The sequence below is a fragment of the Urocampus carinirostris genome, chromosome 9, assembly GCF_059441175.1.
Source record: "Urocampus carinirostris isolate Australia breed hairy pipefish chromosome 9, RoL_Ucar_1.0, whole genome shotgun sequence".
NCBI classification, from domain to species: Eukaryota; Metazoa; Chordata; class Actinopteri; order Syngnathiformes; family Syngnathidae; genus Urocampus; species Urocampus carinirostris.
Genome location: NC_142357.1, coordinates 42,311,556 through 42,584,244, shown reverse-complemented (window position 1 = coordinate 42,584,244; position 272,689 = coordinate 42,311,556). Strand labels below are relative to the sequence as shown.

Here is a 272,689-nt window from a genome sequence, read left to right as displayed (position 1 = left end):
GAAAGAGAAAAGAGAAAAGGAAAAAAGGAAGTAAGAGCAAAAGAGGTTAAAGGATACAGAGAGAGAAAGAGACAAAGAGCAGCAAAGGAAGAGAAAAAGAGAGATACAGAGAGTGAGAGACAGAGACAGAGAGTGGGAGAAAAGGGGTGGAAAAGAAAGAAAGAGAGAAATGAATACAAGTACAGTGTTTTTGTTCGAGGCACCTGGCTTTGGCAACATCAAGTTGACCTATTTCAACCTGCAGCTCGTTTTTCTCTTGTGCTTCTCTGAGTGTTGTCTCGCGGGCCGGATTCAATCCCTTAGCGGGCCTGATCTGGCCCGCGGGCCGCCTGTTTGACACCTGTGCTCTATCATCTCGTAATATTAAGTGCACTTTTGTATGTCAGGAACAGAACGGAAACAGGACCAACTTGCGTGACGGTTACCACGAGTTTTATTAAAGGAAAGAGGAAGGGCTGCGCCCACGACCCAGTGTTCGCTGGGCGCGGTAAGCAAGTTGCTCTCGTACTCGGATTGTGATCGGAACACAGAAGTGGATTTTCCGTAGCGAGCGATGGCGGTGTCAGGGGCGGAAAACTGGTCGGTGGCCGGGACTGAGAGAGCAAGACGTGGTCGGGGTCGGAAACGAGTTGTAAGCCAGAACGGGAGAGTAGACGTCGTCGGGGACAAAAAAAGGTCGAAAGCCGGGACGGGAGAACAGACGTGGTCAGGATCAAAAAGCAAAAACATCAAGTTGACATACTTATATTTCAACCTGCAGCTTGTTTTTCTCTTGCGCTTCTCTGAGTGTTGTCTCCCGGGCCAGATTCAATCCCTTAGCGGGCCCGATCTGGCCCACGGGCCGCTTGTTTGACACCTGTGTCGTAGGCATTCTTTGACTATATTTAAAAGAGGAGAAATGACGACGAGCTAGCGACAAAACCCAAAGGGATTGCTGGAGAACAGAACGCCTCGTTCCAGATCGGGACGGCGCATCGAGTACACGTCCTCTCTTTCGATATATTCCGCATCCGTACATAAAAACAGATGCGTCAAATCAGGCGGAAATTTCATCCTGTTGGGAGAAAGAGGCCATCATTTCATGCCGACAAAGCCTATTAGTAAACGTTAGCGCCGTCTTTAGCCTAAATCACATCAACATGTACCGTATTTTCCACACTAAAAGCCTTTATTTTTTTCAAAAGCTGACCATGCGCCTTATAATACAGTGCGCCTTATATATGGATCAATATTAAGTCGCAAAGTCTTGCAACTAATGCAGCACCCGCCGACTCGATTTTCCCCCGAACGGCAAGTAGTCCGCGGTGTATGCTGGGATTTATTTACCGGCGTTTCATTGGCTAACCAATGTGTCAATTATCAGTTGAATCGATCACTATTGGCTAAAGTTATTCGGAGGTCAAGGGGCGGATCCTTTTTATCATTTACAGGCTGGCATTGGCTTAAGCGGCAAAACAAAGCCTGCAATTGGCCGAAAAAGATGTGTCAATAATCAGTTGAGTCGATCACTATTGGCTAAAGTTATTCAGAGGTAAAGGGGGCGGATCCTTTTTATCATTTAGGGGCTGGCATTGGCTTAAACGGCAAAACAAAGCCTGCAATTGGCCGAAAAAGATGAATGTGTATAGCACGTGGCTGACGGCATAGAGAAAGCATTTTTTTCTATTCTGTATTTGTATATATTTTATTCTCCTGGATTTACTACCCTCACGGATATAAGAGGACATTGGCTGCACATTATTATGAACACAACGACTTCGGTGAGCTACTCCGGGTTTTATATTGTCCCTGTTTCAGACTGAACTCGATGTTTCTGTGATAAGCGATGCAGATAATGGATGGAATGTAGTGTCTATTTTTAAATTCAACTCAATTCCAAGTGTTTATTGTCATATGCACAGTAAAGTTGCGAGCGAAAAAGAAAATAGAAACTAAGGAATGGTTGGCATTTCTTGAATCCCAAGACTTTAACCTTCCGAATGATATTTGGAACCATGCATTTGAGTGACAACGTGCGGACACCGCATCCGCACGTGTTCTCGACACATATTTGCGTCTTTGCAAGCTTTGGGAATATTAAGGGGGTAATAAGTTGGACTGAACCATCTGACTGTTTTGTCGACGTTCCCATTGTAGCGCCTTATAATCCGGTGCGCCTTATGTATGTCAAAAATGGGACCAAAAACTATTTTTTCGGGGTGCGCCCTATAACCCGGTGCGCCTTATAGTGCGGAAAATACGGTATTCATTCGGGACAAAAATCTATCTGCAGAAAAAAAACTAATTTCATTTTAATCTGTTATTTTAAAAGTAGGCTAATAAACTCCAAAGTTTTAGTTTTAGTTCAAGACCGGGTGGAAAGTTGGCCTGGAAAGTGACGGGCGCCACCAGGTTGTACTTGCCCAATACACACCACAACCCTAATGGTTAAGGGATACAAACAAACAGGTTTATGTAATAGTTCATGTAGGTTTACTTTTTATTACTATTGTTAGGAATTAAAATATTAAAATGTAGCGTTTACCAAATAGTTCGAATGAGTTATCTGACTCCATTAACCAAACACAACCTTTCCTTCACCTAACAATCCGCGCTCATTTCTTGATGGAAAAATGAACAAGAGACCGGCATTTCCACACGGGGGCAGATTTAATTTCTTAAACAATTAAACGAAGTGAACTCCATCGAATATATGGCCGAATTAGTGTCGCTCGAGTCTCTGTCAAGCCTCCTCTCTCGATCTTCTGCCTTTCTTCTCTCGGCCCACGTTTTTTCCGCAAGCTGGTGTGCCGGCTCCTCCCATGGGTGTGCCAGGAAAGCCCCCTACGTGGGCTCAACGGCCCCACCACCTCGCCTCAAAACAACTTCTCCAAACAATGCCTCCCGTCCTGCGTCAGAGTCCTGTTATGAACAGAACTAGACAAAACATTCCGCATTCAGATCAGCGTGACCTGTCATTGAATTTAAGCCTACTCGATGAAAATCTTCATTGCACTCGATAAATGTAACTTGTATTTAATCATATGAAATCCTTTATAGTAAAATGTATAAAATCCTTCACCATCAAAATTATCGAATTTTTTTCTTATTGGGCGGCATTAGCTCAGGAGGGAGAATGCTCGCCTTGGGATCAAGAGGTTGTAGGTTCGATTCCCTCCGTGTTATACGTTGAAGTGCAAGACACTGAATCCCTAAAGCCCCCAATAGCAGGTAGGCACCTTACATGGCTGACTCCCTATTGGTGTGTAAGTGTGTGTGTGAATGGGTAAGTGTGAAGCACATTGTAAAGCGCTTTGGGAGGTCTTCATTGACTTGAAAAGCGCTATAGAAATGCAGACCATTTAGAATTTGGCATCTTGATTATCCTCAAAACGTTTGGAGGCTGACTCCCTATTGGTGTGTGAGTGTGTGTGTGAATGGATAAGTGTGAAGCACATTGTAAAGCGCTTTGGGAGGTCATCATTGACTTGAAAAGCGCTATACAAATGCAGACCATTTAGCATCTTGATTAACCTCAAAACATTTGGAGGCTGACTCCCTATTGGTGTGTGAGTGTGTGTGAATGGGTAAGTGTGAAGCACATTGTAAAGCGCTCTGGGTGGTCTTCATCGACTTGAAAAGTGCTATAGAAATGCAGACCATTTAGCATCTTGATTAACCTCAAAACATTTGGAGGCTGACTCCCTATTGGTGTGTAAGTGTGTGTGTGAATGGGTAAGTGTGAAGCACATTGTAAATCGCTTTGGGAGGTCTTCATTGACCTCAAAAGCGCTTTAGAAATGCAGACCATTTACCATTTAGCACCTTGATTAACCTCAAAACATTTGGAGGCTGACTCCCTATTGGTGTGTGAGTGTGTGTGTGAATGGGTAAGTGTGAAGCACATTGTAAAGCGCTATAGAAATGCAGACCATTTACCATTCTACACAGAATAAATAAACTTTTATTAATGCAATGGAAAATGTGCAGTTGAAAGGACACGAGAGGAAAACGTCGATAAGCACAACAGCAATGAAATATTAAGTGAGGCGTTCTGTACATTAGTCACGCAACTCTCTTTCTTCAACACACAAATAAAACAAAGTGCAGTCGTTAGCTGTGAACTTGGATTACTGTATATACTCATGCCATACGTTGTCATCGTTGATATCCGTCACGAGACCTGTATTGGAAGGTTTGACCGCGCAAAGTCATTCTTTAGCTTTTAAATTGTGTTTTGAGAGACTTTCATGGACTTTTGTCCTGGCTGATCTCCAACAGGATCTGGAAAAGATCATCATTGATCCCCTGGAAAGTCTGAGGAGCTACTTGTATCGTGGAGCAGCCCGAGCAATATGCCCCAACATATGTAAAACAAGATGCAGGGAGTCTTGGCGTGAGAGCTCGTTTAATTATCTTCATCAGTGTACAAAACAGAGGTCTCATTCGTCTTCAGAGACAATTGGCTTTTTATATCCTACTACAACATCTCGTATTACTTTCGCCCGACCCCTCGCACGTGTTTATCTCAAAATGAACGCTACCAGACAGAATGTTTTGTCCTCTTTCGACTCCCAATTTCCAAGAACTGTTGGGGTCGGCTTGACCGCATGTTCCCCGCCAAGAAGAACCTGGCAAAGAAGAACGTCATACTTTGGCAGCCCAAGGTGATTATTAATAACATTCGCTGACATTTACACTCGGGAGAAACAAGCCGGGAATTTCCCGTTTTAAACTAATGCGTTCCCCTTATTTCAGCTCGACTCCAATAATCCACAACACTTGGTGGCACTAGGTAGACCGGGCAAGGCTATAGAAGGTCCTTAAAACCTCATCAGGAGCAAAATCCTACACATGGACTAACTGGATATTGGTGAGATTATCTATGACCCAACATTCTGAAACAGACACCATGAGGGTGATCTGAAGGTCCCATATCCTGAACAAGTTAGTGTCAGCATTGTAGAGCTCCATCGGCATTTGCCGTAGACCACCAGCTGACACCCTGTGAATGCTGTTAGGATTTGATAACCTTTTGGACCCTTAGTCAGAAGCTATGCTTGTGCAGAAGAACGACACCTGTGACTTATCTCCATGTTCACTTGACCTAAACCCCATGGACAAACATCTAGGACATTAACGATAGGCCATTTGCCAGATTGTTCCTTGTCCAGGAGCTCAGAGATGCTCCAGTCCAGATCCCAGAATAATTCCCCCCCCAGTTACATCTGATCCCTTAAAAGCTGCAGAGACCTCTAAGGGTTAAAAATGGCACCCTGACTGCAATTAGGATTCAGTAATCCTTTGTACCATTTTTCAGGAACTACACTGGCGTAGTAGGTCTCTTCGTGGTCCAAGACAGTCCCTGAACCTTATTGCTAGAGTAGGAAGTTCTTGGAAGATAAAGAAATCGGCACCACTGCCACTTGAACTTAAGCCAAAAAGAACCAGATTGCTCATCAGACCAACAAGAAGTTCACCGATGCCCTGGTCAAGATCTGGGAGGCGATCCTAGGATCATTTTCCCCCGTGATGTGTTTTCAAAGTGTTCCTCTAGTTTTTTGGTTTATACAGAATATATTTACATCAGAAAATTAGGATGATTGTAATTTTCCTCTGCCATTCGACTATGCGAAGTCCTTGGAGACAGCCTCTATGAAGTTGGGTGCTGACATGAGGATGGTGAAGGTACAAATGATGGAGAAGAGCGAAAAAGCCACCAGGCAAAGCCGGTCCACCACCGCCGCCGCAAACTTCCACTCGCTGCTGATGGCCTCGGCCTCATCCTGGTCCCGGAAGCGCTGGGCTATGTAGTTTACCTCCTCCAGGATGCGCTGGATCTCAGGGGGCGGCATCCCGGATCCCGGGACCTCGGCCTCGTCGGGGGAGCTACAGTGTGCTCGGCTTCCGAGGGCCACGCCCGAGTCACAATGCGAAGTCTCCATAGGGTGGTAGCCGCCCAGGTAGAGGCCCATGGAACCGTTGGATGTCCCCCCCGAGCTCATCTGAGGGACGGCGGCCATCTCGATGGAGTTGGTGCTGGAGCGGTGCCGGCCAGAGTGGCAAGCCTTGTAGCCGGGCCGCCGGTGCCGATGATCTCCGGGTTGCTTCATGCGGAGGAACCAAGCGCACCAGTTCAGCAGGACCACCCGGACCTTCACAAAGGAAAAACGAGATTCCCAGTCAATGGTTTGGAACACATTTAAAACTCATACCTGTCAACCTGTACGTACAACACCGACTATCAGGAAACGGCAAATTAATCGAGTCAAACGAGTTGGCCGCGGTAGCCTCTATCTCAGTATCGTTTTTTTTTCGTTGCAAACGAAGCGAGCGGTTGGATGCTACTGTGCGCATGCGTCTGCCGCCTGGGGATTTCCCATCATGCATCATTCCGATCACACGTGAACAAAGCGAAAGCGGAGCAGTAGGTCTACATTACAACATAGTTTTGAATTTTCTTTGGATCCAATCATCGAGTCCCAATGGCCGAACCTGAAAACAACATCTCATCTCATTAGCTGCACCGCTTATCCTCAGTAGGGTCGCGGGGGTGCTGGAGCCTATCCCAGCAATCATCGGGCAGTGGCCAGGGGACACCCTGAACTGGATGCCAGCCAATCGCAGGGAACACAGGGACAATTTGGACCGGCCAATCCACCTGAAATGCATGTCTTTGGAATGTGGGAGGAAACCGGAGTGCCCGGAGGAAACCCACGCAAGCACGGGGAAAACATACAAACTCCGCACAGGAAGTCCGGTAGCTGGATTTGAACCCACGCAGGAGGTTCCCAAGACCTTAGAACTGTGCCGCACACGTGCTAACCACTGCGCCGCCGTGCTGCCAACAGGCAGGGTTGATTGATTCAATTTGAAATACATGTGGTCTTAAAAAACATCGGATTTCATGTGGTAGTTGTGTAGTGAAAGGAAGTCCGTCTCTTTTTAGAGAAGCGGCTTTTTCGGCTCAACTCATTAAAGAGAGCCGCCTCTCAAACGGCTCACTTGCTTTGATGCATTATATTACGAATGATGATGTTGTATAAAGAAGTTAAGAAAAAAAGGAAGCACAGTGGAACCTCGGTTTTTGAGCGACTCACAGTTTGAACAAATCAGAGTCCGAACAAAAAATTCGAGAAATTCTTGCTTCGTAGTTCGAACAAAAATCGGAGTTCGAACGCCGGTACGACAGCTATGGCTAACTGTAGTGCCGTGGTACCGTCTAGGGGTGGATGTTTCACATCACATTTTTTTTACTCCTTTTAATTTTCTCAGGTGCAATTGCACCTCCACTTCACTAGGGGACGTCCGAGATGAAACAAATGTGTAACAAACGGGCCGACTCTTTTTAAACTTCCGCCTTCCTGAAAGAACTCGTCAGGTTGTCTGCTAACCTATGCTCCCAGCTAGGCAAGCTTTTGTGACTCTACGACTCTATCCTGCCCTGTTTTCTGTCTGATTCCCGTTGCCGACCTCTTTTCTGGACCTGTTTATGTTTTTGCTCCTCCGCCCGGGCTATCGACCCGTTTGTTCTCGCTGTCAACAACTACCTTCGCTCGACATCGGATGGTGGATGCAAGTCCTTTTTTTCCCTCTAAATAAAACTGAGTAAAACAGACGCAATTGGGTCCCGTCTCCGTTCCTGGTTTGGGACAGTTTATGATCCAATTAGTTAGGTTGTTTATGATTCAAAAAGCATCAGACAAAACTGAACCGGATCGTTAATAAATCAGGTCAAAAATCAAATTTGGTTGGATTTTTCACTCAGCAGTTTTGAAGTTGTGAAAAAAACAAATATAATTATGAATATAAACGATCATTCAACATGTAAATGGATCAGTACATCAACCGACCAACCTACCAACAAAAAATCTAACCATTGGTTAACCAAAATTTGTCACGATTACTGATGTGACTCAGCTGTGCCCGCTCATTTGGCGCCAACTGTCGCGTGTTCTGATTGGCTCCCTGTCAGAACCCAGTCCTGTCTGTCCCCTTTTGTCAGTCCGTCTGCGAACCTCAGTGAACACTAAGCAAGCGTTTTTCGACCCCGGACTCCCACCTGTCCCGTTTTTTGCTCCCGTCTGTCTCCGGCTTCAAGCTGTTTTTGATCCTGACCACGTCTGCTCTCCCGTCCCGGCTTACGACCTCTTTTTGTCCCCGACCACGTCTACTCTCCCGTTCTGGCTCACGACTCTCTTCCGACCCCGACCACGCCTTGCTCTCCCAGTCCCGGCTACCGACCCGTTTTTTCCGTCCCCGACACCGCCATCGCTCGCTACGGAAGATCCACTTCTGCGTTCGAAGCAACATCCGAATACCAGAGCGACTTGCTTCCCGCATGGTGGGCGCAGCCCTTTCTCTTTCCTCCAATAAAAACTTGTGAGAAACGTAACGCTATTGGGTCCTGTTTCTGTTCCGGTCCTGACAAAATGTTATTTTTCACCCAGAAGTTTTAAACCTGTGCAAGTAACAAATACAATCGTGAATAAGAATCAGTCTGTCATGATTGCTGATTCGGAGCACCAGCGAATGCCCCTTTGGCGCCAACAGCCCTGGTCGCTGATTGGTTCCCTGACCCCTTTTAAACCCCCGGCTTCCAAGAGAAAGCGGTCAGACCGTCCTGCGAACCAACGCTTTTGCTAGGCAAGCTCTGTACCTTCCGACAAAGCTCCTGCTGTTGCCGACCTGTTTCTGGACCCTTCTCTGCCCTGCTCTTCCGTCCGGGCCATCGACCTGTTTTGCCCTGTTTCCTGCCTGATACTTGTTGCCGACCTTTTTTCTGGACTCGTTACCGCCCTTGCTCCCCTGTCTCGGCTATCGACCAGTTTTTCACCAAGCATAACGTATATGATTAGTCTGTTCTTTCTTTCACATTTCCTTTCCCTTATTCTTGTCAGTATCCTGCAACCCAATCAGAGCCGGAGTTCGGATCCAGGGACGTACCCACTTGGGCATCTTCCCCCCCTGCGGGTCGTGGTGATGAAACTGCAGGACGATGACCGTCACCACCACCGACATTCCCACGATCATCATGGTGCTGGCGAAGTACTGAGCTGGAAAATACACACAAAAAACCCCGTCATTCTATCTTCAGCTCCAAGATAAAATCGATCTTGTTAAATTTTTCAATATAATAATCCACGCAGAGCCCACTTCGCACTAGCAAAGCCTGGACCAGGGGTGTCCAAACTTTTGCGCCAACTGCCTCGGACTATGATTGGCTTCCTGTCCCTATTTAAAGCCACCCCTATCTGTCCCCTTTTGTCAGTCCGTCTGCGAACCTCAGTTAACACTAGGCAAGCCTTCCTTCAACCCTAACCCCCACCTGTTTTTTTGCTCCCGTCTGTCCCCTGGCTTCGACCCATTTTTGATCCTGACCACGTCCACTCTCCTCTCCTAGCTTACGACTCGTTTCCGACCCCGACCACGTTTTTGCTCTCCTGTCCTGGCTACTGACCCGTTCTTTCCGTCCCCGACACCGCCATTGCTCGCCAGGAAGTCCCATTTTTGTGTTCATCATAAATGTTGTTAACTTCTTTTGAATCTTTATTCTGGGGCTGAGGTTTTGGCTTGATTCCTAACCACTTCTTTATTTTTCTTCTGTTTACTGTGCCTCTGCTACAAGCCACGTGAACGCCTCTTTGCACGATGCTTTTAATTTACGTTTACGTTTTGTAGCATCATAAATGTTGTTAACTTCTTTTGAATCTTTATTCTGGGGCTGAGGTTTTGGCTCGATTCCTAACCACTTCTTTATTTTTCTTCTGTTTACTGTGCCTCTGCTACAAGCCACGTGAACGCCTCTTTGCACGATGCTTTTAATTTACGTTTACGTTTTGTAGCATCATAAATGTTGTTAACTTCTTTTGAATCTTTATTCTGGGGCTGAGGTTTTGGCTCGATTCCTAACCACTTCTCCATTTTTCTTGTGTTCTCTCTACGTCTACTTTGGAAAACTATATGCAAATGCGCGACCTTATAACGCTCGGGAAAGTCCGGAAGCAGGAAGTTATTCGATGCAGGCTTCTGATTGGCTGCCAAGTACGCAAATTGCCAAACGAACCGAAATTTCCAAAACCGATTTCGAAATCGGAAAAAAGCAAACGTTTGATTTAAAAGGAAAATCTGTCAGGGTTTTTTTCTTCTTTATTTTTTTTCCTTGAAAAAGATGTCGGTGTAAGGTGGCTTAGGGTACTTCCCCAAAAACTGTGTATCTCTAAACCAGATGGTATCACGTTTCTGTTTCAAATATTGGTACCGCCCAAAGGGGCGTTTCTTTCGTTCTATGTCTTTGGTCTGCTTAAATAAATGCAGTATGGTGGGGGAAGGGCCCCCCAGAGTTAGGAGTGCGACCAAGGAGATGGACGTAAGTCCTCCTCTTTTGGCCCCTTCCCCTCTCCAACTGGCAGTTGTAAAAAAAGTCGAATGCTCGGTGTATCCTTTTAGCGATCAGCCAACTTTGAAATAGCTCTCCCGCAACATGTAAGAGGTCGATTTAGATCCCACAGTCGACCACGCAGACGTTTTGTGTAAGTTGTACACCCGACGTAAAAGATGACCGGGCAACCTTATTTTAGACACTGATTGTATAACTCATCTCATCTCATCAGCTACACCGCTTATCCTCAGTAGGGTCGAGGGGGTGCTGGAGCCCATCCCAGCAATCATCGGGCAGTGGGCAGGGGACACCATGAACTGGTTGCCAGCCAATCACAGGGCACACGGGGACAGACAACTCGCTCGCTCATTCACACCTAGGGACAATTTGGACCAGCCAATTCACCTTGAAATGCATGTTTTTTGGAACGTGGGAGGAAACCGGAGTGCCCGGAGGAAATCCACGCAAGCACGGGGAGAACATACATACTCCGCAGAGAAAGTCTGGAGCTCGATTTGAACCCACGCAGGAGGTTCCCAAGACATGAACTGTGCCGCACATGCGCTAACCACTGCGCCGCCGTGCTGCCCAGTTGTATATCTCTTATTAAAAAAAATAATGGTTTCTACTTTTCAATTTAGAACCTAAGACCTATGATAAACATTATAATCCCCCCAAAAATGCACCTAATTCAATTTTCCATCCATGCATCCATTATCTTCACCGCTTATCCTCAGTAGGGTCGCGGGGGTGCCGGAGCCCATCCCAGCCATCATCGGGCAGTGGGCAGGGGACACCCTGAACTGGTTGCCAGCCAATCACAGGGCACACGGGGACAGACAACTCGCTCGCTCATTCACACCTAGCGACAATTTGGACCGGCCAATTAACCTGACACGCATGTTTTTGGAATGTGGGAGGGAACCGGAGTGCCCGGAGGAAACCCACGCAAGCACGGGGAGAATATGCAAACTCCGCACAGGAAGGTTGGTAGCTGGATTTGAACCCATGACTTCAGAACTGTGCCGCACACGCGCTAACCACCGCGTCGCCGTGCTGCTTTCAATTTTCCAATTCATTTGAAATATAAGCTAGATTCTTGGATATGCACATCAAACCCACCGATGAGAGGAACAGAATCCGAGGTGGCCGGCATGATTTCAGCAACCAGAAGCATGAAGACTGTTAGTGAAAGCAGCACGGTGATTCCTTTCAAAAAAGGGAGAATAGATCAGTGTGAGCAACATGAACAATATGCGAAACGATTCTCATAAATCCAAAGTCAGTTTTCAGTCGTTTGCAGGGCAAATTTTTGTCAGGAACAGAACGGAGACAGAACCCACTTGCGTTACGTTTCTCACAAGTTTTATTGGAAGAAAGAGAAAGGGTTGCGCCCACGATTGTCACGATTGCCGATTGAGAGCACCAAGTTCAGTAAGCCTTTTCGTCCGACTCCGTTCCTGCCCTGCTTTTTTCTGCCTGATCTTTGTTGCCAACCTGTTTCCGGACCTGACCACGCCCCGTTCTGCATGCCTGTTAACTGACCTGTTTTGCCCCGTTACCTGCCTGCCTCCTGCTACCGACCTCGTTTACGAACTCGACACCGCCTTTGATCTCCAGCCCCGGCCAACGACTTGCTATTCCCGCCTGTCTCCGATCTTCCTCGCTCAACACGGAAGTGCCACTTCTGCGTTCCCGCCACCAGCTACTTGTGTTCGTCGATCCGCGGACCGTGGAAGCAAGCCTTTCTCTCCCTCTAATCAATAAAAACTGAGAAAACGAGCGCTATTGGGTCCCGTCTCCGATCCTGGTTCGTGACGACGATCCGTGGATCTTCTGTGGCGAGCGATGGCACTGTCGGGAACGGAAAAACAGGTCAGTAGCCAGGACAGGAGAGCAAAAACGTGGTCAGGGTCGTAAGCGAGTCGTAAGCCAGGAAAGGAGAGTAGACGTGGTCGAGGACAAAAGAGGTCGAAAGCCGGGACGGGAGAGTAGATGTGGTCAGGACCAAAAACAAGTCGAAGCCAGGGGACAGATGGGAGCAAAAAACAGGTCGATAGCCTCTGTCCTAAAATTAATAATCAGTGGCGCGCCAGTAACTTGATTCTATTATAACGGCACAGCAGCGCTTTTTCACGAGTTCCTGCGAGTCAAATGACAATGCTACAAAGGTCTGTCTTTTGTAATTTATTAAATATTGTTTAAAGAATGCCAGGCTGAATATTTGGCCCTCACACATTTTCAGCTTACCAAATCTGGCCCTCTGCTTTCCCAAAATGTCAGGACCAGAACGGAACAGGACCCACTTGCGTTACGTTTCTCTCAGTCTTATTGGAATAAAGCACTATCGTACTCCTGTCCTGGCGAGCAATGGCGGTGTCGGGAACGGAAACAACGGGTCAGTAGCCGGGACAGGAGAGCAAAAACTTGGTCAGGGTCGGAAGCGAGTCGTAAGCAAGGAAAGGAGAGTAGATGTGGTCGAGGACAAAAGAGGTCAACAGCCGGGACGGGAGAGTCGACGTTGTCCCGATAAAAAAAGGGTCCAAGCCGGGGAACAGACGGGAGCAAAAAACAGGTGGGAGTCAGGGTCGAAAAAGGTTTGCCTAGTGTAAACTGAGGTTCACAGACAGACTGACAAAAGGTGACAGACAGGAATGGGTTTGAATAAGGACAGGGAGCCAATCAGAGTCCGAGGCAGTTGGCACAAAAGTTTGGACACCCCTGGTCTAGGCTTTGCTAGTGCGACGTCGGCTCTACGTGGATTATTATATTGAGGGGTTGGAAACAAGTCGTAAGCCAGGAGAGGAGAGGAGACGTGGTCAAGATCAAAAACGGGTAAAAGCCGGGGGACAGACGAGAGCAAAAAACAGGTGGGAGTCAGGGTCGAAAAAGGCTTGCCTAGTGTTAACTGAGGTTCGCAGACGGACTGACAAAAGGCGACAGACAGGAGTGGGTTTAAATAGAAACAGGGAGCCAATCAGAGTCCGAGGCAGTTGGCGCCAAATGACAATTTTGGAGGAAGCCGCAGAAACCGACGCAAAGCTTCAAGAGCTAGTTTGCTAACCGTCATAAAACGAGTGGCCGATCCGAGGAAATTCAATTATGGCCGGTACTTTTACACGTATGTATTTGCTCCATGATTTATGAGAATGTTTGCATACGCGTGTGCACACAGTGGATCGCATGCGAGGTGGTAAAAGCTTGTTTGGAGATTTATAGGGCTGAGATACATTTCCCCACAAAAATAACCAAGCCAAATTCTCTTTAATATACTTTCTTAGAATTAAACTTCTTTTACTTATCTTTTTATTATTTTATTATTAAATTGATTTGGAAAATACATAATAAAAATAATGCATATATGAGTTTTTTTTTTATTTAGCCTTTTTTTTGTTTAAAAAATGTCACTCTGTCACAATCACCCGGATCGGGAACACCTGTGTTCAGGATTTGGCGCCAACAGCCAGGACAGCTGATTGGCGCACCCTGTACATTTAAATCCCCAGCTTCCGGTAACACTTTGTCCGATTATACTATGCGATCTGTTGCCATCTGCTCAGAAAGCCCGTACCTCCGACTCTTTGCCCGCCTCCTGTTTTTCCACCTGATCTCCGTTGCCGACCCGTTTCCGAATTTGCCTACGACCTGCCCTGCCCGCCTGACTCCTGATCTCTCTTCCGAACACAACGACGCCCCTCTTCTCCAGCCCCGACCAACAACACGACGACTACGCCTGTCCACGACCATTCCCGCCAAGCCTTCACCCGCCTGTCAAGTCTCGACAATCCGTCAAACAACGGATCGAAAATTCACGTCTTGTCATTCCTTCCTTCCAATAAAAGCCAAGAAACGAGTGCAAGTGATCTCAGTTTTCCTTCTGTCCCGCCTGACATACTCATGTCTATGTTTCTTGCATATGTTGACTGCATGTTTACTGCTTACCTTGCACAATGTTTAACTATTTTTTGCACTATGATGACTATTTTTTTGCACCAAAATGCATATGTTGACTATTTTTTGCACTATGATGACTATTTTTGCACCAAATGTATAATTGCACAAACCCTTACGATACCAAACAGTATGTAACATCCTACATGCCGACATTTCTTGTGTAAATTTTGTGTAAATTATAACTATAGCCTTATCCTCCTCGTTTTATAACCTTATCTTCTCTGTTCCTTTATCTTCTTGCCTTTTTTACCTCACTGTGAATGTGTGAACCTGGAGTGTCATGCCCAATTTCGTTGTCACAATATGTTAACCCATTTTGTAACAATGACAATAAAGGTATATTCTATTCTATTCTATTCTATTCTAAATGATTGTTTTTTATTTTAAATAATTGAATTTATGGATTAGAATTCAAAAAGTATTATATTCTCGTCAAGTCATGTTTATTTGTTTGGCCCTTAATCACAAAGAGTCTCAAAAGGCTGCACAGACCACAGATTATTGCAAAACACGGACTATTATGACACCATCACCTGATACTGTAAACATAAAATATAGGTAATTCACATGCTATAGAATAGAAGTGTGTTTTAAGATTGGATTTAAACATTTCCACTGAGGTTGCAGATCAAATCTCAGGGAGAAGAGCATTCCACAGCACCGGGGCTCGAATGGAGAATGCTCTCCAACCTCGGATTTCTTCTTGGCTCTTGGGATCACGAGTAGACCAGCATTTTCAGATCGAAGGCTCCGGACCGGAACATTGGGGGGAATTCAATCTGAAAGATATGAGGGAGCAAGTTCATGCATGATTTGGTATAATACCGACATAACCTTTATATCACATCTTAAGCTAACAGGGAGCCAATGCAGGTTAGCTAAAATCGGGGTCATGTGATCGAACTTTCTTGTCTTAGTTAAAAGCCTGGCTGCAGCATTTTGTACCAGCTGAAGGCTCTTGTTTTTGGACTTCCGGAGACCGGAGAGTAGTGCATTACAGTCATTGAGACAGGAACTTTTATTTTATTTATAAAAAAAATGTTTTATTCAGGGCAGCACAGCGGCGCAGTGGTTAGTCTTGGGAACCTCCTGCGTGGGTTCAAATCCAGCTCCAGACTTCCTGTGCGGAGTTTGTATGTTCTCCCCGTGCTTGCGTGGGTTTCCTCCGGGCACTCCGGTTTCCTCCCATGTTCCAAAAACATGCATTTCAGGTGAATTGGCCGGTCCAAATTGTCCCTAGGTGTGAATGAGCGAGCGAGTTGTCTGTCCCCGTGTGCCCTGCAATTGGCTGGCAACCAGTTCAGGGTGTCCCCTGCCCACTGCCCGATGATTGCTGGATGGGCTCCGGCATCCCCGCGACCCTACTGAGGATAAGCGGTGCAGCTGATAAGATGAGACTTTTGTTCTGATAAAGTATTTTTTGTATTTTTATCAACTTTAATTTAAAACGTCTCTTATCAGACTCTGTGAATAAGGGCCAAACAAATAAACATGACTTGACTTGGTTAATGCTGAGGTTTTGAGTTTTCCCTTGCCCTCATGTAGGTTTTAGATTGGGGTTGCTGTTATAATAGTCTGTGGTTTGCAGTAATCTGTGGTCTGTGCAGTCTTTCGAGACTCTTTGTGATAAAGGGTGTCACAAATTAACATGACATGACTTGACTCATGCTGTGGTTTTGACTTTTTCCTTGCCCTCATGTCGGTTTTAGATCAGGGGATGGTGTCATAATAGTCTGTGGTTTGCAGTAATCTGTGGTCTGTGCAGTCTTTCGAGACTCTTTGTGATAAAGGGTGTCACAAATTAACATGACATGACTTGACTCATTCTGAGGTTTTGAGTTTTCCCTTGCCCGCGTGTAGGTTTTAGATCAGGGGATGGTGTCATAATAGTCTTTGGTTTGCAATAATCTGTGGTCCGTGCAGCTTTTTGAGACTCTTTGTGATTAAGGGCCAAATAAACAGGACTTGACATGACTTCTTCCAATCTTTTTCCAACTCATTTAAATTTTTTCCGTCACAAACCTTCATGCCGGCCTGCCTCACCACCAGATATCTGATCATCGTACACTATTTTTTTAAATTTTCGAATCATCTCACCGAGCGAGATCTTTTCTCCCGAGTCAGCAGGCAGCAGGAAAACCAACAAAGCCAAACCGGAAATCAGCACGCAAGGAATAAGCAAATTGAGTCCGTAGTATAACGTCCTTCGGCGCATGGTGACGGTGAAGGTAACGTCGGGGTACGGCTCCTTGCAGCAATCGTAGTACAGTTCGTTGCGCTTCACGGGGACACCTGAGGGACATCCGGACAAAAAAAAGGACAAAAAAAGGACAAAAAAACCCACAATCAGCCCATCTGTCTATGTAAACAGCCATATGGGAGAACAAGGATGAGAAGACAAATGGGTCATGAACCGTGTCACGTTGCCTGATCTTGTGAATTATTATCATAACGGTGGAATAAATATGGAAGTTATGCTAGGTTTTTTTTTTGGGGTGTCAAAAAGTAACAAGCCATCTTGCTCTTTTCCCGTCCCCCATCAGTTCCAGTCAAGCGGTTCGCCTTCAGGGCTCACAAAATAGATAATACTTCCCATCTGTAGAGCTCAAATGCTGGTTTTCCTGGGAAGAGATACAAAATGGTACATTACTTTGAAACTAGAAAAGCCAGAAAACATAACTGTAACCTTTTGCTACTTTGTGATTGTAATTCGCAGTTTAAAAAAAATCTAGCCTTCTTTTGGAGAGGACGTCGTTGGGCGTCGCCCCAAAATATACGCAGAGATAGAACTATGGCGGAAAGGGAACGTCCTTTATTGCAACATTCAAGCCCCGTTCAAAATTTGTCTAAGAGACGCTGGGTTTTATACTATGTGTTCACAACATCATGTGATGTTTTTCTCAGAATCGTAAGGTAGAGCGCTCGTCTTGGGATCAAGAGATTGCAGTTCGAATCCCGGCTCCCCCGTGTTACATGTGGAAGTGTCCTTGGGTAAGACACTGAACCCCTAATACCCCCAATAAGCAGGTTAGCGCCTTACATGGCTGCACGGCTGCTGTTGGGAAATGTGAAGCACATTGTAAAGCACTTTGGGAAGTCTTCATTGACTTGAAAATAGATGCAGATCATTTTAATTTCATTCTTGGAATCCAAAGTGTTTTTTCCGGCTTCGGCTCGCTTAGTCAGCAACATGTGATTTCTTGTATCAACTTTATCTCCACACAAACTTTTTCTTCTTTTTTCACGGTTTTTTTTCTACTTTTTAAAAAATTCCTCTAAGAAAAATCCTAATGTTTTTTCTTTTTGTTCTCTATTTACTTTTTCCTTTGTTTCTTTCTTTTCTTTTCTTTTCTGGCTTTTTTCTAAATTTTTCCTTTTTTTTCTCTTCCTTTTGTTTCTTTTTTTCTCAGATTTTCACTACTTTTTCATTTTGGTATTTTTTTTCTTTTTTGTTCTATTCCCCCCTTCCTTAAAGTCATTTTGTGCATAATTTTACATGATATTTGGTCATGTTGGGATTAAAGAAGCAAAAACAACCTGAAGAGCCGTTTAAGACCCGAAAGAGCCGGTTTCTTTTAGTGAGCCGTAGCCGAAAAAGCCGATTCTCGAAAAACTCTACTGACTTTACTCAACTTCGTTCTACTTCGACATTGACTTCAAAATACCACATTTAGAACACAGCGTCAGGGGAACCCGTGTGTTTTTACCTTCACGCACTGTAACTTTGACTTAATTTGCTTCTTAATTAGCAATTTTGAGCCCTCATTTTTGTGAGCTGGCTAGATTTTCTTGTGCGCTGAGAATGTGCAGGCAGTGCGCGATCGCGCAAGCGCGCAGCTTAGAGGGAACGTTGGTTGTCAACTCTGTTGTCAGCTCGAAGCTGATTGACAGTTAATCCACAACACTTGTGTACTGGATGCATTTCTTCACGGTTCGGGCCACTAAAGCCTGCCATTGTGGTTTGCATGAATGAAATACACTTTGTGGCCGCGATCCAATATTCCCAGTCAACAATATCCGAGCACCTATGCAAACAATTTCCATCATTTCTGATCACATATTGCTACAAGCAGGAGCTGGCAGAGTGAGTTTCTGGTGGCCCTGGAGGCTCTTTTTGCCGTTCTGCCCACCAAAAAATGAACTGAACTCGTGCAACCGCGATCCATTATCCCCGATCACATATTGCTGGAAAAGGGGACCGGCAGAATCCACTTTTGTCTGGCAGACCTAAAACGAAATGCACAGTTGTTGCAGCGATCCATTATCCCAGGTCGACTACAGCTGAGAGTAGAGGCCAGCGGAAGCAACTGAAGGGCGCCATTGTATCCTGCCTAAAAACACTTTTTTATCCATGATCCATTATTCCTAAACGACTACAGTTGAAATCAGAGGCCATCAGGGAACATTGTTATGGAGTTCAGGCCACTAAAGCATGCCATTGAAGCATGTCTAAAAGAACTGCACTGTTTTGGCCGTAATCCATTTTCCTCAATTGACAAGTGCTGAGAGTGCAGGTAGAGAGAGTAAATTTATGGCAGCTCTTTTCTCCTTTTTTCCCGCCAAACATGGGTATCACTGGTGCAACCGCGATCCATTATCCCTTGTCGAGGGGGGCTATTTTTAAGATTTCTGGTCCCTTTCTCGTATTAGGGTTCTTTCCGGTTCCCAATAACTGCAATAAACGGTGGATTACGATATTTGCAAAATTTAAAAAATATAGTGGTACCTCTACTTACGAATGTCTCTTCATTCGAAAGTTTCAGTTTACGAAGCACCTGGGAAAGTATTGCCTCTACTTACAAAGGCGTTTCAGGATACAAAGTCAAAAATACAGTAGAGTACGCGTTGCTATAAGCTGTTCACAGAGTTACCCGGATGTAAACAAACTAGCTATCTCTTGAAATCTGCCCGGCAACCTGATGCGCGTGAGTGTATCCTAGCATGCTCTTGGTGTCACCGTCACAGTTTAGAGTTCGGGAACGAGGAGGAGTAAAGGTTCCGGCAATATGGTGGGGAGGAGGATGCAGCTATCATTCAAACAGCCCAAATCAAAAACATTGTAGCAAAATTCCATGATGTAACGGAATTTGTGGAAAGGAATTGACAAAGTGTCGACAAAACCGGGCAATCGCTACTGTATGTCTTGTGCATTTGCGACAAATCGTCAAAAGCGGGAAAAAAGCAGACGTCATCGGATCAGTTTTTCAAGAAACACTAGGCAAAAAGGTAAATGAATATTTTTATTATATCCTCAACTCTTTGTGTTTTTTAACACCTAGCCTCTCATTTTATGTTTATTGTCCAGTAATCTAATTCTAACATGTATTTGTTTCATGTTCTGATACTCTTTATGATTTATTAAAAAAATATACTGTATTTTTGCGGGGCTTGGATAGGATTTGCGCATCTGCATTCAAAATAGGTCTCTACTTACAAAGTTTTCAGGTTAGGTAGTGAATGATTTTATACATTTGACTATAAAGGATTTTATACGATTGAATACATTTATTGAGTGTTATGAAGATTTTCACCGAGTAGGCTTAAGTTCAATGAGCAGTGAAAGTTCAGGGCACCCTGGTCAAAAATATTGTTTACAGGAATGGCGGGAACAGAACGTGAGGCTGATAAGATCCGACGACGCAGAAAGGCCCTGATGACGGAGGACGGCAGGCATTGTTTGAGAAACGCTCTCTGCTGTGTTGAGTTTTCCAGACATCGCGGCGAGGTGGTGGGGCTCACGTTGGGCTTCATTGGCACGGCCATGGGAGGACCATCTTGCGGAAAGACGTCAGAGGACTTGAGAGAGAAGGCTTCCTAGAGACTCCGACGACACTAATTTGGCTAATTCGGCCATATTCGATGGAGTTCACTTAGTTAAATTGTTTATGAAATTAAATCTGACACGTGTGAAAATGTCGGCTTTTCTTGTTCATCTTTTCCATCAAGAAAGGAGCGCGCATTGTTGGGTGAATGTAGGTTGTGTTTGGTTGATGGAGTCAGATATCTAATTCGAACAATTTGGTAAACGATACATTTTAATGTTTAATTCCCAACAGTAGCTACTCCCAAAACGAATTGAAGTGAGTAGAGGTACCACTGTATATAGATTTGAAATGATTCATTTAAATATTCTAAATGGTCGTTTTTCTTTTTATTAATAACTGTCTGGCATGCAGGGTTGGGTAGGGTTACTTTAACTGGATTACTTTCAATGACTTTTGGATGACTCCAATAGCAAATATGCTAATAAAAGACAATAGAAACTAAATAGGAATCAAATGATGACTCACAACACGTGGTAAGCTTTCTCTCCTGGCTTTGATCTCTTTGATCTCCGGCAAAACGAACATAAAATGCGACAGAAACTAAATGAAATCCAGTTAAAGTAACCCTACCCAACTCTGCTGGCATGCCACTTTCCTCTAGTGGGCGCCAGGCAATAAACTCTTAAAGTGTCACGAGGGGCCGGACCAGAACGGAGGCAGGAAGGGAGAACTCAATTGCGTTGACGATCAAAACTTTTATTTACCAAAATAAAAGTCGTCCGAAACTCAGGGACAAGACAGAACAAACAGGCTTTAACAAAAAACGTGCAAACACAGGTTTCTTCCGACTCAAACAAAACAGGACAGAGCAAAACAGAACGGGAAATGCAGACAGAAAATGCAATGAACCAGCACCCGCAAAACCCACAACCCACCCTTAAGTAGCACACTCGCAAATTAGCTGATCTACTGCAGCCGTGCCCAGGGGGCGGGGCCAGCCGGTCACCACGGCGACCATGCTGGACACGACATAAAGACTTTCTTTAGGGCCCATCCAGTTCCATAAAAGCCAACTTACCGACAAGATCCCACTCGCCATTGGGTATGTAAGTGGAGGTGTCCACGTCCAACATCTGGAGATCCAGCAGCCATCCGTTGTGCGTCCAGGAACCGAACTTCAAGTCGCATTTCTGAACGTCGAAGGGGAACCAACGCACGTCGATGTAGCAAGTGCTCTTCAAGATGCCCGGAGGAATGTACTGGCAGTAACCCGAGGCGTTCACCAGAACGTTGGTGTGGAAAGTGGCGTCGAAACGATCGTCTGCGCTGTAAAGACAAAAACCAGATACCGTCGAGTGTACTGTGAAGATTTCAGGAATTAAATACATTAAAATGTATCGTTTACCAAATTGTTCGAATGAGTTATCCTCTTTAACCAAACACAACTTGCATTCGCCTAACAATGCATGCTCATTTCTTTATGGAAAAAAGAACAAGAGACCGGCATTTCCACACGGGGGCAGATTTACTTTCTCATACAAATTAACTAAGTGAATTCCATCGAATTAGCCGAATTATCCGAATTATTTATTAGAGTCAGGTGCAGGTGATGAGAAGCAGGCGTAGTGTTCTCTTGTTTGTCTGCATGTACTCAGGGTTGGGTAGGGTTACTTTAACTTGATTACTTTCAATGACTTTTGGATGACTCCAATACCAAATATGCTAATAAAAGACAAAAGAAACTAAATATGAATAAAATGACTAAATTTTGTGCAGGCTTGGGGAGTAACGGAATACACGGAACGGCAAATATGATGTCGGCAAGCTGTTTGGATTTATTTTCATTTTGTTTCTGTGGCATTTGATGTTCGTTTTGCCGGAGATCAAATAGATCAAAGCCAGGAGAGAAAGCTTACCACGTGTTGTGAGTCATCATTTTAATCATATTGAGTTTCTTGGATCACAAGTGTCAAACAGGCGGCCCGCGGGCCAGATTTGGCCCGCTAAGGGATTGAACCCGACCCGCGAGACAACACTCAGAGAAGCGCAAGAGAAAAACAAGCTGCAGTTTGAAATATGTCCACTTGATGTTGCCAAAGCCAGGTGCCTCTCACAAAGACATTGTACTTGTATTTCTTTCTCTCTCTCTTTCTCTCTCTCTCTTTCTTTCTTTCTTTCTTTCTTTCTCTCTTTTTCGCTTTCTCTCTCTTTCTCTCTCTCTCTCTCTCTCTCTCTCTCTCTCTCTCTCTCTCTTTCTCTTTATCTCTCTCTTTTTTCTTTCTTTCTTTCTTTTCTTTCCATTAACCAAACACAACTTACATTCGCCTAACAATGCATGCTCGTTTCTTTATGGAAAAATGAACAAGAGACCGGCATTTCCACACGGGGGCAGATTTAATTTCTCATACAAATTAACTAAGTGAATTCCATCGAATTCGCCGAATTATACGAATTATTGTCGCTCTTCGTCGAGCTTCTCTCTCGATTGTCCCTCTCGATCGATCTTCTGAATTTCCTCTGCCCACGTCCCTTCAGAAGCCAGCGCGCCGGCTCCTCCCATGGGCGTGCCGGCTCCTCCCATGGGCGTGTCGACTCCTCCCATCGGCGTACCGACTCCTCCCATGGGCACGCCAGGTGCCGGCTTCACCACCTCCTCGCCGAAGGGTGTCGCGATGTCTATCTATCTATCCATCTATCTACCTTGGTCATATCCCTCAAGAGGGGTGACCGACAGCAACACACACACATACAATAACAAAGAGAATAAAAGGGAAATAAATAGCAAAAAAAAAAAAAAAAACATTTTTGGACGCAATGTCTAAAAAACTCATATCAGCAGAGCACTTATCAAAACAATGTCAGCCAAAACACTCAGCACTTGGAACGGCGCGACCTGTCATCGAACTTAAGCCTTCTCTGTGAAAAATCTTCATTGCATTCAATTAATGAAACTTGTATAAAATCCTTTATAGTAAAATGTATAAAATATAAAATCTTTCAAAGGTCTACATCAAACTCCCTAGTACCTGATATTTTATCCTGATTTTGTCATGATTACTGATGCGGGGAACCTGAGTCTGCTCCATTGGCTGCTGATCGCTTTTTAAACCCCGTCTTCCTGTCAACGATTGTCAGTTCGTATGCAAACCTCAGCCCTGCGCTAGGCAAGCCCTTTCGACCCTAACTATCCTGTCCTGATTCCTGTTTGACTCCCGGCTTTGACACCTTTTCTGAACTCGATTACGTTTCTGCTGGTGTTAATACCCTTTAAATCTTTCATATCAGGACCCAATTGCGTAACGTTAACCACAAGCTTTATTGATAGAAAGAGGAAGGGCAGCGCCCGCGATCCGGTGTTCGCTGGACGCAGGAAGCAAGCTGCTCACAAAATCAACTGAAGACATAAAAAAACACCGATAACGGATCTTGATCCGAATACAGAAGTGGATCTTCTGTGGCGGGAGTCAAGGGCGGAAAAACAGCTCGATACAGGATAGCAAAAACGTGGTCGGTAACAAAAAACGGGTCGTAAGCCGGGACTGAGGAGCAAAACGTGGTCGCGATCAAAAACAGGTCGGAGCCGGAGACAAACGTGGAGATCAGGAACAGATGGGTGGAAAAATGGGTGCAAAAACGGGACAGGCCGGAGTCAGTCAGGGTCAAAATGCTTGCCTTGTAACAACAGAGGTTCGTTGACGGACTGACAACTGGAAAGTGAGTATAAGGAGTCGCATTTTTGATTCAGTTTTTTTTAAATATATTTCATTTTTTGATGTAGTCAACAAGATCAAGATTTCCCAGTTCAGATATAACACAGTCTGGAAATGTCAACATCCGGCATAGCATCTAAACTCAGAGGTTAATGAAACGAGCCGAATAGCCCCCAGGCTAAGAAACTAGCGTACGGAGATCCTTCAATTTCCAGTGTGACATATTTATCGTGGGCGGGGGGCACATACAGTAAACGAAGCGTGCTAAATAGATTATTTTGAAAATCTTTGTTAAGTCATTGAGTTGTAAAAAAATTGCAGGCTAGAAAGCTCTTTATGGAAATCATATTGTGTTACGTAACTTGCTTATCTTGTGGAAATATGATCGTAACATTTTCTTTGAATTTTGTGTGTATTGAAGGATTTTTCACATTTGACTATAAAGGATTTTATACGATCGAATACAAATTACATTTATTGTAAGAGATATTCACCGGGGCAGCACGGCGGCGCAGTGGTTAGCGCTTGTGCGGCACAGTTCATGTCATGGGAACCTGTCATGGGTTCAAATCCAGCTCCAGACTTCCTGTGCGGAGTTTGTATGTTCTCCCCGTGCTTGCGTGGGTTTCCTCCGGGCACTCCGGTTTCCTCCCACGTTCCAAAAACATGCATTTCAGGTGAATTGGCCGGTCCAAATTGTCCCTAGGTGGGGATGAGCGAGTGAGTTGTCTGTCCCCGTGTGCCCTGCGATTGGCTGGCAACCAGTCCAGGGTGTCCCCTGCCCACTGCCCGATGATTGCTGGGATGGGCTCCAGCATCCCCGCGACCCTACTGAGGATAAACGGTGCAGCTGATGAGATGAGATGAGATATTCACTGGCTGTGCTGCGGTGCGACGTCAGGGCACCCTGGTGGAAAATGTTGTTTACAGGAACGGCAGGAACGGGACGAAAGGCTGATAAGATAATCTGTGTTGTTTTGAGTATTCCAGACATCGCGAAGCTCTTTGACGAGATGGTGAAGCCCAGGGGGGGCATCCTTGGCACGCTCATGGGAGGAGTCGGCACACCATTATGCGGGGAGAAGATGGCCATTGGGAGAGAGCTAAAGGACTTGAGAAAAAGGCTTCCCAAAGACGCCAACGACACTAATTCGGCCGTTTTGGATGGAGTACACTTAGTTCAATTGTTAATGAAATTAAATCTGCCCCCCGTGTGAAAATGTCGGCTATTCTTGTTCCTCTTTTCCGTCAAGAAACAAGCGCGCATAAATTGTTGGGTGAATGTAGGTTGTGTTTGGTTAATAGATAACTCAGATAACTCATTCGAACAATTTGGTAAACGCTACATTTTGATATTTAATTCCTAACACTAACTCTTGGATTTATTTAGCCATTCTGGTTGTGTACAGCTTGTTCAGTCTCTTGTTTTCGTTTCGATTTTTTTACCAATTGTATCCTTTTGTGTTCCGTGGTCTGTCTTCTTCCAATTCACATGCTTCAGCTCCATTCTGAGCTACAACGACTTCCAAGGGTGAATTTATTACCAGGGTTGGGTAGGGTTACTTTAACTGGATTACTTTTAATTACTTTTGGATTACTCTAATACCAAATATGCTAATAAAAGACAAAAGAAACTAAATATAAATAAACGACTCAATTTTGTGCAGGCTTGGGGAGTAACGGAATACATGGAACGGCAAAAATGATGTTTGGATTGATTTTCATTTTGTTTCTGTCGCATTTTATGTTTGTTTTCCCAGAGATCAAAGAGATCAAAGCCAAGAGAGAAAGCTTACCACGTGTTGTGAATCATCATTTTATTCATATTTAGTTTCTTTTGTCTTTTATTAGCATATTTGGTATAGGAGTCATCCAAAAGTCATTGAAAGTAATCCAGTTAAAGTACCGTATTATCCGCACTATAAGGCGCACCTAAAAGCCTTTATTTTTTTCAAAAGCTGACCATGCGCCTTATAATACAGCGCGCCTTATATATGGATCAATATTAAGTCGGAAAGTCTTGCAACTAACTTGCAGCCGCCGACTCGATTTTCCCCTGAACGCCAAGTAGTCCGCGGTGTATGCTGGGATTTATTTACCGGCGTTTCATTGGCTAACCAATGTGTCAATCATCATTTGAATCGATCACTATTAGCTAAAGTTATTCGGAGGTCAAGGGGCGGATCCTTTTTATCATTTACAGGCTGGCATTGGCTTGAGCGGCAAAACAAAGCCTGCAATTGGCCCAAAAAGATGTGTCAATCATCAGTTGAATCGATCACTATTGGCTAAAGTTATTCGGGGGTAAAGGGGGCGGATCCTTTTTATCATTTACAGGCTGGCATAGGCTAAAGCGGCAAAACAAAGCCTGCAATTGGCCAAAAAAGATGAATGTGAATAGCATGTTGGGTTGACGGCATAGCGAAAGCATTTTTTACTATTCTGTATTTTTAAATATTTTATTCTCCTGGATTTACTACATTCACGGATATAAGAGGACCATGGTTGCACATTATTATTGAACACAACAACTTCGGTGAGCTACTCCGGCTATATATTTTCCCTGTATCTTGTTTCAGACTGAATTCGATGTTTCTGTGTTAAGCGGTGCAGATAATGGATGGAATGGAGTGTCTATTTTTAAATTCAACTCAATTCCAAGTGTTTAGTGTCATATGCACGGTAAAGTTGCGAGCGAAAAAGAAAATAGAAACTGAGGAATGGTTGGCATTTCTTGAATCCCAAGACTTTAACCTTCCGAATGATGGAACGATTGAGTGACATCGTACGGACACCGCATCCGCACGTGTCTACGACACGTATTTGCGTCTTTGCAAGCTTTGGGAATGTTAAGGGGGTAATAAGTTGGACTGAACCATCTGACTGTTTTCTCGACGTTCCCATTGTAGCGCCTTATAATCCGGTGCGCCTTATGTATGTCAAATATAGGACCAAAAACTATTTTTTCGGGGTGCGCCCTATAACCCGGTGCGCCTAATAGTGCGGAAAATACGATAACCCTACCCAACCCTTTTCATTACACACTGTCACTTTAAAGTGGAAAGGAAATATACTATCCATTGATTTTAAGGAGGGTTTAACGGAGCTCAATTTCAACCAAAAAGCGATAAAAACCCCTCAACCTTAGAAAAAAAACAAAAATTTGTCTCACCTCTTTAGTTTGCTTTCATTTCCCGAGCGGGAGAACAATTGAAGATAATTTGAACGATACATTAGGATAATTACCAAGTCAGCCTATTATCGCCTGAAAAAAAAAATCCATTTAGGATTAAAGGACTTAACGAATGTCTCTGCGGGATTTGGACAAACATGTCCACACAATTAATCTTCGGTTGTCTCGTTGAGTGGAAGCAGGAACAAAAAACGGGGAGGATGGACTAAAAAATGAATACCTGTTGTAAAGAAGGATATCTGGAGTCCAGATCTGGTCTGAAGGGAATCGGAGGTTCTGGACTCCGGGGTAGCTTTCTGGGTTCCAGCTCAGGTAGACATCAGTCCAGTACTGAGGACAGAAAGACGTTTTCCCTTTAAGGTCCACCGCGTTGGAGTCCCATGATTTAGAGCAGGGGTGTCAGACTCATTTTAACTCGGGGGCCACACGATAGAACAAACATTTTCTCGGGGGCCGGGCTAGTAGATTAGAGAGAAAAAAAAAGAGAGAGAAAGAAATAAGAAAAAGAGAGGGCAAGAAAAAGAGAGTGGGACAAATAAAGAGAAAAGGGGAGGAAGAGAGAGAGACAGAGAGAATGTGAGAAACAAAAGAGATAAAAAGAGTAAGGGGGGGGGAAGAAATAGAGAAAGAAATCCAAAGAGAAAGAGAAGGAGAGAAAGAGATGGGGAGATGGAGAGATGGGGAAAGCAAGAGAGAGAGAGAAAGCGATAAAAGAGAGAGCAAAATAAAGTAAAAAGACACAGAGAGAAAGAGACAAAGAGGCACAAATAGAGAGAGAAAGAGTAAGAAAGAGAGAGAAAGAGAAAGAGAAAGAGAAAGAGAAAGAGAGAGAGAGAGAATGTGAGAAACAAAAGAGATAAAAAGAGAAATAGTAAGAGAGGGGGAAAAAAGAGAGAAAGATATCCAAAGAGAAGGAGAGAAAGAGATGGGGAGATAGCAGGATGGGGAAAGAAAGAGAGAGAGAGAAAGCTAGAAAAAGAGGGAAAAAGAAAAAAGGAAGAGGGAGCAAAGTAAGGCAAAAAGACGCAGAGAGAAAGAGACAAAGAGGAACAAAGAAAGACAAAAAGAGAGACAGGGTGAGAGAGAGATAGAAAGAGAGAGAGAGCGAGAGAGAGAATGTGAGAAACAAAAGAGATAAAAAGAGTAAGAGGGGGGGGAAAGAAATAGAGAAAGAAATCCAAAGAGAAAGAGAAGGAGAGAAAGAGATGGGGAGATGGGGAGATGGAGAGATGGCGAAAGCAAGAGAGAGAGAGAGAAAGCGATAAAAGAGAGAGCAAAATAAAGTAAAAAGACACAGAGAGAAAGAGACAAAGAGGCACAAATAGAGAGAGAAAGAGTAAGAAAGAGAGAGAAAGAGAAAGAGAAAGAGAAAGAGAAAGAGAAAGAGAAAGAGAGAGAGAAAGAATGTGAGAAACAAAAGAGATAAAAAGAGAAATAGTAAGAGAGGGGGAAAGAAAGAGAGAAAGATATCCAAAGAGAAGGAGAGAAAAAGATGGGGAGATAGTAGGATGGGGAAAGAAAGAGAGAGAGAGAAAGCTAGAAAAAGAGGGAAAAAGAAAAAAGGAAGAGAGAGCAAAATAAGGTAAAAAGACGCAGAGAGAAAGAGACAAAGAGGAACAAATAAAAATAAAAAGAGAGACAGAGAAAGAGAGAGAGAGAGAATGTGAGAAACAAAAGAGATAAACAGAGAAATAGTAAGAGAGGGGGAAAGAAAGAGAGAAAGGAATCCAAAGAGAAAGAGAAAGAGAGAAAGAGATGGGGAGATGGAGGGGTGGGGAAAGCAAGAGAGAGAGAGAGAGAAAGTGAGAAAAGAGAGAAAAAGAATAAGGAAGAGAAAGGAAAATAAAGTAAAAAGAAACAGAGAAAGAGACAAAGAGGAACAAAGAAAGATAAAAGACAGGATGAAAGAGAGGGAGACAGGGAGAGAGAGAGAGAGAGAGCGAGAGAGAGAGAGAGAGAGATTTAGAGTATCGAAAATACCGGAACAATGGAGAACCTTGCAGCATATGGACAAACTGGAGTGAATATGCGCAACTATCTTTTGGATCACAGGTGTCAAACAGGCGGCCCGCGGGCCAGATCAGGCCCACTAAGGGATTGAATCCGGCCCACCAGACAACACTCAGAGAAGCGCAAGAGAAAAACAAGCTGTAGGTTGAAATGTGTCCACTTGATGTTGCCAAAGCCAGGTGCCTCGAACAAAGACACTGTACTTGTATTTATTTCTCTCTCTCTCTCTCTTTCTCTTTCTCTCTCTCTTTTTTCTTTCTCTGTTTCTTTCTTTCTCTCCCTTTCTCTCTCTTTCTCTCTTTCTTTTTCTCTATTTCTCTCTCTCTTTCTCTCTCTCTTTTTCTCTATTTCTCTCTCTCTTTTTCTCTATTTCTCTCTTTTTCTCTCTTTTTTCTTTCTTTCTTTCTTTCTTTCTTTCTTTCTTTCTCTCTTTCTCTATTTCTCTTTCTCTCTCTCTCTCTTTTTTTTCTTTCTTTCTTTCTTTCTTTCTCCCTTTCTTCCTTTCTTCCTTTCTTCCTTTCTTCCTTTCTCTCTTTCTCTCTCTCTCTCTCTTTCTTTTCCACCCCTTTTCTCCTACTCTGTCTCTGTCTCTTTCACTCTCTGTGTTTCTCTTTTTCTCTTCTTTTGTTGCTCTTTGTCTCTTTCTCTCTCTCTCTGTCTTTTTAACTTCTTTTGTTCTAACTTCCTTTTTCCCTTTTCTCTCTTTTCTCTTTCTCTCTTCATACCCTTCATGCTTTCTTTTCTCTTTTCTCTCCTTCTGTCTTTCTATTTCTCTCCTTTTCCCTCCCCTTTTCTCTTATTTCTTTATCTCTCTTTTTCTTTCCCTTTAATCTACTCATCCGGCCCCCCGACAGAGTGTTTGTTCTATAGCTTGGCCCCCAAGTTCAAATGGTTTGACACCCCTGTTTCGGATGAATGGACAGAATGAGATTTCACATCCAGATGTGAACGTTTTGTAAAACATCTGTTCAGTGACTCACCAGCTGCAGCCAGGCGTTGGTCATGAGCACTTGGTTCTTCTCATCCTGACAAGAAAATTGAAAAGAGATGCTGCAATTATCTGGATCAGTTGAACCGCGATTTCTGTCATGGTTTGGTGCCTGCAGTCCCTCTTTTCCCCTAAAGATGACAGTGTCACAGCATCACAAAGATCCCACAGAAATACTATTATTTCGGAGGAAATACCACCAAAATCTTACGACAGAAATACTAAAAAAAAAACTTTAGAAATACTAAACAATATACAGTACTACTACAAAAAAATACCACAGAAATACTAGGAGAAACACCTCCGAGCAAATGCCACAAAAATCTTACTCCAGAAACACTACAAAAAACCACGAGAGAAATACTACATAGTATACATAAATCCCAGAGAAATACTAAAAAAATACTTCTGAGGAAATACAGCACTACAAAAATCTTACTCCAGAAACACTACAAAAAAAAAATACTAGAGAAATACTACATAGTATACAGAAATCCCCCAAAATACTACAAACATACTTCCGAGGAATTACATCAAAAATTTTGCCCCAAAAAGCTTACCAAAAAACCCACACTAGAGAACTACTACATAGTATACCGTAGCATCACAAAAATCCCACAAAGATACTAATACTTCGGAGGAAATACCACAAAAATCTTACGACAGAAATACTCAAAAAAAAACCTTTAGAAATACTAAACAATATACAGTATTACTGCAAAAAATACCACAGAAATACTAGGAGAAAAACCTCCGAGCAAATACCACAAACATCTGACTCCAAAAACACTACAAAAAACACTAGAGAAGTACTACATAGTATACAGAAATCCCAGAGAAATACTACAAACATACTTCCGAGGAAATACGACAAAAATTTTACTCCAGAAACTTTACCCAAAAACCCACACTAAAGAACTACTACATAGTATACACAGTACTACTACACAAAATACCACAGAAATACTTCGAAAAAACCCTCTGAGCAAATACCACAAAAATCTGACTCTACCAAAAAACACTAGAGAAATACTACATAGTATACATAAATCCCAGGGAATTACTAGACAAATACTTCTGAGGAAATACAGTACTACAAAAATCTTACTCCAGAAACACTACTAAAAAAACCACTAGAGAAATACTACATAGTATACCGTAGCATCACAATGATCCCACAGAAATACCACAAAAATCTTGCAACAGAAATACTCCCAAAAAAAACTTTAGAAATACTAAACATTATACAGTACTACTACAAAAAATACCACAGAAATACGAGGAGAAAAACTTCTGAGAAAATACCACAAAAATCTGACTCCAGAAACACTACCAAAAAAACACTAGAGAAATACTACATAAATCATAAGAGAAATACTAGAAAAATACTTCTGAGGAAATACAGTACTACAAAAATCTTACTCCAGAAACACTACTAAAAAAACCACTAGAGAAATACTACATAGTATACCGTAGCATCACAATGATCCCACAGAAATACCACAAAAATCTTACAACAGAAATACTCCCAAAAAAAACTTTAGAAATACTAAACATTATACAGTACTACTACAAAAAATACCACAGAAATACGAGGAGAAAAACTTCCGAGCAAATACCACAAAAATCTGACTCCAGAAACACTACCAAAAAAACACTAGAGAAATACTACATAAATCATAAGAGAAATACTAGAAAAATACTTCTGAGGAAATACAGTACTACAAAAATCTTGTTTTTTGTCGATAGTTACATCTTTGGATACTCACCACATCAATGATCTGCAAAAGAGTGAATCCTAGCTCCACCAGGATAGCGGCAGAGTCATTGACTACCGGTCTTTCCAATCGGTTGTAGTTTGCCAGCAGTTCCTTGTAAAGTCTCCTCTGGTACTCCCCTTGCAGAGACCCTAAGGAAATAAAAATATAGTTTGTTTCTTTTAAAGAACTGTTTTTGAATCCAGGCAAAAACATGGGTTGTCATGACCAGAACGGAAACAGAACCCACTCGCGTAACGTTTCTCTCAGTTTTAATGGGAAGAAGGGAAAGGATTGTACACACGATCCGGAGATCGCTGGTCGCGGAAAGCCGGTTGCTCAGATATGGAAGTAGTATTTCCGTGGCGAGCGATGGCGGTGTCGGGGACAGAAAAACAGGTCGGTAGCCGGGACAGGAGAACAAAAATCGTGATCGGAAACAAGTCAAAAGCCAGGAGAAGGGGAGTAGACGTAGTCGAGAACAAAAACGGATCGTTATTCGGGACGGGAGAACAGACGAGGTCGAGATTGAAACAGGTCATAATTCGGGACGGGAGAGTAGACGTGGTCGAGACCAAAACAGATCGTAGCGGGAGACAAACAGGAGCAAAAAACGGGACAGGCGAAAAAGGACTTACCGTGTAAAAACAGAGATTTGCAGACGGACTGACAAAAGGGGACTGACAGGACAGGAGTTTAAATACTGACAGGGAGCCAACCTGTCAACAAGCTGCAGCTGGCGCCACACGGACGGGGCCAATTGGGCGCCATGGCAACCGTGACAGAAGCTGGCGCCACACGGGCGGGGCCAATTGGGCGCCATGACAACCGTGACATGGGTAGGAACCAAGTGATCAAGATTTTTACATTTTTGCTTCTTAGAATATTCTTTTCTGATTTTTGAATTGTTATTAAGTTTAGAACGTTGTTTTTTTCTGATTTGGATTTTTTTCTGTTCTTGGAATTTTTTTTTTTTAATTTTTTTTTTACTTTTTTAGGGGGAAATGTTGTTTTTATATTTTTTTCCCAACAATAAAAAATAATTTCTTCAGATTTTTATTTCAGAATACTGTTTTCAGGAATAGTCCAGGAATATGTTTTTTTTAAAAATATTTTTGTCCATCTATTTTTCGGAGTATTTTTTCTATTTTCCAGGTTTGTTTTTCGGGGGATTTTTTTTCATCTCATCTCATTAGCCGTACCGCTTATCCTCAGTAGGGTCGCGGGGGGCTGGAGCCCATCCCAGCAATCATCGGGCAGTGGGCAGGGGACACCCTGAACTGGTTGCCAGCCAATCGCAGGGCACACAGGGACAGACAACTCATTCGCTCATTCACACCTAGGGACAATTTGGACCAGCCAATTCACCTGAAATGCATGTCTTTGGAATGTGGGAGGAAACCGGAGTGCCCGGGGAGAACATACAAACTCCGCACAGAAAGTCTGGAGCTGGATTTGAACCCACGACAGGTTCCCATGACATGAACTGTGCCGCACAAGCGCTAACCACTGCGCCGCCGTTTTTTTTTATAGTCTTTATTGTTTTATATTATTAGTATTTTTTTTTCTGCTTTTCAGATTTTTTTGTCAGTTGTTCCATTTTTCTCTTAATTATTTGAGTTTTTTTTTTTTTTTTTTTTTAATTGGCCGGTCTATAGACTGAAAGATCATACTACATCCCAAAACAAGCCTTCGGGGTATCAGCAGGGGTGGAGCTTAAAAACGGGGATGTTATTATCAGTTATCTAGTTATCCAACATACAAAACCTGACTTTTCCTAGACTCCACCATTTAATATGAAAAACATTTCTCTGATTTTTTTTTTTTTTGTAATGAAACCTGAAACATCCGTAAATGATTCGGAAAGAGGGAAATTCTAATTTAAGGAGCTGTAGTCAATTCCTAATCCCAAAGGTGAGAACCACCAGGAAAAGTATGTGTGTGTCTGTGTGTGGCATCAAATTTGGAACAATTTACAAGACCAGATCAAACAATGTTCACTTGTTCAAATTTAGATACAAAAAAAAAATATTCCTGGCGGAATACAGAGATGAAGAAAATGGGGTAAGAGTGATACGAGAGATTGAGAATAGTGCGTCTACAATTCTGGTTAACTTTGTTGTTATTGTTGCTATTGTTATATCATAACGTTATTATTAATATTATTACTATTGGTGTATTTAATAGGGAAGATGAAAGGGTAGGGAATATAAGCATTTGCTTCTTACGACCCCTTTTCAAACATATTAGGAGAAAAACGTTATTTTCTTGTTGAGTTATTGTTTTTGTTCTGTTTTTATTTTCATGTTCGAATAAAGTTTTCATTCAATCATTCATTCAAAAACCGATGATAAACCCCGACAGAAGAAAATGGAAAATGCTATGCAAATGTATTCTCCTAGGCAGCACGGCGGCGCAGTGGTTAGCGCTTGTGCGGCACAGTTCATGTCATGGGAACCTGTCGTGGGTTCAAATCCAGCTCCAGACTTCCTGTGCGGAGTTTGTATGTTCTCCCCGTGTTTCCTCCCACATTCCAAAAACATGCATTTCAGGTGAATTGGCTGGTCCAAATTGTCCCTAGGTGTGAATGAGCGAATGAGTTGTCTGTCCCTGTGTGCCCTGCGATTGGCTGGCAACCAGTTCAGGGTGTCCCCTGCCCACTGCCCGGAGATGGCTGGGATGGGCTCCAGACCCCCCCCCCCGCGACCCTAATGAGGATAAGCGGTACGGCTGCTGCTGATGATGATAATGATATATTCTCCTATGACTTCTTCTGTAAGATAATATTCATGATCTTCTTGTCTGTTTTCTGAAAAATGGAAGCACCCATCTCACGCACGATAACCATATCTTGAATCCTACTATTTTCAAATTTAAATAGCAAAACTCAAGAGCCATTATCTTCCATTATCTCTCCATCTGTTTTTCTCTTTTTATGGCCAAGCTTTAATTTATGCAACCTCATTTTTGGTGTATTTTGTACAAGCATCCTCTCCTTTGATCTACTTCTCCCCTCTTACAGTTCTTTTTTTCTGCCTGTCCTGAATCCACTCGCTTTTTGTTTCTGTCGTAAATAAAGGGATTCCGCAGCCAATTGGGTTTGGGGATTGAAATAAACAATGATTGGCAGCGTTTCCAATGAGTCACCTCAAAATGGAAGCTCTCGGGATTTATTTTGGGGGTTGAGCAGTCCATCATTCCGTGCTGCTGTCAAAACGGGTATAACGTCATGTCTGACTTTGAGAATTGAGACTGTCTATTCGGGAATGATCCCAAAATGTCAAAATGAGACGATTGTTAAGGAATTCGCTGCAACAGGAACGGAAACAGGAACAAATTGCGTTACGTGTCTCACAAGTTTTATTGGAGGAACCACGATCAGGTGTTCGCTGGACGCGGGAAGCAAGTCGCTCTTGTGCTCCGAACACGAAAGTAGATCTTCCGTAGCGAGCGATGGCGTGTCAGGGAAAAGCGGGTCGGTAGCCGGGACTGGGAGAGCAAGGCGTGGTCGGGGTTGTAAGCGAGTCGTAAGCCAGAACGGGAGAGTAAACGTAGTCGGGGACAAAAAGAGGTCGTAAGCCGGTTTTGTGGATTAAGGAAGTCGGAGCCTATCGACTGTCACGAACCGGGAAAGGAAACAGGAATGGAGAACCCAATCGCGTAACGTACTCACAGTTCATTAGGGAGAGGAGTAATGCGCGCACACTCGATCCGGGGATCGATGGTCGCGGAAGTGGATTGAAATCCGAACAAACAAGTTGTCAAAATCAAACAGATCAGGCCAAAAATGAAACAGGATCAAACACAGGCAAATTCACAGAACTAGGCATTTCACACAGAGTTTAACAGGAGTCTTGCAGACGCTCTGACAACTAAAGGCTCAAGGGACCGCGTTTAAGTACTCCCAGTGTTTTTCAGACATCGGGACGCTCTTCTCTGAGATGATGGAGCCCACGTGGGGGGCTTCCTTGGCATACCCATGGGAGGAGCCGGCACACCAGCTTGCGGAAAAATGTGGGTCCAGAGAAGGACGCAAAAGATCGAGAGAGGAGGCTTGACAGAGACTCAAGCGACACTAATTCGGCTAAGGGACGCTCTTCTCCGAGATGATGGAGCCCACGTGGGGGGCTTCCCTGGCATGCCCATGGGAGGAGCCGGCACACCAGCTTGCGTAAAAAACGTGGGTCGAGAGAAGGAAGCCAACGATCGAGAGAGGAGGCTTGACAGAGACTCAAGCGACACTAATTCGGCTAATTCGGCCATATATTTGATGAAGTTCACTTAGTTAAATTGTTTAAGAAATTAAATCACAGAAGAACAACGAAAACATGAAATGTAATGAATTACACATTCACTCGTTGTAACTGAACAAAACCATAAAAGGAAGACAATGGGTGATATGTGATATGTATATTTAAAGCATGCAAGAGAACCACCTGGTTGTAAATGTGTAAACTAAAGACGAAAGAAAGGAGACAGGGAACATACTCAAGCATAGATAGAACATTAACATAATGTCCCAAGAGCAATCACCTCCAACAGAACAAAACATCAAAGAGTGACCACGCAAGAAACATTCCGACACATGGACAGAGCCACAAAACCATGAAATGTAACGTAAGTACCGGTACATTAAATAGCTGTTCCTAAACAAAACATGAAAGGAAGACAACTGGTGATACGTTAGAATCTAAACTCGTTGTAACTGAACAAAACACGAAAATAAGAGGATGCACGGAACATACTCCAGCCTGGGCATTGAAGGATTTTATACGATCGAATACAAATTACATTTAATGCAAAAGATATTCACTGGCTGGGCTTTGGTGCGAGGTCGTGGCACCCTAGTAGAAAATGTTGTTTACAGAAACGGCGGGAACGGGACGTAAGGCTGATAAGATAATCAACACATCCAGACGCAGAAAGGCCTTGATGACGTAGAAACGCTCGGTGTTGTTTTGAGTATTCATGACATCGCGACGCTCTTTAACGAGATGGTGAAGCCCAGTCGGGGCTTCCTCGGCACGCCCATGGGAGGATCCGGCACGCCATTATGCGGTGAGAAGATGGCAAAGAAGAGAAAAGCTAAAGGACTTCAGAAGAAGGCTTCACACAGACTCCAACGTTACTAATTCAGCCATTTTCGATGGAGTACACTTAGTTAAATTGTTGATGAAATTAAATCTGCCCCCGTGTGGAAATGTCAGCTTCCTGTTCATCTTTTCCCTCAAGAAACGAGCGCGCATAAACTGTTGGGTGAATGCAGGTTATGTTTGGTTAATGGAGTCAGATAACTACTGCCGTGTACGTGCCCCCCAGCGCTAATACGAAGGAGGCAATGGACGTTCTCTACCGAACTGTGAGTGAACTGCAGCATGCTTACACCGAGTGCATTTTTATTGCGGCGGGGGACTTTAACCAGGCCAATATGAAAACAGTTCTCCCGCATTTCCATCAGCATGTAAATTTTGCTACAAGAGGTAGGAACACATTAGACCTGGCCTACACAAACATCAAAGGTGCATATAAAGCAGCCCCCCGCCCCCACCTTGGCTCATCAGATCACCTTTCTGTTATGCTAATTCCAGCATACAAGCCCCTGCTGACCAGAGAAAAACCTACAGTGAAGCAGGTGAGGGTGTGGTCTGAGGGGGCAATGGAGGCACTACAGGACTGCTTTGATTGCACTAATTGGGACATGTTTAAATCGGCTGCCACTTACAACAACAAAATAAATATAGATGAGTACGCCATTTCTGTGTCAGCCTATATCAGTAAATGCGCAGAAGACGTCAGCAATACCAAAACTATATGCACCCGTGCCAAGAAGCCCTGGATGACTGCTGAGATACGCAAACAACTAAAAGTACGGAACCTTGTCTTTAAATCTGGTGACAAGGAGGCACTGAGATCAGCGAGGGCTAACCTGAACCGTGCTATCAGACTAGCAAAGCGAACGTACAGTCAAAAATCCAGGAACGTTTCCTCAATAGAACCAACACCAGGGATATGTGGAAAGGCATTCAGGCCATTACCAAATACAAGCCAACCACCGCCCCAGTGCAGGACACTAGCATGGACTTTCTGAATGACCTCAACAAATTCTTTGGAAGGTTCGAGGCACAAAACGGCACCACTGCAGCGAAAGCGGTTCCAAATCAGGACGAAAGAGCACTCCACCTGGACTCATCTGACGTGAGGAAGACCCTGAGAAGGGTCAACACAAGGAAGGCTCCAGGCCCGGACAACATTCCGGGGCGGGTACTTAGGGAGTGCGCCGATCAGCTGGCTTGTGTACTAACAGACATTTTCAACACCTCGCTAGACCAAGCCATAGTACCATCATGCTTCAAATTTGCCAACATCATCCCAGTGCCAAAGAAACCCCAGATCTTATCATTCAACGATTACCGGCCCGTTGCACTGACTCCTATCATAATGAAGTGCTTTGAGAGACTGGTTAAAGAGCACATCACCTCCAGTCTCCCCTCCTCATTCGACCCCTTTCAGTTTGCCTACAGGACAAACCGCTCCACCAGGGATGCCATCTCCTCTGCGCTTCACCTGAGCCTGACACATCTAGAGGAGAAGAACACCCATGTGCGGATGCTGTTCCTGGACTTCAGTTCAGCATTCAACACCATCATCCCACAACATCTGGTAGACAAAATGAGACTCCTGGGTTTCAACACCCCCCTGCGGAACTGGCTGCTGGACTTCCTCTGTGACAGACCCCAATCAGTGCGGATAGGTCAGAACAGTTCAGATGTCATCTACCTCAGCACGGGCTCCCCCCAAGGCTGCGTCCTAAGCCCCTTGCTGTTCACCTTGATGACACACGACTGCGTCCCTAGGTTCGCCACAAACCACATCGTGAAGTATGCTGACGACACAACAGTGGTGGGCCTCATCAGGGATGACAACGACCTGGCCTACAGAGAGGAGGTGGAGCAGTTGGTGGGCTGGTGCAGGGACAACAGCCTGGTCCTGAATGTTGACAAAACTAAAGAGATCATTGTCGACTTTAGGAAAAACCAGCCCAACCATGCCCCACTTTGCATCAACAACAAGGCTGTGGAGGTTGTCAGCAGTATCAGGTTCCTAGGGGTGCACATTACAAACAAACTCACCTGGTCCGTGAACACTGCATCACTGGTTAAGAGGGCACAGCAGCGCCTGTACTTCCTGCGGAGGATGAGGAGAGCCCACCTGCCCCCACCCTCCCTCATCACATTCTACAGGGGCACCATAGAGAGTATCCTGACCAGCTGTATCTCTGTGTGGTGTGGAGGCTGCAGCGCTACCGACTGGGGTAGTGTGAGGAGGGTAACGAGGACAGCAGAGAAAATAATCGGGACTACACTTCCCTCCATTCAGGACATTGGCCAGAAGCGCTGCCTATCCCATGCTAAGAACATTACCGGGGACCCCTCTCACCCCCATCATGGACTGTTCACTCTGCTAGCCTCTGGGAAGAGGTACTGCAGTGTGCGGTGCAGGACCACCAGGCTCCGCAATAGTCTAGTCCCCCTGGCCATTAGACTGTTAAATGGTCAATCTAACATATAGTTAACTTAAATCTAAACGGCTGCTAATCCGACTTTTTGCACTACTGGCAGTTTTTTATAGCTTGCCACTCCTTGCACATTGCTCTAAGCACTATTGTAATTACAGCGTTATTGTTACAGTGTTAATGTTACTGTGTACCTGACTTGTTAACCTGACTGCCCATTTTGCACATCTGGTTAGCTACTCTTCTTGCACTATCGGCACTATGGTAAAATACTATACGTAGCCAAAATACAATACAACTTATTTATATCTGTACATTCAAGGAAACTGTGGGGGTCAGATGCATCGACATTTCGTTCTGTATACACGTGTACTAGAATGACAATAAAGTAGATCTGAATCTGAATCTGAATCTGAACTAATCCGAACAACTTGGTAAACGCTATATTTTGATATTTAATTCCCAATAGCATAGAGAAGCCCATGATTTTGTGGGCTGTGTTGATGACTCTGTAAAGTTCTCTTGTTCGTTGCTGTTCTCCCAGCTTTCCAACACATTCAATAATTTCCCACAAAATGAATAAAATAAAAACACATTAATGAGTCGAATTTTCTTTGGCTTCGAGACTTTTGTTTATGGTTCGAGAGGGATTTGCACTGCTCCCGGATTAGGATTAAACTTCAAGTGGTTTCGGGGCCATGATCCCTCACTATAGATTATAAAACTCTCTTGTAGGACTCGATACATGAGGGGCTGTTAAAGACACTTTGAAAATAAACGAAAAGACAACGAGCTTGAGATATTGCACGAAACGAACATAAGGGATTGAGTCGGTGTTGTGAAAATACTTCCTACCTGTTTCTACTAATGGTTACTGTGCATGTGCTCAAGGCTGATTGGGATTTCCTACAGAGAGTACTGAAGTTACAGTGGAACCTCGGTTTTCGAACGCCTCTCAGTTCGAACAAATCAGTTCTCGACCCAAAATTTCGAGAAATTCTCGCTTCGCTTTTCGTTCAAAAAATCGGAGTTCGAACGCCGGTACGCTAGGGGCGACGCTGAGCGGCGTACGAGTGTAGATTACCCCCACCCCTCGTGAAGAACAGTTGTCACGGCAACGCGCACTCCTTTTCTGTTTTCGTTTTTCAAAAGCGGTGAAGGGAGTGTTTTAACCCCCAATTATGCCTCGGAAGAAGGTTGGTGCAAGCAGCAAAGTTGCTACAGGTGAAAAAAGAGGAGTAGTGCGTACAACTATTGCATTTAAGAAAGAAATAATAGCAAAATATGAAGAAGCTGTGCGAGTTTCCCTTCTTTCAGGAATACAGCATGGCTTCTGCCGACCGGTAAGAAATCCTATTCATAATTTTTTTCTTTGTCCTTTAACCGCTCACCACTTGTTGTGGAGACCCGGGTGCTAAATGACGTGGAAACGACCTGATTTTTTTATTTTACACGTTCATGTTAGCGTAATCTTTCGTACGGAAGATTACGCTAACGGGAACGTACGATTAGCCTGGGTTAGCTTTACGTTACATATTCAAGATAAACATTCAGGGTGTTGGAACGGATTAAAACAATTTTAAATTACTTTTAATGGGAAAAAACGGCTTCGGTGATCGTACAAATCGGTTTTCGTACAAAGAAATGGAATGGATTATGGTCGAGAACCGAGGTTCCACTGTATATACTATTGAAGGATTTTATACATTTTACTATAAAGGATTTTATCCGATTAAATACACGTTACATTTATTGAGTGCAATGAAGATTTTCACTGAGTGGGCTTCAGGTCACGCCGTTCCAAATGAAAAATATTCTGACTAGGGGATTTTGATAACGGGACTCTGACGCAGGACGGCAGGCATTGTTTTGATAAACGCTCTGCTGTTATGAGTTTTTCAGACACCGGGACGCTCTTCTCTGAGATGATGGAGCCAACGTGGGGGGCTTCCCTGGCACGCCCATGGGAGGAGCCGGCACACCAGCTTGCGGAAAAAACGTGGGCCGAGAGAAGGAAGCAACAGATCGAGAGAGGAGGCTTGACAGAGACTCAAGCGACACTAATTCGGCCATACATTCGATGGAGTTCACTTAGCTAAATTGTTTAAGAAACTAAATCTGCCCCCGTGTGGAAATGCCGGTCTCTTGTCCATATTTTCACGAAGAAACGAGCGTGCATTGTTAGGTGAATGTAAGTTGTGTTTGGTTAATGGAGTCAGATAACTAATTTGAACAATTTGGTAAACGGTACATTATAATATTTCATTCCTAACACTATTTATACGCTGTTTTGTTCCACTTATACTCAAAATACTTATCTTCAGTTTGATCCTCAGCCTTGAGTGGAACTTTTTAAACTCCTGTGCTTTGGAATGTTTTCTTTGTTTTCAGTCTGTGCAGATGACAATGATTTAATCACCTCGCCTGGTGAGGTGGAACATGTGCCTGGCGACATTCTGTCAGGAGGGCGATGACCTATCAGCCCTCCTCCCATCAAGGACGGCGCGGACCAATCAGCCAGAGGCTTGGTCATGGGGCTGGACATTTGATCACCATGTGTCATAAAATGGGCAACTCAGAAGCCCCCGTCGTTCGCTCTGTTTCTACACACACGATTGTAATCAGCGAGGAAGGAAGATGTGTTCAACTCTTGGATTTGGCTAATAAATTAATATGTGGACTGCACTCGGCTCAATAACTTCTCCGACTTCTGAATATGCTCCAACTGTAAGGAATTAGGAGCCAGATTTCAGTTTAAGATATGTTAAAACCTAACAGTACTTACCAGATTTCTGATGAATTTAGTCTCATTTGATTCTGTTTTTTGACGTAGCTTTAAAGACTGGAGTGTTTTTCTGCGGTAGTTTTTTAGCATGGTGTATGTTGATTACTTTAATCACGCATTGTATGTATGCACGCCAATCCTCGTTTTATGTCACGAGAAAAAGTTTTGTTTGCAGTACTTCTGAGTTTCAGTGTTGCTCGTTTTACTTGATAAGAAAGGAAACTAAATTTGCTGTCAGATTAGCCTAAGGGTTAAAGGATTTTATACATTTGACTATAAAGGATTTTTTTATACGATTGACTCATAATGCAATGAAGATTTTTCACTGAGTAGGCTTTAGTTCAATGACAGGTCAGGCTGTTCCAAATGCAGAATATTTTGTCTAGTTCTTTTGATAACAGGACTCTGACGGAGGACGGCAGGCGCTGTTTTGAGAAACGCTCGGTGTTGTTTTGATTATTCCAGACATCGAGACGCTCTTCTTCGATATAGTGAAGCCCAGGGGGCTTCCTTGGCGCGCCCCTGGGAGGAGTCGGCACGCCATTATGCGGGGAGAAGATGGCCAATAGGAGAAAAGCTAAAGGACTTCAGAAGAAGGCTTCACACAGACTCCAAGGTCGCTAATTCAGCCGTTTTCGATGGAGTACATTTAGTTAAATTTTTAGGGAAAATTAATCTGCCCCCGTGTGGAAATGCTGGCTTCCTGTTCATCTTTTCCCTCAAGAAACGAGCACGCATAAATTGTTGGGTGAATGTAGGTTGTTTTTGGTTAATGGAGTCAGATAACTAATCCGAACAATTTGGTAAACGGTACATTATGATATTTAATCCCAACTGGGTGGACATCTCCACAAGGTCGGACGTTTTGGCTGAACACTTGGATGTTTTTATGATCCTGGCTTAATCTAGCCTCAAGTTGGTTGCATGTAAGCAGTTTAAGTTTAGTCCTCCCAGTTACAGTGGTGATTTATACTCCACAGCTAGCCTATTCCAAACCAGGCTAACAACTAGGCTAAGATTAGCTCCATAATGTTCCAAGACTTTCTTGATATGTTGCATTATTTTGATTCTCCTGCATTAAGATTTATATATTGGCTACACATATTATTATTATTATTTATTTATCTATTTTAAACTACTATTGTGGCTTTTAGTAAAATAGCGCAGCCACTTAAGTCACTTGACCACAAGAAGGCAAAGATCACATTTGTTTGGTGAAGTCATCTTGAGTGGTGACTAAAAACGTATTCTGTATTATTCTTTTTTTATTACTTGTTTGTATTCATTCTGATGTCAAAATGTCCCTTGTAAGTTGTTTTATTAGGTTTTATTATATTATATTAATACTTTTTAAAATCTTTATTTGTATTGTTTTTAAAGGAAGTAGTTGGCCAAGTGCTTCCGGGTCAGGTGAACGGCGCAAATCTTTCAACTCTTTTTTCCTACACTGCTCAAACGGGTGAGTCAACATCATATAAGTCAATTTTTTTTGTTTCATTTTTTTTAATTTGTGTTTTTGGTTTGCAATGTTTATCGAGGCGAAAAACCAGCGAAGTTAACTTTAACATTTTAAAAGACTTGAACTATATATTTTTTTCCTTTGGCGGGATTCGGCGCCATTTTGAGTGGGCCGCTACAATATAGATATTGTGGAAACGATCACTTGTATTTGATTTATAAAGGATTTTAATTTATGTAATATTTATCTTAATAGTTAAATGTAGTCATGTTTTTAATTGAATTGTCTTTATTGTCATTCATACCAATACTTGTTTGCTACGAGATTAGACATGGCACTCCAATGCAAACCCGTAATGATTAATTACTAAAAAGTAGAAAATTTAGACATAAGACTGTCAGAATAAATGGGCAGATATATTTGTAACGTAATGCTTGGAGACTAGCCTAAGTTATTAACTTTGCAATGAAAAACGGAGCAAAAACCAAAAATTTCCAAATAAATCATCCATACATCCATTATCTGCACTGCTTATCCTCAGTAGGGTCGCAGGGATGCTGGAGCCCATCCCAGCTATTTTAGGGCAGTGGGCAGGGGACACCCTGAACTGCACCAAATAAATCACAAGATATATATTTTTCTACTCTTGCACACTTTCTATGGTGATTCTCTTGATCAGAGTGTTTAAGACCTCTTAAGTAAATATTTCACCAGATTTTTAGACATTATGACCCCTTAAATGAATTGTAAACAGTATTTTCATGTTCCAAAACATCGAAAAATAAGTTAGGTCGCCAATGTTTAGACTGTACTACTGTAATTTGTGAAGGACTCAAACAAGATAATGATGTACAAAAATTAAAAGAATGGGGTTAGTGCCACATAAAACTTTGTTTTTGGGACTGTATTTATTGACTATAGGCCCCAAGGCTTGTAGTGATGCTAAAGGGAGAAGCAACATCATGATAACTAGAAATAAATCTTACAATGATGAAGCAATAAGAAGGCACATGTGTAGTTACCCTCCCTAAGGAATTTGACCATAATCAAACAACAATATGTACTTAGAATCATTAAAAATTAAATAAATAAATATTCTCAGGGAATAAAAATCCTCGCAGATCAAGGGCGGAGTTTTGGCATGTAGGGAGTGGGCGTATCCCCACCAAGATTGAGCAACCATTGTTTTGTCCTTACCAAAATGGTGTGATCATTAAAAAAAGCCCTATGTCCCCACCAATTCCAAAAACCAAAGCGAAGCTCTACAATTTTTAAATCAGTTCTTATATTGGTCTGCCGTCTTTTCTCCCCTCCGCATCCACCCGCTACTCCTCTGTACCAACTTGACTCGCATCTCACCAAAGGTATACAAAGTGTTATTTTTCCTTGATATGTATGCTCCATTTATAGTGTTTTTAACCATATGCATGCCTATCACATAATAAATGTTCTTACTATGTGATATTTTGTTTTTTGAACGTTTTTATTTGGGGTGGTCTCGGTTTGGAGTTAATTAGCAACGGTATGTATCCCCCGCTATATGGCAATTACAAAAATTTTTAATTTCCACATCAGAACAGATTTATGTTGTATCTCGGTGCTCTACTGTTCCAAGGACTATGTTGTAAGTCAAGGGGGTAGTTTTGGCATGGAAGGAGTGGACGTGTCCCTACCAATATCGAGCAATCATTTTTTTGTCCCCACCAATATTATGTGATCATTATTTAAAAAAAAAAAGCCCTATGTCCCCACCAATTCCAAAACCAAACCAAAGCGAAGTTTTTAAATCAGTTTTAATTTTGGTCCGCTGTCTTTTCCCCCCCTCCGCATCCACCCGCTACTCCTCGGTACCAACTCGACTCGCATTACACCAAAGGTATATAAACTGTTATTTTTCCTTGATATGTATGTTTTTATTTATATTGTTATTTAACCATATGCATGCCTATCACACATAAAATGTTCTTACTATGTGATATTTTGTTTTTTGAACGCTTTTATGGAAGGAGTGGGCGAGTCCCTACCAATATAAAGCAATCATTTTCTTTCTGTTTAAAAAAAATGCGCCATATCGTCAAGAATTCCAAGACTAGTCGTATGCCCCTTGCAGGCAGAAGTTTTAAAATCAGTTTTCCCTTCAATCTGCCGTCTCCTCTCCCCTCTGCATCAACCCGCTACTCCTATGTACCAACTTGACTCGCATCGCACCAAAGGCAAGTTTCATTGAGATATATGTTAAATTATAGTTTGATTTAACCATATGCACACATATTTCATTCGTAATAATTATGATATTCTATTTTGTTATTAGAATGTTTTTATATAGGATGGCAGGGGTTTAGAGCTAATTGGCATAGGTTTCTGTCCCCTCCTATAAGGCAATTACATCTTTCATTCCCACCTCAGAACAGATTCATATTTCAGGACTTTGCAGCCTTATTTCGAACCACTCAAAGATCTCTTCCAGTTCTGGCTAATGTCAAAAATGTTCCCCTTTTGTTCTCCAGGCATGGTGTATTGCAAAAATATTTTTTTTTTTACAAATAAAAATAACAAAATTCAGAACACATTTAATGCTAACATATACTCCAGTGATTTCCGGTCGGTCTGTTGTTCCTGTGTAACCCCTTGTCATGCTCTGACGACTATTTGCTATTGATGACACAAAACCAAATATGTGCATATAAGCTGACCCCCTGATTTGAGTATTTTGTTTTATTGTGGAAAATTTGGGGTGAATGCAAGTATATTTGGTCGGGAGAAAATCTCCATGAGCAGTTTGCCCGCGTCCCTGCGTCCTAGACGCATCATTTTTGCTGGGGACGCATAGGGTCAAGTCAACGTGCGTGTCATTTTTACCCTATTACATTTTTTTTTAAACAAAGATTTACCGCACTTCAAACTTTTCGTCAGACGGATCCGCCATTGTTGTTTTTGTCTCGCGGTTCGAGTTTTCGTCTGCACGCCGATCTCGGCAAACGAGATCTCGTTGTTTCGAGAATACGTCATTGTTGTGGTGGTTGTCGTCAAGGGAAGGTACTAATTATGCCTCCGAAAAAAGTTAGTATTAGGTGAAAATCAAGACAAAATTGGTAATTTCTTCAGTGTCAATAACAAGTCGAAACTTAATGCAGAAAGTGATAACAACGGCAATTATTCCGGCATGAAAAAAACGGCGGGGAAATTTTTCGGAAGATCGCGAAGGCAAGGAAACCACGTGTGTTGAAGCCAACGATTCGACGAAAGAAAACAAACAAAAGAATACTCCTAGCAAGGACTTTTCTGCCAAAATTGACTCAATTATAGTCCTGGTTACGCTATGAGGAGGATGATAATGGAATGGACCTTACAACTGTGGCGGGACAGCAAACCACGAAGAATATATGAATTGGAAAATCTGAAGTGATAACTTGCTTTGTATGACCAATTAACTGTGATGATTAAAACTGCATAAATATATAGACTAATATTTCAGCAATATTATTTTGTATAGTGAACAATATTGTGAACTGAAAAATCTGAAGTGATAACTGATTTGTATTACCAATAAACTGTGATGATGAAAACTGAATGAATATATAGATTTATATGATATATTTGTCGCCGATTTACAATGTCAACCTGGATAAGACTAAATTTTGGGGACCCATAGATCTCTGTTGGGACCCATAGATTTTTGAGCATGCGAGTCCCCGGGACCCATCACTTTTCACAGGTCAAATGAACACTGCATGAGGAGAAATTCATGGTCCTTGTACTCTGTGTTTGAGACGGCGCTGCCGTATTTATATTATGTTGTGTTTTTTAAGGAGATATGAACATGCCCACCCTTCAGAGAATGTTATACTGTATGTGATGACTTGATTGATGCAGAGTTATTGAGCATTCAGAGGCCATTATAATTTATGCTGTAATAATAGTCTGTGGTTTGCAATTATCTGTGGTCTGTGCAGCCCTTTGAGACTTTGTGATTAAGGGCTATACAAAATAAACATGACTTGACTTAACAGGAATTACATTTGTACTTGTATTATTGTTTAAATGTCCCTATTTTTCAATTGAACATTTAAGAACAGGTGGTTGGAAAGTTAAAAAGGAATACATTTTCAAATGTGGGCAACTTGTAAAACCAGGAGTCTGTTTAAAATCATCTCCACTGCTCTCCTTTGTATTTGCTTGCAAGTATCTACCGTAAATACATATACACTGTATACAAATTTGGATATTTGAATGAGAAAGCTTACCTTTAAACAGAAACGCCGTCCACAGGTAAAGTCCAAGAAAGCAAAACTTGTGGCAGCGCATCCTGGCAGCTTGGTATCCGCATCGGCTGCCGGTTGTGCTGCAGCTCTACCGATGATGCTCTTTGCATCCTAGGGCGGGGGGCGGGAACAAGCTGCAGGAGAGAGGTGGGGAAAATTGAGGGGAGCAAGCCATCGAGTGTGGGATGGGGGAGGTAAAAACATCCCCGCTTTTGCAGATCTACAACCAGGGGAGATTAGCACACACTTGTGGCGCTCGGGGTAATGTTCTCACTTGTTTTGCGGGAATACTTGCACATTCGGGGATTAAGCTTTTAATCGGGTAGGCTAGACATCTTTACATTTATGTATAGATAACCGGAAGTGCCAGATCCGCCGGGGGGGGGGAATCCAATAAACAAATAAATCTGTCATGAATAAATTAAGTAACTTATTTTTCTATAAATATGGAATTAAATGTGCCATCAATTGGTTCAATGTTTTATTTATTAAACAGGTAAGGACTCAAATGTGTCATTGAATCAAAAAAAAGGATTTCAATATGTTTATTGAAAACAAATATTCAAGATTATTTCTGTATTTAACTTCTTTATCTATCCAATATGTATTTTTTAAGAATTTGACTTTTTGAGTTCTGGAGCTTTTTGTATCTTTATTTGGCAAATTTATTTTGTATTTATTAAATTTAAGTAAGATTTCTTAATGCAGACATTTTTGATTTGGTAAAATGATGATTATTCCTTGTTTTTTAGAAAAATAAGTGAAATAATACCATTCATACTGAAAAAGAATCTCTAATATAACAGAATAAAGTAGAATTACCTTTATTGTCCTTGATTACAACGTGAAAATAGTGGTGATAATGCATTTCATTTTAGGCGCGCCATAATGGCACACCTACTGAAAAAAACTTTCTTTCCCTGCTTATTGCGATACTAGATTGGGGATAATGGGTCGTGGCGGCATGATTGCATGTCATTTTAGGCGAAAATACAGCAACAGCAGAAAAAAAGTTATTACTTATTTATTTGCTCAATTTAAAAAAAAATAGGTAAAGGTGTTTAAGGTGAAAAAATGACTCTAAAACAAAAAAAATGATTGATTTAAATGTGAAAATAGCAAGGATAATAGATCCTGGCCACAACAGTGAATTTCATTTACAAAAGTGCCACTTGCTAGTCCCCGCTTGCAATACTGGAATGGGGATAATGGATCAGGGCCGCATGGGTGCAGTTGACTTTTTGGTGGACACATCGGCAAAGAAAAAGCAGCCAGACCCTACAAACGTGCTCTCTGCCTCTCCCAGCTTGCAGCAATATCAGGGATAATGGTTTGTGCAATATTTTTCAACCGCTCATACATTGAGGCTGGGAAACGTGATAAAGCAAGGGATAACAGCCTTTGAAAAAAGAAAGAAGAAAAAATGATTTGTAATTTAATAATTTCACGGCACATTTAATGACCTAATGATACATTAAATGAATTTTAAGAAGAAAGCATTTCCAAAATGTTCCCGGTTTTTGCTTCAGCGGTCGTTCCCTTATCGTGCAAGACGGTAAAATAAACAGCGGTACTAAAAAGTCTTTAAAAATGCAAGGCGAGTCAACGACGTGAAGAGCATTAAAACGTTTGTTTATGCAAAGGTGCGCAATGGCGTCTTACTTAAGAGTCGACGTCCGATGCGGGAGAGAACAGTTAAGTGCGGCAAATGCTGCAAAGAGCGCAGGGAGATGTTAATTCTCTTATCTTTAATACATGAGCAGTCTTCCGCTAATGGACTTAAACGTGGCGCTCTTTTGATTTTGCTCACTTTTATCGGGGCTCTTTATCTGATCGTTTTTTCTTATATTGGGTCTAATCAGCCGTCACCGCAGACATATCCGATTGTGCATTTCTGTTTTCTTTTCTTTTGCCATATATCCAATTTTAGCCATTGTTGTATTGAGTTCCATTTTTTTGGGAATAATTTCTCATTAAAAACAAATGACGGAGAAAAAATGAGCATTATACTGAGAAATGTGGTCCAGGAAAAGCTTCTTATATATTCATTTCTTTTCCAGGGTTCCTGCAGACACGTTTCACAATTTTTTTCTCTACTCTTCAGTACATTTTCCATAGGTTTCACCAATTGACACTACTTTCCAGTACTTTAACATACTTGTCTGTACTTTTTCAGACTTTTCATAATGCTCGATATTTTTTTAGTCCTTTCAGTACCCTGTGCATCATTTTCACTCATTTTATTTTTGTCCCTCTGACTTCATTCTAGATATTACAATTTTCAAGTTGTTCCAAATGATTCAACTTCATTCCCATTCGTTTAGGCTTTAGGGATTCACACACAATTTTCCGAAATGTATAGTTATGAGTTTTACAATGTATGGGAGTCCACAATTCAAAAGGGTCTTTGTAAAGTCCATTTAATCTATTTTTTGCACTATTTATCAAAGTTTTCTGAGATTTGTAATATTCCGAGTGTGAGAGGTCGACTATTCCCCGTGTGTGTTTTGGACGCCTTCAAAATCGTGTTTGTTTGAGTTGACTCATTCCTCGTACGGCTGAAAGAAAGAAACTCTTGTTCCTCCTCAACATTCATTTGTGAGATTCTAGGACTTCAGTTCGACGCTCGCTCTGCAGGTACATTTGCAACTTTTCCTTATTTTGCACGTACCTTTTGAACAAATGAACCCTAAAATCTTCACTTGTCATTTTATAGACATGAAGTTTGTAATACTGCTTACACTTTTAACTGGTGAGTACAAAAATTGACATCAATTTATGTGTCTTTTCTGTAAATATTCCATTTAAACACCGCGTCATGTATTTTGATTGTGCAGTCTTGCTGATATTATGCAAAGTGTAAAGTCACATTTTGACATGACATGCATACAGTAGAGCCCCGGGATAAGACATGAATACATTTTGAGGTGGGCATCAGAAAGGGAAATTGGCGTAGATCGGGGTTACAAACCCATTTTAATTAATAGATAATGCCCTCCGAACCCACGGTACCCTAATTATTAACATTGAATAAAGTAATCCTTATGTGCAACATACTGAACGTGTATATGATAAGATAACATACTCGATGAGGAAAGTTTTTTGATTTGCCTTTGGAGCTGGTGAATTAAAGTAGCAGGTGGATGCAATTTTAGACTTTCACTTGAAATATATATATATATATATATATATATATATATATAAAATATACTAATTTTACCCATGAAAGTTCTCTTTATGATTTTGAAACACTGAAAATTACTTAGTTGTATTTATTTTGCTACACTTATATTTTGTCATATTTTCAGTATTTTTAGACCAAGGGTCACCAACTCACCTGTATAGCTTGGTAACCAGTTATGAACATAGCTCACCAATGGGGTCATGGTAATTTTCTCTAAAGGAAGGCGACATAATTGTCCGCCATCTTACTGCTACGGTGACCCAAAAGCCTCAAAAAGTTTTTGAAAAAAAATTAAGAAGTAAAGTGCATATGTTGTTTTCTTTCCTTGTGCTTTTTGGCACTAGTTTTTGTTTGCACTGTACCAGAGGTCGGCAACCCAAAATGTTGAAAAAGCCATACACAAAAATGTCTCGAGCCGGAAAAATATAAAGCTTTATATAAGCCTGTTTTAAAATTAAGGCGATGAGTACCAATGTTGTAAGTCTTAGGTATGACTCGGCCGAGGCTCGAACCAGCGACCTCCCAGTCTCAAAGCGGGCGCCCTACCATCTAGGCTACCGAGCTGATGCATTAGTAAACGTTAAGAATTTTGGGGTCCCTTTAAATGATCAATATTTACCCCTTTTTTTTTTTTTTTTAAATGAGCGTTTAATTGATATGTCACTCAGTTGATTTTGAGTGTGTGACAACTTATTTTAACCCGACTAAAATCAGTAGTTCGAGTTAGTTTATAAATGCATATTAAACTTGAAGCCCTTTGTTCAAAAAGTAGCTTCAGAAACGTGGATGACCCCTGCATTAAAGGGACGTTGAGTTTTATTCATTTATCACACTTTTATGTCATTTTCCTTTCCTTTCAGTATTTTTCGACTTTCTGTGTTGTTTTTTTTGCTTTTTAGGGGTTTTGTCGGCCCCGTTTGTGCGCGAAGAGGATGCAAAGCGTTTTATCCGGCATAAAAGACAGTCTGGGTATTGGGACCCCCACAATTCTCAGAACCAATGGGGTTATACCATCCAGGAGCAGGTGAGACCACAATTGGCTGAAAAATTCACCCATTGCCTGAGGGGAATATTACTTTGGCTCCCTCTGGTGGGCAAACCGATAACGTTAACGTGGTTTGAGTTTGAAGTGTTTGGTGCCCGGGAATTACCGTACATTCCGCACCACAAGCCGGTGCGGCTTATAAGGCACCCCAAAAAATATTGTCAGTTATTCTTCATATGTAATTCGCATGGTAATAAAACTCCAGTAAGAGCTACCGCATTTATACTGTTTTTATATCATATGTAATGATTTAGTCATGTACTTCAGGATGACTGTTTTCTCTCCTCTTATATTCGTTTCTGGCACCATGAGGAAAAATAGTGTACTAATCACATAAGATTGAATGCAGTGGTCCAACTTTTTTCAAGCTGAGAGCTTTTTGATACCAATTACTGCAAAGTTTATTTGGCATTTCTAAGATGACTTATTGTGTTAATACGGTGTTATTACCGGGTTAATTATTGGAAGTCGGGTTAAGTAGACTCAGTCAACCAATAAAGATAACTGACCTAGCCCTTGTGAGTTATTTTCAGAACAGATTCGCAAGTACTATACCCCAGCTGCCCTTGGGGGCACCACGTTGGATACCCCTGATTTAATGCCTTTTCATACGCTACCTGTATCACTGGTGGTCTAGTGGTTGTGTCTGCGCAACCCATGTTTGACTCCTGTTGCATAAAGTAATTTGCGTTTTTGGTTTGCAATGTTTTTGATTGATCAAACATTGCATAAATACCGTAAAACCTCACGTAACAATGCACACGCATGAATACCGTATTTTCACGAGCATAAGGCGGGAGCACGTCAAAGTCTCCTGGTTTTTCTTCAAATTGTGCCGACGTAGTTAACGACACCATGGGTCTTACAAGTGTAGGCGTCACCGCCAAAGGGTGAGTTATAGGCGTCGGTGTTGGTACAGGTGCTTGACATCCTTGAAAATTCTGGAATTTTAATGTTGTATTTTCAAGGTCAGAAAAATGCTTGAATTTTGGGGGAAATGCTTGAAATTGTTGCCATTGCCATTTTTCTCATCAGTCTTACAACAGACCACGTAATAAATGGAAAAATAAAGTGTGAAAATCACGCTGACATGCCTGCTCTGGACGCTTGTCATGATATTGTCACTCTCACCCCCATCATGGACTGTTCACTCTGCTAGCCTCTGGTAAGAGGTACTGCAGTGTGCGGTGCAGGACCACCAGGTTCTGCAACAGCTTTGTCCCCCTGGCCATTGGACTGTTAAATGGTCAATCACACACACAGTAAGCCTAGACAGCTGCTAATCTGTACATCTGTTTGTTTTGTTTATTTGCACTACTGGCAGTTCTCTTATACCACTCCTTTGCACATCTGTTCTCCTCTGCACTATCGTACTCCAGTGTTATTGTTATTGTAAAATGACTTGTTTACCTGACTGCACATTTTGCACATCTGGTTAGCTGCTCCTCTTGCACTCTTTGCACTACTGTATAATACTATACATAGCTATAAATTATTCAGGATATTATCAGTACTTCAATACTCTAACTCAGTACAACATATATTTATATCTGTACATTCAAGAAAACTGCGGGTCAGATGTATCGACATTTTGTTCTGTATACACGTGTACAAGAATGACAATGAAGTATATCTGAATCTGAATGTGAAGCATCACTGCCCCCTACTGGTCACATCAAAGGGGATAGCTCTAATTAGAGAACCATGTAATTTGGCTTGGCTCACTGAGAAGAGATTTTGGCTCCCAACGGTACTCAGAAATATAAATTACTTGACTGTACAAGATAAAAAAATTGTCCTTGATTTCAGTGGCACTGCTTTTTTTCCCTTGCAGGCTAACGAATATTGGACAGCTCTTCGAACGGATGCCCAGTATTACATGGATATGGGAAATCTCATGTTTGACCGCTCTGTGGCTGAGTAAGTGAGACAATTTGAATATTTTAAGGGCCAACTGGAAGGAGAGGGGTTTTTTTTTTCCATATAAACTGACGCACATTGCAAATATGTGCTAGAATACGTTTTTTTCCTCGTTGCTCCTCTGACTTTTTTTAAATACCGTTTTTCCTAAATGATGTTTATGCATTGATAGTAAAATAAGAAACATAATACCTAAGAGGAAAATAATATACCGGTAATAAAAGTATTCTCAAAATATACCTTGAGGTGACTGCTCTTAATATTTTTTTACAATGTTTTTGTTTGATTTTTTTTTTTCCTCCTCCACTGGGCTGGTACTTATTTGTAGTTTTTAATTCTTTTTTTCCTAAATTGCGTTTATTTATTTGTTGCAAAACAGGAAAAATAGTATTAGAGCAAAACTTTGATTTGTGTAAAAAGGTATTCTTTGTATTGTATTGATTATTTTTATCATTTTTTCATGCTCCACTGGCAAATACTTCTTTTTTTTGTCCTTTATAATACATTTTTTCCTAAACTACATTTATTCATTCATAGAGAAACCAAAATAATGATTCTTATGAAAAAAAAAATGATTTTATGTAGTAAAAGTGTTCTCAAAGTATAGTACTGGGAGGTTACAGCTTTTATTTCTTAAATATTTTATTATATTTTCATTGATTATTTTATTGCCTTTTAAATACTTTTACTCCCTAATCAGTACAATGCAAACTAATATGTGATAAAGACTTTGATTCATGTAAAGTATTCTTAAATAAATAACATTGAGCTGACCAATTTTATTTATTAATTGTTTTATGATATCTTTATTGTTTGCAGAATTTATTTTCCTTTTTTTATACTATCCATGGTAACTTACATTTATTTATTTGTAGTAAAATGACAAAAAAACAATACCTGAGTAAAGGAAAAAAAGAGTATTTACAAATGTAATACTTTTGTGAAGACCTTTATTATATTACGCCATTTGAATTTATTTTTTCCTTGCTCCTTTGGGAGAAACTTTCTCCCTCCTTTTTAAATACTTTTTATGCTAACTTACATTTATTTATTTGTATTAAAACGAGAAACATTTTTATCTTTGGAGTGAGCAGTTTTATTCCTTTTTTTAGTTTAATACAAATGTAACTTAAAAATGTAATTAATCCATAAGTCAGAATCTTAGTATGCTTTTCTGAAACATTTTTGTGTGTCTATATGTAATGTGGCACTGCAATGTCAAAAAAATAAATGTTTACACTAGGTGTGTAAAAACAAGCGGGCCGCGTCAGGCCCGCTAAGGGATTGAATCCGGCCTGCGAGACAATGCTGAGGGAAGCGCATGAGAAAAATGAGCTGCAGGTTGAAATATGTCCACTTGATGTTGCCAAAGCCAGGTGCCTCTCGCAAAGATGCTTAAGTTGTATTTCTTTCTCTCTCTCTCTCTCTCTCTGTCTCTCTCTGTCTCTGTCTCTGTCTCTGTCTCTGTCTCTGTCTGTCTGTCTGTCTGTCTGTCTGTCTGTCTGTCTTTACCATCTTTTGCTCTCTCTTCCTTTTTTCCTTTTCTCTCTTCTCTCTCTTGCTTTCCCCTTCTTTCTCCCCTCTTCTCTTTCGCTCCTTCTCTCTTTCTTTCTATTTCTTTGGATTTCTTTCTTTCTCTTTCTTTCCCCCTCGCTCAATATTTCTCTTATCTCTTGTTTCTCTTTCTCTTTTTCCTTTTCTCTCTTTGTCCCACCCTCTCTACTTTTCTCTGCCTCTCTTACTTTTATTTCTTTCTCACTTTTTTTCTTTCTCTCAAATCTACTAGTCCGGCCCCCGAGAGAATGTTTGTTCGATCGTGTGGTCCCCGAGTTAAAATAAGTTTGACACCCTTGATTTACACTCTTTAATAGTTTTGCTCAATGTTTTTCTATTTTTGTTAGAAAAGGGTAAAACGTGAATAGAAATTGTATCATATTATTAGAATTTTTTTTTATAATAATAATATTTTTTCCTTTTTATGCCGCAGTGAGAACAACAGGCTCTACATGGAGATGTTGCGTAACACTCGAGCTCACTTGGACACCCAAACAGGAGTCCGGAAATAAACATTTTTAAAAAAATTATGGAATGTGTCCACAAAATACAGAAACAATTGTATTTCCTATTTTAGATATGCTCTGCAGCTTTGCTTGGATGCTTATAAGTTTTTTTTTTTCGTTTGTTTGTTTGCTGCCGATGCAATAATATCGCCCCCTGAAAAAATGGACCCAGACAGGATATTATTTCATTTAGAACATTGCCAGTTTATTTCTTTCCATAGCAGAAAACTATTCGGATTTATTTTGAAATGTGCCGACTTTGCTTTTGTGTAAAAGTGCTGCAGCAGCAATAAATAAAAGTCACAGTGAAAAACTCCGGGTGATATTGTTTTGAGTGTCTTTGGTATTACATGGTTGTATTCATTTCTGGGTAAAAATCAATAAATCATAGTTTATTCATATTAGAAATCAAATTGGCGGAAATGATTACTGTACATAGTTTTGGGTGTCCAGTAGAGGGCACTGCTACAAACTAGCAATCTTGCATCGGGTGCTTTTCTTATGCGTAGATCATAAATGGTAAATGGTCTGCATTACTATAGCGCTTTTCAAGTCAATGAAGACCTCCCAATGCGCTTTACAATATGCTTCACACTTACCCATTCGCACACACACTCACACACCAATAGGGAGCAAGCCTCCAAACGTTTTGAGGATAATCAAGATGCTAAAATTCAAATGGTCTGCATTTGTATACCGCTTTTCAAGTCAATGAAGACCTCCTAAAGCGCTTTACAGTGTGCTTCACACTTACCCATTCATACACACACCAAAAGGGAGTCAGCCATGCAAGGCGCCCACCAGCTTATTGGGGGCATTAGAGATTCAGTGAAGCCACTAGAAAGCAGTGTTGGTGTCATTTTTAAGCAAACCTGTTGAGAAACATGGAAACAATTTACAGCATTTACAAGCACTTTACCTCAAATATAAGGACTGATCAATCGTTGTAAAATTCAAGCATTTCAAATGATTTCAAGCACCCGTACGAACCCTGTTCTAAATGTGTTCTGTGGCCTGAACAGCTTTTCCAAAAGGAAGATAAAAGAATATGAGATAAGGCGGGGAAAGATTATATAGGGCCCCCAAAATTTTGTTGGCCAATATGAGAAAAAAAATCTACATTTAGCTTTTTAAAGGAGGGGCCCATAATTTCAAAATATTCTATTTGCTCATACCTTCTTCTGGCTGAAATCATCATTGCAGCCTATGTTAAACTGCTGGTAATTTAATCCAATTATGTATATATATATATATATATTTTATTTTTTAAAATTTGAGGTAATGTTAACGAAATTACTTGGAGGTCACATATGCCTACTTTTGCTAAAAGGGAAACTGAAGGCCACTGAGGGTTCCTGAAAAGTAGCAACTAGCGTCACTGAGGCGGCTTCACGATTTAAAAACTTGAGAATGAATGCAACATGACTTGACACATAATACGAAGCAAAAATAATTATTTCAAGACACTTGACAATTCTTTATTATCGCAGGTCCTAAACTGTGTCAAATTACGGGAACTTCTACATTGTATACAGTGTATTATCTCATTTGATATTTTCCAATGCATACTGCACTCATTGCAGCAACCTGCCTTTAAATACTGTAAATTTAGTATGACTGTTTTCATGCATTTGAATATATACCGTAATTTCCGGACTATAAGCCGTTACTTTTTTCCCTAACTTTCAACCCTGCGGCTTATTCAGTGATGCGGCCAATTTGTCATTTTTCTAACGGCCGCTAGCGGCGCTCGAGTGTTGCTACCATTAACTGCCCTGTTACAGCCACCGTTTGGGATGAAAGCTATATTATTATTATTAAAGCTTTGAAAACTCTCTCGGTGTACCGTCTTTCTTTGTAAATATGTGTAACCCATGTATAATATGTATTTGCAACTGTATATTTTTGTAATGTATTTAATTGTATTTATTTTAGACACTTATTCTGATATGTTTTGCACAGGTGAACAAAAAACGAGGGGCGGAACAAACGCGGGGTGCCGAGTTTAAGTGGGGACCGCTAAAGGTGAGGGACAGACGAGGAAAGAAGAGGGGGTAAAAAGTTGGTTAAAGAAAAAGGAGTTGCGTGAGTAAATGTGTTCATCTGATATATTTTTCCCACCCTTACCTTTGGAAATAATACACTTTTTTCCTTGGATTACTTTCAACAGGATTCGGACTCTGCAGGTCTGCATCGAACCTTAAGTACCGGTATCATTTTCCGTTCATTTTGCCGGCTGTGATTTTTGGACCGTGGACTTTAATGAAGGACATTTAGTTTCAATCGCGGGACTTGAAGTCAGGTTTGGGTTCATTTTGTGTTTGTGTTACATGTTTAAATGTGGGCGCGTGCGGCTTATATACGGGTGCGGCTTGTGTAAGTACAAAAACGGTTTTCCTCTTAAAATGTGGTGGGTGCGGCTTATGGTAAGGCGCCCGCTTTGAGACTGGGAGGTTCGGGTTCGCGCCCCGGCCGAGTCATTCCTAAGACTTAAAAAGTGGTCGGCGGCGCCCTCTCTTGGCTGCGGCTGCATCGGGTCAGATGCAATCGACATTTCGTTCTGTGTACATTGTTACACAGAATGACAATACAAGGAAATTATTATTATTATTATTATTATTATAATCAGGTACGCTCTATAGTCCGGAATTTACGGTAATTGTTTATCGCTAGGTAAGTACCCTAAAATTGGTCTTATTTTGGCCCCACATTTGCAAAACATGAATGTTGGGTTCATAAACAGCTCTTTACTAGGAACAACACAATATTTTACTCTTATCATAAATTTGCCTATTAATTATGAAGGAAAGAGTCATGATTTGTGCCCGCTCCTTTGGCGCCCACTGCCTCAGACTCTGACTGGCTCCCTGTCCCCATTTACCGTAAATTCCGGACGATAGAGCGCACCTGATTATAAGCCGCACTCATCACATTTTAAGAGGAAAACCGATTTTGTACATACACAAGCCGCACCTGTATATAAGCCGCATGCGCCCTTATTTAAACATGTAACACAAAAACAAAATGAACCCAAACCCAACTTCAAGTCCCGCGATTGAAACTAAATGTCCTTTATTAAAGTCCACAGTCCAAAAATCACAGCCGGCAAAATGAACAGAAAATGATACCTGTACTTAAGGTTTGATGCAGACCTGCAGAGTCCGGGTCCCGTTGAAAGTAATCCAAGGAAAAAAGTGTATATTTCCAAAGGTAAGGGTGGGAAAAATATGTCAGACGAAGACATTTACTCACGCAACTCCTTTTTCTTTAACCAACTTTTTACCCCCTCTTCTTTCCTTGTCTGTCCCTCACCTTTAAACTCGGCACCCCGCGTTTGTTCCGCCCCTCCTTTTTCGTTCACCCGTGCAAAACATATCAGAATAAGTGTCTAAAATAAATACATTACAAAAATATGCAGTTGCAAATACATATTATAGATGGGTTACACATATTTACAAAGAAAGACGGTACACCGAGAGAGTTTTCAAAGCTTTAATAATAATGATACAGCTTTGACAGGGCAGTTAATGGTAGCAACACTCGAGCGCCGCTAGCGGCCGTTAGAAAAATTACATAGATTGGCCGCATCACTGAATAAGCCGCCGGGTTGAAAGTTAGGGAAAAAAAGTAGCGGCTTATAGTCCGAAACCCACTCCTATCTGTCCCCTTTTGTCAGTCCGTCTGCGAACCCCAGTGAACACTAGGCAAGCCTTTTTCGACCCTGACACCCACCAGTTTTTTTGCTCCCGTCTGTCCCCCTGCTTTGACGCGTTTTTGATCCCGACCACGTCTACTGTCCTTTCCTGGCTTACGACTCGCTTCCGACCCCGACCACGTTTTTGTTCGCCTACTGACCTGCTTTTCCAGCAATCCCCAGATTGTGGGCGCAACCCTTTCTCTTTCTTCCAAGAAAACTCAACGCAAGTGGGTCCGGTCTCCATTCCGGTCCTGACAGTAAGAATAGTTATACAGTAGAGCCCTGGGTTACAGCGTCCCCTCCTTACTATGTTTTCACATTACAATGTGGAAAAAATATTTTGTGGGTCCCGTGCCTTATATGCCCAATACGGGTGTATTTTTTCGTATTATTCTGTATTTTTTTTTATAAATGTTTATACTTGTCAATACTTTTGTTTAATATATTTAAGTATTGTTCATACTTTACTGTTCTTTTCAATACATTTTCATACCAGAAATGTTTAAATCTTCTCATCTTTTACATTTACTTTCTGTACTTAGTAGTTGGTATGTGATACTTTACAGCACTTTTCTTACCTTTTCCTTGTTTTTCAGTACTTTTTTTTCGTGTACTTTTCAGTACTTTTTGTATTTTCACACTTTTTACTACGTTTCTGTCCTATTATTTTTTATTGTATGTTTTGTAATTTTTTAGTACTTTTCCTATACTTTTTCAGTGCTTCTTTTGTATACTTTCAGTTTATATATTTAAGTATTGTTCATACTTTACTGTTTTTTTCAATACATGTTCATACCTGAAATGTTTAAATATACTCATCTTTTACATTTACTTTCGGTACTTAGTAGATGGTACGGGATACTTTACAGCACTTTTCATATATTTTCCTTGTTTTTCAGTACTTTTTTTTCCCTGTACTTTTCAGTACTTTTTGTATTTTCACACTTTTTTTTTTTTTTTATTGTGTGTTTCGTAACTTTTTAGTACTTGTTGTATGCTTTCATACTTTTCAGTATTTTTAATACATTTTATTTCTCTTTTCAAACCTTTTTAATATTTTATTTTTTAATTTCAATATATTTTTGTATCTCTTTTAACATTGTTTGTGCTTTTCAGTACTTTTACAGCAGTTTTACATTTTTTGTTTTTCAGTATTGCCATACTTTTCAATCATTTTTATTTCCTTTTTGGTATTTTTAATGCTATTTTTTCTACGTATCAATTTTTATTTTATTTTACTGAGAATGTATTTTCTACCATGTGGCCCCTGAGAAAAAAACAAGTTTAACACCCCTGAATTGGTTAATTAGCACCAGTTTCTATCCACCGCTATATGGCAATTTCACTCTATGACCAACACCTTAAAAACTGTTGTATCCCTGTATTTTATTGGATTATAATAATTTTTTCTCTCAACTTTGAAGGAATTGTTATATATATATATATATATATATATATATATATATATATAAAACCGTATTTTCCACACTATAAGGCGCACCTGAAAGCCTTTATTTTTTTCAAAAGCTGACCATGCGCCTTATAATACAGTGCGCCTTATTTATGGTTCAATAATAAATCGCAAAGTCTTCCAACTAACTTGCAGCCGCCGACTAGATTTTCCCCTGAACGCCAAGTAGTCTGCGGTGTTTGCTGGGACTTATTTACCGGCGTTTCATTGGCTAACCAATGTTTCAATCATCATTTCAATCGATCACTATTGGCTAAAGTTATTCGGTCAAGAGGCGGATCCTTTTTATCATTTACAGGCTGGCATTGGCTGAAGCGGCAAAACAAAGCCTGCAATTGGCCGAAAAAGATGAATGCGTATAGCACGTGGTTGACGGCATACAGAAAGCATTTTTTTTACTATTCTGTATTTGTAAATATTTTATTCTCCTGGATTTACTACACTCACGGATATAAGAGGAGCATGGCTGCACATTATTATTGAACACAACGACTTCGGTGAGCTACTCCGGCTATATATTTTCCCTGTATCTTGTTTCAGACTGAACTCGATGTTTCTGTGATAAGCGGTGCAGATAATGGATGGATTGGAGTGTCTATTTTTAAATTCAACTCAATTCCAAGTGTTTATTGTCATATGCACAGTAAAGTTGCAAGCGAAAAAGAAAATAGAAACTAAGGAATGCTTGGCATTTCTTGAATCCCAAGACTTGAACCTTCCGAATGATGGAACGATGCATTTGAGTGACATCGTACGGACACCGCATCCGCACGTGTCTACGACACGTATTTGCTTCTTTGCAAGCTTTGGGAATGTTAAGGGGGTAAGAAGTTGGACTGAACCATCTGACTGTTTTGTCGACGTTCCCATTGTAGCGCCTTATAATCCGGTGCGTCTTATGTATGTCAAATATAGGACCAAAAACTATTTTTTCGGGGTGCGCCCTATAACCCGGTGCGCCTTATAGTGCGGAAAATACGGTATATGTCAGTGCTAACAAATAAATCAGTTAAATTACCGGAATACATTACTGAGAAACAAAGGTCGTTGTGCGCTAAAACACACTATTGACTAAATACCCCGTTTAATAGCATCAGAAATTCTTATTTATGGACGTTGATATTAGCATGGAAGTCACTAAAGTGGCGAGCTTGAGGTCGGGTCTTCACTGGTAATGGGTGGCGGGATTTGGAGGAACATGTGCAGAGCTGGGGTGAAGATCAAGACCGTGCCCAGGATGGCGACTGTCAAAAACGCCCACAGGAAGATCCGGTCTAGAACCTGGGCCACAAATTTCCAGTCTTGGACCACCTGGGAGAGAGCGAGAGATTGAATTAGTTTTTCCAGACACCAAAATGTGGTTTCATTACTTTCTATGTTATCTTCTACGGCAGGGTTACTGGGCATCACATAAAATGATAAGCCAAGCCACATTCTGCCCACAGGCCATTAGTTTTTCATATGCTTTAGAGTTCGGAAACATCTAGTTCCAGTGAAGAGGTTAGCCTGGGTGTTTAATTGCATGCCAAACCGTTCTGAGAAACTCCAAAAACTTGGCCCTCAAGGATGTCTTAGATGATTATATGATGTATTGCTAAATATGGTCTTCCAAGTAAAGTCCGTGATTACCAAGTTTAACCGAAGAAGGAATGATCCTAAAGCTAAGGACCCTGCCCTCTGGGTCCTGGTCTATAAAAGTGTTGAGATCTTCATTGTTCGGGAACGCTAGCTTGGATTGTGATGTCTGTGTCATAAAGTTTTAGCATGTCCCATCAACTCTGCATCCATCTCCAAGTTCTTCTTCCTGACACGTGCTGCCTCTCAGCACATCGACATCCATCCATCCATTATCTGCACCGCTCATCCTCCGTAGGGTCGCGGGGGTGCTGGAGCCCATCCCAGCTATCTTCGGGCAGTGGGCAGGGGACACCCTGAACTGGTTGCCAGCCAATCGCAGGGCACACAGGGACAGACAATTCGCTCTCTCGCCTAGGGACAATTTGGACCGTCCAATTAACCTGACATGCATGTTTTTGGAAAGTGGGAGGAAACCGGAGTGCCCGGAGGAAACCCACGCAAGCACGGGGAGAACATGCAAACTCCACACAGGAGGTTCGATCTCATGACCTCAGAACTGTGAATTAATTGTAAGTGTTTTGAAAGCAATTTGATGAAACTGCCTAAAAACAAATATAAAGAAAAAAAAACGGAGTGGCCGGAGGAACCTCACATAAGCACGGGGAGAACATGCAAACTCCGCACAGGAGGTTCGATCTCATGACCTCAGAACTGTGCCGCACATGCGCTGACCACAAGCAATTAAAAATAACTATGTTTAAAACAAAAAATTGAGAGTTCAGCTCTTACCTCTCGGATAAAATGTTCTTTGCGGATGTGACTGCTGATGTAGCGCACAGAGTAGATTGCCTTCTCCAGCATGGTAGCCCAAGCCTCATCCTCCTTTCCTTCTGAGGCCGGCTTCTGCCTGCGCACCCCGGATTTGGACCTAACCTCCGGACTCTCTGGGGCCAGCTCCGGGTAGTGGTACCTATCCACGTGGCCCCTCATGCACAGCAACCTGGGCAGCTTCTGCAGGAAGAGCTCTCGGACCCACGGGGACATGGGATGGTAGGTCGCCGAAGATCGGTGGTGGACGTTGATGACAAAGACGGTAACGATGATGGAGAGTGTGACGAAGATCATGATGAAGAGCAGATACTCGCCAATGAGCGGGATGACTTTGGAGGACGAGGGGATGATCTCCTCAATGACCAGCAGGAACACGGTGAGCGACACAAGAACCGAAGTGGACAGCGACAACTTCTCGCCTTCGTCCGACGGAAGGTAGAAGACCAGGACGGTCAGGAAGGACAAACCCAAACAAGGTATAATCAGGAAAAGGGTGTAGAAAAGCGGTAGCCTCTTCAGGATGAACGAGTAAGTGAGGAACGGGTAGGAGTAAACGCCGTCCTTGCGGTTGCCTTTAGCCCCGGTGGCGTTGAGGATCTCCCATTCGCCGTTGTCGAAAAAGTCCTTGCGGTCCACCTGGCTGTCGATGAGGACCAGGTCTACCATGTTGCCGTCGTAAGTCCAGGATCCGAACTTCATGGTGCAGTTCTGCCGGTCGAAGGGGAAGAAGGTGACGTCCATGGTGCAGGCCGACTTGTAGCTTGCGGGCGGCGTCCAGGTAATGACTCCGTTGTACTTGACGATAGCCTTTGTCATCAAAGAGCCCTCGAAACGCCCGTCGGCACTAAAAAAATAGTATGACTGTCAATATTATTTCTGTTGAAACATCATCGTTTTGAATACAGAAGAGCCCTGGGTTATGACCAATGCTCCCTCTAAGCCAGTGGTGTCAAACATGCGGCCCGGGGGCCAGATCAGGCCCGCTAAGGGATTGAATCCGGCCCGCGAGACAACGCTCAGTGAAGCGCAAGAGAAAAACGAGCCGAAGGTTGAAATATGTCCACTTGATGTTGCCAAAGCCAGGTGCCTCTCACAAAGACGGTGGACTTGTATTTCTCTCTCTCTCTCTTTTTTTCCCTTCCCTTTTTCTCTCTCTCGCTGTCTCTCTCTTTCACTTTCTGTGTCTCTCTTTGTCTCTTTCTTTGTGTCTCTTTGTCTCTTTCTCTCTCTGTCTTTTTACCTTATTTTGCTCTCTCTTCCATTCTTCCTTCTCTCTCTCTCTTGTCTCTCTCTCTCTCTTGCTTTCCCATTCTCTCCTTATCCCATTCTCTCTTTCTCTCCTTCTTTTTTCTCTCCTCTCTTTCAATTTCTCTTTGGATATTTTTCTTTCTCTCTCTTTCTTTCCCCCTCTCTCATTATTTGTCTTTATCTCTTGTTTCTCACGTTTCACGTTCTCTCTCTCTCTCTTTTTTCTTTTTTTCTCTCTCTCTTTCTCTCTTTCTTTGTCCCACCCTCTTTTTCTCTCTTTCGCTTTGTCTTATTTCTTTCTCTCTTTTTTTCTCTCTAATCTACTAGTCCGGCCCCTGAGAGAATGTTTGTTCTATCCTGTGGCCCCCGAGGTAAATTGAGTTTGACACCCCTGCTCTAAGCTGTGTGCAATTGCGCACTGCTCGCACATTCTCTGCGCACAAGAAAATCGAGCCAGCGCACAAAAATCAGGGCTCAAAATTACTCATTAAGAAGCGACTTAAGTCAAAGTTACAGTGCACAAAGGTCAAAAAATACAAATTGGAAAACAAGTTCAGTAACACGATTGGGGAGTTAACTTATAAATAAAGCAATGTTTCAGTGTGTCTGTGGAGGGAGTGAATAGATACTGAATCGATAGTTATAAATGATCTAAATGCCGTGACTTGTTCTCAAAAGCTGCTCTGAACATTGACAAATGTAATATCACCCAGAGTGACTCAGTCATAAATCTAGGAGTCATATTTGACCCCGATCTGTCTCTTCAAACACACGTGAAGAATATTACTAGAAAAGCTTTCTTCCATCTTCGCAACATTGCTAAATTACGCCCCATGCCTATGTGTTTGTTGCCTCCTGTCTCGGTGAATGTAATGCACTACTCTCCGGTCTCCCGAAGTCCAAAATCAAGAGCCGTCAGCTAGTACAAAATGCTGCAGCCAGGCTTTTAACTAAGACAAGAAAGTTTGATCACATGACCCTGATTTTAGCTAACCTGCATTGGCTCCCTGTTAACATAAGATGTGATTTCAAGGTTCTGTTACAAGTATACAAAATCATGCATGGACTTGCTCCCTCAGATTGAATTTCCCCTTACGTTCCGGTCCAGAGCCTTCGCTCTGAAAACGCTGGTCAACTAGTGATCCCGAGAGCCAAGAAGAGATCCGCAGGCTGTGGAATGCTCTTCCCCCTGAGATCCGTTCTGCAACCTCAGTGGAAATGTTTAAATCTAAGCTTAAAACACACTTCTATTCTATAGCATATGAATAACCTATATTTTAAGTTGACAATATCTGTGTATTATTTGCCCTCATGTAGGTTTTAGATCAGGGGATGGTGTCATAATAGTCTGTGGTTTGCAGTAATCTGTGGTCTTTGCAGCCCTTTGAGACTCTTTGGGATTAAGGGCTATACAAATAAACATGACTTGACTCATGTTGAGGTTTTTGAGTTTTCCCTTGCCCTCATGTAGGCTTTAGATCAGGTGACGGTGTCATAATAGTCTGTGGTTTGCAATATTTTTTGATCTGTGCAGCCCTTTGAGACTCTTTGTAATTAAGGGCCAAACAAATCAACATGACTTGACTGGACTTGACTTGAGGTTTTTGAGTTTTCCCTTGCCCTCATGTAGGTTTTAGATCAGGTGATAGTGTCATAATCTGTGGTTTGCAATAATCTGTGGGCTGTGCAGCCCTTTGAGACTCTTTGTGATTAAGGCCGTCACAAATAAACATGATTTGACTTGAGGTTTTTGAGTTTTCCCTTGCCCTCATGTAGGTTTTAGATCAGGGGATGGCGTCATAATAGCCTGTGGTTTGCAATAATCTGTAGTCTGTGCAGCCCTTTGAGACTCTCTTGTGATTAAGGGCGTCACAAATAAACATGACTTGACTTGATATTGCTTTGAGGATTTTGTTTTGTTTCCGATATTATTCCTACATGTAGAAAGAAAAAAATCCAGAAAATGTGGGCTCTTACTTTTCGTACAGGACGATGTCCGGGAGCCAAATGTTTTCCGAGGGAACGCGAATGGAGGTGATGCCTCCGTATTTGTCGGGATTCCAACGCAGCTTGTAATCCATCCATTGCTGCTCAACAAAAAACCCAAAACATTTCAACCCTAAACTTAAATCTTGTATTCATATATCCGGGGTTATGGTATTTACCCTTACAAAATACAAAATAATCTTACACCATATTTTTTATGTTCATTTATTATTTCTGTCGTTTAACATGTTATATTGTACACGTGTTTCGTCATATCATATATACTGTTAATGAACATTTTGTTGTGAGATACTGAGTTGCTCGACATGAATGAGCTTTATTATGAAAAAAGTTCAAAAATGAAGTCGCTTGGACGTTCACTGTAGAAGGAAAAAACACATGCGAAAATAATTAAGTAGAATTTTCTTATTCAAATGATGAATTCATTTTCTGCATTCAATTATTGTTGGTAATATACTGATTATAGGGATAACCACAAACCTGTCATTTTTGATCTTCTCCTTTTTATACTTCCTTTTTTTCTTAACTTCTTTATACAACATAATACTTCGTAATATAATGTATCAAAGCAAGTGAGCCCTTTGAGAGCAGGCTCTTTTCATGAGTGGAGCCAAAAAAGCCGGTTCTCTAAAAAGAGACGGACTTCCTTTCACTACACAACTCTCACATGAAATCCGATGTTTTTTAAGACCACATGTATTTCAAATTGACTCAACCCCTGATCGGAATGATGCATGATGGGAAATCCCCAGGCGGCAGACGCATGCGCACAGTAGCATCAAACCGCTGGCTTCGTTTGCAACGGAAAAGAAACATACCGAGATAGAGGCTACCGCGGCCAACTCCTTTGACTTGATTAATTTGCCGTTTCGTGATGGTCGTGTACACCGGATGGTACCCATCATTGCCAAATTTGCGTTTTTCCGTACGAATTTTCTCGTACATCGTACACGTCTTAAAATGCATCATACACGTACTTTGTACTGCAAAAACGTACAGCTTAACAGGTATGCGTTTTTCTTTTGACGAGTAAGGCAATTGAATGACATTATTTTCTAATATTATTGTCCTAAAAATTCACCTTTTTACTGTCTTTTTATTTGGAATGGATATAACTGTCTTTATTTTATTTTTCTATAAAATCTAATTACTAATACAGTCAAATGTGCGTAATGTATATACCTCTTGATTTAGTATCAACAAAATGACAACTGCGGTTGTGTGCTTACCTGCCAAAGCCAAACGTTAGTCGTCATTAACTGGTTCTTTTCATCCTAAACATAACACAGAAGAGTAATAAAAGACAATTAAGTTGATTACAATGTAAAGGGAACTAGCCAATAGAATAAACCCTGATGAATTTGTTTTTCCATGGCCACACTGAAAAATAAGAATGCAGCATACGTTGAATGCCTACCAGTTCTAACTGAACAAACACCAAATATGCAGAGAAAATACTCAAAGTGAATACAACAACCGCATAGTGTTCCAACAACAACCAGCTTTAACAGATCAAAACATGAAAGGTAGATGACACAATGAATAACCCTATCGTGGACAAACCAACAGCAAGACAAGGCCATGAAATATAATGCACAGTAATTGAATCTTACTGCCTGAAATACAGAAAAAAAGGAAATGCAGAATACGTTAGGACACTATCTCTAACTGAAAAAAACATAAAAAAAACACGGCATACGTTTGAACAAAGCATCATTCTAACAGAACAAAAACGCAAAATCCAAACGAAGCATGTAAAACAGTTAAGCACCAACCAGCTCTAACAGAACCATACTTGAAAGGAAGGTGACACAAGAAAAATTCTCATGTAATGTAGGCACATTAATCTCACTAATTCTAAAGAGAGAAAATGCACGATATCCAGATCAGAACAAAACATGAAAGGTAGACAACACAATATCCACTCGGGCCTCGATAGCACAATAATGACAGTGCCTAAACAGCAAAACCATGAAACATAATTTAGGAATACTAACTAGCTCAAACTTAACAAAACATGGAAATGAGATGACACAAGAAACTTCATGATCGTGGACAGACCAAAAACAAGTGCCGTGACGACAAGACCATGAAATATAATGCACAGTAATTGGATCTTACTGCTTGAAATATAGAAAAATCTCTAACTGAACAAAACGTTTAAAAAAAAAAAAAAAAGGGTAAACGCGGCATATATTGGAATGATGCATTATTCTAACGGAACAAAACTCAAAATCAAGACGATGCCTGTAAAACACTTAGGCACCAACTAGTTCTAACAGAACATAACATGAAAGTAAGGCGCCACAAGAATAATTCTCATATAATGCTAGCACATGAATCCCACTAATTCCTATTAAAAATTAAATTAAAATTAAAAATATGAAAGATGAAATGCAGGATATGTTGGTACACTGAACAAAACATGGAAGTGAGATGACCCAAGAAACTTCATGCTTGTGGGCAGACCAACAACAAGGGCCGTGACGACAAGGCCATGAAATATAATGCACAGTAATTGGATCTTACTGCCTAAAAAATATAGAAAAAAAGAAATGCATAATATGTTAAGACACTATCTCTAACTGAACAAAACGTTAAAAAAAGGTAAACATGGCATATGTTGGAATGATGCATTATTCTAACGGAACAAAACTCAAAATCAAGAGGATGCCTGTAAAACACTTAGGCACCAACCAGTTCTAACAGAACATAACATGAAAGTAAGGCGACATGAGAATAATTCTCATATAATGCTAGCACATTAATCCCACTAATTTTAATTGGGAAATATATGAAAGAAGAAATGCGGGATATGTTGGTACACTGAACAAAACATGGAAGTGAAATTACCCAAGAAACCTCACGCTCGTGGGCAGACCAACAAGAGTGTCTTGATGACAAGACTATGAAATATAATGCAGATAATGCTGGAATACCAACTAGCTTTAACTGAACAAAACATGGAAATGAGATGACACAAAAAACCTCCCGCTCGTGGACAGACCAACAACAAGTGCCATGAAATATAATGCACAGTAATTGGATCTTACTGCCTGAAATATAGAAAAAAAAGAAATGCTGAACATGTTAGGACACTATCTCTAACTGAACAAAACGTGAAAAAGGGGTAAGCACGGCATATGTTGGAATGATGCATTATTCTAACGGAACAAAACTCAAAATCAATAGAATGCCTGTAAAACACTTAGGCACCAACCAGTTCTAAAAGAACATAACATGAAAGTAAGGCGACACAAGAATAATTCTCATATAATGTCGGCACATTATTCCCACTAATTTTAATTGGGAAAAATATGAAAGAGAAGAAATGCAGGATAAGTTGGTACACTGAACAAAACATGGAAGTAAGATGACCCAAGAAACCTAACGCTCGTGGGCAGACCAACAACAAGAGTGTCGTGACGACAAGACAATGAAATATAATGCAGATAATGTTGGAATACTCGCTAGCTTTAACTGAACAAAACATGGAAGAACACTGAATGTATACATATACACTCTAAAAGCAAGAACACAGAACATGACAGTAAAGGAAAACAGGATATGACAAAGTGTAGGACAGGACAAGAACACACAACAAAACCCATTTTTGACAGATGTGTATACAACTTATTTATATATATATATAAAATGTATAAGATAAATAAAATGAAAGTAGTAATTAAAACTAAAAGGCTTCTTTGCTAGCTGCAGCTGTGTGTGTGTCAGCTTCACTTAGCCGCCGCAACAATCACATCGAGCAGAAGTCCGGCTTGATCTAATCGAGATATCGCTCGCAGCCAATCAGATAGCTTGGAAATGACATCACACATTGGCATTGCGTTCTCATTGGCTGTCATCCGAAATCCATTTTTTTTTTGTTGCCCCCGCTTTGTGGCAGCCGGATGCTAAAAACGCTCGGGATGAATATTTCACGCCCGGGAGTGTAGCTTATCCATTAGCATCCTCCATTAGCGTCCTCCATTTTGCCTCCCTTAGGTTTGTGCAGAGCGATTCAAGCTAACCGGAGATGAAATATTAATATCGCCGCCGAAAGGAATGCGCTTTGATTTTTCGGAAATTAAAATCAATCCACTACATTAACAATTTAGTTTAAATAAGCATCCTCCATTTTCTCTTCCTTTGGTTTGTTCAAAGTCTTAGAGCTAGAGCTAAAATATTAACATTGAAACTATACCTTACCTTTTCAATAAAAACATTTATTGACTTGACGCCATTGAGCGCGAGCTTATGTCAACTGAAGACACGGTGTGAACACTCCTATTGTGAAGGGGAGGGGGAGGCCCTGACACAATGCTTAGTCATGGTGAGTTACTGACCACCTCACCCCCTTTTTATGTGGCGCTCAGTTTATCATGGAGGAACTCAGCGACGCGACATAAGTATATTCTCTTCTGTCACGTTTTATCTCAAGTTTGACTTTATTATACCAAAAGCGAGCGGTTGTTTGTACTACCTAAACACGGCTAATTGCGCGCGGTATTCTGCAATTAATGACTGTGTTTACTAGCTATAGGTCCCATGGTTTGACCTGATGCTAAAAGGAGAAGTAAAGTGGGTCCTGTCTCCGTTCTGGTCCTGACAGATATATATGTAAACTGCAGTTCAATATTAAATCTCTTGTTACAGAATATGCAAATTGGCAATACTATTCTGCATTCAATGACTGTCTTTACTAGCTATAGGTCCCACGGCTTGACCTGATGCTAAAGGGAGAAGTAAAAACATGAAAACCACGTTTTTGCTCTCCTGTCCCGGCTAGTGACCCATTTTTCTGTTCCCGACACCGCTATTGCTCGTCCCGCTTCCGCGTTCAGAGCGACTTGCTCCCCGCGCCCACCAATCACGGGATCGTGGGGGCAACCCTTTCCCTACTTCCAATAAAACTGAGAGAAACGTTACGCAAGTGGGTCCTGTCTCTGTTCTGGTCCTGACAGATATATATGTAAACTGCAGTTAAATATCAAATCTATTGTTACAGAATATGCAAATTGGCAATACTATTCTGCATTCAATGACTGTCTTTACTAGCTATAGGTCCCATGGTTTGACCTGATGCTAAAGGGAGAAGCAAAAACATGATAACCACGGAAACGAAGCAGCCAAGCATCGTACCACGTCGACCAGCTGCGAGATTTTGAGTCCAAAGCGAACCCTGATGGTATCGTTGGCGTGCTGGATGGGCCGGACCCAACGCTGGTAGCCTTGGAACAGGTTCTTCAGCAGGGCGTCTTCCATCTCCGCCAAGGACACAAAATCGTTTGCCCCTGAATATAAAAAAAACACCACAAAAACAATATCTAACATATACAGTAGTTTCACATTTGAGAAGTTGTTTATAATTGATGATAAATGGTCAAAAAGCGGCAAGGTTGTACTTTTTCCGAGTAAATTAAAAAAAGTTTGTTTTCCTTGTCCTCATGTAGGTTTTAGATCAGGGGATGGTGGATCGTGCGGCCCTTTGAGACTTCTTGTGAATAAGGGCCAACAAATAAACATGACTTGAGGTTTTTGAGTTTTCCCTTGCCCTCATGTCGGTTTTAGATCAGGGGATGCTGTCATAACAGTCTGTGGTTTGCAATATTCTTTGATCTGTGCAGCCCTTTGAGACTCTTTGTAATTAAGGGCCAAACAAATCAACATGACTTGAATGGACTTGACTTGAGGTTTTTGAGTTTTCCCTTGCCCTCATGTCGGTTTTAGATCAGGGGATGGTGGATCGTACGGCCCTTTGAGACTTCTTGTGAATAAGGGCCAAACAAATCAACATGACTGGACTTGACTTGAGGTTTTTGAGTTTTCCCTTGCCCTCATGTCGGTTTTAGATCAGGGGATGCTGTCATAACAGTCTGTGGTTTGCAATATTCTTTGATATGTGCAGCCCTTTGAGACTCTTTGTAATTAAGGGCCAAACAAATCAATATGACTTGACTTGACTTGAGGTTTTTGAGTTTTCCCTTGCCCTCATGTCGGTTTTAGATCAGGGGATGCTGTCATAACAGTCTGTGGTTTGCAATATTCTTTGATCTCTGCAGCCCTTTGAGACTCTTTGTAATTAAGGGCCAAACAAATCAATATGACTTGAATGGACTTGACTTGAGGTTTTTGAGTTTTCCCTTGCCCTCATGTCGGTTTTAGATCAGGGGATGCTGTCATAACAGTCTGTGGTTTGCAATATTCTTTGATATGTGCAGCCCTTTGAGACTCTTTGTAATTAAGGGCCAAACAAATCAATATGACTTGACTGGACTTGAGGTTTTTGAGTTTTCCCTTGCCCTCATGTCGGTTTTAGATCAGGGGATGCTGTCATAACAGTCTGTGGTTTGCAATATTCTTTGATATGTGCAGCCCTTTGAGACTCTTTGTAATTAAGGGCCAAACAAATCAATATGACTTGACTGGACTTGAGGTTTTTGAGTTTTCCCTTGCCCTCATGTCGGTTTTAGATCAGGGGATGCTGTCATAACAGTCTGTGGTTTGCAATATTCTTTGATCTCTGCAGCCCTTTGAGACTCTTTGTAATTAAGGGCCAAACAAATCAATATGACTTGAATGGACTTGACTTGAGGTTTTTGAGTTTTCCCTTGCCCTCATGTCGGTTTTAGATCAGGGGATGCTGTCATAACAGTCTGTGGTTTGCAATATTCTTTGATATGTGCAGCCCTTTGAGACTCTTTGTAATTAAGGGCCAAACAAATCAATATGACTTGACTGGACTTGAGGTTTTTGAGTTTTCCCTTGCCCTCATGTCGGTTTTAGATCAGGGGATGCTAACATAACAGTCTGTGGTTTGCAATATTCTTTAATATGTGCAGCCCTTTGAGACTCTTTGTAATTAAGGGCCAAACAAATCAACATGACTTGACTTGAGGTTTTTGAGTTTTCCCTAGCCCTCATGTCGGTTTTAGATCAGGGGATGCTGTCTTTTTTATTATTAAGGGCCAAACAAATCAACATGACTTTACTATTGTTATTTGGTATCAGACTCAAATAGCTCAATTTATTATTATGTTTTTTTTTTTTTGGAAAACATTAAGTGAAAATAAACGCTAGCTTCCCAAAAGAGGGGAGCGGGAGCTTTAGCAGTGTCTAATGCCAATGTGTGCTCACCAATAATTCTGTCACGGTTGCCATGGCGCCCAATTGGCCCCGCCCGTGTGGCGCCAGCTGCGGCTCATTAACAGATTGGCTTTCCGCCTTTTTAAGCTCAGTGCTCTCATTTTTCCTTTGTCAGTCCGTCAACCGAACCTCTGCCCCGCAAGATGTGGGTTTCGACTCGGTCCTGTTCCTGTTGGTATTTCTTGTCCGGTATTGTTCCCGTTTATATCGTTCTGTTTCATTTCGGTTTTCCAGTTTCGTTCCCGTCTATTTTTGTCCTGTTTATTATTTTCTCCAATTTTCGTTCCTGTCTAGTTTCTCCTGTTTATTTTCGATATCCTGATTGGTTATCTATCCTGTCTGTCCTGTCCGGTATTTTTGGAGCAGATCTTATTGCCTTGCCCCAAAATATGTAAAACACGATGCAGGGAGAAGTCTTGGCGGGAGAAGACGGAGATCTCATTCGTCTAAGAGACAATCGGCTTTTTATATCCTCAGACGGCATCTCGTACTACTGAGCACCTCCCCCTCGCGATGACGCACGTGTTTGTCTCAAAATGCACGCTACCAGACAGAATGTTTTCGTCCTCTTTCGATTTTCCACAGTTACACAATTTCCAAGAACTCGTTGGGGTCGGCTTGACCGCATGTTCCACGCCAAGAAGAATGTTATTACTTGGCAGCCCAAGGCGATTAATAATAACATTCGCTGACATTTACACTCGGGAGAAACCAGCCTGGAATTTCCCGTTTTAAACTAATGTGTTCTCCTTATGTCAAGCTCGACTCCAATAATCCACAACTGTATCTACCCCATCTTTCCGATATCAACTCGGGCAATTGGCATCGATCTTGTTGGTCTCTGGCTTCCTGTCTTTCCACGCCAGACCGGCTGCCTACCGTGCATGACTCCCCATTTCCCGTAAAATAAAATGCTAGTGTGAGAAACGTCACGCGATTGGGTCCTGATCCTGTTCTGGTTCCTCACAAATTCCCCTCATTCATGTTTTTTAGTACAACCTGTAGCTTTAAAAGCGCCATCTAATACTACAATTCTTCTGTAGATCACCACGCCACATAATAGCCAAATAAAAAATACCCGCTTTCTATGAAAACTACAAAAATTGGAAAAACAAAATCCAGCATTGCTTATTTTGGTATTGACAATGTTGATTGTTCCTTGGAAATCTATAGTGCATCAGTGCCATCTGCTGGACACCTGCAGCAACAGCAAGTTTTCTGCACGTTGTTCCTGTGGTGTGTCAAGTACACCTTGGTGGCACCCAGGCCAAGAAACGTATGTACCCGGTCTCGAACCGGGGACCTTTGGCCTGTTAGGCTACTACTCCCCCAAAAATCCAAAATCTAATGTAATAATCTGCAGTTTAACATAAAAAAATAATGTGTTTCATTGATAGTAAATTGCCCAAACTGTAGAAAAGCACGACTTTGTCCGATAAATGATGCACTTTTAACTCCAAAATGCCAACATCATCTGGATTTGAAACAAAAAAAGACACTAAAGTGAAAATAAAACATGGCAGAGTGGCAGGGGCTCTAGCACCACCTAGTGTCTACCTGTGCACACCAACAATGGCATACTTGACTCCACCTATTTATTTGCATGTGTGCATGCAGTTAAAAAACTTGGTATCAGTCCTAAAAAGTCCTGTCAATCCCCCGTTGTCAGTCCGTCTGCGAACCTCAGTTTACACTAGGCAAGCCTTCTTTTCGACCCTGACTCCCACCTGTTTTTTGCTCCCGTCTGTCCCCCGGCTTCGACCCGTTTTTGATCCTGATCTACTCTTAGGGATTCAATGTCTTGCCTTTCTCTTTCTGTGTGTCTTTTTACCTTCTTTTGCTCTCTCTACCTTTTTCCCTTTTCTCTCTGTTTTTGCTCTTGCCTTATCCCCTTCTTCTCTTCTTTTCTTTTCTCTCCTTCTCTCTTTGGATTTCTCTTTGGATTTCTTTCTTTCTCTCTCTTTCTTTCCCTCTCTCACTATTTCTCTTTTTACCTCTTTTGTTTCTCACGTTCTCTCTCTCTCTCTCTCTTCTCTCCCTCTCTCTTTCTCCCTTTCTCTCTTTGTAAGCAGATTTGAATCGATTTTAATCTCCCTTTTTTTTCCATTTATTTTTTATTCCTTTAAAAAATATTTTCTCCTTCCTTTTGTCTATCTTTGAGAAAGGCTAGGTAAAATTTGTCAGTAAAAGGGTGCTTTTACTGCTTACACCAGTATTTTCTCCTATACCTCCTCAAAGTCTTTGTTACACGTTTTACCCTGGAGTGTCATGTCTAATCTCATTGCTTACATGGTTCAACAACCTTGATTCAATATCAATAAAGACAGTTTTATCCATTCCGAATAAAAAGACAGTAAATAGGTGAGTTTTTTACATACCTGTTAACCTGTAGGTTTTTGTCGTACAAAGTACAAGAAAAATCTGTACGGAAAAACGCAAATTTATCAAAGATGGGTACCATCCGGTACACCGACTATCACCAAACGGTAAATCAATCAAGTCAAACGAGTTGGCCGCGGTAGCCTCTATCTCGGTATCGTTTTTTTTCCCGCAAACGAAGCGAGCGTTTTGATGCTACTGTGCGCATGCGTCTGCTGCCTGGGGATTTCCCATCATGCATCATTCAACATCGGATTTCATGTGGTAGTTGTGTAGAGAAAGGAAGTCCGTCTCTTTCTAGAGAACCGGCTTTTTCGGCTCAACTCATTAAAGAGAGACGGTTCTCAAACGGCTCTGTCACATTTTATGTTAGTTTTGCCAGAGACCAAAGAGATCAAAGCCAGGAAAGAAAGCTTACCACGTGTTGTGAGTCATCATTTGATTCATATTTAGTTTCATTTGTCTTTTATTAGCATATGTGGTATTGGAGTCATCCAAAAGTCATTGAAAGTAATCCAGTTAAAGTAACTCTACCCAACCCTGTCAACCTGTAGGTTTTTGCCGTACAAAGTACTTTTATGATGCATTTTAAGACGTGTACGACGTACAAGAAAGTCCGTACGGAAAAACACAAATTTGTCGATTACTGGTACCATCCGGTATACACCGACTATCACCAAACGGCAAATCTATCAAGTCAAACGAGTTGGCCGCGGTAGCCTCTATCTCGGTATCGTTTTTTTTCCCGCAAACGAAGCGAGCGTTTTGATGCTACTGTGCGCATGCGTCTGCCGCCTGGGGATTTCCCATCATGCATCATTCAACATCGGATTTCATGTGGGGTAGTGAAAGGAAGTCCGTCTCTTTTTTGAGAACCGGCTTTTTTGGCTCAACTCATTAAACAGAGAGCCGGTTCTCAAACGGCTCTGTCACATTTTATGTTAGTTTTGCCAGGGACCAAAGAGATCAAAGCCAGGAAAGAAGGCTTACCACGTGTTGTGAGTCATCATTTTATTCATATTTAGTTTCATTTGTCTTTTATTAGCATATTTGCTATTGGAGTCATCCAAAAGTTATTAAAAGTAATCACGTTCAAGTAACCCTACCCAACCCTGACTAAATCCACAAAATTTGTTTTAAAACTCCAGTGCCATTAAGAGCAGGTAAACATCTGACAGCTTTTGCTGTGGGCACGGTCCTTAAATATTGGCGTTTACTGGTTCCTTTAGATTTATTAGAGTCAGGTGCAGGTGATGAGAAGCAGGCGTAGTGTCCTCCTGTTTGTCTCTATGTACTATATCCACAAAATTTGTTTTAAAACTCCAGTGCCATCATGAGCAGGTAAACATCTGACAGCTTTTGCTGTGGGCACGGTCCTTAAATATTGGTGTTTACTGGCTCCTTTAAATGTCGCATTTGATGTTCGTTTTGCCGGAGATCAAAGCCAGGAGAGAAAGCTTACCACATGTTGTGAGTCATCATTTTATTCATATTTAGTTTTTTTTGTCTTTTATTAGCATATTTGGTATTGGAGTCATCCAAAAGTCATTGAAAGTAATCCAGTTAAAGTAATCCTACCCAACCCTGACTATATCCACAAAATTTGTTTTAAAACTCCAGTGCCATCAAGAGCAGGTAAACATCTGACAGATTTTGCTGTGGGCACGGTCCTTAAATATTGGCGTTTACTGTGTCACGGTCGCCGTGGCAACCAGTCTGCCGCGCCCCCGAACTCAAGCTGTAGCAGATCAGCTGATTGCTGGTCTGCTACTTAAGGCTGGGTTGTGGGTTTGGCGGGCGCTGGCTCATTACACATTCCCCGGTCTGTTATGCCTTGTCCTGTTTTAGTTTTAAAACATTTTCCGTCTGTTATGCCCTGTCCTCTTGAGTTCGTGCCGGAGGAACTCTGTATTGTTCTGTTTTGTCCCGGAGTATTGGGCGACTTTTATTTTGTTAAATAAAACTTATGGATCGTCACGCAATTGAGTTCTCCCTTCCTGCCTCCTGCCTCCGTTCCGGTCCGGTCACCCCTTCCACTCCACCACGCCTCGTGACAGCCCCCTTCCACTCCACCTCGTGACATACTGGTTCCTTTGGATTTATTAGAGTCAGGTGCAGGTGATCAGAAGCAGGCGTAGTGTCCTCCTGTTAGTCTGTATGTACTATATCCACAAAATTTGTTTTAAAACTCCAGTGCCATCAAGAGCAGGTAAACATCTGACAGCTTTTGCTGTGGGCACGGTCCTTAAATATTGGCGTTTACTGGTTCCTTTAGATTTATTAGAGTCAGGTGCAGGTGATGAGAAGCAGGCGTAGTGTCCTCCTGTTTGTCTGTATGTACTATATCCACAAAATTTGTTTTAAAACTCCAGTGCCATCAAGAGCAGGTAAACATCTGACAGCTTTTGCTGTGGGCACGGTCCTTAAATATTGGCGTTTACTGGTTCCTTTAAATGTCGCATTTGATGTTCGTTTTGCCGGAGATCAAAGCCAGGAGAGAAAGCTTACCACGTGTTGTGAGTCATCATTTTATTCATATTTAGTTTTTTTTGTCTTTTCTTAGCATATTTGGTATTGGAGTCATCCAAAAGTCATTGAAAGTGATCCAGTTAAAGTAACCCTACCCAACCCTGGCAATATCTATGATATAAAGAAACACATGTACAATATAACATGTTAAACTACATAAATAAACACGTTTGAAAAAAATATGATGTAAGATTATTTTGTAAGGGAAAATATGACAGTTTGTAAGGGCATGGAGGAATGGGAGTGTCACGTCTAATCTCGTTGCATACATGGTTTCACAACCTTGATTCAAAATCAATAAAGACAATGAAAAGACGGTAAATCGGTGAGTTTTTAGGACAATAATATTAGAAAAATAACGTCATTTAAGTGCCAAACGCAAAACCGAAATGGACTTGAATTGTGCACCGAAATAAATCCTCTCGTGCGTTTCGCTCAAGTTCCCTTTACCTCGTCCGACGGAGGACGCAGCCGAGATGAGAACGAAAAGCGCCAACTTCATGATGTCCCCCTTTTATTCTCGTTTTGAGTGGCTCAAAACCGTCGCGAGGTTTCCCATGGAGTGTAGCGGGCGGGCGAGCTTCCTTCCCCGGCGTGCGAGAGAGCGAACGACCGCCGACTCCGGGATGGAGCGTCTCGGAGGGCGAAAGGAGGAGAAAAGGGGGCGGGGCCAAGCAGAAGGGGAGGAGTCAACATATTTTATTTCCGCTTCTTTTAAATTTATTTTTGTTTCTAAAACGTTCGAAATTCATATTCGACTTTTTAAGATTTTAAAGAGATATTTTATTTTAAAAAAATCGGACTGGAACGCAAATTTTCATCTCTGGTTTGAGCGTTTCGGGTGCACTCTCCCAAACTACCGCTAGAGGGCGACATTAACAGTGACACGGGCCTGACTGCCGTCATAGAAAGTCTTTAAATCAGGGGTGTCCAACTCATTTCAACTCGGGGGCCGGATTAGTAGATTAAAGAGAAAGAAAAAGATAAAGAAATAAGAGAAAGAGGGAGGGAAAAGGAGAGAGGGCGGGACAAAGAAAGAAAAAGAGAGCGGGAGAAACAAAAGTTGTGAGAGAGGGGGAAAAGAAAGGGGGATGAAGAAAGAAATCCAAAGAGAAATATGGAGACAGAAGGAGAGAAAAGAGAAAAGAAAGCATGAAGGGAGGAAGAGAAAAGAGAGAAAAGGAAAAAAGGAAGTTAGAGCAAAAGAGGTTAAAAGACACAGAGAGAGAGAAAGAGACAAAGAGCAACAAAGGGAGAGAAAAAGAGATAAAGAAATAAGAGAAAGAGGGAGGGAAAAGGAGAGAGGGCGGGACAAAGAAAGGAAAAGAGAGCGGGAGAAACAAAAGTTGTGAGAGAGGGGGAAAAGAAAGGGGGATGAAGAAAGAAATCCAAAGAGAAATATGGAGACAGAAGGAGAGAAAAGAGAAAAGAAAGCATGAAGGGAGGAAGAGAAAAGAGAGAAAAGGAAAAAAGGAAGTTAGAGCAAAAGAGGTTAAAAGACACAGAGAGACAAAGAGCAACAAAGGGAGAGAAAAAGAGATAAAGAAATAAGAGAAAGAGGGAGGGAAAAGGAGCGAGGGCGGGTCAAAGAAAGAAAAAGAGAGCGGGAGAAACAAAAGTTGTGAGAGAGGGGGAAAAGAAAGGGGGATGAAGAAAGAAATCCAAAGAGAAATATGGAGACAGAAGGAGAGAAAAGAGAAAAGAAAGCATGAAGGGAGGAAGAGAAAAGAGAGAAAAGGAAAAAAGGAAGTTAGAGCAAAAGAGGTTAAAAGACACAGAGAGACAAAGAGCAACAAAGGGAGAGAAAAAGAGATAAAGAAATAAGAGAAAGAGGGAGGGAAAAGGAGAGAGGGCGGGACAAAGAAAGAAAAAGAGAGCGGGAGAAACAAAAGTTGTGAGAGAGGGGGAAAAGAAAGGGGGATGAAGAAAGAAATCCAAAGAGAAATATGGAGACAGAAGGAGAGAAAAGAGAAAAGAAAGCATGAAGGGAGGAAGAGAAAAGAGAGAAAAGGAAAAAAGGAAGTTAGAGCAAAAGAGGTTAAAAGACACAGAGAGAGAAAGAGACAAAGAGCAACAAAGGGAGAGAAAAAGAGATCAAGAAATAAGAGAAAGAGGGAGGGAAAAGGAGCGAGGGCGGGTCAAAGAAAGAAAAAGAGAGCGGGAGAAACAAAAGTTGTGAGAGAGGGGGAAAAGAAAGGGGGATGAAGAAAGAAATCCAAAGAGAAATAGAAATACAGAAGGAGAGAAAAGAGAAAAGAAAGCATGAAGGGAGTAAGAGAAAAGAGAGAAAAGGAAAAAAAGGAAGTTAGAGCAAAAGAGGTTAAAAGACACAGAGAGAGGGAAAGAGACAAAGAGCAACAAAAGGTAGAGAAAAAGAGATAAAGAAATAAGAGAAAGAGGGAGGGAAAAGGAGCGAGGGCGGGTCAAAGAAAGAAAAAGAGAGTGGGAGAAACAAAAGTTGTGAGAGAGGGGGAAAAGAAAGGGGGATGAAGAAAGAAATCCAAAGAGAAATATGGAGACAGAAGGAGAGAAAAGAGAAAAGAAAGCATGAAGGGAGGAAGAGAAAAGAGAGAAAAGGAAAGAAGGAAGTTAGAGCAAAAGAGGTTAAAAGACACAGAGAGAGAAAGAGACAAAGAGCAACAAAGGGAGAGAAAAAGAGATCAAGAAATAAGAGAAAGAGGGAGGGAAAAGGAGCGAGGGCGGGTCAAAGAAAGAAAAAGAGAGCGGGAGAAACAAAAGTTGTGAGAGAGGGGGAAAAGAAAGGGGGATGAAGAAAGAAATCCAAAGAGAAATAGAAATACAGAAGGAGAGAAAAGAGAAAAGAAAGCATGAAGGGAGTAAGAGAAAAGAGAGAAAAGGAAAAAAAGGAAGTTAGAGCAAAAGAGGTTAAAAGACACAGAGAGAGGGAAAGAGACAAAGAGCAACAAAAGGTAGAGAAAAAGAGATAAAGAAATAAGAGAAAGAGGGAGGGAAAAGGAGCGAGGGCGGGTCAAAGAAAGAAAAAGAGAGTGGGAGAAACAAAAGTTGTGAGAGAGGGGGAAAAGAAAGGGGGATGAAGAAAGAAATCCAAAGAGAAATATGGAGACAGAAGGAGAGAAAAGAGAAAAGAAAGCATGAAGGGAGGAAGAGAAAAGAGAGAAAAGGAAAGAAGGAAGTTAGAGCAAAAGAGGTTAAAAGACACAGAGAGAGAGAAAGAGACAAAGAGCAACAAAGGGAGAGAAAAAGAGACAGAGTGGGAGAAAAGGGGAGGAAAAAGAAAGAGAGAGAGAGAGAAATAAATACAAGTACAGTGTCTTTGTTCGAGGCACCTGGCTTTGCCCAACATCAAGCGGACATATTCCAACCTACAGCTCGTTTTTCTCTTGCGCTTCTCTGAGTGTTGTTTCGCGGGCCGGATTCAATCCCTTAGCGGGCCTGATCTGGCCCGCGGGCCGCCTGTTTGACACCTGTGCTTTAAACGGTACACAAAAACATGACTTCCATCCATGATCTGCACCGCTTCTCCTCAGTAGGGTCGCGGGGGTGCCGGAGCCCATCCCAGCTGTCTTTGGGCAGTGGGCAGGGGACACCCTGAACCGCTTGCCAGCCAGTCTCATTATAACAAATAAGAGTTCAGATTAAATTGTGATCATAAATAAAAACACAAGTGATGATGAAGAATAATTGATTTGAACCGTTAAAATGGCCACATGTGCTCTTTTGCTGACAAAAACCAAAGCATATTCTAGGAAAATTTAATAAAAAATTCCAAATAAATAGTAATGACGATAATTCAAAACAATTAGTGATGGCAGTATTGAAAATAATTCATAATAATTATTGTAAAAAAGGCCTGCTGTGGTCTTTGACTCAAAACATGTAGCTAACTCTATTAAGTATGTGTTAACAATGTCCAACTGAGTTCAAAGAGCCTTTATATATATATATATATTAACCACGCTTATCAGATTTTATCTTACTTTTAATATCGGTGTTCCGTCCACCAAGCGCATTACGCTGGAAGAAAAGAGCCGGGGGGTTGGGGGGAGAGTCATTTATTTTACTCTAGGATGAAAATGGCGAAAGTAAGAAAAGAACTGTCCGAATGCCAAACCCCCAAAGAGAGGAAAAAGGATAAGTTTATTCTAGTGCGGTTGAGAATTTCACATACTTGTAAATAGAATATTTTGAAGTAACAACACCACCTTTAATAATAATAATAATAATAATAATAATAATAATAATAATAATAATAATTCCAAATAAATAATAATAGTCATTATTAAGAATAATTAAAAAATAATAAAAAATAAATATAAAAAAGGCCAGCCCTGGGTCTTTGGTTCAAAAAGATGAAGCTGGTTCACGTTTTGTTCAGTTAGGGTTTCAAAAGTCGGCATTGTTGGGAATTAAATATGAAAATCTAGCGTTTACCAAATTGTTCGAATGAGTTATCTGACTCCATTAACCAAACACAACCTACATTCACCCTACAATTTATGCACGCTCGTTTCTTGATGGAAAAGATGAACAAGAATAGCCGACATTTTCACACGGGGGCAGATTTAATTTCTTTAACTATTTAACTTAGTGAACTCCATCAAATTAGTGTTGCTCGAGTCTCTGTCGAGCCTTCTCTGAAGTCCTCTAGCCTTTTTTCCTCTCTGCCCACGCCTTTCCGCAAGATGGCGTCTCGACTCCTCCCATGGGCGTGCCAAGGAAGCCCCCCTTGTGTGTCGCGATGTCCGGAAAACTCAAAAACAACACCGAGCGTTTCTATGTCATCAGGGCCTTGTTCTCAAAACATCGGCTCCCGTCCTCCGTCAGAGTCCTGTTATCAAAATTCCCCAGCCAAAACATTCCGCCTTTGGAACGGCGTGACCTGTCATTGAACTTAAGCCTACTCGGTGAAAATCTTCATTGCACTCAATAAATGTAACTTGTATTCAATCGTCTAAAATCCTTTATAATGAAATGTATAAAGTCCACCCACCATCTTCTTCATTGCACTCAATAAATGTAACTTGCATTCAATCGTATAAAATCCTTTATAATGAAATGTATAAAGTCCACCCACCATCTTCTTCATTGCACTCAATAAATGTAACTTGTATTCAGTCGTATAAAATCCTTTATAGTGAAATGTTTAAAGTCCACCCGCCATCTTCTTCATTGCACTCGATAAATGTAACTTGTATTCAATCGTATAAAATCCTTTATAATGAAATGTATAAAGTCCACCCGCCATCTTCTTCATTGCATGCAATAAATGTAACTTGTATTCAATCGTATAAAATCCTTTATAATGAAATGAATAAAATCCAACCACCATCTTCTTCATTGCACTCAATAAATGTAACTTGTATTCAATCGTATAAAATCCTTTATAATGAAATGTATAAAGTCCACCCACCATCTTCTTCATTGCACTCAATCAATGTAACTTGTATTCAGTCGTATAAAATCCTTTATAATGAAATGTATAAAGTCCACCCGCCATCTTCTTCATTGCACTCAATAAATGTAACTTGTATTCAATCGTATAAAATCCTTTATAGTCAAATGTATAAAATCCTTTAGCATGTATATAAAGACGCTCTCCACATGTTCTTACCAGTTTCTTTAAAAGCAAACAGATGCTAAAAGTGTTAACCTGCCGGAGTTAGCGCCCCCGTGCAGCTGTTTAGCAAACATTTTCACACGCCGCAAATGGCGCACGACGCAAAAACGCACAAAGCGAAGAAAGTCAGCATTCACGCTAGCGAGCACAGCTGTCCAGAGTCGTCATGGAAAGAAGCGGCAGGTTTTCCGCCCACGAGACTTTTTGTTTCCAAATGATTAAAGTGGGGGGCAGGCAGGGGGAGGAACGATACGGGAAGCGGCAGCTGCTCCCCAACCCCTCCGGTTCCAAGTGGAGCAGAAAATCAGGATAATTTCATTGTGATCATCAGCCTGCACATCATCGTCATCGGAACTAACGCGAGGAAGCGGGGGAGGGAGAGGAACGAGTAAAATGGGCATGTTGTGTATTTCCCAAAATAGTTTTAGCGGTTTCACCTGAAGCGTTAGTCGATTTTGATCTTAGTTTTTTTGCTCATTTTAGACGCTCCGAAACAATCCTGGCTTTTGAACTTTACAACGACGCAGGAAGGGGATGAATGAGCAAATTGTGCGTGTTGTGTATTTCCCAAAGTAGTTTTGGTCATTTTACCTGAAATGCTTGTTGATTTAATCCTTTTTTTATTTTGGTTGTGGAATGTTCAGTTAAAACTCTCCAAAACAAGCATGGCTTCTAAACTTTACAACTGCACAGGAGGGAGAGGAACAAATAAATGTGAATTTAGTGTGTATTTTGAGAATTTTGGGGTCATTTTACCTAAAGGGCTAGTTGATTTTGATATTTCATTAAGCGTGTCCGATGCTCGTTTAATACGCTCCAAAAACAAGCCTGGCTATTAACTTTACAACTGCACGGGAAGGAGAGGAACGAACAAAATGTGCTTTACTGTATTTCCTTAAATAGTTTTGGTCGTTTCACCTGAGATGCTTAGTGATTTAATCCTTTCTTATTTTGCTTGTGGAATGTTCAGTTAAAACTCTCCAAAACAAGCATGGCTTTTGAACTTTACAACTGCACAGGAGGGAGAGGAAAAAATAAATGTGAATTTAGTATGTATTTTGAGAATTTTGGGGTCATTTTACCTAAAGGGCTAGTTGATTTTGATATTTCATTAAGCGTGTCCGATGCTCGTTTAATACGCTCCAAAAACAAGCCTGGCTATTAACTTTACAACTGCACGGGAAGGAGAGGAACGAACAAAATGTGCTTTAGTGTATTTCCTTAAATAGTTTTGGTCGTTTCACCTGAAATGCGTAGTGATTTAATCCTTTTTTTTGCTTGTGGAATGTTCATTTAGGACACTCCAAAACAAGCATGGCTTTTGAACATTACAACTGCACAGGGAGGAGAGGAACAAATAAATGTGCATTTAGTATATATTTCGAAAATGTTGGGGTCATTTTACCTAAAGGGCTAGTTGATTTTGGTATTTCTTTAAGCGTGTTAGATGCTCATTTAACACGCTCCAAAAACAAGCCTAGATATTAACTTTAAAAACTGCATGGGAAGGAGAGGAACAAACAAAATATGCATTTAGTGTATTTCCCAAAGTAGTTTTGGTCGTTTCACCTGAAATGCTTGTTGATTTAATCCTTTTTTTTTTTGCTTGTGGAATTTTCATTTAAGACACTCCAAAACAAGCATGGATTTTGAAATTTACAACAGCAGAGGGAGGAGAGGAACAAACAAATGTGCTTTTAGTATATATTTCAAAAATGTTGGGGTCATTTTACCTAAAGGGCTAGTTAATTTTGATATTTCTTTAAGCGTGTTCGATGCTAATTTAACACGCTCCAAAAACAAGCCTGGCTATTACGGTAACTTTACAACTGTACGGGAAGGAGAGGAACGAACAAAATAGGAATTTAGTGTATTTCCTTAAATAGTTTTTGTCGTTTCACCTGAAATGCTTAGTGATTTTTTCTTTTTTTTTTTGCTTGTGGAATGTTCATTTAAGACACTCCAAGACAAGCATGACTTTTGAACTTTACCACTGCACAGGGAGGAGAGGAACAAATAAATGTGCATTTAGTATGTATTTCAAAAATGTTGGGGTAATTTTACCTAAAGGGCTAGTTGATTTTGAAATTTCTTTAAGCGTGTCCAATGCTTGTTTAGCACGCTCCAAAAACAGGCCTGGATATTAACTTTACAACTGGCCGGAAAGGAGAGGAATGAACAAAATGTGCATTTAGTGTATTTCCTGAAATAATTTTAGTTTTGGTCTTTTCACCGGAAAGGGTTGATGATTTAAAAAAAAAAAATTTTAGCATGACTTTTTAGCTTTACAACAACACGGGAAGGAGAGGAATGAGCAAATCATTGTGTATTCTGTGAGTTTTGATGGACATTAGAACGTATTTGGTCGTTTAACTTGAAGGATCTTCGATTTTGGTCATTATTTTTTAATAATCTGACGCCCCAAAACATGTTCAGATTTTGAACCTAACAACTTCACGGCAGGGAGATGAACGAGCAAAAGGTGTATTTTGTGCGTATGAAGGAGCAACAAAATAGTTTCACCTAAATTGCTCATAGATTTTTTGTTGTTTTTTTCAGGGTGTCGCCTTGGCTCCGAAAACAAAACTATCTTTTAAACTTCACAACTTCAAAAGGAGGAGAGGAACAAGAAAATGTGTATTTTGTGAGTGTTCATGAGCACCAATATGTGTAAGCAACCACCTAAAGTAATATATTTTAATATTTTATGTTTTTAAATGTCCAATTTTACTAATAAGTATCTGAACCCTTTAGGCAGAATGTTCAGTTACTCGTTACTCCCCCTTCTGTCATAGTTTACATGTTATCCACATCAAATTATGACATTTTATAAATGTTTGTTTCAAGTTTTGTGAGTTGCAATTGCTCTTTGAGTCTCCTTAGGCTGGGCGTTCAGTTTCTTATTCCTCTCTCGTATGTCATTGTTAGCATGCTATCCTAATCAAAATATGAGAACTTATACACGTTTGCTGAAAATATCTTTCAATTGCTCTTTTAGTCTCTTCAGTTAGAGGCTTCCATTACTTATTCCTCCCCCTACTCTCATTGTTTGCCTGCTATCCTAAAAATTGGAAACTTTTACACGTTTGTTGAAAATAGCTTTCAATTGCTCTTTTAGTCTCTCCAATTCGAGGCTTCCGTTACTTATTCCCCCCCCTACTCTCATAGTTTGCATGCTATGCTAATCAAAATATGAAAACTTATACATGTTTGTTAAACATTGCTTTCAATTGCTTTTTGTCTTCTTAGGACAAAGGTTTCAGTTACTTATTCATCCCTCTTATGTCATTTTTTAATACTCACCTCATTAAAATAAGGAAACCTATAAACAAGTTGATTTAAATTGTTTGCCGTAAATGTATTTAATTGCTCTTCGAGTTATCTCGGTTGGAAGCTTCTGTTACTTATTCCTCCCCCTACTCTCATGTTTGCAAGCCATCCTAATCAAAATATGAAAACTTATACATGTTTGTTAAACATTGCTTTCAATTGCTCTTTGTCTTCTTTGGACAGAGGTTTCAGTTACTTATTCATCCCTCTTATGTCATTTTTTGAATACTAAACTAAGGAAACCTATAAACAAGTTGACTTCATTTTTTTGCCGTAAACGTATTTGAGTTGCTCGAGTTTTCTCGGTTGGAAGCTTCTGTTTCTTATTCCTCCCTTGTATGCCATTGTTAGCATGCTATCCTAAAATGTGGATGCTTTTACACGTTTGCTGAAAATAGCTTTCAATTGCTCTTGTAGTCTCTTCAGTTAGAGGCTTCCGTTACTTATTCCTCCCCCTACTCTCATTGTTTGCATGCTATCCTAAAATATGGATGCTTTTACACGTTTGCTGAAAATAGCTTTCAATTGCTCTTTTAGTCTCTTCAGTTAGAGGCTTCCGTTACTTATTCCTCCCCCTACTCTCATTGTTTGCATGCTATCCTGAAATATGGATGCTTTTACACGTTTGCTGAAAATAGCTTTCAATTGCTCTTTTAGTCTCTTCAGTTAGAGGCTTCCGTTACTTATTCCTCCCCCTACTCTCATTGTTTGCATGCTATCCTAAACTATGGATGCTTTTACACGTTTGCTGAAAATAGCTTTCAATTGCTCTTTTAGGCTCTTCAGTTAGAGGCTTCCGTTACTTATTCCTCCCCTTTACTCTCATTGCTTGCATTCTATCCTAATCAAAAGGAAAATGTTTTTTGGGGGTAAAGCGAAAAGTGTCAGGATCCCTTCTGAAAATGCAGCTAACAGTTTGCCGTCGTCGGAGCGGAACAAATATTCCCAAAAGTGTACGACGGCTAAAAGCAGTTCAGCCATTTTGCTGGCCTGGACTGAATCCAAATTTTGCCTCTCAGCGTAAGAAAAAACTGAACTTCTTCACATTGCTCCGACGACAAACAAATAACCGATAACAGAGTCAATTTTAGCTGTAGAACAATTTTGAGAACGAAAACTGGAGAGAATAATAAACAGGACAAAAACAGACGGCCACGAAACTGGAAACCGATACTAAACAGGACAAAAATAAACGGGAACAATACCGGACAGGGAATATCAACAGGAAAACAGGACAGTCAGAACCCACGTCTTGCGGGGCAGAGGTTCGTTGACGGACTAACAAAGGAAGAACGAGAGCACTGAGTTTAAATAGACGGAAAGCCAATCCGTCAATGAGCCGCAGCTGGCGCCACACGGGCCGGGCCAATTGGGCGCCATGGCAACCGTGACAGTCTACTCTCTAACTCGTTGTAATTAGAACATATTTTGATTTTCTTAAGGAGTAGTAGAAAAACTCGACCTATTTGTAATTGGACTATATTTTGTTTCCTATCCAAGAAGTACGAAAACTTGGTCGTGTCTCTTCTCTACTTCTCCATAATTAGAATGGATTTTATTTTCTCTCAAAGAAATAACTCTAATTGGTCTTTTCCTCTTTTTAATTACAATATTTGTATTTTTTTTAAAGAAGTAGCGTAACTTGGTCGTGTCTTCTCTATACCTCTCTCTAATTGATATATATTTCAATTTATTTAAACAAGTGGTATCACAACTTGGTTTTGTTCCCTCTATCTCTTTGTAAATAGAATCATTTTTTTCCTATAGAAGTCGTAGCACAACTTGGTTGTATCTCCTCTCAATCTCTGCATAAATATAATATTTAATGATTTTCTGTAGAAGTAATAGCACGACTTGGTCGTGTGTCCTCTTTACCTCTCCTTAATCAGAATATATTTTATTTTCTATCCAAGAAGTAACACCACTTTGTCTTGTTTTATCTCTAGCAGTCCTTAATTGTAGTATATTTTGATTTTATGTAAAATTAGCACAACTGGGTCGTTTCTTCTCTCGACCTCTCTGTAAAAGACATATATTTCAATTTTTTTGACAAGTGGTATCACAACTTGGTTTTGTTCCCTCTATCTCTTTCTAAATAGAATCATTTTTTTCCTATAAAAGTCGTAGCACAACTTGGTTGTATCTCCTCTCCATCTCTGAATAAATATAATATTTAATGATTTTCTGTAGAAGTAATAGCACGACTTGGTCGTGTGTCCTCTTTGCCTCTCCTTAATCAGAATATATTTTATTTTCTATCCAAGAAATAACACCACTTTGTCTTGTCTTATCTCCACCAGTCCTTAATTATAAAATATTTTGATTTTATGTAAAAGTAGCAAAACTTGGTCGTTTCTTCTCTCTGCCTCTCTGTAATAGACATATATTCCAATTTTTTAACAAGTAGTATTACAACTTGGTTTTGTTCCCTCTATCTCTTTGTAAATAGAATCATTTTTTTCCTATAGAAGTCGTAGCACAACTTGGTTGTTTTTCCTCTCAATCTCTCCATAAATATAATATTTAATGATTTTCTGTAGAAGTAATAGCACGACTTGGTCGTGTGTCCTTTTTACCTCTCCTTAATCAGAATATATTTTATTTTCTATCCAAGAAGTAACACCACTTTGTCTTGTTTTATCTCTAGCAGTCCTTAATTGTAGTATATTTTGATTTTATGTAAAATTAGCACAACTTGGTCGTTTCTTCTCTCGACCTCTCTGTAAAAGACATATATTTCAATTTTTTTGACAAGTGGTATCACAACTTGGTTTTGTTCCCTCTATCTCTTTCTAAATAGAATCATTTTTTTCCTATAAAAGTCGTAGCACAACTTGGTTGTATCTCCTCTCCATCTCTGAATAAATATAATATTTAATGATTTTCTGTAGAAGTAATAGCACGACTTGGTCGTGTGTCCTCTTTTCCTCTCCTTAATCAGAACATATTTTATTTTCTATCCAAGAAGTAACACCACTTTGTCTTGTTTTATCTCCAGCAGTCCTTAATTGTAGTATATTTTGATTTTATGTAAAAGTAGCACAACTTGGTCGTTTCTTCTCTCGACCTCTCTGTCATGAACACATATTTTGTTTTTCTAAACAAGTATTATCACAACTTAGTGGTGTCTCCTCTCTACTACTCTGTAATTAGAATATATTTTATTTTCTATCCAAGAAGTAACACTGCTTGGTCTTGTATCCTTTTTACCTCCCCTTGATTATAAAATATTTCCATTTTCTTTATAAGAAGTAGCACAACTTGGTTGTATCTCCTCACAAAGCCAGGCTTGTTTTCGGAGTAGAGAGCAAACCATAGATGTCTTGACCAAGATTCGCAGAAAGATCGGGCAAGCAGGACAGTGGCCATCTGCATGGACAAAATCACTAGTAATTATGCTTCTTTTCAAGAACCGGAACAGGATCAGGACCCAAACGCGTGACGTTTCTCACACAAGCTTTTATTTTACGGGAAATGGGGAATCATGCACGTTAGGCAGCAGTCTGGCATGGAACGATAGGAAGCCAGAGGCCGCCGAGATCGATACCAACTGCCCGAGTAGATATCGGACAAATGGGGTCGATACCGGACAGGACGGGACAGACAGGAATGATATCAAAACAGGATATCGAAATCAAACAGGACAAATTAGACGGGATCGAAACTGGAAACCGAAATTAAACAACGGGACAGACAGGATTGATATGAAAACAGGATATCGAAATCAAACAGGACAAATTAGACGGGATCGAAACAGGAAACTGATATTAAACAACGAGGCAGACAAAATTTATATCAAAACAGGACATTGAAATCAAACAGGACAAATTAGACGGGATCGAAACAGGAAACTGATATTAAACAATGGGACAGACAGGATTGATATCAAAACAGGATATCGAAATTAAAAAGGACAAACTAGACAGGAACAAAACTGGAAACTGATATTAAACAACGGGACGGACAGGAATGATATCACAACAGAATATCGAAATCAAACAGGACCAATTAGACGGGATCGAAACTGAAAACCGATATTAAACAACGGGACGGACAAGATTGATATCAAAACGTGATATCGAAATCAAACAGGACTAATTAGACTGGATCGAAACAGGAAACTGAGATTAAATAACGGGACAGACAGGATTTATATCACAACAGGATATTGAAATCAAACAGGACAAATTAGACGGGATCGAAACTGGAAACCGAAATTAAACAACGGGACGGACAGGATTGATATCAAAACAGTATATCGAAATTAAACAGGACAAATTAGACGGGATCGAAACAGGAAACCGATATTAAACATTGGGGCAGACAAGATTTATATCAAAACAGGACATGGAAATCAAACAGGACAAACTAGACAGGAACAAAACTGGAAACTGATATTAAACAACGGGACAGACAGGACTGATATCAAAACAGGATATCGAAATCAAACAGGACAAATTAGACGGGATCGAAACAGGAAACCGATATTAAACAACGGGACGGACAGGAATGATATCAAACAAGATATCGAAAATAAACCGGACAAATTAGACGGGATCGAAAGAGGAAAACGATATTGAACAACGGGACGGACAGGATTGATATCAAAACAGGATATCGAAACTAAACAGGACAAATTAGACGGGATCGAAACTGGAAACCGATATTAAACAACGGGACGGACAGGATTGATATCAAAACAGGATATCGAAACTAAACAGGACAAATTAGACGGGATCGAAACTGGAAACCGATATTAAACAACGGGACAGACAGGATTGATATCAAAACAGGATATCGAAATCAAACAGGACAAATTAGACGGGATCGAAACAGGAAACCGATATTAAACAACGGGGCGGACAGGTATGATATCAAAACAGGATATCGAAAATCAAACCGGACAAATTGGACGGGATCGAAACAGGAAACCGAAATTAAACAACGGGACAGACAGATTGATATCAAAACAGGATATCGAAATTAAACAGGACAAACTAGTCGGGAACGAAACTGGAAACTGATATTAAACAACGGGACAGACAGGATTGATATCACAACAGGATATCGAAATCAAGCAGGACAAATTAGACGGGATCGAAACAGGAAACCAATATTAAACAACGGACGGACAGGATTGATATCAAACAAGAAATCGAAAATAAACCGGACAAATTAGACGGGATCGAAAGAGGAAACCGATATTGAACAACGGGACGGACAGGATTGATATCAAAACAGGATATCGAAACTAAACAGGACAAATTAGACGGGATCGAAACTGGAAACCGATATCAAACAACGGGACGGACAGGAATGATATCAAAACAGGATATCGAAATCAAACAGGACAAATTAGACGGGATCGAAACAGGAAACCGTTATTAAACAACGGGACAGACAGGATTGATATCAAAACAGGCTATCGAAATTAAACAGGACAAACTAGACGGGAACGAAACTGGAAACCGATGATAAACAGGACAAAAATAAACGTGAACCATACCGGACAGGAAATTCCAACAGGAAACAGGACAGATTCAAACCTCACGTCTTGCGGGGCAGAGGTTCGTTGACGGACTGACAAAGGGAGAGTGAGAGCACTGAGTCTAAATACAAGGGAAGCCAGTCTGTCCATGAAATACTCGTACGGTCTCCAAAAGTCAGGGTGTCATCAGTTTTTGGTATTCGTAGGCAGGAAAAAACAGTTGCCTCATCATCACGTGAGCTTCCTTTATTTTGAAGTATCAATACACCAAAGTAGGCAATGAATAATACATGTTGAGAGGCGCATTAATGTCTTAGTATCGTGAGAAAGTGTTTTCCCGATACGTCCGTTGCACGTTCGCAGAAGGCGCCTCATTATCCGTTGTCCGGCGGCCATTGATGACATCTCATCCGCTCCCGAGGGAGGACATGTTTTTACTCCCAACATGTCCACTCACTCACAAAGACGTTGCCCCGTAGCGTTAAATGTCAGATGCGATGCCCAAGATTTTGTCATGAGCTACTTTCATGTTCCGTACTGTCACGTCGTGTGTTCTCGTTGGGAGTTTGCTCCTTGAGGTCTTAAAGATATGCTGTCAAAAACACATCTTTGGAATTAAAAAAAGCACTTGGAGGTTTTTGTTGTTTTATTCTGTAAGTTGTGCCTGACTTTCATGTTTTGTTCAGTTTAGAGACTGTTAATGATCATTTTCTGCTCATTATGGTTTTATCATCGCATTCTTGTGTTTTTTCCGTCTACTGTCCCTTGTGTAGTCCCTCTTTCATATTGTGTTCCGTAGGGATGAATGTTTCTCTCTTTGCCCTTTTTTTACCTTTCATGTTTTGTTCAGTTAGAGTCAGTTACTGTTCCTATATGGTCATTTTCTGCTCATTACGGTTTCATCGTCGCATTCTTGTGTTTTTTCCGTGTAATTGTGGGAATGTCCCTTGTGAAATCTCTCTTTCATATCGTGTTCCGTAGAGATAAAAATAGTCTGAATCATTTACTGCCATGTTTGGTTCAGTTAGAGCCAAATATCGCCATGATGGTCCACTCGTTATTGTTCAACCCACGTGTGTGAACGTATACTGCATGGTCTTCTGTCTACGTTTTGTTCAGTTAATAGCTAACTAGTGTTCCAGCATATCCTCCGTTATCTACTTTAATGTTGTGTACCGTTACGTTCTGTGTTTTCAAACGAATTTTGCTCCGTAATGTTTTAAAGATATGCCACCATAAAATGTTTTTATTCACGGCTTAATGTTTCTCTCTTTGCCTTTTTTTAACCTTTCATGTTTTGTTCAGTTAGAGTCCGTTAGTTAGATAGCTAGTGTTCCAACACATTGTCTACTTTAATGTTTTGTGCTGTTACGTTCTGTTTTAATGGAAATTTTGCTCCATAATGTTTTAAAGATATGCCGCCATAAAAAGTTCTCATTCACGGCTTAATGTTTCTCTCGTTGGCTTTTTTTTACCTTTCATGTTTTGTTCAGTTAGAGTCCGTTAGTGTTCCTATGTGGTCATTTTCTTTCTTTCTTTGTTCTTTCGCTCTTTGTTTGGCTCTTTCTTTTTTCATTTTTTACTTTTGTTCTGTTGTTTTTTCTTTCTTTCTTTCTTTCTTTCTTTCTTTCTTTCTTTCTTTCTTTCTTTCTTTCTTTCTTTCTTTCTTTCTTTCTTTCTTTCTCTCTTTCTTTCTTTCTTTCTTTCTGTCTATCTTTCTGTCTGTCTTTCTTTCTTTCTTTCCGTCTTTCATTCTGTCTTTCTTTCTTTCTGTCTTTCTTTCTTTCTTCGTTTTGTTCTTTTTCTTTTAAAAATTTTCTTTCTTTCTTTCTATTTTTCTTTTGTTCTTTCTTTCTTTCTATTTCTTTCTTTCTTTCTGTCTCTCTTTCTTTTTTTCTGTCTTTCATTCTGTATTTCTTTTTGTCTTTCTTTCTGTCTTTCTGTCTTTCTTTCTGTTTTTTTTTCTGTCTTTTTTTTCTCTTTGTCTTTCTTTCTGTCTTTCATTCTGTCTTTCTTTCTGTCTCTCATTCTGTCTTTCTTTCTTTTTTTTTTGTTCTTTCTTTTTCTTTCAATGTTTTCCTCTTTCCTTTCTACTTCCAATAATTGCTCTGGTAATAAAATAGTAACGACACAGTAAGTAGTAGAAGATTTTAGAAAGTTTGAGATTTTTTGGAATAGTGTCTTTGAATTCTGATCACCCTCGTTGACTTCCTTGTTCTGTTTCTGTAATCTCTCCGACGGCGATTCCTTTCCTGTATCCAATTCCTACCCGAACGTCTTTATTTTGCGTCTCCATTTATGAGATCCTCTTCCCAGGCGCGGAGACTTTCTGAATTTGTAACGGAATCCGACCTTTTTGAGCGTGAAATCCTAAAAAGCGCTCGGAGGCTTTCGGGCTCCTACACTCATGAATACTTCTTGAATTCTTCTTCCAGGATGCTCTGAAAATATGCAAGAGGTCTTTGAGCGCTCATGATTGTTTGTGAGTCTTTCTTTCTTCCTTTTGTTCTTTTTTCCTTTCAAAACTTTTTCTTTTTTTCTTTTGTTCTTTCTTTCGTTCTTTCATTTTTCTCTTTTTCTTTCTTTCTATTTCTTTCTTTCCTTTAGGTCTTTCTTTTTGTCTTTTGTTCTTTCTTTCTATCTTTCTTTCTGTCTTTCATTCTGCCTTTCATTCTTTCTGTCTCTCATTCTGTCTTTCTGTCTCTCATTCTGTCTTTCTTTCTTTCTTTCTAATTCTTTCTTTTTGTCTTTCTTTCTTTCTTTCTTTCTGTCTTTCTTTTTTCTTTTGTTCTTACTTTTGTTCTTACTTTTGTTCTTTCTTTTGTTCTTTCTTTCTTTCCTTCTGTCTTTCATTCTGCCTTTCATTCTTTCTGTCTATTTTTCTAATTCTTCTTCCAGGATGCTCTGAAAATATGCAAGAGGTCTTTGAGCGCTCATGCTTGTTGTGAGTCTTTCTTTCTTCCTTTTGTTCTTTTTTCCTTTCCAAACTTTTTCTTTTTTTCTTTTGTTCTTTCTTTCTTTCTTTCTTTTTTCTCTTGTTCTTTCTTTCTATTTCTTTCTTTCTTTTCTCTCTTGTTCTTTCTTTCTTTCTTTCTATTTCTTTCTTTCCTTCTTTCTTTCTGTCTTTCTTTCTTTCTATTTCTTTCTTTCTTTCTTTCTGTCGTTCATTCTGTCTTTCTTTCTTTCTGTATTTCTTTCTTCCTTTTGCTCTTTTTTCCTTTAAAAACGATCTTTCTTTTTTTCTTTTGTTCTTTCTTTCTTTCTTTTTTTCATTCTGCCTTTCATTCTTTCTGTCTCTCATTCTGTCTTTCTTTCTATTCCTTTATCTTTCTTTCTATTTCTTTCTTTCTGTCTGTCTTTCTTTCTTTCTTTTTTTCTGTCTGTCTTTTTCTTTGTTCTTTCTTTTGTTCTTAATTTTGTTCTTACTTTTGTTCTTTCTTTTGTTCTTTCTTTCTTTCCTTCTGTCTTTCATTCTGCCTATCATTCTATTTTTCTAATTCTTCTTCCAGGATGCTCTGAAAATATGCGAGAGAGAGGTCTTTGAGCACTCATGCATGTTGTGAGTTCCCAAGAATGAATTATTTACGAGAGAGTCTCTTCGGCTTACGTACGCTCCAGCGCGCCCCATCACCAGAAAACTCCATATTTCGCCGATCGTCCCGACGCCGATTTTACGGCGAAGATACGAAAACGAAACGTCGAAAATGTCGGATGGAAAGAAACACGTTAGCTTGTCGCTATCCGAGAGGAAAAGCGTGTCAAATATTCATCCGTACAGCCGGGTTAATAATGTATCGTCTCTCCTTTTAGCACCCGGAGCTTCGCTTTGCTGGACCGTCGCCGCTTTCCATTTCTTCTTGGAGCTTTTGGGGGGGGGTCGGATTTTCACACTTGCAAATTCCGATTCATGCACTTTATGTGCATCGAGTCACTGTCGTGTCCTGCACGGTTGTCATGGCGCCCAGCCGGCCCCGCCCCTGGACACCGGCTGACCTGCATTAATAATTTGGTCGTGTAGGGATTAAAGAAGCAACCCGAACAACCCAAAGAGCCGTTTAGGACCCGAAAGAGCCGATTCCTTTTAGTGAGCTGAGCCAAAGAAGCCGGTTCTCGACAAACTCTACTGACTTTACTCAACTTTGTTCTACTTCGACTCGACTTCAAAATACCGCATTTAAGACACAACGTCAGGGGAACCCGTGTATTTTGGATTTTCACACTTGCAAATTCTGATTCATGCACTTTATGAGCATCAAGTCACTGTCCTGTCCTGCACGGTTGTCATGGCGCCCAGCCGGCCCCGCCCCTGGACACCGGCTGACCTGCATTAATAATTTGGTCGTGTAGGGATTAAAGAAGCAACCCGAACAACCCAAAGAGCCGTTTAGGACCCGAAAGAGCCGATTCCTTTTAGTGAGCCGAGCCAAAGAAGCCGGTTCTCGACAAACTCTACTGACTTTACTCAACTTTGTTCTACTTCGACTCGACTTCAAAATACCGCATTTAAGACACAACGTCAGGGGAACCCGTGTATTTTGGATTTTCACACTTGCAAATTCTGATTCATGCACTTTATGAGCATCAAGTCACTGTCCTGTCCTGCACGGTTGTCATGGCGCCCAGCTGGCCCCGCCCCTTGACACCGGCTGACCTGCGTTTCCTGATTACTCCTATGCAATGTTCCCTCTAATTTTCCTTACGGGTCTGAGCGTTCACACAAAGTAGGTGAGCAACGCTTGAAACAACAGTGAGCAACGGCAATCCCAAGTGTGGCAACTAAGTCATTATCAAACTTGTCCAAAACTTGACATTTTGCTGAGTTTCCGGCAATGCAAAATTATCTTTTTTTTTTTTATTCCTTTAAAAAAAGTCTCATTGTGTTTTTTTTTTTTTCAAGCTGTTACTTTTTTCTTTTTGTTCTCCCTTTATGTTTTTCCTACGTTTCTTTTCTTTTTTTCTGGCTTTTTTCTAAATGTTTCCTTTTTTTTTCTCTTCCTTTTGTTTCTTTTTTTCCCAGATTTTCACTACTTTTTCATTTTGGTATTTTTTTCTTTTTTGTTCTATTCCCCCCTTCTTTTAAGTCATTTTGTGCATCATTTTACATAATAATTTGGTCATGTAGGGATCAAAGAAGCAACCCGAACAACCCTAAGAGCCGTTTAGGACCCGAAAGAGCCGGTTCCTTTTAGTGAGCCGAGCCGAAGAAGCCGGTTCTCGACAAACTACTAAATTTACTCAACTTCGTTCTACTTCGACTCGACTTCAAAATACCGCATTTAGGACACAACGTCAGGGGAACTCGTGTATTTTGGATTTTCACACTTGCAAATTCCGATTCATGCACTTTATGTGCATCGAGTCACTGTCGTGTCCTGCACGGTTGTCATGGCGCCCAGCCGGCCCCGCCCCTGGACACCGGCTGACCTGCGTTTCCTGATTACTCCTATGGGTACTTAAACACGCCTTTTGGAAACCTGTTCAATGCCTAGTTCTGCGAATCTGCCCGTATTTGATCCTGTTTTCTTTATGGTCTGTTTCTTTTTTTTTGTTTTGGACAACTTGTCTTTTGTTTGGATTTCTAATCCACTCGAGTGTGCGCACCCTCCCCCTCCTTCCCCCAATAAATTGTGTGTACTTCTACGCCACAGGTGTCAAACAGGCGGCCCGCCGGCCAGATCGGGCCCGCTAAGGGATTGAATCCGGCCCGCGAGACAACACTCAGAGAAGCGCAAGAGAAAAACAAGCTGCAGGTTGAAGTATGTCAACTTGATGTTGCCAAAGCCAGGTGCCTCGAACAAAGACACTGTACTTATATTTCTTTCTTTCTCTTTTTTCTCTCTCTCTCTTCCTCCCTTTTTCTCTCACTCTTTCTCTCTCTCTTTCACTCTCTCTGTCTCTCTTTTTTTCTTTCTTTGTTCCTCTTGGTCTTTTTCTGTCTTTTTACCTTCTTTTGCTCTCTTCCTTTTTTCCTTTTCTCTCTTTCTCTCTCTCTCTCTTCCATTTCCTTCTCTCTTACTTTCCTTCTCCTTTCCCTTCTTTCCTTCTCTCTTTCGCTCTGTTTCTCCTTTTTTCCCTCTCTCACTATTTCTCTTTTTATCTCTTGTTTTTCATGCTTTCTCTCCCGCTCTCTCTTTTTCTGTCTTTTTACCTTCTTTTGCTCTCTTCCTTTTTTCCTTTTCTCTCTTTCTCTCTCTCTCTTCCATTTTCCTTCTCTCTTTCTTTCCTTCTCCTTTCCTTTCTTTCCTTCTCTCTTTCGCGCTGTTTCTCCTTTTTTGCCTCTCTCACTATTTCTCTTTTTATCTCTTGTTTTTCATGCTTTCTCTCCCTCTCTCTCTTTTTCTGTCTTTTTACCTTCTTTTGCTCTCTTCCTTTTTTCCTTTTCTCTCTTTCTCTCTCTCTCTTCCATTTTCCTTCTCTCTTTCTTTCCTTCTCCTTTCCTTTCTTTCCTTCTCTCTTTCGCTCTGTTTCTCCTTTTTTCCCTCTCTCACTATTTCTCTTTTTAGCTCTTGTTTTTCATGCTTTCTCTCCCTCTCTCTCTCTCTCTCTCTCTCTCTCTCTCTCTTTTGTCCTACCTTCTCTACTTCTCTCTCTTTCTCTTATTTCTTTATCTTTTCTTCTTTCTCTCTAATCTACCCTTCCGGCTACGCAAAGGGGTCCTTTTTTCCTGTTTCCCGCTCCGCTACGTGACAGTCTCAACTTCAAGAGAAAGGGAGATATCAATATCAAAATGTACCGTTTACCAAATTGTTCGGTCCCTTCTCTAGGTTTCTCCATTTTCCTCAGGTTTTTGAGTTTTTCCTTGCCCTCATGTCGGTTCCAGATCAGGGGATGCTGTCATAATAGTCCGAAAAAATAGTCTGTGAACAAGAAAGCCGACATTTTCACACGGGGGCAGATTTAATTTCATTAACAATTGAACTAAGTGTACTCCATCGAAAACGGTCGTTGGCGTCTGTGGGAAGCCTTTTTCTCAAGTCCTTTAGCTTTCTCCTATTGGCCATCTTCTCCCCGCATAATGGGGTGCCGGCTCCTCCCATGGGCGTGCCTATGAAGCCCCCTGCGCTTCACCATCTCGGAGAAGAGCGTCGCGATGTCTGGAATACTCAAAACAACACCGAGCGTTTCTAAGTCATCAGGGCCTTGTTCTCAAAACAACGCCCGCCGTCCTGCGTCTGGATGTGCTGATTATCTTACCAGCAGTACGTCCCGTTCTGTAAACAACATCTTCCAACACTCATGCCTGCCCTGAACTTTCTAGTTTGTCCTGTTTAATTTCGATATCCTGTTTTGATATCAATCCTGTCTGTCGCATTGTTTAATATTGGTTTCCAGTTTCGGTCCCGTCTAATTTGTCCTGTTTAATTTCGATATCCTGTTTTGATATCAATCCTGTCCGTCCCGTTGTTTAATATCGATTTCCAGTTTTGTTCCCGTCCAGTTTGTCCTGTTTAAATTCGATATCCAGTTTTGATATCATTCCTGTCAGTCCCGTTGTTTGATATTGGTTTCCAGTTTCGTTCCCGTCTAATTTGTCCTGTTTGATTTCGATATCCTGTTTTGATATCAATCCCGTCCGTCCCGTTGTTTGATATTTGTTTCCAGTTTCGTTCCCGTCTAGTTTGTCCCGTTTAATTTCGATGTCCTGTTTTGATATCAATCCTGTCTGTCCTGTTGTTTGATATTGGTTTCCAGTTTCGTTCCCGTCTAGTTTGTCCCGTTTAATTTCGATGTCCTGTTTTGATATCAATCCTGTCTGTCCCGTTGTTTGATATCGGTTTCCAGTTTCATTCAGGTCTATTTCGTCCTGTTTAATTTCGATATCCCGTTTTGATATCATTCCTGTCAGTCCCGTTGTTTGATATTGGTTTCCAGTTTCGTTCCCGTCTAATTTGTCCTGTTTGATTTCGATATCCTGTTTTGATATCAATCCCGTCTGTCCCGTTGTTTGATATTTGTTTCCAGTTTCGTTCCCGTCTAGTTTGTCCCGTTTAATTTCGATGTCCTGTTTTGATATCAATCCTGTCTGTCCTGTTGTTTGATATTGGTTTCCAGTTTCGTTCCCGTCTAGTTTGTCCCGTTTAATTTCGATGTCCTGTTTTGATATCAATCCTGTCTGTCCCGTTGTTTGATATCGGTTTCCAGTTTCATTCAGGTCTATTTCGTCCTGTTTAATTTCGATATCCCGTTTTGATATCATTCCTGTCTGTTGCGTTGTTTAATATAGGTTTCCACTTTCGATCCTGTCTAGTTTGTCCTGTTTAACTTCGATATCCAGTTTTGATATCAATCCTGTCCGTCCCGTTGTTTAATATCGGTTTCCCGTTTCGATCCTGTCTAATTTGTTCTGTTTGATATCGATATCCTGTTTTGATATCAATCCTGTCTGTTCCGTTGTTTGATATTGGTTTCCAGTTTCGTTCCCGTCTAGTTTGTCCTGTTTGATTTCAATATCCTGTTTTGATATCAATCCTGTCTGTTCCGTTGTTTGATATTGGTTTCCAGTTTCGTTCCCGTCTAGTTTGTCCTGTTTAATTTCGATATCCCGTTTTGATATCAATCCTGTCTGTCCGGTCCTGTCCGGTATCGACCCCATCTGTCTGATATTAAATCGGGCAATTGGTATCGATCTCGTCGGCCTCTGGCTTCCTATCATTCCACGCCAGACTGCTGCCCATCATGCACGACTCCCCATTTCCCGTAAGAAAAAAGGCTTGTGTGAGTAACGTCACGCGTTTGGGTCCTGATCCTGTTCTGGTTCTTGTTTCCCTGCGTCCTCCTCCTTTCATGTTTTGTTCGTCGATTGTGTGTATTTTTAAATGGACTTAGGTGTCCAATGTAGCTCTTCTTCTCTTATTTATATATTTCTTATACTTAAAATAGAATAGGAATGCATCAATTCATTCCAAGCCTGTTTTAAGATCTTTTATGAGTTAGCCGGCGCGGCTAATGCTAACTCCAAAAAACGGGCTCCATATTTGCTGCAGAATCTTACTGTTCCAATGAAAAGACACCATTTTTTTTTCTTCCCTCTAAATTTAATTTCCATAACCTTATTCAAAGTATACCGTTTACAATACAGCTCACAAATAAAGAAATCAATAAATGAAGCGATCATAATTAAATTTATTTATTCCGTAAAATATGCCACAAAAATATTTGGATGAATACGTAATAAATACGTGTGTGGAAAAAAAATAAAAAAAATAAGGACATAAATAAATAAGATTATTTGCCGTGTCAGATCGTTTTGTATTGTTTTTCCTTATTTAGATTTATTCTCTACTTTTTCTAGTCCACAAATATTTTTTTTCGAAAAAAATTGTAGTAAGCTATGTGGTACATTGAATGAAAACTTTATTTTTTCCAACATTAAAATAAAAACAGAACAAAAACAATAACTCAACAACAAATAACAACAATAACAAGCAATGTTTTTTGTATTCAAATTGTCATGGTCGCCGTGGCGACCGTTCTGCCCCGCCCCCTGGGCACCAGCTGAAGCAGATCGGCTAATTGCGTGGCTGCTACTTAAGGTTGGGTTGTGGGTATTGCGGGTGTTGGCTCATTACACCTTTTCTGTTCTGTTATGCCCTGTCCTGTTTAGTTTGAGTCGGAGGAAACCTGTACTTGACCGTTCTGTGTGTAAGAATGTTTTTGTTCTGTTTTGTCCCGGAGTTTTTGGACAACTTTTATTTTGGTAAATAAAGGTTTTGATCGTCACGCAATTGAGTTCTCCCTTCCTGCCTCCTGCCTCCGTTCCAGTCCGGTCTCCACCTCGTGACACAAATTTGAACAAGTGAATATTTGGACATGGTTTGATCTCCTCTTGTAAATTGTTCCAAAGTTTGACTCCGCACACAGACACACACATACTTTTCCTGGTGGTTCTCACTTTTGGGATTAGGAATTTACGACAGCCCCTTAAATTATAATTTCCCTCTTTCCGAACAAATAATTTATGGATATTTTCTTGTACTACGTTTTTGTTGACCTTAAAGATCATTTATTTCACCTTAAACAGCAGTTGTGCAGTGTAAAATTTTACTAAATCATCCAATTTCAATCATTTTATTCTTAATTTTTTATATTTTTTTTAAATAATAGATCATTAAATCATAATAAGATCTCATCTCATCTCATCTCATTAGCCGTACCGCTTATCCTCAGTAGGGTCGCGGGGGGCTGGAGCCCATCCCAGCAATCATTGGGCAGTGGGCAGGGGACACCCTGAACTGGTTGCCAGCCAATCGCAGGGCACACAGGGACAGACAACTCACTCGCTCATTCACACCTAGGGACAATTTGGACCGGCCAATTCACCTGAAATGCATGTTTTTGGAACGTGGGAGGAAACCGGAGTGCCCGGAGGAAACCCACGCAAGCACGGGGAGAACATACAAACTCCGCACAGAAAGTCTGGAGCTGGATTTGAACCCACGACAGGTTCCCATGACATGAACTGTGCCGCACAAGCGCTAACCACTGTGCCGCCGTGCTGCCCCATAATAAGATAAAATAATATTTAAAATCAACATATTTAATTCAAAAACATTTTCTTATAGATTTTCTTATTTTACTTTATCCGTAGATTTTTTTTCCCAATCTAGTATTTTTGGGTGTAAAAAAACGAAATATAAACACAGACTAAATAAAAAATATCGCACATTATTTTTATCTTTGAGATTATTTTAGGGAAAAAACAATTCCTAATTTGTGTTAAAACAAAATCATATTTAATCCAAGATAATTATTTGCTAGTATGGGAAAAAACATTTTTTATTTTTTATTTTCTTATTTTACTTTTTATGGTCGGCAAATATATTTTTAAAGTTTACAAAAAAGGACATCAATAATAAATATATGTCACATGCATGCGCCTATTTTTTTTTTTAATTATTATTTTTCATTTTATTTACCAAAAATAATTCCTGAACTAGCGTCAAAATAAGAATTAAAATGAACATACTGTATTTTTCTGCTAGTGGAGAAAAAAAAAATGATTTTCTCATTTTATTTTTCTTATTTTATTGCAACATTTTCTGGTCAATAAATATTTTTTTATGTTTAAAAAAAAAGAATGAAATATGTTACATAATTGTGTTCGGTATTCTCTTACAAAAATAAATTCCTGACTATTAAAACAAGTTAATTTAAGAAACAAAACATTTTATTATTTTACTACATTTTCCCTGTCAAAGGTAGCTTTTTCAAGTCTTGCCTTATAATATGTATTATTTTTTCAAAAGGGTTATTACGTTATTATTACAGTTTTTGGTCTTATAGATGGACAGATAGATGTCTAGATGGATAGATGTCTAGATAGATGGCTAGATAGATAGATAGATAGATAGATAGATAGATGTCTAGATGTCTAGATAGATAGATAGATAGATAGATAGATAGATAGATAGATAGATAGATAGATAGATAGATAGATAGATGTCTAGATAGATAGATAGATGTCTAGATGTCTAGATAGATAGATAGATAGATGTCTAGATAGATGGATAGATAGATGTCAAGATAGATGTAATGAAATGAAATGATCTGCATTTATATAGCGCTTTTCAAGTCAATGACTTCCCAAAGCGCTTTACATTGTGCTTCACATTTCCCAATAGCGGCCGTGATCTGTGCAGCCATGTAAGGCGCTAACCTGCTTATTGGGGGTATTGGGGTTTCAGTGTCTTACCCAAGGACACTTCGGCATGTAACACGGACAAGCCGGGATTCGAACTGGGATCCCTTAATCCTAAAACGATCGCTCTACCTCCTGAGCTACTGCCGCCCCAATGTCTAGATGTTTAGATAGATGTCTAGATAGATAAATGTCTAGATAGATGTATAGATGTCTAGATAGATAGATGTCTAGATAGATAGATAGATAGATAGATAGATAGATAGATAGATAGATAGATAGATGTCAAGATAGATGTCTAGATGTCAAGATAGATGTCTAGATGTTTAGATAGATGTCTAGATAGATAGATGTCTAGATAGATGTCTAGATAGATAGATAGATAGATAGATAGATAGATAGATGTCAAGATAGATGTCTAGATGTTTAGATAGATGTCTAGATAGATAAATGTCTAGATAGATGTCTAGATGTCTAGATAGATAGATAGATAGATGTCTAGATAGATAGATGTCTAGATAGATAGATAGATGTCTAGATAGATGGATAGATAGATGTCTATATAGATAAATGTCTAGATAGAAAGATAAATAGATAGATAGATGGATGTCAAGATAGATAGATAGATAGATAGATAGATAGATAGATAGATAGATGTCTAGATGGATAGATAGATAGATAGATGTCAAGATAGATGGATAGATAGATAGATGTCTAGATGTGTATATAGATAAATGTCTAGATAGATAGATAGATAGATAGATGTCAAGATAGATAGATGGATAGATAGATAGATGTCAAGATAGATAGATGGATAGATAGATAGATGTCAAGATAGATGTCTAGATGTTTAGATAGATGTCTAGATAGATAAATGTCTAGATAGATAGATAGATAGATAGATAGATAGATAGATAGATAGATAGATAGATAGATAGATAGATAGATAGATAGATAGATGTCAAGATAGATAGATGTCAAGATAGATGTCTAGATAGATAGATGTCTAGATAGATAGATGTCTAGATAGATGTCTAGATAGATAGATAGATAGATAGATAGATAGATAGATAGATAGATAGATAGATAGATAGATGTCAAGATAGATGGATAGATACATAGATGTCTAGATGTGTATATAGATAAATGTCTAGATAGATAGATAGATAGATGTCAAGATAGATAGATGGATAGATAGATAGATAGATGTCATGATAGATAGATGGATAGATAGATAGATGTCAAGATAGATAGATGGATAGATAGATAAATGTCAAGATAGATGTCTAGATGTTTAGATAGATGTCTAGATAGATAAATGTCTAGATAGATAGATAGATAGATGTCAAGATAGATAGATGTCAAGATAGATGTCTAGATAGATAGATGTCTAGATAGATAGATAGATAGATAGATAGTCAGATAGATAGATGTTAAGATAGATGTCTAGATAGATATATGTCTAGATCGATGTCTAGATAGATATATAGATGTCTAGATAGATGTCCAGATAGATAGATGTCTAGATAGATAGATAGAAAGATAGATAGATGGCTAGATGTCTAGAATGATAGATGTCTAGATAGATAGATTGTTAGATAGATAGATGAATAGATAGATAGATGTCTAGATAGATAGATGTCTAGATAGATGTCTAGATAGATAGATGTCTAGATAGATAGATAGATAGATAGATAGATAGATAGATAGATAGATAGATAGATAGATGTCAAGATAGATGGATAGATACATAGATGTCTAGATGTGTATATAGATAAATGTCTAGATAGATAGATAGATAGATGTCAAGATAGATAGATGGATAGATAGATAGATAGATGTCATGATAGATAGATGGATAGATAGATAGATGTCAAGATAGATAGATGGATAGATAGATAAATGTCAAGATAGATGTCTAGATGTTTAGATAGATGTCTAGATAGATAAATGTCTAGATAGATAGATAGATAGATAGATAGATAGATAGATGTCAAGATAGATAGATGTCAAGATAGATGTCTAGATAGATAGATGTCTAGATAGATAGATAGATAGATAGATAGTCAGATAGTCAGATAGATAGATGTTAAGATAGATGTCTAGATAGATAGATGTCTAGATCGATGTCTAGATAGATATATAGATGTCTAGATAGATGTCCAGATAGATAGATGTCTAGATAGATAGATAGAAAGATAGATAGATGGCTAGATGTCTAGAATGATAGATGTCTAGATAGATAGATTGTTAGATAGATAGATGGATAGATACTTTATTCATCCCAGTAGGAAAATTCAGACTTCCAGCAGTATCCTTGTGTTGAAAGATAAAATAATAAAATAAAAGATATAGAATACAAAAATACCCAATATAACGTGTTGACACAGAGTATTTAAATAGTGATATGGAAAATACACTAGGGTAATATGCAAATGTAGGGGAGGGGTTTCATGTGGGCTTTTACTCCCCCGGGTGGAGTTAAAGAGCCTCATGGCATGAGGAAGAAATAATCTCCTCAGTCTGTCCGTGGAACAAGACTGTGACAGCAGTCTCTTAGTGTATTTAAAGCATCCCTGTTTTTTGTATTTATTCGGGAAAATATATTTAAAAAAGCAAAAAAATCGTAGTTGTGTGTAGTCACAAAAAGAACAGTTCAAGCTATAATTAAATCCTTTAAAAAAATTTAAAAAAACGTTTTAAGAGTCAAATATTCACCCAAAATCCTATTTCTATACATTTCGTGTACTCTAAAAAACATTTTGAGGACAAAACAGTGAGAAGAAGAACAGATGTTGTTATTCTCATAGAAACTCCCATCGAGGAATTGTGGGTAAGTGAGTTTTCTTTACTCTCATTTAAAAAAAGCAATGAGGGGCTGCAGGAAGAGTCCCAGTGTTCCCAGTACGCACACCGTCACAAAGACCCACAGGAAGATACGGTCGATCACCATGGCCACGTACTTCCAGTCGTCTTCCACCTAAAGACCAAAAAAAGTGTAGGAATCAAATGAAATGCTAATAAATATATATACAATTCCAACAAATACAAAGTTTTGCCTCACTCGGGGCACCATCATGAACCTAACTTGCTCAAATATTGTACAAAATAACAGAACTGTTATTTTGTACAGATGTGCTTTCAGTCGGGCTTTTCAGAGCCGACACGTCTTGTCCATGTATTTTAAGCAAAAAAAAAACATTTGTTTTGGTTTGTTTGTTTCTATTAAAAACGGGTTTCTATTAAAGGTATTCATCTTTAAAAAAATTGTGAATTTGTTGGTAAATACATGGTTTGTTTTTTTACTCTTGCAAAAATATAGTAATCAGCTTTTTAACAAAAGTTTGTTGATGTGTGAAAAGGTAGATAGATATACAGTCTGCCTCGGATGTTGATTGGCTGCTCGTCTCTTTTTAAACCCCCGTCTCCCTGTCACCCGTTGTCAGTCCGTCTGCGAACCTCAGCATCTGCTAGGCAAGCGTTTTCGACCCTGACTTTCTCCTGTCGTGATTCCTGTTTGATTCCAACCCCTTTACTGAACTCGATTACATTTTTGCTCCACCGTCCCGGCTACTGATCTGTTTTTTCCGCTCTCGACACCGCCATCGCTCGCCACGGAAATACCACTTCCGCGTCTGAGCAACCTGCTCCCCGCGACCACCGATCTACGGATCGTGTGTTCTATCCTTTCTTCTCGATAAAACGAAGAGAAACGCACGCAAGTGGGTCCTGTCTCCGTTTCTGGTCTCTGACAGATTATTTAGAATTGCTGGAGAGACAGAGATAGAGTTAGACAAGGTGAGAAATGGACTAAGATTTAAATATGGAGGGAAAAAGAGATCAAAAAGTGTTTTTGTTCTAGTTTTGCCAAGCCCTGCGAATCCCCGTTTTTGCCCGTGTTTTGCTCCTGTTTGGTTCTCGCCCCGATCCGTTTGATTTTGACCACTTCCTCGTTCCGATCGATCTACTTCCGCGACCGACGATCCCCGGATCGAGTGTGCACTCATTCCTCTTCTCCTCAATAAACTGTAAGTAACGTTACGCGATTGGGTTCTCATTCCTGTTTCCTGTCCTGGTTCGTGACGATAGCTAAATTGTGGAGTAAGATAAGTTAGTGTTAAATCATGAGTTATGACCTGTCCTCTTTTTCACTGGCAGGAAAAAAGTGGAGCGCAGCATCAAGCTAGCGAGCTTGTTGCGAATGTAACCGCCGTGGTTGTTTTTTTTTATAGCACTTAAGCTACAGTACACACTCTAAGTGTGTGTATGTGGGTGCACTCTCGCTGCACCCAATGAGGTGTGCACAATCCCGTGGCGGCTGCAGGGGCCCTAATGCTATTGTCGCTCGCACGGATTTCTCTTTTCTTTTTTTCGAAAACAAAGATGGCGCAACAAACATATCAGCCCCGTCCAGATAGGGGAAGTCCTTTTTTTAGCCGGGACACAAATCCAGTGCAAGGTGTTATCCTGCGCGCTGGTGGGAATAATGGGAAAAAAAACGCAACTTGGTTGTGGGACTAAATCTTCGAATAGGGTTCTAGCAAAAGGTCTGACCCCCCACTCCCCCAGTCCAAATCATTATACCATTTATCCAAGGCTGCAACTAACACATATTTTTAGAATCGATGAATCGATCAGTTCTTTTTTTGGATGAATAGGATGTCTTAAAGACCTTTCTTGTTTTTTTCTCTTACTTCAAATGGAAAAACCTGGAAAAAACGAAAAATAGTGCACAAAACAACAATATTATATTATATAAAAGTATCTGTCAATGAACCTAAAAATAGACAAAATACATACAAACCATACCCTTCCTGCTTTTTCTTCCTAACTTTCTTTCCCGCTCTTTCTTCTCTTTCTCTTTCTCTTTCTCTTTCTGTCTTACTTTCTTTCTTTTTCTCTGTTTTTCTCTCTCTTTTCCTCTCATTTTCTGTCAATCTCTCTTTCTTTGGCCTTTTTTTCTCTCTCCTTCTCCCTTTTCTTTCTCTTTCTTTGTCTTTCTTTTCCTTACTTAACTTTCTTCCTTTGTTCTTTCGCTCACTCGTTCGTTCTTTCTTATGCTCTTTCTTTTTTCACTTTTTCTTTTGTTCTTTCGTACTTTTGTTCTTTCTTCCTTTTGTTTTCTTTTTTTCTTTCTGTCATGATTACCGATATGCTTCACCTGTACCCGCTCCTCAACTGCCTCGGACTCCGATTGGCTCCCTGTCACAATTTATATCCACGTCTTTCTGTCACCTGTTGTAAGTCTTTCTGCGAACCTCAGTTTTCAGTAGGCAAGCTTTTTGACCCTGACTCACTCCGGTTTTTGCGACCGTCTGTTTCCCGGCTTCGGCCCGTTTTTTGATCCCGACCACGTCTACTTTCCTCTCCTGGCTTTCGACTTGTTGCTGATCCCGATCACTTTTTTCGCTCTCTAGTCCCGGCTATCGACCTGTTTTTCTGTCCCCGACACCGCCATCGCACAATAGTGCCACTTCCGCGTTCAGAGTGACCTGCTTCCCCCGATCACCGGATTGTGTGTGCAATCCTTTCCTTTCTTCCCAATAAAACTGAGAGAAACGTACGCAAGTGGGTCCTGTCTTCGTACTGTTCCTGACAGTATATGCTATAGACCTGCAAATGTTATCCAAAGATCTGATTATATTTCATTGTAGCTAGCTACTGTATCTCTATCTATCGATCTATCTCTCTATCCATCTCTCTATCTATCTCTATCTCTCTATCTCTCTATATATCTATCTATCTATCTCTCTATCTATCTCTGTCTCTATCTCTCTATATATCGATCTATCTATCTCTCTATTCATCTCTCTACGTATCTCTATATCTATCTCTCTATCTCTGTCTCTATCCCTCTATCTATCTCTCTATCTATCTATCCATCTATCTCTCTATCTCTTTATCTATCTATCTCTCTCTAACTCTATCTCTCTATTTCTCTATCTATCTATCTCTCTATCTATCTATCTATCTATCTATCTGTCTCTCTCTCTATCTCTCTATCTGTCTCTCTCTTTATCTCTCTATCTCTCTATCTCTCTATCTATCTATCTCTCTATCTATCTATCTATCTATCTATCTATCTATCTATCTATCTATCTATCTATCTATCTATCTATCTATCTATCTATCTATCTATCTATCTATCTATCTATCTATCTATCTATCTATCTATCTATCTATCTATATATCTATTTCTCTCGCTATCTCTCTATCTCTCAATCTCTCTATCTAGCTATCTATCTTTATTTTGTTATTAAACAACATACTGCTTTTGACACCCCCCCTTGATTTATATAATAATGTTTAAATCATATTTTATTTCTTGTAGGGAATTCTATTTCTTTGACTTTATTAAAATGGATATTTTTTACTCGAACGCGGTGCCCGTACCTCCTTGGCCTTATTCCTGGTCCTCATATTCTCTGCGATGTACTTGACGCTCTCGATGGCCTGCTTCACTTCGGGCGAAACGACGGAAAACGCCACCACCGCGTTGACTTGAGCCGGCGAGTTCAAATTCGCCGGCAATTTGGGGGCTTCCGATTGGCCGGCCGGGGCTTGAGGGGGCGGGGCCTTGGGAGGCGGTACCGGGGTGGGGACCTCCTTCCCCCTGTAGGGACATCTCCGATTCACGTCCCGCTTATTCGTCTCGTTGTATTCGATACAGTTCATGGAGGAAGCCCCGCCCCCTTCTAAAGGCGGGCAGGCCACGCCCCCGGTGATCCCGCCCACGCTGACGCTCCCCGATCCGCTCCCGATACTGTTCTTCCTCTTTTTTTCGGGGGTGGCGGCGGTGGGCGGGGCTTGATCCACGGGCCGCCTCATGAGCATGACTTTGGGTAACGCCCCCAGGAAAACCGAGCGCACCCATTGGGGCATGGTGTGCGTCATGGGGGTCCGGTAGTGGACGTTGAGGACGAAGACGGTGATGACGATACTGAGGGTGACGAAGATCATGGTGAAGAGCAGGTATTCGCCGATGAGGGGGATGACCAAGGAGGTGGAGGGTATGGTCTCGGTGATGACCAGCAGGAAGACAGTGAGGGAGAGGAGGACGGAGATGCACAAGGTGACCTTCTCGCCGCAGTCTGAGGGCAGGTAGAAGACCAGGACGGTGAGGAAGGAGATGAGGAGGCAGGGGATGATGAGGTTGATGGTGTAGAAGAGCGGCAGGCGGCGAATGTAGAAGGAGTAGGTGATGTCCGGGTAGATTTCCTCACAGCAGTTGTACTTGATGTCGTGCTTGTAGCCGGGAGCGTCGATGATCTCCCATTCGCCGCTTTCCCAGAAGTCTTTTAGATTCACCTGTAGGTCACGATATAGATGGGAAAAAAAATCAGTTTCTTCTAGTATAAAATCACGGTATCGGTTTTATCGACAGTCTACAAGTACACCTCCGAAATATAGTCTATTTATCAACAGGAACCCACCTACCTACAGGTACCTACAGGTACCATACATTCCAACCTGTACCCTCAGGGACCTACAGGTACCATATATATCAACCGGTACCTTCAGAGACCTACAAGTACCTACAGATGCCTACTTATTCCTACAGGTACTCTTAGGTACAGACCTACTCCAACAGGTCCCCTCAGGAACCTACCTACCTACAGGTATCTACAGGTACCATACATTCCAACCGGTACCTTCAGCGACCTACAGGTACCATATATACCAACCGGTACCTTCAGAGACCTACAAGTACCTACAGATGCCTACTTATACCTACAGGTACTCTTAGGTACAGACCTATACCAACAGGTCCCCTCAGGAACCTACCTACCTACAGGTATCTACAGGTACCATACATTCCAACCGATACCTTCAGGGACCTACAGGTACCATATATACCAACCGGTACCTTCAGAGACCTACAAGTACCTACAGATGCCTTCTTATACCTACAGGTACTCTTAGGTACAGACCTATACCAACAGGTCCCCTCAGGAACCTACCTACCTACAGGTACCATATATACCAACTGGTGCCTTCGGGGACCTACAAGTACCTACAGATGCCTACTTATACCTAAAGGTAGTCTCAGGTACAGACCTATACCAACAGAGCACCGCAGGTACCTACCCATTCTAACAGGAACCCTACCTTCACCTACCAATGCGTACCTGCAGGTGCCTACCTACAGGTACTTACCTATGGGTCCTGTAGGTACCTACCTACTTGTTGATACCTACCTACCTACAGGTAGATATTTCTCCATCCCTACAGGTACATTCAGGTACCCACCTACCTACATGTATCGTTAGGTACCTATATACAGGTACATACCTACCTATACCTGGTTATAGATACCTTGAGATGCCTACCTAAACCTAAGTGTCTACAGGTATCTACACACTTAGCTACAGGTACTCTCAGGTACAGACTTATACCAACAGGTCCTCTCAGGCACCTACCCATTCCAACAGGAATCCTAAGGTACCTAATTGTACCTACCAATGCGTGTCTACCTACAGGTACCTACCTATGGGTCCTTTAGGTATCTACCTACTTATTGATACCTACCTACCTACAGGGAGCTACTTCTCCATTCCTACAGGTACATTCAGGTACCCACATACCTACAGGTACCGTTAGGTACCTATCTATAGGTACCTACCTACCTATACCTACTTATAGATACCTTGATATGCCTTCCTTAACTTAAGTGTCTACCCACCTATGTACCCATCCACAGGTACATATCTACGTACTAACCTACCTGCCTATGTACTGGCACAGCTGTGTGAGCTTGCCAATAGAATTGAGGAGAGGATAACACTCGGCGTGATTTACAACAGCTGGCAAAACTGACAGGAAGTTGGCTGGGTCACGGCGACTTCTCCAACTGAAATTGCCTAATTTTGGAAAATCGAAAGAGGACGAATCAATCCGAGAAAAACCACACGTCATCGCTGGCTGCGGCTGTTGAACACAGGGTATAAAAAAGCTGATTGTCTCTTGGACGAATGAGAACGCTGTTTGAACGCTGATTAATGTTAATAAACGACGTCTCCCTCTCCGTCAACTTCTCTGCTCCTTTGTGTATATTTTGGGGCGAGGCGCATATACGGTCTGCTCCGAAACCTACAGGTATCTACTGATTTATACCTACCTATCTACCTACCCACATTTACCTATCCAAAGATATCTACATGCAGGTACCTACCTGGCAATGCCTACATGTCTACAACTACCTACCTGCCTATTCGGGTACCTAGCTACGAAACTGAGGGCTACCTGCCCGCCTGCCTGCCTACTTATCTGATTTCTTCATTTATCTGGTTGTTAATATTCATCCTCTCCATTATCTCAGACGGTTTTTCTTTTGTAGACGAAAAAAACTGTCATCATATCAGTTTCTTTTACACCTGATTTGGACAAGGACCCCTCGTTTTGGGAAATTTCCACTTTAGCTCACTCACTTAGTTTTGTTTTACTTAGGTTTCGATCCTTCAACTGCCCTCCCAGTATAAAAGTAATAGTCAGCCATTTTGCCTGTTTACTTCTGATTCTACAGCCAATTTTCTGTAACTTATCCAGAATATTCTGTAGTATGGAACTAAACAGCTCTCTAGCTTAGCTTTGCCAAATAACCCGCATATAAAACGAAGAAATAGCCTTTCCTTCTTCATTGTCTTTTCTTCTCGTTTCATCTTATCTCATCTTAGCAAGTCCCTACCTTGGAGCCAATGAGCACCAAGTCGATTTTGGCCTTGTCGTAAGTCCAGGAACCAAATTTCATGGAGCAGTTCTGGTAATCGAAAGGGAAGTAGGTGATGTCCATTGGGCAGGAGGATTTGAAGATGGCCGGAGGAACCCAAGTGATGGTGCCGTCGAACTTCAGCAGGGCTTTGGTCTTGTCCTCCACCAGGAAGTCGCCCACCGCGCTGTGAGAAGAAGATCTTTATCGTAAGAAACCATCTTGGACTTTCTACTTTCATCCTAGTGCACAGGTGTCGAAGAGGCGGCCCGCGGGCCAGATCAGGCCCGCTAAGGGATTGAATCCGGCCCGCGAGACAACACTCAGAGAAGCGCAAGAGAAAAAGAAGCTGCAGGTTAAAATATGTCAACTTGATGTTGCCAAAGCCAGGTGCCTCGAACAAAGACACTGTACTTGTATTTCTTTTTCTTTCTTTCTCTCTCTCTCTCTTTCTTTTCCACCCCTTTTCTCCCACTCTGTCTCTTTTACTCTATGTGTCTCTCTTTTTCTCTTCCTTTGTTGCTCTTTGTCTCTTTCTCTCTCTGTGTCTTTTAACCTCTTTTGCTTCACTTTTTCCTTTTCTCTCTTTTCTCTTTCTCTCTTCATACCCTTTGCGCTTTCTTTTCTCCTTTTTCTCCTTCTGTCTTTCTATTTCTCTTTGAATTTCTTTCTTCCTCTTTCTTTCTTTTCCCCCTCTCTTTTCTCTTTTGTTTCTCACGCTCTCTCCCTCTCTCTCTTTTTCTTTCTTTGTCCCGCCCTCTCTCCTTTCCCCTCCCTCTTTCTCTTATTTCTTTATCTCTCTTTTTCTTTCTCTCTAATCTACTGGTCCGGCCCCCGACATAATGTTTGTTCTATTGTGTGGCCCCCGCGTTCAAATGAGTTTGACACCCCTGTCCTAGTGGATCTGGATAGAAAGTCCAGTCTCCCTCAAAGAGCACCAACCAGGGGGGAGTGGCCGGAGAACGCTCACCTGCGCCTTATGTTTAATAAAGTTAATTTAACCTGAAAAATTCGAAAAGTATTTGAGGACCGAATCAGAATTAGGAATTCCGTTCCATTAATAAAAAATTAAAACCGAAAAAAGAACTCTTGGGGAACAATTTACTCTAATCTTGTGTTTATTTTTCAACATTTTCTAAAAAAAATACATTAGTTATCTCAGATTTTTCTCGAGTAAGACAAATATTACATTTGTTTAATATGGCAAGACTATCATTCAAATCAAATTGATTCACATTATCATTATTTTTTTTAATAAATTGTAGAAAAATTGGCACAGTTGACATGGCGCCCAATTGGCCCCGCCCATGGGGCGCCAGCTGCGGCTTGTTAACAGATTGGCTTTCTGTCTATTTTAAGCTCAGTGCTCTCACTCACCCTTTGTCAGTCCGTCAACAAACCTCTGCCCCGCAAGACGTGGGTTCCGACTTGGTCCTGTTCCTGTTGGTATTTCCTGTCCGGTATTGTTCCTGTTTATTTTGTCCTGTTTCATTTCGGTTTCCAGTTTTGTTTCTGTTTAGTTTGGTCCTGTTAATTATTTTCTCCAGTTTTCCTTCCCGGCTAGTTTCTCCTGTTTATTTTCGTTATCCTGATTCATTATCTATCCTGTCTGTCCCGTCCTGTCCGGTATCGACTCCATATGTCCGATATCAACTCGGGCAATTGGAATCGATCTCGTCGGTCTCTGGCTTCCTGTCTTTCCACGCCAGCCCGCATGCCTAGCGTGCATGACTTCCCATTTCCCGTAAAATAAAAAGCTTGTGTGAGAACGTCACGCGTTTGGGTCCTGATCCTGTTCTGGTTCATGACAAGAATGGGCAGATAGTAGATATTTATCCAACAGTATTTTTTTAAGGCACAATCATGACTGCAAAACTGAAAAGGAATATTTCGAGAAGAATTAAGTATTTTTTTTAGCGCAAAAAGTAAAGTAAAATATAAAAAAAAAAAGATAAATAATTCATTTTATGTACTGTACTAGCTTTCCTAACAAAAAATATGTCTTAGACCGACAATAAATAAATAATAATAATAAAATAATGAGATATTATACATAAAATAATATTAGTGACCTAATAAAGTGATGTCATTTGAGCTGGTCAAGCAGAGTGTCAGGTGGATGCGGGAAGAGGAGGGAGAGTGGATTCAAAATTATATTAAATTCAAAACTTTATTTATTTGCAAGGATTTTCATACCCATAAAAGATTTCCTTTCTTTAATCACATCCTTATAGGCGCCTTGCATGGCTGACTCCCTATTGGTGTGTGAGTGTGTGTGTGAATGGGTAAGTGTGAAGCACATTGTAAAGCGCTTTTGGGAGGTCTTCATTGACTGTAAAAGCGCTATATAAACGCAGACTATTTATTTAAAATCATATTTAAAACGATTGAAAATGACAAGCAATGAAATAATAAGATTCGAAAACTGAACACGGAACTTACTTGTTGTACAAAACAATGTCCGGCCTCCAAATTTTATTGGACGGAACTCGGATGAACTCGATTCCGTCATACTCGATCGGCGCCCATCGTAATTTGTAGTCATTCCAAACCTGAGAAAGCGGGAAAGAAAATATTACATTTCATATTTGTACGGTATACCCCCCCTATACTGTTGTCTAAACTCCTTCCCACAATGCCTTATATCTTGCTCTTCGATCAGTTAAGAACCTTGTGTAACACACTTGAGTTTGTTGAGCTATGGGTCCCAAGAGTTGCCGTGAGGCCAAAGGGAGAAGCAAAAACATGATAACCATGGAACCGAAGCTTCCGATGATCAAAAAATAATGTTTATTGGCTTTGTGTTGATGCTAAAGGGATGAGCAAAGACATAACTGTAAAAAAAAGCTTGCGACTATCAAGAAATATGAAGAGACGCGAATCACTACCCTTTCAGAGTTGGTCAATATGCGTAGTGTTGTCTCTGAGAGTGCTATACAAACAAATTAATCAAAACAGAAAAAGGAGCCCAGTTCGTACTGAATTATGAGAAAATTACGTTTTTATTGTTATTTTTCTGTTTAGTTTTTAGTCTTTGGTTTAAAATTGCATTGTAAATAGTTGAACAGTCACGGTTGCCATGGCACCCAATTGGCCCCGCTTGTGTATCACAGTTGCCATGGCAGCCAATTGGACCCGCCTGTGTGGCGCCGGCTGCAGCTTGTTGAGGGATTGGCTCCCTGTCAGTATTTAAACTCTGTCCTGTCAGTCCCCTTTTGTCGGTCCGCCCGCGAATCTCTTTTCCGCCTTTCCTGTTTTTTGCTCCTGTTTGTGTCCCGCTACGATCTGTTTTGATCTCGTCCCGAATAACAATCCGTTTTTTTTTATCTCAACCACGTCTCCTCTCTTCTCCTGGCTTTCGACTCGTTTCCGATCCCGACCATGTTTTGCTCTTTAAACTCTGTCCTGTCAGTCCCCTTTAGTCCGTCCGTCTGTGAATCTCTGTTTTTACACGGCAATCCCTTTTCCGCCTGTTTTTTGCTCCTGTTTGTCTCCCGCTACGATCTCTCTTAATCTCGACCACGTCTGCTCTCCCGTCTCGAATAACGATCCGTTTTTTTATCCCAACCACGTCTCCTCTCTTCTCCTGGCTTTTGAATTTTTTTCCGCTCCCGACCACGTTTTTGCTCTTCTATCCCGGCTACTGACCCGTTTCTTCCGTTCCCGACACCGCCATCGCTCTACACGGAAGTCCCACTTTTGCGTTCGGAGCGACCTGCTCCCCGCGACCAGCGATCACCGGATCCTGTGTGCAATCCTTTCCCTTCTTCCCAATAAAACTTGTGAGAATCGTTACGCGAGTGGGTTCTGTTTCCGTTCTGGTCCTGACACGAACATTGTTTTATTGTATAATTGATTTTAAAGTTGCTAAGATTAATTTTTTTTTTAATGAGTTAAAAGTTCAATGTAGAATAAAAATAATATTTTCATTCATTTTGCGCTCGATGTAGATATTTATAGCGATAATATATGGATTAAAGCACAGGTGTCAAACAGGCGGCCCGCGGGCCAGATCGGGCCCGCTAAGGGATTGAATCCGGCCCGCGAGACAACACTCAGAGAAGCGCAAGAGAAAAACAAGCTGCAGGTTGAAATATGTCCACTTGATGTTGCCAAAGCCAGGTGCCTGGAACAAAGACACTGTATTTGGATTTGTATTTCTCTCTCTCTCTCTCTCTTTTCCACCCCTTTTCTCCCACTCTCTGTCTCTGTCTCTTTCACTCTCTGCGTCTCTCTTTTTCTCTTCCTTTGTTGCTCTTTGTCTCTTTCTCTCTCTGTGTCTTTTTAACTTTTTTTTGCTCTTACTTCCTTTTTTCCTTTTCTCTCTTTTCCCTTTCTCTCTTCCTACCCTTTGCGCTTTCTTTTCTCCTTTCTCTCCTTCTGTCTTTCTATTTCTCTTTGGATTTCTTTACTCCTTTCCCTTTCTTTTCCCCCTCTCTCACGATTTTTTATCTCTTTTGTTTCTCACGCTCTCTTCCTCTCTTTCTTTTTCTTTCTTAGTCTCGCCCTCTCTCCTTTTTCCTCCCTCTTTCTCTTATTTCTTTATCTCTCTTTTTCTTTCTCTTTAATCTACTTGTCCGGCCCCTGACAGAATGTTTGTTCTATCGTGTGGCCCCCGAGTTCAAATGAGTTTGACACCCCTGGATTAAAGGAACGACAACAACAAAAATTTAAGAGTCGTTTGGGAGCCAAAAGAGTCGGCTCTTTTTCCGTTTTGGTGCCGAAAAATCCAGTTCTCTAAAAAGAGCTGCAATTTCCCACCAGTGACTCACGTGTCTCAGCCATAAATTGGTCTCCATGATTTGATTGACTTCGTCCTGAGGAGAAAACAAATCGTCACCAGGTTTTTCTCCCGAGTCCTCTTTTAATTTTTAGCGTTGCCGAACGTTCCTTACCACTTTGACCAGTTGAGAAATAGAAACCTCGAACTCGACGGTGACTGGATCCGACACGTTCTCGACCGGTCGGATGAATTGGTTGTATCTTCGGAATAATCTCCGGAAAAGACGATCCTCCGCTTTGGACGCCAAACAACCTGGTTGCAGAGAAAAGACCGGAACGAGATTTAGTAATCCTGGATCGAACTATCCCGGCTAGTTCTCTTGTACAAAGCCGGCTAAGCAGCTGCTTAGGGCCTCCCGACCACCAGGGGGGCCCAAAGAGCTGTTAACTCATATATAAGAAAATGTGTAAAGTATATATATATATATTATATAATAAAATGTGTAAAGTATATATATATATATATATATATATATATATATATATATATATATATATATATATATATATACTGTATACGATTATTGATATGTACGTCAATTTAAAAGATAATATAATATTTACAGAGAGTAATTACCTCAAGATCTAAATCTCAGACCTCCGTGAGCATTCATACTGCAATAATGCCACTACAGGAATACAAGAAAGATCTACTATGGAAATACAACAAAAATAAAACTACAATAATACTGTCCTGCAAAAATATTTTTAAAAATAATACTACAGTAATACTACTAAACACTAAAATTGTAAAACTACAGTAATATTACAAAAATACTCTAAACAATACTACAGATACACAACAAAAATGTCCTATTGAAAAACAACAAAAATACTGCAGAAAAACTAAAGAATGATTACTTTGGAAATACTACAAAAACAACTACTGTGTAAATACTGCAAAAACTACAGCAGTACTACAAAAAACTACAGAACTTCAATAAAAATATGACTCCAGACATTACTAACAAAAAATCCACTATTTAAATACAACAGAAATACTAAGAAATTACTACTTTGGAAATACTACAAAAACTACTGCAGAAATACTACACAATACTACAAAAATAAAACTGCAGCAATACTACAAAAAACTACAGAACTTCAACAAAAATCCAATTCCAGAAATACTAAAAAAATACTAAACAAAATACAACTACAGTAATAGTACGAAAGTAGGCTCCTTGCATGGCTGTCGCCGCTATCGGTGTGCGAGTGTGTGTGTGTGTGAATGGGTAAGTGTGAAGCACATTGTAAAGGTCTTCGGGAGCTCTTCAGTGACTTGAAAAGCGCTATATATAAATGCAGACCATTTAGCAAATTACCATTCCTGTTTAGAATAGAATGAATCTACCTTTATTGTCATTGTTACAAAATGGGTTGAACATATTGTGACAACGAAATTGGACTTGGCACTCCAGGTTCACATTTAACAGTGAGGATAAAAGAAAACAAAGAAGATAAGGTTATAATTTACACAATATAATGTACCTACATCGCCTTAGCGGAAATTTTTTATCATTTATTTGAATAAGCCGATCAATTACCTAAGACTTATAACATTGGTAAATGGCGGCGCCCTCTGTTGGCTGCGGCTGCATCGGCTCGCTACAACGGGTCAGGTGTATCGACATTTCGTTCTGTGTACATTGTTACAAAGAATGACAATACAAAGGAAATTATTATTATTATTATTAATTATCCACGCAATCAGCTACAGTAGCACTAGCTAACTTATTGGTAGCTGCATTGTCTTTGACATGAATCCCACCTACTTAAGGTAAGATTGCTCGAAAATACACCAAATACACCGTTAAAAATTGTTAGCTTCAAATTAGGGAGTACTTTGAGGACTGACAGTCCTTCCGATTGATTTCCGATATCCACGGCTGTCCTCTGTCTTCATCAAAAGGGATTTTTTTTTTTGAACAATTTTATTGACTCTATTAACAGCAAATAAACAATTTGTGGTTGATCCCAAATCGGGCTTAGAACATTGCCAGTTCGCACAGCAAGAAATCACCATGGTTAAAAGTGGTGGTTATATTCTTCTGTCATGGTGAGTGATGTTTGTTCCATTGAACGTCTCATTCGACTGACGTCCACCAATGTTCCCTCTGTGAAAAATCTTCATTGCATTCAATAACTGTAATTTGTATAAAATTGTATAAAATCCCTTATAGTCAATTAAATAAAATATAAAATCCTTTAACATGAAGGAGAAACGGTCAAATCCAAAGACAGCTTGTGTCCACGAAAACTCTAGAATTTGCCGAGATTGTGTAAGAGTGCCAGAAGTCACAGGAGATGCGGCACAAGAAGGCCATCGAGAAGGCGCACAAGAAGGCGATCACGCCCGTCCGAGCAGAAAATTTAGCCTGGCTCAAGATGGACGACACCGCTAGCTAGTGCGCTGCCAAACTTTGCTAATTCGGCTTCCACCGGATGAGTTAGCGGCAAAGTGCAGCTCCAAAGTGGAATCGAATTTCATTGTCATGTCATAAAAAAAGTAGGCTGTGTAGTCCCATAATCCTTTGTTTTTCTGAGTTCACTTTCTTCCAAATTTGTAAGAGTAGTCTTTTATTTTTTGGGCTGTCTTGATGGAACTCTTCCAACCTGGGCAGAAAGCAGCACATGATTTTCTAGGCTGTGTTGATGACTCTCTTCCAAACTATGCTGTGTAGTCCAATAATCCTTTGTTTTTCTGAGTTCACTTTCTTCCAAACTTGCAAGAGTAGTCTTTTTTTGTGGGCTGTGTTGATGGATCTCTTCCAACCTGGGCAGAAAGCAGCACATGATTTTCTAGGCTGTGTTGATGACTCTCTTCCAAACTAGGCTGTGTAGTCCCACAATCCTGTGTTTTTCTGGTTTAACTTTCTTCCAAACTTGCATAAGTAGTGTGTTATTTTGTGGGATGTGCTGATGAGTCCTTTCCAAACCGGGAGTATCCCATGATTTTCTGGGCTGTGGTGATGACTCTTTTCCGGGTAAGGTAGAAAGTTGGCGATGATTTTTAGGTCTGTGTTGATCAGGACAGAGAGAAGCGCATCATTTTCTGGGTTATATTAATGACTCTTTCAGACTGGCAGGAACAAGCAGGTGGAAAAACGGGTGCAAAAACGGGACAGGCGGAAGTCAGGGTCAAAAAGGCTTGCATTGTAACAACAGATGTTCGCAGACGGACTGACAAACGGAGAGTGACGGGACCGGGCTTAAAAAGGGACAGGGAACCAATCAGATCGCTCGCAGCGGCTGGTGCCAAATAAACGGGCACATTTAATCCAAATCGGTAATCATGACACAGAGAGGAGCGCATCACTTTTTAGGCTTTGTTGATGTCTCGTCCTGGACTGGCAGAGAGCAGCCCATGATTTTCTCGGCTTTGTTAATGACTCTTCGAATCTGGGTACCATGATTTTCTGGGCTGTTTTGATTTCTATTTCCTGAACTGTGCTGAGAACTGTTGATGATTTTCTGCAACATGTGGATGACCCTGGGCAGGGAACGGGCCTTGATGTTCTGGGCTGTGTTGATGGCTCTTCTCCAAACTGGGTAGAAAGAAGCCAATCAATTTCTGGGTTTCCTTTTTTCTATAGTAGCCGTAGCAACGCTAGCTTGTGGATGTTAGCGCTGCTACGCAAGGCAAACAAGAGTGCTAATACTGGAAAGTCGATGCTAACGCCAAAGCTTTTAGGCGTGCATCAGGCTGGACTTCCTGTTTGCAGTATATATATATATATATATATATATATATATATATATATATATATATATATATATATATATATATATATATATATATGTATATATAATTTACAGAGTGCTTCTGAGACAGAGTACAAGCAAAAAGCCCCAGAATAAATAAAAGATGCATCTTTCTTGTGCTATTTTCAGCTTCAAAACAAAAACGGCACAAGAAGCGATGTGGTGGTTGAATTGTATTGAACGTATTTTCATTATAGTAGATAAAAGTTTCTTTTATTTGTTTTTATTGGTTTCTTCTGCCTTTTTTAATGCTAAATGGTCAGCATTTCTATAGCGCTTTTCAAGTCGATGAAGACCTCCCAAAGTGCTTCACACTTTCTCTCTATCTATCTATATAGACATCTAGACATCTATCTATCGAGACATCTATCTATCTAGACATCTATCTAGACATCAAGCTATATATCTAGACATCTATCTAGACATCTATCCATCTATCTTTCTATCGATCTAACTATCTAGATATCTATCTATCTCTATCTATCTAGACATCTATCTAGACATCTATCTATAAATCGATCCAGACATTTATCTAGACATCTATCTAGACATCTATCTAGACATCTATCCATCTATCTTTCTATCGATCTAACTATCTAGATATCTATCTATCTCTATCTATCTAGACATCTATCTAGACATCTATCTATCTATCGATCGATCTAGACATCTATCTAGACATCTATCTAGACATCTATCCATCTATCTTTCTATCGATCTAACTATCTAGATATCTATCTATCTCTATCTATCTAGACATCTATCTAGACATCTATCTATCGATCGATCGATCTAGACATCTATCTAGACATCTATCTAGATATCTATCCATCTATCTTTCTATCGATCTAACTATCTAGACATCTATCTAGACATCAGCTAGACATCTATCTAGAGATCTATCCATCTTTTTAGAAACCTATCTATCTATCTATCTAGACATCTATCGATCTACCTCTATATAACTATCTAGACATCTATCTAGACATCCATCTAGACATCTATTTAGACTTTTATCTATCCATCTATTTAGACATCTATCTATCTATTGAGACATCTATCTAGACATCTATCTATCAATCTATCGATCTATCTCTATCTATCTATCCAGACATCTATCTAGACATCTATCCGGACATCTATCTATCTATCTAGACTTCTATCTATCCATCTATCCATCCAGACATCTATCTATCTATCTAGACATCTATCTAGACATCTATCTATTTATCGATCTATCGAGATCTATCTAGACTTCTATCTAGACATCTGTCTAGACTTCTATCTAGACATCTATCTAGACTTCTATCTAGACATCTAACTAGACATCTATCTAGACATCTATCTAGACATCTATCTTCCTATCTAGACATCTAGACATCTAGACATCGAGACATCTATCTATCTATCTATCTATCTATCTATCTATCTATCTATCTATCTATCTATCTATCTATCTATCTATCTATCTATCTATCTATCTATCTAGACATCTATCTATCTATCTATCTATCTATCTATCTATCTATCTATCTATCTAGACATCTAGACATCTATCTATCTATCTATCTATCTATCTATCTATCTATGGTAAATGGTCTGCATTTCTATAGCGCTTTTCAAGTCACTGAAGACTTCCCAAAGCGCTTTACAATGTGCTTCACACTTACAAATACAGACTAGGAAAAAAAAAAAATTCCAGGACGTAGAGCAACCTAACATGTGAGTCACAACTTTTTCGACCAATTGCAGGCTTTGTTTTACACCGTTTTAGCAAGAGCCTGAAAATGCTAAAAAGGACCCGCCTCCTTTATCTCCGAATAACTTTATCCTAGAGAGACCGATTCAAATGATGATTGACACAATGTACGTATTTATTTTTTTAGCTGTATATTTATTTTTGACCATTTATTTATGCATTTATTTTTGTGACATATTTATGAATCCAATGATCTTGTGTTTTTTTATTTTTGGTCATTTAATTTTTGACAAACCTTTTGACAATTTGTTTATTTTGACCATATGTTAATTTATTATTGATCATATATCTTTTTATTTAAAACTATTGATTTACTTTTGAACATGTATTTATTCTTGATATGTTAATTTATAGTGACCATTTATTTATCATTGGTGTTTGATCCTTTTTTTATACATATTTATTCATCTATATAGGACAATTTACCTATATTTGATAATTAATATAGAAAAATTATAAATTATTTTTAACCATTTATTTATGCATTTATTTTTGTGACATATTTCTGAATCCATTTATCTTGTGTTTTTTTATTTTTGGTTATTCATTTAATCATTTAATTTTTGACAAACCTTTTGACAATTTGTTTATTTTGACCATATGTTAATTTATTATTGATCATGTATTTGTTTATTTAGAACTATTGATTTACTTTTGAACATGTATTTATTCTTGATATGTTCATTTATAGTGACCATTTATTTATTATTGGTGTTTGATCCTTTCTTTAAATATATTTATTCATCTATATAGGACAATTTACTTATATTTGATAATTGATATAGAACAATTATTTTTGACCATATAATTTTTTCATTGTTATTATTATTATTTTTTTTAAATATTTATTTTATTTTGACGATTGAAATGTAGGAAAAGCCTTATTACGACCATTTCTCCCTAAAATGTATTTACATATATAAATATTATTATTATTATTTTTTTTGTGGTTATATAAGAATAGAATTTGCAGCCTACATTTCTTTAGTTCATTAAATTAACTGTGTACCAAGTGTAGGATGAATAAATTAACACATTTATAAACCAATAAACGGTCATAAATAAATATATATGAATGAAAAGATGAATGGTCCTAAATACATTAAAAATGATAAACGATCAAATTCAATAAATATTGATAAAAACAAATACGTTGTCAAAAATAAGCAAATATTATATGTCCAAGGGTCCCAAAGGCAGAATGGTTTTTGTCCAATCTGGTTTTCCGTAGCTGGACCTCATGGCCATTTTTTTACAAAAATGAAAAATAGAAAAAGAAATAACCTTGGAGGAAAAGTGCTGCGTGCGCGAAAAGCTAGCTGGACGGCGCTAAAGCTAGCTTTTAATAAAGAAGTTCTCAAGTGGCCCGCAGCCCCCAAACTTCCTCGTGACTCATAAAACTCCGAAGAAAAACAATAAAAAGGACTCTCCACCACGTAAACATTCCATAGTTCGACTTTCGCCCGTCAAGGGAAATAAAGTTATTTATTTGAAGGGTTACCGTGGCGACGCCAATCAACACGAAAGGTGAAGACGAGACGGTTGAAACAAATGATTTTATTATTACTAATAATACACACAGTCATCAACAAGGACCAGAAGATCATGGGGTTCTCTCTACTTGATTTGGAAGAGAGTCATCAACACGGCCCAGAAAATACTAGGTTCTTCATTGCCCAGTTTCAAAAAGAGTCATCAGCATAGCCCAGAAAACCATGAGCTGCTCTCTGCACCGTTTGGGAAAGAGTCATCAACACAGCCCACAAAATTAAAGACTACTCTTGCAAGTTTGGAAGAAAGTTAACACAGAAAAACATAGGATTATGGGACGACACGGCCTAGTTTGGAAGAGAGTCATCAACACAGCCTAGAAAATCATTTGCTGCTTCTGCCCAGGTTGGAAGAGATCCATCAACACAGCCCACAAAATAAAACACTACTCTTGCAAGTTTGGAAGAAAGTGAACTCAGAAAAACATAGGATTATGGGACTACACGGCCCAGTTTTGAAGAGAGTCATCAACACAGCCTAGGAAATCATGAGCTGCTCTCTTCTGCACCATTTGAGAAAGAGTCATTAACACCACACACAAAATAAAAGACTACTCTTGCAAGTTTGGAAGAAAGTGAACCCATAAAAACAGAGGATTATGGGACTCTACGGCCTAGTTTGGAAGAAAGTCATCAACACAGCCTAGAAAATCATGTGCTGCTCTCTGAAGAGATCGATCAACAGCCCACAAAATAAAAGACTACTCTTGCAAGTTTGGAGGAAAGTTAACACAGAAAAACATAGGATTTAGGGACGACACAGACTAGTTTGGAAGAGAGTCATCAACACAGCCTAGGAAATCATGAGCTGCTCTCTTCTGCATCATTTGAGAAAGAGTCATCAACACCACACACAAAATAAAAGACTACTCTTGCAAGTTTGGAAGAAAGTTAACCCAGAAAAACATAGGATTATGGGACAACACAGCCTAGTTTGGAAGAGAGTCATCAACACAGCCTAAAAAATCATGAGCTGCTCTCTGCACCGTTTGGGAAAGAGTGTTGATACACCGCCCACAAAATAAAAGACTACCCTTGCAAGTTTGGAAGATAGTGAACCCAGAAAAACATATGATTATGGGACGACACTGTCTAGTTTGGAAGAGAGTCATCAACACAGCCCAGAAAACCATGAGCTGCTCTCTGCACCGTTTGGGAAAGAGTCATAAACACAGCCAACAAAATAAAAGACTACTCTTGCAAGTTTGGGAAAAAAATTAACCCAAAACAACAGAGGATTTTGGGACTACACGGCCTAGTTTGGAAGAGAGTCATCAACACAGCCTAGAAAATCATTTGCTGCTTCTGCCCAGGTTGGAAGAGATCCATCAACACAGCCCACAAAATTAAAGACTACTCTTGCAAGTTTGGAAGAAAGTTAACACAGAAAAACATAGGATTATGGGACGACACGGCCTAGTTTGGAAGAGAGTCATCAACACAGCCTAGAAAATCATTTGCTGCTTCTGCCCAGGTTGGAAGAGATCCATCAACACAGACCACAAAATGAAAGACTACTCTTGCAAGTTTGGAAGAAAGTGAACCCATAAAAACAGAGGATTATGGGACTCTACGGCCTAGTTTGGAAGAAAGTCATCAACACAGCCTAGAAAATCATGTGCTTCTCTCTGAAGAGATCCATCAACAGCCCACAAAATAAAAGACTACTCTTGCAAGTTTGGAGGAAAGTTAACCCAGAAAAACATAGGATTTAGGGACGACACAGACTAGTTTGGAAGAGAGTCATCAACACAGCCTAGAAAATCATGAGCTGCTTTCTGCCCAGGTTGGAAGAGATCCATCAACACTGCCCAGAAAATCATGGGCTGCTTTCTGCCTAATTTGAAAAAGAGTCATCAACACAGCTTTCAATCATTAGTTTGCTCTCTCTCCGGTTTGGAAAAGAGTAATCATGGGATGCTCTTTCCCCAGTTTTGACGAGAGTCATCAACACAAACAAGAAAATTATGGGATCTTCTTTCCCCAGATTGGAAGAGATCCATCCACACAGCCTTGAAAATCATGGCCTGCTCTCTGCCCAGTTCTGAAAAAAGTCATCAACACAGCCCAGAATAGCATCAGTTTGCACTGTGCCCAGTTTGGAGAACAGTAATTAACACAACCAAAAAAAACATGAGATGCTCTCTCCTTAGTTTGGAAGAGTTATTAACACAGTCCAGAAAATCATGGTCTGCTTCTTGCCTAGTTTGAAAAAGAGTCATCAACACAACTTAGAAAATCATTAGTTTGCTCTCTGTTCGGTTTGGAAAAGAGTAATCGTGGGATGCTCTTTCCCCAGTTATGAAGAGAGTCATCAACACAAACGAGAAAATCATGGGATGCTCTTCCCCCCAGTTTGGAAGAGTCATTAACACAGTCCAGAAAATCGTTGGCTGCTTTCTGCCCAGTTTGGAAAAGAGCCATCAACACAGCCCAGAATAGCATCAGTTTGCACTGTGTCCAGTTCTGAGAACCAAATAAAACATGGAATGCTCCCTCCCTAGTTTGGAAGAGTCATTAACACAGTCCAGAAAATCATGGGCTGCTTTTTACCTAGTTTGAAAAAGAGTCATCAACACAGCCTAGAAAATTATTAGTTTGCTCTCGGTCCGGTTTGGAAAAGAGTAATCATGGGATCCTCTCGACCCAGATTGGAAGAGAGTCATCAACACATCCCAGAAAATGATGCGCTACTCCCTGCCTAGTTTTGTAAAGAGTCATCTAATGCTGTGAAGTCCGGATTAGAGTACTCATATAAAAATGTAAACGTAGAGATATAAAGGTATAATTTCACTCAGGCCAGTCCAAACAAATCAAATCCAGTTTTATGAAAACGTCTTCCATGTGGAAAAAGTTGTCCCATGAAGGTCAAAACGTCTTTTGAGTAGTTTCTCGGGTCAGAAGTTTTTTCCTCCGGAGACATTTTGGAAAATAACTTGGTGCCCTCCCACAACCTCAACTAAGCTTTTAATTGGCTAGCGGAAAAAGAACAATAATTACAATCAAGGAAGGCCGCGCACCTCGTTTTTTTAAATCCTAATTCCCTCACAAAGGACATGAGTGCTAATTAAAACAAAGTCTTTTAAATAGGTGTTATATAGCGACCCCTAGTGATGATTAAAATCTTTATTGTTGGGTGAAAATAGACTTGATTCAAATAACGAGCACAGACTCTCATAAACTGTATTTTAGTTTGAAAGGATTTCAATGCTATGAGACTTGAAGCCAATATGACGGCGGCCATTTTGAAACTACGGAAGCCCAAAGGAGGATTTCGCCAAGCTAACTGGTCCGGTAGCTGCATTTAGATTTACATCACTTGTTATAAAATTGAGATTTTTTCTATTTTATTTCGTCGTACTTGTGTTTTCTGTTTCTTGGTGTCTCTTTTTTGTTCATGTCTGGTCATGTTTTGTCCCGCCCCCTTCCTGGTGTCGGCCAATCAGCGACCTCGTGTGGATTGCCCGGGTGAGTCTCGTTTTGAATTCTGGTTTTCCTCTAGCCCTTGTCCTCGTTGTCAAGTTTTGTGTATTGGATTTTAGTCATCCGTTTATTTACGTGACTTTTTCAAATATTTTATTCCAGTATATTTATATTTTTTATATATTTACACTTCATTCTTTTTGGCTACCCGTCAAGACCAGAACAGAAGGAGGACCCAGATGCGTAACGTTACTCGCAAGTTTATTGAAATATAGAGGAAAGATCCGGTGCTTGCTGGATGCAGGGAGCAAGCCACTGTGGATTTTTCCGGAGCAGGAGATCGTAGCGTAGTAAGACGGAAAAACGGGTCGTTAGCCGGGTCGGGAGATCGGAACGTGGTCGGGGTCAAAAAACAGGTCGTAGCAGGAGACAAACGGGGAAAGCAGGATCAGACGACTGGAAAACGGGAGTCAGAGTCAAAAATGCTTGCCTTGTCAAAACAGAGGTTTGCTGGCGTACTGACAAAGGGCGAGTTTGGAAGAGTCATTGACACAGTCCAGAAAATCATGGGATGACTTCTGCCTAGTTTGAAAAAGAGTCATCAACAAGTTTGCTCTCTGTCTGGTTTGGAAAAGAGTAATCATGTGATGCTCTTTACCCAGTTTTGACTAGAGTCATCAACACAGACAAGAAAATCATGGGATCCTCTCTCCCCAGATTGGAAGAGATCCATCAATACAGCCCAGAAAATCATGGGCTGCTTTCTGCCCAGTTCCGAAAAAAGTCATCAACACAGCCCAGAATTGCATCGGTTTGCACTGTGTCCAGTTTGGAGAGCAGTAATTAACACAACCCATGCTCTCTCCCCAGTTTGGAAGAGTCATCAACACAGCCCAGAAAACCATGGGATGATTTCTGCCTAGTTTGAAAAAGAGTCATCAACACAGCTTAGAAAATAAAAGACTACTCTTGCAAATTTGGAAGAAAGTTAACCCAGAAAAACATAGGATTGTTGGACTACACGGCCTAGTTTGGAAGAGTCATCAAAACAGCCTAGAAAATCATGTGCTGCTCTCTGCCCAGGTTGGAAGAGATCCATCAACACTGCCCAGAAAATCATGGGCTGCTTCCTGCCCAGTTTGGAAAAGAGCCATCAACACAGCCCAGAATAGCATCAGTTTGCACTGTGTCCAGTTTGGAGAACAGTAATTAACACAACCAAATAAAGCATGGAATGCTCTCTCCCTACTTTGGAAGAGTCTTGAACACAGTCCAGAAAATAATGGGCTGCTTTCTGCCAAGTTTCGAAAAAAGTCATCAACACAGCCCAGAATAGCATCGGTTTGAACTGTGTCCAATTTGGAGAACAGTAATTAATACCACCCATGCTCTTTCCCCAGTTTGGAAGAGTCATTAAGACAGTCCAGAAAATCATGGTATGATTTCTGCCTAGTTTGAAAAAGAGTCATCAACACAGCTTAGAAAATCATTAGTTTGCTCTCTGTCTGGTTTGGAAAGAGTAATCGTGTGATGCTCTTTCCCCAGTTTTGACGAGAGTCATCAACGCAAACAAGAAAATCATGGGATCCTCTCTCTTCAGATTGGAAGAGATCCATCAACACAGCCCAGAAAATCATGGGCTGCTTTCTGCCCAGTTCCAAAAAAAGTCATCAACACAGCCCAGAATAGCACCAGTTTGGAGAACAGTAGTTAACACAACCCATGCTCTCTCCCCAGTTTGGAAGAGTCATGAACACAGTCCAGAAAATCATGGGATGATTTCTGCCTAGTTTGAAAAAGAGTCATCAACACAGCTTAGAAAATCATTAGTTTGCTCTCTGTTCGGTTTGGAAAAGATTAATCTTGGGATAATAGCAAGTGCCATAGAAAGCATGTCTCTTGTTAGCCTCAAAATTTGGAATACTTAACCCAGAATCGTCTTCTCATCTCGAACGTTTGAGCCCGTCTAAACGAGCTAGCGTCCGCGATGGCCGCGTCGTTCCGTCTTTGTTCTCGGGCAAAAGACCGAGAACGCTGGAGCGTGTCGGCCCCGAAATAGATTGCGAATTAGCCGAGTATAAGCCGGGCCGGCTCGGTATCTGGTGGCTCCAGGAGCCCCGGGAAAAAAATCCGCCGGGAGCTTCTAGCGCTTAGCCGGGAGGAAGCTGGCGGCCATCGCTGGACTCTCTCCACAAAACTAATTAGCTTCTCCTAAATCCCGCTCCATCGACTCCAGACATTTTCGAGTACCTTATTTTTACGGGCATAGGGCGCACCCGTCTCCGTAAATGCTTCTATTTGTCAAGAACCGGAAGAGGATCAGGACCCAAACGCGTGACGTTCTCACACAAGCCTTTTATTTTATGGGAAATGGGGAGTCATGCACTTCAGGCAGCGGTCTGGCGTGAAATGATAGGAAGCCAGAGACCGACGAGATCGATACCTATTGCCCGAGTTGCTATCGGACGGATGGGGTCGATACTGGACAGGACAGGACAGACAGGATTGATAATGAAACAGGATATCGAAATAAACAGGAGAAACTAGACGGGAACGTAAACTGGAGCAAATAATAAACAGGACAACAAAAGACAACAACAAAACTGGAAACCGAAATTAAACAGGACAAAATAAAGGGGAACAATACCGGACTGGATATATCAACAGGAAAACAGGATCGAGTCAAAACCCACGTCTTGCAGGGCAGAGGTTCGTTGATGGACTGACAAAGGAAGAGAGAGAGCACTGAGCTTAAATAGACGGAAAGCCAATCTGTGAACGAGCTGCAGCTGGCGCCACTGAAGCGGGGCCAATTGTACACCATGGCAACCGTCACTCACCCGGGCGCGGCCAATTGGGCGCCATGGCAACCGTGACAGAAGCATGAAAATCGCTAGCACGTTTTTAATCTCGGAACTAAAGAGAATGTCGGATAAATAGGCAAAAATATTTCCATTGTAGTGCCAAGAAATCTAATATGAATACTCGTTTTTCCCTACAAAATGTCTTTCAGACTGGGTAGGGAGAAGCCGATGATTTTCTGGGATAGTTGATGACTTTGAAGAGAGAGGGGGGGTGAGTATCATGTGTATTCTTGCACTGTTAGCATATTTGTTCACTTGAGTCACATCAATGCCCATCCATCCATCCATCCATTATCTGCACCGCTTATCCTCAGTAGGGTCACGGGTATGCTGGAGCCCATCCCAGCCATCTTCAGGCAGTGGGCAGGGGACACCCTGAACTGGTTACCAGCCAGTCGCAGGGCACACAGGGACAGACAGTTTGTTCGCTCATTCATACCTAGGGGCAATTACTCATTCGCTCATTCACACCTAGGGAGATTTCAGTTAGGCCAATCAACCTGACATGCATGTTTTTGGAATGTGGGAGGAAACCCACGCAAGCACGGGGAGAACATGCAAACTCCAGACAGGAGGTTGTGTCTCATGACCTCAGAACTGTGTCGCACACGTGCTCACCACTGCGCCACCGTGCTGCCACTTCATGCCCTTTATATGATAAATACACGAAAAAAAAAAGGATATTACAACGATTAAGATTAAAATAAATGTTCAAGAAAAATACAAAATAAGAATTTTATAATCCGTCACTCACTTTGAGGTCTCATCAGGTAACAAAAAAGACAGATGTACATTTTTTTTTCATCTCTAGCGAGCGTAGAACAACACCGAGACGGTGCCAAGAAACCTTCCAGGTAAAATGTGTTGAGTTGGTGCTACTTTTGTCCCCGGTGTCCCCAAGATTCAAATCTCTGGCTTCATTTTCTAAATCTTTATTGTGTGTTGGTCTTATTTATCAAATCTTATTTATCAAAATACTTATGTCATGATTACCGATGTAGTACACCTGTGCCCGCTCATTTGGCGCAAACTACCCCAGACTCTGATTGGCTCCCTGCCCCTATTTGAACCTGGTCCTGTCAATCCCCTGTTGTCACTCTGTCGGCAAACCTCAGTTTATTCTAGGCAAGCTTTTTCGACCCTGACTCCCACCTGTTTTTGCTCCCGTCTGTTTACCAACTTCGACCTGTTTTTTGATCCTGACCTCGTCTACTCTCCTCTCCTGGCTTTTGACCCGTTTCTGATCCCGACCACGTTCTTTGCTCTCCTGCCCCGGCTACTGACCCGTTTTATCCCGTTCCCGACTCGGCCATCGTTCCCCACGGGATTCCCACTTCAGAGCGACCTGCTTCCCGCGTCCAGATTGTGGGTGCAACCCTTTCCTTTCTTCTGATAAAACTGAGGGAAACGTAACGCAAGTGGGTCCTGTGTACGTTCCGTTCCTGACAATTTATTTGATTTATCAATGAGAAAAACTGAGCTCACTGTGTTGCATTTTGTGTTTTTCATGCATTTGATCCAATTCAGTACTTTAAAGGTGAAGTGCATAGGTTTAAGGTGTCCCTAAAATGATTAAAATGAAATATTTTCGGTATCTTAACAATGCCCAACTGAGTTCGAAGAGCCTTCATCATTTTTTCCCCACCGCGCCTATCTGCTTTTATCTTACTTTTATTATCGGTGTTCCGTCTACGAAACCCATGAGGCTGGAGGGAAAAAGGCGGGGGCAAGGGGGGGCTTTTCACGCGTGTACATGCGGTTTTCTTTTATTTTAGGATGTAAATGGTGAAAGTGAGAGAAGGACTGTTTCAAATACAGTGTCATGATTTGCCCATTGCTCTCACCTGCGCTCACTAGTTTATTCCCAGCTGCTGCTCGTTTCCGAATTGCTTCCCCTCCTATTTAAACACATCTTTTTCATTCACTCCTGGTCAGTCCGTCAGCGAACCTATGCACATGCAAGGCAAGCACTATTTGACTCTAGCTCCCGTCTGTTCCGTCCTGTCCTGTTTCCTGCTTGTCCGTCCCTGGCTTCCCAATCGTCTTTAATTACCTGACTTGATTCCGTCCTCCGACCACGCTCTGATCTCCCGTCCCGGCTGCTCGAGGGCTTCCTTTATTTGGTTCAGAATCTAATTTGTGGTTATCGATTCGGCCACCAGGTGGTGTTCACGGTTTCCCACCCAAATGAATTCAACATAGCCTCATATTGTGTCTGGAATTTATCATAAAAAAAAGAATACTCTAAACATATTATATATTGGCGTTAAATAATTGATTTTTTTGTTCGTTGATATGAATAATGATTGATCAATAATCACACACAAATAGATAACGCACATGGTTTAATTCTAACAAACTACGTTTTATTTACATGACAGGGAAAACATAATCAAACGAAAGAATGAGCAAATTGTTAAAATTATGGGCCTCATCCTGTTTGGCCTCTTGATAATCTCGCAGGAAAAGTTGGGTGTGTGATGCGTATAATTATCATATATTTACGTATTTACCAGTATTACGATTGGCCTCATTCTTTTCTGTCTCTTCCTGGAGTCACAAGATGTGCAGGGTCTCGCTATGGTCCCCATTCTTTTGGGCCTTTTCATCATGTCACAGTTAGGGTTTATGATGCATATAATTAATACATGTTCACTGATTTATTATTATTACTGTAGTCTTCATTCTTTTTGGCCTCATCATGGCATCACAAAACGTACAGGTCTCACTATGGTAACCATTCTTTTTGGCCTTTTCATCATGTCACAATTAGGGTGTGTGATGCATACAATTAATATATAGTAACTGATATATTTTTATTACTGTAGGCGTCCTTCTTTTTGACCTCATCATGGCGTCACAAGATGTACCGGGTCTCACTAGGGGCTTCATTCTTTTTGGCCTCTTGATAAAGTCACAAGACAAGTTGGGTGTGTGATGCGCTTAATTGTCATATATTTACTCGTTTACTAGTATTACAATTGGCTTCATTCTTTTGTGTCTCTTCCTGGTGTCACAAGATGTGCTATGGTCCCCATTCTTTTTGGCCTTTTCATCATGTCACAGTTAGGGTTTATGATGCATATAATAAATATATATTAACTAATTTATTAGTAATACTGTAGGCGTCATTCTTTTTGGCCTCATCATGGCGTCACAAGATTTACAGGTCTCACTGTAGTCCCCATTCTTTTTGGTCTTTTTATCATATCACAGTTACGTGTGTGATGCAGATAATTAATATATATTAATAAAAAATATTAGTATCACTGTAGGCCTCATTCTTTTTGGCCTCATCATGGTGTCACAAGATGTGAAGGGTCTCGCTGTGCTCCCCATTCTTTTTGGCCTTTTCATCATGTCACAGTTACGGTGTGTGATGCAGATAATTAATATATATTAAGAAAATATATTAGTATTACTGTAGGCGTCATTCTTTTTGGCCTCATCATGGCGTCACAAGACGTACTGGTCTCACTATGGTAAACATTCTTTTTTGACTTTTTCATCATGTCACAGTTACGGTGTGTGATGCAGATAATTAATATATATGTTAACTAATTTATTAGTATTACTGTAGGTGTCATTTTTGGCCTCATCATGGTATCACAAATCTTAGAGGTCTCACTATGGTAGCCATTCTTTTTGGACTTTTCATTATGTCAAAATTAGGTGTGTGATGCATACAATTAATATATATTAACTGATATATTATTATTACTGTAGTCTTCATTCTTTTTGGCCTCATCATGACATCACAAAACTTAAAGGTCTCAATATGGTAACCATTCTTTTTGACCTTTTCATCACTTCACAGTTAGGGTTTAAGATGCACATAATTAATATATATTAACTGATTTATTATTATTACTGTAGGCGTCATTCTTTTTGGCCTCATCATGGCATCACAAAACTTGCAGGTCTCACTATGGTAACCATTCTTTTTGGCCTTTTCATTATGTCAAAAATAGGTGTGTGATGCATACAATTAATATATATTAACTGATATATTATTATTACTGTAGGCGTCATTCTTTTTGGCCTTATCATGGCATCACAAAACTTACAGGTCTCACTACGGTAACCGTTCTTCTTGGCCTTTTCATTATGTCAAAATTAGGTGTGTGATGCATACAATTAATATTTATTAACTGATATATTATTATTACTGTAGGCGTCATTCTTTTTGGCCTTATCATGGCATCACAAAACTTACAGGTCTCACTACGGTAACCGTTCTTCTTGGCCTTTTCATTATGTCAAAATTAGGTGTGTGATGCATACAATTAATATTTATTAACTGATATATTATTATTACTGTAGGCGTCATTCTTTTTGGCCTTATCATGGCATCACAAAACTTACAGGTCTCACTACGGTAACCGTTCTTCTTGGCCTTTTCATTATGTCAAAATTAGGTGTGTGATGCATACAATTAATATTTATTAACTGATATATTATTATTACTGTAGGCGTCATTCTTTTTGGCCTTATCATGGCATCACAAAACTTACAGGTCTCACTACGATAACCATTCTTTTTGGCCTTTTCATTATGTCAAAAATAGGTGTGTGAGGCATATAATTGATATACCGTATACGAAAAAAATGATTAGTATTACTGTAGGCGTCCTTCTTTTTGGCCTCATCATGGCTTCAAAAGATGTACAGGTCTCACTATAGTCCCCATTCTTTTTGGCCTTTTCATCATGTCACAATTAGGGTCTGTCATGCATATAATTAATATATATTAACTGATATATTTTTAGCACTGTAGCCGTCATTCTTTTTGTCCTCATCATGGGCCTCATTCTTTTTGGCCTCTTGATAAAGTCACAAGACAAGTTGGGTGTGTGATGCGTATAATTTTCATATATTTACTTATTTACAAGTAACAAAATAGTATTTACTATAAAGAAACCCGAGATCGACGAAATGATACGATTGGCTGCGCACGGTTGCCGTTGGCAACAGAGAAAAAGGATGCTTTTTAGGTTCAATTATCTGGTTTTTGTCCTTTCTTGCATTTACATGAGGCAGAGCGGGCGACCATTTTGTAATGGAGCGGATATTATAGTTATTATATTCCGGAATCGGCGACGGCGGGTCAAACGAAAACCCTGACCTCGTTCCCGACATTTATGCAAATCGTTTGAAGATGCAGAATAATTATTGAGACTAACAGAAAGGATAATGGACAAAAGATGACATTGCGATATAATAAATACACACAAGGAAATTGCTTACAAATACATGGAAGAAATTATGTAGAAAAATGAAAAATTATTAAAAAAAGATGCATACATACATACATCATAAAAAAGTGAGAAAAAAGCAAAAATAATTCAAATTGAACACATTTTTAAGTAAAATCAAAACGTAACGAAATAATATGATGTTGCAATCGAATAAATAAACACAAAAAGAAATAGTTTCAGCAAAAAATAGGAAAATATTTATTATTTTTAGATACCAAAATGTCTATAATTGATAAATAAAAAATGCTTGGAAAAAATTTAAGAAAAAAGTATCAAATCTTACACACACACACACACACACAATGTTGTGTTTTTAAGGGTTGAAAAGTGAGTTGAATTTTGGGTAAAGTGCTTGTAATTGCTTGAAATTGTTTGCCAGGGTCTGATATGCCACCGAGCACCAGAGGGCCCCAGCCGGGTATTTGAACTGGACACAGGTGTTTTCAATGGCCACACAATTTAACTACATCTATTTTAATTCTCTCTCTCTCTCTCTCTCTCTCTCTCTCTCTCTCTCTCCCTCGCCTTCTCCTTCTCTCTCTCTCTCTCTCTCTCTCTCCCTCTCTCTCTCTCCCTCTCTCTCCCCCTCTCTCCTTCTCCTTCTCTCTCTCTCTCTGTCTCCCTCCTTCTCTATCTCTCTCCCTCTCTCTCTCTCTCTTATATATACATATATATAATATATATATATATATATATATATATATATATATATATATATATATATATATATATATATATATATATATATATATATATATATATATATATATATATACATATATATATATATATATATATATATATATATATATATATATATATATATGTATTGCCCTGCAATTGGCTGGCAACCAGTTCAGGGTGTCCCCTGCCCACTGCCCGGAGATGGCTAGGATGGGCTCTGTTCCCTTTTGTCAGTCCGTCTGCGAACCTCAGTTAACACTAGGCAAACCTTTTTCGACCATAACTCCCACCTGTCCCGTTTTTGCTCCCGTCTGTTCCCAGATTACGACCCGTTTTTGATCCCGACCAAGTTTTTTGCTCTCCTGTCCCGGCTACCGACCCGTTTTTCCGTCCCTGACACCGCCATCGCTCGCTACGGAAGATCCAATTCCGCATTTGGATCACAATCTGAGTACGAGAGCTAACACCGGATCGTGGGCGCAGCCCTCCCTTTCTCTTTCAATAAAACTTGTGGTGAACGTCACGCAATTGGGTCCTGTTTCCGTTCTGGCCCTGACAAAAAAAATGTACATTTTGAAGTAAGATAGTAATGTTGATAAAAAAGATATTTTCCTTTGAAAAATTAAAAGATAGATATTAAAACATCATCAAGAAAATTAGCAAATACATAAACTAGATTTCAAAATTCCTAAAATTGAGCAAAAAGCGTATTTGTACACAGTAAAAGTATTTCCTTGATTTGTTTGGTGAGTAACCTGTGTCAGGTTGCTAAGTGACCGTTTTCCCCTTCTGACTCTTTTCTATTCTCGGTCTATTTTTAGAACCTTACAACCTTCTTTTGTTGCCAATTACGTATTAACAATTGAATGGAATTGTCTGCATTTCTGTAGCGCTTTTCAAGTCAATGAAGACCTCCCAAAGCGCTTTACAATGTGCTTCACACTTACCCATTCACACACGCATTCACACACCAATAGAGAGTCAGCTTCCAAATGTTTTGAGGATAATCAAGATGCTAAATGGTAAATGCTCTGACTTTGTATAGCACTTTTCAAGTCAACGAAGACCTCCCAAAGCGCTTTACAATGTTTTACACTTACCCATTCACACACGCATTCACACACCAATAGGGAGTCAGCTTCCAAATGTTTTGAGGATAATCAAGATGCTAAATGGTAAATGCTCTGACTTTGTATAGTGCTTTCCAAGTCAATAAAGACCTCCCAAAGCGCTTTGCGATGTGCTTCACACTTACCCATTCACACACACACACTCACACACCAATAGGGAGTCAGCCTCCAAACATTTTGAGGATAATCAAGAGGCTAAATGGTAAATGGTCTGCATTTCTGTAGCGCTTTTTCAAGCCGATGAAGACCTCCCAAAGCGCTTTACGATGTGCTTCACACTTACCCATTCACACACACACTCACACACCAATAGGGAGTCAGCTTCCAAACGTTTTGAGGATAATCAAGATGCTAAATGGTAAATGGTCTGCATCTATATAGCGCTTTTCAAGTCAATGAAGACCTCCCAAAGCACTTTACGATGTGCTTCACACTTACCCATTCACACCCACACCCATACACCAATAGGGAGTCAGCCTCCAAACCTTTTGAGGATAATCAAGATGCTAAATGGTAAATGGTAAATGTTCTGCATTTCTATAGCACAAGTCAATGAAGAGCATGCATGAATCCCGGCATGCTCTTCGTGTCCCCAGGTAAAAGGTAAATTAGTATTTTTAATATTTTCTTTAATTTTTGTTTTTTCACATAAAATGCCTCTCGTTTTATGTTTATTGCGCGGCAATCTTATTTTAACATATTCTGATTTTTTTTATGATTCATTAAAAAAAACATACTTTTGTGAGGCTTGGAATGGATTAGCGCATTTACATTGAAAATGCGTCTCTACTTACAAATGTCTCTACATACAAACATTTCAGGTTACAAAGTACAAGAATGGGAATATTTTGCCTCTAGTTACAAAAGCGTTTCAGGATACAAAGTCAAAAATATAGTACACGCTGCCATTTGCTGCTCCTAGAGTTCTACCTGGCAATATGGTGCGCATGCATGAATTTCAGCATGCTCTTCGTGTCCCCAGTTAAAAGGTAAATGAATATTTTCATTATTTCGTTTAATTTTTGTTTTTTTTACATAAATTGCCTTTCGTTTTTTGTTTATTACGCAGAAATCTTATTTTAACATATTCTGTTTTTTTTTTTAACGATCCATTAAAAAACATACTTTTGTGAGGCTTGGAACGGATTAGCGCATTTACATTGAAATTTTTTTTCTACTTACAAATGTTCAATATTTTCTTTATTTTTTGTTTTTTTTACACAAAGTACCTTTTGTTTTTTTGTTTATTGCGTAGAAATCTTATTTTAACATATTCTGATGCTTTTTTTATGATTCGTTAAAAAAAACATACTTTTGTGAGGGTTGGAACGGATTAGCGCATTTACATTGAAAATGCGTTTCTACTTACAAATGTTCAATATTTTCTTTAATTTTTGTTTTTTTACACAACGTGCCTCTTGTTTTATGTTTATTGCGCGGCAATCTTATTTTAACGTATTCAGTTTTGTTTTTAATGATCCATTAAAGAAACATACTTTTGTGAGGCTTGGAACGGATTAGTGCATTCACATCGAAAATGCGACTCTACTTACAAATGTTTCCGGTAGAATTTGTAAGTAGAGGTACCGCTGTATTCTAAATTTGAGCGCCAATAATTTTGGCGTCAGCTTAGCCGGACCTCGCTCTAAGCCGCTTGATCTGGCAAGCGCTCGGACGGCACATTATGCAATTGGTCCCGTTTCCGGCGCTAAACCTTAAGACGAAAACTCATCTTGGCCAAAAGTGCTGACGCGCCGCCCGAGGGGCGTCCGCTGGCTTTTTTTCTACAAGTCATCATCGGCCATATTAGCCGCCATATTAGCCGCCGGAGTGAGAAGATTGCAGGTAGGGTATTGAGAAACGACCCCTGCCCGGACGGCGGGACAATATATCCTACGTTTATTTGATTTTTTTTTTTGCTAGCTTGAAATGTTACATACCCCTCCACTGATATTCTGTGTTTCAAGTCTTGAATTTTAATTTCAAGGATCGATAAGTGAGTTGAATTTTGGGTAAAGTACTTGTAATTGCTTGAAATTGTTTGCTAGGGTCTGATATGCCACCTACGACGACCAGAGGGCCCCAACTGGGGTTTTGAACTGTGTTCAATCGCCACACAATTTAACTACATGTATTTAATTCTCTCTATTTATATATCTATCTATATCTATCTATCTAGACATCTATCTAAACATCTATCCATCTATAAAGACATCTATCCATCTATCTAGTCACCTAGACGTCTGTCTATCTATCTATCTATCTATCTATCTAGACATCTAGACATCTAGACATCTAGACATCTAGACATCTAGACACCTAGACATCTATCTATCTATTTATCTATCTGGACATCTATCTAACTATCTAAACATCTATTTATCTATCTATCTATCTATCTATCTATACATCTAGACATCTAGACATCTATATCTATCTATCTAGACATCTATCTATCTGTCTATCTAGGCATCAGGACCACTAGACATCTCTATAGACATCTATCTATCTAGACATCTATCCATCCATCTATCTATCCATCTAGAAATCTATCTAGATATCTATCTAGAAATCTTTCTATCTATACATCTATCTATTTAGACATCTAGACATCTATCTATCTAGACATCTATCTATCTAGACAGCTATCCATCTATCTATCTATCCATCTATCTATCTATCTATCTATCTATCTATCTATCTATCTATCTATCTATCTATCTATCTATCTATCTATCTATCTATCTATCTATCTATCTATCTATCTATCTATCTATCTATCTATCTATCTATCTATCTATCTATCTATCTATCTATCTATCTATCTATCTATCTATCTATCTATCTATCTATCTATCTATCTAGACATCTATCTATCTATCTATCTATCTATCCATCTATCTATCTAGACATCTATCTAGACATCTATCTAGACATCTAGACATCTATCTAGACATCCAGGCATCTAGACATCTATCAAGACATCTATCCATCTATCCATCTATCTAGACATCTATCTATCTAGACATCTATCTAGACATCTATCTAGACATCCAGACATCTAGACATCTATCTATCTATCTAGACATCTATCTATCTATCAATCTAGACATCTATCTAGACATCTATCTAGACATCTATCCATCTATCTATCTAGACATCTATATATCTATCTATCTAGACATCTATCCATCTATTTATCTATCTATCTAGACATCTATCAATCTATCTAGGCATCTATCCATCCATCTATCTAGACATCTATCTATCTAGACATCTATCCTTTTTAAAATAAGCACGAATTTCCACCAATGAGTGAAGAGTTTGGCTAAGCAGCTCCAATCCAATCAAAGAGAGTGTCTCTTCAGGGATCGGAGGAATCAGGAAGCGTCCCCCAATGCGGTGGGCGTCCAATTGACCAAGATGAGCGCCCCCTGGGAAATTAACTCTCTTTCACTCCTCCAACGCGAAGACGTTTGGGGTTGCGCAACTCTCGACTTCAACGACCCGTGACCGAAACGGGCGTTTGGTAGTGAAAGCGGGAGGGGGAGGAACAACTAATGGCTTCTTTTTAGGCAACATCGACGAGACGTGCGATGAGTTGTTTTGCTAAAATCCTAAATGGAATAAGTTGAACAATATGCTTGAAATAATGAGTACTAGAGTGTTCATTTTACCTGTAAAAAATGACGGGTCCCGGGGACTTGCATGCTCAAAAATGTATGGGTCCCAACCAGTGTTCCCTCTAAGCTGCGCGCATGCGCAATTGCGCACTGCTCGCACATTCTCAGCGCACAAGAAAATCTAGCCAGCGCACAAAAATCAGGGCTCAAAATGACTCATTAAGAAGCGACTTAAGTCAAAGTTACAGTGCATGTAGAAGTCGAGTCGATGTAAAACGAAGTTGTGTAAAGTTAGTCGAGAACCGGCTTCTTCGGCTCGGCTCACTAAAAGGAACCGGCTCTTTCGGGTCCTCAACGGCTCTTCGGGTTGTTTTTGCTTCTTTCATCCCAACATGACCAAATATGATGTAAAATTATGCACAAAATGACCTAAAGGAAGGGGGGAATAGAACAAAATACCAAAATGAAAAAGTAGTGAAAAGCTGAGAAAAAAATAAACTAAAGGAGGAGAAAAAAAGAAGGAAAAATTTTGAAAAAAAAAAGAAAAGAAAGAAATGTAGGAAAAAAAGTAAATAGAGAACAAAAAGAAAAAAAGAAAAGCTCGGAAAAAATTAACACAATGAGATTTTTTTAAAGGAATTTGAAAAAAAGTAGAAAAAAACGTGAAAAAAAGAAGAAAAAGTTTGTGTTGCGTTTAAATCATTTCCAATGATATCAAGTCAATCTTGTTGCCAACATTGTACTTCCACTCAAAAATGTAATTAACTACAGTTCTGTATTTGACAACCGACTCAATAAGCCCCCAAAAATGTTAATATTATGCGACAAAATACATCAGGAAATAAAAAGAAATGGATATCTTGTGAAAGAATTGTAAAAACAATACAGTTTTTTTGTCACGCTGGGTACACGCATCACAGAACATGTAGCCTCCATTATCATCCTCCTCATAGCGTCACCAGGAATATAATCGAGTCCATTTTGGCAGAAAAGTCCTTTTCTTGCGAGGAGTATTTTTTTGTTTATTTTTTTTGTTTTTTTGTTTTCTTTCGTCGAATCGTTCGCTTCAACACGCGTGTTTTCCTTGCCTTCGCGGTCTTCTGAAGAATTTCTCCGCCGTTTTTTCGTGCCGGAATTATTGCCGTCGTTACCACTTTTTGTACTATGTTTCGATTTATTACCGACATTGAAGAAATGACCAATTTTTTTGTTGATTTGCACCTAATACCGACTGTTTTTTACGGAGGCATACTTCTCTTTCTCTCGACAACCACCAAAACAATGACGTCATCTCGAAGCAACGAGATCTGGTTGGCTGAGATCGGCGCGAGACCAGAGTCATTATCTTCGCTGTTTCTTTCACTTTTTGTTTAGAAACCATACTCAAACCAATACCAACTGCATGCTTTTAAACATCCACTTTTTGTTCCCATTTTGGCCCCGTGTTTCACTTTGATATCTCTGGATTCTCAAGCTCTTGGTGACCTTCTTTGTTTTGTTTCTGCACACCGTTTGATTGCAATTCCTTTTCTGATGATAAATCCTGCGTCCTGTTTATTTTCATGTTTTGTTCATTTATATATAGTTCGTGTTTCAACCCTAAGTGGGTTATTGAGCTTGTTTTAGCTCCATGTTTAAGAATTCTGAAGGGCCTGGTAAACTTCCTTGTTCTGTGTCTGTACGCTATCCGATATTCCCTTTTTTATGTAACTAAACCTCGTGTGTTCTCCTTTTCATGTTTTGTTTATCTATGTCTAGTTAAAGTTTTGATGTGATGTAGCAGGGATGCATCTTTGAGCTTGTGTTAGAGTAGCTCTGAGGTCTTTGAATTCTGAAAGATCCTTCTGAACTTCCTTGTTCTGTGACTGTACGCTATCCGATATTGCCTTTTTTATGGAACTAACTCCTTTTCATGTTTTGTTTATTTAGATCTGGTTAAGGTTTTGATGTGAAGTAGCAGGGATGCATCTTTGAGATTGTTTTTGCGTAGCTTTGAGTTCTTTGGATTCAGAAAGATCCTTCTGAACTTCCTTGTTTTGTGTCTGTACGCTATCCGATATTGCCTTTTTTATGTAACTAAATTCCGTGTGTTCTCCTTTTCATGTTTTGTTTATTTATGTCTGGTTAAAGTTTTGATGTGATGTAGCAGGGATGCATCTTTGAGCTTGTTTTAGAGTAGCTTTTAGGTCTTTGAATTCGGAAAGATGCTTCTAAACTTCCTTGTTCTGTATCTGTAAACCATCTGATATTGCCTTTTTCATGTAACTATACCCCGTGTGTTCTCCTTTTCATGTTTTGTTTATATAGGTCTAATTAAAGTTTTGATGTGATGTAGCAGGTATGCATCTTTGAGCTTGTGTTAGAGTAGCTTTGAGGTCTTTGAATTCGGAAAGATGCTTCTAAACTTCCTTGTTCTGTTTCTGCACACCATCTGATATAGCCTTTTTCATGTAACTAACTAACTCCATTTCATGTTTTGTTTATTTATGTCTAGTTAAGGTTTTGATGTGATGTAGCAGGTATGCATCTTTGAGCTTGTGTTAGAGTAGCTTTGAGGTCTTTGAATTCGGAAAGATGCTTCTAAACTTCCTTGTTCTGTTTCTGCACACCATCTGATATAGCCTTTTTCATGTAACTAACTAACTCCATTTCATGTTTTGTTTATTTATGTCTAGTTAAGGTTTTGATGTGATGTAGCAGGGATGCATCTTTGAGCTTGTTTTAGAGTAGCTTTTAGGTCTTTGAATTCGGAAAGATGCTTCTAAACTTCCTTGTTCTGTATCTGTAAACCATCTGATATTGCCTTTTTCATGTAACTATACCCCGTGTGTTCTCCTTTTCATGTTTTGTTTATATAGGTCTAATTAAAGTTTTGATGTGATGTAGCAGGTATGCATCTTTGAGCTTGTGTTAGAGTAGCTTTGAGGTCTTTGAATTCGGAAAGATGCTTCTAAACTTCCTTGTTCTGTTTCTGCACACCATCTGATATAGCCTTTTTCATGTAACTAACTAACTCCATTTCATGTTTTGTTTATTTATGTCTAGTTAAGGTTTTGATGTGATGTAGCAGGTATGCATCTTTGAGCTTGTGTTAGAGTAGCTTTGAGGTCTTTGAATTCGGAAAGATGCTTCTAAACTTCCTTGTTCTGTTTCTGCACACCATCTGATATAGCCTTTTTCATGTAACTAACTAACTCCATTTCATGTTTTGTTTATTTATGTCTAGTTAAGGTTTTGATGTGATGTAGCAGGGATGCATCTTTGAGCTTGTTTTAGAGTAGCTTTTAGGTCTTTGAATTCGGAAAGATGCTTCTAAACTTCCTTGTTCTGTATCTGTAAACCATCTGATATTGCCTTTTTCATGTAACTATACCCCGTGTGTTCTCCTTTTCATGTTTTGTTTATATAGGTCTAATTAAAGTTTTGATGTGATGTAGCAGGTATGCATCTTTGAGCTTGTGTTAGAGTAGCTTTGAGGTCTTTGAATTCGGAAAGATGCTTCTAAACTTCCTTGTTCTGTTTCTGCACACCATCTGATATAGCCTTTTTCATGTAACTAACTAACTCCATTTCATGTTTTGTTTATTTATGTCTAGTTAAGGTTTTGATGTGATGTAGCAGGTATGCATCTTTGAGCTTGTGTTAGAGTAGCTTTGAGGTCTTTGAATTCGGAAAGATGCTTCTAAACTTCCTTGTTCTGTTTCTGCACACCATCTGATATAGCCTTTTTCATGTAACTAACTAACTCCATTTCATGTTTTGTTTATTTATGTCTAGTTAAGGTTTTGATGTGATGTAGCAGGGATGCATCTTTGAGCTTGAGTTAGAGTAGCTTTGATGTCTTTGAATTTAGAAAGATGCTTCTAAACTTCCTTGTTCTGTTTCTGTATGCCATCCGATATTGCCTTTTTATGTAACTAACTTATTTTCATGTTTTGTTTATTTATGTCTTGTTAAGGTTTTGATGTGATGTAGCAGGGATGCATCTTTGAGCTTGAGTTAGAGTAGCTTTGAGGTCTTTGAATTTGGAAAGATGCTTCTAAACTTCCTTGTTCTGTTTCTGTACGCCATCCGATATTGCCTTTTTTATGGAACCAACTCCTTTTCATGTTTTGTTCATTTATGTCTAGTTAAGGTTTCGATGTGATGTAGCAGGGATGCATCTTTGAGCTTGTTTTAGAGTAGCTTTGAGGTCTTTGAATTCGGAAAGATGCTTCTAAACTTCCTTGTTCTGTTTCTGTACGCCATCCGATATTGCCTTTTTCATGTAACTAACTCTTTTTCATGTTTTGTTTATTTAGGTTTAATTAAGGTTTTGATGTGATGTAGCAGGGATACATCTTTGAGCTTTTGTTAGAGTAGCTTTGAGGTCTTTGAATTTGGAAAGATGCTTCTAAACTTTCGTGTTCTGTTTCTGTACACCATCCGATATTGCCTTTTTTATGGAACTAACTCCTTTTCATGTTTTGTTTATTTATGTCTTGTTAAGGTTTTGATGTGATGTAGCAGGGCTGCATCTTTGAGCTTGTGTTAGAGTAGCTTTGAGGTCTTTGAATTTGGAAAGATGCTTCTAAACTTCCTTGTTCTGTTTCTGTACGCCATCCGATATTGCCTTTTTCATGTAACTAACTCTTTTTCATGTTTTGTTTATTTAGGTTTAATTAAGGTTTTGATGTGATGTAGCAGGGATACATCTTTGAGCTTTTGTTAGAGTAGCTTTGAGGTCTTTGAATTTGGAAAGATGCTTCTAAACTTTCGTGTTCTGTTTCTGTACACCATCCGATATTGCCTTTTTTATGGAACTAACTCCTTTTCATGTTTTGTTTATTTATATCTAGTTAAGGTTTTGATGTGATGTAGCAGGGATGCATCTTTGAGCTTGAGTTAGAGTAGCTTTGATGTCTTTGAATTTAGAAAGATGCTTCTAAACTTCCTTGTTCTTTTTCTGTATGCCATCCGATATTGCCTTTTTTATGTAAGTAACTCCTTTTCATGTTTTGTTTATTTAGGTCTAATTAAGGTTTTGATGTAGCAGGTATGCACCTTTGAGCTTGTTTTAAAGTAGCTTTGAGGTCTTTGAATTTGGAAAGATGCTTCTAAACTTCCTTGTTCTGTTTCTGTACGCCATCCGATATTGCCTTTTTTATGGAACCAACTCCTTTTCATGTTTTGTTCATTTATGTCTAGTTAAGGTTTCGATGTGATGTAGCAGGGATGCATCTTTGAGCTTGTTTTAGAGTAGCTTTGAGGTCTTTGAATTCGGAAAGATGCTTCTAAACTTCCTTGTTCTGTTTCTGTACGCCATCCGATATTGCCTTTTTCATGTAACTAACTCTTTTTCATGTTTTGTTTATTTAGGTTTAATTAAGGTTTTGATGTGATGTAGCAGGGATACATCTTTGAGCTTTTGTTAGAGTAGCTTTGAGGTCTTTGAATTTGGAAAGATGCTTCTAAACTTTCGTGTTCTGTTTCTGTACACCATCCGATATTGCCTTTTTTATGGAACTAACTCCTTTTCATGTTTTGTTTATTTATGTCTTGTTAAGGTTTTGATGTGATGTAGCAGGGCTGCATCTTTGAGCTTGTGTTAGAGTAGCTTTGAGGTCTTTGAATTTGGAAAGATGCTTCTAAACTTCCTTGTTCTGTTTCTGTACGCCATCCGATATTGCCTTTTTCATGTAACTAACTCTTTTTCATGTTTTGTTTATTTAGGTTTAATTAAGGTTTTGATGTGATGTAGCAGGGATACATCTTTGAGCTTTTGTTAGAGTAGCTTTGAGGTCTTTGAATTCGGAAAGATGCTTCTAAACTTCCTTGTTCTGTTTCTGTACACCATCCGATTGTGTCAATTAATCTTTTTCTGAAAGATTTTTCTGTTTACAAAATGTGCTCATCCAGAACCCTTATTTTCACTGTTTCTTTCACTTTTTGTTCAGAAACCCAACCAAAAGTGGCCGCATGCTTTTAAACATCCACTTTTTGTTTCGATTTTTCCCTCGCGGTTCCTTACCTTGCGCTGCGAGGAGGACCAGCAGGTGAAGGAGACTCGTTTTCCCGGCAGGAAACATGGATGCATGGATTATTTCGGGGAAATTCTTCCAGGATGAAAAATTCAACAGTAAACGTCCTTGATCCCAAACGGAGGTTACAATTTTTAAAAAAAACAAATTTTCCTGAACGCGCCACGAAGGAGAAGAGATTCAGGCGGACTCCCGTTAACGACAACTTGGGCGACTCCCTCTCTCATTCTCTCCCTTTCTCTCTCTCCTTTTCTCCCCCCTTTCTCTCTTTCCTCCCCCTCCCTCGCTATTTGCCTCCCTCCCTCCCTTCATTTCTCGTGACTCAGAGGTGATAAGTCGCCAGTCCGAGTCCCGCTTTTCAGAATAAAGCCCCGGGACGCTTCTTCCAAATGCGTAAAAAGGCGCATTGGCGTGCGTCGGGGGGCGCGTGCGAGCGCGCGTGCGTGAACGAGTATTTCTATTTTTCTATTTTTTTCTATTTTATCATTTTTTATTTTTAAAAAAAGGCACAGCTTAGGCTTTAAGGGCACTATCCAGTTCAAGTCACCCCTGGGGAGGTTTCTCAATTGTTTTCTATTTTAATCCGCTTTTGTTTTATTTGTAATACAGCAAGGATGATACGTCACATGTCAGTATCAATCGATACCAAGCTAGTTTCTCCTGGAGTGATATTTGTAATAACAGATACCCATATGATATTATAAAAAATATTTGAAGTCATTCCTATCGGTCACTCTATGAAATTTTCGTTTTATCGCAACTAAGTCAGTATCAATACCAAAATGCTGGTATCATTCGATTTGAATAGCTGTTTTAAGTCCCCTTCCTTGTCTGATACTTGAGATGTAGGTATCAATCGATACCAAGCCAGTTTCTCCTGTAGTGATATTTGTAATAACAGATACCCATACGATATTATAAAAGTTATTTGAAATCATTATTTTGAAATTTAGGTATCAATCGATACCAAGCCAGTTTCTTCTAGAGTGATATTTACCCATACGATATGATAAAAGTTATTTGAAGTCATTCCTATCGACCAAGACTTGAAATTTTGGTATGAATTGATACTAAGTCAGTATCAATACCAAAATGCTGGTATCATTCGATTTGAATAGCTGTTTTAAGTCCCCGTCCTTGTCTGATACTTGAGATGTCGGTATCAATCGATACCAAGCTAGTTTCTCCCGGAGTGATACTTATAATATAAGATACCCATACGATATTATAAAAGTTATCTGAAGTCATTCGTATCGGCCACAACTTGAAATTTTGGTATTAACTGATACTGAGTCAGTATCAATACCAAAAAGCTGGTATCATTCGATTTGAATAGCTGTTTTAAGTCCCCTTCCTTGTCTGATACTTGAGATGTAGGTATCAATTGATAACAAGCCAGTTTCTCCTGTAGTGATATTTGTAATAACAGATACCCATACGATATTATAAGTTATTTGAAGTCATTATTTTGAAAATTAGGTATCAATCGATACCAAGCCAGTTTCTTCTAGAGTGATATTTACCCATACGATATGATAAAAGTTATTTGAAGTCATTCCTATCGACCACAACTTGAAATTTTGGTATGAATTGATACTAAGTCAGTATCAATACCAAAATGCTGGTATCATTCGATTTGAATAGCTGTTATAGGTCCCCTTCTTTGTCTGATACTTGAGATGTAGGTATCAATCGATACCAAGCCAGTTTCTCCCGGAGTGATATTTATAATATAAGATACCCATACGATATTATAAAAGTTATTTGAAGTCATTTGTATCGGCCACAACTTGAAATTTTGGTATTAATCAATACTAAGTCAGTATCAATAACAAAAAGCTGGTATAGATTCATTCGATTTGAATAGCTGTTTTAAGTCCCTGTTGTTGTATGTCACAGTTGCCATGGCGCCCAATTGGCCTCACCCGTGTGGCGCCAGCTGCGGCTCATTAACAGATTGGCTTTCCGTCTATTTAAGCTCAATGCTCTCACTCTTCGTTTGTCAGTCCGTCAACTAACCTCTGCCCCGCAAGACGTGGGTCCTGACTCGGTCCTGTTTCCTGTTGACATTTCCTGTCAGGTATTGTTTCCGTTTATTTTTTGTCCTCTTTAATATCGGTTTCCATTCTCGTTCCCGTCTATTTTTGTCCTGTTTATTATTCTCTCCAGTTTTCGTTCCCGTCTAGTTTGTCCTATTTCATTATGAATCCTGTCCGTCCGATATCGATCTCGTCGGCCTCTGGCTTCCTATCATTTCACGCCAGACTTCTGCCTAACGTGCATGACTCCCCATTTCCCATAAAATAAAAAGCTTGTGTGAGAAATGTCACGCGTTTGGGTCCTGATCCTGTTCTGGTTCTCGACAGTTGTCTGATACTTGAGCTGTAGGTATCAATCAACACCAAGCAAGTATCGCCGATATCAATACCAATAATTCGGGAAAGGCTACAGGAATATTCCAGTTGCTACTTTAGGTCACCTCTATCAACCGATACTCATGTTGGTATTAATGGATATTGAAGCGGTATCGCCGATACGGATACCATAATATAAAAAGGCTAGTCATAGCTTCATGGAATATTATAACGGCGGTGTTAAAACGTTTGTATTGTCTGATACTTGAGATGGTGGTACCGTTCGATACAAAGTAAACGTTGATGCAAGTATCACTGATGTCGATACCAGTGATACAAAAAGAGCTTAATATAGGTTCAGGAAATATAATAATTATTTTAAATCATTTGTATTGTTCGATACATGAGATGTTGGTATGCATCGATACAGAGTAAATACTGGTGCCAGTATCAGCGATATTGATTCATGGAATACTGTGTTAGGTATTCTTAGGTCAATACTTGAGATGTTGGTATCGATCGATACCAAGTAAATGTCGATGCCAGTATCGCTGATCTTGATTAAACAATATGAAAAAGGCTATATATATATATATATATTGATTCATGGGATATTGTATTAGCTATTTTGCATTACCTTTTTGGTCACTACTTGAGGTGTTGGTATCGATCGATATCAAGTAGATGTAGATGCCAGTATCACTGATCTTGATTCCAGTAATACGAAAAAGGCTATATATATATATATATATATATATATATATATATATATATATATATATATATATATATATATATATATATTGATTCATGGAATATTGTATTTGCTATTTTGCATCACCTTCTAGGTGAATACTTGAGGTGTTGGTATCGATTGATACCAAGTAGATGTAGATGCCAGTATCGCTGATATTGATTCCAGTAATACGAAACAGGCTATATATATATTGATTCAGGGAATATTGTATTAGCTATTTTGCATCACCTTTTAGGTCAATACTTGAGGTGTCGGTATCGATCGATACCAAGTAGATGTAGATGCCAGTATCGCTGATATTGATTCCAGTAATACGAAAAACGCTATATATATATTGATTCAGGGAATATTGTATTAGCTATTTTGCATCACCTTCTAGGTGAATACTTGAGGTGTTGGTATCGATTGATACCAAGTAGATGTAGATGCCAGTATCGCTGATATTGATTCCAGTAATACGAAACAGGCTATATATATATATTGATTCAGGGAATATTGTATTAGCTATTTTGCATCACCTTCTAGGTAAATACTTGAGGTGTTGGTATCGATTGATACCAAGTAGATGTAGATGCCAGTATCGCTGATATTGATTCCAGTAATACGAAAAAGGCTATATATATATTGATTCAGGGAATGTTGTATTAGCTATTTTGCATCACCTTTTAGGTCAATACTTGAGGTGTTGGTATCGGCCGATACCAAGTAGATGTAGATGCCAGTATCGCTGGTATCGATTCCAGTAAAACGAAAAAGGCTATATATATATATATATATATTGATTCATGGACTATTGTGTTAGGTATTTTGTATCACCTTTTAGGTCAATACTTGAGGTGTTGGTATCGACCGATACCAAGTAGATGTAGATCCCAGTATCGCTGATCTCGATTCCAGTAATACGAAAAAGGCGATATCTATTCTTGGAATATTGTATTAGCTATTTTGCATCACCTTCTAGGTCAATACTTGAGGTATTGGTATCGATCGATACCAAGTAGATGAAAAATGATATCGACAGATTCGTTCGTATTATAATAGCTATTTTTAATCATCATTATCAGTCATCACTTGGGATGTTGGTATCGATCGATAACAATTAAATGCAGTTGCCTGTATTGCTGAGTAAAAAAATGTAACGATACTGGTGTTCTGTTGTCACTGCTATCAATACTTGTATCGATCCCCACAACCCCTGTTCGCAAAGCCAGTTGTCGCCACCTATAGGACTGAAGTGGTACTGCTTAAGTTTCCCAATTCAGCATTTTGCATTGATTTGTCTTCGCTAGCTCTGCGTCTCACTTCGATATAATTAAGTCAAAATATTGATTGGCGTAAATTCGCTTAATTATTATCGATTTTGTTTATTAGCCTAGGAGAAAAAAAATGTCCGCCGTCAATAAGCATGCGAAAGTAGAAATGAACTCTGGGAAAATGATCTTTTGTTTTTCAGGATCAGCAGCACAGGTGGCCCGCGGGCCAGTTCAGGCCCGCTAAGGGATTGAATCCGGCCCGGGAGACATCACTCAGAGAAGCGCAAGAGAAAAACGAGCTGCAGGTTGAAATATGTCAACTTGATGTCGCCAAGGCCAGGGGCCTCGAACAAAGACACTGTACTTGAATTTCTTTCTCTCTCTCTCTCTTTTCCACCCTTTTCTCCCACTCTCTTTCTCTGTCTCTTTCACTCTCTGTGTCTCTTTTTCTCTTCCTTTGTTCCTTTTTGTCTCTTTCTCTCTCTCTCTGTCTTTTTAACTTCTTTTGCTCTAGCTTCCTTTTTTTCTTTTTTCCCTTTTCTCTCTTTTCTCTTTCTCTCTTCTTACCCTTTGCACTTTCTTTTCTCTTTTCTCTCCTTCTGTCTTTCTATTTCTCTTTGGATTTCTTTCTTCCTCTCCCTTTCTTTTCCCCCTCTCTCACGACTTTTTATCTTTTGCTTCTCACGCTCTCTCCCTCCCTCTCTTTTTCTTTCTTTGTCCCGCCCTCTCTCCTTTTCCCTCCCTCTTTCTCTTATTTCTTTATCTCTTTTTCTTTCCCTTTAATCTACTAAATGATGACAAAAACTGTTTTTAGAAAATACAAAAATGAATGAAAATGAATACATAAAATAAGGAGTATTTAACTGTGAATATTTAATCAAGCTTCTGACTAAAATTGTTTAAATATGAAAATGAATACAAATAAATACATAAAAATTCAATGTTACAATTCCCATTTGATTAAAATTTTGACAAAAACTGTTTTTAGAAAATACATAAATCAATAAAAATAAAATGAAAATAAATACATACAATGTGGAATTAATTAAGAAGCTCCTTGTCACGGTTGCCACGGCACCCAATTGACCCCTCCCGTGCAGCTTGTTTACTGATTGGCTCCCTGTCAGTATTTAAACTCTGTCCTGTCAGTCCCCTTTTGTCGGTCCGTCTGCGAATCTCTGTCTTTACACGGCAAGCCCTTTTTTGCCTGTCCCGTTTTTTGCTCCTGTTTGTCTCCCGCTACGACCTGTTTTGATCTGGACCACGTCTGCTCTCCCGTCCCGAATTACGATCTTTTTTTTATCTCGACTACGTCTACTCTCCTCTCCTGGCTTTCGACTCGTTTCCGATCCCGACCATGTTTTTGCTCTCCTATCCCGGCTACTAACCGGTTTTTTTTCGCTCCCGACACTGCCATTGAAGTCCCACTTCCGCGTTCAGATCGACCTGCTTCCTGTGTCCAGCAATCCTGGATCGTGGGTGCAACCCTCTCCTTTCTTCTAATAAAACTCAGGAGAAACAAGCCTGGAATTTCCTGGAAGCTCCCACTCCATTAAACCACAACAAAATGTTACGCGAGTGGGTCCTGTTTCCGTTCTGGTCCTGGCACTCCTGACCGAAAAATGTAAAAGTAAATAAATTAAAATAAATACATAAAAAATGAATGTTTTTCACAAATCATAATTGTCATTGAATTAAAATAATGACAAATAAACACAATTTGAAAATTGACCGAAATTCGAGACTCCTTTTGTGCTTTTCTTAACCAATGAGCGCACGTCATAATGGCTTTCCCAGATGAACAGTCATTTGTTTAAAGAAAATCCCGAATTGGTGTTGGAAATCCGATTCTTGGTGGTTTTTTTCTTCCTGCCGAGTAAATCTTCATTGGAACAAAGTGCTCTATTACAGCGCGCTAAAGCGCAAATGGATCGATTGGCGCGCGGCTTGAAGCATTAGCGACCTCGTCGTAGAAGCAAAAGAATGCTTGCGGACGGACAATCTTCCTGCAAATGGCCGCCTTCGTATTCGAATGGATGTGGAACGGAGAAAGGACCCACTTGCGTAACGTTTCTCACAGTTTTATTGGGAAGAAAAGAAAGGATTGCTCCCACCATCCGGTGATCGCTGGTCGCGGGCAGCAGGTCGCTCTGAACGCGGAAGTGGGACTTCCGTTGCGAGCGATGGCGGTGTCGGAGCGTGGTATCTATCTAGACATCTATCTATCTATCTATCTAGACATCTATCTAGACATCTAGACATCTATCTATCTTTCTAGACATCTATCTAGACATCTAGACATCTAGATATCTATCTGTCTATCTAGACATCTATCTAGACATCGATCTAGACATTGATCGAGACATCTGTCTAGACATCTATCCAGACATCTACCTATCTGGACATCTATCTTCTTCTCTGTCTTCACTTAATACTTTCTTTCCCTTCTTTTTGGTTCTTATTCTCCTTTTTTTGCTTCTCCCTTTTCTTTTCCTTGTTCTCCTTTTCATCCGTTATCCCTTTGTTTTACTGCTTCTCCTCCTTTTTCTCTTTCCTCTTCTAGACAAATAAACATGACTTGACCTTTTTCCTTTCTGTTTTCTTCACTATCTTTACCTTCTATTTCTTCTCCATCTGTTTCTTCTTTATTTCCTTCTTCTTCTTCCCCATCTCCTCCTCACTCGCCTTCTGCTTCTCCTTTATTCCTTTTTATGTTGCATCTTCTTTCTCTCCTTTCTCCTCTGTTTTCCTTACCTTTGTTCTCCTTCCTTTGGCTCTTTTTTATTTTTTTTTGCTCTCATTTTCTTCTTCTCCTTATCTATATGTTCTTCCTCGTTAGTCTACTTCTCTTTTTCTACTTTATTTGCTTCTTCTTCTTCCCCTTCTCCTCTTTGTTCTTATAAGTCTTTATTTTTCTTCATTTGCTCCTTCTTCTTCCCCGTCTCCTCCTCACTCACCTTCTCCTTTATTTCTCCTTATGTTGCATCTTCTTTCTCTTCTTTCTCCTCTGTTTTCCTTACCTTTGTTCTCCTTCCTTTGGCTCTTTTTTTTATTTTTTTGCTCTCATTTTCTTCTTCTCCTTTTCTATATGTTCTTCCTCGTTTTCTACTTCTCCTTCTCCTCCCTGTTTTCCTTCTTCTCCTCCTTGGTATTCTAAATCAGGAGATTTCTGCCACTGGGGTAAGAATCGATTTGAACGTTTTCTCCCTTTACTATGGGGGGCGGCTTATAATGAGGCGCGGCTTATAGTCCAGAATTGGAGTTTTTCCGCGGCTAACCCGGAGGTGAAAGCCACCATGTTGCGTTCGCTAACGACACAAGGGCCATTGCACTTTGATTCAATTTGACGCGACTTTTCCCGCTCCGTCTGCTCGCGCAATCGTTAGCGTCAAGCTAGTTCAGCGTGACGAGTATAGCTAGCATTCTTGGCCGGCCGCGAGAAGCCTGGCACGCTCCGAGACCGAGGGTCAGAGACCCTCGGGTGGCGCTACAAGTGAAGTCCGATTTGTCGCAGGGAAGGCAAGACAAGTTGTTGTCAGGGTGGCGTAGTAGCAAGAGGCCCTAGAGGAAAATATTATTCCCCAGTCAAGATTTTTGTTGTGGTTTACATTAGAAAAGGCGGTACATTTTTGAAAAAATGACAGGTGTTTATAAGGAGATAAAAGCGGTATTGTAGTAATGTCATTCATCAGACAGTGAGCTAAACCACCAAAGAAGGAACATGACCCCAGGGGACATGGTATCGAGACTTGAATTCCCGTCTATCCAGACATCTATCTAGACACCTATCAATCTAGACATCTATCTAGGTATCTATCTAGACATCTATCTAGACACCTATCTGTCTATCTATCTATCTATCTATCTATCTATCTATCTATCTATCTATCTATCTATCTATCTATCTATCTATCTATCTATCTATCTATCTATCTATCTATCTATCTATCTATCTGTCTATCTGTCTGTCTATCTGTCTGTCTATCTATCTATCTATCTATCTATCTATCTATCTATCTATCTATCTGTCTATCAAGACATCTATCTAGACATCTAGACATCTATCTATCGAGACATCTATCTAGACATCTCTCTCTCTCTCTCTCTCTCTCTCTCTCTCTCTCTCTCTCTCTCTCTCTCTCTCTCTCTCTCTCTCTCTCTCTATCTATCTATCTATCTATCTATCTAAATATCTATCTAGACATCTATCTATCTATCTAGACATCTAGACATCCATCTATCTAGACATCTATCTATCTAGACATCAATCTATCTATCTAGACATCTATCTAGACATCTCTCTCTCTCTCTCTCTCTATCTAGACATCTATCTAGACATCTATCTATTTATCTATCTATCTATCTGTCTATCTGTCTATCTATCTATCTATCTATCTATCAAGACATCTATCTAGACATCTAGACATCTATCTATCTAGACATCTCTCTCTCTCTCTCTATCTATCTATCTATCTAAATATCTATCTAGACATCTATCTATCTATCTAGACATCTAGACATCTATCTATCTAGACATCTATCTATCTAGACATCAATCTATCTATCTAGACATCTATCTAGACATCTCTCTCTCTCTCTCTCTATCTAGACATCTATCTAGACATCTATCTAGACATCTATCTATCTATCTATCTAGACATATATCTATCTATCTATCTATCTATCTATCTATCTATCTATCTATCTATCTATCTATCTATCTATCTATCTATCTATCTATCTATCTAGACATGTATCTATCTATCTATCTAGACATGTATCTATCTATCTATCTATCTATCTATCTATCTATCTATCTATCTATCTATCTATCTATCTATCTATCCGGACATCTATCTATTTATCTATCTATTTATCTATCTATCTATCTATCTATCTATCTATCTATCTATCTACCTATCTAGACATCTATCTATCTACAACCGATTCTCAGTCCGAGACCTGTGGGTTGCCTGACCACCTCTCTACGGAGCGCCTTTTGTGACTTCCCTTGTCCCCATGAAAGACTGTCAACTTGTGTCCGCGTTTGGGTCCTCTCTCCCTATAATCGAGTTCCTTTGCGACACGTTCGTCTCGAGGGAAGGCAGGACGAGCGAGGTGGTTGTCAGGTTGGCGAGGGTCGCCTTCGTGATCCGGTGGCGTGCTGGAGGTATTTTGCCGTCGTGGGCGTAAAGCCGGGGTTTAATCCTCACCGACGGGAAAAAGGTTGGATGTCGGACAATGCCGGCCGGCCATTAAGTCACTTTAGAAAAAGACCGTGATGGTAAGGATTAGGCAGACAAATGAGGAGGAGGGGGAGGAGGGGGCGCTATTGTTGGTCATTTTTAATCATGTCCTCATTTGAAGAAATTTTAATGAGTCGCATTATTTCCCATTATTTTGTTTATTTCCCTTTAAAAGACATTTAAAAAAATGAGGTCAATTCATACTCCATTGAATGTGTTCATGGCAACACGGTGGCGCAGTGGTCAGCGCGTGTGCGGCACAGTTCTGAGGTCATGAGATCGAACTTCCTGTGTGGAGTTTGCATGTTCTCCCCGTGCTTGCGTGGGTTTATCCCTAGCCATGCATGTTAGGTGAATTGGCCGGTCCAAATTGTCCCTAGAAGTTTTTCCTTGCCCTCATGTCAGTTTTAGATCAGGGGATGGTGTAATAATAGTTTGTAATCTGTGGTCTCTGCAGCCCTTTGAGACTCCTTGTGATTAAGGGCCAAACAAATAAACAGGACTTGACTTGACTGAGGTTTTTGAGTTTTTCCTTGCCCTCATGTCGGTTTTAGATCAGGGGATGGTGTTAAAATAGTCTGTGGTTTGCAATAATCTTTGGTCTGTGCAGCCCTTTGAGACTCTTTGTGATTAAGGGCCAAACAAATAAACAAGACTTGACTTGACTGAGGTTTTTGAGTTTTTCCTTGCCCTCATGTAGGTCTTAAATCAGGGGATGGTGTCATAACAGTCTGTAATAGTCTGTACAGCCCTTTAAGACTCCTTGTGATTAAGGGCGTCACAAAAAACATGACTTGACTGAGGTTTTTGAGTTTTTCCTTGCCCTCATGTCGGTTTTAGATCAGGGGATGGTGTTAAAATAGTCTGTGGTTTGCAATAATCTGTGGTCTGTGCGGCCCTTTGAGACTCTTTGTGATTAGGGGCGTCATAAATAAACAGGACTTGACTCATCTTGAGGTTTTTGAGTTTTTCCTTGCCCTCATGTAGGTTTTAGATCAGGGGATGGTGGTAAAATAGTCTGTGGTTTGCAATAATCTGTGGTCTGTGCGGCCCTTTGAGACCCTTTGTGATTAGGGGCGTCATAAATAAACAGGACTTGACTCATCTTGAGGTTTTTGAGTTTTCCTTGCCCTCATGTAGGTCTTAGATCAGCGGATGGTGTCATAATAGTCTGTGGTTTGCAATAGTCTGTGATCTGTGCGGCCCTTTGAGACCCTTTGTGATTAGGGGCGTCATAAATAAACAGGACTTGACTCATCTTGAGGTTTTTGAGTTTTCCTTGCCCTCATGTAGGTCTTAGATCAGGGGATGGTGTCATAATAGTCTGTGGTTTGCAATAGTCTGTGATCTGTGCAGCCCTTTGAGACTCTTTGTGATTAAGGGCCAAACAAATAAACAGGACTTGACTTGACTGAGGTTTTTGAGTTTTTCCTTGCCCTCATGTAGGTCTTAAATCAGGGGATGGTGTCATAACAGTCTGTAATAGTCTGTACAGCCCTTTAAGACTCCTTGTGATTAAGGGCGTCACAAAAAACATGACTTGACTGAGGTTTTTGAGTTTTTCCTTGCCCTCATGTCGGTTTTAGATCAGGGGATGGTGTCATAATAGTCCGTAGTTTGCAATAATCTGTGGTCTGTGCAGCCCTTTGAGACTCTTTGTGATTAAGGGCCAAACTCATAAACATGACCCATTGTGTTGATTAGATGCATTCAATTTACTTCAATATTCTATGTATACAAGTCATTCCATTTATTCAAATCATTTATTCAACGTATTCAATTTAACTCATTCAGTTATTCAATATCTTCAATGTTTTAATTAACTATTTCAATTCGATCAATTCATTCTATTCAATTGCAAAATATTCTAATAATGCCATTGGTTGTATTTCTTCAATTCTTTATATTTATTGAGCGATGTATTTTTTTTTCAAATTTCTGTATTTTGCCCTGTGATTTTTAGAAACGGAAGCCAGAATGGAAAAAACCACGGCGACCAACTGAGCTCAACCGATAAGGCCCCAAGCACCGATTCGAGATTTCCCATTTTTATTTCGATGTTTTTTTTTCCCGAAGAGACGTTGACATCGTGACAAGGCTTTTTTTTTGCATTCCTGGGACTTGAACTATGACCCCGCCATCTAAAGCGTTTTTAAGCCCGCTTCAAAAATCCATAGGAGAAAAATAAATTCCGTCAGCAATTGTGTCAGTAACACTGTTTGTCCTTTGACCTCCTCCAGGAGGCGCCGGCTTGTGTTTGGTTCTGCTCCTTCATTACTTCCTACTTCTTTTTCACCACCTTTTTTTCTTTGTGATTTTTCTATTTTTGCCCTGTCTTTCTTCTCCTTCTCCTTCCCTTCTTTTTATTATATCCTTCTTCTCCCTCTCTATTCTCTTTCTTCTCCTATCTATCTTATTAAAAGTCACACATTCAAATTCTTCTTTTCTACCCAATTCCTTCTGTTTTAATCTCCCCTTCTCCTCTTTTGTTTTCTTAGTCCTTCTTCTTCTCCTCCTTCTACTTCTCTTTCTCCTCTTTGAAAAGGTTAAGTACATAAAAATTACATGAATACAACTTTAGTTGGATTTCTGTGGAATTATTTGGAAACAGCCACCTGCTTGGCATGTGACGCTGTCCCTTTAAAAGGGGCATGGCTCAGAATGCACTCTGGCTCTCACCGGAGAGATAAAAGCAAGCGAAGGACTCGGAGAAACGCCCTTACCTACGTGGAGGAGATTCAAGTGACTTAGTAACGGGTTCAATGTAGCCTAATGTAGCGGAGTAAGATAGATTGTTTCTTCTTCAGCAAAATGATTTAAAAATACTCTAAGTAGTACAAAATGACCCCAAATGTACCCTAATGTAATGTAACGGGGTACATGTGTTACGTTACTACCCACATCTGACAATCGGGTACTTGATGCTTCTCCCAAGTTTTCCTCATTTCTCTCGCAATATTTTGACAACAGCATTTCCTCGGTGAAGTCTTCCGGTCACTGCGTTTTCTTAACTTCTCCTCCTGTGAACTCATCGGATAAAATCCGGCGTGACGGGACGGATACATCTTTAAAATCTGTTTTTTTTTCCTCCTCCTTATCAGATAGTTTCCAAATTAGGCGTCACCGAGCCGGAAAACGGAGCCTGAAGGCGTCACGTCGCTAATCCGCCGACAACACGGGGGAACGTCGACACGCCGGAAAGTCGGCGAATATTCCTGCAAACGCCAAGGAATGTACGGGGAATGTTGGCGCGTGACACGCGTGGAATCGCGTGGAATCGCCGTCACGTCGGGCAATTGGAGCGCTCAATCGGACACGCGCGTGTCCACACGTGACTGCTTAATAGCGCTCTTGACATCGGCGACAGTGAAAACCGACGAGTCGTAATAAGATTATTTTCGGGGCTCTTTTCCTTCGACTGGAATTAAATATGGGATGAATATCCATCCATCTATCTATCTATCTATCTATCTATCTATCTATCTATCTATCTATCTATCTATCTATCTATCTATCTATCTATCTATCTATCTATCTATCTATCTATCTATCTATCTATCTATCTATCTATCTATCTATCTATCTATCTATCTATCTATCTATCTATCTATCTATCTATCTATCTATCTATCTATCTATCTATCTATCCGTCCGTCCGTCCGTCCGTCCGTCTAGACATCTATCTATCTGGACATCTATCTATCTAGACATCTATCTATCTAGACATCTATCTATCTAGACATTTATCTATCCATCTATCTAGACATCTATCTAGACATCTATCTAGACATCTTTCTTGGCATCTTTCTAGACATCTATCTATCCATCTATCTATCCATCTACACATCTATCTATCTATCTATCTATCTATCTAGACATCTATCTATCTATCTAGACTTCTAGACTTCTATGTAGATTTCTAGACATCTATGTAGATTTCTAGACATCAACCTAGACATCTATGTAGACATCTATCTAGACACCTAGATATCTATCTAGACATCTATCTAGACATCTATCTAGACATCTAGATATCTATCTAGACATCTAGATATCTATCTAGACATCTATCTAGACATCTAGATATCTATCTAGACATCTAGATATCTATCTAGACATCTATCTAGACATCTATCTAGACATCCATCTAGACATCTATCTAGATATCTAGACATCCATCTAGACATCTATATATATAGACATTTTGACATCTATCTAGACATCTCTCTTTCTATCTGTCTATCTATCTAGACATATATCTAACTATCTAGACATCCATCTATCTAGACATCTATCTATCTATCTAAGTATCTAACTTTTGTGGAGGAAAAAAAATAATGAGAAGGGGGAGAAACAGGAAAATGGGGAGGAGAAAAGTATAATTGCTAAAAGAATAAGAAAGAATGGACAAAAGGAAAATAGAAGGAGAAGAAAGAGAGGGCAAACTAGAAAAGTTCAAGGAAGAAATGTGAGAAAGAAGGAGCTTGAGTAAGTTGCTGAAGAAGAAACGGTACTCTTACTCCGCTACATTAGGCTACATTGAAGCCGTTACTAAGTAATTTGAATCCCCTCCACGTAAGTGAGGGCGTTTCTCCGAGTCCTTCGCTTGCCTTCATCTCTCTGGTGAGAGACAGTGTGCAGCCCGAGCCCCGCCCCTTTTAAAGGGGCAGTGTCACAGATTCCACAGAAACTAGGGACAACTAGAGTTGTATTCTTGTGATTTTGGGGACTTCTTTATCTTTTCAAATACACGCTACATTTTATTGCACTCTTTTGTTAAGGGGCACATTAGGGTTGTATAGCAGTGGTTGGTTTTTTTGTTTTTGTTTTTTACAGAAAAACAAAACGAAAAATATAAACAAACAAAAGAAGTATTTAGAGCTGAAGGGACAGAAATGAGAAGATTGAGAGGTAGAAAGGGGAAGAAGAGACAGAGGAAAAACACAAAAGAAGAGAAGAGAAAGGGGTAGAAAGAGAAGAAGATGGGATGGAAGGAGAAAATGAGGAAGAGACAGGAAAAAGAAGAAGAGATCAAAGGGAAGAAGAGAGAAGATAATGAATATGAAGAAGAAGAGATAGACAAAAAAGAAAGAAAGAAAATAGATGGAAGGAAAGATCATATCGAAGGAGACAAAGGGATATTAGGAAAAGAAGAGATAAGGAGGAGAATAAGTAGAAGTAGAAGAGAAAGAAGACTATAGAAAAAAAGATTGGTGGAGAATAGGTTATAGAAGTTCAAAAAGTGAAAGACAAGTAGGTGGACAGAGAAGAAATGAGAAGAGAGAGATAATAGAAGAAGAGTTTTCAAAAGAAGCAATAGAATAAAAAAGAGAAGGGATGGAAAAAGAAGAGATTAAATTCAAAGAAGAAAAGGAGAACATAACGAGATTGGAAAAGAAGAGTGATAGAAGGACAAAGGATAGAAGACAATAAAGAAGATGAGACAGAAGAGAAAAAAAAATTCAAGTGCTCAGGTTTAATTGCGTTCTCTTTTAGAAAGGAAGACAATTAGGAAGACAAATTCAAAACACCCCAAAACATTAATCTGGAAAGTTTGGACAAGACACTTAGTTTCCAGATTGTGGACGAATACGGAAAACCAGGTCCATTTCTAGAGGCTTCAAAACGATTGTCCTGGAAGAACTTCAAATTGTCCTGGAAGACGCTGAAGAACTTCAGAAAAGACCAGAAGTAACTCCTGGGCTCCAAATTGACAATTGACTTCTCTTGGCGGAGGATCAAAAATCTGGCCACCGATTTCAGGAAGGGTTTTGGAGACGATGGTCGGACGTTTGTTTTTTGTTGTCTCTCAGTTCTGGTCCTGGTCTTCAGCGATAGGGGTGTTGTAACTCCGGAAAAGGGGCTGCACGAAGAGGCCCACGGTGCCCACCACGCACACCAAAACGAAGATCCACAAAAAGAGACGATCGATCACCATGGCCACGTACTTCCAGTCCTCGATGATCTGAGGACAGACACGGATTCTTAGTTCTTGTCAGGTACGGCAACCCCGCCTTACAGTATTTTCGATTTACAGTGTGAAATCAAGGTTTATTTGGCCCCAGTTTATGACATTTTTGTCACGGTTGCCATGGTGCTCAATTGGCCCCGCCTGGGTGGTGCCAGCTGGAGCTTGTTGTGGTTTAATGGAGTCGGAGCTTCCAGGAAATCCCAGGCTTGTTTCTCCCGAGTTTAAGATTGGGCCTGCCAAGTAATAACATTCTACTTGGCGTGGAACAAGCGATCAAGTCAGGAATTTGGATGTATCAGGCCGACCCCAACGAGTTTCTTGGAAATTATGTAACTTTGGAGAATCGAAAGAGGACGAAAATATTCTGAAAAAACATTGACAATTCTCGGAAACCATACACATTGACGAAAAAACAAGTGTGTCATCGCGAGGGGACGTGCTAAGTAACATGAGATGTTGTCTGAGGGTATAAAAAAGCTGATTGTCTCTTAGATGAATGAGAACTTTGGACTCTGACGGAGATAAATAAACGGCTCTCCTCTCCCGCCAAGATCTCCTGCATCTTGTTTTTATGTTTTGGGGTGAGGCAATAAGGACTGCTCTGAAAGCAGATTGGCTCCCTGTCAGTATTTAAACTCTGGCCCCTTTTGTCGGTCCGTCTGCAAATCTCCGTTTTTACACAGCAAGCCCTTTTTCGCCCGTCCTGCGTTTTTGCTCCTGTTTTTCTCCCGCTACGATCTGTTTTAAGCTAGACCACGTCTGCTCTCCCGTCCCGAATTACGACCTGTTTTGATCTCGACCTTGTCTGTTCTCCCGCCCCGAATAACGATACGTTTTTTGATCTCAACCGCGTCTACTCTTAATCATAGCTGAGCAGTTTTATGGTTTTGGTCATGTGACTTTTGCAAGCCGTGAATCTTCAATATTAGAAGAAATTTTTTTGTCGATGACTACAACTAAAACGTTATACCAGTCACGGTTGCCATGGCGCCCAATTGGCCCCGCCGGTGTGGCGCCACCTGCAGCTTGTTGACCGATTGGCTCCCTGTCAGTATTTAAACTGTCAGTCCCCTTTTGTCGGTCCGTCTGCGAATCTGTTTTTACTCGGCAAGCCCTTTTTCGCCTGTCCTGTTTTTTGCTCCTGTTTGCCTCCCGTTATGATCTGGTTTTATCTCGACCTCATCTGTTCTCCCGCCCCGAATAACGATTCGTTTTTTGATCTCGACCGCGTCCACTCTCCTCTCTTGGATTTCGACTTTTTTCCCTTCCTGACACCGCCGCCATCGCTCGCCACGGAAGTCCCACATTCAGAGCGACCCGCTTCCCGCGCCCAGCAATCTCCAGATTGTGTGTACGCTCCTTTCCCTTCTTCCCAATAAAACTGTGAGAAACGTTACGCGAGTGGGTCCTGTCTCCGTTCTGGTCCCGACAATTTTCTCCACTATACCACATCGAAATTAAATTACGAGTACGTCTCCAAATGATGATCTGCTATTGGTTTACATCACGGCATTTTACAAATCCTGCTAGGCTATTGGCTGAACTCCTTCCCATAATGCCTTCCTGTTGTGAGCTTCATAAAGTCAGGTTTTTATTATTTTTAAGACCTACCCCTTCATCGTCGTCCTCGCTCTTCATCTTGTCGGCGATGTAGCGCACACCGTCCACGGCGTCCTCCACGTCGATGCTGCTCTTCAACGTCATCCTCCTCCTGACCTTGGTCCCGTCCCCAAGGTCGTCCAACCCGTACCGCTTCGCCGAGACTTCGTTGACGTAGAAGGACGACGACGAGTCGGCCAATCCCGGCGACCTGTCAACTTTCCCCGTCTTCGTCCGTTGGTGTTTTTTCCGGAACTTCTCCCGAATGTTGGACCTCCCGGGCCTTCTCATGAAAAGGTAGGACGGGAGCCAATGCATGAAGACCCTTTTGACCCATCTGGGCATGGTGTGGGTGCTCGGGGAACGATGGTGGACGTTGAGGACGCAAACGCTGGTGACGATGGAGAAGGTGACCAGGACCATGGCGAACATCAAGTACTTCCCAATGAGAGGAACCGCTAAGGAAGTGGGTGGGACAATCTTGGAGATAAGAAGCAGGAAGACAGTCAGGGCGAGAAGAACGGAAATGCACAGAGTCATTTTTTCACCGCAGTCCGACGGCAAGTAGAAGACCAAAATGGCCAAGGAGGTGATGAGGATGCAAGGGATGATGAGATTGATGGTGTAGAAGAGCGGTTTGCGTTTGATGATGAAATCGTAAGTGATGTCCAGGTAGCGGAGGTCCAGGGGATCTTCGTTCTTGCGTCCCGGCAGGGACACGATGTCCCACTCGCCGCTGGGTTTGAAGTCGTCTCGGCTGGCGAAGTCGCTGAGGAGGATGAGGTCCATCTCCGTGCGGTCGTAGGTCCAGGATCGGAATTTCAGGGTGCAGTTCTGCTGGTCGAAGGGAAAGTCTCGGACTTCGATCTTGCAGGCCGATTTGTAGATGGCGGGGGGCAACCAGGCCACCTCGCCGTTGTTGGAGACCACCGCGTTGGAGTAGAAGGAGACTTCGTAGGTGCCGTCCGCGCTGTTGGGAAAAAAACATGGAGATTGGATTTATTCATGAAGAATGTGCTTACCTCAAGAAGAACTTAAAGTTTGGGTTTTACAATAATATCGCAATATAATGGTCGTAACGGGAATCGAACCCAGGACCCCTCAAGGTTTCTTATTGTCCTCATGCTGGGGTTTTTGAGTTTTTCCGTGTCCTTATGTCTGTTTGATGTGTTTGACAGAAACGTGGCTCACGTCTAGCATCCCGGATGCTAACGTGGAGCTACCCGGCTTCAGCGCTGTTAGGACAGACAGAGACACTTTAGCCTGCGGGAAGCGGAGAGGAGCCGGACTCGCTATCTACGTGAACACGAGGTGGTGTAACCCTGGGGACAAATTTTTCCATCTGCCGCAGGGACGTCCAATTTTTGGCCTAGCGTGTGACGTCATCCACTCCGATGTGGCTAAACTACAACACAGCACCCCAAGGCCATCCTGTTCATCTGTTAATAAACAACAAAAGGATACTGCTGGAAGTGTGAATTTCCCTACAGGGATGAAGAAAGTATGTATCTATCTATCCATCTATCTAGACATCTATCTAGACATCTATCTATCTATCTTTCTATCTATCTATCTATCTATCTTTCTATCTATCTATCTATCTATCTATCTATCTATCTATCTATCTATCTATCTATCTATCTATCTATCTATCTAGACATCTATCTAGACATCTATCTAGACATCTATCTAGACATCTATCTATCTAGACATCTATCTATCTAGACATCTATCTATCCATCTATCTAGACATCTATCTATCTATCTAGAAATTTATCCATCTATCTATCCATCCATCTATCCATCTATCTAGTCAGCTATCTATATATCTAGACATCTATCCATCTATCTATCTATCTATCTATCTATCTATCTATCTATCTATCTATCTATCTATCTATCTATCTATCTATCTATCTATCTATCTATCTATCTATCTATCTATCTATCTATCTAATTTGTGTATAAGGTACATTTTTTGTTATCTAAAATACCTGAGGTTTTGAGTACTTCCATATTGTTTGCAACAAGATTTAAACCCGGGTCCTGAGTGCTAATGTCACGATCCTGTCAGTTGCCCTCTGATTACCCTCACCTGCATTCACTCCTTCAGCCCCAGCTGCCACTCTAGTCCTAATTACCCCTCTCGCTATTTAAGTGCTTCATCTCTGGTCACTTTTTGTCAGTCCGTCAGCGAACTGTCCGCCTCGCCACCTGTCACCGGCCGCCGGGGCTTCCTGTTCCACCTGTCCAGCGTACTTTAGCTCATGCAAGGCAAGCCCTTTTGATCCTGGCTTCCCGATCGTCTTCGGTTCCCTGACTTGCTGCCGATCCCTGACCACGCTCCGTTCTCCTGTCCCGGCTAAGTGACTTGTTCCGATCCACAACCACACTCCGTTCTCCTGTCTCGGCTACCCAACTTGTTACAATCCACGACCACGCTCTGGTCTCCTGTCCCGGCTACTTGACTTGTTTTGTTCCACAACCACGCTTCGTTCCCCTGTCCCGGCTACCAGAGTTGCTCTGATCCACGATCACGCTCTGCTCTGTCCCCCCGATCCCTTAATAAAGTGTTGTGTGAAACGTTACGCATTTGGGTCCACTGGTCGTGATAATCAAACTCTAACCACTGGACTAGTCGTGATACAGTTGACAGCTTCAATGTCTGAGTACGCTTGCTGGGGATGTGACGTCTAATAAAGAAGCAGACCGTCCCATCAACTCTGCGTCCGTCTCCAAGTTCTTCTCCTGACCCCTAAGGAGTCGAGTTTGACGGGAAGAAAACCTATTTATTGGTGTATATCGTGCATTTTTTTAACTAAAGATGAAAATCGAAGTTGGGGTACGTTATAATGTACACCCCTTTTTAATATATTATCGCTAAATATTGGTTGTTACGGGATTCTAACCCAGGTCCTGGATGTCAACAGCACTGCACGAAATGCGTTTTGACGCGGTTCTGTTTCCTGTTGTTTTTCCCTGTCCGGTATTGTTCCCTATTTTTGTCCTATGTATTATTCTCTCCAGTTTTCGTTCCTGTCTAGTTTGTCCTGTTTATTTTCGATATCCTGTATTATTATCTGTCCTGTCTGTCCCGTCCTGTCCGGTATCGACCCCATCCGTCCGATATCAACTCGGGCAATCGGTATTGATCTCGCCGGCATTTAGCTTCCTATCATTTCACGCCAGACTGCTGCCTAACGTGTATGACTCCCCATTTCCCCGTAAAATAAAAGGCTTGTGTGAGTAACGTCACGCGTTTGGGTCCTGATCCTGTTCCGGTTCTTGACAATTTTAACTGATACTGACTATTTGTTTAAATCTGGTTTAAATTATCTCTACTATTTTAAAAAGGGTTGTCTATTTGACACGGTCCCAAAACAAAGAAATAATCAAATTTAGGAGTGGGCGATATGCTATTTTGATATCAATCCTGTCTGCCCTGTCCTGTCTGGTATCGACCCCATCCGTCCGATATCAACTCCGGCTTTCAGTATCGATCTCGTCGGCCTCTGGCTTCCTGTCCTTCCACGCCAGACCGGCTTTTTAACGTGCATGACTCCCCATTTCCCCGTAAAATAAAAGGCTTGTGTGAGTAACGTCACGCGTTTGGGTCCTGATCCTGTTCCGGTTCTTGACAATTTCAACTGATACTATTGATTTAAATCTGGTTTAAATTATCTCCACCATTTTAAAAAGGGTTGTTTATTTGACACAGTCCCAAAACAAAAAAAAAATCACATATAAGAGTGGGCGATATCCTGTTTTGATATCAATCCTCTCAGCCCTGTCCTGTCCGGTATCGACCCCATCTGTCCGATATCCACTCGGGCAATTGGTATCGATCTTGTCGGCCTCTGGCTTCCTATCATTTCACGCCAGACTGCTTCCTAACGTGCATGACTCCCCATTTCCCTGTAAACTAAAAGGCTTGTGAGAGTAACGTCACGCGTTTGGGTACTAATCCTGTTCTGGCACATAACACTCAGTGGCTCGCATTTATCTAAATGGCAAAGCATATTGTACTCGGTATATTTTTTCATGATGTCTACTGTGACTAAAAATAAGCTGTTTTTGTTATTTTCACAAAGCTTTTAAGGTCAGAATCATGACATTCAGATTTCCTACCTTCCTTGAATGCAGCATCAAGTCTCGTTTCCTGTCAGTTCGATTCATTTTTCTTCTTTTAAGTCAAAATTTTTACTTCCGCGATATAAATATCGGAAAGTGATTATTGTGCACCGACTCGCAGGCAGGGTTTTAAATTTTTTTTTTTTTTTTACTTCCACATAAAATGTGACACGGGTTAGCGCCTCTCAATTTTGCTGACTTAGCTAGCGCCGCTTAATGTTCCGTCTAAAACGTTTTCCACGTTTATAAGTTGCAGTTATTTTGCTCACTGGGGGCTGGAATCAAGTCTTCAAAAAAATAGCAAATTTTAGAAAAAAACAAACATTTTTTATTGATTATTTATGCTAAAAGTCATGACTTGTTTACTACTAAAAAGGACAGCCATTTTGGAAATGGATTGAAAACGACATCATTGGTAACGACCAATCACAGCTGAGCAGTTTTTTGTTTTTGGTCATGTGACTTTTGCAAGTTGTGAATTTAAATATTAGGAGAAAATCTTTTGTCGATGACTACAACTAAAACTTTATACCTGTCCCGTTGCCATGGCGCCCAATTGGCCCCGCCCGCATGTCACGGTTGCCATGACACCCAATTGGCCCCGCCCGTGTGGCGCCAGCTGCAGCTTGCTGACAAATTGGCTCCCTGTCAGTATTTAAACTCTGTCCTGTCAGTCCCCTTTTGTCGGTCCGTCTGCATATCTCTGTTTTTACAAGGCAAGCCCTTTTTCGCCTGTCCCGCTTTTTGCCTCCCGTTAAGATCTGTTTTGATCTCGACCACGTCTGCTCTCCCGCCCCGAATAACGATCCGTTTTTGATCTCAACCACTTCTGCTCTCCCGTCCCGAATAACGATCCGTTTTTGATCTCGACCACGCCTGCTCTCCCGTTCCGAAATACGACCTGTCCTGATTTTTTACTCCTGTTTGCCTCCCGTGACGATCTGTTTTGATCTCGACCACGTCTGCTCTCCTGTCCCGAATTACGACCTGTTTTGATCTCGACCACGTCTGTTCTCCCGTCCCAAATAACGATCCGTTTTTGACCTCGACCACGTCTGCTCTCCCGTCCCAAATTATGACCTGTCCTGATTTTTGCTCCTGTTTGCCTCCTATTACGATCTGTTTTGATCTCCACCACGTCTGCTCTCCCATCCCGAATTACGACCTGTTTTGATCTCGACCACGTACGCTCTCCCGTCCCGAATAACGATCCGTTTTTGATCTCGACCACGTCTACTCTCCTGTCCCGAATTACGACCTGTCCTGATTTTTGCTCCTGTTTGCCTCCCATTACGATCTGTTTTGATCTCGACCACGTCTGCTCTCCCATCCCGAATTACGACCTGTTTTGATCTCGACCACGTACGCTCTCCCGTCCCGAATAACGATCCGTTTTTGATCTCAACCACGTCTACTCTCCTGTCCCGAATTACGACCTGTCCTGATTTTTGCTCCTGTTTGCCTCCCTCTACGATCTGTTTTGATCTCGTCCACGTCTGTTCTCCCGTCCCGAATTACGTCCTGTTTTGATCTCGCCCAGGTCTACTCTCTTCTCCTGGCTTTGGACTTGTTTCCGATCCCGAGGCAATCCTTTCCCTTCTTCCCAATAAAACTGTGAGAAACGTTACGCAAGTGGGTCCCGTTTCCGTTCTGGTCCTGACAATTCTCTCCACTATACCACATCGAAATTACATTATGACTACGTCTCCAAATGATGACCTGCTATTGGTTTACATTACGGCATTTTAGAAATCCTGATAGGCTATTGGCTGAACTTCTTCCCACAATGCCTTTCTGTTAGTTCATTTTCAAAATCTTCTAAATTTTATAAAGTCAAGTCAAGTTGTTTGCACTGTAATTGATTTACTATTGTATTAAATCCATATTTTAAAATAAAACTGTGAGAAACGTTACGCGAGTGGGTTCTGTTTCCGTTCTGGTCATGACAATACCTGCCAGGGCGGCCATTTTGTAAAGGTTCCTTTCGACTTGACCAGAGCTACAAACAATGCATTATAGATACGTAGACCATCAATTATAAAGTAGGTCATGAATCGAAAATGTCCTTTACTTTCCGGGGGAGGAACGAGTAAGTTTCGTCTCCATTGGCCGAGCGCCATCTTTTTTTTCTCCGTTTTGCTGAGTGTGCGCCCATGATGCCTAGCAACAATCTGCCCTCATTCAAATTTCGTAGCGGCTAGGCTAACCAGAACACGAGCTAATCATTTTTCTTCTCTTAATTTTGAATTTTGGGGATAAAAACATCCCCAAAATATCACCATAGAATGGCTTAGTATTTGCCTGATATCAATACCTAGTATCAGTATTTGCCTGTACTGTCACGAACCAGAACAGGATCAGGACCCAAACGCGTGACGTTCTCACACAAGCCTTTTATTTTACGGGGAAATGGGGAGTCATGCACGTTAGGCAGCGGTCTGGCGTGAAAAGACAGGAAGCCAGAGGCCGACGAGATCGATACCAATTGCCCGAGTGGATAACGGACAGATGGGGCCGATACCGGACAGGACGGGACAGACAGGATTTATATCAAAACAGGAAATCGCCCACTCCTAAATTTGATTTTTTTGTTTTTGTTTTGGGACCGTGACAAATAAACAACCTTTTTCAAAATAGCGAAGATAATTTAAACCAGATTTAAATAGTCAGTATCAGTTAAAATTGTCAAGAACCAGAACAGGATCAGGACCCAAACGCGTGACGTTCTCACACAAGCCTTTTATTTTACGGGGAAATGGGGAGTCATGCATGTTAGGCATCGGTCTGGCATGAAATGATAGGAAGCCAGAGGCCGACGAGATCGATACCAATTGCCCGAGTGGATATCGGACAGATGGGGCCGATACCGGACAGGACAGGGCAGACATGATTGATATCAAAACAGGAAATGTCCACTCCAAAATTTGATAATTTTTTTGTTTTGGGACCGTGTCAAATAAACAACCGTTTTCAAAACAGCGAAGATAATTTAAACCAGATTTAAATAGTCAGTATCAGTTAAAATTGTCAAGAACCAGAACAGGATCAGGACCCAAACGCGTGACGTTCTCACACAAGCCTTTTATTTTACGAGAAAATGGGTAGTCATGCACGTTAGGCAGCGGTCTGGCGTGAAATGATAGGAAGCCAGAGGCCGACGAGATCGATACCAATTGCCCGAGTGGATATCGGACAGGTGGGGCCGATACTGGACAGGACGGGACAGACAGGGCGTGAACATTTCATCGTCATGTGGGAGAACCCTGGGGCCCCCGAGTCTCCTGCACACAATTGTAATTTGGCACGGCAGAAAGCTCCAATTTGTTCAACTCTTTGATTAGACGAAATAAATTAATTCGGAGTCAGATTTCCGGCTAATTAAAGTTAAAACCTTACACCTTCTTAAATGAACCTTGTTTTTATGTTACCACTAGTAGACGCTAAATAATACCCGCTGTCCCTTTAACAAAATAAAAATGAGCTTTAAGACTGAAACTTTTGTTTATCTGTTCTTTGTTTTTGGCGTACTTGTTGTAGAGGACGATATCCGGCAGCCAAATGTGCTGAGTCGGGAGTCGAATTTTCTTGATGCCGTCGTAATCCTCGGGGTCCCACATTAACCTGTAATCGTTCCATACCTGCGTTTTCGGGAGAGGAAAAAAAATTTGGAAAATATAAGATAGAAACCAGATCATCGATAATTGATTGACTAATTGTTCGTCAATCATTCTCAACATTCAGTTTTATTTGCCATTTTTTTGTTTTGTTTTGCAAAATATTTATAAATACATATTGTTGTATTTCCTTTTCGTATGTCGTTTGGACAAACAATATGTCATTTCTCTCTCTCTGCATTAGTATATTTTTTATTGATTATTGCTAGCTTGATGCTAAGATAATGCCACTAGATAAGTGTCAAGTCAAGTCCTGTTTATTTGAGACACCCTTAATCACAAAGAATCTCAAAGGGCTGCACAGACCACAGATTATTACAAACCACAGACTATTATGACACCATTATTACACGAAAGAAAAAAATAGAACGGAAGAAAGAAGAGATAGAGAAAAAGAAAGGAAGGGAAAGAGAGAGCAAGAGCCAGAGAGAGAGAAAGAGATAAAGGGAAAGAGCCAGGGAGAGAAAGAAATAAAGATAGAAAGAAAGAAAGAACAAGAGATAGAGAAAAAAAGGGAGGGAGGGAGAGAAAGAGCCAGAGAAAGAGAGGGAAAGAGCCAGAGAGCAAACGAGAGAGAAAGAGAAAGAGAGACAAAGAGAGAAAGAAAGATAGAAAGAACACGAGATAGAGAAAAAAAGGGAGGGAAAGTAAAAGAGCCAGAGAGAGAGAGGGAAAGAGCCAGAGAGAGGAAGATTGAGAAAGAGATAGAAAGAGAGAAAGAGAGAGAGAAAGAAATATAGAAAGAAAGAAAGAAAGAACAAGAGATAGAGAAAAAAGGGAGGGGGGAGAAAGAGAAAGAAAGTGAGAAAGATAGAGACAAAGAGAGAAAGAAAGAAAGATAGGAAGAAAGAAAGAACGAGCGATAGAGAAAAGGAAGGGAGGGGGAGAGAGAGAAAGAGCCAGAGAGAGAGAGAGAAAGAGAGAAAGGAAAATAGAAAGAAAGAAAGAACGAGAGATAGAGGAAAAAAAGGGAGAAAGAGAGAGAAAGAGCCAGAGAAAGAGAGGGAAAGAGCCAGAGAGCAAACGAGAGAGAAAGAGAAAGAGAGACAAAGAGAGAAAGAAAGATAGAAAGAACACGAGATAGAGAAAAAAAGGGAGGGAAAGTAAAAGAGCCAGAGAGAGAGAGGGAAAGAGCCAGAGAGAGGAAGATTGAGAAAGAGATAGAAAGAGAGAAAGAGAGAGAGAAAGAAATATAGAAAGAAAGAAAGAAAGAACAAGAGATAGAGAAAAAATGGAGGGTGGAGAAAGAGAAAGAAAGTGAGAAAGATAGAGACAAAGAGAGAAAGAAAGAAAAATAGAAAGAAAGAAAGAACGAGCGATAGAGAAAAGGAAGGGAGGGGGAGAGAGAGAAAGAGCCAGAGAGAGAGAGAGAAAGAGAGAAAGGAAAATAGAAAGAAAGAAAGAACGAGAGATAGAGGAAAAAAGGGAGAAAGAGAGAGAAAGAGCCAGAGAAAGAGAGGGAAAGAGCCAGAGAGAAAACGAGAGAGAAAGAGAAAGAGAGACAAAGAGAGAAAGAAAAATAGAAAGAACACTAGATAGAGAAAAAAAGGGAGGGAGAGAAAGTAAAAGAGCCAGAGAGAGAGAGGGAAAGAGCCAGAGAGAGGAAGATTGAGAAAGAGATAGAAAGAGAGAAAGAGAGAGAGAAAGAAATATAGAAAGAAAGAAAGAAAGAACAAGAGATAGAGAAAAAAGGGAGGGGGGGAGAAAGAGAAAGAAAGTGAGAAAGATAGAGACAAAGAGAGAAAGAAAGAAAGATAGAAAGAAAGAAAGAACGAGCGATAGAGAAAAGGAAGGGAGGGGAGAGAGAGAGAAAGAGCCAGAGAGAGAGAGAGAAAGAGAGAAAGGAAAATAGAAAGAAAGAAAGAACGAGAGACAGAGAAAGAAAAGGGAGGGACAGAGAGAGAAAGAGGTAGAAAGAGAGAGAGAGAGAGAGAGACAATGAGAAAAAGAAAGATAGTAAGAAAGAAAGAAAGAACGAGAGATGGAGGAAAAAGGTAGGTACAGAGAGAGAAAGCGCCAGAGAGAGGGAGAGGTAAGAGCCAGAGAGAGAAAGAGAGAGATAGAGAGAGACTAAGAGAGAAAGAAAGAAACAAGAAAGAAAGAATGAGAGATAGAGTAAAAGAAAGAAGAAAAAGAAAAAGAAAGAGGGGTAAGAGAGCTAGAGAGAGATCTTAGCCTGGCTTCAAAATGGGACAGATGTTAAGAAAGTGAGAGTGGTGTGGAGGTACTATCTTTATCTATCGGGAGTTCAATCGGTTCAGGTGTCTCTATTACACTCCCAGGGTTGTGGGTTCAATCCCCAGTCCATTCAGTACAAAATCTCGAGGTTGGGGTTTGGGTTTGAGTTTTAATTAAAGTTATGGTTTCCGGTGGAACTGGTCTTGGGCAAGGGTGGGGTTCTGGTTGGAGCTGGAGTAAGGATTTTTGAAGGAGTTAGGGTTAGGGGTTTTGCCAGAATTAGGTAGGAGTTATGGTTTGTCGGTGAGTGTTCCAGCTTAGGTTAGGGTTTTGGTTGGAGTGAGGGTTCAAGCTGCAAATAGGGTTACGGTTTTTGTTTTCTTCGAAAATCGTTGTAAGGAGTTTGGAGGATGGAAAGAGGACGAAAACATTCTGAGAAAACATTGTCAATTCCTGGAAGCATGTTATTGCTCCGGAGGGTATAAGAAAGCTGATTGTCTCTTAGACGAGTGAGAACACTGACGAACACCAATAAACAACTTCTCCCTCTCCCGTATTCTGTACTTTTGTGCATATTTCTGGTCTGCTCTGAAACCCAGAGTTGTGGTTAGAAATTTGAGTCATTTTTGTAATAGTAGTGGTAGCTCGGGTAAAGCGCATGCATTGCACTTCCAGTGTTGAGGGTTCAATCCCCAATCAATTTAATGCAAATTTTGAGTTTGGGATTTCGGTTGGAGCTTAGTTTCGAATTTTCGATAGAGTTAGTTTTTTTTTTGCTGGAACTGGTCGGAGACGTGGTTTGTCAGTTATTGTTGGAGCAAGGGTGGGGTTGTGGTCGGAGCTGAAGTAAGGATTTTTGTAGGGGATAGGATTAGGGTTTTGCCGGAGTTAAGTTGGAGCCATGGTTTGTCAGTTAGTGTTGGAGCTTAGGTTAAGGTTTTGGAGTTAGGGTTCAGGCTGCTGCTAGGGTTATGGGTTTGTCTGAACCCAGAGTTATGGTTAGAGATTCGGTTCATCTCAGTAACAGCACTGGGACTTCTGGTAAAGTACCTGAACTACACTTCTGGGGTTGTGGGTTCAATCCCCAATCAAATTTTGAGTTTAGAATTTTGGTTGCAGCTCAGTTTCAGGTTTTAGATAGTTAGTTTTTTTTTTTTTGCTGTAACTGGTTGGAGATATGTTTTGTCAGTTACTGTTGGAGCAAGGATAGGGTTTTGGTTGGAGCTTGAGTAAGGATTTTTTCGGGGGAGCCTGAGAAATATGCCCCAAAATATGCACAAAAGTACACAGAAGTCTTGGCGGGAGAGGGAGAAGCGGTTTATTTCGTTCGTCAGAGTCCAAAACAGAGTTCTCATTCGTCTAAAAGACAATCAGCTTTTTTATACCCTCAGACAACATCTCATGTTACTTAGCGCACTTGTTTTTTCCTCAATGTGCATGCTTTCCGGGAATTGACAATGTTTTTTCAGAATGTTTTTGTCCTCTTTCGATACTCCAAAGTTACTCGTCGGGGTCAGTCTGACATCTAAACTCCTATCAGCTTGCCAGGTGAATTTTGTTATTTCGCAAGCTAATCCAAACCTCAGGGAGTGTTTTTATTAATAACACTCCCTGACATCTAAACTCGGGAGAAACAAGCCTGGAATTTACCGTTTTAAACGAATGTGTTCTCCTTATGTCAAGCTCGACTACAATAAACCACAACAATTTTTGTAGGAGTTAGGGTTAGGGGTTTGCCGGAATTAGGTTGGAGCCATGGTTTGTCAGTTGGTGTTGGAGCTTAGGTTTGGGTTTTGGTTGGAGTTAGGGTTCAGACTGCAACTAGGGTTAGGGTTTTGATTGGAGCTAGAGCTAGGGTTAGGGTTTTGGTTGATCTCTGCAACAGCATTGGTAGCTCTGCTAATCTTAGCCTCTATTACACGGCAAGACAGTCAAGTTTCTAGAGTTAGGGTTTTGGGTGGTGATCAGTTTAGGGATTGGGTTGGAGCAAGGGTTGGGTTATGGTTGGGTCATTTTCGACATACTCACCATTTACGTTTTTTTTTTCAATATTTTCGACATTTAACATTTTCGACATTTTATCAACTTACATCTTTTTTTTTGGTTTTTTCAAAATACTAACCCCATACATTTTTTTCCGAAATTTTTGACATACTAACCCCTTTGTGGTTATTTTCGACATTTTCGACATACTAAACCCTTGCGTTTTTTTTTTGTTTTTTTTCCAAATTTTAAACATAGTAACCCCTTTGCTTTTTCTGAAAATTTGGACATAGTAACCCCTTGTGTTTTTTTTCGACATTTTTGACATACTAACCCCTTATGTCTTTTTTCCTGAAATTTTTGACATAGTAACCCCTTTGTGGTTATTTTCGACATTTTCGACATAGTAACCCCTTTGTTTTTTTTCGACATTTTTGACATACTAACCCCTTACGTTTTTGTTTTTTTGAAATTTTCAACATAGTAACCCCTTTGTTTTTTTCTGAATTTTTTGACATACTAACCCTTTATGTCTTTTTTTCTGACATTTTTGACATAGTAACCCCTTTGTGGTTTTTTTTTTGACATTTTTGACATACTAACCCCTTATGTCTTTTTTCCTGAAATTTTTGACATAGTAACCCCTTTGTGGTTATTTTCGACATTTTCGACATAGTAACCCCTTTGTGTTTTTTTTCGACATTTTTGACATACTAACCCCTTATGTCTTTTTTCCTGAAATTTTTGACATAGTAACCCCTTTGTGGTTATTTTCGACATTTTCGACATAGTAACCCCTTTGTTTTTTTTTCGACATTTTTGACATACTAACCCCTTACGTTTTTGTTTTTTTGAAATTTTCAACATAGTAACCCCTTTGTTTTTTTCTGAATTTTTTGACATACTAACCCTTTATGTCTTTTTTTCTGACATTTTTGACATAGTAACCCCTGTGTGGTTTTTTTTTTGACATTTTTGACATACTAACCCCTTATGTCTTTTTTCCTGAAATTTTTGACATAGTAACCCCTTTGTGGTTATTTTCGACATTTTCGACATAGTAACCCCTTTGTGTTTTTTTTCGACATTTTTGACATACTAACCCCTTATGTCTTTTTTCCTGAAATTTTTGACATAGTAACCCCTTTGTGGTTATTTTCGACATTTTCGACATAGTAACCCCTTTGTTTTTTTTTCGACATTTTTGACATACTAACCCCTTACGTTTTTGTTTTTTTGAAATTTTCAACATAGTAACCCCTTTGTTTTTTTCTGAATTTTTTGACATACTAACCCTTTATGTCTTTTTTTCTGACATTTTTGACATAGTAACCCCTTTGTGGTTATTTTCGACATTTTCGACATACTAAACCCTTGCGTTTTTTTTTTTTTTTTTTCCAAATTTTAAACATAGTAACCCCTTTGCTTTTTCTGAAAATTTGGACATAGTAACCCCTTGTGTTTTTTTTCGACATTTTTGACATACTAACCCCTTATGTCTTTTTTCCTGAAATTTTTGACATAGTAACCCCTTTGTGGTTATTTTCGACATTTTCGACATAGTAACCCCTTTGTTTTTTTTTCGACATTTTTGACATACTAACCCCTTACGTTTTTGTTTTTTTGAAATTTTCAACATAGTAACCCCTTTGTTTTTTTCTGAATTTTTTGACATACTAACCCTTTATGTCTTTTTTTCTGACATTTTTGACATAGTAACCCCTTTGTGTTTTTTTTCGACATTTTTGACATACTAACCCCTTATGTCTTTTTTCCTGAAATTTTTGACATAGTAACCCCTTTGTGGTTATTTTCGACATTTTCGACATAGTAACCCCTTTGTTTTTTTTTCGACATTTTTGACATACTAACCCCTTACGTTTTTGTTTTTTTGAAATTTTCAACATAGTAACCCCTTTGTTTTTTTCTGAATTTTTTGACATACTAACCCTTTATGTCTTTTTTTCTGACATTTTTGACATAGTAACCCCTTTGTGGTTTTTTTTTTTGACATTTTTGACATACTAACCCCTTATGTCTTTTTTCCTGAAATTTTTGACATAGTAACCCCTTTGTGGTTATTTTCGACATTTTCGACATAGTAACCCCTTTGTGTTTTTTTTCGACATTTTTGACATACTAACCCCTTACGTTTTTGTTTTTTTTAAATTTTCAACATAGTAACCCCTTTGTTTTTTTCTGAATTTTTTGACATACTAACCCCTTATGTCTTTTTTTCTGACATTTTTGACATAGTAACCCCTTTGTGGGTTTTTTTTTGACATTTTTGACATACTAACCCCTTATGTCTTTTTTCCTGAAATTTTTGACATAGTAACCCCTTTGTGGTTATTATCGACATTTTCGACATAGTAACCCCTTTGTGGTTTTTTTCGAAATTTTTGACATAGTAACCCCTTTGTGGTTATTTTCGACATTTTCGACATACTAACCCCTTACGTTTTTGTTTTTTTTTTAATTTTCAACATAGTAACCCCTTTGCTTTTTTCTCAAATTTTTGACGTACTAACCCCTTATGTCTGTTTTTTCGGAAATGTTTGCCATAGTAACCCCTTTGTGGTTAATTTCGACATACTAAACCCTTACGTTTTTGTTTTTTGTTTTTTGAAATTTTCAACATAGTAACCCCTTTGCTTTTTTCTGAATTTTTTGACATACTAACCACTTATGACCTTTTTTTCTGAAATTTTCAACATAGTAACCCCTTTGCTTTTTTCTGATTTTTTTGACGTACCAACCCCTTATGTCTTTTTTTCTGAAATTTTTGACATAGTAACCCCTTTGTGGTTATTTTCGACATTTTCGACATAGTAACCCCTTTGTGTTTATTTTCGACATTTTCGACATAGTAACCCCTTACTTTTTTTTTTTTTAAATTTTCAACATAGTAACCCCTTTGCTTTTTTTTTTAACTTTTTGACGTACTAACCCCTTATGTCTTTTTTTTCGGAAATTTTTGACATAGTAACCCCTTTGTGGTTATTTTTGACATTTTCGACATAGTAACCCCTTATTTTATTTTTTTTTAAATTTTCAACATAGTAACCCCTTTGCTTTTTTCTGAAATTTTTGACATAGTAACCCCTTTGTGGTTATTTTCGACATTTTCGACATACTAAACCCTTGCGTTTTTTTTTTGTTTTTTTTCCAAATTTTAAACATAGTAACCCCTTTGCTTTTTCTGAAAATTTGGACATAGTAACCCCTTGTGTTTTTTTTCGAAATTTTTGACATACTAACCCCTTATGTCTTTTTTCCTGAAATTTTTGACATAGTAACCCCTTTGTGGTTATTTTCGACATTTTCGACATAGTAACCCCTTTGTTTTTTTTTCGACATTTTTGACATACTAACCCCTTACGTTTTTGTTTTTTTGAAATTTTCAACATAGTAACCCCTTTGTTTTTTTCTGAATTTTTTGACATACTAACCCTTTATGTCTTTTTTTCTGACATTTTTGACATAGTAACCCCTTTGTGGTTTTTTTTTTGACATTTTTGACATACTAACCCCTTATGTCTTTTTTCCTGAAATTTTTGACATAGTAACCCCTTTGTGGTTATTTTCGACATTTTCGACATAGTAACCCCTTTGTGTTTTTTTTTGACATTTTTGACATACTAACCCCTTATGTCTTTTTTCCTGAAATTTTTTACATAGTAACCCCTTTGTGGTTATTTTCGACATTTTCGACATAGTAACCCCTTTGTTTTTTTTTCGACATTTTTGACATACTAACCCCTTACGTTTTTGTTTTTTTTGAAATTTTCAACATAGTAACCCCTTTGTTTTTTTCTGAATTTTTTGACATACTAACCCTTTATGTCTTTTTTTCTGACATTTTTGACATAGTAACCCCTGTGTGGTTTTTTTTTTGACATTTTTGACATACTAACCCCTTATGTCTTTTTTCCTGAAATTTTTGACATAGTAACCCCTTTGTGGTTATTTTCGACATTTTCGACATAGTAACCCCTTTGTTTTTTTTTCGACATTTTTGACATACTAACCCCTTACGTTTTTGTTTTTTTGAAATTTTCAACATAGTAACCCCTTTGTTTTTTTCTGAATTTTTTGACATACTAACCCTTTATGTCTTTTTTTCTGAAATACTTGACATAGTAACCCCTTGGTGGTTATTTTCGACATTTTCGACATACTAAGCCCTTACGTTAATTTTTGGGGGGGAAATTTTCAACATAGTAACCCCTTTGCTTTTTTTCTGATTTTTTTGACATACTAACCCCTTATGTCTTTTTTTTCTGAAATACTTGACATAGTAACCCCTTTGTGGTTATTTTGGACATTTTCGACATACTAAACCCTTACATTTTTTATTTTATTATTTTTCAAAATTTTAAACATAGTAAACCCTTTGCTTTTTTCTGATTTTTTTGACATACTAACCCCTTATGTCATTTTTTCTGAAATACTTGACATAGTAACCCCTTTGTGGTTATTTTGAACATACTAAACCCTTATGTTTTTGTTTTTTTTCAAAATTTTAAACATAGTAACCACTTTGCTTTTTCTGAAAATTTGGACATAGTAACCCCTTGTGTCTTTTTTCGACATTTTCGACATAGTAACCCCTTTGTGTTTTTTTTCGACATTTTCGACATACTAACCCCTTACGTTTTTTTTTTTTTTAATTTTGAACATAGTAGCCCCTTATGTTTTTTTTCTGAAATTTTTGACATAGTAACCCCTTTGTGGTTATTTTAAACATACTAAACCTTTATGTTTTTGTTTTTATCAAAATTTTGAACATAGTAACCCCTTTGCTTTTTTTCTGAAATTTTTGACATAGTAACCCCTTTGTGTTTTTTTTCAGAATTTTTTGACATACTAACCCCTTATGGCTTTTTTTCTGAAATTTTTGACATCGTAGCCCCTTGTGGTTATTTTCGAGATTTTCGACATAGTAACCCCTTTGTGGTTTTTTTCGACATTTTCGACATATTCAACCCTTACGTTTTTTGTTTTTTTTTTTCAAAAATTTAAACTGGGATTTGAACTGGGATCCCTTGATCCCAAGATGAGAGCTCTACCTCCTGAGCTACTACATAGTAACCCCTTAGTGGTTATTTTCGACATTTTCGACATAGTAACCCCTCTGTGGTTATTTTCGACATTTTCGACATACTAAACCCTTACATTTTTTATTTTATTTTTTTTCAAAATTTTAAACACAGTAACCCCTTTGCTTTTTTCTGAAATTTTTGACATAGTAACCCTTTGTGTTTTTTTTTGACATTTTTGAAATACTAACCCCTTATGTCTTTTTTTCTGAAATTTTTTCACATAGTAACCCCTTACTTTTTTTTTTTGAAATTTTCGACATAGTAACCCCTTTGCTTTTTTTTGAACTTTTTGACATAGTAACCCCTTTGTTGTTGTTTTCGACATTTTCGACATACTAACCCCTTACGTTTTTTTTTTGTAATTTTCAACATGGTAACCCCTCTGCTTTTTTCTGAATTTTTTGACGTACTAACCCCTTATGTCTTTTTTTTCGGAAATTTTTGACATAGTAACCCCTTTGTGGTTATTTTCGACATACTAAACCCTTACGGTTTTTTTTTTTCAAAATTTTAAACATAGTAACCCCTTTCCTTTTTTCTGAAATTTTTGACATAGTAACCCCTTTGTGGTTATTTTTGACATTTTCGACATACTAACCCCTTACGTTTTTGTTTTTTTTTTAATTTTCAACATAGTAACCCCTTTGCTTTTTTCTCAAATTTTTGACGTACTAACCCCTTATGTCTGTTTTTTCGGAAATTTTTGACATAGTAACCCCTTTGTGGTTATTTTCAACATTTTCGACATAGTAACCCCTTTGTTTTTTTACGACATTTTTGACATACTAACCCCTTACGTTTTTGTTTTTTTGAAATTTTCAACATAGTAACCCCTTTGCTTTTTTTCTGAATTTTTTGACATACTAACCCCTTATGTCTTTTTTTCTGACATTTTTGACATAGTAACCCCTTTGTGGGTTTTTTTTTTGCCATTTTTGACAAACTAACCCTTTATGTCTTTTTTTCTGAAATTGTTGACATAGTAACCCCTTTGTAGTTATTTTCGACATTTTCAACATACTAACCCCTTACGTTTTTGTTTTTTTTAATTTTCAACATAGTAACCCCTTTGCGTTTTTCTGAATTTTTTGACGTACTAACCCCTTATGTCTTTTTTTTCGGAAATTTTTGACATAGTAACCCCTTTGTGGTTATTTTCGACATACTAAACCCTTACGGGTTTTTTTTTTCAAAATTTTAAACATAGTAACCCCTTTCTTTTTTTCTGAAATTTTTGACATAGTAACCCCTTTGTGGTTATTTTCGACATTTTCGACATACTAAACCCCTACATTTTTTGTTTTTTGTTTTCAAAATTTTAAACCGGGTTTCGAACTGGGATCCCTTGATCTCAAGACGAGCGCTCTACCTCCTGAGCTACTACATAGTAACCCTTTGGTGGTCATTTTCGACATTTTCTACATACTAACCCCTTACGTTTTTTTTGTTTTTTTTTTATTTTCTACATAGAAACCCCTTTGCTTTTTTCTGACTTTTTTGACGTACTAACCCTTTATGTCTTTTTTTCTGAAATTTTTGACATAGTAACCCCTTGGTGGTTATTTTCGACATAGTAACCCCTTTTTGGTTATTTTCGACATTTTCGACACACTAACCCCTTACGTTTTTTTTTTTGTTTTTTTTTAAATTTTCAACATAGTAACCCCTTTGCTTTTTTCTGAATTTTTTGACATACTAACCCCTTTTTTGTTTTTTTCGGAAGTTTTTGACATAGTAACCCCTTTGTGGTTATTTTCGACATTTTCGACATACTAAACCCTTACGGGTTTTTTTTTTGAAAATTTTAAACATAGTAACCCCTTTGCTTTTTTCTGATTTTTTTGACATGGTAACCCCTTTGTGGTTATTTTCGACATTTTCGACATACTAAACCCTTACGGGGTTTTTTTTTTCAAAATTTTAAACATAGTAGTAACCTTTTGCTTTTTTCTGAAATTTTTGACATAGTAACCCCTTTGTTTTTGTTTTTGGACATTTTTGACATACTAACCCCTTATGTCTTTTTTTCTGACATTTTTGACATAGTAACCCTTTTGTGTTTTTTTTCGACATTTTCGACATACTAACCCCTTAGGTTTTTTTTGTTGAAATTTTCAACATAGTAACCCCTTTGCTTTTTTTCTGATTTTTTTGACATACTAACCCCTTATGTCTTTTTTTCTGAAATTGTTGACATAGTAACCCCTTTGTAGTTATTTTCGACATTTTCAACATACTAATCCCTTACGTTTTTGTTTTTTTTAATTTTCAACATAGCAACCCCTTTGCGTTTTTCTGAATTTTTTGACGTACTAACCCCTTATGTCTTTTTTTTCGGAAATTTTTGACATAGTAACCCCTTTGTGGTTATTTTCGACATACTAAACCCTTACGGGTTTTTTTTTTCAAAATTTTAAACATAGTAACCCCTTTCTTTTTTTCTGAAATTTTTGACATAGTAACCCCTTTGTGGTTATTTTCGACATTTTCGACATACTAAACCCCTACATTTTTTGTTTTTTGTTTTCAAAATTTTAAACCGGGTTTCGAACTGGGATCCCTTGATCTCAAGACGAGCGCTCTACCTCCTGAGCTACTACATAGTAACCCTTTGGTGGTCATTTTCGACATTTTCTACATACTAACCCCTTACGTTTTTTTTGGTTTTTTTTTATTTTCTACATAGAAACCCCTTTGCTTTTTTCTGACTTTTTTGACGTACTAACCCTTTATGTCTTTTTTTCTGAAATTTTTGACATAGTAACCCCTTGGTGGTTATTTTCGACATAGTAACCCCTTTTTGGTTATTTTCGACATTTTCGACACACTAACCCCTTACGTTTTTTTTTTTGTTTTTTTTTAAATTTTCAACATAGTAACCCCTTTGCTTTTTTCTGAATTTTTTGACATACTAACCCCTTTTTTGTTTTTTTCGGAAGTTTTTGACATAGTAACCCCTTTGTGGTTATTTTCGACATTTTCGACATACTAAACCCTTACGGGTTTTTTTTTTGAAAATTTTAAACATAGTAACCCCTTTGCTTTTTTCTGATTTTTTTGACATGGTAACCCCTTTGTGGTTATTTTCGACATTTTCGACATACTAAACCCTTACGGGGTTTTTTTTTCAAAATTTTAAACATAGTAGTAACCTTTTGCTTTTTTCTGAAATTTTTGACATAGTAACCCCTTTGTTTTTGTTTTTGGACATTTTTGACATACTAACCCCTTATGTCTTTTTTTCTGACATTTTTGACATAGTAACCCTTTTGTGTTTTTTTTCGACATTTTCGACATACTAACCCCTTAGGTTTTTTTTGTTGAAATTTTCAACATAGTAACCCCTTTGCTTTTTTTCTGATTTTTTTGACATACTAACCCCTTATGTCTTTTTTTCTGAAATTTTTGACATAGTAACCCCTTTGTGGTTATTTTCGACATTTTCGACATACTAAACCCTTACATTTTTTATTTTATTTTTTTTCAAAATTTTAAACATAGTAACCCCTTTGCTTTTTTCTGATTTTTTTGACATACTAACCCCTTATGTCTTTTTTTCTGAAATACTTGACATAGTAACCCCTTTGTGGTTATTTTGAACATACTAAACCCTTATAATTTTGGGTTTTTTTCAAAATTTTAAACATAGCAACCCCTTTGCTTTTTCTGAAAATTTGGACATAGTAACCCCTTGTGTCTTTTTTCGACATTTTCGACATAGTAACCCCTTTGTGTTTTTTTTTTCGACATTTTCGACATACTAACCCCTTACGTTTTTGTTTTTTTTTAATTTTGAACATAGTAACCCCTTATGTTTTTTTTCTGAAATTTTTGACATAGTAACCCCTTTGTGGTTATTTTAAACATACTAAACCCTTATGTTTTTGTTTTTATCAAAATTTTGAACATAGTAACCCCTTTGCTTTTTTTCTGAAATTTTTGACATAGTAACCCCTTTGTGTTTTTTTTCAGAATTTTTTGACATACTAACCCCTTATGGCTTTTTTTCTGAAATTTTTGACATCGTAGCCCCTTGTGGTTATTTTCGAGATTTTCGACATACTAACCCCTTACGTTTTTTGTTTTTTTTGAAATTTTCAACATAGTAACCCCTTTGCTTTTTTCTCAAATTTTTGACGTACTAACCCCTTATGTCTGTTTTTTCGGAAATTTTTGACATAGTAACCCCTTTGTGGTTATTTTCAACATTTTCGACATAGTAACCCCTTTTTTTTTTTACGACATTTTTGACATACTAACCCCTTACGTTTTTTGTTTTTTTTGAAATTTTCAACATAGTAACCCCTTTGCTTTTTTCTCAAATTTTTGACGTACTAACCCCTTATGTCTGTTTTTTCGGAAATTTTTGACATAGTAACCCCTTTGTGGTTTTTTTCGACATTTTCGACATATTCAACCCTTACGTTTTTTTTTTGTTTTTTTTCAAAAATTTAAACTGGGATTTGAACTGGGATCCCTTGATCCCAAGACGAGAGTTCTACCTCCTGAGCTACTACATAGTAACCCCTTAGTGGTTATTTTCGACATTTTCGACATAGTAACCCCTCTGTGGTTATTTTCGACATTTTCGACATACTAAACCCTTACATTTTTTATTTTATTTATTTTCAAAATTTTAAACACAGTAACCCCTTTGCTTTTTTCTGAAATTTTTGACATAGTAACCCTTTGTGTTTTTTTTTGACATTTTTGAAATACTAACCCCTTATGTCTTTTTTTCTGAAATTTTTTCACATAGTAACCCCTTTGTGTTTATATTCGACATTTTCGACATAGTAACCCCTTACGTTTTTTTTTTTGTAATTTTCAACATGGTAACCCCTCTGCTTTTTTCTGATTTTTTTGACGTACTAACCCCTTGTGTCTTTTTTTTCGGAAATTTTTGACATAGTAACCCCTTTGTGGTTATTTTCGACATACTAAACCCTTACGGTTTTTTTTTTTCAAAATTTTAAACATAGTAACCCCTTTCCTTTTTTCTGAAATTTTTGACATAGTAACCCCTTTGTGGTTATTTTCGACATACTAAACCCTTACGTTTTTTTTTTTTCAAAATTTTAAACATAGTAACCCCTTTCCTTTTTTCAGAAATTTTTGACATAGTAACCCCTTTGTGTTTATATTCGACATTTTCGACATAGTAACCCCTTACTTTTTTTTTTTTGGAAATTTTCGACATAGTAACCCCTTTGCTTTTTTTTTAACTTTTTGACATAGTAACCCCTTTGTTGTTGTTTTCGACATTTTCGACATACTAACCCCTTACGTTTTTTTTTTTGTAATTTTCAACATGGTAACCCCTCTGCTTTTTTCTGAATTTTTTGACGTACTAACCCCTTATGTCTTTTTTTAGGAAATTTTTGACATAGTAACCCCTTTGTGGTTATTTTCGACATACTAAACTCTTACGGGTTTTTTTTTTCAAAATTTTAAACATAGTAACCCCTTTCCTTTTTTCTGAAATTTTTGTTATAGTAACCCCTTTGTGGTTATTTTCGACATTTTCGACATACTAACCCCTTACGGTTTTTTTGTTTTTTTTAATTTTCTACATAGTAACCCCTTTGCTTTTTTCTGATTTTTTTGACATACCAACCCCTTATGTCTTTTTTTCTGAAATTTTTGACATAGTAACCCCTTTGTGGTTATTTTCGACATTTTCGACATACTAAACCCTTACGGGGTTTTTTTTCAAAATTTTAAACATAGTAACCCCTTCGCTTTTTTCTGAAATTTTAGACATATTAACCCCTCATGTCTTTTTTTTCTGAAATCTTTGACATAGTAACCCCTTTGTGATTATTTTCGACATACTAAACCCTTATATTTTTATTTATTTTTTTATTTTAAATCGGGATTCGAACTGGGATCCTTTGATCCCAAGACGAGCGCTCTACCTCTTGAGCTACTACATAGTAACCCCTTGGTGGTTATTTTCGACATTTTCGACATACTAAACCCTTACGGGGTTTTTTTTTCAAAATTTTAAACATAGTAGTAACCTTTTGCTTTTTTCTGAAATTTTTGACATAGTAACCCCTTTGTGGTTATTTTCGACATTTTCGACATAGTAACCCCTTTGTGTTTATTTTCGACATTTTCGACATAGTAACCCCTTACTTTTTTTTTTTTTAAATTTTCAACATAGTAACCCCTTTGCTTTTTTTTTTAACTTTTTGACGTACTAACCCCTTATGTCTTTTTTTTCGGAAATTTTTGACATAGTAACCCCTTTGTGGTTATTTTTGACATTTTCGACATAGTAACCCCTTATTTTATTTTTTTTTAAATTTTCAACATAGTAACCCCTTTGCTTTTTTCTGAAATTTTTGACATAGTAACCCCTTTGTGGTTATTTTCGACATTTTCGACATACTAAACCCTTGCGTTTTTTTTTTGTTTTTTTTCCAAATTTTAAACATAGTAACCCCTTTGCTTTTTCTGAAAATTTGGACATAGTAACCCCTTGTGTTTTTTTTCGAAATTTTTGACATACTAACCCCTTATGTCTTTTTTCCTGAAATTTTTGACATAGTAACCCCTTTGTGGTTATTTTCGACATTTTCGACATAGTAACCCCTTTGTTTTTTTTTCGACATTTTTGACATACTAACCCCTTACGTTTTTGTTTTTTTGAAATTTTCAACATAGTAACCCCTTTGTTTTTTTCTGAATTTTTTGACATACTAACCCTTTATGTCTTTTTTTCTGACATTTTTGACATAGTAACCCCTTTGTGGTTTTTTTTTTGACATTTTTGACATACTAACCCCTTATGTCTTTTTTCCTGAAATTTTTGACATAGTAACCCCTTTGTGGTTATTTTCGACATTTTCGACATAGTAACCCCTTTGTGTTTTTTTTTGACATTTTTGACATACTAACCCCTTATGTCTTTTTTCCTGAAATTTTTTACATAGTAACCCCTTTGTGGTTATTTTCGACATTTTCGACATAGTAACCCCTTTGTTTTTTTTTCGACATTTTTGACATACTAACCCCTTACGTTTTTGTTTTTTTTGAAATTTTCAACATAGTAACCCCTTTGTTTTTTTCTGAATTTTTTGACATACTAACCCTTTATGTCTTTTTTTCTGACATTTTTGACATAGTAACCCCTGTGTGGTTTTTTTTTTGACATTTTTGACATACTAACCCCTTATGTCTTTTTTCCTGAAATTTTTGACATAGTAACCCCTTTGTGGTTATTTTCGACATTTTCGACATAGTAACCCCTTTGTTTTTTTTTCGACATTTTTGACATACTAACCCCTTACGTTTTTGTTTTTTTGAAATTTTCAACATAGTAACCCCTTTGTTTTTTTCTGAATTTTTTGACATACTAACCCTTTATGTCTTTTTTTCTGAAATACTTGACATAGTAACCCCTTGGTGGTTATTTTCGACATTTTCGACATACTAAGCCCTTACGTTAATTTTTGGGGGGGAAATTTTCAACATAGTAACCCCTTTGCTTTTTTTCTGATTTTTTTGACATACTAACCCCTTATGTCTTTTTTTTCTGAAATACTTGACATAGTAACCCCTTTGTGGTTATTTTGGACATTTTCGACATACTAAACCCTTACATTTTTTATTTTATTATTTTTCAAAATTTTAAACATAGTAAACCCTTTGCTTTTTTCTGATTTTTTTGACATACTAACCCCTTATGTCATTTTTTCTGAAATACTTGACATAGTAACCCCTTTGTGGTTATTTTGAACATACTAAACCCTTATGTTTTTGTTTTTTTTCAAAATTTTAAACATAGTAACCACTTTGCTTTTTCTGAAAATTTGGACATAGTAACCCCTTGTGTCTTTTTTCGACATTTTCGACATAGTAACCCCTTTGTGTTTTTTTTCGACATTTTCGACATACTAACCCCTTACGTTTTTTTTTTTTTTAATTTTGAACATAGTAGCCCCTTATGTTTTTTTTCTGAAATTTTTGACATAGTAACCCCTTTGTGGTTATTTTAAACATACTAAACCTTTATGTTTTTGTTTTTATCAAAATTTTGAACATAGTAACCCCTTTGCTTTTTTTCTGAAATTTTTGACATAGTAACCCCTTTGTGTTTTTTTTCAGAATTTTTTGACATACTAACCCCTTATGGCTTTTTTTCTGAAATTTTTGACATCGTAGCCCCTTGTGGTTATTTTCGAGATTTTCGACATAGTAACCCCTTTGTGGTTTTTTTCGACATTTTCGACATATTCAACCCTTACGTTTTTTGTTTTTTTTTTTCAAAAATTTAAACTGGGATTTGAACTGGGATCCCTTGATCCCAAGATGAGAGCTCTACCTCCTGAGCTACTACATAGTAACCCCTTAGTGGTTATTTTCGACATTTTCGACATAGTAACCCCTCTGTGGTTATTTTCGACATTTTCGACATACTAAACCCTTACATTTTTTATTTTATTTTTTTTCAAAATTTTAAACACAGTAACCCCTTTGCTTTTTTCTGAAATTTTTGACATAGTAACCCTTTGTGTTTTTTTTTGACATTTTTGAAATACTAACCCCTTATGTCTTTTTTTCTGAAATTTTTTCACATAGTAACCCCTTACTTTTTTTTTTTGAAATTTTCGACATAGTAACCCCTTTGCTTTTTTTTGAACTTTTTGACATAGTAACCCCTTTGTTGTTGTTTTCGACATTTTCGACATACTAACCCCTTACGTTTTTTTTTTGTAATTTTCAACATGGTAACCCCTCTGCTTTTTTCTGAATTTTTTGACGTACTAACCCCTTATGTCTTTTTTTTCGGAAATTTTTGACATAGTAACCCCTTTGTGGTTATTTTCGACATACTAAACCCTTACGGTTTTTTTTTTTCAAAATTTTAAACATAGTAACCCCTTTCCTTTTTTCTGAAATTTTTGACATAGTAACCCCTTTGTGGTTATTTTTGACATTTTCGACATACTAACCCCTTACGTTTTTGTTTTTTTTTTAATTTTCAACATAGTAACCCCTTTGCTTTTTTCTCAAATTTTTGACGTACTAACCCCTTATGTCTGTTTTTTCGGAAATTTTTGACATAGTAACCCCTTTGTGGTTATTTTCAACATTTTCGACATAGTAACCCCTTTGTTTTTTTACGACATTTTTGACATACTAACCCCTTACGTTTTTGTTTTTTTGAAATTTTCAACATAGTAACCCCTTTGCTTTTTTTCTGAATTTTTTGACATACTAACCCCTTATGTCTTTTTTTCTGACATTTTTGACATAGTAACCCCTTTGTGGGTTTTTTTTTTGCCATTTTTGACAAACTAACCCTTTATGTCTTTTTTTCTGAAATTGTTGACATAGTAACCCCTTTGTAGTTATTTTCGACATTTTCTACATACTAACCCCTTACGTTTTTTTTGTTTTTTTTTTATTTTCTACATAGAAACCCCTTTGCTTTTTTCTGACTTTTTTGACGTACTAACCCTTTATGTCTTTTTTTCTGAAATTTTTGACATAGTAACCCCTTGGTGGTTATTTTCGACATAGTAACCCCTTTTTGGTTATTTTCGACATTTTCGACACACTAACCCCTTACGTTTTTTTTTTTGTTTTTTTTTAAATTTTCAACATAGTAACCCCTTTGCTTTTTTCTGAATTTTTTGACATACTAACCCCTTTTTTGTTTTTTTCGGAAGTTTTTGACATAGTAACCCCTTTGTGGTTATTTTCGACATTTTCGACATACTAAACCCTTACGGGTTTTTTTTTTGAAAATTTTAAACATAGTAACCCCTTTGCTTTTTTCTGATTTTTTTGACATGGTAACCCCTTTGTGGTTATTTTCGACATTTTCGACATACTAAACCCTTACGGGGTTTTTTTTTTCAAAATTTTAAACATAGTAGTAACCTTTTGCTTTTTTCTGAAATTTTTGACATAGTAACCCCTTTGTTTTTGTTTTTGGACATTTTTGACATACTAACCCCTTATGTCTTTTTTTCTGACATTTTTGACATAGTAACCCTTTTGTGTTTTTTTTCGACATTTTCGACATACTAACCCCTTAGGTTTTTTTTGTTGAAATTTTCAACATAGTAACCCCTTTGCTTTTTTTCTGATTTTTTTGACATACTAACCCCTTATGTCTTTTTTTCTGAAATTGTTGACATAGTAACCCCTTTGTAGTTATTTTCGACATTTTCAACATACTAATCCCTTACGTTTTTGTTTTTTTTAATTTTCAACATAGCAACCCCTTTGCGTTTTTCTGAATTTTTTGACGTACTAACCCCTTATGTCTTTTTTTTCGGAAATTTTTGACATAGTAACCCCTTTGTGGTTATTTTCGACATACTAAACCCTTACGGGTTTTTTTTTTCAAAATTTTAAACATAGTAACCCCTTTCTTTTTTTCTGAAATTTTTGACATAGTAACCCCTTTGTGGTTATTTTCGACATTTTCGACATACTAAACCCCTACATTTTTTGTTTTTTGTTTTCAAAATTTTAAACCGGGTTTCGAACTGGGATCCCTTGATCTCAAGACGAGCGCTCTACCTCCTGAGCTACTACATAGTAACCCTTTGGTGGTCATTTTCGACATTTTCTACATACTAACCCCTTACGTTTTTTTTGTTTTTTTTTTATTTTCTACATAGAAACCCCTTTGCTTTTTTCTGACTTTTTTGACGTACTAACCCTTTATGTCTTTTTTTCTGAAATTTTTGACATAGTAACCCCTTGGTGGTTATTTTCGACATAGTAACCCCTTTTTGGTTATTTTCGACATTTTCGACACACTAACCCCTTACGTTTTTTTTTTTGTTTTTTTTTAAATTTTCAACATAGTAACCCCTTTGCTTTTTTCTGAATTTTTTGACATACTAACCCCTTTTTTGTTTTTTTCGGAAGTTTTTGACATAGTAACCCCTTTGTGGTTATTTTCGACATTTTCGACATACTAAACCCTTACGGGTTTTTTTTTTGAAAATTTTAAACATAGTAACCCCTTTGCTTTTTTCTGATTTTTTTGACATGGTAACCCCTTTGTGGTTATTTTCGACATTTTCGACATACTAAACCCTTACGGGGTTTTTTTTTCAAAATTTTAAACATAGTAGTAACCTTTTGCTTTTTTCTGAAATTTTTGACATAGTAACCCCTTTGTTTTTGTTTTTGGACATTTTTGACATACTAACCCCTTATGTCTTTTTTTCTGACATTTTTGACATAGTAACCCTTTTGTGTTTTTTTTCGACATTTTCGACATACTAACCCCTTAGGTTTTTTTTGTTGAAATTTTCAACATAGTAACCCCTTTGCTTTTTTTCTGATTTTTTTGACATACTAACCCCTTATGTCTTTTTTTCTGAAATTTTTGACATAGTAACCCCTTTGTGGTTATTTTCGACATTTTCGACATACTAAAGTTTAGTAACTAAACCCTTACATTTTTTATTTTATTTTTTTTCAAAATTTTAAACATAGTAACCCCTTTGCTTTTTTCTGATTTTTTTGACATACTAACCCCTTATGTCTTTTTTTCTGAAATACTTGACATAGTAACCCCTTTGTGGTTATTTTGAACATACTAAACCCTTAGGTTTTTGTTTTTTTTTCAAAATTTTAAACATAGCAACCCCTTTGCTTTTTCTGAAAATTTGGACATAGTAACCCCTTAGTGGTTTTTTTCGACATTTTCGACATACTAACCCCTTACTTTTTTTTGTTTTTTTAAATTTTTTACATAGTAACCCCTTTGCTTTTTTCTGATTTTTTTGACATACCAACCCCTTATGTCTTTTTTTCTGAAATTTTTGACATAGTAACCCCTTTGTGGTTATTTTCGACATTTTCGACATACTAAACCCTTACATTTTTTATTTTATTTTTTTTCAAAAATTTAAACATAGTAACCCCTTTGCTTTTTTCTGATTTCTTTGACATACTAACCCCTTATGTCTTTTAATCGGAAATTTTTGACATAGTAACCCCTTTGTGGTTATTTTCGACATTTTCGACATACTAACCCCTTACGTTAATTTTTTGGGGGGGAAATTTTCAACATAAAAACCCCTTTGCTTTTTTCTGATTTTTTTGACATACTAACCCCTTATGTCTTTTTTTCTGAAATACTTGACATAGTAACCCCTTTGTTGTTGTTTTCGACATTTTCGACATACTAACCCCTTACGTTTTTTTTTTTTTGTAATTTTCAACATAGTAACCCCTTTGCTTTTTTCTGAATTGTTTGACATACTAACCCCTTATGTCTTTTTATTTTCGGAAATTTTTGACAAAGTAACCCCTTTGTGGTTAATTTCGACGTACTAAACCCTTACGGGTTTTTTTTTTTTCAAAATTTTAAACATAGTAACCCCTTTCCTTTTTTCTGAATTTTTTGACATAGTAACCCCTTTGTGGTTATTTCCGACATTTTCAACATACTAAACCCTTACGGTCTTTTTTTTTTTTTTTTTTTTAATTTTCTACATAGTAACCCCTTTGCTTTTTTCTAAATTTTTTGACATACTAAACCCTTATGTCTTTTATTCGGAAATTTTTGACATAGTAACCCCTTTGTGATTATTTTCGACATTTTCGACATACTAACCCCTTGCGTTAATTTTTTGGGGGGAAATTTTCAACATAGTAACCCCTTTGCTTTTTTTCTAAATTTTTTGACATAGTAACTCCTTTGTGGTTATTTTCGAGATTTTCGACATACTAACCCCTTACGTTTTTTGTTTTTTTTGAAATTTTCAACATAGTAACCCCTTTGCTTTTTTCTGAATTGTTTGACATACTAACCCCTTATGTCTTTTTTTTCTGAAATTTTTGACATAGTAACCCCTTGGTGGTTATTTTCGACATAGTAACCCCTTTTTGGTTATTTTCGACATTTTCGACACACTAACCCCTTACGTTTTTTTTTTTGTTTTTTTTTAAATTTTCAACATAGTAACCCCTTTGCTTTTTTCTGATTTTTTTGACGTACTAACCCCTTATGTCTTTTTTTTCGGAAATTTTTGACATAGTAACCCCTTTGTGGTTATTTTCGACATACTAAACCCTTACGGTTTTTTTTTTTTCAAAATTTTAAACATAGTAACCCCTTTCCTTTTTTCTGAAATTTTTGACATAGTAACCCCTTTGTGGTTATTTTTGACATTTTCGACATACTAACCCCTTACGTTTTTGTTTTTTTTTTAATTTTCAACATAGTAACCCCTTTGCTTTTTTCTCAAATTTTTGACGTACTAACCCCTTATGTCTGTTTTTTCAGAAATTTTTGACATAGTAACCCCTTTGTGGTTATTTTCAACATTTTCGACATAGTAACCCCTTTGTTTTTTTACGACATTTTTGACATACTAACCCCTTACGTTTTTGTTTTTTTGAAATTTTCAACATAGTAACCCCTTTGCTTTTTTTCTGAATTTTTTGACATACTAACCCCTTATGTCTTTTTTTCTGACATTTTTGACATAGTAACCCCTTTGTGGGGTTTTTTTTGCCATTTTTGACAAACTAACCCTTTATGTCTTTTTTTCTGAAATTGTTGACATAGTAACCCCTTTGTAGTTATTTTCGACATTTTCAACATACTAATCCCTTACGTTTTTGTTTTTTTTAATTTTCAACATAGCAACCCCTTTGCGTTTTTCTGAATTTTTTGACGTACTAACCCCTTATGTCTTTTTTTTCGGAAATTGTTGACATAGTAACCCCTTTGTGGTTATTTTCGACATACTAAACCCTTACGGGTTTTTTTTTTCAAAATTTTAAACATAGTAACCCCTTATGTCTTTTATTCGGAAATTTTTGACATAGTAACCCCTTTGTGATTATTTTCGACATTTTCGACATACTAACCCCTTGCGTTAATTTTTTGGGGGGAAATTTTCAACATAGTAACCCCTTTGCTTTTTTTCTAAATTTTTTGACATAGTAACTCCTTTGTGGTTATTTTCGAGATTTTCGACATACTAACCCCTTACGTTTTTTGTTTTTTTTGAAATTTTCAACATAGTAACCCCTTTGCTTTTTTCTGAATTGTTTGACATACTAACCCCTTATGTCTTTTTTTTCTGAAATTTTTGACATAGTAACCCCTATGTGGTTATTTTGGACATACTAAACCCTTAGGGATTTTTTTTTTTTTCAAAATTTTAAACATAGTAACCCCTTTCCTTTTTTCGGAAATTTTTGACATACTAACCCCTTATGTCTTTTATTCGGAAATTTTTGACATAGTAACCCCTTTGTGGTTATTTTCGACATTTTCGACATACTAAACCCCTACATTTTTTGTTTTTTGTTTTCAAAATTTTAAACCGGGTTTCGAACTGGGATCCCTTGATCTCAAGACGAGCGCTCTACCTCCTGAGCTACTACATAGTAACCCTTTGGTGGTCATTTTCGACATTTTCTACATACTAACCCCTTACGTTTTTTATTTTATTTTTTTTCAAAATTTTAAACATAGTAACCCCTTTGCTTTTTTCTGAATTTTTTGACGTACTAACCCCTTATGTCTTTTTTTTCGGAAATTTTTGACATAGTAACCCCTTTGTGGTTATTTTCGACATACTAAACCCTTACGGTTTTTTTTTTTTCAAAATTTTAAACATAGTAACCCCTTTCCTTTTTTCTGAAATTTTTGACATAGTAACCCCTTTGTGGTTATTTTGGACATACTAAACCCTTAGGGATTTTTTTTTTTTTCAAAATTTTAAACATAGTAACCCCTTTCCTTTTTTCTCAAATTTTTGACGTACTAACCCCTTATGTCTGTTTTTTCGGAAATTTTTGCCATAGTAACCCCTTTGTGGTTAATTTCGACATACTAAACCCTTACGTTTTTGTTTTTTGTTTTTTGAAATTTTCAACATAGTAACCCCTTTGCTTTTTTCTGAATTTTTTGACATACTAACCACTTATGACCTTTTTTTCTGAAATTTTTGACATAGTAACCCCTTTGTGTTTTTTTTCGACATTTTCGACATAGTAACCCCTTACTTTTTTTTTTTTGGAAATTTTCGACATAGTAACCCCTTTGCTTTTTTTTTAACTTTTTGACATAGTAACCCCTTTGTTGTTGTTTTCGACATTTTCGACATACTAACCCCTTACGTTTTTTTTTTTGTAATTTTCAACATGGTAACCCCTCTGCTTTTTTCTGAATTTTTTGACGTACTAACCCCTTATGTCTTTTTTTAGGAAATTTTTGACATAGTAACCCCTTTGTGGTTATTTTCGACATACTAAACTCTTACGGGTTTTTTTTTTCAAAATTTTAAACATAGTAACCCCTTTCCTTTTTTCTGAAATTTTTGTTATAGTAACCCCTTTGTGGTTATTTTCGACATTTTCGACATACTAACCCCTTACGGTTTTTTTGTTTTTTTTAATTTTCTACATAGTAACCCCTTTGCTTTTTTCTGATTTTTTTGACATACCAACCCCTTATGTCTTTTTTTCTGAAATTTTTGACATAGTAACCCCTTTGTGGTTATTTTCGACATTTTCGACATACTAAACCCTTACGGGGTTTTTTTTCAAAATTTTAAACATAGTAACCCCTTCGCTTTTTTCTGAAATTTTAGACATATTAACCCCTCATGTCTTTTTTTTCTGAAATCTTTGACATAGTAACCCCTTTGTGATTATTTTCGACATACTAAACCCTTATATTTTTATTTATTTTTTTATTTTAAATCGGGATTCGAACTGGGATCCTTTGATCCCAAGACGAGCGCTCTACCTCTTGAGCTACTACATAGTAACCCCTTGGTGGTTATTTTCGACATTTTCGACATACTAAACCCTTACGGGGTTTTTTTTTCAAAATTTTAAACATAGTAGTAACCTTTTGCTTTTTTCTGAAATTTTTGACATAGTAACCCCTTTGTGGTTATTTTCGACATTTTCGACATAGTAACCCCTTTGTGTTTATTTTCGACATTTTCGACATAGTAACCCCTTACTTTTTTTTTTTTTAAATTTTCAACATAGTAACCCCTTTGCTTTTTTTTTTAACTTTTTGACGTACTAACCCCTTATGTCTTTTTTTTCGGAAATTTTTGACATAGTAACCCCTTTGTGGTTATTTTTGACATTTTCGACATAGTAACCCCTTATTTTATTTTTTTTTAAATTTTCAACATAGTAACCCCTTTGCTTTTTTCTGAAATTTTTGACATAGTAACCCCTTTGTGGTTATTTTCGACATTTTCGACATACTAAACCCTTGCGTTTTTTTTTTGTTTTTTTTCCAAATTTTAAACATAGTAACCCCTTTGCTTTTTCTGAAAATTTGGACATAGTAACCCCTTGTGTTTTTTTTCGAAATTTTTGACATACTAACCCCTTATGTCTTTTTTCCTGAAATTTTTGACATAGTAACCCCTTTGTGGTTATTTTCGACATTTTCGACATAGTAACCCCTTTGTTTTTTTTTCGACATTTTTGACATACTAACCCCTTACGTTTTTGTTTTTTTGAAATTTTCAACATAGTAACCCCTTTGTTTTTTTCTGAATTTTTTGACATACTAACCCTTTATGTCTTTTTTTCTGACATTTTTGACATAGTAACCCCTTTGTGGTTTTTTTTTTGACATTTTTGACATACTAACCCCTTATGTCTTTTTTCCTGAAATTTTTGACATAGTAACCCCTTTGTGGTTATTTTCGACATTTTCGACATAGTAACCCCTTTGTGTTTTTTTTTGACATTTTTGACATACTAACCCCTTATGTCTTTTTTCCTGAAATTTTTTACATAGTAACCCCTTTGTGGTTATTTTCGACATTTTCGACATAGTAACCCCTTTGTTTTTTTTTCGACATTTTTGACATACTAACCCCTTACGTTTTTGTTTTTTTTGAAATTTTCAACATAGTAACCCCTTTGTTTTTTTCTGAATTTTTTGACATACTAACCCTTTATGTCTTTTTTTCTGACATTTTTGACATAGTAACCCCTGTGTGGTTTTTTTTTTGACATTTTTGACATACTAACCCCTTATGTCTTTTTTCCTGAAATTTTTTACATAGTAACCCCTTTGTGGTTATTTCTGACATTTTCAACATACTAACCCCTTATGTCTTTTTTTCTGAAGTTTTTGACATAGTAACCCCTTTGTGGTTATTTTCGACATTTTCGACATAGTAACCCCTTTGTTTTTTTTTCGACATTTTTGACATACTAACCCCTTACGTTTTTGTTTTTTTGAAATTTTCAACATAGTAACCCCTTTGTTTTTTTCTGAATTTTTTGACATACTAACCCTTTATGTCTTTTTTTCTGAAATACTTGACATAGTAACCCCTTGGTGGTTATTTTCGACATTTTCGACATACTAAGCCCTTACGTTAATTTTTGGGGGGGAAATTTTCAACATAGTAACCCCTTTGCTTTTTTTCTGATTTTTTTGACATACTAACCCCTTATGTCTTTTTTTTCTGAAATACTTGACATAGTAACCCCTTTGTGGTTATTTTGGACATTTTCGACATACTAAACCCTTACATTTTTTATTTTATTATTTTTCAAAATTTTAAACATAGTAAACCCTTTGCTTTTTTCTGATTTTTTTGACATACTAACCCCTTATGTCATTTTTTCTGAAATACTTGACATAGTAACCCCTTTGTGGTTATTTTGAACATACTAAACCCTTATGTTTTTGTTTTTTTTCAAAATTTTAAACATAGTAACCACTTTGCTTTTTCTGAAAATTTGGACATAGTAACCCCTTGTGTCTTTTTTCGACATTTTCGACATAGTAACCCCTTTGTGTTTTTTTTCGACATTTTCGACATACTAACCCCTTACGTTTTTTTTTTTTTTAATTTTGAACATAGTAGCCCCTTATGTTTTTTTTCTGAAATTTTTGACATAGTAACCCCTTTGTGGTTATTTTAAACATACTAAACCTTTATGTTTTTGTTTTTATCAAAATTTTGAACATAGTAACCCCTTTGCTTTTTTTCTGAAATTTTTGACATAGTAACCCCTTTGTGTTTTTTTTCAGAATTTTTTGACATACTAACCCCTTATGGCTTTTTTTCTGAAATTTTTGACATCGTAGCCCCTTGTGGTTATTTTCGAGATTTTCGACATAGTAACCCCTTTGTGGTTTTTTTCGACATTTTCGACATATTCAACCCTTACGTTTTTTGTTTTTTTTTTTCAAAAATTTAAACTGGGATTTGAACTGGGATCCCTTGATCCCAAGATGAGAGCTCTACCTCCTGAGCTACTACATAGTAACCCCTTAGTGGTTATTTTCGACATTTTCGACATAGTAACCCCTCTGTGGTTATTTTCGACATTTTCGACATACTAAACCCTTACATTTTTTATTTTATTTTTTTTCAAAATTTTAAACACAGTAACCCCTTTGCTTTTTTCTGAAATTTTTGACATAGTAACCCTTTGTGTTTTTTTTTGACATTTTTGAAATACTAACCCCTTATGTCTTTTTTTCTGAAATTTTTTCACATAGTAACCCCTTACTTTTTTTTTTTGAAATTTTCGACATAGTAACCCCTTTGCTTTTTTTTGAACTTTTTGACATAGTAACCCCTTTGTTGTTGTTTTCGACATTTTCGACATACTAACCCCTTACGTTTTTTTTTTGTAATTTTCAACATGGTAACCCCTCTGCTTTTTTCTGAATTTTTTGACGTACTAACCCCTTATGTCTTTTTTTTCGGAAATTTTTGACATAGTAACCCCTTTGTGGTTATTTTCGACATACTAAACCCTTACGGTTTTTTTTTTTCAAAATTTTAAACATAGTAACCCCTTTCCTTTTTTCTGAAATTTTTGACATAGTAACCCCTTTGTGGTTATTTTTGACATTTTCGACATACTAACCCCTTACGTTTTTGTTTTTTTTTTAATTTTCAACATAGTAACCCCTTTGCTTTTTTCTCAAATTTTTGACGTACTAACCCCTTATGTCTGTTTTTTCGGAAATTTTTGACATAGTAACCCCTTTGTGGTTATTTTCAACATTTTCGACATAGTAACCCCTTTGTTTTTTTACGACATTTTTGACATACTAACCCCTTACGTTTTTGTTTTTTTGAAATTTTCAACATAGTAACCCCTTTGCTTTTTTTCTGAATTTTTTGACATACTAACCCCTTATGTCTTTTTTTCTGACATTTTTGACATAGTAACCCCTTTGTGGGTTTTTTTTTTGCCATTTTTGACAAACTAACCCTTTATGTCTTTTTTTCTGAAATTGTTGACATAGTAACCCCTTTGTAGTTATTTTCGACATTTTCTACATACTAACCCCTTACGTTTTTTTTGTTTTTTTTTTATTTTCTACATAGAAACCCCTTTGCTTTTTTCTGACTTTTTTGACGTACTAACCCTTTATGTCTTTTTTTCTGAAATTTTTGACATAGTAACCCCTTGGTGGTTATTTTCGACATAGTAACCCCTTTTTGGTTATTTTCGACATTTTCGACACACTAACCCCTTACGTTTTTTTTTTTGTTTTTTTTTAAATTTTCAACATAGTAACCCCTTTGCTTTTTTCTGAATTTTTTGACATACTAACCCCTTTTTTGTTTTTTTCGGAAGTTTTTGACATAGTAACCCCTTTGTGGTTATTTTCGACATTTTCGACATACTAAACCCTTACGGGTTTTTTTTTTGAAAATTTTAAACATAGTAACCCCTTTGCTTTTTTCTGATTTTTTTGACATGGTAACCCCTTTGTGGTTATTTTCGACATTTTCGACATACTAAACCCTTACGGGGTTTTTTTTTTCAAAATTTTAAACATAGTAGTAACCTTTTGCTTTTTTCTGAAATTTTTGACATAGTAACCCCTTTGTTTTTGTTTTTGGACATTTTTGACATACTAACCCCTTATGTCTTTTTTTCTGACATTTTTGACATAGTAACCCTTTTGTGTTTTTTTTCGACATTTTCGACATACTAACCCCTTAGGTTTTTTTTGTTGAAATTTTCAACATAGTAACCCCTTTGCTTTTTTTCTGATTTTTTTGACATACTAACCCCTTATGTCTTTTTTTCTGAAATTGTTGACATAGTAACCCCTTTGTAGTTATTTTCGACATTTTCAACATACTAATCCCTTACGTTTTTGTTTTTTTTAATTTTCAACATAGCAACCCCTTTGCGTTTTTCTGAATTTTTTGACGTACTAACCCCTTATGTCTTTTTTTTCGGAAATTTTTGACATAGTAACCCCTTTGTGGTTATTTTCGACATACTAAACCCTTACGGGTTTTTTTTTTCAAAATTTTAAACATAGTAACCCCTTTCTTTTTTTCTGAAATTTTTGACATAGTAACCCCTTTGTGGTTATTTTCGACATTTTCGACATACTAAACCCCTACATTTTTTGTTTTTTGTTTTCAAAATTTTAAACCGGGTTTCGAACTGGGATCCCTTGATCTCAAGACGAGCGCTCTACCTCCTGAGCTACTACATAGTAACCCTTTGGTGGTCATTTTCGACATTTTCTACATACTAACCCCTTACGTTTTTTTTGTTTTTTTTTTATTTTCTACATAGAAACCCCTTTGCTTTTTTCTGACTTTTTTGACGTACTAACCCTTTATGTCTTTTTTTCTGAAATTTTTGACATAGTAACCCCTTGGTGGTTATTTTCGACATAGTAACCCCTTTTTGGTTATTTTCGACATTTTCGACACACTAACCCCTTACGTTTTTTTTTTTGTTTTTTTTTAAATTTTCAACATAGTAACCCCTTTGCTTTTTTCTGAATTTTTTGACATACTAACCCCTTTTTTGTTTTTTTCGGAAGTTTTTGACATAGTAACCCCTTTGTGGTTATTTTCGACATTTTCGACATACTAAACCCTTACGGGTTTTTTTTTTGAAAATTTTAAACATAGTAACCCCTTTGCTTTTTTCTGATTTTTTTGACATGGTAACCCCTTTGTGGTTATTTTCGACATTTTCGACATACTAAACCCTTACGGGGTTTTTTTTTCAAAATTTTAAACATAGTAGTAACCTTTTGCTTTTTTCTGAAATTTTTGACATAGTAACCCCTTTGTTTTTGTTTTTGGACATTTTTGACATACTAACCCCTTATGTCTTTTTTTCTGACATTTTTGACATAGTAACCCTTTTGTGTTTTTTTTCGACATTTTCGACATACTAACCCCTTAGGTTTTTTTTGTTGAAATTTTCAACATAGTAACCCCTTTGCTTTTTTTCTGATTTTTTTGACATACTAACCCCTTATGTCTTTTTTTCTGAAATTTTTGACATAGTAACCCCTTTGTGGTTATTTTCGACATTTTCGACATACTAAAGTTTAGTAACTAAACCCTTACATTTTTTATTTTATTTTTTTTCAAAATTTTAAACATAGTAACCCCTTTGCTTTTTTCTGATTTTTTTGACATACTAACCCCTTATGTCTTTTTTTCTGAAATACTTGACATAGTAACCCCTTTGTGGTTATTTTGAACATACTAAACCCTTAGGTTTTTGTTTTTTTTTCAAAATTTTAAACATAGCAACCCCTTTGCTTTTTCTGAAAATTTGGACATAGTAACCCCTTAGTGGTTTTTTTCGACATTTTCGACATACTAACCCCTTACTTTTTTTTGTTTTTTTAAATTTTTTACATAGTAACCCCTTTGCTTTTTTCTGATTTTTTTGACATACCAACCCCTTATGTCTTTTTTTCTGAAATTTTTGACATAGTAACCCCTTTGTGGTTATTTTCGACATTTTCGACATACTAAACCCTTACATTTTTTATTTTATTTTTTTTCAAAAATTTAAACATAGTAACCCCTTTGCTTTTTTCTGATTTCTTTGACATACTAACCCCTTATGTCTTTTAATCGGAAATTTTTGACATAGTAACCCCTTTGTGGTTATTTTCGACATTTTCGACATACTAACCCCTTACGTTAATTTTTTGGGGGGGAAATTTTCAACATAAAAACCCCTTTGCTTTTTTCTGATTTTTTTGACATACTAACCCCTTATGTCTTTTTTTCTGAAATACTTGACATAGTAACCCCTTTGTTGTTGTTTTCGACATTTTCGACATACTAACCCCTTACGTTTTTTTTTTTTTGTAATTTTCAACATAGTAACCCCTTTGCTTTTTTCTGAATTGTTTGACATACTAACCCCTTATGTCTTTTTATTTTCGGAAATTTTTGACAAAGTAACCCCTTTGTGGTTAATTTCGACGTACTAAACCCTTACGGGTTTTTTTTTTTTCAAAATTTTAAACATAGTAACCCCTTTCCTTTTTTCTGAATTTTTTGACATAGTAACCCCTTTGTGGTTATTTCCGACATTTTCAACATACTAAACCCTTACGGTCTTTTTTTTTTTTTTTTTTTTAATTTTCTACATAGTAACCCCTTTGCTTTTTTCTAAATTTTTTGACATACTAAACCCTTATGTCTTTTATTCGGAAATTTTTGACATAGTAACCCCTTTGTGATTATTTTCGACATTTTCGACATACTAACCCCTTGCGTTAATTTTTTGGGGGGAAATTTTCAACATAGTAACCCCTTTGCTTTTTTTCTAAATTTTTTGACATAGTAACTCCTTTGTGGTTATTTTCGAGATTTTCGACATACTAACCCCTTACGTTTTTTGTTTTTTTTGAAATTTTCAACATAGTAACCCCTTTGCTTTTTTCTGAATTGTTTGACATACTAACCCCTTATGTCTTTTTTTTCTGAAATTTTTGACATAGTAACCCCTTGGTGGTTATTTTCGACATAGTAACCCCTTTTTGGTTATTTTCGACATTTTCGACACACTAACCCCTTACGTTTTTTTTTTTGTTTTTTTTTAAATTTTCAACATAGTAACCCCTTTGCTTTTTTCTGATTTTTTTGACGTACTAACCCCTTATGTCTTTTTTTTCGGAAATTTTTGACATAGTAACCCCTTTGTGGTTATTTTCGACATACTAAACCCTTACGGTTTTTTTTTTTTCAAAATTTTAAACATAGTAACCCCTTTCCTTTTTTCTGAAATTTTTGACATAGTAACCCCTTTGTGGTTATTTTTGACATTTTCGACATACTAACCCCTTACGTTTTTGTTTTTTTTTTAATTTTCAACATAGTAACCCCTTTGCTTTTTTCTCAAATTTTTGACGTACTAACCCCTTATGTCTGTTTTTTCAGAAATTTTTGACATAGTAACCCCTTTGTGGTTATTTTCAACATTTTCGACATAGTAACCCCTTTGTTTTTTTACGACATTTTTGACATACTAACCCCTTACGTTTTTGTTTTTTTGAAATTTTCAACATAGTAACCCCTTTGCTTTTTTTCTGAATTTTTTGACATACTAACCCCTTATGTCTTTTTTTCTGACATTTTTGACATAGTAACCCCTTTGTGGGGTTTTTTTTGCCATTTTTGACAAACTAACCCTTTATGTCTTTTTTTCTGAAATTGTTGACATAGTAACCCCTTTGTAGTTATTTTCGACATTTTCAACATACTAATCCCTTACGTTTTTGTTTTTTTTAATTTTCAACATAGCAACCCCTTTGCGTTTTTCTGAATTTTTTGACGTACTAACCCCTTATGTCTTTTTTTTCGGAAATTGTTGACATAGTAACCCCTTTGTGGTTATTTTCGACATACTAAACCCTTACGGGTTTTTTTTTTCAAAATTTTAAACATAGTAACCCCTTATGTCTTTTATTCGGAAATTTTTGACATAGTAACCCCTTTGTGATTATTTTCGACATTTTCGACATACTAACCCCTTGCGTTAATTTTTTGGGGGGAAATTTTCAACATAGTAACCCCTTTGCTTTTTTTCTAAATTTTTTGACATAGTAACTCCTTTGTGGTTATTTTCGAGATTTTCGACATACTAACCCCTTACGTTTTTTGTTTTTTTTGAAATTTTCAACATAGTAACCCCTTTGCTTTTTTCTGAATTGTTTGACATACTAACCCCTTATGTCTTTTTTTTCTGAAATTTTTGACATAGTAACCCCTATGTGGTTATTTTGGACATACTAAACCCTTAGGGATTTTTTTTTTTTTCAAAATTTTAAACATAGTAACCCCTTTCCTTTTTTCGGAAATTTTTGACATACTAACCCCTTATGTCTTTTATTCGGAAATTTTTGACATAGTAACCCCTTTGTGGTTATTTTCGACATTTTCGACATACTAAACCCCTACATTTTTTGTTTTTTGTTTTCAAAATTTTAAACCGGGTTTCGAACTGGGATCCCTTGATCTCAAGACGAGCGCTCTACCTCCTGAGCTACTACATAGTAACCCTTTGGTGGTCATTTTCGACATTTTCTACATACTAACCCCTTACGTTTTTTATTTTATTTTTTTTCAAAATTTTAAACATAGTAACCCCTTTGCTTTTTTCTGAATTTTTTGACGTACTAACCCCTTATGTCTTTTTTTTCGGAAATTTTTGACATAGTAACCCCTTTGTGGTTATTTTCGACATACTAAACCCTTACGGTTTTTTTTTTTCAAAATTTTAAACATAGTAACCCCTTTCCTTTTTTCTGAAATTTTTGACATAGTAACCCCTTTGTGGTTATTTTGGACATACTAAACCCTTAGGGATTTTTTTTTTTTTCAAAATTTTAAACATAGTAACCCCTTTCCTTTTTTCTCAAATTTTTGACGTACTAACCCCTTATGTCTGTTTTTTCGGAAATTTTTGCCATAGTAACCCCTTTGTGGTTAATTTCGACATACTAAACCCTTACGTTTTTGTTTTTTGTTTTTTGAAATTTTCAACATAGTAACCCCTTTGCTTTTTTCTGAATTTTTTGACATACTAACCACTTATGACCTTTTTTTCTGAAATTTTTGACATAGTAACCCCTTTGTGTTTTTTTTCGACATTTTCGACATACTAACCCCTTAGGTTTTTTTTGTTGAAATTTTCAACATAGTAACCCCTTTGCTTTTTTCTGAATTTTTTGACGTACTAACCCCTTATGTCTTTTTTTCTGAAATTTTTGACATAGTAACCCCTTTGTGGTTATTTTCAACATTTTCGACATAGTAACCCCTTTGTTTTTTTACGACATTTTTGACATACTAACCCCTTACGTTTTTGTTTTTTTGAAATTTTCAACATAGTAACCCCTTTGCTTTTTTCTGAATTTTTTGACATACTAACCCCTTATGTCTTTTTTTCTGACATTTTTGACATAGTAACCCCTTTGTGGGTTTTTTTTTGCCATTTTTGACAAACTAACCCTTTATGTCTTTTTTTCTGAAATTGTTGACATAGTAACCCCTTTGTAGTTATTTTCGACATTTTCAACATACTAACCCCTTACGTTTTTGTTTTTTTTAATTTTCAACATAGTAACCCCTTTGCGTTTTTCTGAATTTTTTGACGTACTAACCCCTTATGTCTTTTTTTTCGGAAATTTTTGACATAGTAACCCCTTTGTGGTTATTTTCGACATACTAAACCCTTACGGGTTTTTTTTTTCAAAATTTTAAACATAGTAACCCCTTTCCTTTTTTTCTGAAATTTTTGACATAGTAATCCCTTTGTGGTTATTTTCGACATTTTCGACATACTAAACCCTTACGTTTTTCTTCAAAAATTTAAACTGGGATTTGAACTGGGATCCCATGATCCCAGGACGAGAGCTCTACCTCCTGAGCTACTACATAGTAACCCCTTAGTGTTTTTTTTCAACATTTTCGACATACTAACCCCTTACTTTTTTTTGTTTTTTTAAATTTTTTACATAGTAACCCCTTTGCTTTTTTCTGATTTTTTTGACATACCAACCCCTTATGTCTTTTTTTCTGAAATTTTTGACATACTAACCCCTTTGTGGTTATTTTCGACATTTTCGACATACTAAACCCTTACATTTTTTATTTTATTTTTTTTCAAAAATTTAAACATAGTAACCCCTTTGCTTTTTTCTGATTTCTTTGACATACTAACCCCTTATGTCTTTTAATCGGAAATTTTTGACATAGTAACCCTTTTGTGGTTATTTTCGACATTTTCGACATACTAACCCCTTACGTTAATTTTTTGGGGGGGAAATTTTCAACATAAAAACCCCTTTGCTTTTTTCTGATTTTTTTGACATACTAACCCCTTATGTCTTTTTTTCTGAAATACTTGACATAGTAACCCCTTTGTTGTTGTTTTCGACATTTTCGACATACTAACCCCTTACGTTTTTTTTGTTTTTTTTTTTATTTTCTACATAGCAACCCCTTTGCTTTTTTCTGACTTTTTTGACGTACTAACCCTTTATGTCTTTTTTTCTGAAATTTTTGACATAGTAACCCCTTGGTGGTTATTTTCGACATAGTAACCCCTTTTTGGTTATTTTCGACATTTTCGACACACTAACCCCTTACGTTTTTTTTTTGTTTTTTTTTAAATTTTCAACATAGTAACCCCTTTGCTTTTTTCAGAATTTTTTGACATACTAACCCCTTTTTTGTTTTTTTCGGAAGTTTTTGACATAGTTACCCCTTTGTGGTTATTTTCGACATTTTCGACATACTAAACCCTTACGGGTTTTTTTTTGAAAATTATAAACATAGTAACCCCTTTGCTTTTTTCTGATTTTTTTGACATGGTAACCCCTTTGTGGTTATTTTCGACATTTTCGACATACTAAACCCTTACGGGGTTTTTTTTTCAAAATTTTAAACATAGTAGTAACCTTTTGCTTTTTTCTGAAATTTTTGACATACCCCTTTGTTTTTGTTTTTGGACATTTTTGACATACTAACCCCTTATGTCTTTTTTTCTGACATTTTTGACATAGTAACCCTTTTGTGTTTTTTTTCGACATTTTCGACATACTAAACCCTTACCGTTTTTTTTTCAAAATTTTTAACATAGTAACGCCTCTGCTTTTTTCTGAAATTTTTGAAATAGTAACCCCTTTGTGTTTTTTCTCCGATATTTTCGACATACTAACCTCTTTCGTCTTTTTTTGAACATTTGTTTGGACAGGAAATTCCAGGCTTTTTTTTCCTAAGTTTAAATGTAAAATAACACTCGCCTTGGTCTGGAACAGCTTGACATTGTGATCCCTTCATGTTTTTTACAACATTTTCGACATAGTAACCTCTTTGTGTTTTTTTTTCGACATTTTCGACATACTGACCCATTACGTTTTTTTCCAAAATTTTCGACATACTAACCCTTCTGTTTATTTGAACATTTTCGCCAAAATGCAAATACAAACACCAAGTTAAATCTCAAATTTTCATTCTCACAACAGGGGATTGAACCGACTCCCCAATTAGTGCAATGCAAGCACCTTACCAGGTGAGCTACCAGTGCTAAGCAACACTACTTATGTTTCAAGTAATCCCCTAACCTTAGCTACGTCCAAAACCCTCACGAGGTAACCTACCACCAGCCAAAACCCTAACCCCCAAATTTGAATTGCCTACAACACAATGAATATAATCGAGGCAACTTACCAGGTAAGCTAGCAGTCATTACCTTTGCAATCATAGTTTCAATAAAAACACTAACCTGAACTCCAACCAAAATCCTACAACCAAAACCCTAACCCCACAACAGTACTGGCTTTACTGGGGTTCAAACCTTCACTTCAATGAGGGTAACAAAACCGTTTTACCAGGTGGCCTACAAGCATTCTTCCCTAATCTTAGCTCAAACCAAAACCCTAACCCAAAGTCCTACCAAAATGCAAAACCTTATACTCACCAAATCTGTAACCCAAGTTTTTATATAGCCTATTTAATAGTATAACATAGTCACTTAACCCGTCAAGTTACCAGAGCTCAGCACTAGCAATACAGTGGGACCTCGCTACTTCGCGGTTCGATGTTCGCGGCTTCAGAGCTTCGCGGGTAATGGTTAATTTTTTTATTTTTTTTATTTGAAGGGGGGTGGTTTTACTCCGCATTAACCGGGTCTAAAAAATAATCATCAAAAAAAATATATATATATTCTTATTATTTTTTTTTTTCTTTTTGAAGGGTCGTCGCTACTTCGCAGATTTTCACTTTTTGCGGGTGGTTTTGTTCCCCATTAACTTAGTCTGAAGAAATAATAATTAAAAAAAAAAATATATATATATATATATATATATATATATATATATATATATATATATATATATTTTATTATTTTATTTATTTTTTTGTAGGGTCGTCGCTACTTCGCAGATTTTCATTTTTTGCGGGTGGTTTTGTTCCCCATTAACTTAGTCTGAAGAAATAATAATTTAAAAAAAAAAAAAAAAAATATATATATATATATATATATATATATATATATATATATACATATATATATATATATATATATATATATATATATATATATATATATATATATATATATATATATATATATATATTTTATTATTTTATTTTATTTTTTGTAGGGTCGTCGCTACTTCGCAGATTTTCCCTTTTTGCGGGTGGCTTTGTTCCCCATTAACCGGGTCTAAAAATCGATTTAAAAAGAAAAAAAAAGAAAAAAAAAACCTCTTTTTTTTTCTTTTTTTTTGTAGGTGCACCACTACTTCGCAGATTTTCACTTATGGCGGGTGGTTTTGGTCCCCATTAACCGCGATAACCGAGGTCTTACTGTATAGTTCCAACCAAAAACTTACCCAAGCTCCCACAAAACGCCAACTCTCACACCAATGAAAACCCTAGATCACGGGTGTTAAACAGGCGGCCTGCGGGCTGGATCAGGCCCGCTAAAGGATTGAATCCGGGCCGCGAGACAACGCTCAGAGAAGCGCAAGAGAAAAACAAGCCGCAGGTTGAAATATATCCACTTGATGTTGCCAAGGCCAGGTGCCAAACGCTGTACTTGGATTTTTCTCTTTCTTTGTTCCTCTTTGTCTTTTTACCTTCTTTTACTCTCTTCCTTTCTCATTTTTTTCTCTTTTCTCTCTCTCTCTCTCACTTGCTTTCTCCCTCTCTTTTTCTCTTTTTCCTCCTTCTCTCCTTCTCTCTTTGTATTTCTCTTTGGATTTCGTACTTTCTCTCTTTTTCTCCCCTTCTCTATTTCTCATTTAATCTCTTTTGTTTCTCTCTCTCTCCCTTTTTCTCTCTCTTTTCTCTCTCTCTCTCTCTCCCTTTCTCTTTTTCTTTGTCCTACCCTCTCTACTTCTCTCTCCCTCTTTTTCTCTTATTTATTTTTCTCTTTTTTTCTTTCTCATCTACTAGTCCGGCCCCCGAGAGAATGATTGTTCTATCGTGTGGCCCCTGAGTTAAAATGAGTTTGACACCCCTGCCCTAGATCTTGTATTGTAGTGTTTTGGGATTGAACCTACAACCATTTCAGTGATAGATAGGCACCTTATTAGTTGAGCTACCAATGCTCAGCATCTCAGATGTACGTCTAACCAAAACCCTAACCTTTCCGCCAACCAAACGCTTAAACAACAGATAAACCCAAAGCTTAAGACTTAACCTTGACTTGGAAAGCCTAGGTAATTATAGGCCAGTGTTAAACCTCCCATTTTTTGCCAAATGACTTGAAAAGGTTGCTGATCGACTTTAGGTCTGAAAATAATCTCTTTTTATCCGTCCAGCCGAGCTTCAGAGCAAATTACTCTACTGAAACAGCCTTGGCTAAAGAACCAATAGACTCCTGTGCCTCGTCAATGTAACTGCTGCTGGATCTCGGTGCTGCTTTTAATACTGTGGACCAGAACATATTACTTGCATCGGTATCTCAGGAACCGTACTCTGGTGGTTTAGGTCCTACCTGTATCGTGGAGCAGCCCGAGCAATCTGCCCCAAAATATGTAAAACAAGATGCAGAGGAGTCTTGGCGTGAGAGGGAGAGCTCGTTTCATTATCTTCATCAGCGTACTAAACAGAGATCTCATTCGTTTTCAGAGACATTTGGTTTTTTATATCCTAATACAACATCTCGTATTACTTTCGCCCGTCCCCCTCGCCATGACGCACGTGTTTATCTCAAAATGCACGCTACCAGACAGAATGTTTTGTCCTCTTTCGATTTTCCCAATTACCCAATTTCCAAGAACTGTTTTCTGTTCCCCGCCAAGTAGAACTTGGCAAAGAAGAATGTTATTCCTTGGCAGCCCAAGGCGATCATTAATAACATTCGCTGATATTTACACTCGGGAGAAACAAGCAAGGACTTTCCAGTTTTAAACTAATGCGTTCCCCTTATTTCGCCTCGACTCCAATAATCCACAACATCTGTGTGACAGGACTCAATGTGTTAATTAAGGCAATCTGATCTGTAAACACTCTGATCTCCCCTGTGGCGTTCCACAGGGCTCTGTACTTGGTCCCCTTCTTTTTAGTATTTCTATGCTTCCACTTGATATTATCCGCAAGTATAATATTAGCTTCCATTGCTATGCAGATGACACTCAACTTTATCTGCCACTGGAGACAACCGCTGAATGTGTTGTGCTAAAGTCATGCATTGGCTACATGCTAAAAACTACATGCTGATGAGTAATGATAATGGGTACGTGCTAACAAGTCATGCTAACAGTTACATGCTAATAACCTCGTGCATCGGCTCGCTACAGTTTAACTGTACGGGTCAGGTGTATCGACATTTCGTTCCGTGTGCATGGTTACAAAGAATGACAATAAAAATAAATTCTATTCTATTCTATTCTAATGAGTCATGCATAGGCTACATGCTAAAGACTACATGCTGATGAGTAATGATAATGGGTACGTGCTAACAAGTCATGCTAACAGTTACATGCTAATAACCTCGTGCATCGGCTCGCTACAGTTTAACTGTACGGGTCAGGTGTATCGACATTTCGTTCCGTGTGCATGGTTACAAAGAATGACAATAAAAATAAATTCTATTCTATTCTATTCTAATGAGTCATGCATAGGCTACATGCTAAAGACTACATGCTGATGAGTAATGATAATGGGTACATGCTAACAAGTCATGCTAACAGTTACATGCTAATAACCTCGTGCTAATGAGTCATGCATAGACTACATGCTGATGAGTAATGATAATGGCTACAGGCTAACGAGTTATGCTAATGGTTACATGCCAATGACTCTGTGCTAATAAGTCATGCATTGGCTACATGCTAAAGACTACATGCTGATGAGTAATGATAATGGATACATGCTAACAAGTCATGCTAACGGCTCAACTCCGATGACGACATGCTAAAAGCAACATGCTAACGGCTTAATGCAACGAGTCAAGCTAACGGCTACAAGTTTAAGACTCATGCTAACGAGTACATTCTAACAAGTCAGGCTAACAGCTACATGCTTATGACTTTGTGCTAAGGAGTCATGTATAGGCGACATGCTAATGAATACATGCTGAAGAGTAATGATGATGGCCACATGCTAACAAGTCTTTCTAACGGCTCAACTCCAATGACGACATGCTAAAGGCAACGTGCTAACTGCTAAATGCAACGAGTCATGCTAACGGCTTGATGTTTAAGACTCATGCTAACGAGTGCATGCTAACGAGTCAGGCTAACAGCTACATGCTAATGACTTTGTGCTAATGAGTCATGCATTGGCTACATGCTAAAGACTACATGCTGATGAGTAATGATAATGGATACATGCTAACAAGTCATGCTTACGGCTTAACACGGATGACGACATGCTAACAGCCACGTGCTAACGGCTAAATGCAACGGCTACATGTTAAAGACTCATGCTAAAGAGTAGATGCTAACGAGTCAGGCCAAAAGCTACATGCTAATGACTTTGTGCTAATGAGTCATGTATAGGCGACATGCTAATGACTACATGCTGAAGAGTAATGAAGATGGCTACATGCTAACAAGTCATGCTAACAGCAACGTGCTAACGGCTAAATGCAACGAGTCATGCTAACGGCTACATGTTTAAAACTCATGCTAACGAGTACATGCTAACAAGTAAGGCTAACAGCTAAATGCTAAAGACTTTGTGTTAATAAGTCATGTATTGGCTACATGCTAATGACTACATGCTGAAGAGTAATGAAGATGGCTACATGCTAACAAGTCATGCTAACAGCAACGTGCTAACGGCTAAATGCAACGAGTCATGCTAACGGCTACATGTTTAAAACTCATGCTAACGAGTACATGCTAACAAGTAAGGCTAACAGCTAAATGCTAAAGACTTTGTGCTAATGAGTCATGCATTGGCTACATGCTAAAGACTACATGCTGGTGAGTAATGATAATGGATACATGCTAACAAGTCATGCTTACGGCTTAACACGGATGACGACATGCTAACAGCCACGTGCTAACGGCTAAATGCAACGAGTCAAGCTAACGGCTACATGTTTAAGACTCATGCTAAAGAGTAGACGCTAACGAGTCAGGTCAAAAGCTACATGCTAATGACTTTGTGCTAATGAGTCATGTATAGGCGACATGCTAATGACTACATGCTGAAGAGTAATGAAGATGGCTACATGCTAACAAGTCATGCTAACAGCAACGTGCTAACGGCTAAATGCAACGAGTCATGCTAACGGCTACATGTTTAAAACTCATGCTAACGAGTACATGCTAACAAGTAAGGCTAACAGCTAAATGCTAAAGACTTTGTGTTAATAAGTCATGTATTGCTACATGCTAATGACTACATGCTGAAGAGTAATGAAGATGGCTACATGCTAACAAGTCATGCTAACAGCAACATGCTACCAGCTAAATGCAACGAGTCAAGCTAACGGCTACATGTTTAAAACTCATGCTAACGAGTACATGCTAACAAGTAAGGCTAACAGCTAAATGCTAAAGACTTTGTGCTAATGAGTCATGCATTGGCTACATGCTAAAGACTACATGCTGATGAGTAATGATAATGGATACATGCTAACAAGTCATGCTTACGGCTTAACACGGATGACGACATGCTAACAGCCACGTGCTAACGGCTAAATGCAATGAGTCATGCTAACGGCTACAGGTTTAAAACTCATGCTATCGTGTACATGCTAACAATTAAGGCTAACAGCTAAATGCTAAAGACTTTGTGCTAATGAGTCATGTATAGGCTACATGCTAACGACTACATGCTGAAAAGTAATGATGATGGCTACATGCTAACAAGTCATGCTAACGGCAACATGCTAACGGCTAAATGCAACAGGCTACATGTTTAAGACTCATGCTAATGAGTAGACGCTAAGGAGTCAGGCTAACGGCTACATGCTAAGTAGCCAACCTGAGTGAGCCAACAGTTGGTGGTCATGATCTGCTCCCTCTCATTCTGCAGAACAAACAAATTATTTGGGGGGGAATCGAGAACGTCCGATATTTGTGATTATTCTCACCACGTTGATGAGTTGCGCTAGCGATACTTGCACGTAGATGGTAACCTGCTGGCTGTTGTTGACGGCGGGTCGGATGAGTTTGTTGTAGCGCTCGGACGAGAGCAAGTGACCCACCAGACGTTCCTCCACTTCCGCGCTTAAAACCGCTGCAACAATGCAAATCATACACAAAATATCGTATCTTTTTTCCTTGTCATCATATAATGTATCTATTTAGTATTAGTTTTTGTAGTTCTATTTTTATTTGTATAGAGTTCTATATTTTGATTTCTTGTACACATTTATTTGTGTATTCTATACCCTTTGATTATTACTATTTATCAATTATGAATTCATATTTATTCTTTTTATTTTGATTTATTCAAATATTTGTGTATGTATTTTGACCGACAGACAGATGAAAATGAAGAAAAAGAGATAAAGATCAAAAGAATGAGAGAACAGTGAAAGAAAGAGGGAGAAAAAGAGAGGCAAGAGAGCAAAAGAGAAAGAAGGAATGAGGATAAGAAACAAAGAAAAGAAAAAGGGAGGGAGAGAAAGAGAACAAGGCAGACAGAGAGAAAAGGTAAGAGAGAAAAATAAGGGAGAAAGAGTGAGGGAAATAGCAAAAGTACAATAAAGAGGTAGAGAGCCTAATAGAGAGAGAGAAAGGGAGAAATAAAGAGAGAAAAAAGAAGAGACTGAAAGAGAAATACATAAAAAGAGAAAGATCGAAAGAATGAGAGAACAGAAAAATACATAGAGGGTGAGACAGAGAGATAAGGAGAGAGACAGGAAGAGACGGAAAGAGAAATAAATAAAAAGAGAAAGATCAAAAGAATGAGAGACAGTAAAAGACAGAGAAAGAGAGAGAGAATTGTGAGCATGAGAAAGAGAGAGAGTAAGAAAAGGCAATGAGACAGAAAGAGAAAGTGTGAAAAAGAAGGAAAGACCAAAAGAGAGAGAAAGAAAAAAAGAAAGAATGAATGACAGAGTTGGAGAAAGAAAGAGAAAAAAACTAAGAGACAGAAAAGACAAATAGATAAAAAGCAAAAGAGAAGGAAATGAAGAACGAAAGTGAGGTAAAAAGAAAGAGAGAGGGGTAGAGGAAAGGATTAAAGGGAGAGAGAGAGAGAGAGAGAGAGAGAAAGAGAAAGAGAAAGAAAGAGAGAGAGATGAAAAAAGGTAGTGAGACAAAAAGACAAAGTGAGAAAAAGAAGGAATGACCAAAAGAGAGAGAAAGAAAAAAAGAAAGAATGAATGAGAGAGTTGGAGAAAGAAAGAGAAAAAAACTAAGAGACAGAAAAGACAAATGGATAAAAAGCAAAAGAGAGGGAAAGGAAGAACAAAAGAGAGGTAAAAAGAAAGAGAGAGGGGTAGAGGAAAGGATTAAAGGGAGAGAGAGAGAGAGAGCGAGAGAGAGAGAGAGAGAAAAGGAAAGAGAGAGAGAGAGAGAGAGAGAGAGAGAGAGAGAGAGAGAGAGAGAGAGAGAGAGAGAGAGAGAGAGAGAGAGAGAGAAAGAGAGAAAGAGAGAGAGAGAGAGAGAGAAACTGCAGCTCACTCTTCTCTTGCCCTTCTATCTGTGTTATCTTGCGGGCCTGACTTGGCCCGCGGGCCGCCTTGTTCGAACCCAGTGCTCTAAAGCAATTTAGCAGAGCAGCAATTTGAAGTGACTGGATGATTCTGTTTTTGCTTCACCGAATATGTTAGCGCTCAAACACATTATTCACACTCACATATTTGCTTTTTTTTTTAACCTCCAAATATGACATCAGAAATATATGCTCATTATATAATACGTGCCAAACCTCTACTACCACTGCTAAAACATTAAAAAGACTAAATAGTATAAAAGATGGAGTACTTATATGTAATATACGATTAAATACGATTACACTTAAAGGAAAAAGAGATTCGGTTTTCTTTTTGGTGTGACGTGACATGACCTGGTCAAGCGGAGTAGCGGGTGGATGCAAGAGGGGCAAACCAAGAGCCTCTAATGAAACTGATTTCAAAACTTTAGAAGCTGTCTTCACTTTAATTGCCTTAATAACAGGCCATGAAATCTAACAAGAATAAAGATTCCTTTTTTGCATTTCTTGATCATCGCAGGCTTCAATTTCATGGTTATCATGTTTTTGATCCTCCCTTTGAGATCACTGCAAGCTTTGGAATCGTAATAAATACAAAAATATACCGTATTGTATCGCAAAGTCACAAAGTCTTTGTGAAGGATGCGAGATCCTGAACTAAAGGAAGAGAAAGGCATAGTGGGAGGTAGTTGAGCAAATCAGCATTTTCATGTTGAAAGCTTAAAAAATGTATCCCAAATAATAAGGGAAAATGAGATCTAGAAAAAGAAGGAAATATATATATATATATATATATACACACTATATTATTTTCCGTAAAACTAGAAAAAAAAATTTGGATAAGCAGGGGAAAAAAATGAGAAAATAGGACTTCGAAACACAAAGCCCAAAAACTGAATTAAATATGATGAGTTTTGATGGGTTGTCTGTCCCCGTGTGCCCTGCGATTGGCTGGCAACCAGTTCAGGGTGTCCCCTGCCCACTGCCCGATGATTGCTGGGATGGGCTCCAGCACCCCCGTGACCCTACTGAGGATAAGCGGTGCAGCTAATGAGATGAGATGAGTTTTGATGGACATGGACAGACATGTATTCAATTGGTTTTGTCTTTAACAAGTGACACGGTAGTTCAAATGTAATCTACATAGTGTCAGGACCAGAACGGAGACAGGACCCACTTGCGTAACGTTTCTTTTTTCTATTTAGTTTTTATCAAAATCAGTTGTTAAAAAAAATAAATTAAGATACTGTATAAAAGTAGCTCAAAAATATAAGTCGCAGCCCGGCTAAACGATGAAAAAAAACTGTGACTTATAGTCCAGAAAAAACAGTAATAGAGATAATGTATATTTTGTATTTTTGGGGGGGAATTTAAATGTTTGATTCATTTGATTTTGCAATATTAATCTAGCATTTGTTTCAAAGATTTTTTTAAAATAATTTGATTATTTACTCTTTTCACAAAATCACCAAAATATACACATTACATGTCAAGACCAGAACGGAGACAGGACCCACTTGCGTTACGTTTCTCTCAGTTTTATCAGAAGAAAGCGAAAGGTTTCGGGGATCGCTGGATGCGGGAAGCAGGTCGCTCTGAACGACCCACGAAAGTGGGAATTCCGTGGCGAGCGATGGCGGTGTCGGGAACGGAAAAACGGGTCCTTAGCCGGGACGGTGGAGCAAAAACGTAGTCGGGGTCGTAAGCGAATCGTAAGCCGGGACGGGAGAGCAGACGTGGTCGGGATCAAAAACGGGTCAGAAACAAAAGCAGGAGGGAGTCAGGGTCGAAAAAAGCTTGACTAGAGTAAACTGAGGTTCGCGGACGGACTGACAAAAGGGGACGGATAGGAATGGGTTTAAATAGAGACAGGGAGCCAATCAGAGTCCGAGGCAGCGGGCACAGGTTCTTTACATCAGTTATCATGACACATAGTTCAAGAAAATGCTAGGTGTTTTATTTTGGAAATCCGTTTCCCCAAAATGGGCCTTTTTACACTTACGTTGTGTGGATTTCTACCGTAAATTCTGGACTATAGAGCGATTATAAGCCGCACCCACCACATTTTAAGAGGAAAACCGATTTTGTACTTACACAAGCCGCACCTGTATATAAGCCGCATGCGCCCACATTAAAAAAATATAACACAAACACAAAATTAACCCAGACCTGACTTTAAGTCCCGCGATTGTAACTGAATCTCCTTCGTTAAAGTACACAGTCCAAAAATCACAGCCGACAAAATGAACGGAAAATGATACCGGTACTTAAGGTTTGATGCAGACCGGCAGAGTCCGGGTCCCGTTGAAAGTAATCCAAAGAAAAAAGTGTATATTTCCAAAGGTAAAAGCGGGAAAAATATATATATCCACTATTGTCCGCCGTGTCCACAAACACTCACCTTTACCGATCCCCACTTCCCGTCAGCCTGCGTTTGTTACGCCCCTTCTTTTTAATTCGCCCGTCCAAAACATATCAGAATAAGTGTCTCAAATAAATAGAAATACATTACATACATTACAAAAATATACAGTTACGAATACATATTATACATGGTTACACATGTTTACAAAGAAAGACGGTACACCGAGAGTTTTCAAAGCTTTAATAGACAGGACAGGGCAGTTAATGGTAGCAACACGCTAGCAACACGGTCGCAACACAGTAAACGGGTCTGTTAAAAAAACATGCCGTACTTGTAAAAATCAGGGTAAACCGTCCTCATCTTCCTCCTTAGAACTGAAGCCATCAAAGTCGCCTTCCTCAGTGTCGGAAAGAAACAGTGTCATATAGACGTCGTCCCCCGCTCCCATCCACTCCTGATTCCGTGCCCTCCTCTCCGCAGCAGACCGGCTTTTCCGAACCCGATGGTGATGGTGGATTTTTTGATGCTGGCCCACGCTGTCAGGATTCACTGGAAGACTTGCGAAAAAGTTGCCTTTCGCGTGCGGCCAGTTTTAGTGAAAGATTTCTCGCCGCTAGTCAAGCCAAGAAGTTGCAGTCTTCCTCGGTGCATATGGTCCACCGGTCTAAATCTTACCTTTTGTACTCGAGCGCCGCTGGCGGCCGTTAGAAAAATGACATAAATTGGCCGCATCACTGAATAAGCCGCAGGCCTGAAAGTTTGGGGAAATAGTAGCGGCTTATAGTCCGGAATTTACGGTACTTCCTTTTTGGAAGAACGGAGAAACTACAACGTTGTGATATATATATATACTATATATATGGTCCAAATTGTCACTAGGTGTAAATGAGCGAGCGAGTTGTCTGTTCCTGTGTGCCCTGCGATTGGCTGGCAACCAGTGTCCCCTCCTGCCCATTGCCCAATGATTGCTGGGATGGGCTCCAGCACTCCCGCGACCCTACTAAGGATAAGCGGTGCAGCTAATGAGATGAGATATACCGTATTTTCTGCACTATAAGGCGCACCGGGTTATAGGGCGCACCCCGAAAAAATAGTTTTTGGTCCTATATTTGACATACATAAGGCGCACCGGATTATAAGGCGCTACAATGGGAACGTGGACAAAACAGTCAGATGGTTCAGTCCAACTGATTACCCCCTTAAGATTCCCAAAGCTTGCAAAGACGCAAATACGTGTCAAGAACACGTGCGGATGCGGTGTCCGTACGATGTCACTCAAATGCATCGTTCCAAATATCATTCGGAAGGTTCAAGTCTTGGGATTCAAGAAATGCCAACCATTCCTTAGTTTCTATTTTCTTTTTCGCTCACAACTTTACTGTGCATATGACGATAAACACTTGGAATGGAGTTGAATTTAAAAATAGACACTCCATTCCATCCATGATCTGCACCGCTTATCACAGAAACATCGAGTTCAGTCTGAAACAAGATACAGGGAAAATATATAGCCGGAGTAGCTCACCGAAGTCGTTGTGTTCATAATAATGTGCAGCCATGGTCCTCTTATATCCGTGAGTGTAGTAAATCCAGGAGAATAAAATACTTACAAATACAGAATAGTAAAAAATGCTTTCTTTATGCCGTCAACCACGTGCTATACGCATTCATCTTTTTTGGCCAATTGCAGGCTTTGTTTTGCCGTTTAAGCCAATGCCAGCCTGTAAATGATAAAAAGGATCCGCCTCCTTGACCTCCGAATAACTTTAGCCAATAGTGATCGATTCAAATGATGATTGACACATTGGTTAGCCAATGAAACGCCGGTATATAAATCCCAGCATACACCGCGGATTTCGGGGGAAAATCTAGTCGGCGGCCGCTTGCCTTAGTTGCGAGACTTTGCGACTTAATATTGATCCATATATAAGGCGCACTGTATTATAAGGCGCATGGTCAGCTTTTGAAAAAAATAAAGGCTTTTAGGTGCGCCTTATAGTGCGGAAAATACGGTATATATATTGAGATCGAGTGTTTTCTCTTGGATTGAACATCTCAGGAGCCCAAAACGGGACAAAACACACCCATGGCTCAAAAAAGCTTCTATTGATGATTTTTTTTTTTATACAATGTCGTCCGCATGTCCAAAAAGTAGGAGGTCAAATGTACTTTTGGTACTCAGCAAAAAAAAACAATTCTTGAAAGAGAAGCGTCTCGTAGCGTCAATTTCCGGCGGCCCGAACGAAGCGAATCGATTTGATCATCTCAGCCGAGCGCTTATCGGAACGCCGCTTAGCTCGCCTCGATTGCGTTTTGTGCATGATGTCAGCCGCGATGGCGGGTCTGTGTTAGCCAGCTGCTTCTGTTGAGGATGTCTCGCTCAGAGGGTGTCGTTTCGTTTTGGATGCCTCGAATGTGAGGCGTCGTTTCAGGTTTAATGTCTCGCTCCATAGGAGTCGTTTTGTTTTGAATGTCTCGCTCGAGAGCGTGTCGTTTCGTTTTGAACGTCTCGCTCGAGAGTGTATGGTTTAGTTTTAAATGTCTCGCTCGAGAGGAGTCGTTTTGTTTTGGATGCCTCGAATGTGAGGCGTCGTTTCAGGTTTAATGTCTCGCTTGAGAGGAGTCGTTTAGTTTTAAATGTCTCGTTTGTGTCATTTCATTTTGAATGTCTCACTTGGGAGGTGTCGTTCCTATTTTGGGTGCCTCACTTGTGGGTTTTGTTTGATCTCGAAAGCCTCGTTTGAAAGGTGTTGTTTCGTTTTGAATGTCTCACTTGGGAGGTGTCGTTCCTGTTTTGGGTGCCTCACTTGTGGGTTTGCGTTTGATTTTGAAAGCCTCGTTCGAAAGGTGTTGTTTCGTTTTGAAAGTCTCACTTGGGAGGTGTCGTTCCTGTTTTGGGTGCCTCACTTGTGGCTTGTGGTTTTATCTTGAATGCCTCGTCCGAGAGGTGTCGTTTCATTTCGTATGTCTCACTTGGGAGGTGTTGTTTCGTTTTTAATGCCTCGTCCAAGAGGTGTCATTTCGTTTTGAATGTCTCGCTCAGGAGGTGTCGTTTCAATTGGAATGCCTGGCATGTGAGGTGTCGTTTCATTTCGAATGTCTCACTTGGGAGGTGTCGTTTCATTTTCAATGTCTCGCTCAGGATGTGTTGTTCCAATTGGAATCCCTCGCTTATAAGGTGTCATTTTCTGATATCGATGTCTCCTTCGGCAAGTGTCATTTCGTTTCGCCGAGTAAAACTGCTTTCAAAAGGTGTCTCAAAGGCAAAGTGGTTTCGTCAAAAGGCCCAGAAACCAAATCGAGTCAAGTGAGCGTGCATGTGAGCTCGAGTTCTTGCGCCAAGATGTGGGGGTTGGTTGACGAGACAGGCAGCGATGGGCATTATTCTTTAACACTAAGACATCAAATATAAAGAGACGAGTGTGGTTTACTTTAATTATCGACGTCGTTACGTGACCTTGCTTACCTTTGTGACTACGTCGATGTTGCCAAGCAAGTTTCCGTCTTTTTTTAGAGAAGCGGCTCTTTTGGCTCGGCACAGTAAAAAGAGCCTTTTGGCTCCCAAACGACTCTTTATGTTGTTTTTGCCGCATTCATGTACTATTATGTAACATTGAGCACAAAATGACTCATAAAAAAGGGGGGGGGGGAGCAAAAACGAAACGAGGTAAAAAGCTAAGGGGGGAACCATCTCATCTCATCTCATTGGCCGTACCGCTTATCGTCATTAGGGTCGCGGGGGGGCTGGAGCCCATCCCAGCCATCTCCAGGCAGTGGGCAGGGGACACCCTGAACCGGTTGCCAGCCAATCGCAGGGCACACGGGGACCGACAACTCACTCGCTCATTCACACCTAGGGACAATTTGGACCGGCCAATTCACCTGAATTGCATGTTTTTGGAACGTGGGAGGAAACCGGAGTGCCCGGAGGACACCCACGCAAGCACGGGGAGAACATACAAACTCCGCACAGGAAGTCTGGAGCTGGATTTGAACCCTCGCAGGAGGTTCCCAAGACATGAACTGTGCCGCACACGCGCTAACCACTGCGCCGCCGTGCTGCCAGGGGGGAACCAAAAAAAGAAAAAAGAAAGATTTAAAAAAAACAGAGACAAAAATCAGAAAAAGGGAAAAACAGCAAGAAAAAGAAGTCAAAGGGTTCAGGAAAAAAAAGGAATGGATAAGTAAAAGGAAAATAGAGAACAAAAAAAAACAATTAAAAAAAGGAAAAACATAGGAAAAAGCAAACAGAAGGAGAAAATAAAAATAAAGAAAAACAGGGGAAATAAAAAGGAGAGAAAAACAGATATAAAAGAAAAAGAAATCCAATTTGATTTGTCTTGTGTTGCATTAGAAACATTTCAATCAAGTCAATCTTGTTGCCAACATTGTACTTCCACTCAAAAGTGTGATGAAATATAGTTCTGAATTGTTTAACCAAATAAAAAAAAAAAGAACACAAAATGTTAGCATCACGTCACGAAAAACGCTGTTTAAAAATGAAAATCGTGTACAGATACTGCCCTACTTTTAGCAATGAGATAAGTTTTGGATGATCGTTTGTAAGTTGAATTGGTTTGTAAGTTGGTTCAGTGCTATAGTTTCTATGTTTAAGGTTTATAGAAGGATGTTTAAGGTTTGTATAAGTCACCTGTATTGTTTTGTACTCAAAAATAAACACTTCATCAAATAATATGCTCTATAAAGATAAATAAAGTTGAGTTTAACTCACTTTTGGAAGATGGGCTTCAAGAGTTAGGCGACTTCCTCCTCCGTGGTAAAAAGTGGTCGGAAAAAAGCGTTCCGACCATTTTCTCAACCGCATCGAGCGTTCTTATTCCACTTTCATTTCAAAAGAAACAGCCCGCCTGTTTTTTTCCACTTTACACCAACCATATTGAATGGATGCACGACATATTTAACAATAAAAATGTCTACGTTCTTAGCGCGCTGGAGATACAGTATAGAATGTTTACACGGGAACTAGGGTTAGGGTTAGGGTTAGGGTTAGAGAGTGGAAGAAAGAAGCACTACAGTAGTGTCGCGTACTCGGAAAAAGGTGCACACAATACAAAATTTTAAAAAATGTTCATATTTTCGGAGCAGCCCGAGAAATATGCCCCAAAATATATAAAACAAGATGCAGGGAGAAGTCTTGGCGGGAGAGGGAGAGCTTGTTTAATTATCTTCATCAGCCTACAAAATAGAGGTCTCATTCGTCTTCAGAGACAATTGGCTTTTTATACCCTAAGACAACATCTCATATTACTTAAGCCCATCCCCCTCGCGATGACGCACGTGTTTATCTCAAAATGCACGCTACCAGACAGAATGTTTTGTCCTCTTTGGATTTTCACAATTTCACAATTTCCAAGAAATCGTTGAGCCGCCAAGAAGACTGCTATTCCTTGGCAAAGAAGAATGTTATTCCTTGGCAAGGCGATTAATGGGGCGGGGGCAGTGGCTCAGGAGGTAGAGCGCTCGTCTTGGGATCAAGAGATCACAGTTCGAATCCCGGCTCCTCCGTGTCACATGTCGAAGTGTCCTCGGGTAAGACACCGAACCCCTAATGCCCCTAATAAGCAGGTTAGCGCCTTAACATGGCTGCACGGCTATTGGGAAATGTGAAGCACATTGTGAAGCGCTTTGGGAAGTCTTGACTTGAAAAGCGCTATAGAAATGCAGATCATTTCATAATAACATTCGCTGACATTTACACTCGGGAGAAACAAGCCTGGAATTTCCCGTTTTAAACTAATGCTTTTTCCTTATGTCAAGTTCGACTCCAATAATCCACAACAGTATCCACTGTTTTTTGCAAGTAGGGAAGCGTCTGTAGTACAAGAGTCGATTCATTCAAATGAGCGAAATCATGAAATATTTAACATATTTGCTTATGATTCGGTTGCCAGATTCGGGATTTATGTTACTCACAGACTTTGTGTGATTTTGCTCGGACTTGTGGAAACATTCGAGGGGAACGTTGTCAGGAAAGACGGGATCAAAGGAGTCAGGGTTGAAAAGGGTTAGGATCTTTCCGTTGTCGTCGGTTATTTCCGACTTAGTTGTGATTCACGAATCGTTTTTGCTCGACGGGTCGGTTGGAACTCGGGGGCGAAAAATGGAGATGATGCGTGCGTCTCCAAAGCGTCCCCCAAAGATTGTTTTTGCAGCCCGGAGGGACAAAAGAGGCTCCTTCATATGTCACTTGCCTCACTCTTATGATGATCGTCACGAATCGCTTCGTTACGCTTAGAAGGAAAGAAAATGTCAAAATAAAATACTGTCACAATGCCTCTGCGATTGATACATATAAAAAGGAGAAGAAGATGTAAAAAAAAAAAAAAAAGATTTAAAAAATAAATAAAATAAGTAAAGTCATGTTTATTTGTGACGCCCTTCCTCACAAGGAGTGTCAAAGGGCTGCACAGACTATTGCAAACTACAGACTATTATGACAGCGTCCCCTGATCTAAAACCTACATGAGGGCAAGGGAAAACTCAAAAACCTCAGTCAAGTCCAGTCAAATCATGTGTATTTGTGACACCCTTAATGACAAGGAGTCTCAAAGGGCTATACAGACTATTATGACAGCATCCCCTGATCTAAAACCTACATGAAAGCAAGGGAAAAACTCAAATACCTCAGTCAAGTCAAGTCAGGTCTATTTGTGACACCCTTAATAACAAAGAGACTCAAAGGGCTGCACAGACCACAGATTATTGCAAACCCCAGACTATTATTGCACCATCCCCTGATCTAAAACCTACATGAGGGCAAGGGAAAACTCAAAAACCTCAGTCAAGTCAAGTCCTGTTAATTTTTTGGGCCCTAAATCAAAAAGAGACTCAAAGGGCTGCACAGACCACAGATTATTGCAAACCCCAGACTATTATTGCACCATCCCCTGATCTAAAACCTACATGAGGGCAAGGAAAAACTCAAAAACCACAGTCAAGTCAAGTCCTGTTTATTTTTTTGGCCTTAAATCACAAAGAGTCTCAAAGGGCTGCACAGACCAATGACTAGTAAAGACTACATGACTATTATGACACCATCCCCTGATCTAAAACCTACACGATGGCAAGGAAAAACTCAAAAACCTCAGTCAAGTCATGTTTTTTGTGACGTCCTTAATCACAAGGAGTCTCAAAAAGCTGCACAGACTGCAGACTATTATGACAGCATTCCCTGATCTAAAACCTACATGAGGGCAAGGGAAAACTCAAAACCTCTGCATTAGTCAATTCATGTTTATTTGTGACGCCCTTAATCACAAAGAGTCTCAAAGGGCTGCATAGACCCCAGACTATCCCCTGATCTAAAACCTAGGCAAGGAAAAACTCAAACACCTCAAATATTTCATCAAACTGGTTTCAAAACACTCACAATTAAGCAAAATATGTGATGTTTATTTTTGTAGTATTATTGTAGCGGTATATTTTTTTTAGTACTTTTGGGCAATTGCTGTAGTTTTATTGACGTAGAATTTCAATACTAGTATTTTTGTTGTACTTATGTAGTTCTTCCTAGGTATTTCCATAGACAGTTTTTGTAGCATTTTTCTAGTATTCTGTAGTATTTTTGTACAATTATTCGATTTGTATTTTTGTTGAGATGTTACTGTAGTGGTATTTTGTAGTATTTCTGTAGTATTTTTGTAGTATTTCCAGATTTTGATTCATGTAGAGAAGAGAAGCTAAGCGGGACGAGATGTCCCGTCGGATTCAACCGCCTCGAGAAAAGTCTGGAAAAATGTCGACTTTGGAAAAGCGAAAGCCAAAATAAGACGCAGGGGGAATGTTACGTCGTGGTGTTTTATTGTGGCGGGGCGAAAGAAATCGGGAGAAAAGTAAGAGTTGCCGGCACTCCGCGCTGGTGCATTATTCAGGGAGGCTAAAAATAAAGATGGCGTCATCCCGCGTGAGTCCAGAGTTCCAAATTCGATTGCCAGACGGCAAGTCAGGTGAGACTTTTGGATTTTGCTTCCTCTCGATAATAAGCTTTTCGAAATTGGATGCTAGTACCGCTAAGGATGGCAAAGGAAACCGTTTTTTTTTTCGTAAAATTGTATTTAAGATAATTGCGTTGTTATTTTTTTTTCATTTTCTCTTGCATTTCATTTGATTATTTTAAATTATTCTATTTTAATTTAATTTTCCTTTAATATGACATTGGTTTATTTTATTTTTCATAATTCCAGTATTATTTTGATTTTATTTAATTTTAGTTTTATTTGACTATTTTTTTTTTTACCTTCTATTAAATATGACATTCATTTGATTAAATATAATTGCATTCTTATTTTATTTCATTTTCTTTTGCATTTTATTTGATTATTTTAAATTACTGAATTCTATTTTAACTTAATTTTTCTTTAATATGACATTCGTTTATTTTATTTTTCATAATTCCAGTATTATTTTGATTTTATTTTATTTAAGTTTTATTTGATTATTATTATTTTTTACATTCTATTAAATATGACATGAATTAATTTTTTTTGTCATTTTATTTAATATCATTGCATTATTATTTGGATTTAAGTTTTATTTAAGTTTAATTTTATTATCTTAAATTGTTTACTTTACTTTTTATTGAATTTGACTATGAATATGATTTTATTTTTTACTTTATTTGATATCATTGCATTAATATTTTTATGTAATATTATTCATCATTTGATTGAATATACTTGAATTTTTGGTTTTTTTTCATTTTATTTTGCATTTTATTTGATTATTTTAATTTACTGTATTCTATTTTAACTTAATTTTCCTTTAATATGACATAAGTTTATTTTATTTTTCATAATTCCAGTATTAATTTGATTTTATTTAAGTTTTATTTGATTATTTTTTTTAATTTTTATTTTACCTTCTATTAAATATGACATTAATTTAATTTATTTTTCATTTTATTTAATATCATTGCATTATTATTTGGATTTTATTTTATTTAAGTTATATTTTATTATCTTAAATGGTTTACTTTACTTTTTATTGAATATGACTATAAATATGATTTTATTTTTTGCTTTATTTGATATCAATGCATTATTATTTTTATGTAAAATTATTCATCATTTGATTGAATAATCTTGCATTCTTGTTTTATTTCATTTTCTTTTGCATTTTATTTGATTGTTTTAAATTATTCTATTTTACTTTAATTTCCATTTGTTATAAAATAGAATGATGATGAGATCAAATCTAATACCTATTCCTATATCATCTACATCCTTAGTGGATACGATCCAGCACGCTCCCCGCCGCGATCCGGGTTCTATTCCCGTTGCGTGCTCTGTGTTGCCATTGCGATTGAACTGATCCATCCATGCACAAATACGCTACTTTTTCGGTTGTTCTGCAATCGTAGCCCTCAATTCTGTATGCCTTATTATCCGGTGCACTTTATACAACAAAATATGTTTTAAATCGGTTGTATTGACATGGGTCACGTGCAAAGTTTGGAGTAATCCAAAAGGCATTAAAAGTAATCCAGTTCAAGTAACCCTACCCAACCCTGCTGTTGGAGTGACAAGCCCCCCCCCCGGGAACCCCATTTTGGAAGGATTTTGCACCCCAGGAAGAGAAAAAGAGAGGGCAGTACTCACTTTTGGAGAGGAGAAGCAGGAGAAGGAGCGCAGCCTCGGCGAGCGGCGCCATCCTGCTTTGTCGCGCGTTAACGCTGGATTGACGCTGCAAAATTGGAGAGGGGTGTCGCTGCTTTGGATTGGGGGGGTTGGGTGCCTATCCGAGGGGGGTGGGATGCAGGGAGGATTGGAGATTTCCCCCGAAGAGATTGCGCGTAAGGGCGCACGGGTAGACGAGTGCGCGGCGCGTCCGCTTGGTTCTACCCGGTTCCGTCGGGTTCTGCTGGGTTCCTCGTGGTTTTACTCGGTTCTGTCGGGTTCCGCGTCCTCTCGGCGGCTCGCCATGCGCGAAATGCGCGCGGCCATGCAGCATGAATGTGACGATGCGACGTGCAAAGAGTGGAAATGAAAGATTCCGGTTTGGAGGTCTTGGCGTGGTTTCGGTGCGCTCTACTTGCGCGATAGCTCGGTTTGAGTTGGCTTGTTTTTGGGGGGGATTTGTCTTCCTATCTTTTAGCGGGTTTTTTTTTTCAATTTTTTAAACAACAACTGTTTTTCAAAACCCTTTATTCTTTTCTGTTTTGTGTATTTTTGGGGTATTTTAGATTTTTTTTCTAAATATTCTTTTATTTATTTTGGGTGATTTATTTGATCGATTTCTTTGCGTTTGGAATATTTTTTTTTCATTTTTTTAGGATCGTGATATTTTTTTCCCAATGTTTTGATAGGAAAATATTTTTTCTGATTTATTTTTCATTTGGACTTTTCCAGATTTTTTGTTAGGATCAAGTTTTAAGGGACATTTTGCTTCTGTTTTTCCTGTTATATATAAATTTGTAGTTTTTTGAAGTGTTCCAAAATAATTTTTTATGTTTTATTTCTCATTTTGACATTTTTTTCCAGATTTTTTTTTTAGAATCGCGAAGTTTTAAGGAACATTTTGGTTCTGTTTTTCCTGTTATATTTTTTTTATGATCGTTTTTTTTAAGTCTTTTTTAATGTTTTATTTTTCATTTTGCCCTTTTTAAGAGATATTTTTGGAATTTAAGAGATATTTTTGGAATTATGAAGTTTTAAAGAACATTTTGGTTCGGGTTTTCCTGTTTTATACTTTTTATTGTTTTTTTAAGTCTTCCAAAATAATCTTTTGTTTTATTTTTCATTTTGACTTTTTTCCAGATTTTTTTTGTTTTAGAATCACGAAGTTTTACATAACATTTTGGTTCTGTTTTTCCTGGTTTATATATGTTTTATAGTTTTAAGTCTTTCAAAATATTTTTTGTTGTTGTATTTTTCAGGATAATGTATTATTAATCATAATAGGCAAGTCAAGTGATGCTTATTAGTACAGTATGGCTCACAAGAAGTATCAAAAGGCTATACAGACCACAGATTATATTGTTTTGTTTTTATCTTATTTTCTCTCTTCAGATTTTTGTTTTTGTTTCTGTGTTTGGATTTTTTTCTTCCTTTTTTTTTAATTTTGGAATTTTTTGGGGCAGAATGTTTTTATTTTTAGAGTTTTGTATGATTTTTTTTAAAGGTTTTTTGTTTTTTTCGTTTTTTCTTTCTGTGTTTTAGATTTTTTTTCAGTTTTTGATTTATTTTTTTTGTCAGAATATTTTTTTCCAGAATCCAGTATTATTCTGTTTGCCGGTATTTTTTGATTTCCTCGCCCTCTTGTTGTCTTGCAAAGCGTGAATTTTGTCACTAACATTTCCCAAAAAATTTCAGGATCATGGCATTTTTTGCAATTTTCTTCTGAATTGATTGGTACGTTTTAGTGATTTATTTCTTTTTCTTTTTCATTTCGAAACCATTTCTTGTTTCTGTTTTGGAGGGTACTTTTTTGTTTTTGACGATATTTTTCTTTTGGATTTGTTTCACTGTTTTTCAGATTTTTTTTTATTGTTTTGGGGAATTTGGGGCAAAGTTTGTTTTTGTTCCTCGGTTTTTCAGACAGTTTTGTTCTGTTTTTAAACCATAGGTTTCAGGATGATCTATGTTTCCATTTTTTTTTTAGTATTTATTTTAGATTATTTTTATTCTATTTTTATTTTTGTTTTATGTTTTCTTTTTTTGTTTTGTTTCTGTAAATATGTTTTCAGAATTTATTTTGTATTTGAGATTTTCAGAATAGTCTTTTTTTCAGCTTTTGAAAATATATTGTTTTTCTGTTTTTTTTCCCAGTCCCCCCCCCCCCCCCCCAAAAAAAAAATCTTTTCAGAATCATGTATTCTTTCTGTTCCGTGGGATATCTTTCTCTGTTTACTAGAATTTTATTTTTGTTTATTTTTGAGTTTTTTATTCATGAGACTTTTCATTTGTTTTTTTCTCCTTTATCTTTTATTTGCAATCTTTTAAATTGATGCTTTTCGGAAATATTTTTTTACAATTTTCCTTTGCGTGTTATAGGATTTTTTTTTTCTTTTTGCTTCAGTTTTGAAAAATCTATTTACACACCGAGAGGGAGTTGTGCCAAGCGTGATCCTGTTGGTGGCATGTTCTGCACACTTTTCTTACCGAAGAGTTGGATTTTTGGTGCATCCGGTTCCAAAGAAGTCTTTCTTCCTTGCAAACAAGGATGTCAGCCATGTTGAGCGCCACACACTAAATCAGGGGTGTCAAATTCGTTTTAACTCGGGGGGACACACCATAGAACAAACATTCTGGCGGGGGCCGGACTTGTAGATTAAAGAGAAAGAAAAAGAGAGAGAAAGAAATAAGAGAAAGATAGGGAGAGAAAAGGAGAGAGGGCGGCACAAAGAAAGAAAAAGAGAGAGAGAGTGTGAGAAACAAAAGATAAAAAGTCGTGAGAGAGGGGGAAAACAAAGGGAGCGAAAGAAAGGGAGCGAACAAAAGGGAGCAAAAGAAAGGGAGCGAAAGAAAGAAAGGGAGCAAAAGAAAGAAAGGGAGCGAAAGAAAGAAAGGAAGAAAGAAAGAGTGAGAGCAAGAGAAAAAAGAAAGGGAGCAAAACAAAGAAAGAAAGGGAGCAAAAGAAAGGGAGCGAAAAGAAAAAAGAGTGAGAGCGAGAGAAGAATAAAGAAAGAAAGGGAGCAAAAGAAAGAAAGAGAGCAAAAGAAAGGGAGCAAAAGAAAGGGAGCGAAAGAAGGAGCGAAAGAAAGAAAGGGAGCAAAAGAAAGGGAGCGAAAAGAAAAAAGAGTGAGAGCGAGAGAAAAATAAAGAAAAAAAGGGAGCAAAAGAAAGGGAGCGAAAAGAAAAAAGTGAGAGCGAGAGAAAAATAAAAAAAGAAGGGGAGTGAAAGAAAGAAAGGGAGCCAAAGAAAGGGAGCAAAAGAAAGAAAGAAAGAAAGAGTGAGAGCGAGAGAAAAATAAATACAAGTACAGTATCTTTGTTCGAGGCACCTTTCTTTGGCAACATCAAGTTGACATATTTCAACCTGCAGCTTGTTTTTCTCTTGCGCTTCTCTGAGTGTTGTCTCGCGGGCCGGATTTAATCCCTCAGTGGGCCTGATCTGGCCCGCGGGCCACCTGATTGACACATGTGCACTAAATAAAATCTCCTTTACTTTCCACAAAGTAGCGTGCAAATACCTCCTTGGTCCACCCCGTCCTTTTCCATCTCCCGAGTTAACTTCACACAGGAGTTAATTCCTTGAGACAGCGAGTCAAGGAGGGAAATCCCCTTCCAAAGAAAAGCTTTATTTGTTGCTGCCGTGTGCACATCGCAGAGTGCAGGTGCAGGCATTTTTTTCTTAAGCGAGCAGGCATCCTTTCTTTTTAGATCAACGCAAGAGCGAGATGGAGATTTCTTGCAGAACAGGTATCTCCAACCTTTTCTCAAGCTAGGTTTCGTTCCTCTTGAGCGCAGCAGAGGGCCCCCACTTTGATGTCGGTTTCCAAACTAGCAACTTAGCGACTTGCTAAAGAGCTAAAAAGGGAGCTTGATAGCTAGCTAGAAAGGTAAAACACTAAAAGAGAGCTAGACCGCTAGCTAAAACGATAAACTCAAGTCATGTTTATTAGTGAGGCCCTTCATCACAAAGGGCTGAACACATAGCAGATTATTGCAAACCACAGAGTATAAAAATAAAAACAAATAGTCAGAAAGATTTTTTTAAAAACTAGATAGTAAAAGCAGAGGACAATAATGTCAAACGTTAGCGAGATAGCTTGCAAAAAAAATGTAAAAAGCTAGCTAGATAGCTTGCTAAATAGCTAAAAAGGTAGGACAATGGCTAGCTAGTAAGGAGGCCAAAATTTAGCTTGATAACTGTCAAAAAATGTCAAACGTTAGCGAAATAGCTAGCTTTTTTTAAAAAATGTGCAAGCTAGATTGCTAAATTGCTAAAAAAAGTAGTACAAAAGCTAGCTAGAAAGTAGGCCAAAACTTAGCTTGATAACTGTCAAAAAATGTCAAACGTCAGCGAAATAGCTTGCAATTTTTTTTTAAAAAGCTAGCTAGATAGCATGCTAAATTACTAAAAAATATTAAAGATATTTTTTAAAACTAGATAGTAAAAGGGAGGACAATAATGTGAAACGTTAGCGAGATAGCTTGCAAAAAAAATGTAAAAAGCTAGCTAGATAGCTTGCTAAATAGCTGAAAAGGTAGGACAATAGCTAGCTAGGAAGTAGGCCAAAATTTTGCTTGATAACTATCAAAAAAACGTTAGCTTGTAAAATTAATTTTGATTTCGAAAATAATTACTTATCATGTTACTACTATGTTGTTACCATGTTATTAGCAGGTTCATTATTTTAAAAATAGTGTTAAATAGACTTAGTCAACCGATAATAAAATCGTTTCACTAGAAAATCACGATGACCCAGCACTGGTGGGCTATTTTCAGAACATGTAAAAAATTTGAAGAAGCAGGACTTGGAAATCTATCTTTAAAACCAGTACCTCTCATTTTATTTTCTGTCACGCACCCCCTTGGAAGAAGAAATCCTCTCACCTCCCCTAAGATCGATCTTTGTGTTTAAGCCAGGGGCCTTAAACTCGAGGCCCGATGTTAGATTGAGGCCCCCGCCTCAATATAAAAGTTAAAGGGACAGCGTGTTTTATTTTCTGACTAGATGTCGCTGTATTTTAAAGTGCCCACCCACAGATGAGCTCTGACTGGCCAAAGAAAAGTGGATGTAGTAATGAGGGCAATCAGGGCAGCGGATATGCTATCTTGTTCGTATAATATTGTGCTGTCAGCAGACACTTGCGGGAACTCTCCTGCCCCCTACAGCACAGTTAGTGCTGTCAGTCCCCACGAAGTGGCATATCCTTTTGTTGTGGTGACGGGATTTCAGTCTCTTTTTAGAGACGCGGTTGACTAAAAACAGGCTTTTGGCTCCCAATTGGCTCTGCAGTTTGTTTTTGTTAACCCATAAATAACCAATTGTTAGGTAACGTTATGCACAGGATTACTTAAAAAGAGAATGACAGCAAAAAAAAAAAGGTAATGAAAAAAATAAACAAGAGAAGAAAAAAATCTAAATAAAAAATAGGAAAAAAGAAAAAGCAAAAAAAAATCAGTAAAAAGCTAGGAAAAGTAAAAAAATCGGAAAAACAAAGGGGAAGTAGAGAAAAGGGGGAAAAACAAGTAAAACAAGAAATAAAAAACTAAGGAAAAAAACAACAAAAAACAAATAACTGGAAATTGAGAACAAATGAGAAAAAAGAGAGAAAAAATAAGTAAAATGTTAGGGAAAAACAAATGATAAAAGAGGTAAAAAAAGATCAAAGGAAAAAATTAAGTAAAAAGCTAGGAAAAGTGAAAAAAATCGGAATAACAAAGGGGAGGTAGAGAAAAGGGGGAAAAACAAGTAAAACAAGAAATAAAAAGCTAGGGGAAAAAACAAATAACTGGAAATTGAGAACAAATGAGAAAAAAGAGAAAAAAAGAAGTAAAATGTTAGGAAAAAACAAATAATAAAAGAGGTAAAAAAGATAAAAGGAAAAAATTAAGTAAAGAGCTAGGAAAAGTAAAAAAAATTGGAAAAACAAAGGGGAAGTTGAGAAAAGGGGAAAAACAAGTAAAACAAGAAATAAAAAGCTAGGGGAAAAAAACTAATAACTGGAAATTGAGAACACATGACAAAAAGAGAAAAAAATCAGTAAAAAGCTAGGAAAAAAAACAAAAGAGGGAAAAAAGATAAGAGGGAAAAAGTAAGTAAAGCTATGGGTAAAAGAAACAAATGAAACGAATAAGAGTGGTGAGTGGAGGGGAAAAAAAGGTAGTAAAAACAAAAGAAAAAAAGCCAGGAAAAACTAAAGAAAAACAGATGAGGCAAATGGAGAACAAAAAAAGAAAGAAAAAAAAAAAGTAAAAATCTAGGAGACTCATTTCTAGTGTCGCCACTGGTGACTCTGATTTGCACATTTCAATCTTTTTCCCCAAAAAAATAAATACCAATTTGCGTTTTTCAGGTTGAAAGCGCATTTATGTTTCGCTATCTGAGAATTATCTGCAAGAGAGTGCGAAATCTTCCCCAATATCAAAACTAGGTGCTTTACTGCCATCTTGTGGCCGCATCGAGGACCTGCACCACACCTCATTAAAACGACACCAGAACTATCTGATAAAACCTGTTTTTCCGAATATTTTTCTTTTGCTAATCAGGATTTTATTCCCGTTTCTTTTTGGGATGTTTTACAGAATACGTTTTCTTTGTCTGAATTTCTTTTGGGAATATTTTCTTGTTGTCATTTATTTTTTTCATTGGTCTGCTTTTCAAAATATCTCTTTCGGGATCATGTTTTCCCACAATACTTTGCATTTTTTGTTCTCATATTTTTCTTTTGTTATTTTTATTTCTTCCATTTTTAATTCAAGTCATGTTTATTAGTTTGGCCCTTATTCACAAAGAGTCTCAAAGGGCTCCACAGACTATTATTACAGACTATAATGACAGCATCCCCTGATCTGCAACCTACACGAGGGCAAGGGAACATGAGGATAATGAAGAAACCTTGAGAAGGGAAAGAAATCTTCGAAAGAAATCTCTGCGCGTACGAGGGTTGCAAACGAAGACCCTCGTCCCTGAAGGATTTTATACATTTGACTATAAAGGATTTTATACGATTGAATACAAGTTACATTTATTGAGTGCAATAAAGATTTTCATCGAGTAGGCTTAAGTTCAATGAGCAGTGAAAGTTCAGGGCACCCTAGGAATGATGTTTATAGGAATGTCGGGAAGGGGACGTGAGGCTGCTAAGATAGTCAAGTGTTTTTTTTATTTGTATAGCCCTTAATCTCAGCACATCCGACGACGCAAAAAGGCCCTGTTGACAGAGGACGGCAGGCATTGTTATGAGAAACGCTCTCCGCTGTTTTGAGTTTTCCAGACATCGCGGCTTGGTGGTGGAACTCGCATTGGGCTTCATTGGCACGCCCATGGGAGGAGCCGGCACACCATCTTGCGGAAAGACGTGGGCCGAGAGGAGAAGCTGGAGAACTTCAGAGAGCGCTCCCCAGAGACTCCAGCGACGCTCATTCGGCCATATTCAATGGAGTTCACTTAGTTAAATTGTTTATAAAATTAAATCTTAAATTCTGAACACCTCCTTCAAACTCAAACCAAACGACACACACGAAAACCCAAAAGCTTAAAAAAGGCAACTTTGGAAAAATGAGTATCAAGCTTTTTATTCGGTATACAGGATTCATACATAGTATACAGGGTTCCATACGTACAGTATCCGTAGAAGACAAACATTCCAACTAAGTCAAATGCGTGGCGTGCTCAGTTTTAGTGTCGCGTAGCGCTCGAAAAGAAGTGGAGTGGGAAAACCGGGTCCACGCCGTTCTCCAAAGAAGCGGGAAAACCTGGCAGGCCGATTCCTATTGTACACTGAGGTGGAATATCGTGGGTGGCGCGTGACAAACTCGATGGAGCTCAGAGGCCCGCGTGGTACAAAACGAGAAGGCCCTTTTGCAGGAGCCGGATGAGGACGCGAGTACGGAGCGGGAGAGAGAGAGTAATATAAAGAGCGCGTGAGAAATAAAGAGAAGGAGAAAAAGGAAGAAAGTGGAAAGGGGGAAGAAAAAAAGAGGAAAACAACAAGGAAAGAAGACCAAGAAAGGGACTATGTGAGGGGAAAAGCAAAAAAAGAAAGAGATAAAGGGGGAGAAAGAGGGGAAGAGAAAAAAAGGATAGTGAAAAAGAGAAGAAAGAAAAAGACACAGAGAGACAGAGAGGAAAGAAAATCAAAAGAGGGACTATGTGAGAGCGGAAAAAGCAAAAAAAGGAAAGCGATTAAGAGGGAGAAAGAGAGAAAAAGAAAAAAAAGAGAGTGAAGAAAAGAGTTCAAGAAAAAAGGGGGGAGAAAAAAAATTAAAAATGGAGATAACGAGAGAAAGAAAGAAAGGAGCAGCGCCATCAAATGGCCTCATTTCAAACCCTCTTTCGCTCCTCGACATTGTCCGGCGGGCCGGATGAGGACACGAGTACGGAGCGAGAAAGCGAGAGTAATATAGAGAGCGAGTAAGAAATAAAGAGAAGGAGAGAAAGGAGGAAAGAGGGGAAGAGAAAAAGATAAAGAGGGGAAAAAAAAACAAAAAAAGAATATCAAGTGAAGGACTATGTGAGAGGCAAAGGAAGATCAACCAAGAGAGGAAAAAGCAAAAAAAAAGGAAAGAGAGAGCGAGGAAAAAAAGGAGTGAAAAAGAGAAAAGAAAGAAAAGGATGCAGAAAGAAAGAAAGGGAATAAAAGAAAAAAAGAGGGGAAGAGAGAACATTTTTTTTTTAAAAATGGAGATCACGAGAGAAAGAAAGACAGCTAACTGATGCTTCTGGAGTGGCCTTATTTCAAACCCTCACTTGCTCCTCGGCGTCGTCCGGCGGGCTGGATTAAAACCCTCGGCGGGCCGATTCCAGCCCGCGGGCCTCACGCTCGACACCCCACAATAAGATACGTGCGCACTCAGGTAGGAAAACGAATTCCTTTCCCCCCAAAAAACAGAAAATCCAAACGGAAGCAAGAAAGGGAAAGAGGGGTTTTCATTCGGAGTCTCTCTGGACCTCGGAGGCGTCGGCGCGGCAAATGGGACACGTCCGATTGGCCTGCGGAGAGGGAGAGGGCGGGGTTTAGGCCGTAGAGTCCGCCCCCGGGATACGGCGACCTCGCCTTACGTCCTTTGTGGCTTTACGGTGCGGAAAGAGACGGGGCGGCCGACGAATTGAGTCGGGGGCCGAGAAATGGGCCGAGGGGCCCGTCCTGGAGAACTTTGTTTACCAACGAATAGTCATGCAGACGTCTACATTTGATGTCGAATACTTTCATTTGATACGCTTTAATTAAAACCATATCATTTAAATGTGATAGTTATTTCTGACAGAGAGAGAGAGACACAGAGAGAGACAGTGAGAGACAGAGACACAGAGAACGACAGAGAGAGAGAGAAAGAGAGAGAGAGAGAGAGAGAGAGAGAGACACAGACAGAGAGAGAGAGACACAGAGAGAGAGAGAGAGACACAGACAGAGAGACAGAGACAGAGACACAGAGAGAGAGACAGAGACACAGAGAGAGAGACAGAGAGAGACAGAGACAGAGACAGACAGAGACAGAGAGACAGACAGAGACACACACACAAAGAGAGAGAAAGAGAGAGAAAGACAGAGACAAAGAGAGAGACAGAGACAGAGAGACAGAGTAACAGAGAGAGACAGAGACACAGAGAGACAGACAGAGACAGAGAGACAGAGTAACACAGAGAGACAGAGACACAGAGAGCGAGACAGACAGAGAAAGAGACACAGAGAGACAGAGACAGACAGACAGAGACAGACACAGAGAGAGAGACACACACACACACAGAGAATTTTTATAGTATTTTTCTAATACTACTGTAGCTTTATTTTTGTAGTATTGCAGGCAGTATTATGTTTGGGATATTAACGTAGTATTTCCATTGTAAAGTATTTAGTTTTTACTGAAGTTAGTATTTTTGTATTACAGTATTTCCATCACATTTCTGAAGTCGTATTTTTGTAGTATTTTGCCGCTCTTTTTCTTTTGTATTATTTCTGTAGTATTGTTGGACTATTACTGTATTTTGGTAAGATTTTATAGTATTTCCGCAGTAGTACTTTTGTCGTATTCCCAAAGTAGTATTTTTTTGGCTTTTCCATATTTATATTTTTTACCATTTCTGTAGACGTATTTTTGTAGCAGTTCTGTAGAATTTTTGCAGTATTTCTGTCCTGAAGTATTTTGGCATTACTCCAGTGGTATTTTTGCAGCATTTCTGTGCCAATTTACGAGCAGTAATGCTCAAAGGAGAAAGGAAACTGATAACCAAGGAAATGAAGCTTGTCATGATCAAAATTGAAAAAGAGGGCGCACAAATTGCTAACGTCGTTGCACCGTCATGACCGATTGAGGATCGGGACTATTATTAAAAAATAAGGGGGCAATTAAAGCAAAAAAAGTCTTCTAAAGGCAAGATCTTTCATTTATAATCCACTTTTACCGTCTCTCCTCTGCATCCACCCGCTACATGACTAGACCAGCTCGAGTCAAATTTCATTTTTCCTTATATTTGTAATGTCAATCGCATGCAAGTATTTTACACTTACTACAGACTATGAATTAGCATAGGATTTTATCCCCCACCTAACGGCAAAATTTCCCTTTTTTGATCGCCACCTCGGAACAGATACATGCCGTATCCTGGGGTTTTACTCTTTTTTTAGTCATGTGAGAGCAATTATTTTGTTATTCTATGAACAAATTACTCACCCTCAGCCACTTGTCGACGCACTTGCCGTGGAACTCGTGGCTGCAAGGCAGAACTCGCAGAAGTTGTCGGGATTCAAAGTCGCTCATGCACACCACGCACCTGAAAAGGACAAAAAAGGCCCGCCATAAGTCAAGTCATGTTTATTTGTTTGGCCCTTAATCACAAAGAGTCTCTAAGGGCTGAAAGAAAAAACCAAAACAACAAAAACAAGACTCAAATTTTCACTTGTCCTGGAAGCGGGGGCCCTCACAGTCAACTTTTCTTTTTTTATTTACAGTTGCCATGTTAGAAATAATAAAAGATTCTCACAGAAAGGTAGCCAAAGGGCTACCGCCATCATCTGGTGAAATGGTGATTTTTTTTTACGGTACAAATTTATTTTATACTGTTTTATAATGCTGGGCTGCATGTTATCATTTTTATGACAGTAGAAAATTTGATCACGGGCCGTAACTGGCCCCCGGTCCAGACTTTGGACATGCCTAGTTTAAGTGGAGGACCAAGATGAGCTCCGTCTTTTTCCCGTCTGCCTTCTTTCTTTTTTTCTCTATTGTTTCACAAAGTTGGCGGTTTTTATTTGATTGTAACCTGTAAATATACTAATATTAAATTTACTGACCCCAAAAAATCTATTAGGAAGTGAAGTTATATACTATTTTATACACCGTTTTATCTAATGTAAATATAAACGGCTTTCGCGCAAGAACAGGGTTCTCCACACCTTTCTCACCGCCACATTCAAACACGTTTTAAAAGTGGTGTTTGTAATATTCGACTTGCTGGCGCCATCTGCTGGCTGAAATCATCATTGCAGCCTATGTCAAGCCGCTCGTGAAGCCTGTTTAGGTACGGGTCTCTCAAAAAAACTTTTTCATCTATTTGGTGGTGCTGGTCAGCATTTCGACTGCATTTGAAACAGTCCTTTTTCTTACTTTCGCCATTTTCGTCCTAGGATAAATAAAAACAACCGGCACACACAGGAAATCCCTCAACAACCCTACACGATAGAACAAACATTCTGTCGGGGGCCGGACTAGTAGATTAAAGAGAAAGAAAAAGAGAGATATAGAAAAAAAGAGAAAGAGGGAGGTAAAAGAAGAGGGCGGGACAAAGAAAGAAAGAGGGGGAGAGCGTGAGAAACAAAAGAGATAAAAAGTTGTGAGAGAGGGGGAAAAGAAAGGGAGAGGGAGAAAGAAATCCAAAGAGAAATAGAAAGACAGAAGGAGAGAAAAGAGAAAAGAAAGCGCAAAGGGTAGGAAGAGAGAAGGAGAAAAGAGAGAAAAGGAAAAAAGGAAGTTAGAGCAAAAAAGCTTAAAAGAAACAGAGAGAGAGAGAGACAGAGTGGGAGAAAAGGGGTTGGTTCCAGATCAGGGGATGGTGTAATAATAGTCTGTGTAATAACCTGTGAAGCCCTTTGAGACTCTTTGTGATTAAGGGCGTCACAAATAAAATTGACTTGACTTGAAAAGAAAGAGAGAGAGAAATAAATAAATACAAGTACAGTGTCTTTGTTCGAGGCCCCTGGCTTTGGCAACATCAAGTTGACATATTTCAACCTGCAGCTTGTTTTTCTCTTGGGCTTCTCTGAGTGTTGTCTCGCGGGCCGGATTCAATCACTTAGAGGGCCTGATCTGGCCTGCGGGGCGCCTGTTCGACACCTGTGGTCTAGATTTTTGAACCAAGGTACACTTATATTTATAAAAAAAGTTCAGAGGCACACCGTCCGTCTAAAAATGTTTGAAAATGAAATGATGTCAAATATTTCACTGTACTACATCATAAGCAGATAATTGGTATATAATAAGAAAATAATACTTAAAATGAAAAAAAAGAATGGTGCGCTTTATTGATGTTTTTATTTTTTAACATTGCCATTTCAAACCGCTTAAACAAATGAAGTTATTAAATGTACTGTATATAAGTATGTAACGTACCGTATTTTCCGCACTATAAGGCGCACCTAAAAGCCGTAATTTTTTTTCAAAAGCTGACCATGCGCCTTATAATACAGTGCGCCTTATATATGGCTCCATATTAAATCGCAAGGTCTCGCAACTTACGCAACAGCCGCCGACTCGATTTTCCCCCGAAACGTGGAGTAGTCCGCGGTGTATGCTGGGATTTATATACCGGCGTTTCATTGGCTAACCAATGTGTCAATCATCATTTGAATCGATCGCTATTGGCTAAAGTTATTCGGAGCCTCGGATAGGCTAGAGGACCGAAACAAACACTGCAATTGGCCGAAAAAGATGTGTCAATCATCCGTTAAATCGATCGCTATTGGCTGAAGTTATTCGGAGCCTCGGATACGCTAGAGGGGCAAAACAAACCCTGCAATTGGCCGAAAAAGATGACTGAATAGCAAGCTTGCTAAACTACGCCATAAATAAACATGTTTCATTAGTCTGTATTTGTAAAATATTTGACTCTCCTGGATTTACTACACTCACTGTTGTAAGAAGACCATGATTGCGTATCATTATTGAACGTGAAAACTTAGGTGAGCTATGCGGCTTTATATTTTCCCGGTATCTTGTTTTAGAACGAAATTGATGTTGCTGTGATGAGTTGAGTGAATTCAACTCAATTCCAAGTGTTTATTGTCATATGCACAGTAAAGTTGCGAGCGAAAAAGAAAATAGAAACTAAGGAATGGTTGGCATTTCTTGAATCCCAAGACTTGAACCTTCCGAATGATAGATGCATTTTAGTGACATCGTACGGACGCCGCATCCGCACGTGTCTACGACACGTATTTGCTTCTTTGCAAGCTTTGGGAATGTTAAGGGGGTAATCAGTTGGACTGAACCATCTGACTGTTTTGTCGACGTTCCCATTGTAGCGCCTTATAATCCGGTGCGCCTTATCTATGGAAGATATAAGACCAAAAACTATTTTTTGGGGGTGCGCCCTATAACCCGGTGCGCCCTATAGTGCAAAAAATATGGTATATAAAAATCTACTGCCACCTACTGATATGGATGACTATTACAGTTCCTTGTCTGAAGATAGCAAAAATACTGAATAATGGCCTGATTTTTTGGAAAGATAAATTGGGAAAATTCCAGCGGCACATCGGACAAGGTCTCACGGCACACTAGTGTGCCCCGGCACATTGGTTGAAAAACACCAATTTTATCTTAGCAAAGAAGTATGCCATTATTCAATATCATTGCATTTTTTCCACTGATCAACCAAATGTAACATTTATCCATGCCAGTAGATGGCAGCAAATGACCATTTTATTTTATTTTTATATACACGTGTACTGCTTAAGAGGTAGTACAGTATACTTAATAACTTATTTTGAATCGTTTAAGACTCAAATAGACTAAAAATATTGCACATAAATCTTCTGATTTTATTCAATAGAAGTTGGAACCTAGTAAAAATATAAATTCCACTCGCAGATATATATATTTTTTTGCTTATTTCAAGTTTTCTATTTTTCTAGTACACATGTACTGCTTATGAGGTAGTACAGTATGCTTAATAACTTATTTTGAATTGTTTAAGACTCAAATAGACTAAAAATATTGCACATAAATTTGCTGATTTTATTCAACAGAAGTTGGAACCTAGTAAAAATATATATATTCTACTCGCAGATATTTTTTTGCTTAATTCAAGTTTTCTAGTACACATGTACTGCTTATGAGGTAGTACGGTATACTTAATAACTTATTTTGAATTGTTTAAGACTCAAATAGAGTAAAAATATTGCACATAAATCTGCTGATTTTATTCAATAGAAGTTGGAACCTAGTAAAAATAAATTCCACTCGCAGATATATATATTTTTTTGCTTATTTCAAGTTTTCTATTCTTCTAGTAAAAGAGAAATGTAGTAACACTTGAAAAACAGGTTAAAAATATCGTAAAATCCCATATTAAAGAAATATTTTAACCCAAAAGACCTTTATTACTTTCTCAGCCATGGTGACCACAAAAACTTATATTGTGAATGTATTGAAAGTTTAAGCTTGTGTGCCTTGAGATTTTTTGTTAGAAAAAGTGAGCCTGGGTTCAAAAAAGGTTGGGAAACACTGGCATAGTGGGTGGTGACGCCTAAAAGGACATGCCATACAAACTAATGCTAGCTGCCGTTAACCAGGAGGGATGAGGAAATAGAACGGCAAAGCGAAACCACCAGAGAGTTGTGTAGACGTCGATTGTAAGCAGACTTGATGAGAATCGTGAGCATTTTCAAGGATTTCAAGCACCCGTACGAACTTTCTTAAGCGAAAGCAAAGAGTGTCGCTCACAGTGTTTGTTCCGACTGGTGGTTGTTCGGGTTGAAGCGATAGGAAGGAAGCTGCTCGATGTCAGCCTTGGTGAGACCTCGCAGTTTGGCCTCGCCGAGGCGTTCGGCGAGATTGAGGAGAGCCTGCCACCGAGAAAAATCAGACGAATTGGCAATTCAAGTCGTTCGTTCGCGCTTTTATTCAACTCACCTCGTAATTTTCCACTTCTCCGTCGTCGACGTCCAGCTCCAGACTGATTGCAGGCCCGGTGGGCTGGACTGGCAGCATTGATCTACAAAGAGAAGGTTAAGCACCATCACCAAATTGAGTTTAGCAAATATGGGCCAAACAGACACTGAAGGATTTTATATATTTGACTGTAAAGGATTTTACACGATCAAATACAAATTACATTTCATACAAATGGTAAATGGTCTGCATTTTATATGCGCTTTTCAAGTCAATGACCTCCCAAAGCGCTTTACAATGTGCTTCACACTTACCCATTCACACACACACTCACACACCAATAGCGGCCATGCAAGGCACCGACCTGCTTATTGGGGGCATTAGGGATTCAGTGTCTAAAAGATATTCACTGGCTGAGCTGTGGGGCAGGTCAATGCAACCTTGTGAAGAATGATGTTTATAGAAAACAACGGGAACTGGGACAAGGGCTGATAAGATAATCAGCACATCCGACGATGGAGAGGGGCCCTGATGACGGGGGACGGCAGGCGGTGTTTGGAGAACTAAGCGCTGATGACGTGGAGACATCGAGGAGCCTTGGAGCCCACGTGGGGGGATTTTCCTGGCCTCCCCGCATAATGGTGGGCCGACTCCTCCCATGGGCGTGCCAAGGAAAACCCCCCAGGGCTTCACCTTCTCGTCGAAGAGCGTCGCGATGTCTGGAATACTCAAAACAACACCGAGCGTTTCTACATCACCAGGGCCTTTCTGCGTCTGGATGTGCTGATTATCTTATCAGCCTTACGTCCCGTTCCCGCCGTTCCTGTAAACAACATTTTCTAACAGGGTGCCAGGACCTCGCACCGCAGCCCAGCCAGTGAATATCTTTTGCATTAAATGTAATTTGTATTCGATTATATAAAATCCTTTATAGTCAAATGTATAAAATCCTTCAGTGGCTAGAGAGGGAAACGTGAAATAGGCCTGAAACGCAATGCGTGGAAACTATCACATACAGGGCTAAGTTTGTCTATCAGTTTTATAATTGAGGTATCAAGAGTAAAAGGTCTTCTCTGCTCCTTTTTAATCGTTTATTTTAATCGACCAATGGATAATATTTGCTGCAATAGATGTGTTCAATCAGTAAATGTGAGATAAAATATACTCACAGGAAGTAAGGCAGGAGGCTAGGATGGTAAGGCGAAGGCGGCAGTGGCTGCTGCGAGCGGTACCTCCGCCCGGCCAGGCGACGGGGGATGAAGTTGGGGTACGACTGGGAAACAAATCGCCCGTCAGATTTGATCCGAATTCCCGATTCGCCGTCGGCACTCACCACTCCGAAGAACTCCTGGGGCAAAGGCTCATGGGAAAGGAAGTGGAGCTGCGTGGAGTGCGGGGTGAGGGCCGGGTGGGTGGCAGGCGGGTAGTGGAGCCCGGCACCCAAAGACAGATGCTCGCCCAAAAGCTCCACGTCGTTTTCTATCCTCTGTAACGGCTGCGAGGGAAAAACCGTTAAGATTTAATGACAGCGGTGGAATGATACAGTAGACCCCCGGGATACGGTGACCCCGCCTTAAGACGGTGGAATGAAATGTTTTTTCGTCCACTAGACGACATCAACAACCAATTATATATGATTAAAACTTGATGGAGTTTGTGCGTATGACGAGTTAAGCCTCTGAAATACCCGTCTGCTATCTGTTGATGTCATATAAGATGCTGGTCTGCTATTGGTTTGAGTCTAAGCATCATTGAAATACAGATATGCAATTGGCTGAATAACCTACCACAATGACTCTTCATTCAGTTGAGACCATCATGATGAGACATTACTGGTTGTTTGTACTGTATTCATTTGCTATGGGTCCCAAGGCTTGAAGGGATGAGAAAAATCTTTCATATTTTAGTTTGTAAGGGCCAAACTGAGTGGTTTCCTGTTTTGTTTGTTCCCCCTCTCATGCTTTTTGACAGTTGCGGGCTTCTCGTTTTCAGGTGGGAGAGCTTGCACAGTAGGTTGTTCACCAAATACTCATTTTCCCCACTGTCGGCCTCGAGAGGGATGGGCGCCACCAGGCTGTATTTTGCCCAAGACACACCACAGCAAATGAAGCCCCTACTATCCCAGTGGTTAGGGGATACAAGCAGGTGACTAATTATCGGGTTTATCTTTCTTATCGGGCTGAAAACTGACTTCATCTTATCATCAGTCTGATAATTGTCAGTACGATAATTATCTTTTGGGTCTAAAACGACCCCTGAAGTGTGGGAGAGCTTAAAAAAAATTGGCTAACCGTAGAAGAAAATTCAGGCAAAGACTTGCTTAGATTTTTTTTTTTTCAACTGCAGTTGGAGAAGCACCGGGAGGAGCGGATAATTTACTCTTTCGTCTCGCTGGCCATGCTCCTTCTGGCTTTTCCCCAGCCTGTCTTTGTGTTTTATTGTGATCACAAGACATGGGAAAGTACAAACACAAAGTTAAAAGATCGCCTGGCCCGCTTGGTTAAATACCAACACCTTCAAACAATGACAGGGAGACTAAGAGACACCAAAAGGGAACATCAAAGTGATTAGAGATACACACCTTGAGCAAATACGTTTAAGACTACTTTACATTTTCGTGTACTCTTCCTTAGTTAGGCACCAGTGTCAGCACGTATAATGATTTTTTTTAATGTGGCAATAGCAATACTTAATCTCCCGTTATCACTATGTCATGTGCACAAGGTTGGGGAGAGCTTATGATCAGTTGCATGGCTCTGCATGTCTTAAGTTTGGTCAGTTCAGTACGTTGAGTTTTGTGTCAAGAATGTTTTTGTTAAGTCAATGCCGATTGAATTAGTATTTACTGCTACGCTAGTTAAATGAGATTGACAGTTGTGGACACAGTATGCAAACAAGTAATAGATGAGAATGACCTTGTTTTTGTGGCTGTTCAAGCCCGGGACCTAAAATACAGCGCGGCCAGTACAAAAAAATAATTACTTTCTTAAAATTGGGCATGGACATTTCTATAGTCTGATTTACTGTAGTTTATTTAAAAATCTACACATAGGTAGTACTTACCCTATAATATTTTATTTTACAGTTTTATCGGGGTTCAGGACGCATGAGGTATACATTGATATACAGTGGGTTGCAAAACTATTTGGCCCCCTTGAACTTTGTGACCAGCTGTAGACCTCAGCAGTTCATCCAGCGTGATCATGGCCCTCTTTGCTGCATCTCTGATCAGTTTTCTCCTTGTATGAGCTGAAGGTTTAGGGGGACAGCCCAATCTTGGTAGATTTGCAGTGGTCTGATACTCCTTCCATTTCAATATCATTGCTTGCACAGTGCTCCTTGGGATGTTTAAAGTTTGGGAAATCTTTTTGTATCCAAATCAAGCTTTAAAATTCTCCACAGCAATATCTTAGACCTGCCTGGTGTGTTCCTCGTTCTTCATGATGCTCTCTGCGCTTTGAACAGACCTCTGAGACGATCACAGTGCAGGTGCATTTATACAGATACTTGATTACACATAGGTGGAGATCATTTATCATCGTTAAGTCATTTAGATCAACATTGAATCTTATGAGCTGAAAGTTTGGGGGGACGGCCCGATCTTGGTAGATTTGCAGTGGTTTGATACTCCTTCCATCCTTGGAATGCTTAAAGCTCGGGAAATCTTTTTGTATCCAAATCCAGCTTTAAACTTCTCCACAACAGTATTTAGGACCTGCCTGGTGTGTTCCTCGTTCTTCATGATGCTCTCTGCGCTTTGAACAGACCTCTGAGATTATCACAGTGCAGGTGCTTTTTTTCCACAGAGACTTGATTACACACAGGTGGATTCTATTCATCATCATTAGTCATTTAGATCAACATTGAATCATTCAGAGATCCTCACTGAACTTCTGAATAGTTTGCTGCACTGAAAGTCAAGGGGCTGAATCATTTTGCACACCCACTTTTTCATTTTTTATTTGTTAAAAAAGTTTATAATATCCAATAAAGTGTGTTCTACTTCATGATTGTGTCCCACTTATTGTTAATGCTTTACAAGAAATCACAGTTCTAAATCTTTATGTTTAAAGTCTGAAAATGTCACAAAGTTCAAGGGGGCCAAAAGGTTTCGCAAGCCACTGTAAGTTCACCTTCATGAGTTCCCCGCGATGTTGTATCCAGGGGGACTACGGTTAAACATATCAAAATGTTGCTACTTACAGAACGTGCCTGTTGCGCTGCATAGGGTCCAAACTGTCCCGGCTGGGGCAAGTGAGGCGGATGGTGGGGGAGGTGCGTCGGGGGATGCGGGAGGTGAGGAGGGGGCAGGAGAAAGGTGGGGTCACTGGACAATAGGGAAGGGAAGGGGTACGCCATGGGTAAGTGCTGCACCGAGCAAGTCTGCAGGACCTAAAGGGGAAGTAAAAGAGGTCAGTGAAATGAAATCTGCTGGAAAAATGAGTTGAAAGGATACATACTGAGTTTTATTCCAATAGCAAATCACTTAGCCTTTTTTCATACTTCGTTTGCATACATCCTTCTCCAAACGTCTTTCAGAACAATACAGTAGATAATAACTTCAAAAGAGATTGAAAAGGATGTTTTTGACTAGTAAAGCTCACTATTGTTCGTTATTTTGACTGTTATGCACTGTTTACATCATTATCTTTGTCTTTCAAAACAATATAGTAGAGTAGATAATAACTTCAAAGGAGATTGAATAGGATGTTTTTTTATTTTGACTAGTAAAGCTCACTATTGTTGGTCATTTTGACTGTTATGCACACTTTACATCATTGTCTTTGTCTTTCATAACAATATCGTAGAGTAGATAATAACTTCAAAGGAGATTAAATAGGATATTTTTTTATTTTGACTAGTCAAGCTCACTATTGTTGGTCATTTTGACTGTTATGCACACTTTACATCATTGTCTTCGTCTTTCAGAACAATATAGTAGAGTAGATAATAACTTCAAAGGAGATTTAATAATATGTTTTTTTATTTCGACTAGTAAAGCTCACTATTGTTGGTTATTCTGACTCGATACCGGATACTTGTTTACATCATTGTCTTTGTCTTTCATAACAATATCGTAGAGTAGATAATAACTTCAAAGGAGATTAAATAGGATATTTTTTTATTTTGACTAGTCAAGCTCACTATTGTTGGTTATTTTGACTGTTATGCACTCTTTACATCTTTGTCTTTCAGAACAATATAGTAGAGTAGATAATAACTTCAAAGGAGATTGAATAGGATGTTTTTTTACTTTGACCAGTAAAGCTATATTGTTGGTTATTTTTGACTGTTATGCACTGTTTACATCATTGTCTTTGTCTTTCAGAACAATATAGTAGAGTAGATAATAACTTCAAAGGAGATTAAATAGGATATTTTTTTATTTTGACTAGTCAAGCTCACTATTGTTGGTTATTTTGACTGTTATGCACACTTTACATCATTGTCTTCATCTTTCAGAACAATATAGTAGAGTAGATAATAACTTCAAAGGAGATTGAATAGAATGTTTTTTTATTTCGACTAGTAAAGCTCACTATTGTTGGTTATTCTGACTCGATACCGGATACTTGTTTACATCATTGTCTTTGTCTTTCAGAACAATATAGTAGAGTAGATAATAACTTCAACTTTTTACAACAGATTTCGAAATTAGCATTGTGGATTTTTTTTGCACAGTTGGCTTCAAAAATCTTTAGCCAGTAGTGACCGATTCAACTCATGATTGGCAATTTAGTTCGCCAATGAAATTCCCAAGTTGAAATTATACCATTTTCTGGGGGTGTATGAAAATCAGGGCTGAAAATAAATGTGCAAAAATACCGCCCGGGATACTATGGACGTTTTGGCTTGGGATTTTAGGCCAATTTTCAGGAAAGGGGTTAAATATGAATGGTAGTAAGATAAAAGTCGTTTTAAAGCGAAATACATTTGTTTTTTTTTGTCAGGCTATTGTTTTTATTTTTATTTTTAGACCTATTAATGGCGTTAACTCAACCAGAAAAAGCTTTTTTGTGTGCTCGAATTTGACAAACAGTATCATGGACAGTTGTTCAATGTGCATTTGGCAGGAAAGAGGAAGTCCGTCTTGAGAAAACAAGGTAAACTCGTAACGGACGGGTGCGTATGCCCAGCTAAATAGATGGATCTGACCATCTGGGCAGAATGATCGCCATCTCATGTCCTGGCCACCCAGATCACCAAATCTCACACCATTTCAGTTCTTTTTGTGGGGAATTGTGAAAAGATTGGTTTATGTGGCCCCTGTTTCAAGAGACATGGATGAGAAGAAGGCAGGACTAACAGAAGCTGTTGAGACCATTGAAAAGAATTTGACATGGGCTCGATGGGTGTTGTGTGACCAATGGTGCTCACGTTGAACATCTTTGAACATTCCATGTCAAAATTGAGATGAAAAGCTTTCTGAATTTACCCGATGTGTTTTTATACCCTTAATAATTTGAGATATTCAATGTCGAAATGTTCCTAAGCCTTTTGAAACAACCTGTATATGCGCAATAATTAAACCTTGTGGGGTTTTTTTTACGGTAAAAAATAAAATAGAACTCACAGGGGGAGCGACACTGCAGACGGGATAGTGCTGTCCACTGAAGACCACGGAGCACGCTGGGATTTGTTGTGGAGTGGAGCGAGGCGGCAGACCGGGCGGAGCCCCCGGGGGGGACACGGTATACGATACGGGAGCTGAACCCTACACACAAACGAGAAACGTAAACGTCGTCCGGAAGTCGAAATGTGTCTTGAAAACTCGCCTGTTCCTGGAGGTCCAGCACCCCGCTGCTTTGGGGGTGCAGCAGACGAGGGGAGAGGTTGGAAGACGGGTGAAGGGGTCTCGGGGAGGGATTGGGCGCGTGGTAAGCCTGGCGTTCCTCCATGCCGTGGTTGGGCCCCCTGAGAGGCTGCTGGCCGTAAGGCGGGTATCCCTGGGGCGGCGCCGAGTGACGGAAGTTTTCGTCCTGGTGTCCCGGCGACAGCCCGTGGTGGGAGTGCAAGTGGGGGTGATGGGGATGGTGGGGGTGGTGCGGATGGTGGTTGTTGGCGCCGTTGAAATGGTGGTGGTGGTTGTGGGCGTTGTGGACGTGGTGGTGACGCGTCAGGCGGTCTCGCCGGCCGCGGGGGCGGCGCATCGGAGGGCTGTGAAGGGAAAAGGAAGAGTAGACAAAGAGAAGCTGAGCAGAGCTGGACGAATTGCTACCGGACTCAGTGACACAGACTATCTACCCTGGTCATATGCCTCGAGAGGGGTGACCGACAGCAAGACAACACATACAAAAATTAAGAAAATAAAAAGGAAAAAGTAGCAAAGAAACACACACAAACATTTTTGGACCATGGCCAACCCAGATGCCCAAACACCCCAACAATAACGTGCTCTCGTCATCCCTCTAAATGAAAAGGGACACGAGAAAGCGGCCATGTCACTCGGGTCAGGGTGACACAACAAACTCTTCTGTTCAACAGCAGGGCCCGACAGCTTTCGCTGGTTTACCCCTGCTGCATCATACGAATGCCCTGCCCATCCCTTAGAACGCCTCCAAACATTAGACTATCCTTTCACAACACCTCTCCAATCATTTCAATCACCAACAAGAGCTCTAGCTTCCACTAAATTTAGACCTCTTTCCTGCAGTGCACTCATAACACCATTCATCCACGTCAATCCTTCCTCTTGGTCTCCTTCCATTGACTTCTGCTCTGTAGATCCTCTTCAACATTCACTCCTCATCCATCCTCTCCATGTGTCCAAACCAACCGAGTACTCTCTTATCCACACGCTTGTTCAGTTCCCCTACTACTCCAGTTCTGTCTCTCACAATTTCATTCCTCAATCTATCCAATCTTGTCACTCCTAACATACTCCTCAAACACTTCATTTCAAAAACATTTAATTTCCTTCTCAAATCTGTGTTCAGCAACCAAGTCTCTGCACCATAACAGAGACAGACTGATGTGCATTATTTGAACACCATTCATGGTTTATTTTCCCAGAAACGTACAGTTTAAGTTGCTTGTTTTTTAGGAAAGAAAACTAAATCACAATCTTCAATTATATCAAATCACAATACTTTCATAATAATTTCAGAATCGTGATATTATTCAAATCGGCACCGAAGCATATCATCTCAGCCCTAGAAAATAGGTTGTAAAATGTGTTGGTGCGCATGACGAGCAAGACTGCAACAATGACTCGACGTCAACGAAAATTGGTGATAGAAATAGTCGCCAATGGAATTCATTGTTGACTATTGTTGCCAGGAGGGTTTAATAAGGCTCAGTCAACCACTAAAAAAGTGACTTACATACGACTTGCATATGATTTACAGTACATTATGTATATTAATGCTCTTCCCCCTGAGATTCGATCTGCAACCTCAGTGGAAATGTTTAAATCTAAGCTTACTTCTATTCTATAGCTTATGAATGACCTATATTTTATGTTGACAGTATCAGGTGATGGTGTCATAATAGTCTGTAGTTTGCAATAGTCTTTGATCTGTGCAGCCCTTTGAGAGACTTTGTGATTAAGGGCGTCACAAAAAAACATGACTGAAAAATGATTGGGGAAGTATCGCTCATGTATTTAGACAATGATCACGTCAATAATTGTTAAAATCAAGTTTCCAAGAAAAATTAAAATTGTAATAAATGTTATTTGATCATTTTCACATCTCATTTAAGCTCCACCAGAGCATCAAGATGAAGATGTATTCCCATGTATTCGTCACTGTAGGGCAGTGATTTTCAACTACTGTGCCGCCATGAGAGATCGTCAGGTGTGCCGTGAGAAATGATCCAATGTCAATTTTTAAAATTTTAAATGTCATAAAACATTTATGAATCATTTTCTGCAAATATGATGTCATTGTCGAGTGTCTGTGCTTTAAAAACTGGGGGTATTATAAATTATATTGTCATTAAATATACTGTTTAGTGTCATTTTATAACAGTTTTGGTTGGTGGTATGCGGCAAGATTTTTCCAATTTAAAAAAAAAAACATGGCCTGGCTCAAAAAAGGTTGAAAAACACTGATCTACTGTATAGAAATAAATAAAAATTAAACGTTTTTTAAGCATGCAAACAAATTTGTTGTTGATGCCGTGAAGCGGTGATGTGTAGTGAAAAAAATGCCGTAAAGAGGGGCAGAAAAAGATCTTTTTTTTTCACACCGATAAATAAAAATATTGTATGGCGAAGTTGCTGTATCCTGATTATCTACTGCAGTGATTTTTAACCACTGTGCCGCGACACACTGGTGTGCCGTGAGAAATCGTCAGGTGCGGCGTGAGAAATTATACAATGTCACTTTTTAAAATTTTAAATGTTAGATAACATTTTGCAAATATGTCATTGTCAAGTGTCTGTGCTGTAAAAACTGGGGGGATTACAGTGTACTGGTTTGCCCGCGTCCCTGCGTCCTAGATGCATCATTTTTGCTGGGGACGCATTGGGTCAAATCAACGTGCGTCCCCGGGACGTAACATTTTTGACACCAAATTGTCATTATTACCCGATTCCTTTTTTTTTAACAAAGATTTACCGCACTCCAAACTTTTCGTCAGGCAGATCCGCCGGCCGCCATTGTTGTTTTGGTCTCGCGCCGATCTCGGCAAACGAGATCTCGTTGCTTCGAGACGACGTCATTGTTGTGGCGGTTGTCGTGTGAAAGAGAAGTATGCCTCCGAAAAAACAGTTGGTATTAGGTGCAAATCAACAAAAAAAATGGTAATTTCTTCACTGTCGGTAATAAGTCGAAACATAACACAGAAAGTGGTAACAACGGCAATAATTCCGGCACGAAAAAACGGCGGAGAAATTCTTCAGAAGACCGTGAAGGCAAAGAAAACACGCGTGTCGAAGCGAACGATTCGACGAAAGAAAATAAACAAAAGAATACTCCGAGCAAGAAAAGGACTTTTCTGCCAAAATGGACTCGATTATATTCCTGGTTACGCTATGAGGAGGATGATAATGGATTGGACCTTGAGAAGGCATTACAACTATGGCGGGACAGCAAACCACAAAGAACATATGAACTGAAAAATTTGATAACTGCCTTGTATTACCAATTAACTGTGATGATTAAAACTGCAAAAATATATAAATATTTCAGCAATATTATTTTGTATAGTGTACAATATTGTAAAGAGAAAAATCTCGAAGTGATAACTGATTCGTATTACCAATAAACTGCGATGATTAAAACTGAATGAATATATAGATTTATATTAAATATTTGTCGCCGATTTACAATTTCAACCGCGATAACACAAAATTTTGGGGAGCCATAGATCTCTGTTGGTACCCATAGATCTTTGAGCATGCGAGTCCCTGGGACCCATCACTTTTCACAAGTAAAATGAACACTGGTATTATGAATGATATTGTAATTAAACCAACTGTTCAGTGTCATTTTACAACATTTTTGGTTAGTGGTGTGCGGCAAAATTTTTCCAATGTAAAAAAAAAAACATGGATGGTTGAAAAACACTGCTGTGTCATGCGCTATAACGTTTGCCCATTCTCTTTGTGCAGCATTCATAAATCCCCCCTGAAAAGAACATGCATGAGCTAACCTTCTGCGATTGCGTACGGGGGTGTGGCATCTCTCCTGCGCGTAGTGGGTGTGGGGTCTTCGAGTGGGCGGGAGCTCCCAGGGACGAATGGGAGAGGAAGGAGTCGCGGGGGGAGCAGAGTTGAGATCTAAAATGGACTGCTGGGAAAGACGTTGCCTTTTTGGGCTTGGGCTGTCTTCCATCTGACAAAAAAAGAAGATTGCAACTTGAAATCAGTCACAAAAAAACTAAACGTGAGGATAAATATGACAGCGACAAACAATGTTCCCTGTAATTTTCCTTACGGGTCTTCGCGTTCACACAAAGTCGGTGAGTAACGCTTGAAACAACAGTGAGCAACAGCAATCCCAAGTGTGGCAACTAAATCATTATCAAACATGTCCAAAACTTGACATCACCTTACATTTTGCTGAGTTTTCGGCTATGCAAAATCATTTTTCACTTTTAAATGAATTGACTCATGTACTATTGCAAAGGTTGTACGGCCTACAAACGTCATTAGTTTTTACAAAGATTTCCATTTCTTTTTTTTCCTGGTATCTTTTGTCGCATAATACTAACATTTTTGGGGGCTTATTGAGTCGGTTGCACGATACGGAACTGTATTACATTTTTTAGGGGAAGTACAATGTTGGCAACAAGATTCACTAGATATAATTGGAAATGATTTGAATGCAACAAAAACTTTTTCCTCTTTTTCCCCTGTTTTTTCATCTGTTTTTTTAAATTCCTTTTTTTTTTTTTTAAATCTCATTGTGTTTATTTTTCCCCTTTATTTGCTTTTTTCTTTTCTTCTGGCTTTTTTTCAGAATTTTTACTGCTCTTTTTTCCCTCTTTTGTTTCATTTTTTTCTCAGCTTTTCACTACTTTTTCATTTTGGTATTTTTTTCTTTTTTGTTCAATTACACCACTCCCCCCCCTCCCCCAAAAGTCATTTTGTGCACAATTTTACATAATATTTGGTCGTGTAGGGATTAAAGAAGCAAAAACAACCTGAAGAGACATTTGGGACCCGAAAGAGCCGGTTCTTTTTAGTGAGCCGAGCCGAAGAAGCCGGTTCTCAAAAAAACTCTACTGACTTTACTCAACTTCGTTCTACATCAACCTTGACTTCAAAACACCGCATTTAGAACACAGCGTCAGGGGACCCCGTGTATTTTTAGCTTCATGCACTGTAACTTTGACTTAATTCGCTTCTTTATTAGCAATTTCGAGCCTTTTGTGAGCTAACTAGATTTTCTTGTGCTCGGAAAAGCTCTGGGTAGTGCGCAATTGCGCACACACGCAGCTTAGAGGGAACATTGGCGACAAATAATGAACACTTACCTTGTCTCGATCGTCGCTGAAGACATTGTCGGGATGAAAGTGGAGCACTCCTCCTGCGGGACGGCCAAAAGGGGAAAACACATCATCAGATAAGGTGATGCGAAGGAAAAACACCATCACAAGACGCCGGGCAGGCACCACAAACCGACATTTTTTCCCGAAGATGTGAAACAGCGACCGGGCCTTCTACCCTCAACAAAAACCAGCAACAGAAAGGGACCTCATTCATTGCGTGGTGCCTCTTTGTGCTTTTCTTGACGGATGCTCGAAAAAGACACCCTCCATCTTTCTAAATCTCTTTTTGAACTCCTGTTCGCTCGCTAGCCAGAGTATTTCACACTGTTATCAAAGAATCCTTTTCAGAGCAACGTGCAAATGGTCACACCAAGAGCTCTGGGATTGAATATTTGACAATAATATTTCTTCCAAAAGAATAAAATGAAGTGCTGCTGGGCTGCTGCAAACACTGATACCGTACAGCAGTCCTGTGATGTACTGCATGCCCTGAAAATACATATTTTAGCTGACTGACTGAAAATAGTGGTAAGATAGATACTTTATTCATCCCCGTAGGGAAATTCAGACTTCCAGCAGTATCCTTGTGTTGAAAAAAAAAAAGATAAAATAAAAGATACAGAATACAAAAATACCCAATATAACGTGTTGATATAGAGTATTTAAATAGTTCTACGGGAAATACAAACTGTAATAAAAATAGGGTAATATTCAAATGTGGGCTGGGGTTTAATGTGGGCTTTTACTCCCACGGGTGGAGTTAAAGAGCCTCATGGCATGAGGAAGTAATGATCTCCTCAGTCTGTCCGTGGAACAAGACTGTGGACAGCAGTCTGTTTTGGAGATGATGCTGTGTAGCGGATGTGATGTATTGTCCATGATTGACCGCAGCTTTTTCAGTGCCCGTCTCTCAGCTACAGTTGTCAGGCTGTCCAGCTCTCAGTGGAGAGGCATCCTTCTTCATAGCGCTGCCGCCTAGAAGAAGGCGCTTGCCACAACAGTCTCATAGAACATTTGCAGATGTTGAAGGACGCCAGCCTTCTGAGGAAGTACAGTCGGCTTTGACCTTTCCTGCATAGAGCTTCCTGTGTTGGCAGTCCAGTCCAGTTTATTGTCCAGCTGCACACCCACGTATTTGTAGGTCTGGACAAATTCTACACATTCTAATTATTAATTATTTTTGAGACAGCAGCCAAGTAGCTAACACAAGTTGCTAGAGGAGGAAACAGTGGGGAAAAAAGTCAAAGATGCCCGGATGGAGGATTCAGCGTGCAATCCTTTTAAGAAATGTATTTAATTTGTCAACAATTGAAATAGTTAGGATTACTTCGGGTTCCGGAGCAAAAACAATAGTTTCCACAGTGCTAAAATAGTTAAAGGTCCATTCCACTAGAATGAGCTCCTTAATTTAGCATCAACTATTTAAGAGACGCTAGAGCGTAGCGTTAGCAAAAACATGAGCAAAATTCAAGCCAGGGAATGCTGGAACATGATAATGTAAAGCCGCTCCAATTTTTGGAGATCACAACCTTGATTAAGTCCTTAATAACATCGTATCGTCATATACAATTATGCTAGCGGCTAAAGTAAAGCTAACCAAAGTATTGCTTTTTGTCCATTTGGAAAGCTGTGTGAGTAAATAGGAGTTAAATCCAAACGAAAGACAACTGTAACGTAAATAAGAACTAACGATCTTTCCAATTTTTATAGATCATGATAAAGCCTTTAATGTTGTTGCTCCTTTATATTGTGTAAATTATAACCTCATCTTCTTTGTTCCTTTGTCTTCTTTTATCCTAACTGTTAAATGTGAACCTGGAGTGCCACGTCCAATTTCGTTGTCACAATATGTTCAACCCATTTTGTAACAATGACAATAAAGGTATATTCTATTCTATTGATTTAATATCGTCGCATACAATGATGTTTAAAGCTAGCCATTAAAGCGTTGCTAATTTGGCTAGTGGTCACATATGGAAAAGGCTAAATACAAGCCAGTGAGTAACGGAACAGAGCAAAATCTTTCCATTTTTTGGAGATCATTATCTTGTTTAAGTCTTTCATGGGTTACTTGCTAGTTGCTAAAGCAGAGATAGCCACTAAAGGGTTACATTTTGCTAATTTGGCTAAGTGCTACGTTAGCGAAAAGAAGAACTAAATTCAAGCCAGGGATTCTCGGAAAAGACTAACCATCTTTCAATTTTCTGAGATCACTATCTTGTATACTGGTAAGTCTTTCATGGTTTACTATTGTTGGACATAATTATGCTAGTGGCTAAAGCGAAGCCGGACAACAAATTGCTAATTTGGCTACAGCTACTTTTGTGAAAATAAGAGATCAATTCAATTTTGGGGAGATTGCGATCTTGATTGTCAGTATCTACTTTTGTCAAATACAATTGTACTAGCTGTTAAAGGTATATTGCTTATTATTTGACCACTAGATGTCGAAAGCAAGCGAAAACCCGTAGTAAGTCAAGTCAAGTTTATCTGTGACTTAATCAAAAGGACTCTCAAAGGGCTGTACAGACTACAGACTATTATGACAGCTGATCTAAAACCTACATGAGTGCAAGGAAAAACTCAAAAACCTCAACACGTCCACCGAATTGGAAGACCGGGACGATCTGGTCGGACTGGTATCGCTACAATGATCATCAATAAAGGCTGTGGGAAGGAATTGATCTAAAATTTATCCTTCAAAATAAGATATTTTCAATACTATTATCTAGATCAGGGATCGCCAATCTTTTTGAAAATGAAAGCAACTATTTTATTGATATACCAGTTGTATGTGAGTGTGTATGAATGGGTAAGTGTGAAGCACATTGTAAAGCGCTTTGGGAGATCTTCATTGACTTGAAAAGCGCTATAGAAATGCAGACCATTTACCATTTAAAATGAGGAAAATGAAGGAACCTTGAGACAGGACCCCCCTTCCAGGAAGACCAAGCTGATGTTGCAATAACAAATAAACAGATATTGTCAACATAAAATATAGGTGAGCACAATGTAGCAGCAAGATGTCAGACGGACATGGAGGCCAGCACTAGTTATAGATTCCACAATGTAAAAAAAATACACATTTCTTGACCTATGAATACTGATAAAAAAAGAACATTTGTATAATAGTTCTTTTATTTTTGCCTAGAATTCAAAGCAAAATTTTTGTTTAGTTTTTTTACTGAGTGATGTTTTTTTTGGTACCATTAGTAGGAAATAAATATTACACACCGTCCCTTAAGAGCACAGGTGTCAAACGGGCAGCCCGTGGGCCAGATCAGGCCCGCTAAGGGATTGAATCCGGCCCGTGAGACAACACTCAGAGAAGCGCAAGAGAAAAACAAGCTGCAGGTTGAAATATGTCAACTTGATGTTGCCAAAGAAAGGTGCCTCTCACTAAGACACTGTACTTGTATTTATTTCTCTCTGGTACACCATCAAGTGCGCGCTCTCTCTCTCTCTCTCTCTCTCTCTCTCTCTCTCTCTGGTACACTATCAAGTGCGCCCTCTCTCTCTGTCTCTCTCTCGCTTTCTCTCTTTCTCTGTCTCTCTCACTGTGTCTCTCTCTCTCACCCCTTTTCTCCCACTCTGTCTTTTTCACTCTCTCTCTCTCTCTCTGTTTGTCTCTCTCTGTGTCTCTCTCTTCCACCCCTTTTCTCTCACTGTCTCTTTCACTCTCTCTGTGTCTCTCTCTCTCTTCCACCCCTTTTCTCCCACTCTGTCTCTTTCACTCTCTCTCTCTCTTCTACCCCTTTTCTCCCTCTCTCTCCCTCCGTCTCTCTCTCCGTCTCGGTCTTGATTTGTATCCATTGTTCGCCCTCTCTCTCTCTCTCACTTGATTTGTATCCATTGTTCTCTATCTCTCTCTCTCTCTCCTCTTCTCACACTTTTGTCTGTCTCTTTCACTCTCTGTCTCTCTTTTTCTCGTGAGCAAAATTCATCCTGGGGACAGAAGGCGATCTATTATTTTTGGGAAATCACGATTTTGAATAAGTCCTTCAAGATTTCATATCCTTATATCATCCACCTCTTGTGCTTCGCTTGGGGTTTTAATATAATAAAATGCACTAGGAAAAGGAAAAAAAATGCTAGGCCGGCTGCTTATCTGACATGGCACACGTGCAATCGCCATGCATACTTTTTTTCTGCGGCATAAAAAAAAAAACGTCCCTCAGATCACAAGACTTTTTGGCTGGAGCGGGGCCCGAAAAGAGATTTCATCACTAAAAAGAAACAGAACCCCTTCTCGTCCCTCCTCCTCCTCCGGTCCGGATCTGAAAGCAAAGCCTTTTGTTGTCCTTTGCCGAGGAGCTCTGGGGCCATGTGAAGTCTGCGATAGCCAGGCCTCAAAGACGCGGGGGCTCAAAGACACCCCCGCCAAAGAGATACTGGAGGCCACATGCCGTCTTGTATCCCTCACTTGCTTTGTGAGCCACTTCATCTTCTTCGCTTGGGGGCCAAAATGGAGATCTGCTCAAGAAACCCTAAAGAGAGATGATCCTACCAGCGATGCGGTTAACCCCTGAACGTTCCTTGCCTCAAATCCCAATCCAAGATGTGAAGTGTTCTGGTTTGCCCGCGTCCCTGCACATCATTTTTTGCTGGGGACGCATATTGTCAATTCAAGGTGCGTCCCTGGGACGCAACTTTTTTGACACAAAATTGTCATGATTACCCGATTACTTTTTTTTTAACAAAAATTTACCGCCAATGTTCCCTGTAATTTTCCAGGGGTCTGAGCGTTTACACAAAATCGGTGAGCAACGCTTGAAACAACAGTGAGCAACGGCAATCCCAAGTGTGGCAACTAAATCATTATCAAACATGTCCAAAACTTGACATCACGTTACATTTTGCCGAGTTTCCGGCAATGCAAAATGATTTTTCACTTTTGAATGAATTGACTCGTGTACGATTGCCTACGAACGTCATTTGTTTTTACAATTCTTTTACAAGATTTCCATTTCTTTTATTCCTGGTATCTTTTGTCGCATAATACTAACATTTTGGGGGGCTTATTGAGTCGGTTGCACCATACACAACTGTATTTAATCACATTTTTGAGTGGAAGTACAATGTTGGCAACAAGATTGACTTGGTATAATTGGAAATTATTTGAATGCAACACAAACTTTTTCCTCTTTTTCCCAGTTTTTTTCTTTTTTTTTTTAAATTTCTTTATAAAAAAAAATCTCATTGTGTTTATTTTTATCCTAGCTGTTACTTTTTTCTTGCTTTTTTATTCTCTATTACCTTTTTTCCCTTCATTAGCTTCTTTCTTTTCTTCTGGCTTTTTTTCGGAATTTTTTCTGCTCTTTTTTTCGCTTACTCAGCTGTTGCTAAACTACAACACAGCACCCCGACGCCATTCTGTTAATCTGTTCAGAAACAACAAAAGGATACTGCTGGAAGTGTGAATTTCCCTACGGGGATGAATCAAGTATCTATCCATCTCGCTATGTATCTAGTTAAGCATTGGAGGCACGATTTTGTGCGCGTCCCAGTTGTGTCATCTGCCACGCTGTGTATGTCCCGGTTTGTTTTCCATCAATCGGTCCCAGATCAGATCTGGCCTAATCACACGCTTGAACCCATTAAAAAAAAAAGATGAATTTGACCTAAACTGACACTTTTAAATAGTTCAGTCTCAAGCCAGTCATAAAAATGACACACGATGTTATAGCTTGGGGGGGAAATCCCTCAAGGACTCCAAATTCTAATCAGGGAATTGCTATTGTGTGTCTGGGAGTACCCCGCCCCCCGCTTGGAGACAGCTGGGATGGGCTCTAGCACACCCTTTGAGCGTGGAGTGCTATAGATGATGGATGTTTTATTTTTTTGTGTGCCATCCGCACCCATTATCATCTGGATCTCTGTTGAATACAAATGAACTGGGAATGCGTGATAAGTATCGGGTAGAAAACGGGCAAATTTTACGTCAGAGTCATCAGCCCGAAGGAAAAAAAACTGATAGTTACTCAGTTGTAGTTGAATGAATGAATGAATGAAAACTTTATTCGAACATTAAAATAAAAACAGAACAAAAACAATAACTCAACAACAAAATAATATTACATAATATGTTTGAAAAGCGGTAGTAAGAAGCAAATGCTTATATTCCCTACCTCTTCATCTTCCCCACCAAATACACCAATGATACAACAACAATTGTAATACCGTAAATTCCGGACTATACAGCGCACCTGATTATAAGCCGCACCCACCACATTTTAAGAGGAAAACCGATTTTGTACATACACAAGCCGCACCTGTATATAAGCCGCATGCGCCCACATTTAAACATGTAACACAAACACAAAATTAACCCAAACCCGACTTCAAGTCCCGCGATTGAAACTAAATGTCCTTCATTAAAGTCCACAGTCCAAAAATCACAACCGGCAAAATGAACGGAAAATGATACCGGTACTTAAGGTTTCATGCAGACCTGCAGAGTCCGGGTCCCGTTGAAAGTAATCCAAGGAAAAAAGTGCATATTTCTAAAGGTAAGGGTGGGAAAAATATATCAAATGAAGACATTTACTCACGCAACTCATCTCATCTCATTAGCTACACCGCTTATCCTCAGTAGGGTCGCGGGGGTGCTGGAGCCGATCCCAGCAATCATTGGGCAGTGGACACCCTGAACTGGTTGCCAGCCAATCGCAGGGCACACGGGTACAGAAAACTCACTCGCTCATTCATACCTAGGGACAATTTGGACCGGCCAATTCACCTGAAATGCATGTTTTTGGAATGTGGGAAGAAACCGGAGTGCCCGGAGGAAACCCAAGCAAGCACGGGGAGAACATACAAACTCTGCACAGGAAGTCTGGAGCTGGATTTGAACCCACGCAGGAGGTTCCCAAGACATGAACTGTGCCGCACATGCGCTAACTACTGCGCCGCTGTGCTGCCCCTCACGCAACTCCTTTTTCTTTAACCAACTTTTTACCCCCTCTTCTTTCCTTGTCCGTCCCTCGCCTTTAGCGGTACCCACTTAAACTCGGCACCCCGCGTTTGTTCCGCCCCTTATTTTTCGTTCACCTGTGCAAAACATATCGGAATAAGTGTCTAAAATAAATACAAATAAATACATTAAAAAAATATACAGTCGCAAATATATATTATACATGGGTTACACATATTTACAAAGAAAGAGAGAGTTTTCAAAGCTTTAATAATAATAATATAGCTTTGACCGGACAGTTAATGGTAGCAACAATCGAGCGCCGCTAGCGGCCGTTAGAAAAATGACATAAATTGGCCGCATCACTGAATAAGCTGCAGGGTTGAAAGTTAGGGAAAAAAGTAGCGGGTTATAGTCCGGAATTTACGGTAATATTAATAATAACAGTTATGATATAACAGTAGCAACAATAACACAAAGTTGCCATTCAGTATTGGAGCACTTGTCTAATGGTTAATGGTCTGCATTTATATAGAGCTTTTCAAGTCACCGAAGACTTCCCAAAGTGCTTTACAATTTGCTTCACACTAGGGCTGCGCGAGCAACCGAGATCGTAGTGCAGTAGTGAAACCGCAAATCAAGGTTTTGTAGCGAGTGATGGAGTTTGGCCAACCACAATTGTTACTGTTCCGGTTTAATCAAAGGTCTTCTCCCAATCTCTGCATCTCTGTAAGGGCACCACTTCTGATGGTGTGTCTTGGGAAGGTACAGCCTCCAGGCACCCTCTCCAGGTTGGGGTTTGTTACCCCCAAATGAAACGGGAAGTACTGGTTTCCATGTTTACCGGTAGCAGGAGAAGCCTGCTGATCTTACTCAGAGAGATAGAGAGATAGATAGAGGGATAGATAGAGATAGATGGAGAGATAGAGAGAGAGATGGAGAGATAGATATAGAGATAGATGGAGATAGAGCGAGATAGAGAGCGAGATAGATGGATAGAGCGAGATAGAGATAGAGCGAGATATATAGATAGAGCGAGATAGAGAGCGCGAGATAGAGCGAGACAAGATAGAGCGAGCTAGAGCGAGAGAGCGATAGCTAGAGAGATAGCTAAAGAGAGATGGCTAGAGAGAGATATAGAGAGAGAGAGATTGAAAGAGATATAGAGAGAGAAAGATAGAGCGAGAGCGAGAGATAGAGCGAGAGCTAGAGAGAGATAGAGGGATAGAGAGATATAGATAGAGAGATATAGAAAGAGATATAGAGAGATAGATATAGATATATAAATGTATATATTTGGGGCACCTTGTACACCATTATTGTATTTTCACCTCACAAATAAACACGACCCGACCATTTGTGATTGGCAGGCTAATAAGCTCGACCGTAGGCCCGTATGTGGCCCCTGGGCCACAGTTTGCCCACCCCTGTCACACCTCATTAAAAAGGAACGTCTTACCATTTCCGGGGTGCCGATGAGTCCCCTGGCGCTGGGCCCCCGCCGCCACGTAGGTGCCCGCCTGTTGCGGGTTAGGGTTTTCGGGGTATCGGTGGGGAACCCAAGCGGGGTTGCTTTGTTGCGGGAAGCTCATGGCGCCGACTCCGCTTCCGACGCCGCCCCCGCCGGCGCTCAACACGCCCCCGTTAGCTAGCGCGCTAACGCCGCCGTTCGCTCCGGCCGGGTTGTTGACGGCGAAATGATAGAAACCGGATCGGGACCGAGAGCGGGTCCTCGGGGGGTCCATGATGGGCTGCACCGGCCGAAACTGAAAAGACGGGGGGGAAAAAAATTGTTAGCACGTTAACGCTAATTCGAGTATACAGGGTTCGCACATATTTCCATGGCCAAATTCAAGCACCTTTAAGGAATTTCAAAGATTTCCCATTTCTGCAGAGCATTTCAAAAGAAATTTGGAGGGAATCTTGCATTAAGTCAAGTCAAGTTGATTTGTTTGGCCCTTAATCACAAAGAGTCTCAAAGGGCTGCACAGATCAAAGACTTTTGCAAACTACAGACTATTAAGACACCATTCCCTGATCTGAAACCTACATGAGGGCAAGGAAAAACTCAAAAACCTCAGTCATGTTTTTGTGACGCCCTTAATCACAAGAGTCTCAAAGGGCTGCACAGATCAAAGACTATTGCAAACTACAGACTATTAAGACACCATTCCCTGATCTGAAACCTACATGAGGGCAAGGAAAAACTCAAAAACCTCAGTCATGTTTTTGTGACGCCCTTAATCACAAAGAGTCTCAAAGGGCTGCACAGATCAAAGACTTTTGCAAACTACAGACTATTAAGACACAATCCCCTGATCTAAAACCTACATGAGGGCAAGGAAAAACTCAAAAACCTCAGTCATGTTTTTGTGACGCCCTTAATCACAAAAGAGTATCAAAGGGCTGCACAGATCAAAGACTATTGCAAACTACAGACTATTAAGACACCATTCCCTGATCTGAAACCTACATGAGGGCAAGGAAAAACTCAAAAACCTCAGTCAAGTCATGTTTTTGTGATGCCCTTAATCACAAAGAGTCTCAAAGGGCTGCACAGATCAAAGACTTTTGCAAACTACAGACTATTAAGACACAATCCCCTGATCTAAAACCTACATGAGGGCAAGGAAAAACTCAAAAACCTCAGTCATGTTTTTGTGACGCCCTTAATCACAAAAGAGTCTCAAAGGGCTGCACAGATCAAAGACTATTGCAAACTACAGACTATTAAGACACCATTCCCTGATCTGAAACCAACATGAGGGCAAGGGGAAACTCAAAAACCTCAAGATGAGTCAAGTACCGTAAATTCCGGACTATAGAGCGCACCTGATTATAAGCCGCACCCACCACATTTTAAGAGGATAGCCGCTTTTGTACTTAACACAGCCGCACCTATATATAAGCCGCATGCGCCCACATTAAAACATATAACATAATCACAAGATTGACCCAAACCCTACTTTGAGTCCCGCGATTTTAACTGAACATAAAGTACACAGTTCAAAGACCACAGCTGGCAAAATAACGGAAAATGATACCGGTATTTAACATTGGTTGCAGACCTGCAGAGTCCGGGACCCGTTAATAGTAATCCAAGGAAAAAAGTGTATATTTCCAAAGTTAAGGGTGGAAAAAATATATATCCACTATTGTCTTCTGTGTCCACAAACACTCACCTTTACCCCACTTCCCGTCATCCCCCGCGTCTGTTACACCCCTTCTTTTTAATTGGTCAGTGCAAGACTTATCAGAATAAGTGTCCAAAATAAATACAAATAAATACATGACAAAAATATACAGTTGCATATACATAATATACATGGTTACACATATTTACAAAGAAAGACGGTGCACCGAGAGAGTTTTCAAAGCTTTAATAATAATATTATAACTTTCATCCCAAACCGTGCCTGTGAAGGTAGCAAAACGCTACCTAGCAACACGCTCGCAACGCAGTAAACGGGTCTGTTAAAAAAACATACCGTCCTCATCTTCCTCCCCATTACTGACGTCATCAAAGTCGTCTTCCCCAGTATGGGCAAGAGACTTTGTCATATAGACGACGTCCAACGCTCCCTTACTCAAAAACACGCTCGCAAGGTAAAGTTTGCGTGCAGTAGCTCTGTTTCCTCATTTATCGGACTGCTCGATTGAGTTTAGCTTGTAAGCTGCGTCATGCGCCTTGAACTCGAGCGCCGCTGGCGGCCGTTAGAAAAATGACATAAATTGGCCGCATCACTGAATAAGCCGCAGGGTTGAAAGTTTGGGAAAAAAGTAGCGGCTTATAGTCCGGAATTTACGGTAATGTTTATTTGTGACGCACTTAATCACAAAGAGACTCAAAGGGCTGCATAGATCAAAGACTATCGCAAACTACAGACTATTATGACACCATCACCTGATACTGTGAACATAAAATATAGGTCATTCATATGCTATAGAATAGAAGTGTGTTTAAAGCCTGGATTAAAACATTTCCACTGAGGTGGCAGATCCAATCTCAGGGGGAAGAGCATTCCAGAGCACCAAAGCACCCAATGGAAAACACTGTCGGATTTCTTCTTGGCTCTTGGGATCACTAATTTTTAATCCAGCGTGCGCGTTTTAGAGCTGGAACTAAATCGATTAATTGGTCGATTCTTTTCTTTGATGAATCGATGCATCGGAGATCTTAGATATTTAATTTCCTCCTTTTAATTTAAATATCCAAGTTTTGGACGGGTAGGAAAACAGTGGACAAAACAGAATATTCTGTAATATAAAGCAGCTAAAGAAAATCGAAGTGTTTGTCAATGAACTTGACATTAAACAAAAATAAATACAAATATATGCAATACACCAGCAAATACTCTTTCCTACCACCTTATTCAAATATCGTATCGTATTTTCATTTTATGTGTAGCGATTTTTTTTTATCATCACCAAAAAATATCCAAGGTGAAACCCACTTTTTCGTCAAATGTTTTGGGGTTAAATTTTTAAGAATGATAAACATTCCCAAGTTGAAAATGTTATTTACTAAGTATACTTAAGAATTTGCCCCTTGTGGAGAGTTAGACATGTCATTACTATGAATAATTTTCCTTTTTACTCATCGTTTTATTCATTTTCAGATTTTTTTGACTGTGTACTTCTGCTCCCTTGAAAATTGTTTTGTGATCAAACAGTCAAAAACTATAAAGTGTAAATTTACAAATAGGTTTTCTTAAATCACTCTCGGCACTCCTGTATTTGCATCGATTCAACGTACTTAATGGCACATAAATCACGTGATACCACAAATCTATGAATTAGTTGCCAAACGCTTATATCAATTTTAATCGACTGGCTCGATTTGTTGTTGCAGCCCCAGTGCATTATGATTTTTAGATTTTGAGTCAATTGCGACTATATCTGTGGACCTGAACCATACGTCTGTAAATATTTTGAAGGCTAATCCTTCCCCATAGAGGTGTGGGATAATAAGGTGTTAATATGTAACTTATATTTTCAGTTGCAGGAAGTTCTTACCGTTACCATTTACCACTGGGGAAAGCTAGCTTAATATCTTACACGGCTCATAATAAACGCCCATAATGCTCCAATACACATATCGTAGTGCCATGATAAGGTGTAGCATGCGCCTGTCCCGTAAAGGGGGAATGACACTTCATAGGTCAATACCATAGTAACTAATGCCAGCTGCCGGTAATCACAAGAGAAGAACAAATAAAGCGATGCCTCCAGGGAGCAGTGTCGGCATCACTATTAAGCCCTTAACGTTCCCGTAAAACTTGCCTTAAAGGGGGATTTTTGGACCGGAATGAACAGATGACTAAATCTACTTGAAAAATGAACGCATGAATTAATCGAGAATTAACTCTTAACAAGCCAAAATATCTTTTAACTCAATATGCCTACTGGTGTTCAAATTTAACTCGGGTAATAAGGTCAAATTTCTATCATCTTTTTTTCAAAATGTAACCACTATAAGTCTACTAACCACTTCAAAAGTCAATACAATAAATCTGTCACAATAACATTAAAATAATCGCAAATTAACTCCGCCAGAAGACCTTTTAATTTAATAACTGAAAATATGTTTAATCACTGTAACCTATATTTTTCAACTTTCTCCCAACAATGTAACCACTAAAGGGTCCGCTTAAACAAATTGAGAAGTCGACGCATTAAATTAATTGTAAATTAACTCTTAACACGACAAAGCAACTGCACGTATTCAAGTTTCAAACGGAAACATGACAAATTACCGGCTCAAAATCGATAAAGTCGCCTTTTATTTCCAAAATACAACTACAACCAACCACCTGAATGCATTAACTCGCTTGCGAATTAACTCTTAACGCACGCAGCACCGCGCATTTCTGCCAGCTTTAAAGCCCCCACACAGGCAACATGGCTAAGCTAATTTTTTAACGCGATGAGGCTACATCGTGTTTTAGAATCAAGGCATAAAATTGACACTTTAGCCCCTCAAAATGGACGATTTATAGTCAATATGTAAGCACTAAAGACAATTAACTAAGCTTTAAATTTATTGCGAATTAACTCAGAAGACATTTGAATGTCATTGCAATTGTGAATCAAACACTTCAGTCGATATCAATAATATAAACACTTTTTTTCCACTAAAGGCGACTCAAACCACTCGAAAAGTCAACGCATTAACTCACTCGCGAATTAACTCTTAACGCACAAACCACCGCGCATATCCGCCAACTTGAAAGCCCCCGCACAAGCAACATGGTTAAACTAGTGTTTAACGCGATGAGGCTACTTCGTGTTTTAGAATCTAAGCATAAAATTGACACTTCAAAATGGAAGATAGTCAATATGTAAGCACTAAAGAAAGACAATAAACTACTTCAAAAGATAAAGCTTTAAATTAATCGCCAATTAACTCAGGAGACATTTGAATATCATTGCAATTGAGAATTAAACACTTCAATCTGTCAAAATCAACAATGTATACTTTTTTTTTCACTAAAGATGACTCAAACCACTCGAAAAGTCAACGCATTAACTCACTTGCAAATTAACTCTTAACGCACGAAGCACCGCGCATTTCCACCAACTTGAAAGCCCCCGCACAAGCAACATGGTTAAGCTAGTGTTTAACGCGATGAGGCTACTACGTGTTTTAGAATCAAAGCATAAAATTGACACTTTAACTCCTCAAAATGTCCGCTATATCTAATGATTAATGACAGACAATTAACTACTTCAAAAGTCAAAGCTTTAATTTGATCGCAAATTAACTCAGAAGACATTTGAATAGCATTGCAATTGTGAACGAAACACTTCAGTCTATGTCAACAATGTATACACTTTTTTCACTATAGGTGACTCAAACCACTCGAAAAGTCAACGCATTAACTCGCCCGCATTATACTACTTCAAAAGCAAAAGCTTTAAATTGATCGCAAATTAACTCAGAAGACATTTGAATAGCATTGCAATTGTGAATTAAACACTTCAGTCAAAATCAACAATGTACACTTTTTTTTTCACTAAAGATGACTCAAACCACACGAAAAGTCAACGCATTAACTCGCCCGCATTATACTACTTCAAAAGTCAAAGCTTTAAATTGATCGCAAATTAACTCAGTCGGAAGACATTTGAATATAATTTAAATTGTAAATAACCACTTCCATCAGTCAAAATCAACAATTTATACACTTTTTTCACTATAGGTGACTCAAACCACTCGAAAAGTCAACGCATTAACTCGCCCGCATTATACTACTTCAAAAGCCAAAGTTTTAAATTGATCGCAAATTAACTCAGTCACAAAGACATTTTAACATCATTTCAATTGTAAATAACCACTTCAATCAGTCAAAATCAACAATTTATACACTTTTTTCACGAATGGTGACTCAAACCACTCGAAAAGTCAACGCATTAACTCGCTTGCGAATTAACTCTTAACGCACGAATCACCGCGCATTTCCGCCAGCTTTAAAGCCCCCGCACAGGCAACATGGCTAAGCTAACGGGCGTTAGCTCCGAACCAGCCCTAAACACTCCGCCTCGGCCATAACGCGTTAACTTTTCCGAAAGAAAACGACGCCGGCCGGAAAAAAAGAGACATAAAAGTGGAGGGACTCGGCGACGGCGAACTAAGCTAGCACCTCCGTTAGCATCATGTCGGCTAGCAAAGCTAACAGGAAGCGAGCCACGGCAGGAAAAACAAGTACGAAAGTGGTGACGTTAAACGGGGGACTAAATGTCCGTTTTTGTCGACGGGAGAACGGCAAAGGGTACTCACGGAGGGGTTGTCGCGGGCAGCGGTCTTTTCCGGGCTCCGTAAACGGGAAAATGAAGCTTTTTTTCGGCTTTTTTTCTCGGGGACGATATCAAATGTTTTCTCCGGTCAGCAGGGAGTGTAGAGGAGATCAATCAATGGGAGGATCACGGCAACAGTCAGGCAATAATAATCGAGCGCGGAGAACAAGACGACGAGTGTTCTCCCGTTTTAAGGTAAAACCCCTCCTAACATTCAGTTAATATTTAATATTAAAGATTTCCAATCTAAAATAAAACACAACAAAAGACAAAATACCGTTAAACAATCCGTTTTAAGAGTCATCAAATTTCTAGATTCGATTACAAATGCCTAGC

At 39.1% G+C, this 272,689-nt stretch overlaps 6 protein-coding genes across 7 annotated transcripts; 1 reads left to right on the top strand and 5 right to left on the bottom strand.

Annotated features, from left to right (window-relative positions):
- Nucleotides 1-3,913: 3,913 nt before the first annotated feature.
- Nucleotides 3,914-47,872, bottom strand: LOC148360358 (neuronal acetylcholine receptor subunit alpha-7-like). The gene is made up of 9 exons (XM_088343950.1): nt 47,739-47,872; nt 31,750-31,889; nt 29,973-30,017; nt 27,203-27,312; nt 21,158-21,405; nt 16,412-16,606; nt 11,483-11,569; nt 8,926-9,035; nt 3,914-6,134 (listed from the first exon to the last, which is right to left on the bottom strand). The coding sequence occupies exons 1-9, from the start codon at nt 47,797-47,799 to the stop codon at nt 5,607-5,609; spliced, it is 1,524 nt and encodes a 507-aa protein (XP_088200076.1). The 5' UTR covers nt 47,800-47,872; the 3' UTR covers nt 3,914-5,606.
- A 1,976-nt stretch (nt 47,873-49,848) lies between these two features.
- LOC148360357 (uncharacterized protein C3orf85-like) lies at nt 49,849-56,285 on the top strand. 2 transcript variants are annotated; one of them, XM_088343954.1, is made up of 5 exons: nt 49,850-50,393; nt 50,473-50,508; nt 51,840-51,964; nt 53,820-53,905; nt 55,893-56,285. In XM_088343954.1, exons 2-5 carry the CDS (start codon nt 50,475-50,477, stop codon nt 55,969-55,971), a joined length of 324 nt encoding a protein of 107 aa, XP_088200080.1. In that variant the 5' UTR covers nt 49,850-50,393; nt 50,473-50,474; the 3' UTR covers nt 55,972-56,285. The 2 variants fall into 2 exon arrangements, with proteins under 2 accessions (XP_088200079.1, XP_088200080.1); XM_088343953.1 differs by having other exon boundaries at nt 49,849-50,508.
- Nucleotides 56,286-61,135: 4,850 nt separating this feature from the next.
- LOC148360356 (neuronal acetylcholine receptor subunit non-alpha-2-like) lies at nt 61,136-79,480 on the bottom strand. The gene is made up of 6 exons (XM_088343952.1): nt 79,299-79,480; nt 71,937-72,088; nt 68,027-68,071; nt 66,768-66,877; nt 63,501-64,386; nt 61,136-62,444 (listed from the first exon to the last, which is right to left on the bottom strand). Exons 1-6 carry the CDS (start codon nt 79,348-79,350, stop codon nt 62,271-62,273), a joined length of 1,419 nt encoding a protein of 472 aa, XP_088200078.1. The 5' UTR covers nt 79,351-79,480; the 3' UTR covers nt 61,136-62,270.
- Nucleotides 79,481-107,162: 27,682 nt separating this feature from the next.
- LOC148360355 (neuronal acetylcholine receptor subunit alpha-3-like) lies at nt 107,163-149,695 on the bottom strand. Its single transcript, XM_088343949.1, has 7 exons — nt 149,457-149,695; nt 119,505-119,644; nt 119,382-119,426; nt 117,052-117,161; nt 114,589-114,796; nt 111,297-112,211; nt 107,163-107,883 (listed from the first exon to the last, which is right to left on the bottom strand). The coding sequence occupies exons 1-7, from the start codon at nt 149,512-149,514 to the stop codon at nt 107,758-107,760; spliced, it is 1,602 nt and encodes a 533-aa protein (XP_088200075.1). The 5' UTR covers nt 149,515-149,695; the 3' UTR covers nt 107,163-107,757.
- Nucleotides 149,696-164,624: 14,929 nt separating this feature from the next.
- LOC148360354 (neuronal acetylcholine receptor subunit beta-2-like) lies at nt 164,625-230,953 on the bottom strand. Its single transcript, XM_088343948.1, has 6 exons — nt 230,583-230,953; nt 217,030-217,175; nt 216,921-216,965; nt 174,306-174,415; nt 166,659-167,616; nt 164,625-165,041 (listed from the first exon to the last, which is right to left on the bottom strand). The coding sequence occupies exons 1-6, from the start codon at nt 230,632-230,634 to the stop codon at nt 164,886-164,888; spliced, it is 1,467 nt and encodes a 488-aa protein (XP_088200074.1). The 5' UTR covers nt 230,635-230,953; the 3' UTR covers nt 164,625-164,885.
- Nucleotides 230,954-238,150: 7,197 nt separating this feature from the next.
- Nucleotides 238,151-272,483, bottom strand: rnf38 (ring finger protein 38). The gene is made up of 13 exons (XM_088343947.1): nt 272,337-272,483; nt 266,016-266,322; nt 257,629-257,681; nt 256,303-256,484; nt 252,480-252,861; nt 252,278-252,418; nt 249,907-250,095; nt 247,037-247,198; nt 246,873-246,976; nt 245,725-245,806; nt 245,536-245,657; nt 241,267-241,366; nt 238,151-239,587 (listed from the first exon to the last, which is right to left on the bottom strand). The coding sequence occupies exons 2-13, from the start codon at nt 266,299-266,301 to the stop codon at nt 239,525-239,527; spliced, it is 1,866 nt and encodes a 621-aa protein (XP_088200073.1). The 5' UTR covers nt 266,302-266,322; nt 272,337-272,483; the 3' UTR covers nt 238,151-239,524.
- Between the last annotated feature and the right edge of the window lie 206 nt (nt 272,484-272,689).

What these genes read in the sequence shown, in the direction of transcription:
- LOC148360358 (XM_088343950.1), bottom strand. Translation starts at nt 47,799, where the DNA reads ATGCGCTGCCACAAGTTTTGCTTTCTTGGACTTTACCTGTGGACGGCG. An exon ending in GACGGCGTTTCTGTTTAAAG is followed by an intron (nt 31,890 to 47,738) that starts GTAAGCTTTCTC and finishes TTATTTCCTTAG; the next exon opens with GGTCTCTGCAAGGGGAGTAC. An exon ending in TTTTGCAGATCATTGATGTG is followed by an intron (nt 30,018 to 31,749) that starts GTGAGTATCCAA and finishes TTTTCTTGTCAG; the next exon opens with GATGAGAAGAACCAAGTGCT.
- LOC148360357 (XM_088343953.1), top strand. Translation starts at nt 50,439, where the DNA reads ATGAACCCTAAAATCTTCACTTGTCATTTTATAGACATGAAGTTTGTA. An exon ending in ACTGCTTACACTTTTAACTG is followed by an intron (nt 50,509 to 51,839) that starts GTGAGTACAAAA and finishes TTTGCTTTTTAG; the next exon opens with GGGTTTTGTCGGCCCCGTTT. An exon ending in GTTATACCATCCAGGAGCAG is followed by an intron (nt 51,965 to 53,819) that starts GTGAGACCACAA and finishes TTTCCCTTGCAG; the next exon opens with GCTAACGAATATTGGACAGC.
- LOC148360356 (XM_088343952.1), bottom strand. Translation starts at nt 79,350, where the DNA reads ATGAAGTTGGCGCTTTTCGTTCTCATCTCGGCTGCGTCCTCCGTCGGA. An exon ending in TCTCGCAGCTGGTCGACGTG is followed by an intron (nt 68,072 to 71,936) that starts GTACGATGCTTG and finishes TGTTATGTTTAG; the next exon opens with GATGAAAAGAACCAGTTAAT. An exon ending in CTAACGTTTGGCTTTGGCAG is followed by an intron (nt 66,878 to 68,026) that starts GTAAGCACACAA and finishes TTTGTTGAGCAG; the next exon opens with CAATGGATGGATTACAAGCT.
- LOC148360355 (XM_088343949.1), bottom strand. Translation starts at nt 149,514, where the DNA reads ATGTTTCCTGCCGGGAAAACGAGTCTCCTTCACCTGCTGGTCCTCCTC. An exon ending in TTTCTCAACTGGTCAAAGTG is followed by an intron (nt 119,427 to 119,504) that starts GTAAGGAACGTT and finishes TTTTCTCCTCAG; the next exon opens with GACGAAGTCAATCAAATCAT. An exon ending in CCAATTTATGGCTGAGACAC is followed by an intron (nt 117,162 to 119,381) that starts GTGAGTCACTGG and finishes CCGCTTTCTCAG; the next exon opens with GTTTGGAATGACTACAAATT.
- LOC148360354 (XM_088343948.1), bottom strand. Translation starts at nt 230,634, where the DNA reads ATGGCGCCGCTCGCCGAGGCTGCGCTCCTTCTCCTGCTTCTCCTCTCC. An exon ending in CCAACTGTTGGCTCACTCAG is followed by an intron (nt 174,416 to 216,920) that starts GTTGGCTACTTA and finishes CCGAAAACGCAG; the next exon opens with GTATGGAACGATTACAGGTT. An exon ending in GATATCGTCCTCTACAACAA is followed by an intron (nt 167,617 to 174,305) that starts GTACGCCAAAAA and finishes TTTTCCCAACAG; the next exon opens with CGCGGACGGCACCTACGAAG.
- rnf38 (XM_088343947.1), bottom strand. Translation starts at nt 266,301, where the DNA reads ATGGACCCCCCGAGGACCCGCTCTCGGTCCCGATCCGGTTTCTATCAT. An exon ending in TCTGCAGTGTCGCTCCCCCT is followed by an intron (nt 250,096 to 252,277) that starts GTGAGTTCTATT and finishes CTTCCCCTTTAG; the next exon opens with GTCCTGCAGACTTGCTCGGT. An exon ending in GAGAAGTGGAAAATTACGAG is followed by an intron (nt 245,658 to 245,724) that starts GTGAGTTGAATA and finishes TCTCGGTGGCAG; the next exon opens with GCTCTCCTCAATCTCGCCGA.